Here is a 223720-nt window from a genome sequence, read left to right on the forward strand (position 1 = left end):
CTACAACAACCTTCTGCTCTGACATCAGCAGTGAAATTATCTCTGCAGAGTTTAGTGCCTTCCACTGCTCGTCTCAGACTCACATTCACACCTTGTCCTGCCCATGTGAACAACGGTCCACCCGCTGCATGCTGCTACTGTATCAATGCCTGTCAGTTACAGGCCCCGAGCCGGGCTCCTGGCACCCGCTCCTGTGTCTGTGTGTGTCTGTGTGTGTCTGTGTGTGTGTGCACCTCTCTCACCCATTTCTCTGCCTGACTGTTTGACACCATTTTCTTTCCGGCGTCCTATTTAGGCTCAGCTGTGGCTTTGAGATAAATGTGCAGAGAGAGTCCTGTGTCCCTTTCTCTAACCTTTGCTCGCTTTCCACAAACACCCCTGTGATGGTGATAAGCACGGGTTATTTTTAGCCGTAGACATGAAGACGGAGCGCCTACAGTTTACCACGGCTGTGGCGCTGCAGGTTGCCAGCTTCACTTGGTGCACTATTTATGTTTGTTACACAACTATTTTAGTGTCACACACAAATGGCAGCCGTCCATTAGCGCCTTGCCAGCTGCTTCTGTAAACCAATCAAATCAGAGGTGTGAGATCTGGAAGTCCTGCAGAGCTCAGAGTAAGGGCCACATACTTTCATTTTTCATCGACTTAACTGTTTGTTCCCTCCTGAAAATAACCACTTACACACAGCCCCCTCCTTGTCAGTAATGTTCTGATTCATTATGCATTTTACACGTGTTGGTGTGCTCTGTATGTGTACTCAGTCCGCCGCTGTTCACTGGAGCATGGCTGAGGTTAAATGACTTTCTCAAGGGTACATCATTGCGTTTTGAGGGTGAGGACAGTGATGACTACTGGAGTTTGCAACCATCTTCACACTTTTACCAGAAGCACCCACACTCACTCACACACACCAACACAGACTAGACTTGTGTCACAATCCATGATATACTGATTTTGTAGAACTGATCACATGATTAGTTATGCACAAACTTTAATGTGAAAGTTCAGCTGCTGACTCATCCTGTTTCCTGTTCCCTTGCCTGCAGGCAGGTCTCTGGTCCTGCAGCTGATGCTGCTTCTTGTTCTGCTCAGGTAGAAACAGGTACATGCACCACTGCACCAAGTCTGCCATGGGTAGTAGTTGGCCAGTAGGATATTTTATAAACTGATCTGAGCTACATTATGTTATTGCACCAGATCTACACACAGAGGCGAGGCCAGGAACACATTGTTGTTACTTTGACAATTTCATCCACTCATAAAATATAAATGAATAAGGTTTTTGGTCATTTAAGGACGTATAGACTATAGACCAGAGTTTTCCCTCAGTGCTGGCTGGCAGCCTCATGGTTGAACATTAAAGGGGACATATTATGTTCATTTCTGCTTCTTGACATGGTACCTTGATGTCTAAAAGTAATGTTAGTAACATGCTTTGGTCAGAAAAAACAAAAGATTGAGCACAGCTGGGTTTTCTACACACCAGTTTCACAGCCCTGCTCTAAACGGTCGGTTTAGAATCTTCCCTCTGGTAGCTGAGGTAACCATGGGAGTGAGGGCTTGAATATTCAAATCACCCAGCTTGTGATGTAATAAGCCGGGTGAAATTAAAACGGCTAGTTAAGAAACATATTTTCTGACTATGGCAGTTTACAAAATGTTGACGTAGTTGTCAAAACCTATGTTTAAGGGGTGAGGAGGCGCTCCGGAAACGCAAATAAAGCAATGAAAAAGTGAGTTTTGCATAATATGTCGCCTTTAAAGCATCTCCAGGGGCTCCTGCCTCCCTCCAGACACCCCGTGTCTGTTGGAGAAATGCAGAGTCTTAAAGGTTAAAGTATGTTTACTGTTTTAATCAGGTCTGTTTGTTTTTGAGGTGAAGATCTCTCTTCAATGGTTAAAAACACACTAACGACGTTTCACATTGAAAACCAGCATTTCTCTGCCAGACGCAGGACGTCAGGAGGGAGAGAGGAGAGAGGTCTTGATGTCCAGCTGTTTAGCTGCCGGTCGGTGCAGAGGAAGAACCCTGGGTCTAGAGTAGAGATTAGATCGGCCAAAAACTCCAGCTCCATCAGAGCCAAGCCCTCACACCATCTGTCTAAATCCACCCGATCCATTTACTCCTGTTCTGACGAGATTCCTGATGTGCGACATGCGAGGTCCTGGCCCCACCCGGCCCACTGTGGACTGAAAACAGGTCCCCCCCTTACCAAAAACCTTAAAGGGGACATATTATGGAAATATCACTTTTTGAAGGCTCTTTGACATATATTTGGGTGTTTGTCTTGCCTTCTGACCCCCAAAATGTGAGAATTGACAAAATCTGTACCAAGATCTGTAATGTGCAGACTCCTTGAAATCCACTTGGTCTTATGAGCTGTTCCCTCAGTTGTCTTCCAGTGATGTATAACTAGTTTTTTAATTTGCATAACCCCACCCCTACTTGGTACCAGTAGAAGGGAGAGGATGAAAAGAGCTGTGATGTTTGATCCTTGGGGTATTTTGACCAAAGCATGTCACAGACATGTCTTTAAGACACCTGGGAACTATTTTAATTTGTGGAAAAGGGGCAGAATATGTCTCCTTTAATGCGTATGAATGAAAGTTGTCCATATAACCCCTGTGCCCTCATACTTATAGACTATATTATTTCTTAATAACCATAAATGGTTTCAATCAGGAAAAAAAATCCAACATTGTTCATTTAAAACAATATCTTTTTTGTGGGCTATCGGCCAATTAATCAGCTATCAGCTTTTTTCTTCCACCAAATTACCATTATTCTGTTGGCCTTTAAAAATCCACTATCAGTCGACCTCTAGTGACCACCAGCTGCAGGCTGACGGTGGACTTCTTAGCAATAAAATATCAAAATTGAGCACTCTTAAATTAGGAGATCTGCTTAATATATCTGAAAAGCATCCAGGACATTAGACCATCTGACTGGACACCATTATGAAGTGATGCCAAATAAATGGATCAAAGTACAAAAATGTACTAATTCGATACAGAAACATGCCAGATGGACTGTAACAGACAATTTCATGAGTCGAACAAAAATAACAATTTGCTGAGCAGAGTGGATATGGAGCAATAGTATTGATTATTGATCAGGATTGATCGGAGGACAGCCGGCAGATGAGTAACGACTTACAAGGGATTTAAACAACATTGATTTTCGGTGTTACTGGTGGTAGTCAGCTCTGGAAGGTTTGTTCTCCACTGTGGGACCTACAGCTCTGTACAGTTATCAAAAATGAAAATCCCATCTATTTCTCTGTGTTCAGTTTCAAAGCTGCTCTTCTGTCATTATGGGAACAGCACTACAGTATCTCAAACAAACCAAACATTACACCAGCAGTCTGTCCACTATCTTAGACCCACGCCCCGCTTCCATTATCTCTCTCATTCTGCATATTTGATGTAAAGAAGGAAATTTTCATGTCGCCTACTGTCATCGTTTTATTAGCCACTGATGTTGTTTCAAACAGCCTAAGGCAGCCAGTCTCTGAGCAAACTGAAGACACTCCGCTGGATGAACAGGGTGGGAGCAGTAAGAGCACAGGGAGTCAAAGCTCTGCTGATGCAGGAAACATTAGCAGAGCACAGGGCCAGTACAGGAGCAGATATTCACCAAACACCAGCAGCAGCAGCAGCAGCAGCAGCAGCAGCAGCGAGAGCTACAGAAAGACAAATGTTGTGTGGAGCAATTTATTCTGATCAAAACTTTTTTTTTTTGGTAGTTCTCCAGCTTAATGACTGTTGATTGGTTAAGAGGATGAGTATCATGATTGTGATGATGATGGCTGTGATGCTGATTGTGATAATGAGTGGAGCATCAAAACATCAAATGAGGAAATTGTCGCTGACGATCGGTTTCTGTGTCGATGCAGAGATGTGTGAGTGACTGGAAAGAGAAGGACGAGACAGAGTCGTCATTATGTTCACGACGGCCCGGCCTGGGTCTCCCCCCCCTCTGTCTGCACATCCAGTGGCACTAGTTGTGTATTCAGAGCACATGCATTACTGCATTACATTGCATTGCAGTGCGACGGACGACTCGCAAAGCCAGAACGGCACTCTGACATGGCATTGCAGGACGCACAGCCAATAGTATGACGCAGTTGCACAATCACACACACACTGATAGATATATAGATAGAGAGAGACGGGTACAGAGATCTGTCTCTCTCTCTCTCTCTCTTTCCCCTCAATCAGTAGTGATGGAAAACCATTAGACGGCTTTAGGTGCACTGCACTTCCACTCTGTTCTTTCCAGGCTGACAAAGAAGCTGCTCTGCTGTGAGTTGGTCCCTGGGTCCCAGCCATGGTCGAGTGAGCTGCACTCAGACACCTGCTGCTCATTAACCACAACAGGGAAAGGTGACCACTTCAATCAGGATATTAGGAGAGGAAATGAAATGGACAGAGGGAGGAGGAGGGAGCTGGGGAGGAGGGGAGGGGAGGGGGGGCAGCAGGACAGAGGAGATGGAGCTCTACAGAATGTCTCAAGTTGGGGTGGGGTGGAGAGCAGACGAGTGGAAAGGAGAGGTTTAAGGGTTATTCTCTGGCTCTGTGCCCAGATGCTGTGTCGTGTCCCTCACCTTCACTCCGCTGAAAATTCCCCAGTACTCAGAGGTGTGTGAGCGTGTGTGTGTGTGTGTGTGTGTGCCCTGTCCACCTGACATCTTTTAACAGTAATAATGTATTCCCTCCTATTAATATGTTATGGATCAGAGAGTATATTATTGATCCACCAGCTCAGCCATATTGTTACACTGGTCTACTCCCTTCACTGCTCTCTCTCTCTCTCTCTACTGCTGCACCACTTTACAAGCTGCTCTCACTCTCTGTCTCTCTCCCTTGTATTTTTCATCGCTTGCATGGACGTTGAACTGACAGGCACACAATGTTCAGTACAAGACACGACCCATGCATTATCTGTGCACATGGAAACGCTGGCACAAAAATTAAGCCGATTGATCAATGAATCAATGAAAGGTATTCAATAAAGATAATGATAATTGATTATTCTTTGAGGTCATTTATTAAGTAAAAATGCGAAACGCAAAGATTCTCAGATAGGAGTCCTGTAGATCATTTAAAATACAGAGTTTTTGGTTTGCTGTCTATTGGTGGAGACATAGTTATAGTAAAACATTTAAACCTCAATGGCCTGAGCTCATGCAGTGCAGCAAAACATCATTCAATTGCACAGAGCTTTATTTAAAAAAAATTTCAGAAATGAATAAAATACCACATGAGACATCCTGAGCATTTTTATCGAAAAGAACAAGTTGAATCTGGGTTCCGTGTATCACTCGTGTATCTCCACTAAAAAGCTGGATTAAATGATACAAACCACAACAAAAAACCTTACAGCGGCTAAACTAAGCTGAAACAACAATCAGAGAAACAGTTTGACAGTGTCTTGTTTGTTCTACAAATCTACAAAGAGCAACAGTCTGGATTTATATGTGGCATGAACAACATTTGTGGTGATTCTAATCAGATTATCTTGCTACAATGTGCATGAGAACATTATCACATTTACATATAAAAAATCAGCAAATGTGATTACATGCTCTTTCAGTTTCCTCTGATGACATCCGACACAGAAGTGGTACCTTGTTATGCTCATTCATGGATTTAGATCTCCATTGAGTCTTGACAATGGTTCCCTCTGCCTTATTGTTTATCGTCAGCACTAATAAAACTGATCGAATCTGGATAAAACCGGAGCAAAACATCTGCTGCTCCGATAAAAAGGCATGACTGAGGTGTAGATACTGCCTGTGCACAGAGAGGATACACTATGTCTTCATCGACACAACCAGCACTGCCATACTCCATCACCATAATTGAGGTTTAAGTTTCTGCTGCATTGCATTTCACTTACAACAGCCACTTGGATCAGTCTGGGGAGAAAAAAAACAGTGACTGTGCACTTTGTTGCTGCGCCCACATTATTTCTAAACCTGCCCAGGAGGGAAGCCAAACTTCTCTCTTGCAAAGACAGGCCTGTTAACGTTGTGTTTTACCTTAATACTCCCTCAGGCTTTTCTCTAAGTGAATATTGCCACAAAGAAAGTCCTCAGTTATACAACTTACAGAAATCCCCACAGGTTCACAAACAATTAGGACCCTACAATACATTTTAAAGCAGCTCTTCTTACATCTGTCATTCAAGAGCCACACTGCCATGTCCTTTTAGGGTCAAACAGGAGACTGGAGCCAGTTCCAGGGGACAGTATAGGGACGGTGAGGTACACCCTGGACAGGTCACCAGTCCATCACAGGGCTGACATGTGAGTCACATTCACACCTATGGGTGACTTAGAGGCACCAATCAACCTAACCAAGGTTATTAGGGGAGGGCAACCACACCCGGTGCTCAGCGCTGTTGCCTCCCACCAAGAAGACTTTGACTTTTGGGTGGAGTTTCCATGTTCTCCATGTATCTGTGTGGGGTTTTCTGTGGCCTCTCCATCTTCTTCCCACAGGCCAACGACATGCTGATGTTGACTTGTGGTTCCAAATTTTCCAAATTGTGAGTGTGTGTGAGGTAGTTCATCTCTATACATTTGCCCCATGATGGGTGTACCCCACCCCCGTGCTATTTCACCTGGGACTCCAGCTGCCCTGGATGGATGAGTGGTATAGACAGTGGATGGATGGATTTGGACAGTGGGAGGGCACTGACATACATAGAGAACATGTTTTCGCCAAAAACACTGAACTGTATAAATGAAGGGTTAGGGCCTTTGCATGGCTGCATAGAGTAAAATGTTCAAGTTCAATGCAGAAATAAATAGGGCTGCCCCCAAATAGTCGACCAAGCACTGGTCGACCAAAAAATCATTAGCCGACCAAAATTTCATTGGTCGATTGGTCGCAGGAAGAAAAAAAAAACATTTGGAGCCGTGTCTTGTCAAAATTAAGCCAACATCAATGACTGAACTGTATAGGAAAGGTTATGGGGCTTTTATTTTGAAGGGCCAGATACAGGAAGTCGTGACGTGACACTTTTTTTTTTTTTTACAAGGCACGGCCGTCTCTCTCGTATCACCGCTGTCACCATTAGCGGGTGCTGTCTGAGCCCCGGTCCTGTCCCACAGCGCTCACCGGCGGTCAGTCTCAGTGTCACGGAGCGGATCCATGATAGTCCCCGCTGCAGTCAGAGACCCGCACCCATAGACATGTCTATGCCCGCACCGCTCCACGCCGCGGACCTCCACCCCCGCACCCCCGTCCCACAGCCTGAGCTCAGTTACTTTTTACCCTCCTCATCTACTGTGTTTATTGGTGATAAACGGGCAGAATAACGGTGAAACCCGACCGGCTTGTTGTTGAATCTCGGACTCAACACGGCCGGAGTCACGAGCAAAAAATTTTTTTTTTCCTCAAGGTGGGGGGTCGATTAGTCGACTAATCGCCATAAGTGACGACAACTGGTCGACCAACAAAATCTTTGGTCGGGGGCAGCCCTAGAAATAAACATGTTGGATTTAAAGAAAATAGCGCAGCGGCTGATACAAATAAATAACTAATGAATATGTAAGTTTGGATAAGAAATCCTGACAACTGACAATAAGCCAAGTCTTTCAAGCCTCTTTCTAACACATCTAACTCTACACTAACCAAGCTGTGATCCAGCATCAACAGCATCACACACAAACAACACTACAGTTAGCAGAGCTCATGACATTCATAAGAGGAAATGAAAAAGAGCGCGGCCCTGTCCCGGGCAGCGGCGTGCCAGACAGTGATTGTGTCGAGTAAATGTGATTACCTGGGAGTCACTCTCTGGAGGCAAACGCCACCGAGTTATTACATTCTTATTATTCCCAAACTAATATCATAGCCTGCCAATCATGTACAATGCATTTCTTAACCACATGCTGACAAGTGTATAGAGGCACCACACACGTTGGCTGATGGGGAGAGAGAGATTTAGAAACACACCCACACAGGTCCCCACTCACATCTACGCACCGTGACAAGTAATAGAACACACACAGAACTAAACTACACACGTGCAAACACACCCATCCAGCGAGGCTGTAAACCGGCACACATTCACACACACACACACACACACACTCTGCCTTGAAGGACCCTAGGGCGAGGGGAATTGTCCTCTTCATCTGAAGTGGAGAGGAAGCCCATTGGCCAAATTAGATTCTGTCGTTTCCTGACGGAGTTAAGCATCAATCTGCGGCGTTGCGCCGTGATTCGCCGTGACCTTGGCCTATCACAGCGCAGCGTCTGGGAGTGCTCAGAAAGGCTCTTAATCAGACCTGGAGGATACGGGGTGGGGGGGGGGGGGGGGGTTGTGATGACATTACTCAGCCTTTATCTGTTGCTCAGTGTGTCTGTCTCCCAATCTGCCGTCTCCTCCCCCCCTCAGTCCCTCTCAGTCAGAGTGGGGGGGTGGAGGGGGGGGCATGTGTTTTACTGAACATAATCCAACAGTTTGTTGACCAAACATTACAAAAACACTGTCCTTTGGTATCCATGTGACCCATCTTCACTTCCTCCTCCGTTCAACAGGTCCATCAACAGGTCAGCGCCTGCATCACTGGTCCTCATGCTGCACACACACTCTCACACACACATGACCGTCCCCTAAACAATACACACAGCCATCCTCATTCCACACCTACTGCAGGCTCCTTGCAAATGATGAGATTGCGCCAAAGATGGAGATAAATGAGCCTTCATTACAGCCATGATAGCACCAGGCAGCGCCAGAGAGAGGGGGGGAAGAGACGCTGTCCTCCATCCATTCCCTCATTTACCATGTCCAAGGGTCCTTAACGCATAAAGGACACAAAAGGACGAGGTGCATGCCGCGGATATACAATAAATATGTGCATTTATATAGCCTGTGCTTATACATACATGCACACCGCGCAAGAGAAATATGTGCATTTATATTGCTCCTTCACACACCTATACAGTGCCGCAAACCAAAGCCCATCCATAGAGGCTATATAACAAACACCTAATGGAATTCTCTGTCAGGATCTATCAAGGAAAAGCTTTTACCTCCACATGGATAACACACTTATCCTCAGCTGGAAACACACACACATTTGTGCACACGTAACTTTCTCAAACCCACAGCCGTGCTGCTGCTGCATGCCAAATGAATACAGTAAAAGCGTAGCGTTTTAGGTACATGTGGCCCATTTGATGATTGAAAGAGATTTGTAAAAATCAAAGATATAAAAAGCCTGTCTCATTGTTGGCAGACAGTGTGAGAAGAATGTAATTGGATTTTTCCCCTCTTGGTTTAACAGATGATGTTTTGTTGCACTGAGGGTGGAAAGTTATGAGCGCTGCGCAGCACCTATACACACGTTCAGGCACACACACTTGTACACAGAGAATGCACAACAACATTACAACTGCCAGTACAATACAGAAGACCATTGTTATTTTCAAACAAACTAATATCACCGCTCATATCCGCTCTGTATCAGCGCCATTATTCACAGTCAATGTTCTTCTGCTGTAGCAACACGGAGGCAAGACCAGAATTTTAACAAGCTACAAATAGCCGGCGACTGAGTGTGTGCGTGCGCGTGTGTGTGCGTGCGCGTGTGTGTGCGTGCGCGTGCATGCATGCCGCTGCTGCTGAGTCACGCAGGATCCAGAATGGATTAGCCTGAGTCAAGCTTAAATCTCAGTGGGTCAATGTCTAGTTGTTACCTCAGCGATGGGAAAGAGGAAACCAGAAGACAGAGACAGACGGAGACAGAGACCATCCTCATGGCATGCAGATCAAACCCTCTGACACACACTCTCTCTTTCTCTCTCACACACACACACACATGTATTTTTCCTCTATGCGTCTCTCTCTCTTTAATCATTCATACGACCAAATGCACATGAACATGTGGACACACACATCCACAGTGGCTCCTGATTGGCTCAGAGCCGATGTAGTGACTTGCAGGTCTTTTCTTAGACATTTTAATTGCATCCTCCCACCCACACATACACACACACACACACACACACACACGGTCCTGCTCTCCATCTGGCTGTCAGTGCCATTCACTTCCCAGCATGTAGCATTATAAACTGATCACCCAACGTCTAAAATGACTGATTGGACCTCAAGACAACGAGCTGAGCTGTGATTGGTTGATGAGGCAGTACTGTTGAGCAAAGCCCACAGATGAAAACATGAAAACGGTGGGAAGGTTCAGCGTAACAGGGTGAGATTCCCTGCCTTGCTCAAAGCCACTTCAGCAGCACAGATACAGTTTGTCTAGTGTGAACCACACTCATCACATCCCCCTGCAGGTTTGATTCAAGATTGTTTCTTTCACAAGATTCAAAGAACTGAAGTGAAGCAGAGGTTCACATGATGGGCTGATCTAATTGATGAGATGACAGGGTGTAGATGTGCAGTAGATCACACACCTACATGCTGCAGCTTGGCCAGCCTCATCTCACACAAATGTTCCCTTTATAATGAGAACCTCAGGCCATCGGCACCAATAAAAAGGCAGAATATACTAATACAATAATATGATTCCACAGAAAGATAAATGACATATTCCAGTAAGAAGACACACACAGAGTGAGAGGAAGCCAGAGAGCTGAGAGCATGCTCCTGCAGCCTGCAGCCTGGAGGCAGCGCCCTGCCCACAGTGACTGATACACCAACACAGACGTTTTTTCTCCACTCGTCCAGGCCAGTTAGAAAACACTCACACACACACACGTCTGTCATCCTCGCTGAGATGGAGCTGCCGCTGCGTACATCTCCCCCTCTCTCTCTGGCTCCATCCGTCTCCAGTGTTCTCCATTTATATTTCCCTCTCTCTTCATATCAGCGTCTCTCCATCAGGCTTCTGTGAGGATCTATCCATCTACAACGTGTCATAGAAAGATATCTCTCTTCATACTTATCTACTGCTCTTACTACTCCTCTCCCTCAGCTCCGTGCCTCTCACTTCACTTGCACTCGATTTCAGAATGAAATGACAAGTTGTTGCAAGGCGTTAAAGTGCAAACATCTCCCCCTCTGACTGATTTTACTACTTCATATACAAAGTACCATGCAGCAGACTTACTTTACGTGCCGCCGCACACCTGATGGATCTCACACCCGTGCCCGGTTCCTCCTCCTCTGCTCTGCCACCACACCTCGAAGGTCACTGCCGGCCTGCTGTCGCTCTTCCTCCTCCTGTCTTCCTCTCACTCTCTGTTCCTCTCTCTCTCTCTCTCTCTCTCTCTCGGCTTTGCGGGGAAGGCAGAGGGTCTATCCTTGCGGGGGGAGCAGGAAATCCTCAGCCACAGACGGACACACTTAAAGACTGTAGAGCCTCACCGCTGCTGGAGCGACGCCGGAGCTGCCGGCTGACTGAGCTGTGTGGAAGAGGTGGAGGGGAGGCTAACGTGGCTAGGCTACGTACAGTCTGCACCACGGCAGCCTACGGGCTCACACACACACATACACACGCGCGCACACACACTCACTCGCAGCCACACAGCCAGAGAGCTCAGAGTCGCTAGCTCAAAGCTCACCGCAGCAGAGCTCAGAGTCAGCAACCTAGCCCCCCCCTCCCAGCCTGCCTCTCTCCTGCTCTCGCTCTGCCTCTGCCCCCTCCTCTCCTCTGCTCGCTCACAGTTACCACATTCCATCTAATAGCAGAATCCCCTCTTAACTACAGGATTCATCACTCCCATCCTCAGCCCTCATGTGTCTGTCTCGCTCACCGACTTCCCTTCACAAAGGATAAGAAGACTGAGGCTCCGTCGTGTCTTCTAACAAATGTAGTCGCTCTCACCCAGGTACATGGAAGAAAAAGCAGACAGACTGACGATCTTACTTCAGAATACAAAAGTCCTCTTGGGGACAATGAAGTTACAGTGAATGTGAACCAGGGTCAAAGGAAACCCAGCAGACACACGCTTCAGTCAACTCAGTGTTAAAGCTGTCAGTACAAAGTACAATATTTACATTGAAAGTAAAAAGTAGTATGAAGTGGAATTACTCAAGTCCAGCACAGGTATCAACACTACATGAGTAAATGTTAAAAAAAATAAAAATAAAAATTCAGCAGCGCTCATGCAATTACTGAGCCTTCACAACACACTGATTTTAATATTGTTTTAATGAAGAACAAGGGTGTCTATTATAGAAGACTAATTCAGCTATCACAGAGACACAAAAGACTAGAACATAATAAACTTAATGTTGTTGGGGCATCGAGTAGGTTGGCGCAGCAGCTTGAGCAGTCGGCCCCGGTTCAAATCCCACATTGGGCGGCCCTTTGCTGCGTGTCATTCCCCCTCTCTCTGCCTCCCCATTTCCTGTCTCTCTCAGCTATACTATCCAATAAAAGGCACAAAAAGCCCCAAAATATACTAAAAAAAAAAAAAAAAAAAAAAACTTAATGTTGATATTAAAGGTTAGGGCACATGGATACACTGGGAGTGAGGCAGCTAAGAAATCAAGTGAAATCATATTACAAATTTCTTTCAGGCTTGAATATGTGAAATGAGTTAGAATATTTACAATTGCAGGTAAGAAGGATTTATAAATGTTTAACCCACCCTGAACTCTTGTTCTTGCTTTGTTTGTGGAAGATTCAAATCTAAATCAGACACACCTAATCCCCCTCGTACTTGGATCTTAAATTTATAGTACGGGTTAAAAACAGTGTGCAGGTTTTAATCCCAACTCCTCTGAAAGGAATACTAAACAGTCTCTGAATGAAATGAAAATCTGATAACTCTTCTGGCACATGGCCCACGTTTGATATATCCATTTTGCAGACGTCCAAATACAGTTGAAGTGAATTTGTTTCATGTCCAGGTTACCATGAACAATCCACAGATCTGACTGTCAGCACTTTCACTATCTGACAAAACCATCCTCATGAAAATGACAAAAAATTCACGGACAAATGTTGGAACGCAACACAAGTCATTTCTGGATGGCTTGATACCATTAACAATAAATGACTAAATGTTTTTGTAATCTGGATGAACTGACCCTTTAAATCCACAAATGCACAACGTCAACGCAGACATGACAGCAGGGGAGACACAAATGGAAGAGGAGTGGTGGCACTCGGATGAATCCAAATCCACACGCCACCTTCACCGCTACCATTTATCATTTAATGTATTCATCCTCTCCAAAACTAATGCCCTGACAAAAAGAGGCTTATTCAGCCCTCCCTAACACACAGATTAGCCCCAGACAGACTATACACATACAGACACCCACCCAGAGGAGGAGGGAGAGCCAACACATAAACAGTAGGAGGGCGAGTCCCATCGGGAGAGGAAGAGTAACCCCGCGGAAATAAGCAACGCCATCAGACAGGCTGATTGGAGAGGTGTCGGGAGCTCATTAACTTACAGTGTTAGGATGGTGACGTGTTACCTGAACAGACGAATGTCACTACTCTGCTGTTGTTGCATTGATCTAACACAGGCTCCATATGTAACAGCAGCTGTGGGGCAGAGGGAGGAAGACTCCTGTAACTCACAGAGTGTGTCAGAGCTGTGGCAGCTTGTACAACCGACAGCTAAAAGGCTCTGAAAGAAAAGCCTCATCTCAGTCTTCTCTAAAAATCTCCTCCAGCCCTCCGTCTCTCTCCATCCTTCACGGTGACTGTACTCTCATCCCTCGCTCTCCTCTGTCATCTGAACAAGGACATTCAGTGCATCACCACTGAAAAAGAAAAAAAAAAAAAAAGTCATCTCCATCTCCACTCATGGCTGTTGCTATGGCCACAGCAAGCAGTGGACCCGGCTGTGCTGCTGAAAGAGTGGCTGTACGGGATGTGCTTACGCCCTAACATGTGTGTCGCAAACATCTGCAACATCATTCCTCACTGCAGACCAGATGTTGCAGCCTCAGATTGATCTGGACACCGGGACGGAAAACATTGCCGCCTCCGGGAAATGAGGTTTGTCATGAATACAGTTTCTGCCTGCTTGGTGGTGATGAAGCTGTTATGGGGAGCCACTTGAGCAGTCTATTGACAGGTGTCGAGTGTGGCAGTGGGGGCAGATTGATAAGAGAGTGTGTTAACTGGCATTTGGCAGAATGGAGATGGATTAGATTTAAGTAATGACTGGCTGAACGGCATTTAAATGTGGAATCCTGTCGCTCCTCCGTGCAACTGTCACATGCTCATTAAGAGCATCAGAGCATGTCATTAACATACACACATACGCTCACTAAAGCGTATCATTAAATAGATTTAATTATCAAAGTTTCAGAGTCTCTGAATAATGACAACAAGTGCACAGTGCATTCAACTTCCAAACAAATGACTCTCGTCAGTACATTTCTAATTAGTGCAGAGGAGAGGAAAAAGATTGGTATTAACCTGGGCTTACTCAGTCTGGTGTGCGTGTGTGTGCATGTGTGTGCACGTTTGTGTGTTTGTGTGTATTCATTCTCAAGTAATTATATTTCCAGGCAGTGCCGAGCAGAGAGGGGCAGGCCTGTGTGTATATTCCATTCGGCTTATCAGACGTGTCCAATCCTGAGGCAGATCAGATCGAACTGTAAAAGCTCATTAATTACGGACGGTTGCTGTGCGACAGAGAAAGGAGGGGAGGGGGGCTGCTGGGGGTGAGGTGAGGGGACAGACGGTGGAGGAAGAGGATGGGCTGCAGTGTTGGAATGCTGAAGCTGAGAAATAATTGAAAAAAAGAAAATCTCCCTCTGGTTTGTGTTGGAGAAGTATGGAGTCAGCGAGCAGAGCTTTGGAGATCAAAGGGTAAATGTTGCCGGCCGTCTCTGCTGATGGAGACTCACACACACAGTGTCATTCATACATGAGGAATGCTCACACAGCATCCACTCAAAGAACACACAGGAAGATTTTAAAAGGCATTCACTTAAGCCCCACACAGAAGATGTCAAATGGGAGATATTCTTGATGTACTAAAATCAGCTGAGTTACAATGATAAGATTCTGTCCTCCAACATCCACACCTTCCTGAAAAGTCATACAATTAAACAAATGTACCTCTTAAAGAGGAACTAATCAAGTTCCTCTGTGTTGCTAACCCTCCACCTGGCCATGTGCATTTGTTTTTAATGAAGCCCGCGAAAAATCAATCCATGGTGCTGTGGATAATTATATAACATATGCGATGTTACGACGTGTTTATTTGTGTAGTCTTAACTGTCAAAAAAAATAAAAAGATTGCAGGTTACGGAGCGCAGTTGTGTTGCGGTGTGCAGAGACGAGAGCTGGGACACCGGGTTGGTTTTCAGCCGTGAGACGTCAGGTGGAAGACAGAGAGCCTCCGTTCTCACTGTAACAAGTTACAAGTCACAGGTCATGTAGTTAACTATCACAATTACTCCAGAGCTTTTTAATCAAGGTAAAAATGTAGCATAGCCACAGTAATAATCCTGCTTAGTTCCTCTTTAAGAGAGTTTTTTTTGTTTGTTTGTTTGTTTGTGACATAGAAAATGTACAGTCAGGGACAGTAACATTGTCTCTTAAGAAAGGTGTTTATCAGAATAACCAATGTGTGACTCAAGGAGTGAACTTATGGCCCTTTTCCACTACACAGCTACAGCATGGGTGCAGATCCCGGGGGGGACGGGGGGGACATGTCCCCCCCAATTTCTGAAAAACATGAATTGTCCCCCCCAATAAAAATACATATATTTCTGACTCCACATTCCACCTCCAGTCTCCTCCACTACGATGCAAATGAATGGGTAGTTTCTTACTCAGATGCTGATGACATCAGCAGGCTTTAAAAAAAAAAAACGACCCCCTCAATCTTAAGGCTTCATATTTTGATTTTCATCCATATCAATTCATGTATAAAGTAGTCCCATATACTGGGAGAAAAGGGAGATGGGGAGAAGAATTGGGGATCTGGGAAGGTCGGAGGGAGGCGAAAGATAAGAACGTGAGCAGATATTATATGTCTGAGACCCTTAAAATTATAATTTACTAGTGATACGTGCTGTTGGCTGTTTAGGACAAATAAACAAGAAAGGTAAGCACAATAAATAATTCCCTGTGCAGTACTTTATGAATGATATGGCGAGCCTCTACCAAGTTGTTATTTATGGTCGCATGTTATGAGCTGCATACGGGCAAAAAAAAAAAAATCACTTTTGTGTCCCCCCCAATCCTGACATCGGATCTGCACCCCTGAGCTACAGTTGCATTCAACTCTGCATCACAACCAAGTACTTCATAGTACCTCTTGTCGTGTAAATTGCATTTGCCAACTAAAGCGGGTACCACTAAAGCAAGTGATTGGACCTGAAGAAAAAGACTCAAACACCCAGGGTAGAGGGTTAGGATTAGCCTCACATCCAATAATGTCCAGTGGACTACAGGTGCCAAGCAGGCGGCTTTAATCAAGCTTACAGTGGCCTGAGAGGAGAGGCCGGAGGAGCCAACAGAATGGATGAAGACCTGATGGAGGAGCTGCAGGACTAAGACCAGAGTAATAACACAGACTCACACATGGTGTAAGAGCAAGGAGCTGTAAAAGTGAGCCAGAGGCTGGCTTTGTGAATACCACATCATCTAGCAATAACTTTATAGTTTCACTCGTGGATAAAATGGCAGTTTTCCCGGGAATCAATTCTTCTTCACTGCACACTCTCTATATACCACTGATTTCCACAAAGAAGAATTGATTTCAGGTAAGTGGTTGAACATTAACTGACAACAAAACTTCAGCAATTTTTTGGGGCAATGTGTTACACTGGGACGTCGAGTAAAAGAACAAACTGAACAGTGTTCAGTGCTTCAGCTGCATCCTCTGGCTCCTCTATAGGCTACACCAGGGTCTGGTGTGCAGATACAGGCAGAAGAACCTCTGGCAGGAAAGCTCCTAGTTGAGCTACAACACAGGTATCCACACTGCAACTCTCCCTGGACATAGAAATGTTTTTCTGGTGACTGTCAAAGCTCCTCCACATCCCTGTCCCTCCAGCAAACACAGTCCAACAGCAACTTTTCAAGGCTGGTTAGCTGGCTACCGGCTCTACATCCTCCTGAAAGGCAACACACTCACGGTCAGTCTGAGTGTGTTGCCTTTCTATACCACACACTGCACCGCCATCACCTAACCACCACCACACACCCACGGTCTGACCTTGTAAAGGGGACATATTATGGAAAAATCACTTTTTGAAGGCTCTTTAATATAATTATATTTGGGTGTTTGTTTTGCCTTCCGGCCTCTAGAATGTGAGAATGGGCTCTATGCACAGCTCCACCACTTCCTGAATTTAAGGCAGGTCCTTCCTTTCCTGTCTTACATTATTGGACAAACTGATTAATCCAGGTGTGTCTGAGTAGTCACAATGGTCAGACTTTAATTAATCAGTTTGTCCAATAATGTAAGACAGGAAATGAAGGACCTGCCTTAAATTCAGGAAGTGGTGGAGCTGTGCATAGAGCCCATTGACAAAAGAAATCTGTAATGTGCAGGCTAACTATAGGTTGAAATCCACATGGTTTTATGAGCTGTTCCCTCAGTTGTCTTCCAGTGATGTCCCTAGGATTCAAATTTGCATAATACCACCCCTACCTGGGACCAGTAGAAGGGGCGGGGCAAGTAGTGGTTCATTTGCATTTAAAGGGACAGGCACTGAAACCAGCCGTTCTGAACAGGGCTGTTTTGAGAGGATGAAAAGAGCTGTGATGTTTGATCCTTGGGGTATTTTGACCGAAGCATGTCACAGACATGTCTTTAAGACACCTGAACTATTTTAATTTGTGGAAAGGTGGCAGAATATGTCTCCTTTAACTTCTACAAAAATGAATGTAAATAGCCAATGCACTGTAATTTACTTCTACCTGTCCACAGCAGCTTTGGACCAGGACCAACTAATGACATCACGGGACAGCAGCTGTTAGGAAGGCTTTCAGTGGCAGATATGAGAACCATCTTTTAACCCCTTTGTGCCTCATCATCAGTTGTCACCGGCCACAATGTGCACCACACACAAGCTCCTGCCCTCCTAAGATCACAGGTACAATTCAAATATCACTAAATCTATATGCATTAAAGTGCAACTCCCCCCCCCCCCTTTGTTTCCCTGCTCCTCCCACCTCTCCCCCGCTGCTCTATGTTACCTTCCAATCTCCTGCAGACAGCTTACAGAGTAGCTATCTATGGCTAATCAGAGTAACAAGGTGAGGACGAGCAGGGACCCCCCAACCCACACACACACACACACACTGATGCAGGCATGTACAAACACTCATGTAGATAGACTCGCACACATCTCCTTTTTCCATTAGCTAGTGTCAGACTCGCAGATGAATAAAACATAGATGATCACGCAGCAGCCTTCAGATTAGAGCACACACACCCACAGACACACACACGGACACACACACACACACATACACATACATACTGTACAATCACATTCATATCAGAACATGAGAAACCAATTCCCCTCCGTCACACCCACCTACAGGTCATGGATAATCATAAAAAGTAATTGGTACACACTTTTGAATATATTAGTGTTTGATTTGGGCCTTCTCAAACTCCCACATATTCAGTCTCTGGTGGCCCACAGACCGGCAGCGCAGCAGTGTGTTAATCAAGATTTCTCTCTCCCCAAGATATTCCAAATTATTTCCTTATGGCACAAAAATGTACACACAAAATTACACTGCCCAGTATGTCTTTTCCTGGAGAATTTAGTTTCCAGTTGAGATGGATTGACTGATTAACACAGACACCAAATCCCACATGTCCAGTTTCACTGCCAATTACACTCAAATCTATCATGGTTCATTTTAAATAAAGATACAATGATTTATTATTCCCATGCACATCTTCAGACAAGTGCAGAAATGCAAAATGCACTAATGAATGCTGGGGCAGCATCGGGATGAGAAGAAAAGTCAACAGAATCTGAGAAATAATATACTCAACAACTATTATTGTTTCTGTTTCTGTTATGATTTTAACTAAACGATATATAAACCTCTCAGAGTGTCACAGCATGCATATTCTGAACTTCATGAGGAGTTTTTTGGTGTTGGTCAAGACTTACTAGACTCACTAAACAGTCCTGATGCGGTCTAGTACATTAACTTTTTAATCCTACAGGTACACAGAGATGACTTCACCAAATGTAGACAGAAGATCAAAGGCCTGTTTGATAAAAATGCAACTGGAAAAGACTTTGTTACACTTTGATCTGGTAAAAAAAAGGTTTGTGTCTTCTCTTCTTAGACACACAGGGCTGGGGGAAGTGGAAAAGACCCACAGTCTGTGAAGGCATCGGCACTTGTGTTTGATACTGAATGGCGTCAAGCAGAGAAGGGTCAGCTCTGCAGCACGAAGAGGAGGAAAAAAGTAAAGAGGCAAAAGTTTAAGTAGAAGAAATGTAACACATTTACCAAAGACATATTGATATTTAAAATGCTATGTGCAGCACATTAAAGCATCTCTAAGCAGTAACTCCCTGAGAGAGCATCTCTCTGTGTCCCTCTGTTTAATCTCCTCCCCCCCCTCCTCTCACTGCCGTCTGCGATGTCTGGGTGTCATTAATCTGATGGCGGTGGAGTGGTACCCATTACAGGTGCACACCCTAAATCAATGACTGCTACACCGGGGGTGTGTGTGTGTCTCTGCATAGCTGAATATTACAGTGAGGAATATTGTGATGTTCCCTCTCTTTCTCTTTACGCCGTCTTTTTGATTCCTCTCCCCACACTGCGGATGATCTCACTCTACAGGAGGGTCTAATGAGCTGACAGCCTTTCATGAATAAAGAGAGAAACCCCACGTGCGCATGTGAGCATGCACACGCGTACGCACAAATGTCTGTTTGTTTTAAAGAGAGAACAGTGTGATAAATCACAAATGCTAGTTAGAAGTAAATATTTACATGTGCTAATTGGACTCATTAATGACAGGGATGTGAGGGGGGGTGGGGCGGCGGACGAGATGAGTGACTGCTTAAATATACACCACTGATCAGCTATCTAATTGGAGCTTTGTAATGCAGCAAACACACACACACACACACTGTACTGTTTGTGTATTGGTGTGTTTGGCTGTGGGAGAGGAATGATTAATACCTTTCTTAGACACACATGCGCAGACATGTGCACACAGACACACACACACACACACACACACACCAAGGCAAAGACTCTTCAGTGAACCCCTGTCTCCAAAGAGGCTTTCAAGTAAATTGAGTTTGGGTTTAGGGTCCTGTTTATATTAATGAGTCCACTGCCGGTTGAGTTAGGCCCAGTGCTCTGTGTTATTACCTGCTTGATAATGAATGCCAGCTTGACTAGCAGTAGTCAATGGAGGCTGCCACACACAGCAGCAGATAACGTTACAACTTGCCACTGGCTTGCAAGAATAGATTAGCTGCAGGGCTGTATCCAAGAGGGGGCCGGGGTGGTGGTGATGGGGGGGGGGGGGGGCTGTGCAGCCAAATAAGTTACAGTATCCCCCACCCACCCACCAATCTGCAGGGCCAAACCACTGACAACAAATGTTGTGTTCAATGCATTTATATCTACTCCATCAAAAGTTTAATTCACTGATTTAACTGGAAAAAAAAGTTTGTTGTTGTTTCACCTTGTTGGTTATATTTGGGAAAGTAGTATTCTCATTGGTCAGGTGCTTGACCTGTGACCTACGATGTATTGACTTCATTATAACGAGGCAGTCAGGCGGTTTCAATGAAAGCAGCTATCATCCACACAAAAAAAAAAGATGTAAGATAATTCACTCATTGATTAACTCTTCCTTTGGTCCTTTCATGAAATTGTATAGAATATAATATTACACAAATCCATAATTACATGATTGGAAAAGATGAGTAAGAAGAATATAATTCCTATTTATGTCTGCCTCTGCCCTAATTTAAACTCAATCTTAGATAGTCTGTCACTTCCAGTTACCTACACCCTCATCTACACCCTTCGATCAACAAAATAACCAAACAACCCATTTAAATCAATTTACAAGACCAAAACAACTCAAAATTAAACATCTTAAAATTTAAACAGCCAGTCAAATTTCCAATGCATGTTTTCTCATTTGTTTCTCCTATACATTTCTTTAAGTGAAAAATATCTGTACAACCCTTCAAATCGTTCTCTTGAGAATTACAAAGTTTTACTCCGACAACAGAAGTTCACATTTGTTTTAAGGTGGCTCGAGCAACTTGATGCATAAAATCAAATCTCCTCCTGTGATTTTCATCTTCTGACAGCTGCTGGCTGCATAGTGCTGCTGCCTCTTCAAGGCCTCGTCCAGCTGCACCAACACAGGAGGAGATGAGCCCAGTATCAACTCCTCTGAGGAGCACATGCACAATTAAGCAATATTACCCAAGTGGGTGTGCTTTAACGGCACAACAGCGATGTGGTCATATGGTGTCGTCGACACAGCTGTAAAACATTTAGATTACTCCAGATTATTGAAGTCGCAAAAAAGAGAGACAGAAAAACAGAGGTAATATGTTCCGTTTTACGAAATATTCAGCTTCAAGCCATATTTTAAAACATTTTCACCACGGTCACAACTAGTGTCTCTCTGACTTTGTACACATAAGGGAACACCCGGGCAGTTTACGGCACATTAACTGAAAAATGGTTATTTAATTGTTCTAAAGTTTGAGTTTGGCAGCTGACAGGAACACTCTACAGCAGGCTGATTTAGTTTGTGATTTTTTTTTCACAAGTAATACAACGTTTCTAAAACATAAAAATCCATGGATGGTTACCATGGAGATGGATACGACAACATGACATGGCGGAGCAATATTTTTTATTGATGAGTCAGGCGTGCTGTTATGCGGATATGAGCGCGTTCTAAATTTCTTGTTGACCAATCAGATTGCTTGGTTGGAACTACTTCTTGTATAATGCTCCAACAGGAGAGACCTGACCTGAACCTGCCCCAGCAGGTGGAGGACAGTCCCATCAGGAGGTCAGCCTCCGACACAAGCCACATGTTTCATTCTGTGTGTGTTGTCAGCCTTGGCTTTCAGGATTATTTATTCAGTTATTTACCAGATGTATTCTGTGAGAGTGGAGAATTCGAGTCGAGTATGATGAAATGATCGTGTGTGAGGCAAACTCATATTATCAAGCATTTTCATCCTAAATGTAGCCCGCAGCCCCACACTGAAGTTACCCTAATGCCCCCTGATTAGATTTGTTCTGACATCGAGCTTGAATTAGCAGCAATCTCCCTGGACTCCAAAATGATAGCGAATGGCAAATACAGACAGAAAGTGTGACGGGCCTGGAAGCTTTAAGGACTTTGACAATTACTTCATACTAGACCTTGATCAAACAGCATTAGCAAATAATTGAATGCATTTATTTTAACCTTCCAGGAAAAGCAGATTGGTGCCATTTACAACAAACGATAATACAATAAGTGCCTGGAGGTTTAAACTACTTTCAAGGTAATTTGGTAAACATTGCTGTGATTAACTTATCTCACTTTGGAAAGCTCTGCTCATTACTGATACTAACACAGAGGGTTGTGACCAATACTGTCTTGGCTATGGGTCAATACCAACCTGCTTCATGGGTATTCGCTCTGTTCTCTGAGCTTGAGCAGATCAAATGGAGCCAAGGCATCTCAGTGGTGCCTATATGAGAACCACATACATTGTTAAAATGTTAGTGATAGTGAATAAACCATGGGGGAAAGCTGGGTGTCTTCAGCCTGCAGTGCAGCAATGGCCGACACAGCAGGCAAACAGCTGATGTATGGAGCTGGGCGTTTAAATAGGCCACTCTATTATGTGAATGGGTGTGAAGATGGCACTTAGAGGAAGCAGCTGATCATCAGCTCATCTAGGTGGCACAAATGACTTCATGTTCCTGCGCAGGACCAAGATGCTTATGAGCTCCATTCTAGCAGCTTAATTAAACCAGGGGACGCAGTAAACCACAGCTTCCTTTTCTGTGCGCTCTCTTTATCTCAACTGCAGAAAAAGTACTTAAACATTGTTCTAGCAGTCAAACTCCATCCACTTACATGTTTAAAGTACAGAGAAGCATATTCTCTCCAGCTAGTGAAACGATACTGTGAGGAAATTAAGAAATCACTGACTGGAGGAGTGCTTGATAATAAAAAAGAGACTCCGAGGAGTTTGCTTTTGGTAAAGAGTCTCATATTAATGTGGATGAATCTACGTTACCCACTTGTTAATGGGTCCATTTTCGATAATATTGTTTTGACTTCTTCTATTCACAAAACCACCATGGGGGGCGCTACAAAACAACAATAACACAACTACTGCTGGACCAGGCGGGACTGACGGCTGGCAGCTAGCCGATACCCCTTCCTGTTCAGCTCTGAGCTGCGGGAGCCTCGCGGGTGAAAGCGGAGCGGCTGTGCTCTGGTCAAACAGATATACAGATATTTTGCATAAAAACACACACACAAACGACATCAGGATTGAAGCTGAACGCGTTCGCTAACTAGTGGTACCAAGTGGTACCAATAGATTTAAGGATATGGGCTGTTTTATTCAGCAATGTTTGGCTGCATGGTTGCATGCGCCACTGATTTGACCCAATGTGGCAACCAGCAAAAGCAGAATTATGTCCAGATAGTGAGTTTGAGATCGTCGTCTATTTCTATTTCTGTTCATCATAGAGTTCCCAAATTCACACATAAGGTGTGTTAGACTAGTGTCTATTTTCATAATTTTTTAAAAAGAAATCAAAAAACATAAAATTACGTTGTATACGTATACAGACATTTTTAAAGTATATATTTTTTGGCTTTTTTGCCTTTATTTCACAGCACAGTGAGATAGACAGGAAAGGGGGAGGCAGAGAGAAGGGGAATGACATGCAGGAAAGGTCTGCCCGACGCGGGATACGAACCGGGGATACCTGCGTTGAGGACTGCAGCCTCCACATGGGGCGGCCGCCTCAACCACCGCGCGACGCACCGCCCCGTATACAGACATTTTTATTGTCTGGATTCAGAGTCTCCTGAAAGCAACTACATACACCTCCAAGCTCCGAGGTAACATAACTACGGACACAGTGAGGAATCTGTAAAAATGTGTCTATCATTGCAAAACAAAAACACCCTACAGTCACACTTCTGCTGCTTGCTCTGAGGAATGGCGGCCATGAAGCACTCTGTGGAAAGAGTGGGATGGATAGAGAGATTTTAACTGGAGGTTGTCAGAGGAAACTGCATGTGGGTTTCTTCAGTATTTTTCATCAAATATAAACATAATTTAATGGAAAGATTTCTACACATCTGCATGTACTACATCATTTAAATGAGCGAATTAGCAATATGTATTATTACAGAGCCAGGTGACACCCAGACGTCTTGTCCTTCATGTCCCTTCCACTGTTTATCTAATGAAAGAGGAATGCCATGAGAATGAATCTTGTAAATGGGAGAGCAGGCAACAGCTCTTCATAAATCTTGACTGACTGGAAGTGGGTTCAGACCGCGAGCTGCAAATCTGTGAGCCAGGTGGGTTGATGTGTTTTCCTGCTGAGCCGTCGTGATTGTGGCCTATAGCTGAATGTTTGAAAGGCTGCAGCAGTCCATCTGTAGCTGCAAACACTGAAATCCACCGGCTTCGCTCAGCATGAGTAGTCAACATTCTTCATGTGTATCTTGAGTATGGTGCCCTGTGAGTACTACGCTGGACTGGCCTCTCAGCGTGTGTGTTGTGGTGTCTCAGTGGTCTGCTGGTTCTCTATGAGTGAAGCTTCAGCAAGCTTTAATAATTCACCGGTCTCTTTTAGCTCCCAGACAAACCGAGTTTTCACCAACAGGGGATTCAGGGAGCGAGCACAGAGGCAGCTTTGATTTAACTGGGGTCCAGTCTCTCTCTCGTACACACACACACTCACACACATAAATGCATAGAGGCTTGGGATACAGTTCTTTGATATGCTGTCACACACTTCCTGTTCCTGCAACAGTAGCCTATATGCAGCCCCACTGATGAAAAATGCCATACAGTGAGGCAAAGTCTGTATTTCTGGGCCAAATCAATCATGATGGGCTGATGAGGTGTTCGAGTTCAAAGTGCTGAAATCTGTACAATGACAAGATTGATTGATTGACAAGATCTCCCTACTGTACATTCAAGACCACACTGTTGTTTTTATAATGTTCCACATATGGCACCAAATGACATTATTACTTTTCAGACAGCACAAACCTAATAAACTGAAAATATCACACAGCCATAATTCATTATGGCCAAAGATGACTGAACATTACTGACATGCACAGCTGTTATTTGCTTTTGTCTCATCATTCTTTGGATTAGTTTCCCCTCACTGCTATGTCACCAAAGCAAATCTGGCACTCTGGTACATATGGCAATAACTCCATTTATATTTTCAACTCACACTTAAAATTGATGCCCCTCCAACCTATCAACATTATAAAAATATCATCTCAAACCTCTTTACCACAGTCTGTAACTGTTTTTAAATTTTGTAATGAATCAGCTGTATTTAACTTTTGTAACTGTGTTTTATCCTATGCTGTGCATTGTGTTTTGCTTTGAATGTTGCTGTGATCTCGACGACATTGCAAATGAGGGTAAAACCTCAATGTCCTTTCGAGAATAAATAAAGGTTTGAATGAATTGAATGAATGAATTTTACAGTAAAAAGTGCAGGATGTAAAATAACATGCCATAAAATGTATATATGGAGGAACTGAACTGGGACATAGAGATACAGGGGTTTAGATTGTATAAAGGTCTTCTTTCAATGTCTGACTGTACAAAATCCAGCTGTTAAAGGCAAAGTCATGTGCTGTGAATGACAGAGGGATCCTGATACGGAGGAAATAAGAGTGAAGAGTGTTAGGCTTGGTTATAGTTACAGTAAATACTGACACCATCAGTCTGAGTGATGTTTGCTTTAGCTTTGATCATAATTTTCAGGCTTTAAAGGATTTGTAGTTCTGTAACAAATCTCCTACCAATTAGAGCTGACACCATGATTAAAACTGGGAAATCAGTATACATCCACCACACACTTCAATGGGAACACCTGTACTCCCACTTATTTATGCAATTATCAAATCAGCCAATCATGTCACAGCAGGTCAGGAGCTTCAGTTCACTGTTGGTGTCATACCTGCTGCTTTCTCATCTCCTGGGATTTTCATGTGCAACAGTCTCTAGAGTGTTTACTCGGGATGGAGCCAGAAACATGCAGTGTGCATCAGTACAGCTCACTGATGAGAGAGGAACAGTACTGACTACGTTCACATGCAGTCAATACTCGGGTTCAGGTCAATATTCCGCTTTCTGAAACATTAAGAATAACCCGTTTACATGCATGAACAAACTAGGGCTGGGCGATATATCGATATAAAAAATATATCGATATATTTTTTAATGGGATATGGAATTTGACCATATCGCATATATCGATATAGGTCAAATGTGGCTGTGATCCTTGTGATCTGTAGCTCTGTGTGATCTGGAGCTCCCTGCACTGCTCGCCGCGCTCCGCCCCTCTAACTATTTTATTCATGCTTATCAGACCGCTGCTTCACCAGCTGACCGAGAGGAACGCACCGAGTCCACGTCGACCTCGTTGCCGTTAACGAGCCGAGCCGTGGCTCTAGAGGCTCAGTCAGCTGCTGTAGCATGGCTGTTAGCTGTTAGCCGTTAGCTGTTATTAGCCGTTAGCACGCCGTCCCCTGCAGCAGCGTCAGAGCTCCAGACCTCTGTGAGCCGCGGTGCTTTCACCAGATTCAGCTCGTAAGGTTCGCGTTTACCCCATGGATCTATGATAATATAATACATCCATGGTTTACACACGTTTGTTTTCACTCTGGTCCAAACCGTGGGTCCGTGAGTGTCACGTGACGTTTCCATGACGACTGACCGGAAAAGGAGTGGGGCACGTCACGTGACTCCTGGTTAAAAAAAAAAAATCTCTGAGAAATAACGCTACACTTTAAAGGGGACCTATTATGCTTTTCCAGCTTTTCAGACTTTTATATATGTTTAAAATGTTGGATAATGGTTCTAGAGGCCGTGGAAGTGTCATATCCTGAGGTTAATGCATTTGGGGGTAAACCCTGCTAGATAATTGGGATTTCTCTTGGATTTCTCTGCACACCTGTTACACTCGGTTGCGCTGAGTTTTTTTTTACATGAGCTCGCGTCTACGTCATGGCGTGCCGGACTCCCCTACATGGTCATGCCGAGGTCTCTGCTCCAGCCGGCCCCGCCTCCTCCCATGCTGCTCTGTTGTGCCTGGTGTCACAGCGGAGAGCGGAGCGGACTACTTCCTGCTTCTTCCCTGCATGTTTTAGCGCTGTAGCGTCACTTTACTAAGTTTTATTTAGAAGTTTACGCCGACGTTTCATGTAAGTGAAGCTGTACCTGTGTGAGGAGCGACGTACCGCCGGGGCGACGTTGTTCGCGGGACCGACGTAACGCTGGACCGCCGGAGCACCGGAGCTCCGGAGCTGCAGCGGCTCCTCACACAGGCAGAGCCCGTCTGCAGGCCTCCTTGGCCGGGCAGGCGTCCGTGCTCATCGCGGTAGAGAAAACCATCGCGGTAGAGAAAACCATCGCTAATAAACATACCCACGGGTTTTTTAGACGTTTACCGCCGTGTGGTTAGTCTATTTAGCAGAATGTTGGCCTCATTGATGAAATCTTGTGGCAGTTGAATTAGTTTGAATGAAAAGTGAAGCTGTGAGAAGGAGGAGGAGAGGAGCAGTGCTGCTGTAGTCTATGTGCACAAATCACCACATTTACATCAATAAATAACTGTTTTACAATGAACTGACCAGTCTGCATATATTTTAAATTTATTTTATGAAGTTATATTACATGTTACATGGTTACAGTAGCCTACATGGCAAAGACTACTCCATACCATCTTTGGTTAGGGTGAGACTAGGTCATGGGCACATTTCATTACACAATGTAGACTGGTCAGATGCAGACTGGAGATCTGGCAATTTGCCTACTGCAGATTTAGCTTTTGTTTGCATACTACATTTTGGCCAAATCAGTATGGGCACTAGTAGTAGACATCGTCATGGTAACGCAATGCTGAGGGAGTGGTTCATTTGCATTTAAAGGGAGGGGCCACTGAAACTGTTTTTGAAAATGCTGTGATGTTTGATCTTTGGGGTATTTTGACCGAAGCACGTCACAGACATGTATTTAAGACACCCAGGAACTATTTTAGTTGGTGCAAAAAGGAGCATAATAGGTCCCCTTTAACAGAGACACAAGGTAGTTGTTGTTTTTTAGTTTTTAGTGCAGAAAATTGATAGTTTTTTATGTCTTATAATAAATTATACATGATAATGACAATATTTTCAAATTTCCAGCCAACTTTTAACATCAAAAAAGGTACTCTTGTCAGGCAGTATTTATGTTTACATTTTGTTATTTGAGCAGCTGAACATTTATTCATGAACCAGATGAAGAAACCTGTTTATTATTTATTCATTTGATTTTGCAACTGTTCAGTGAAATAGCCGGTTTCAATAAAACTACCTGTGACTTGTCATATTTGGCTTTAACTTTGACTGAACATTTGCACTCACTTTGCGGAAAAATATCGGGATATATATCGTATATCGATATTCAGACTAAATATATCGGGATATGACTTTTGGTCCATATCGCCCAGCCCTAGAACAAACAGGGTTATTCCTCTATACATGGTAACTGTAATCACTTGGGATATCCCCATCAAAACAGTGACGTACGAACAACGTCTCGACACAACAACAACAGCATGGCGGCACAGTTTAGTTTAGTTTAGTTTATTATTACGGGACAATGTACAATACCATTAATCCAGAACAGAGAAGAGATGGTTGTACCAGATTTAGCCACTAGTTGCCAAGTCCGCTTATTATAAGCGACTTGGGCTTGTTTTTCTGTAAAGTCGCTTATAAATATTGGTTGCAGGTTGCAGGTTTTTGGGCTTGTTGTTAAAGTGTAGTTGCTTATTTAAGTCTACGCTTGACTCCCCCACCCGCATCGAGATTGGCTTTCACCACACTCTCCTCTATTGACGGGGAGAATAGTTAGCCTACCGTAAATACTCAAATAAAAGTCGGGTCTATTTCTATTTTCTTCAAGTTCTTGTGAATGTACAAAACGTCTCCCCCTGAAGTGTTGTTCGGTCTGGCACGTTGAGCACTCCGACTGACTGAAGGAAAGAGCCGGAGCCTACAGTCTGTGGCCGGAGCACACATTCATTTATTAGAAGTTTAGAAGATGCTGATTATGTAGTCCTGTCTTCAATATAATATAATTTGTATAATTTACAAAACGTGCACAACATCATCAACATGCGCAGAACACAAATTAATGTTCCTTTGGATGGGGATATCCCGATAGGCGTATACATGACCAGATAATCGGGTTAGAAAAGGAGTAACCCAGGGGTCATTTACAGGTTTTTAAAAACCGGAATATGATTATATTCAGTTGTTTTTTTTAAATTGGTGTTTATGTGGCCGTGCGCAACCGGGTTATTGACTGCACGTAAACGTAGTCACTGTCTGCTACACTGGGAGCTGCATAGAGACATTAAATCTTCACCAAATGCAGCCCAAAGACCAGGAAACTGACACGACCTCCCACCAAACCAAGACTCAACATTTAGTCAGAGGGAAGCTGACGTTACCGTGGCAGCGTGTGCCAGGGCATGTCATCGCCTGAAGGGAAAACACCACACACGATGGCAACAACACAGGAAGCTGTTCTCTCCGTCTGTCTGCTCTCCTCCTGGCTCCACATTACTGTTTAACCCAATTGTTCCAACTCTCTGGTGTTGCTGAATGTGGTTTGTGAATGGATGGTGGGAGAGCAATTCAGTCTGGGCCTACGGTCTCCTGTAGGGCGGGGCCGGTGCTGCATGAAGGAGCTTCTTTAACTGTATACAGTAGATGAAGTTAAAACCTGTCTGTGAGCCATGAATATATAGTGCATGGGTTAGGGTTAGGGTTAAAGACTGTTTGAGTGTGTGCAAAGCCTTAATTAAGTCAAACCGCTAAAGCTGCCTGCTCACACCAGTTTCCCTTAACTCTCTCCAGAATAAAACGCACAAATACACACCCGCCAACACACACACACGCATACACACACTTGTATGACAGTGATCAGTATTGAAAAGGCTACATTGTAAACCCATGTCTAATTTCACAGATGCTGAACAAATTGTCCTCTAACCTAAAGAAGAATGTGTTCGGGTGGGTAGTATAATTTGTGCGACGGTGTGTGTGCGCGTGTCTGTGTTTACTCTTGTAAGTGTGTGTGTGTGTGTGTGTGTGTGTGTGTGTGTGTGTGTGTGTGTGTGTGTGTGTGTGTGTGTGTGTGTGTGTGTGTGTGTGTGTGTGTGTGTGTGTGTGTGTGTGTGTGCGGGAGTGTGTTTTCATCTCGGATTCAGACAATGAGAGAAAGTCAGGGAGGCGTGACGAGAGCGCAAGATGCAGGGGGAATATCTATGTGATTGTGTATGTTCGTACATCTTGACACTTGATATGTGTGCCCGCGCGCACACACACACGCACACACACGCACACACACACACACACACACACAAGGGTGGGGGACCAAACCAGTACGGTACACAAGCAGATCTCTGCATCAGCCTAACACACACACACACACGTCTCCTCAGGATTCAGACTGTCACATCTGGTCCTGATGCGAGTTGACGGTTTCACTTCTAAAGCGATTTACAGTGAAATGACACCGCCCCGCTCTCTGCTGCAGAGACGATGAATGGCCAAAACACAGCAGCTCTTTTTTCAACATCAACATGCTACAAAGTTCATTGGATGTGTCTGTATGTGTGTGTGGGATCAGTATCTTGCTCACATTCTGGAGACCTAGAAACATTTATCGTCTGTCACTGTTCTGAAGCCACTGATCCAAGGAGACATTCTCACATTTCTATTATAATATTCATGGTTAGATTTAAATAAATCAGCATATTGGCCTCTTGGAGAGATTAGGAAAGCCCTACAGACCCATCGGGGTTCAGGTGAGAGTTTATTGCTTTTGCCAAACAGTTTTATTTTGTATTTTCATTTTTTTTTATTACAGCATAAAAAAGTGGAAAATCTATTTAGTTCCAATAAGAAAATATGACGGCTCAGGAGCCTACTTCAGTGACCACATTCAGCCAGAGTTTAACCTTAATACAAACAACAGCTCCCTGATGGATACGTGGCTGGTTGTGAGATGGTGTGTGTGTAGCTTTGGAAATACACTTATGCCTCACACACATCAATCTTCCTCCCCATAAATGGACTGTCAGAAAAAAGTTGTTTCAAAGAAAGGCCAGACAGGAAGCACAGAGGAAGCGGGTAGAGAGAGTGCAGAAAAGAGACGTAGTGACAGAGCAGGGGAGATGAAGAGCAGCTGAGTGAACACAACAGAGACATGGTGTCTGCTGGCTCTGAATCAGCCATCCCTAGTATTTATCAAATGACGCTCAGGTTGTTTTTATTAATGAGATATTAACTGTGTGGAACATACACTGTTCATTCACACTTCATTTTAGGGATGCTGCTTTTTGCTGCCAATATCAACACCTATCATCTGTGTGTGATCGACCAATCCACTGCACTGCAGGCGTCTACATAACACAAGTCTCACACTGGTCCACAGGGCCGACATGTTGTTTTGTATGGATGGTCTGTCACGCACTGGCGTACTGAACAAGGAGAGAGGTGGGACTACACCACAACACACAACACACAGACATGGCTGATAATATTGGACAATATTTAGCATTTTTTTGCTCATCTGCATCAGACATTTTTTTCAATGATAACCGATAAATAAATGTATTTTAAAAGGACTAAATGTTGACACCAACATTTTTTATTTCTACTGCAAATAAATATTTTTGTGTTGCTTATTTTTCTTTATCATCTTATCATTTAATTATTCCTTATTTTCTTGTCTTTACTAACAAATTTGGTTTTTGAATATATTCTTCATGGTCGAGGTTTTCATATAAGCCCAATTGGGTTTTATACTGTACCTCCCCTTCGCACATCCCAATCAAAATGATTGTTCATACTATTTTAAATGATATGTTTGTGCAAAATAAATTTAAAAAATAAAAAATAAAAAAATATATATATATATTATATCGGGTATGTGTTTCCTTGATCACTAATAATCGGTATCGGCCCTAAAAAACAAACATAGTTAAGGTAAAGGTAAAGGTACTTTGTCACATATACAGCTAGTACAGTGAAATTCTTTCTCTGCATTTAACCCATCCCTGAGGAGCAGTGGGCAGCCACGGTGCAGCGCCCGGGGACCAACTCCAGATTATGAGCCAGTGCCTTTGGTCAGGGGCGCTGACTGGAGGATTAACCTAGCCGACATGTTTTTAGTGGTGGGGGAAACCGGAGCACCTGGAGGAAACCCACGCAGACACGGGGAGAACATGCAAACTCCACACAGAAAGGACCTGGGCGGCCGGGGATTCGAACCCAGGACCTTCTTGCTGTGAGGCAACAGTGCTAACCACTGTGCCACCGTGCCGCCCCAAACATATCGGTCGATCCCCAACAGAGTATTAACGGCAGGTGATCTATCTCCAGAAGCACTGATGCTGATCTACTGAACACATAATATTTAATAAAAGTAAACCAGTAGTGATCAGCGGTCATAATGTCCATGATGAGACTAATATGATCATGCGTTCACGGTTCCTCTCAGTACAAGATGACAAAACATTATGACAGGCTGATCTTTCCCAGGCCGTCTCCACCTCACCCACACAGCCCATCTGTAAAGAGCACGCAGGCAGCCTCTCAACATTACAGTCAGATGACATTTATGCCATGACAGGACACTTGACACGTTCTCTGCTGTTTGTGTTTGTGTGTGTGTGTGTGTGTGTGTGTGTGTGTGTGTGTGTGTGTGTGTGTGTGTGTGTGTGTGTGTGTGTGTGTGTGTGTGTGTGTGTGTGTGTGTGTGTGTGTGTGTGTGTGTGTGTGTGTGTGTGTGCTCAGGACGTGTCGCTGTCTGGTTAAATGTGACATTTCCATGGTTAGGGCTTGTGAGGCCAATATCTCATTAAAGGTTATCTGTTAATTACAAGACAACTTGGGGTCATATGGAGGTGATGATGCCCCCTCTCATTTTATCTCTCTCTCTCTCTCTCTCTCTCTCACTCACACACACACACACACATAAGGGTTTGTGGCATCGTTTTCCCAATGTGACCCTTTTACTGTATGTAAAGCCACTCAAAGTAAAGAGGGACTGCTCAGCATCACCTCAGTAGTTGTATTGTCCCTGTTAATGTCAGTGCTCACTTACTTTACTGCACACACACACACATCCATAAAGCCCAAACACACAGTGTGATAAGGACATAAAGCCAACTCAAAGATGGTCTCACAGCATTAAGCTGCATTGTAAACTTGTGAATAGCTTTGTGCTATCTGCTGGGTGAGATCAGCTGTGCTACCAGCCCAGCTCTTAGACACAGAATAGGAGGCCATTAGCCACAACAAAGACAGGGAGATGGAGCTGGGGATGCAGCTCCACCTGCACTTCCATCCTGCAGAGGGCAAAGGGATGGAGAGAGCCACAGGATGGAGCGCGTTCACAAAACGCAGCTGGCAGCTTTCAGGAGACATTTCAAAACACTGGACTTGGTTGACAGAGTGGAACATAATGGGGGTTTTGGTGCCATTTTGGAGACTCCTGACTTAATGTCTCACATAAGTGAAAACATAACAACAGACTAGGAAGGTCATTTCTCTGAGTTACACAGTTTTCGCAACATCAGTTATTACTAAAAAACTAAAATAGGCACTTTTTTAAAAATAAACTCATGCACAATTTTAAACATTAACAATGTTTAAAGGTGTACAGAAATGGCCGTTTGTCCTGTTTGTCGCGCCGAGTTGTCACGAGCTGCAACACGAGTTTACCCGAGTGAGGAAAACGAATTTGATTGGTCGTTATCGAGCGGGCGGAATATTCAAAGCTTGGGGCGAGCCCGAGCTCCGTGTGTGTGTGCGTGTCTCAGACGTTTGAATGACGGATGACGAATCCAATATCAGTGGCTGGTGAATCGTGTACAGGCTGACGTATAATCCGTGCGCCTGCATTATCCAATGCGGGAAAAAAAATACACACTTTCATCCCGGATTTACTCAAAAATAGAATTTTGCACAAAGTTTGGCCTACAGCGTCTGAAAGATGAGTTATCACATTAATTTTATGACTCAAAGTGGGCTAAAATTCAATTTTCTTTTCTGTACACCTTTAACAATGTAACAATGTTTTTATCTTTGCGTATTTAACCATCAATCCAATCTAAATCTAATGACTCCTTTGCTTTGCTGGTAACAGCTGATTGTTGACACGTGTGTATCAATCACATACATACACACAACCTAGCTTAAAGGGATAGTTCAACATTTTGGCAAATTTGCCTGCCATAATCCCTATAGTTTTACAGGTAGGTTCATTACCTTTAATTGTTGGTGCAAGCTGTTTTGAGATTGGCGGGGCAGAGACGTGAGCTGCTCAGCTAACGCCACGGAGGAGTACGGTACTTTCGCCTTTCCCTCAAAACTGATCAAATACACAATCCAACAACTCCAAAACACTCTCAGTGACCTGCACATTCACCATGCTACATGCTACAAAAATGTATAATGAATCCCTTTTAACATTACATTAAAGAAAGTGACAAAAACAGTCCAGGCGGTATGGATTACCATGGTTACTGAACAGGGAATCCTATAAACCACAGCGATGTAACTCTTAGATTAGACTTAGATTAGCAAGATTTAACAAAATAATCTGCCCCGATAGAACAGGACCAGCTCAGCACCAACACAACACACACATCAGCGACAGTCAGCTGGTCAGAGGGTGTGAGTACCTCAGTTATGCAAGTATGCTGACCAATGGTAATGGTGACTCAAATTTACAAACATTTAAGACCACCGATAATAATAAAGAGGACAATGATATTATGTGAATACATTAATAAAAAAAAAACTGGCTAGAGGTAAGGCAATTGGCGATCACTCTGATGATTATCAATCACAAAGACTATCTATTGGCACAACTCAAGGCAACCTGATGTGAACAGTGTCATATCAAGACAGAAGCTGAACACTCTGCTCCTACCTTTCATATGCTGCATCCAGCATTCAGCAGCAGCCATGCAGTATCACTGACTCAGCTGCATCTGGGCCTCTGGAGCTGGTCCGAGATCAAACAAACAGAAACAAGTGCACAAGGTTAGTTCTGAGAGTAAATATCACCTACAGTAAAAAAAATAAAAATAAAAAATAAAAAAAACCTGAAGATGTCCACTCATGTTGGTCTTTACATATAATGTGAAGCAGCCATCCAGAGAGCAGCATGTTTGATTTGAGCTTTCTGGGAGCAACTGGCTCCATTCCTCCATGTTAATGTAATCATATTATCACACAGGAAAGCTATTGTCATATGCCTCTGTCAAGAGAGTAATGGAAATGCTGGCAGGCCTTATATAAGTAAGAGAGAGACGGGGGTCTTGCATAAGAGCAGAGCAGTGTTAAAAGCCCATATGCAGGACCTAATTTCACGCAATCAACAAAGCCACTTTGTGTCAAACCTTTGCTCTTTTTAAATCCTTCTTTAAAGGAGCTGCAGGCCTCTGAATCAAGACTTGGACAAGCCTCACAGAAGCTCACAATTTCATTTCACACTGAATGGAATTAGCCAGTGGACCAACCTTACAAAGTGGCTTTAAAAGATTTTAGTTCCGCTCCAAAACACTCGGCATGTCGCCTCTGAAATGTGAATACGAGGATGGGAGTATGCACGTGTCTCTACGACTGTGTGTGTGTGTGAGTACATCACAGAGAAATATCTAAAGAAAGAGATTTCATAAAAGGTCACAACTAAAATGTCCTTTTACTTTAGGAAATTACCCATTAAAAGCTCCACTGCAGGACCGGCCTTTAATACCAATATTTCCATTTCGTCTGAAGCCATGTGTTTGATTCTGTTCATCACTGCAGAGCCAGTGAGCTGGAAGCCCAGGGGCGACCTCAACTGAGAACCTAATTCTTACCTGTCTATCCATCACTTTGCTCTATTCTCTTTCTTAGATTGTATTTCTTAAATGGTCAACAATTCAGTTCAGGGTTCAGGTGCCTAGAACGGCAAAGCTTGTGATCAAACATTATTACTGCACAATGAGAAGCTCTGTGTGTGGAGATGGGCTCTTTGAGGGCTGCAAGCAGGGATCCACTCTTTTGACCTGCTGTGAATTTTTCATGTCTTTCTTTTGCAGTCTGCCTCATATTGTTTTGGTAAACAAAGTCCAGTTTCATGTCTCTCTGATACCATCTATCGGCTTCTTTCTCTCTCATCTCCTGCTCCTCTTACCCACAGTGAAGCTGACGGATTAAGACAATGGGGCACGAGGAGGGAGGACAGAGGAGCCCGCAGCCACAGAACAACAGAGGGAGAAGGAGTTGATGTTTTGTGTTTGCTGCTGTGTGGGTCTGGCTGTGGTCCAGCAGGGCCTGAGGACCCAATGTTGCAGCTCTGATGAGAGGAGCTGTGCAGCCCCACTCTTCTCTCTGCCTCCCGTCCCCGCTCTCTAACACTTCACTCCAACCATTTTGCCAGCCCCCACAGTTTCTCCCCTGCCTCTCCTCTCGCTGGCCTGGACTTGTTAGCTTTCTCCACAGCCCTGGCGCCCTCCCTGCCTGCACCCTGCCAATGTGATCCATGTGTTGTGCTACGGCAGAGACCTGCTGAGGCAGCAGAAAGAGGGAATATTTACAGATCAGTCAGATGGGGTTGAGCTGCTGCTGCACACTCGCAGTTCCTCGTCAATCACTGTTACAACTGCTGCAGCGCACTGGCGGGGACACTGCTGCACACATTATTACAGGCATTTTCGCGACTGTAAGCGCACACATGTAATATCTGCACCTCTCCATATGTTCAGGCAGGGCAGAACTTCACAACATACAAATACACATTTGAACATATGCAAACAGGTGTAGGTTAAACTGCAGAGAAAGTAACACTGCAGCTTCAATCTGTCTGCTGCTAATATACTACAGTTAGTATTCATACTGTGGTGGATTTGATTGAATTTATCTTCACTTCTTATTTTAGAGCATGAAAATATTTTCACAGACATATGCCCTATTCGCACGGGACCTGGGGACGTCTGGTAATTTGTAAATTATCCCCCCACATCTGTGTTTCTTGTGGTGTATTCATACGGGATAAGTGAAGTTTATATTTTACTCAAATTTACTGACATTAAAGGGATAGTTCAACATTTTGGCAAACTGGCCCATTGCCATAATCCCTATAGTTTTAGGAGTAGGTTCATTACCTTTAATTGTTGGTGCAAGCTATTTTTAGAACAGCGGAGCAGAGCCGTGAGCTGCTCAGAGCTACACTACGGAGGCTAATGGGATTTCTTGGTTTCCCTCATCAAATACACAATCCAACAACTCCAAAACGCTCTCATGGACAAGTTGTGTCCTGCACATTCACCACGCTATGACATAATAATGGAACGTTACAGTCGGTAGTGTAGCTCTGAGCAGCTCGCGGCTCTGCTCTGCCATTCTAAAAATAGCTTGCAGCGACAACTAAAGGTAAGCAGATTCACACGGGACTAGTTTAATCACGGGACTTCCATGTTTGGCGATAAGTAATTTGCGGTGGAATTTTTACTTTACAAATTACAGACATGGCGCATTCGCACGGGATCAAGATCACAGACATCTTCCACAATTATTACAAATTACCAGAGGTCCCCAGGTAATACTATAATTAACTAATCCTGTGCGAATAGGGCTATAGACACACAAAATGCTCAAGAAAAGTTTAGTTTTTTTTTAATGTTGTCTTGCAAAATAATCAGCACAACAACTTTTGCCCTAAGTAAATCAAGTCTAAATTAACCTATTTATTGAGATCAAGAGACATTTGAGTCTGCATACCTGGAATTTGTCGATTCTGCTTTCATCAGCACAGCTCAGACTGAATTGACCGACTCAGCACTTTTCGAGCTGATACCAGTTCTCCAAGCTTCCTCTACCATCTACTTTTTACCCAACTTCTTCCTCTTCCTCTGATTTTCTTGCATCCACTCCTAAACTTGTGGATTTGTAAAGGATGAGTCAAGTCCAATGGGAACACAGGCAGTGCAGACACACACACACACACACACACACACACACACACACACACACACAACACACTGCAGTGTCTCTTAAGTAAACAGATGATGCTGCCAGAGAGAGGTGTTGCTCCTGCTAACTCTGTCAGCCCAACAAGGTCACCGTTCCAAACACAGGCCGTGTGTGCGTGTCTGTGTGTGTTTGTGAATTAGTGTATGGGAGTGTTTGTGAGTGTATAAATAGAATGGGGGGGGGACCTTGACTTTCTTCCCGCTCTGAGTTTTCTACCCAGCTGGGGCAGATCACCATGTTGCTGTGCCTTACGTCCTGCCAACACCCCGTCAATCACACTGACCCGACCCACCCTCCGGCTCTCATACACACACACACACAAACACACACGTTCACAGCACCACCTTCTTCCTCCCTCACCTGCCGGTAAGGTCAACAGGAGCGATAACGTCGGCAACCTGGCTGGCGTCATGGTAACTGTTTTCACGGAGATGGTGTGGTTCAAGGACAAACAGTCAGAATGTATCAGTGTAGACACCCTGACCTATTCAAAACTTTATTTCATGCATGCATTACATCTTAGGTTATCGGTTCTCACTTATCTGATGTGACACTCACACTCGCAGGCTTAATGTCACGCTTTAATGCCTTTAAATAATACTTAACACTAATTGGAAATGACACCAGTTATCAGTCATTTTAATGGTTATCCTCCAAATAGCCAGTGTAATTTATGTGTTGCAGATCACCGGTGTTGACTGGGACATTTCACCTTTTCCCAACACGAGGGCCAGCTAAAGCCAATTACAGCCTGTTGTGAATAACCACTACCTCCCATGTCTACTGTATGTACTTTCACCACAGAGTGATATAGAATATGTGAATCCTACTAGAGGTAAATGATTTCTTTATGAAGCATCAAGGTCTACTTTTATTTTCGTCTGTACAGTTTGTATACCGTTCAGTTCCTATACTGCTCAAGCAAAATTGAAACCTATCTTATGTATTTAGGACCTGTGATTCATTCAAGTCCATCGTGGACTGAAATAACAATAAATGGGAAATAAACCAAATGCTCATTACTTTTGTTGCCAATTTAAATAGAGTATTGTTAAAGCGTATAGTTTTTGATTGTGTTAAGCTGCCTATTCATGGCTGAACATGCATGTAATCATTTTGCTTTTTGTTGAAAATCAACTTCAAAACTCTTTTTTTCTGCTGAGTCCTGGTTTCTTGCCCAGATAGTGATTTTAACACTTCATCACAATGTATTGTTTTACACGGGTATGTGCGTCCCTGGGACACATGGATGGTGCGTTTACTGCGTCCTTTCAGGTTTTAATGCATCAGGCACCCATGGGCACATAGCTGGCAATTATGTTTAACGGGGTAGGGCCTCATATGAAGTATTGAAACGGGCCCCCAGATGCCTAATGCTGCCACTGGTTGAATGGCACATGAGTGGAGCGCCACAAACTGTTTATCTTGGTGCTTAATTTCTAATATATTCGACGTCTGCATACCGATGAGCATCTATTGACATTAGTAACATGGATATAGTTGCAAAGCCTAAAGAGAAATAAAATGTAATTTTTATTTATATGTTCCAATGCTTAATGCCAATAAATGGCTCTCCTTCTTCATAAGGTCTATGTGTATTATGTTTAGGCTTATAATAGTGGCATGAAATGATAAGAAAAAGACAATTAAATCGTTAATCGCAATTATTTGTTTGGAAATTAATCATCAACTAAAATTTCATAACCGTGACATGACAGCCCTAGTTCCACCTGTAAGTATTTGGACACCATCATATTGTCTTCAGTCGTCCCATACTAAAGTTTCTAATTGTACTATCAGTGATTGTGATCTGGGATGTCAGGGGGATATTAAAGGCTGTGGTTTCAGTCAGAGCTCAGTTATAAAACCCTACCATAGCACAGCCTGGCTCTTCTGCCAAGCAGCTGACACCACAGTCAGCCAGGTACCAGAACTGAGAGCAGTGCAGCAGCCGAAAGAAATGAATCGTGCTGCCTTGCCTCATGCTGTCCAGTGCTCTCAGTTTCTCTACTGTTGGAGATAAGACTTACAGCGGGGAAAATAAGTATTGAACATCAACATCAACATTTTTCTTAGTAAATATATTTCTAATGGGGCTATTGACATACAATTTTCACCAGATGTTGGTAACAACTAGGTAATCCACACATAATCAAAACGTATATGTCCATAAATGAAATCATGTGTAATAAAGTGAAATGACACAGGGAATAAGTATTGAACACATGAAGGAGGAGGTGCAGAAAGGAATGAAAGACAAGAAAGCAGATGGAAAGTCCTTCTGTCCCCTATCAGTGCTCATTAATACCAGCTTTTTAGTCCTAAGTGATGCCTACAAGAGGTTTCTCATCACCAAGGTTTCACACAAGAAGCATCTCAAGATGGGTCAAAGCAAAGAGCTCTCAAGGCCTTCACAACCTTATGCACTGGCTACACATGTGTTTCTAACACCTGAATGCACCAAACAATATCTTTTCACCATAAAGCTGCCACGACCAGCTGCTTCTGGAAGATTCCTGACCGAGTCAAAAGAGAACTGAAAAGAGTTGTCCACGAGCCAAGGAGCACCCACAGAGAGCTTTAGACAGACCTGGAATCAGCAGGTCCAGAGTAATGCACTCGACCACCATGGCTGTATGCACACTCACCATTTAATACTAGTTTCCCCCGCCATAGTTTACATCCCTCCACACTGTTGCTCCTGCATCACTCTGTGTACTGAGAGGCAGCTGGAAAGTGCAGGGAGTTTTTTCAACTGATAAACTGATGCATTCACCTATTGACATTTCTGAGACAGCGCTCCACCAAATGTCCAATTTCTTTTCCAATTTAGGTACTATTGCAAGTGTTATATCACACACGCAGTTCTTTTTATATTGATGAAAACCTACTGGAATGAAAGCTGGGACTCTGCACTTTAATGTAGCCTGCACCAGTTTATTCAAATGAAAGATTGACACAGCTACTGAACAATACGATGTGCACTTGTACAAGCACTTACAGTCTGGACTGTCTAAATATAATCAACATGTTTAGCAAACAGTGGTGACAGTGTTGGAAATAGAGGACACCTGACTGAGTCTACGGTATCTTAGTAACGAGCATGAAACTACAACAACCTGATGCTTCTTCACAGGGAAAGACTTCATCCACACAGACAGGTATGGGATAGAGCAGTTCCCCCAGGTTCTTTGCGTACCCCCAGGGGTACATAAATTAATGTTGGGGGTACGGAATGTGAAAAAAATATTTGAAACATGATTTGCAAACAACCTGATTACATTTTGAAACAGGCATATAAATAAAATGGCATTGCCATAACCATTAACTTTCAACTGTCTGAGCATTTGCATGATGAAGAGTTTCTAACATGCCTGGCTTATCTGGGTGATATTTTTTCCTCACCTGAACAAACTTAATCTTGGATTACAGGGGGTTTCAGCAGCCATATTTAAATGAACTTGGGGCAGGATTTGTGAAAAAATACACATATATTTTAAGTTTTTTATTGCTAATGGGTGATGAAGTGTTCAAAACCCAAAAGAATGAGCCCACCCATGTATCTCTCAATTGCTTTGAACAGGCTGTAGTGCTGCATAATGTACTGCAATTCCTGGTCCGAATTTCCTGCGCTGTCCTGCAGACGTGACGTCAGATGACGCTGTATTTACTTGACATGATGCTGTTCGCAGCAGCTTTATACTGTAGAGGCATGAGTGGGGGTCTGTAGTAAACAGTGAATGACGAGTAAAGAAATAACATCACTTTATTACGTTTTAATATTTTTTCATGTGAGAAAGTCACAGTTTAGATTCCCAATCTGTGATCAGTTTATCCAAAAGACGCCTGTTTGGAAGTTTGCTCCGTTCCGACGTTGGAGAAGTGCAGAGCCACCGCAAGCTCATCACAGAGGCAGCAGTCCATCTCCTGAGCTGCTCAGCCGGGCAACAGGCGTCGTCCCCCCCGGGAGAGAAAACGATCCGAGTAACTTACCCACAGGTTTTTTGAGGTTTACCGCCAGCTGGTTACCGGTAATTCTTTTTAGGAGATAAATGTTGGTCCCATTGATGAAATCTCACAACTGTGGCAGCCACATTAGTTTGTTTGAAAAATGAAACTTATCATGTGTGTATTGGACAATAGAGCAGCGCTGCCTCGGGGCTCTGTATGTACAGCACACTACCACATTACAACAATAAAGAAATGTTTTACAATGAACCGATCATTTTATCTTAAGTTCTTTGACCAAATGCGGTGTTACAGCATCAGCTGCACTGCTGTGAGGAGTTCATGCGCGCGCCCATGCTCCGACTGCAGCTACCGTTACGGCCACAACGGCTGTCATGTCGCTATTAATTCTTATTCTGATCCTGCCCCAAGTTCCTTTAATGTGTGAGATAAAGTTGAGGCCATGATAAAGAAGTTGGAGCTCTGGTTAAACTGCATGGACACATCCAGCCAAACAACAACCAAACCAACAACCAAACAGACTTTTTGTGCACAAATGAACTCAGTTTGACAGTGTGAATGACATAACCACACACCTCGATGAGCTGTCTGCACAGCTGTGCAGGTATTTCCCCGAAACTGACGCTGAATATTTTGTGTGTGCAAATAGAGGGTGTATGGCTGGAGGTCAAATGTCTGAAGGGGTACGGGAGTGTGAAAAGTTTGGGAGCCAGAGAATACCTGGCTGTATGTGTAAAACTTAATACCAAAGGTGATTAAAATCACAGTCCAGCATCATGTGCAGCAGCCGGTCTGGAGCGCTGTGGTGGCGCCTGTGGCTGCCGGTGTGGACCGTTCAGACTGACAATGCACAGCAGAAGAAAAACTAATAAACTCCATCTCTCTTGCAGGAATGATAATCACAATGAGCAGATTAACCTGCTCTCATGCTGCTCCATGCATATCTGCCTGTGTGTGTTGTCTCACACTCGTCTTCTGGGGTGGGGAAGAAGGAGGCTTCGAGAAAAAGTTGAGCCAACTCTGAGCCAGACATTAATAATTGAGGAGGGCAGGAGGGGAGAGAATGGCTCCTGCAATATTCATATGTCATATTGACTTGACTGCCAGCCACTCGCCCATGCACCCACTGCTTATGAAGTCTCACAGATGACTGAGGAGGCAATGTTATGTCCTCCTCTTCCCTCCTCCTCCCCCTCCTACATCTCCCTCTCCTTCATTTTCTCATCTACCAACCATATGCCTCCTTCTCTCTTCTCCCTTGCCACTCTGCCACCTCTCTCCTCTTGCTTCCTACTTCCTCTCCTTCCTACTGCCTTCCACTTCTTTTCATCTCCTTCTCATCTGCTGCCATCTCTCAGAAGAGTATGGTCGGCCCATGGGCCAAATTCCATTATAGACCAAATTAGACTCCCTCAACAAACAGAAGAAACACATGGCTGTACCTGACACACCGGAGGTTTACAATGTCTGTCTTCCTCACACACAGGCAGGCAGACCACCACATCCTACTCTTCCACTAGTATTGCTTTCATCAACAAAAATTATGACGAACTATCGTCGTCAACGAACCTTTATTACGTGACGAAAACGAGACGAGAAACAACTTAAATGTTGGACAATAACTGTAATGAATATATGTATATTGTATAATGCAATATTGTTGACGAATAAAAGAGACTAAATGTGGTTTACAAAATAAAAACTCTGCTAAAATGTCTCTTCTGTTTCCTAGGCAGCGACGTCACTTCCTCAATCCACACTCGCGGCATTATTTAGAAGATGCAGCTGCGGTGGGTTAGTGTTAATGACAAGTTATGTCTGACACAAAGAAAGGGACCAATGGCCGGGCAGCCGGGATCATCAAACCACTGAGACAAACGTGTGTGACTAGCGTGAAAATATCTGCTAAAATATTGACTAAAACTAGACTAAAATATCATCAGTTTTCGTCACCTAAAACTAGATGAAAATAGTCATGAGTTATTCTGACTAAAATAAGACTAAAATGCTCAGGTTTTAGTGACAGTCAATTGAAACTTGACTAGACAAAAGAGGGTATGAACGTGACTAAAACTTAGGGCTGGGCGATAAATCGATTTTATCGATTAATTTGAATTTGTACTTTATGTCGATTTATTTTAATGAAAATCAATTTTCTCTTCAACATCCACCACCAACGCTCCCTGCTGGGCTCCCGTAGTTCAGAGTGTGCGCGCCCCCCGCAACACATGTTGTTGTTCCCTATGAAAGGAACAAGATCGCGGCAGCCCAAGCACCACCAACACCGTGTAGCAGCTACCGCTAATGACCGCTAATAACGGCGGCACCAGTTGCCTGTACCCGACGTGGTCCGACCAGAGATAGTCGGGCCGGTGTGTTCCTGGCTTAACTGGTGCATGGAGGCGGCAATGGGACCGGCGGTGCGGCGGGAGACACGGGGTCTATGCTCGCGGAGTCGCCGTGTGCTGTGTGCAGAGCGACCACGCTCAGGCTGCAGCCGCGGTGCTGATGGAGCAGAGTTTATGTTGAACAGATAATCTTTGTTTTTATTGTGGAAGTTGTGACTGTGAATCCGACATTTTACTCCGCATTCAAAGCTGGCGCCGTGTTTGGTTTCTGCTGGTGTGTCGTTAGGCGGAGGGGAGGTGTGTGTCTGTGTGGGGGGTGCTTTTTTCAAAATTTTCTTATAATTTTTCCGATCGTAGACCAGGGGTGTCAAACGTGCGGCCCGCGAGCCAAAACTGGTCCAGCAGGGAGTCCAATCTGGCCCTCAGAATGAATTTGCCAAGTGTGAAAATTACATTGAAGGCAGAAGAGGCATGATATTGTTGAAATTGCACATGCATTTTGTCAAGAAATTTCCGATTGTACATAATATGTTTTGTAAAAGAATAGTTCATTAACTGTAAACATCTTATAATACAAAAAGGGAAAAGTTCTTCTTTTTATTTATACCTTATCATGCTATTATTTTACTGGTCCAGCCCACTTGAGATGCAATTGTGCTGTTTGTCGCCCCTGAATGAGTTTGACACCCCTGTCGTAGACCATAACTTTAAAACTAAAATTAAAACAGGCCGCCAAAAACAACACAACCTTCCACCAGCTTCCCATTACATACAGAGGTGGACCAATGTCCACAAAGAAAAAGGTAACTAGACGAAATAACTTCAGATTGGTTTCCTCACAACGACCATTTCCAGCAATTGATCTGAAATCACTGTCGGAGTTTTACCACTGTTGCAAACTAAAAACCTGCCCTGTCTGGTTGCCCATGTCTCCAGGCCACAGATGCAGCCCGTAATTACCCATGGTAATGGTAACACGGCTGTGAATAACTAGCCAGCTGCTGGACTGGTCCATATTTGGGTGGAAAATCTGACGAATTAGGCAGTAAAGCAGGAAGAATCATCGTTAGTACTGGCCGTCTGCAATTTGGCATCAGCCATAAAATATCAAATCCTCAGAAAGAGTTGGAGTGTTTCTGAGGTCAACCAATTATGGAGCGCTGCAGGCTACACTGGCTGCCTTTCAACGTGATTAGATCTGAACTCACCAGAGGACATCCGGTCCACTTGTTCTCTTGTAAAGAGAGCCGAGATTAAAAAGCTCAGAGTGAAATAAAAATATATATATTTTCATACACTGTAACTACAACGTCTGCTGCTCTTTGCAGGAGTAAAGAGAGAGCGCCGGACACAGGGGAAGACGGAGCTGATGTGAGGAGAGTCCCCCCGCATCCTCCAAAACAGCCTCAAGCTGAGAGCAAGCACTACGACTATGGAGATGTGAAAGAACGTTGCTGCTCTTCAAATTAAAACATCAGTCCTGTTGATGTGCAGGTTTTTACTTGAAGGTCTTTAATAAGCACAACGTTTGTCATGACCCCAGGGCCAATGGAACAAATGCAGAAACTGAAAATGAGGCCAATGTGTGACAGTTCTGGCTTTTTAGTAAGGGAAATTCTGTTGTTGTCACTTTGGGAAAATTAAAATACAGTAGCAATGACAGTTCCTTTAACAATATGTCAACTGCACCATCATATTAAAAGGTATAGTTCAACATTTTGAGCAGCAGAACTGCGAGCTGCTCAGAGCTACACTACGGAGGCTAATGGAATTTTTTGTTGTTTTCGAGGTAAATTCATGCGAAACCGCTGATGTGCAGGAAAACAACTCAGTCTCGTAACTAGGGATGTAAACAATTAATCGACTATCGATTAATTGTCGATAAGAATTTAATCGATTAAATTAAAGAGCATATTGCAGGTTAGACCCCCCTTTAAACCAATGCTTCGAAAAATAATGTAGGAACAAGTTTTTATCAAAATTATATTTATAAATACACTATTTAGGCTTTCGGAGCCGTTTTTGTGAGAAAAACGTACTTCCGCATCGAAAACCGCTTGACCGGAAGTGACGTAGGGGGAGGGAGACCGGTCGATTTGAACAATAGAAAAACAGGATTCTGGTGCTGGTTCTGACCCCGAGGAAACTTTAAATGTGTATAATTACAAATATGACGGACCACAACCGTATAACTACGAGTCAATTGTGCACATTAGAGAGCAGAGAGAGACCTGGGGGAGAATTAATGGCCAGAGGAGAGTTGGTCAGAGACCGGTGGCTTAGCAATACGCATTAGCTACGGATATAAATACTGCGCTCACATCACAACATTGTGCAGAAGATTAGTACTATCATGTATCATAAATGATAGTTTAAAAAACTAGTATTTATTATCTGATACAGGTCGGAGTACTACTTACCAATGACAGAAACTAAAGAGCTTGTTTACGTCATGTCTCATACTCGTTAATATCCGTGCACACTACGGGAGCACTTTACCGTCACCGTCCGTGAGAGAGAGAGAAGGGCGAGACAAACACTGTCCTAAATACACCTATTACTTACATGCACTGCAGACAGGAGTATGGACCTATCCAGACCAGCAGACAGGAGTACGTTTGAGGCAGACATAGTTTATTACTCTGAGTTCTATTTTATGACACACACACACACACACACACACACACACACACACACACACACACACACACACACACACACACACACACACACACACACACACACACACACACACACACACACACACACACACACATATATATTTAGGTCACAGACTTAAGACTTTTATTGACATTTAGTACACAAGTGTAACACAACAACATTTTGCAACAGCATAAATATCTTTAAAATACTATTAGTGCAAAAAATAAAAATAAAAATAAAGGAATACCATTACACTGCATACAGCAGACAGATTGTCCACTGGGCCGAGCCCATATAGGGTTTTCTTTCTTTAACACAAGGGTACCAACAGTCAGATCTGCATTTGACGGTTAAACCTGCATGCAGCAGCAGCAGCAGCCTAAGACCGCTAACAAACATGTCCTTCATAAATGATGTTCTTGAATTAAAGTTAACACAATTAAGCACATGTACAACACATGTTAAGTGTTAACTTACCAAACACTGCAACTGTTATGCAGATGTGCCAAATGTTATTAATAATCAAAAAGAAAAATATACCATCTGACCCATTAAAAAATATATAGAGTGTTATGAATATGAAAAGCCTCTTGTGAAGATGCCAACAGCTTCCTCCTTGTTGATCTTCTGGATGGATGTGGAAAGGGGAGCAGCAGCAGAGGAGGACAGGACAGTGTTGCACTCTCGTAGAGTCTGTGATGACCTAGAGTATTCCACTCTCAGAGAACCCATGAGGAGCCAAAAACGCTGACAGACCTGAGAGACATATGTGAAAGGCAGAAAATTACAGTACATTAATAACACAAGACATACAAACTAAAATACAAGTTATGATACTTTTCCATCAGAAATCACAATAAGACTCTTACCTGCTTTATTTTTGCACAAGTTCCCTCCTGCGTCTCAATGTTTCCTTCAGTTTCCCCACAACAGGCCGGCCAGTTAGTAAACAGAGATCAGCTGGGTTTGGCACACTGTCAGCAGCCCTGAAAAAAGAAAATTACCTATTAATTTGAACCATGACACATATTGGGCTGTGCCTGGAAAGCTAGGATAATAGGTAAATGGTTGGTTTACTATACCCTGTCCAACCTGCAATCCCATACAACAGCTCTGTCACAGAATGTATTAAAACTGGAGGTCAGATAAACAAAATGTATTATTATTATTATTAGATAGTGTTGGAGTAGTACCGCCTGTATGCAACAGTATACATACGTAGCATATATAATTAATTCTCTATATGTGTGATGTTATACTACCTGTTTCACAATGAGAAGGTCTGAGGCTGCACTGTGAGCTGCAGTGGGGCACTGAGGAGCCAGGGAAAGCCTGTTGCTGCACCTCCCAAATCCTTCAAAAATATAGCACATTAAAATGCATTAGGGATTTTTTAACTATGCAAACAGGGTCACTGGGCTGTAACTAAACTTGACACTTATTATATTGGCAAACCGAGTGCCTTTTCATAAGATAGATTGAGGCAAGGCAAGGCAAGGCAATTTTATATTGAGCAAAAAACGTTGCTAACGCTAGCTAGCATCAGTTAGCATTGCTCGCTTATTAGCAAGCTAACGTTAGCTGCGCTGCTCTACAACAACCTACATGTCACGTTGCTTCTCATGAATTAAATCACTACGTTCAGTAAACGGGTAGTTAGCAAATAAAGCAAGACTTACGAGTGGCTGTTGACGTTTATGTCCAGCTGAGTCTCTGCTGATCCGTGTGTCTGCTGCCGGGGGCGGCAGCACCAGCTGCTGCTGCTGCTGCTGACAGACAGTGGTCCGTCCGGATGAGGCTGTCGGCACCGAAGGCACCGCATGGGGGGGGGCAGATCGCTGGAGTGATAACCCTCTGGTAAAGTGAGCAACAGAGGTGAAGCCCCGTCTCTTCAGCTGTAACTTACAACACGCAGGCAGGCACGAAGATAGCACCGGTTTTTTCTGTTAGGAAACCGGTGGACTCGGTGTCATGACAGGCTGGAGCTTGCGAAACCACCACAAACTCAATAATTTACCATGTCCATGATAAATCAACGCAATCCAAACCTGCTGTAAAGACACTGACTCACGATAACACGACCACTCTGACAGACAGCCATTTGCTCCCACACTAATCTATGGCAGCGGCTAGCATACGACTCCCTCACGTGACGTAATATGACGCGATGTTGAAAAAAAGACAGTTTTTAGGCACTGTGCTCAAAACCTTCACTTTTTCGGTTAAATTTGTGCCTTTGTGTCTTGAAAAACATTTTAAATCCTCACTCAACTTTTCACGTGGTATTTTTCACACAAGATTACATATTTATTTTGTAAACAAGTAGAACCTGCAATATGCTCTTTAAATTACTTGCAATTAATCGTTCCTTTTCTTTCTTTCAATGGTCTTTTTATTGATGACAAAGTATGTATGAGACAATCATTGTACAGGTAAAAAACGTTTTTAAAGTTTTTACAACATCCATGTACAACATCCACCCATGACACAACACAACCCCCTGTCCAAACATTCGAACATGGACACACGTATACAGCCACTGACATACAGTCAACTTGAAAATAGATGTAATAGAAATAAAAAATGACGACCATGCTTAGAAAGAAATAAAATAAATATATTATAGAAAAGTACAAATATAAGTAAAAAAAAATATATATATATATATATACAAAAAATTAAATTAAATTAAATTAAATTAAATTAAATTAAAAAAAAATAAATAAAAGGGGGGGGGGGGGGGGGGGGGGGGGCTACTCAGAAATTATTGTTGAAGGTTCCTCATAGAATACCAAAAAGGGGCGCCATATCTTGTAGAATTTGTTCTCTGATCCCCGAATAGTGTATCTAATCTTCTCTAGATTCATGCAGGATATCATGTCTCTGAGCCAGTGTGAATAGGAAGGAGGAGCTAGGTCCTTCCACTTGAGTGAAATAGATCGTCGGGCTAGTAAAGAGGCAAAAGCCAGAAAGTTGAGCATAACTTTAGGTAAATTCAAATCTGGGGCAATGCCAAAAATGCCAGTCAAGGGATTGGGTTCAATTCGATGAGGAAGGATTTCTGATAAAGCATGGAAGATCGATGTCCAAAAGTTATCTAAAGAAGGACACGTCCAGTACATGTGGTAGAGTGAGGCAGGTGCGCCTTTACATTTATCACATGTAGGGTCAACATCAGGATACATACGCGCTAATTTTGTCTTTGATATGTGAATGCGATGCACTACTTTAAATTGCAAAAGTGCATGTCGGGAACACATGGAAGAGGAGTGTATCCGATCAAGCACAGAGTCCCATATGTCCTCTGTAAAGGTATAATTAAGGTCCTGTTCCCAAGCAGTTCTTATAGCTGCCATTGAAGAGCAGTGCAATTTGGAAATAAGGTTATATAGATTGGATATGATACCTTTAGAAGTGGGGTCAACAGAGAGAAATGTATCAACAGGGTTGGCTAGGGGTTTATAAGGAAATTGGGCCGTTAAGCGCTGTACAAAATTCCTGATTTGCAAAAATCTAAAAAAGTGGGATTTGGCAATACCAAAAATTTCTGTTAATTGAGAAAAGCTAGCAAAACAATTACCAATATATAGATCTTCAAAGCACCTCAAACCTTTTCTGTGCCAAATCTTAAAAGCGCCATCAACCATTGAAGGAGCAAATAAATGGTTAGCAGCAATTGGGCTTTTAAGTGAAAAATGCTGTAGACCAAAACTTTTCCTAAATTGGCCCCAGATTAGCAAGGAATGCTTAACTACTGGGTTGCTCTTGGGAATATCCGACGCAAGTGGAAGTGCACTGCCCAAGAGGGCAGGTAAGGAAACAGGTTTGCTATCGAAGACCTCCATTTTCACCCAAGCCGGAGACGAGAGTTCGAGATGGAAATGTCTCCAAAATAAGAAACACCTAATGTTTGCTGCCCAGTAGTAATATTGGAAATTAGGCAAAGCCATTCCACCTGCCTGCTTGGGTCTTTGGAGAAATGCTTTCCGCAGGCGAGGGTGTTTACCGTTCCAAATATAAGATGATATTAACGAGTCAAGGGCTTTAAAAAAAGATTTGGGGATGAGAATAGGAAGACACTGAAATAAGTAGAGGAACTTTGGAAGCAATGTCATTTTAATTGAGTTTATTCTTCCAATAAGGGTCAAAGACAAGGGAGACCACTTTGATAAAATCTGTTTTGCCTGATCAAATAAAGTGAGAAAATTTGATTTAAATAAGTTTTTGAAATCTCTAGTGACACAAATTCCGAGATAATTAAAGTGATCTTTCACCACCTTTAATGGGAGATCGTTATAGTTAAGTTTAAGAGCTTCTTTATTAATTGGGAATAGTTCACTTTTATTTAAGTTGAGTTTATATCCAGAAAATTGACTGAAATGGTCTAAGATAGTGAGGGCTTCCGGTAGAGAAGTGGTTGGTTTTGAAACAAACAGAAGTAAATCGTCGGCATACAACGAGACTTTATGTTCGACTCCTCCCCTCCATATTCCCTGTACCCGCCCGTTGCTACGCAAGGCAACTGCAAGAGGCTCAATGGCCATTGCGAAAAGGAGAGGGCTTAGTGGGCAACCCTGCCGGGTCCCACGGTGTAAATCAAAGAATTCTGAGTAATGTCTATTGGTGAGAACAGAGGCAGAAGGACATTTATACAATGTTTTGATCCAAGATAGAAAGACAGGACCGAAACCAAATTTTTCGAGTGTAAAAAAGAGATAGTTCCACTCTACTCTATCAAATGCCTTCTCAGCATCCATAGAGGCAAGACACTCTGAATCCACATGTTTGGGGAAGTATAGGATGTTAAATAACCGACGAATATTGTAAAACGAATGACGTCTTTTAATAAATCCAGTTTGATCTGGCGATATTACAGAAGGAAGGATATCCTCTAGTCTGTGGGCTAAAACTTTGGCGAGAATCTTTACATCCGTGTTTAGTAATGAAATCGGTCTGTATGAAGCACAATCGAGTGGGTCTTTGCCTTTTTTCAGCAACAGGGAGATACAGGCTTGATTGAACGAGGGAGGGAGTGCACCTGAATTTAAGGAATCAGAGAAAACTAAGCACAATACAGGGGTTAGATCAGCAGAGAACTTTTTAAAAAAATCTGATGGAAGCCCATCAGGACCAGGGGATTTACCTGATTGCATAGATGATATAGCTGCTGAAATTTCCTCCTGGGTGATGGGCGCATCAAGGTTATTTCTCAGGTCTTGAGAAAGGGACGGTAAGTCAAGATTATTAAAGAAGTTTTCCATAATATTTAGGTCTGCTGTACAATCTGAAGAGTATAAATTGGAATAGAAGGTTTTAAACTTGTCATTAATCTCTTTCCGGTCAGACGTTACACACCCATTATCAGTCCGTACTCCAGCAATAAGTTGTTTAGCTCTCAACCCACGCAGCTGAGTGGCCAGGAGTTTGCCAGTTTTTCCACCGTGCTCATAATAGTTACTTTTACTCCGAAGTAAATGACTTTCAACTTCATGAGAGGAAAGGAGGTTAAATTCAGCCTGAAGTTTCAAGCGCTCTTTGTACAGTTCAGGTGAAGGTGAATTTGCATACTGTTTATCTATGTTTAAAATCTGATTAGCAATGTCAGTCTGTTTCTGCTTTGAGCACTTATTTTTATATGCTGCGAATGATATAATTTCTCCTCTTAAGTACGCTTTCATAGCTTCCCAAATCGTTTTATTAGACATATCAGGTGTCCTATTGATGCTTAAAAAAGTTTTAATATGTGTAGAAATGTGTGAGAGAAAGCTCTCATCAGAGAGTAACAATGGATCTAGTCTCCAGTGTCTCCTTGTATAGTCAGCATCTGGGAAAGCTAGTACCAGAACCAGGGGGGCGTGATCAGAAATAATAATACCTTCGTATTTACATGACTTAAGGTTTGAAATGAATTTGTTGTCTATAAAAAAATAATCAATTCGAGTAAAAGTGTGGTGGACATGGGAGAAGAAGGAATATTCTCTTCCTGTAGGATACAAGAACCTCCAGGGATCAGAAAGGCTAAAATCGTCAAGAAATGCTTTAATGTAACTGGCGGACTTGCTGAGAGTGGTAGGTTTAGGGGAGGAGCGGTCTAATACTGCATCTAAATAACAATTGAAATCACCCCCGAGAATTAAAGAATGAGAATTAAGATCAGGAAGTTCAGAGAAAAATCTATTGAAAAACTGCACGTCATCGACATTAGGCGCATACACATTGGCCAAGACCACTGACTTATTGTAAAGTTTGCCTGAAACAATGATAAAACGTCCAAACTTATCTGCTGTAATGTTGGAGGGCTCAAAAAGAATGTTTCTGTCGACCAGGATAGCCGCACCCCTGGCTTTCCCTTTAAAATTAGAATGAAAAAACTGTCCTGCCCAACATTTACCTAAACGCCAATGGTCAGAATCATGCAAGTGGGTTTCCTGGAGAAAGGCTACCCCAGCCCTGAGTTTTTTTAGGTGTGAAAAAACTTTGTTTCTTTTCACTGGGTGATTTAACCCCTTAACATTCCAGCTAATGAAGTTAAGATTGCCCTTCATCTAGAACGCTGGCTGGCAGAAAGAATAAAGTGAGTAGCTCCAAAGGAAGAAGAAAAAAAAGAGAGAAAAAAAAAAAAAAAAAAAAAAAAAAAACACACGACCAACCCTGAACCCCAAACTCACACAGTGCTCTGCTGAGCAAACTTAGAAAGGCCTCCTCAGGCCTCGTTCTATACATCCCTAGAATATACTTCCTACTTTACTAGCTCCAACATAGGTTTTTAACAGTTAACCCTATGACAAAAGCTTACAAATTTGAACGACTAACACTAAATACACCGTAAGGCTTAAGCAACTATGAGCAATATCAGAGAATCACAGGTTATCATGCATCTTCCCCCTGCACGCTGCACAATTGTAGTAATCTCCCCAAGCCAGAACTACTACAGGTGAGAAAAAAAAATATATATATATATATATAGTATTGAAAAGACACGGATGAAATGGCCAACATAAATGTCAGAAAGCTGTTCATGAATTTGCTTTAGCTCGTAATACTCACGAATAAAATGAAATATAGATGTAATGATCAACAAAATTGTCATATAGCTGTTCATGGATTTGTCTTAGCTTATGATACTCAGAAAAAAAGGGGGGGGGGGGGGCGTAGACCTAAAGGCAAGCCCAGCTGGATAACTCAGCAAAGAAAACGTAAATCAAATCAAAGAACCAGGGGGAAAAGCCTTTAACTAGTCCACAGTTATTTACTCACAGTCATAGATATCAGATTGTAGCTACATTATGGCAGATCCATCCCACGAAGTCATCGTCGAGTATCAGGGCGAAGCGGGCGCATTCTCTCCCAAGTTATGGATGAATTTAGTGGCTTCTGTAACAGAAGTCAGCCACTTCTTCTCGCCGCTCTGGAGAGTGATGCGCAGCTTCGCCGGGAAAAGTAGAGATGGTCGGAGTCCTCTTTTATAAAGTTCAGCCATAACTTCTTTGTATTCAGCTCGCTGCTTCAGAACATCCGCGCTGTAATCTTCGTAGAATCGGATCTTGTGGCCGCGGTAGTCCAGCTCACCTTGTTTACGTGCCTCTCGCATCACCAAGTCCTTCATCTGGTACCGGTGGAAGCGTATGATGACGGGACGCGGTCGGTCTCGTGGGCCAGGTTTGGGCGCAAGGCTGCGGTGGGCTCTGTCCAGCTCCGGGGGGGAAGGGAGTATTTGCTGACCCAGGACATCAACGAGGAGCTGAGAAAAAAAAGCAGTCGGGCGTGGGCCCTCCACGGACTCAGGCAGACCCACAATGCGAATATTCTGTCTTCTGCTGCGCCCCTCTAAATCAGAGAGTTTGGATTTCAGCCACTTGTTGTCTTCCTGCAACGCGGAGCATGTAGCATCAAGCTGCTGCAAATGTTGGCTAACCTCCTCCGCATTAGACTCAAGATCAGATATGCGCCGTCCTTGCCCCGCGACCACAACTTGAACCTTGTCCAGTTTGGATTCCAGACTCGCGAACGATGACTTGAAGTCAGCGGCTAATGAAGCCCGGTGTTTCTCGAGCAGATCCGAGATGTTTTCCACGGCTATGCTAGCAGCACTGCTAGCATAAACTGCGGAGTCCTCTGCTGCAGTGTCTTTCTTAGTTTGTTTCCCAGATCTTGACATAATAACTGCCGTATTATCGATGTTAATCTTAATTGGACTGAGTCGCTCGACGTTATGACGAGAAAAGTAGGGTTCAAAATGGCAAACGAAAAAGTTAGCAGCGGGAGCCAGAGAGCCGCACGCCTACTCCATGCTCAGCAAACCGGAAGTCTAATCGTTCCTTTTCAATGGGAGTTTTACTGTGAACTGTAAACAAGCAAAGCCGACACAATGTAGCGGATCTCTGTGTAAACGTGTGCAGCGCTGCGCACTGCAGCATACAAGGGAGAGAGGGAGAGGAGGTGAAAAGAGACAACAACACCTGTTGTAGCTATACGGGACTCAGGCTGTACCATCGCTAACACACAGACGACCAGTGAGTAACGAGTCAAAAAGCCGCCGACACGGAGCTGCCTGAGGAGTTGTAATGCAGCCTGAACGCAGCTCAAACGGACTCCACTCCCTCCTGCGCCGAAATGTCACCTTAAGTCACATAAACCAGTATGGGTGGCTCCGTTCTTTCTGCAGTCAGGTTAAAGCGCACATCCGCCGTGTTGGTAAACAAATAGTCCCTCTATAGAGTGCCGAAGCGGAAGCAGGAAGTAACGGCCCCATGGGTCCTCAATTCGAAAAAAGGCTCCATAGAAATGAACGAGACTGCAAGATTTATTTCGTGATCCGTTTGAATTGTGCCATGAGAAAAAAATATGTCCTCTACCTGTTTAAAACATCACGTTTCATCCCGAGAAATCAGCAGTTTGTTGTAAAACTATTGTAAAATAAAATTCGGAAGAATCCGTAACCAGAAAGACTACAAGTCGCGTAGGTGACGTCACACACCAACTGCCGCCCTTTCCCGTGTCAGTTGGTGACGTATTTTTTGTGGGACACAGATCTGTAGTCCGTAGAGCGTCGTCACACAAAATACATTCTTCTGTTGCCGTTTTACGATAAACTGCTGATTTCTCGGCATGAAACGTGATGTTTTAAACAGGTAGAGGACATATTTTTTTGTCATGGCACAATTCAAACGGATCACGAAATAAATCTTGCAGTCTCGTTCATTTCTATGGAGCCTTTTTTCGAATTGAGGACCCATGGGGCCGTTACTTCCTGCTTCCGCTTCGGCACTCTATATCAACGGAGGCAACCGTGCTTGATCACGCTTGGGTTGGAGGTGGTGTGAGTGCGGGCCAGCGGGGGACAGGGGAGGGGGCATTAGAGCTTCAGCATGGTACAGAACAACTGGCCCTAGTGTGAGTGCGTCCTTATCTGTGGCGGGTGCCAGCGCCACACGGGCTTTGCCTTTCAGCAATCAAGCCCTGTTTTCGTCAAAGTTAAAAACAATAACAGCAACAGCTTTCAGCAGCTGAGATCGCTGTGCCGTCACCATAGAAACGCAAGACGCATTACGGCTCATTCGCAAAATACCTTTCAATGGAAACACCCGCAAATGGCAGTTGCACTTTTTCGAAGTTTCAGAAATATCGCTTTTATTTTGCGAAAATCTGTAATGGAAACGCAGCTCTCTCATCTCATCTCATTATGATAGGACTTCAACCTCAGAGCTCTCTGTCTTCAGACTGTCCTGAGTTCAACAAATCAGTTTATGCTACTGTGATTTAAGTAGCCTAGTTAAATACAGTAATCATAGTGTAGTGGCAGGAAAGACCATTTAATCTGTAGATATTGTGTTGGCCAAGAACAAGTTCAACTTAAAGTCAGAGGAAAATGTTTAGGGTGTTTTTACTGTTCCTAAATGTAAAAATGGATCACATAATTTGATCCTCAACATTATTTAAAGGTAAAATAACGTGTTACTTAAACATTTTCATTGTGCTGTGCTCTTAAAATAAACTAACAAATGCTAGTGTAAGTCCATAAGGAATGCTGAGCTTAAATTTTCCCCTTAAATTTAGGTTCTCAGGAAAATCGCCGCTTATCAATTAATCGATCATCGATCGATAAGGTCTATCAACTATCGATTAATGAATTACTCGATAATTTGCATCCCTACTCGTAACATCCCATTATTATCTCATAACGTGGTGAATGTGCAGGTCACAACTTGTCCACCAGAGCGTTTTGGAGTTGTTGGATTGTGTATTTGATGAGGGAAACCAAGAAATTCCATTAGCCTCCGTAGTGAAGCTCTGAGCAGCTCACGGCTCTGCTCCACCGTTCTAAAAATAGCTTGTACTGACAATTAAAGGCAATGAACCTACTGCTAAAACTATTGATTGTTGAACTATCCCCTTAAGGGAAGATGCCTCAATTGTTTGCGTGTGTGTTTGTGCGTACATTGGAACGTGGCGGGGGCCGGAGGTGGTTAGCAGGCGTTGCAGTACGTCACCTCTGCCCTCCCCGGGGATAAAGTAATAATAATTCTCTACCAGGCTGAATAGATCCCTCCTCAGGGCTCAGACAATACATGGAAACAAACAATTCACACACACACACACACACCCCAACATGAAGGAGCCATAAACCACCAGCCGCCCACACTGTCCTCACTGAACCAGGCCTGTAACGTTACTGTGCACCAACACGCAGTTTATCACACACACACACATAAAGCACACACAATCAATTTGTGGAGCAGAAGCACAGCACAGTAATAAATATGTAAATCAACCCTGTGCGTGTGTGTGTGTGTGTTTGTGTCAGCGTGTGTGTTTGTGTCAGCGTTTGTGTGTGTGTGTGTAGGTGTGTGTGTGTGTGTGTAAGGAGGAGGAAACAAATATTACCCACAAGGAGAGTAGGTGTAAGCTTTTATGTCACCCTGTGTTGAGATGACACATCCTACAAAGCACAAGATCACACCAATTACACACGCACACACACACACACACAGACAGACACGAGATGACCTATCCATGAGAGCGACTGTGTACAGATGGATCAACAAATACAAATGGATCAATTGGAAAACGGTGCACTCCCCTTCCACCGGTCCCCACAGACACACACACACTCTCCATGACTGTGGCAGTGGGAAGGGAGAGGGGGTGTGTGTCATTGTCCTGTAAGGGGATATCGGAGCTGATGCTGGCAACTTATCCACACTCCTCATAATCCATTGTGTGTGCGTGTGTGTGTGTGTGTGTGTGTGTGTGTGTGTGTGTGAGCGAGAGAGAGAGAGAGAGAGAGAGAGTGTGTGTGTGTGTGTGTAGCCGACCAGGCCTGGTGTTGTTGATAAGAGCTGAGGGCTTAGTCCTCAGTCACAGGGACACACTCAGAGCATTAATGAACCCACAGCACAGAGGAGAGCCACTGCCAAAAAGGTCTTTATCAGCCACTAGGGGCCTGTGTGTGTGTGTGTGTGTGTGTGTGTGTGTGTGTGTGTGTGTGTGTGTGTGTGTGTGTGTGTGTGTGTGTGTGTGTGTGTGTGTGTGTGTGTGTGTGTGTGTGTGTGTGTGTGTGTGTGTAGGACAGTCCCTATGTCTTCATATTTTTTTCAGTATTTTTAGAAAAAGTGATGATCAAAACACACACACACACACACACTAGGGGTGTACCTGAACCCGAATATGTATTCGGAAGTACACAAATAACGCTTTGATCCCGAACAGTTTTGCTGTCCGAAGTTTTTCCTCATTATTCGGGAGCTTTTTTCTAAAGAAAAAGAAACATTTGGATCAGCAACAGCACAGAACCAGGTGATTCTGGTTCACTCTCCAACACAGTAGGTGGCGCTAATGCACCTTGAAAGGTATAGTATGTAGGAATTCCCCCCATCTAGCGGTGCGGTTGCATATCGGAACGTATTCTTGATGTTGCATTCATGTGAAATCAGGCAGACGTCAGACAGACAACAGACGCTGCATGTAACAGGATAAACAAGTGGTCCACCAGCACGAGGCAAAACAATACAGGCGTGACAATATGTTGTCATGGTGATGTCATATTGTTTACCTGACCCACGTTTTACCGTCTTTCTCTCGTGGAGTAAAATGACATCCGGTTGGTTTGCCGACGGCCGTCTGCCTGACTGCACCTGAATGCAACACCAGTGCCTCCGTCCTTCCTCACACTACACAGTGGTGACAGTTTCAACAGGCGCTACCTGGAGAACTTTCTCCCCGAGCCGACAGCTCCGCTGAGTTTCCATGGCTACCTACGGTCACTGCTGCCACTGAACGAAAAAAATGGCGATGCAACATGGCCGCCTCGGTTCGGTGCGTCGCCCACTTATGTATTTGTAACGACTTGTAACTTGTAACTCATTCTAAGGTACGAGAAAGCTTTCATTTGTATGCGGCTGTGATTCCACTTCAGTGAAATACGTATTTATGAAAGACATATTTGATTTTTGCTAATAAAAAGCCAAATAAGTTACATACTGGGGCTTTTTTTTTTTTTTTTTGTAATCAACTTTTTTATTGATTTTAAACATTAATAACACAGGAACAAAACACATACATTGAATACACACAACACCACTACCCATCCCTCCCCCCAGAACACACAGAACCCCCATCTACATACTGGGGCTTTAACGTTGGTGCGCCCGCCATAAATGCCAAAGAAGAAGAGGAAGAAGAAGCACAACACAAGTAGAGTGCCAAACACGAGCAGGCAGCACTGCCGGCTGCCGCCACGGGAGTCACTCTGTTTCATTTGTGTCTAGTTCACGTTAGGATCGCTAAGAAACAGCAACTCCCTGCATGCATTGCATTACAGTAGACAGGAAGTGCTCACCGATACTTCCAGGGTCACCGTTCAACAACTTAGCATTTTTCTCATAGACAATAATGGGAAGAGAAGCGGCTATAAAACGGTGGTGTCACAACCCCCGCGAAACGACTCGTTTCACTACCAGAATTTGATCCATTCAGTCCGATTACGTTTGGAAAGTGTAGAAGAGCCGCACCATTAAATTATTTTATTCCCGTTCTAGTTAGCCGAGAGCTAAAGCAGAAGTTAGCCGGCTAGCTCGGCGTAGCACTAGCTCGGCTAAAGTCAGTGCGCCAACTTCCGGTTTCTTCCCTATTCCGAATTTTTATTTTAAAAGCCCAAATCCGAATCCGAATACAAATAGTGCACTGGCTGTACACCCCTAACACACACACACTGGCTAGTAGTGTATATAGCCTGAGGATGATGCTGGAGGTTGAGATTCAACACACAGCAGTTCTGTTTGTCGGGACACATCCATCACACAGACAGCTTTAACGCAGCCGGTGAGAGTGTGTGCAACATCAAAAGTTAGTTAGCCGAGTTACCACGGTGATTTTGTTACTGGAGCCACCGAAGCCACACAACTAGGTGATTGAACAGTGTGTTATACTGGTTGTCAACAGGAGGTGGATGAATGTCAGAAACTAAATGGAGACATGGACAGAATGACAAGAGCAGGGAGGGAGAGGGAGGAGGAGAAGGAGGAGGAGGAGGGGTTTGAGGAGAAGAAAGCAGCAGACTGTTGCACACAGCTCAAGGAGGACAGTAATTTCAGCCTCACACACACACACAGAACTAGAACGAGTGACGTGCACTTCAAAGTGTACACAAAGCCAGCAGAAAGAACACTCACCTACATACGCCACAACTAGAGAAATAAAATAAATAAAAACAGTTGTCAACTCCTACTTTTTGACAAATAGCAAATTTTCTTCCATTCTGTGATTTGTCATGTCTCAGTAACCAGGAGCCGCTGCTTTCATCTGCAAAAAGTACAAAGCAGGAGGAAGGATGGGGTGACGTATGGCATCTGTTGAGCAGCCAAATTTTGCTTATCATTTACTTCTGAATTATTAAATAGAATCAACAAATCAGTCAAACAAGCGGCCAGTCAGTCATCCAGAAGAGAGGGAGATGAAAGGCGAGTGGGGGGAGTGGAGAGTGGGTTTGAAGTATTTCAGGTTTAGGACTGTGCATTAAGAATTTATGGAATCTAAGTGATGCTAGTTTGAGATTAGAGCAGGGGAGGGCTTTGCTCAGCTGTAGAGTGATACTGGTGCTGGGTGGGAAGGTGGGGGGACTCCTGGTGTGCGTGTGTGTGTACCATTTGACAGTGGGGGGTAGATCTCAGCTACACAAACAAAGGAGGAGGAGGAAGACACAGAATAGCAGGGGGTAACAAAACATGGTTTGGAGAGATATTTACCTTTGAAGTAACAACCACTCAGTGTAAACACTGCTATGAGTCTGGGTCATTTAAAGATCATTATAATTCATATTTAAATCACTTAACAAATGGTCTTGGTCTTAACAAATGGGCTTTTGCACATAGCCTACTGTACCTCATTACCTCACTTTCCCATTTGATCCAAACCAAATTCACAGGTGTGGAAGCTCCGGAGCATGGTCCAGACAAAGACCCAAAATTAGGTCCGACCAGCTGGTCAGTGGTCTCAGCCCGGACCAGACTAAACCATGGTTCAGACTTCTGCAGTGTGAAAGCTATTTTTCGATGGTTCAGACTTTGGACCTCTAACAGGAAGTTCTGGTGGTCAGCCTACACACAGAAATATTAAAGATGAGCCGCAGTAGCACATGGGGAGTATATTGTAGCACATTTTATTATCTTCATGACGAGGATGTTCATCCGAATCGGAATTAGGCTCCATAATGGGCATGGAGTTGATGGTGATGGTAGCGATGCCGTAACAGTATAATTATTATTGCCACGATGCAAACTTGGTCATTCATTTTCCTAGATCGCCACTTTGCCAACTAGCTAATTTGAGGAGAGCTTAGGTGTCATACACACGCCCATTTACAAAAACCAATCAATGTGTGAAGTGTAGGGAAACGCAGGTCATGAGGACAGGACATCAATATGTCATGAAAACTTCTTTCAGAGGAGGAGCTTCGGAGTGATTGTGCTGGTTAAATAAATGACTTGTAGCTTGTTGCAGGGAGAATGGAGGCTCTCTGCCTTCAGCCTAGCGTCTCTTGGCTGAAAACAAACTGTGCAAGATCAGAGCCTCCAAACCTGATTTTCACCACTAAAACAATGTAAACACACCTGTCACCTGCCCCACACAGTGCTATTGAACCAGAGGCACCACAGCTCGACCTGCTGCCCACAAATACGTTTCGAAGACACACAACTGTGGACAAAGTGTCTTGTACAGCAGCTCCATGTTGCATGTATTTGTTGTATTAAGATAATACTAAGTTGCATCTTCCAGCCATAGTTTTGCATATAACTGCATGGATTATAGGGCTCTATTAAATGCTGTATTCTGGTTGGTCAATTACTGCATTCTAAGGTCTGTTATTTCTGTATAACACAAATAACAGACCTTAGAATGCAGTAACTGACCATCATGCCGCCTCATGCATGTGTACACACACAGTCGTATTCCTTCACTCACTCTCTCACACACACAGATCAGCTGATTATAATGAAGCACCTTTCCTTTACACACATTGTGCATGTATACATATGTACAGTATGTGATTATATATATATATATATATATATATATATATATATATATATATATATATATATATACACACACACACACACACACACACACACACACACACACACACACACACACACACACACACAAAGCAAAATAGTGATGCTTCTGGTTGAAGGGTACTTCAACCAACTACATGAGGCTCTGATGGAGGAGACATGCTCCTTAAGTTAGACAAGAGCAGTAAGGAGGTTCCAGCCTGAGGACGTCCACTATGCTCATATAACATGTCTGGTTCTTTAACAGCGTCTGTCTGCCTCCACAGCCCTGCAGCAAAACAACGGCTGGATTCTGTTGTCCACCTGCCACTGGAGCTGCTGGACTCTAATATAAAGTAGCCACTCACTTTATTTTACCAGCCACATCCTTGTTCACCAGTAGTGTGTTACTGCATAATACATGATATACAAAATTCAATTTCTCTATTCTTTGGAGGTATAGACTATTTCATAAGGTCAATATTTAAACTGCCCCATGCACACACACAAGTATACAAACAGTGAAGTGATGGAAGTTTGATGAGTTGAGCAGATAAAACAAAACTCACTTGACTTCCTGATCACTCCTCTTCTCCTTCATGAATTGATGGATTCAGCTGGACGGCAGGAGTGAGGTCATAATCCTCCAGAGAGGGAGTTCAGAATCTGGCTGTTGATGGTCAGCAGGTCACACAGGTTTCTAGATGTGGGGCAGGAGCTCCAGTCACTGCAGCTTCATTTGATTGAAGTCCCTTTCAGGCTGGGTCTCCCTTGCGTGTGAGGCTGGCAGGGGGAGGATGAGGTCAGCCAGGCTCTGGACAAAAGATAAAAGAAAATAATAATGAGTTATACGCTTTCAAAAATTTGGAGATAAATAATAACTTAATCAATGTAATGATCCTGGTCAAGCAGCATGAACTTGCTCCTCCTGGCCCTGGCCTGTCAGCTTGGCACCAGGTCAGTGCTACACTACTGTACTTCTCACTCACTCAGCTGGTTTTTGATTTCATGAGCACTGTCTCCAGGTACTGCAGTCACTGTGGAGGCTCGAGGGTGCTGAGGTGGGTCAGGCATTAATGCGTCAGGTTGCAGAGGAATGAGAAACCAAACTAATGCATCCACTCCCTATTGGTGCAGCATGTAGACGCTGGACTGAAAGTTTGACCTATTTGCAGTGCTTGTCCTGCTATATCTACTGCCTAGGTGATGTTCTCACCGTCTGTAAACTCCACCTCCTGTTTTACTCCAGCTATGTTCAGACTGCAGGCAAAAGAGACCAAAATCTAATTTGTTCAAATCAGACTGTGGTCCTGAATCAGATTCAGATCCGATTTTTCCCTATGTGAACAGCTAAGGTGGATTTGATGCGACTTTTACATCACGATGTTTACTCTAGGTTTATTTTAAGAAGTGGCGGCAGGACGACATACATACACACAGCAATTAAAAAACAGCGGCGTGTGTTTACCGGCAACAGAACTGCTGTAGTGAGAACGTGAGCGCTGGAGCAGAGGAGATTATAAATAAAAAGGACACACTGATATAGGCCACATTTTGGATGGTAATGTGAACAGCCAAACAAAAAATCTGATCTGAGCAAAAAATCTGAATTGAGCATCAAGACCTGCAGTGTGAACGTAGCCTATGAAACAGATCTCCACCTTGCCTCAGTCAGTACGTTTACATGCAGAGCTTAATCGAGCTATGCTCAAAATTCGATTTTGGCGTCAAATCAGACTTCTGTCCTTGTCTCAATATACATTAGTGTTGCACCGATACCGATACTAGTATCGGTAGGGGGCCCGATACCGCACTAAAATGCTGGCATCGGTATCGGCGAGTACTAACAAATGACGCACCGATGCCATTTACTGATAACTAATATGAACACAGCGCCTTGTGTCTTCTCTCGCCCGACACTCACTGCTGTGTGATCACAAGAGTATGTTGGTCAAGTCAGAGGAAAAATGTTTGGGGTGTTTTTACTGTTCCTAAATGTAAAAATTGGTTACATTGGACCCTCAAAATTATTTAAAGGTTAAATAACGTGTTACTTAAACATTTTTACCAGGTAGGCAATAAAAAAGTTCTACTGGATTATAGTATTAGAAGAAAAAAAGCTCTTATATACAGTATTATTTTTTTTCAAACGGTGTGGTATCGGTACGGTATCGGTATCGGCCGATACTGCACAGCCAGGTATCGGAATCGGTATCGGGGGCCAAAAAATGGTATCGGTGCAACACTAATATACATGCAACTGAGAAAACCGAATAACTGACGGGGTCCGCCCCCGCATGCGGCGTCACCCGTCATTTCAGTGGGTTAATGCGCCCCCTGTCCCGTTGACGTTTCTGTCACCTCGTAAAAAACTGAATATAAACAACTTAGTAAGCTTAATAATAAATTCTTAACTGCAGTTCCCGACCAGACGCACCAGTCTGGGCTGGATGCGCGCTGAGAATAGGATACGGGGTTCCTCTCTCTCTCTCTCTCTCTTTTTTTTTTTTTTTTTTTTTATAAAACACTCTTGCTGGTTGCGCTGTGTGAAATGCATTGAATCGGCGCTGATGTTGGGTTTTTGTCTTTACTTTGCGGGATTCAGGCGGCTTCTCTGCTCCACTTGGTGCCGTCTCTACTGTTGTGGTGCATGCGCACATGCATTGTCCAGTTATACTCTGACTAAGGTGTATACATGACGGAGAAAATCGAATTCCAATCGCATTATCTGGGTGTCTTAATCGGAGTTCTCAACTCCGATTTCAGTCGGACTAAGGTGTTTACATGCACTTCAGTTGTCCAGTTATAGTCGGATTAAGGCAATAATTCGGTTTTTTCAAGTGTCATGTAAACGTACTGATTGGCACAAACACTCATCCTGCATGTCCTGTTTCTCACAGCAGAGTCAGCTGTCACCTCACACATGACACTCTCTCTGACTGTAGGCTCCATCTCTCAGCTGAAGCCAGTTGCTTAATAAACACACTGACTTACTTTTGTCATCCTGTCTGTAAAACGATAAGGAAAAATAATAAATAGTAAAATGATGCTCTGAGTAAATGGAAGGCCATCATTATACATAATTTTAATCTAACCTCAAAACATTAACAATACAATCAAACAGACTTAAAAAGTCTTAGAATTGATTAGGTAATTATTTATCCCCACTGCAGTGCACATTTTAAACAAGAGGAAACAGATACTGGTTTTAGGACAATCTGCACCTGTTTTTATTACAGCTGCTTTATGTGATTTATGCATGAGTTCAAATGTGGATTTTACATTGGTGTTGTATGTTCAATTGTTTTGAGCACAAAATGAATGCCATTTTCTGTCACTAGTGATGGACAATAACGTTTTTTGAATTGAATTGAAACAGACTAAAAAGATGCCTTCATCGTAGCTGTATTCTCTGGAGCAGATGTGTCTGACCTGGATGTGGCGGTGAGATGATCCATGGCTTCAGGTTTGGCTGAACTAATCACAGGACTCTCTGTGATCAGCTTTTCTCTATTTCTCATTCATAAAAACATGTTTTTTCGCCTCCACCTCTTTAGCCTTGAGGTTTTCTCTGTGGACCTCTTAATCCCTGCAACGCAGCACTGTCTTGTTTTTGTTTGTTTGCTATAACATTAGCTACTTGACCTGAGGTTGGCTCCTCATTAGCACTTTACAGTCAAGTTGCCTCGGTAACTACCTGCATGTGAAACAAGCAGACTTATGGTTCAATATAGCAGTCTGGAATGAAACATTACTGCTCCGTGACAATTGCATTGTTTATATCGTATTTTTATTTTAGCACTGACTGAGTACATTCACAGAGATCACCACTGGGTGGTGGGTGTCAGTCCCCAACCCTGAGTCACAGCACCCAAACAACACGAGGCCCTGCTCCCACTGCCACTCACATACACACTGTCCGGCAGGTTATTAGAGCGGCAGTGTAGCTTATTACCCTGCCTCAGCACCACTCAATTATTCAGCCTGAGTCCACAGGGAGAGGAGAAGCAGCTCAGTGTGCTACTTACAACACGTCTAAGTAGGCCAAAGAGACTGAAACTAAAGTATGGCACACAGACGCACCGCAGCATCACTGTGCACACTGTGGAAACTGGGAACTCCAAGCTCAGACAACACATTTTAGGAAGATGCTGTAGCATTTCAAAGTGTGTGAGTGTGCGTGTGTGATACGAGGGGCTGAACAACACTGGCTGGAGGGATAATTAACAGACCCTGACGTCTGACTTCATCTGACTTATTACATCTTCCTTGTGGTTCTAATCTGTTCATTGATCCACACTAAAGTATTTATTCTCCATTTCTAAGTTTCTCCTCTCTGAGAAAAACCAAGGTATTTCCTGTCAAAAAAATATTCCTATTGAGCCTAATTAGCACAAATAAAGTTGGTGCATAACCAGTCAGATAGGCTTTTTTTTCTAGACCACCACAGAGGACAACAGAACCTTGCCTGATCCCCCACTAGTCTATTAAATATCTTTACAGTTTTGTGGAGGAATACAGAGAGGAGGCGTGGGGCTGAGAGGAGGAGAGGAGAGCCAGCAGATCTATTTTAGAGGAAGATTAAGCAGAGCTGTGTTGAAGAAGAAGCCCTGACCGACCATGCTGTGATCTGGGGACTTATTAAAGACTCTTATTAAAAGTTAAGGAAGGCCCTAAGAACCTTACAGTAAGAGTGGGGGGTGGAATCACAGTGGAGGGGGTGATGATGTGTGTGGCGGAGAAAAGGATGGATTTTAAGCTCCTTCTCTCCTTCTTTCCATCTTGTCTGTTTTCACACACACACACACACACACAAACACACACAATGACAATCCGCTCCCCTCTCCTCTCCTCCACCGTCTCCAACCAGGTCAGCTAAATAAAGTCCACAGTTTTTTTAGCCTAATTTCTGACAGCCAGAAGACTTCACAGAAACACAAGGCGTGAACACAGACACACGTACCGCGTCATCAAGCGCTTGGTTGTGGAATTCAGGGCAATTCTTTCCCTCCTTGTATTACCAAGCAGTCACCGAGCATAACAAAGGCTAGTGCGGGTTGACTGGGTTCAGTGCAGTCCTGTGGAACTGCAGCCTATCCCGTGGAGAGCGGAGGGAGTGCTGTACCACCTGCTTATTGATCAGTTAAAAGATAAGACCTGCTAGAGCTAAATATCCCACACAGGGGGGGGGGGGGGGGGGGGGTGCTGGCGTAGAGCTGCCTTTCTACCTTCCTTCGATCCCCAGGGATGCGGATCGAAGACCTCACTGTGTGTGTGAGAGAGAGGGTGTGTGTGTGATAGGGAAAGATGATATTAAACCAGTGACAAAAGTAAGGCATATCCAATCCTTCACTGTTTTGCTTCTCCATCTCTCCCTCTCTCTCTTTAAATACTACCCATCATCAGCGCTTTGTTCTGAAAACCAGAACAGGCAGGAAGCATAATGGGAACCATGGCAACGAGACGGCAAACAGACAGCGACGATTAAGATGAGTGAGAATGGGTGGATGTATGGATAAATGGGATTTTCTGAAGAGGAGGTGAACTTAGATGAGATGTGGGCGAACAAAAATAAGATTCTCAACACTAGTTTTCAACACCCTGCCCCCCCTTCCCTGCATGTTGAACAACACACACACACACACACACACACACACACACACACACACACACACACACACACACACACACACACAGTCTATACACAGATGCTTTGGTGGGTTTTTCTTGACAATTTCCACGTCTGAGCAATCAAAGTAGTTCAGTGAACATGAAGAGCCCTACACTGAATTCAGACCAGTGGAAATCCTGTAGTTACTCCCAGTCACTAAGGTTTTGGCACTAAGTCTATTCTTTGAACCTCAGCTAACAGCATGTAGTGGCTGGCATTAAGATTTCCTCAGATGTTATGCTGGTTTCCCCCCCCCAGGCAATAAGCCGGAATTATAATGTCAAATTTAAAACAAACGTATAAGGATTTATGTGAAATTATTCTAATTTATTCCAGGCTTAATCCCCCATAATATCCCTGGTAAGTAGCTGTAAGCAGGCAGACGCACTGAGTCTTATAGGTACACACATAGTGATGCTGGAGTAGAGTCAGTATCAGGAGGGAGTAGCTCCTGCAGACCTCTGCTGCCATTCACACAGGTGAAAGAAGACAGGAAGCAGCAGCCAACAAGGCCACGGAGTATAGAAACATACAGAAAGAAAATAACATCTGTGTGTGCAAAGACTTTGTGACTTGTGAAGTCAGGACTGCATTACACACATCTGAAACACACACACTAACATTAGCATTGTTTACAATGTCCTTTCCCTCCATTACAAACAATGATATCTCATCATATCTCAAGCATAGTGAAAGAGTTTTCATTTGCGTTTTTTCCTCAAATGTGACATATATTTGTCCTGATTATTACACCTTGTCAGCGTGTACCGTATTTCATACCTTTTTTTGTCCAAACTCATGATTGTACTGAGCCTTAATTTTCAATAAAGAAAAAAAAAACCGCCATTTGGCCTTGTGGCTAAAATTAGCGTTAGCTTGGAAAAAATAAATAAAAAGAGTTTTACTCACCTCGAAACTGAAGCACAGACTTCCTCCTGTTCTGATAGTTGATTAACCGCGTACCAAGCCAGGTTAATAGTCAAATATCTGCGTGAAAAATCCTCCAGGAGCCACCGACAGCACATCACAGACATAGCGTCTTTCCAGACGCTCTGTGATGAAGTGACAGGTAACGTTAGTGGCTAATCACCGCACCTGCTGCCACACAGTTATGAATAACGTTAACTAGATAAGAAAAAAAACAGGTGGGTTACGCTTGTAAGTCAGCTCTGTAGAGTTGTCATGAAGGTTGGGATAAGATGTAGGGCCCGAAACAGCTTTTGTACCGAGCTGTAGACAGGTTTATTAGTTGTGTTAAGTTTGTAATGAGAGTCAATGGAGACTGACTCACCTGTTGGAGCCACTGTAACACTCTAGTGGTTATCAGAGGAAGTGCAGCTCCTGGCACATACGTACAGTGGCGTGCAAAAGTTTGGGCAGCCCTGGTCAAAATTTGGTCAAGCTAAACATGAAACACTCTTTTGCAATATTTGAAGCAATATCAGTGGGTTTTTTGTTTAGTTTTGTTTTCACCAATTTTAGAGTGAAAAAGGGAAACAAAGCAGCAGCCTGCAAAAGAACGGGAAACCCAGGAGACTTGAGCTCTCAGATAACATTGACCAAAGTATCAGACAAGATGTTTTACTATTTACACACTGTGATAGTTTCCAAAGGGGGGGCTACTAGATGGGTGCCCAAAACTTTGCTGCATGCCCTTTTCCTTTTCTATCATTTTGAAAATGTAATGAAAATAGCTTTTTTTTTTTATTAGCCTATATTGTTTAAAATGTAAAGGGAATGTGTCATCGGTAACTTTATGCCCTTTGGAGATCACTTCATCTTCCTCTTGCTTTGGGGTTCCCCTGCATGCCACTCTAAGTGTTGGCTTCGTTTGTGGCTTGGTAACAAACAATAACTTGTAAACAATGACTTACATGTTTCAGGATTTTTTGGGCAGTATAGTATAGACTCTAGAGAGACAGGAAATGGGGAGGCAGAGAGAGCGGGAATGACATGCAGTAAAAGGCCGCCAGATGCCGGATTCGAACCAGGGCTGACTGCAGTGAGGACTGTAGCCTCTGTATATGGGGCACCTGCTCTACCAACTGCACCACCCCACTACCCAGCTTAATGGATTTTTAACTTACAGGATGTTTTAGCAAGTTGGGCATTATAACCAATGCACTGTAGCATCCTCCATGGCATAAGCCTGGAGTAAGTCTGAATCTCCATAAACCCGTCGTGGAGGCTCATCTCTGCCTGTAGCTGGTGTAAAGCTATGGTTAGCTCATTGCTGCTCCCCTGTGTCGAAACTGTAAAGGTTAATCCTTGTTTGACAATTTTCTAATTTACAGACGTTTTTCTTGTTATGTTAGAAAGACAACCTAGCTCTAGCAATTCCTGAGTGCTGATAAAAAATACCTGCTTTTTCACAATGCAATTATGGACAACTCGCACTTTGCATGTGATTATATATAAAAACAAGTATATCTTCCATGGTGCACAAAGATGACTAGTAATTCAAAAATGCCCAGCATAGCTCTGCGGGGAGTTGAAATATGATCAAGATTGTTTAGTTTACCAAAACATATGCTTCAGTCCATGAGCAAAACTGTTTATTTTTTCCATTAGTGGCAGCAAAAACAATGGAAGGAGCATGTTAGCTGCATTAACGTTTAGAAACATCATGTCCTGCATTGTACTTGCATTCTCAAGTCAACAACTATATTGTGTTCACAACAACCAAAAGCATAATAGATTGTACGTAAAAATAAATAAATAAAAAATAAAAAAGATAATATAAAGAGGTTCCCTCTGAGATTGACCATCACAACAACAACAATTTAGTGACATAAATGGCTGTATAAATCCTTGTAAAAGTTAACAAGTGTGGACATTGGCAGCAGCAATGAGGGTGTTCCTACTGTGCTCGACACGTGTACAGTACTTTAGGTCTAAATGCCCAGCCAGGCCCGTCACAGTTTGATGAACTTGCCTGACATTGACTGACAGTGTTTTGGCCTGAGTTCCTCTCTCCTATATTCTTGATGGATTCACGGGGATCACAGAGGAGGTGAGAGAAGAGTATGATGCACTGCTGCACTGATGGACACGTAGATAAGGAAATAAAAAAAGCCTTTTTTCTTTTTCTTTTTTAACAGTGGACCACACATTTCTCAATTTGTATGATGTTCTGAAAAATGTGTTATGTCTTTTCATTATTTTATAAGAGGCAAATGTAGGATTCTCACAATATGTTTTTGAAGTTACATTTTCAATGGCGTTGTGGATATAATTTCTTTGTCAGAGTAAACTGTGCTATTGCGTGCTGTGTAATACATTCACTCGTTCACTACCATAATACACCTACGCCGAGTTGTAACTTGATGTATGTGCTCAAACACTGAAAGCTTCCAGTGTCGAAGCACCTGAGGAAGACTGATTTAAACCATTTTATCTCATCTCATTTCCACATCCTCCAGTCCCCCTCTGCTTCTGCAATCTTCCTCCCCTCGCTCTCTTCATTACACTGCACCCCCTCCCTGTTGAAAGACCAGGAAGAAAGCTGGTTATTCAGATTCAAATCAGCACTGACAGAGAAGCAGGTGTAAAATATATATATATATAAAGGAGAGCTACAAAGTTTGTACCTGACGTTGTTAGTATTAATGTGATTCCACTGTGAGGGTTGGGATCGATGCAGTCAGATGAAGGACTGTGTTAACATCCTAATCTCTAATAGCATCAGAGCAGCCAGACTATAAAAAACCTCCAGTCCAACCATGAACACACACACACACACACATAGATGAAGGTGATAAGGCAAACGGAGAGGACATGAGGAGCCATTAGAGGGAGACCTGTACTCTGTGTTGAAAGAGAATACCCAGATAGCCTCAATGACCCCATGCCAGTCTGTTCATCACTGTAGTTCACACGACAGCAGCTCCGCTTCCAGGAAAACCACAGCCGAAAAGAAAAAAAAAAAACCAATCACAAAGCCAAATGTTTTAAATTATCATCGGTTTCTTTTTAACTAAGAAGTGGGGGTCAATTTTCATCCATGCTCGTATGAATCTCTGAGCTCTCTCTAAGGAAAACCCAGAGCTTTATACTGTGTGAAGAATGATTCTCTCAGGCTAACACTGTACAGTGACTAATGCAGACATTAGCTCCAACATTAGCTCACATTAAAGCTGCACCAGACGAGGTTTTTATGTGGCTGAAAAAGCACCGTGATATCAACCTACTTACCAGCCTGCACCACAGAGGAACAACCGGAGCGCCACATTTCTTTTTGCCCTATTTGCTAAAAATAACATTTGGTGCCAGGTATGAAGAGTGAGGGAAGAGGCACAGAGCAGAACTGAGGAGTCAAATACAAAACAATGCTCCTTAACAGCTGAGGTACTAAGATGTAAATGAATGGCTGTTAAACTGGTGTTTGTATTATGGGTCACTCACTGTAACTTGCGGTGTCTCTGTCCAGTTTTAAAGACAGAAGATGTGTTATGGTAAACTGTTGTCACTGGGGTGTGTTACTTTGAGGAGAGGCTCAGTATGACCTTGTCCTCATTGCAGTTTGGTTGAACAGGCCAATGGGGAAACAAGTGGTTTAGATTCTTTCATATTGAGTCTGTTTCATGGGTCCAGGAAATGTATTCAAAGTGTAATATACAACCTTTCCACATTAAAATATCTAAAAACAGCTAGTTCTGTGAGAGATTATCCCAGATCCCCTTTACACATGTAGCCTATTAATGTTGTGGCGGCCTGCCAAACGAATCAACATCAATGAGTTTAAGTTGTTTAAAACCACATACACTTTTTTGTCTTGGTCTTTTATCACAAAACGTTTTAACCAGATGAAGGGTTTTAGTCATTGGCCGTCTGGATCTTAAGATATCAGAGAAATAAGCTGAGCAACTGTTGGCAGCAACTAATCTACCCAGCTCCAGAGACAACATGTTTTTAACATAACATATTCAGTGCTTCCACTAATTCTAATCACCTTGTTCATGTGTTGTAGGGAGCAGGAGACCTCTGTGTATAACCAGCCTCCTGATCTCCTGATTTAAACTGAGGGAATCCAAACTGGGAGAAGTTGACAGGTATGATGGTGAAGACACCAGCTCCCATGTTACCATGCTACCTTTCAGTGTCACCAACATTTTTTTCATTGTTTTGAGAGATCTTAAATGACAGAAAATGATATATTTGCATTGCATTGAAGTAAACAAAGAAGGTTCATCCAGAAAAAGATGGATCTAACTGTATGAGCACGTACTGTAAATCCACAAATATCTACAGTTAAAGCTGTACAGAAAATAATATTTAATTTGAGCCCATTGTGGGTCTTAACATTAGTGTAATAACTCATCTATCAGACGATGTAGCCCAAACTTTGTGCAAAATTCTATTTTTGATTAAATCCGGGATGAAAGTGTGTTTTTTTTTTTTTTCCGCATTGGGTAATGCAGGCGCACAGATTATACGTCAGCCTGCTCACAATTCATCAGCCAATGCTATTGGATCCGTCATCCGTCAATCAAACGTCTGAGACACACACACACACACACACCGAGCTCGGTCTCGCCCCAAGCTTTGAATATCCTGCCCGCTCGATAACTTCGTTTTCCTTACTCGGGTAAACTCGTGCGGCAACTTGTGACAACTCGGAGCGACAAACAGGACAAACGGCCATTTCTGTACACCTTTAAAGGTCCAGGGTGAAATAATTGGCAAGGTTTATTGGCAAAATCTGAATATATTACCCTTGAATATAACAGTATGAGTGTAAAATCGCTATAAAATAAATATTGTTGGGTTTTCATAGCCTTATAATTATTCTTATACATATAGCAAGGGTCTTGCTTTAGAGTGTCGCCATCTTGCGCCGCCATGTTTGTACGGCAGCCTGAAAGGAAAATCCCCTGAAACACTCCCAGTCGTGGTAAAAGTTTTTTTGTCCTCGGAGGCCACCGTCACTTTGCCGACGGGTGGGGTGAGTGTGAGCAAGTGAGCACTGCAATCTAGAATCAAAATACTATATATCACGGTTTTACCTCCATATTACACACTGGACCTTTAAAGCACAGAGACACAGACTATTCTACCTGATTGATTCACAGCAGATGTTTTTAGCTTTTTAAAGTAGCTGCTAATACCGCTGAGGTTACTCTCTGGCTAACACTCAGGTGACCTGAAAGAGGATTTCTGTTGTCCCCTGGCCTCTCCGAAAAGCTTTTCACTGATCAAAGTTATAAACAATAACAAAAAAGAATAAGTCATCTTTAAAAAAAAAAATTCTACAGGCCCATTGCTTTATTACCTTCCAAATCTAATTTGGGCTCATTAGTAAGCCTCTAGAGTACGTCTGTCTCACACTGCAGACAAAACCTCGGAGACTTGCATGCATGCATGTGTGAGACAGCATCTTTAATTACCCAGGTAACACAGCCAGATGCTCCATCACTCTGGCAATGGCAGTGATTAAAAGCAGTAAAATATTCATTTCAATCAGACACCCACATGCCACATGTATAATTAATGCACAGTGGAAGGACACAGCAACTTTTTTAAAACACAACCGCAATACACACATATACACATTTCCATCACCATATTCCCTCTACTCACTGCAGCCAGCTGCTGCGTGTGTGCTGAGGCGGATCCAAGAAATGGAGCCGCGGATGAGCCACTTCGAGCAGGCACTCCACAGGGAGGTCAGAGGGTCGCCAGACTGAATTCTGGGACATCATTCAGCCACCTACACAGCAGATGTGTTGGGTTGCTCTCTCACTGCCCCAACTCTCTCTGGGAGTGTTTTTGTTGGAGAAACAGCATCTTGAGTTTGCCATCTACGGTGCACTGTATTCTCCTCCTCTCCCTGTCGTGGGTGTGCTGCCTTTACTGCTCCTGCCTCTATACTTTTTCGACGCCGCTCCGCTTGTCAATACCTTGAAATACCTGCGAGCAGTTTGTCAGCCAGCTCAGAAGCAGTCTGATGTCTCTGGTGGGCGGAGGAATATACAAACACAAAATAATCCCAGACTCAAGGTGAATTTGCAGACATGAAGTAGACATCTGATTTCTAACTGGGTTCGTGGAACAGATCTCATCAGCCTGAGGGTGAACAGAGAATCCACACAGAAAGACTTTTCCATCCGACGTTTCAGCTGAAATATATTGAAAATCAAATATATTTTTTTTATATAATTTAAATGAAAATCACACTGAAAGAATGCACTCTTTCAGGCGCTTGAAATGAAATCTTTTCTTTTCTCCTGTCAATCCCCATGGTTCCACTTTGTCTGTTTCTATTTCTGTCCTTTCAATCCATCTGACTGCTGTCTCTTTGTTTTCCTTGATTAAGCCCTCTGTTGCTGCATTGTTTAGACTCCAGCACTAGGCTACAATTACTCAGCGCAGTGTGTGTGTGTGTATTGTATCACGCTCATTACAATTACCTCTGGGTGTGAGTGTGTCATCTGTTGCCTGTTCATGTTCCAATTTCTCTCCGTGTGGTGAGGGAGCTGCATCCAGATGCTTCCATGTGCACACAACAGTGTGGCCAAGAATTGTGAAGTCTCTATTCAACTGAATGGAAGCTGAAATCCTGAGGAAGACTGAATCATGTGCCACCATGAAGAGCAACACCTCAGCACCTCTCAGGTGCTGGTCGACCCTTCTATTTTTGCAGAGTAAACGAAGGAGGCCCCAAAAGAATAACTTGAGATAATGCAAATTCATCATTTAACAGGTATGAACTTATCCTAGTTGGAGGACGTTACAAAAGTGAAACAGTGAAGCTGACTGGAATTTTACTTTCTTTTATTTGACTATGACTGGCAGGATGTTATCTTGTCAATGAGCTTCCCAGGGATAGTTCAACATTTTGGCAAACTGGCCCATTGCCATAATCCCTATAGTTTTAGCAGTAGGTTTGTTCGGTGCAAGCTATTTTTAGAACGACGGAACAGAGCCGCGAGCTGCTCAGAGCTACGCTACGGAGGCTAATGGGATTTCTTGGTTTCCCTCATCAAACTCATCAAATACACAATCCAACAACTCCAAGTTGTGACCTGCACAACGGAACGTTATGAGACAGAGTTGTTTTCGAGGTAAATTCATGCAAAACCACTGAGGCGCGTTCCCATCGGAAGCAGTTTTTAAGCAAGCAGTCTCTGCATTTACCTTGAAAACAACTCATAACGTTCCGTTATTATCTCATAGCGTGGTGAATGTGCAGGTCACAACTTGTCCACAAAAGCGTTTTGGAGTTGTTGGATTGTGTATTTGAGGAAAAACCAAGACATACAATGAGCCTCCGTAGTGTAGCTCTGAGCAGCTCACGGCTCTGCTCCGCTGTTCTAAAAATAGCTTGCACCGACTATTAAAGGTAACGAACCTACTCCTAAAACTATAGGGATTATGACAATGGGTCAATTTGCCAAAATGTTGAACTATCCCTTTAACATCTGTCTGATCAACAGTGAGAGGACAGCTAGGAATCTCCCCAGGAGCATAGCATCACACACACACACACTTACATATCCACACATACACATCCATTACCCACAGTGTTGACTAGTTGGTGTGATGACATAAGTGTTCTGTGGCCGTATTTATCAAGCGTCTTAAAGTGCCATTTTAGTGCTGGGAACTTTTGGAATTTAGTCCTTCTCTCAAACTTAAGAATAAAATCTATTTATCAACTTTCTCAAGTCAAGAAGTAGGTAGGAGACGGCAATGAGGAGAGAGAGACGTGTGCAAACCTTCAGGGAGTGGAAGGACGTTCTGGCTTTGTTTGATGACGAGCAGTTGATCAAACGATATCGTTTGGACAGAGCAGGTAGCATCTTCATTGAGGATTTAATAAGGGACGTCATCTCAGCAACGATGTAATGCTGAATAAATGAACTGGAAAGATTAGGAACATTTATTTTTGATTCATTCCCAATGTATATATTTTGTACCATTTTGTAGATTTTTGTCAAAATACAGTTGAATACACTCTCCCATTGGCCCTTTAACTATTCTTAGATGAGGGATTCCATTCAGTGATTGGTCATTCCTATAACTTTGGAAGTGACGTCATCTAAAATTCTGTTCATGGCACATAGTAGGCTACTGTTTTACTCAAGATCTTAGGAGTAATTCTATGAAGCTTGATAAATACGGCCCCTGGTGTTCTTATGTCACTACATTGTACTAAATTCTCTTGATGAATCTTTCATTCATTTCAATATTATTGGAACTTGTGATGGAAAATAACCAAAATCATACGTTTTCCTGACCTCACAAGTCTATGTTTTGGCAAACAGAGCATGTTCCTGCTGAGATGTTAATATGAAATACTAATAACACCTTGGCTTTTCATTGCATAGTTTTGCACAAAACCAATCACAGGCTCCTTACACCAATGCAGCAGATGCCTCCTTTAATACAGACCTTCCCTGTTAGCGAGGAAACAAAGCCTCTACAGCAGCTATAACACTCCTGACTGATGTTTTACAAGCTGATGCAGCTTCAGCACCTACAGCGCGTGACACACACACAAAAAATAATTTATCCCTAAAGAAAACACAGCAGTAGCTTTTTGAATTCACAATATGTCCAGGTGTGTTTGTCACAGCACACAAACACGCGCACGCCAAAGATTATCGAGATATACCAGCTCCCCCCTCATTGTGTGGCTGCTCCTGCAAGCTGTTGCTGCTGTAAATAAGAATGTTTTTTCAGTCAACTTGCCTTGTTAAATAAGATTTTACAAAATCCCATGAAAGATTTGTCAAAGCTTGATGGTGGATATTGGCATTCCTGTGCAGAAGGCTTGTGTTTTAAAACCTGTAAACAAGCCGGCATAAATTTACACCATCATGTCCCTCAGGCTGGAGAATGCATAAAGTGCTGCTGTATGTGTGTGTGTGTGTGTGTGTGTGTGTGTGTGTGTGTGTGTGTGTGTGTGTGTGTGTGTGTGTGTGTGTGGCATGAAAAAGTAGCAGTCATAATGAGAATGTAGATGTCCTCTGCCTGCCATGGACACACCCTCCAACATGCACACTCAAAGTGCTTACTCTCATCTGCTGCCGCATGTCGATGAATAATGCACATATTAATCATTTAATGTATGGAAGCTTTACTAATTAATTTAATTTCCCTGTTCAAGGCTATCTAATTAATGTGGCATCTTTGAAGTCACTATGCACGGATAACGTTCTCTGAAGTTAAGTAATCAGAGTGTTGCAGTGGAGGAGAAGGTCAAGAGGGGCAACGGATATTTGTTTCCGTTTCTATTTATTTTTGCCGACTTTTTCTTTTGATTTAAAATAATCCCAGCCACTTCTTTTTCACCTGATCATCATTATTTCACCCAGCTCCATTTTGCTGGCACTCTGAAAAAAAAAAAAAAAACAGTATTTGCTTGAGGGCAGCATTAGGATTCTCTGCAAACCATTTACAACCTGCGTTCCAATTTCAGAGCTCCTGACATTTAAATGACTTAATGTCTTTCAGCAGCAGTAAAACAGTCCAGTCCAGTCAGTGAAAAGCTGCAAAAAGTTTGTGGTGGATTGAACGCCCCTGTCAGCTGGTGATCTGCACTCCATCCTGTGGTCTGACAGCCTCGGTGGGAGTGGGGATTGGGGCTGGAGAGACGACTGGAACTGGATCCACAACATTCGGTGAAGGAGGAAGTGCAGTGTGAGGGAGCAGAGCTGCAGGCAGTGGAGCGGGGAGGGAGCTGGGGCGCTGGGCCAGGTGAGGCTTGCTCGCCGCCAGCGGCCCCGCTCTCTCCTGGTCCTTAGCTTTTTGCAGCAACACCTGAACGCTCTTGGAGAAGACGACACGAGGGTCTGTGGCAGGTAGAGCGGGGCAGTCACAGCTCTCCCTCAGCTCCAGAGCCTGGACAAAGACACAGTGGGGAAAAAAAAAACACACACAGTTTAAAAAATATATAATAGCATTACAGAAACGAACAAACAATATATTAAACCACTCTCATAGATAAATACTGTCTCTGCACTAACTTACTACTGCAGTTCAAGATGATAAATGTGTTTACTGGGGTAGTAGTGAGTCATGTTGTTTTTGTTCGCAGTGTAGTAGAACAAGAAATCAGTTTGTTCTTTTTTACTTTGCGATGAGTAGATAAGATGTTTCATCAAAACGCTGCTGTGAACCGAAATGAACAGGATGACAGAGAGATATAGAAGGAGAGAGATAGAGAGGAGGAGGGAGGGAAAGAGAGAAATGTGAAGGACTCCAGACACACACAAAAAGACAACGCAGATCAAAGCGCAGAGAAAAACACATTCAGAATCAGCAGCGCTACACGTTAGCAGCCATGCTAACGAGTCTACTGAGGAGTACTGTGCTCTGAGCTAAATGCTAACACATCTAGTTTCTTGTATTAGCATGCTAATGTTTGCAGATTTGCACCTATACTAACACAAACTCCATCTGAGGGCCATGATGATGTCATCACTGTTGTGTGTATTTAGTAAGAAATGTAAATATTGGTTAACTTTAAACGTCACGATGCTGATTTATCCTCAGGGGACCATGAATGTCTGAACTCCATTTTAAAGGGATAGTTCAACATTTTGGCAAATTGCCAATTACAGGAGTTGTTTTCGAGGTAAATTCATGCAATACCGCGTTCCCGTCAGGGGCAGTTTTTCCGCAAGCAGTCTCTGCATTAACCTCGAAAACAACTCTGTCTCTGTTATTATCTCATAGCGTGGTGAATGTGCAGGTCACAACTTGTACACAAGAGCGTTTTGGAGTTGTTGGATTGTGTATTTGATGAGAGAAACCAAGAACTCCCATGAGCCTCCATAGCGCAGCTCTGCTCTGCCGTTCTAAAAATAGCTTGCACCGACAATTAAAGCTATCGAACCTACTCCTAAAACTATAGGGATTATGGCAATGGGCCAATTTGCCAAAATGTTGAACTATCCCTTTAACAATCCCGAGGCGTCTCAGTCTGGACCAAAGTAGTGGAACAACTGAACAACAGACTGGAGCCAGCTTGGCTAAAGATCTTCTAAAAACAGGAAGCAGCATGTCTGTTTTAATTCAGTGTTGCACAAAATATATCTATATTTATTTCATTTATTCTATTTCATTTACTTTTTGTATTAATAAGTTAATTAATTAATTCTGCCTACAATTATTTTCTGTGTTCTGTATTTCTTTTTTAAAATCTTCATTAATGATACAGCTAATGCGGCTGTAGTTACTAGAGATAGGTCCGTTATACATGAAGTAGCACAATGTTAAAAAATAACAACCAAAGAAGGGTCAGCATCAGATGGTGATGGTTTAAACTGGTTGGTTTGTTTGGGGGGCAGGGGTTAGGGAATCTATTATCCTGTTATACCATGCTCTGTTACAATGTCAAAATAATACAAATAATAAATCTTAATCACAAGAAGAATCTGTGTTGCACAGGTTGTATGAGCAGAGCTGGTAGGAATTAACCACAAGCACTTCCCAACAATCCTGACACACTCTCTGTCAGTCTCTTTCTCACACACACACCCAAATCATTAACATCCCACTTACACCTACAAGACTCTGCGCACACATACGTGCACTGGCTTCCCCCACTCAGCAGGGTCTCCCTCTCATGCTACCAGTGGACTTAATGCGCTTTGCTTAAGGATGATGAGTGCACTAATGGAGGCGGAGTGCCCTCACAAGAGTTGGGTTAACTAGCTTGATGCTGTCACCCCTCGCAAGGTTAAAAACATCACATTATGCATCACTCTCACCCGACACAGCTCCGATGTTAAGTGGCTCATATGTGCTGCTATGCTGGATCAAACAAACCGGCGGAGAGGACGGCATCGCAGGTAGCAGCAGCACAGAATTGCAACACACACATAAACAAACACACACACAATTCAGGCCAATGAATCCCCAAAACAACAGTCTTCATCACTTGGCTGCCTGTGGCTACAGCCTGGCCTCGGCAAGGACTGCTGAGGGTTGGTCAATCTACCTCACAGGGATATATGATATGATGCATGGGCACATGCATATAACACACTCACACACAAAGAGCATGCACACACACTCAACAACACAAGCACCTGATGGACAATTAGTGGTTTACCCATCTGTTCGTGTCTCCTGCTTGGAGCATCTGACGGTGTGTACCAACAGTCCAACTCACAGTCAAGGTTAAATCTGCTGCTGATAGATTCCTAATCTCTCTCTCTCTATGGCTCACATACAAACATACGCGCACATGGAAGACCTAATGACTGCTGTCTTAACCGTGCGGTGCGTTGATTTCCTTCTAGCCTTAAAGGGATAGTTCAACATTTTGGCAAATTGGCCCATTGCCATAATCCCTATAGTTTTAGGAGCAGGTTTGTTACCTTGTTAATTGTCGGTGCAAGCTATTTTTAGAACGGCGGAGCAGAGCCACGAGCTGCTCAGAGCTACGCTACAGAGGCTCATGGGATTTCTTGGTTTCCCTCATCAAACTCATCAAATACACAATCCAACAACTAGAGATGCACCGATCCGATACCTGGATCGGATATCGGCTCCGATATTGACTAATTAGCTGGATCGGATATCGGATGAATGAGGCCGATCCAGCTTTCCGATCCAGTCATTTCTTTTTTATTAATATCATACACAGCAATACAGTTACAGAGATCTAGTGTTATTTATTTATTTTTGCTGCTAATGTACACTTTGTTATTTGTAAGTACATTTATATCTGTGTTAATTTGTTGCCTTTTTTTATAACAAGGCTAAATGTTTATGTCAAGCCTGATGCCTTCACTCACATGGCAACGTATATACGGTTCATTCATTCAACGGTAGTATTGGATCAGTATCGGGTATCGGCCGATACGCTCAGCCCAGGTATCGGTATTGGATTGGATCGGAAAAAAACTAGATTGGTGCATCTATACCAACAACTCCAAAACGCTATTGTGGACAAGTTGTGACCTGCACATTCACCACGCTATGAGATAATAACGGAATGTTACGAGACAGTTGTTTTTGAGGTAAATTCATGCAAAACTGCTGATGCGCGTTCCTGTTGGGGCAGTTTATTGGCAAGCAGTCTCTGCATTTACCTCGAAAACAATCTATCTCGTAATGTTCTGTTATTATCTCATAGTGTGGTGAATGTGCAGGTCACAACTTGAGCGTTTTGGAGTTGTTGGATTGTGTACTTGATGACAACAATCAATCAACAAACAACCGACAATTAAAGGTAACAAACCTACTCCAATGGGCCAATTTGCCAAAAATGTTGAACTACCCCTTTAAGGTATCACTGACTATCTCACCACAGTGCCTGCACAGTGTGTGAACATGTGAGACTGAGCAGCTCCTGGGGGGTGGTGGGTAGTGATGGGGGGGGGGGGGGGGGGCTGTCTCTTTACAGGTCTTCAACTCACAGCCTCCAAGAAAAAGTAGTTAAGCAGATATCTGTGCCCCAGTGTGGCCACATGTTTTTCCTGTCTTCCTAAACCCCTGCATCTTTTCCTCTTCTCCCCAGGTCCCTCCTTCCTCTCTGCCCCCCCTCCCCACATGTCTGCAGGTGGATATACATCTCTCCAGATGCTTCATTAGTTATATTAAGACTCCTCCAGCAGCTCCTGCAGTCCCACTGTTTCTCCTAAACAACAGGCAGGTGTACGGCTCTCTCCTCACGCGGCGATCAAAGTCTTCTACCTTGGACAAACATTGTACGTGTTTATCTAAATAACTCAACTTAAGCGCCACCGTTAACTCCTGCTGTTTTCAGCTAAGCAGTGTGTGTGTGTGTGTGTGTGTGTGTGTACCTGTGGTACGAGGCTGTCCAGCTGAAAGGATCTGTTCCTGTGTGATGGGTGTGTGGACAGCCACTCGGGCATGCTGGGCTCCCCTGTCAGCTGGTCTCTGAGTTCCATTTGCTGCCAGAAAATAGGACCTGCTCGCACATCTGCACATGCCTGGGAAGGACATACACCACCACACCCCCAATGGAATCAGAAACACAAACACAATGTGGCATCCCTCTGTCTTGTGCTGAGATGAAAATTCTTAGCGGACTTCCATATAAGGTAAGTTTAGTTTGATAACAGTGCCCCCTAGTGTTCCTCAGGCAGATTACTGGGCTTTTAAACAAAAGTGACACCAGAGGAGTGTTATTCCATAGTGTTAAAATACTGATTGCTCTGAAGAGCCACCCCACCTCCCACCCCTAAAAGGCAATAGTGACTGTCATATCGTGTTCAGCATATATGGGTAAAGATACAAAAATGTCATAATATCATAGATTTCTCACTTCCAGGATGTAATGCATGTTTATGTGTTGATGAGGTCAGGTCATACAGATTTTTTTAGAAATATTGTAATAACTACACGTCCGTCTATCTTTAATGATGTTATGCAACTATCTTTTGTTTGTTTTGAGGTTGTTTTATTTCTTCTGTCCTCAGATTTTTGTATTAAAGGTCCAGTGTGTAAAATGGGGGGAAAAACGTGATATCCAGCGTTAAGATTCTAGATTGCAGCGCTCACTTGCTCACACTCACCCCTCCCGTCAGCAAAGTGACGGTGGCCTCCGAGGACAAAAAAACCACCTGCGGCACACTATTACAGTAGATGCACTGTGAAATGTCCCTGTTAAATACAGACATTGAACATTTCACGGGCTGAAATGTGCTCCTCCTTGTGACGAGTAACCTGAACTTCACATGTAAAAATCTGTGGAGTGGCCCTTTAAGAAATAAAACAATTCCACTCCGGAGGTGATGATACCTTAGCAGCCAGCTGCAGTCCAACCTTGTCGGCCTCGGCCTCAAGTTTCCGACTGTACGGGCGGCTGAACATTAGCTGAGGGAGAGACAGGTCGTGAGTGTATGAGGCTGCACAAACTTTATATCAGACACACACACATCTATTCCACTGCTTTCAACTCCTGACTTCACACACATACACAACAAAGTCATTACAGTAACATATAGTGGACTCATGTTGCTGTCTGGTTGGTGAACATGTATTCACATCGTATATAAAGTATGATGAGTCTGTGACTGAGCGGTAACCAGAACTAGTCCTGTCCAGTGTTAACAGGTAACAGTCTGGCATGTGTCGTACCTGTGTGAGCTTATCCTGCACCCACTGTCCCAGCAGCGCCAGGCTGTCCCGGGGACAAACGGCCCAGATGGCTGTCAGCAGAATAAGGGAAATGAGGTCCACGATGTGAGACAGACTGGCCTGTTCTGCCTGCGGGAGGGGAGCAGAGGGATGTGGGGTGACCAGGAGGGAGGGGGAGGGGGGGGGGGGGGGGGCAGAGGAGAGAAGGACACAAGCAGGACAGTAAAGGTTTAGGATAGAACAGACAGGGAGTGGGTACAGAGAGAGAAAAATAGAGGCAAAAAAGTTTTGGGGAGGTGAATGAGACAGCTGGAACATATTGATTGTTCCCATCTATTTTAGTGGAACTTTAACTCTGTTGCAGATTTAGAGGTTTTAACAGCCAATCCAATAGAGCACACCTACTGGGTAATACCAAGCCCATCGATGCTCATTCCCTCCATCTAATTAAAATCTCCTTCAAGCATTTCCTCCGAGGACGTTTAAAGTCTGGAAATACCCACTTCATTAGACACTTTTTTAGAGCAAGAAGAATGGGCTCCTGTTGCCAGAGTAAAAACAGCCATCAGAGGAGAATTAATAAAGCGTGACAGTGCCCTAGGTCGACGGGTCCCTGGTCATCATAGCACAGACAGGATTAGTGAGTGTCTGGAGGTGATTGTCAGTGAGTTTTTATCCCCGGCTGATGCAACAACACCGCAACTGATGCCACTTCAGCCGATGCTATACTTCTGAGACAGAGTTGGGAGGGGGGGGGGGGGGGGCTGATGATGAATAGTCAGGTCTCTCAGTGCATAATGCACATAACTATAGGAGGTCCACATACATATTTTATAACCTTATGTGGGAGAGATCTGGAAGACGTCCAGCTCCAACTTCTACCGTGTGTGCCAAGGGCTTCTAAGTGACTAAACTTTGTTCTTCAACATTATTTGCACTTTAAGTGTTTTTAGTGACTCATCCTCATGCACAGCCAGGGCTTCAATCAACTACGGCTCTCAAATGTCAGCGTTCTATACACAGGTTCTCTGTTCACTGCTGCAGCTCAGCCTCAGGATATCCAGCCCCTCCTCACACAGCTGAACACATTGGACGCATTAAACAGGGAGCAATATGCAACGAGGGGATGACGGATCATTCTCTCTCAGAATAACTCTTCCACATCTGTACCGACAATAATGATCTAACTGATGCTGTGTTGTGAAGCAGCCAAGTGGCTCATCAGTGTGTTTCAAGGTCATTGAGACAAAGGAAAGTATCTTTAAATATAAAAGTGACTGACTGTAGTAGAACACTGCAGTAATATCTGATGTGATAAGGAGTAGAGACAAAGCCACAGTCACAAACAGTGTGAATGCACTTACAGAGTGTCCCAGTAACGCATGAGCCATCTCGTGCCCCAGGACAAAGGTGAGCTGGTGAATGTCGGCCACGGAGTCCAGCATCCCAGTGAACATGAACACTTTCCCGTTCTGCATGAAGATAAAGTGAAATCCAAATATAAGACATTCAAGAGATTCTACTCCGGGCAACTTACAGTAAATACTCTGTGTGAATTATTTACATTTTTTGTATTTTTAAATTAGTTTTTCCATGTGGTCAGGTGCAAAAACAAGCTAAATGTGGTGGGAAAACCTGTTATAAGGATATGTGATAAGAGGAACACATTTCACCACTCTGTTGTTCATTTGCACCCTCACATGAGGTGATGGATGTAACAATATGAAAAGACAATGTTTAAAGGTTGGATATGTTGAGTCACTGGAGAATGCGCAGAATACCAACATCTACTGATCAAAATAGGAACTGCAACCGTCATTAAACAGCTTCGGACTAATTATGATGTTAGATAAATGACTTGTAACTTGTTAGAGGGAGAGTGGAGGCTCCTTCCACACTGTGGCTGAAAACCAAACCTGCTGATCAGAGACTGTGACTCTGTGTCACAGCTCTCGTCTCCGTGGCACCGCAAGTCCGTGACACAAATGCACCCCGTAAACTGTAATCTCTTGTTTATGACAGGTAAGACTACACAAATACAATATCCACTGATTGATTATCGAAGGCTTCGCTGAAAACAAATGAACACGACCGGGAGGAGGGTTAGTAACACAGCGGAGAAGTGACAGCTACTGGCTGGTACGATGTAAACGGGAAGTCATCGTTGAGCCCGTCAGAATTTCTTAAATTAATTAATTCAGACTAAATATTATTTTTTATGTTGAAGCAATACTTGTATTCTGCTCCCCTCTAAATTCCCTGTGGATGTATTAATTTTTGAAAAAATATAGCTTTTAATAAGCATTCAAGCCAGATTCAACCTTTAACTCTCTTTCTCTTCTACTGACCGGCAGGACAAAGGCGTTGACATTGGGACTTTGCACCACGTGGACGCTCCATGTGACATCAGACACTTCAGGGATGTCCTTGTTCCTCTGTGCCAGATGCTGCACCACCCGCTCCACCACCTTGTGCCGAGGGTCAGTGACCGGAACCAGCAGCTCTGCAAACTCCTCCATGTACTGAAACACACACACAGACACACACACACAGACAAGCTTTTAACAAAGATGCCTTTTCTTTAAAAAAAGTTTTCATCATACCACATTTTCTCTTCCTCCATCCATCTGAAGTATCTGCTAGTCGATACAGTTTCATTGTTGATGCTATGAATTGTGTAAACTGTAACAGGATAATCCATCTCTAATCACTGTCCCTCTCTTACAGCCTCTGAAGTCACAGCAGCCAGCTCCATGTAGTTCTCTCTGCTGAACACCAGGAGGCGGGTCCGTCCCGTCACGGGGGACTCATCCAGGTGGGTCAGTAGAAGGAGAGCTGCAATCACCATGGCAACGCCTGCCCCTGCTGCCAGATGCCAGCGGCGCTGCCAGGCCCACTGGCGCAGGAGCTGGCGGCGGTTGTCTGGTAGAGCCACCCACCACTTCCTCAGACTCCTGCACACCGGGGGACGAGAGGAGATGAGGTGTGTGAGATCTGTGCAGCTGCTCAACAGCCTCGTGCAGGAAATGTACAAAATCACACACTGGAAGGAAGTGTGGGAATCCAGGCGGATCGATAATCTTTTTCAAACAAGGTCTGGCCAAAAGGGGAGCATCAAAACATTAATAATCTCTATTCAGAAATGATGCACTGTGCACAAAATACTAAAGTGTTGCTGTGTGTTTGCCCAGAGGAAACAGTCAAGCACTGAAGTGTACAAGTAGGCCAAGACTTTTTTAAGTAGGAAACAAAACAGCCTCCCTGTTTAAGTCCATTAAAGGAGGTTAAATTAGTTATTTGAGCCAAACTAAAAAAAACAAATTCATTAATGAGGCCTCATGTGTGTGAAATGATACCAGAGTTACTCAGTGATTAACTTTTAGAAGTGAATTAAAACCAATTAACTGAAACAAGGCAACAATACATCAAGTAATTTGTTTGTTCTCATTAAAATGAAAGTTAATACAATTGCTAATTAGGTGTGTTTATTGTTTAATTAAAACTGTGAATACTTTATGTGATAAACTAATATTGTGCCTGTAAACAGTAACTTCCTGCTTTCTTTATTTGCACTTGCAGATCAAAGTATTCTGATTGGTTATACCTAATCATCACTGTGCACTAAACATGTTCCCAATAGGTTTCTAAACAGTTTCAGTGTGTACAACACTACACACATCAAACACTTTATTAGGATTAGGAACACCTGACCTGCTTATGCAATTATGCAGTGGTGCACTGGATGAAATCCTGCAGATACAGGTAAGGAGCTTCAGCTCATCAAACATCAGAACCATCAGTGGCTTAAACTGTGTATTATTGTTGGTGCAAGAGAAGAATGGAAAGACAAAGAAAGACTACAGTCACTTTTTACAGCTGTGGTTCACTTCATGTCCCGAACAGGAACCTGAGGCTGCAGCAGACTTCAGTGGACCAATCACATGGTGATGCTGTGTGTCTGACTCACTTTGGGCCTTAATAACAAACAGTCATAGTCTGAAATCTCAGTCTATCTCATCCTTTCATGGTTGTAGTGTAGGCTATAATACTTCATGTCACAAAGCTTAAAGCAGAAGTAAGCGATCCGGTCGTTTTGGCTAACTTCCTGTCAGCAGATGGAGTTAGCAGTCCCCGCCCTCGTCCCTACGTCACCACATTCACGCGCATCCCTTGGCTGCACACACAGAGAGGACCGCCCCTTTATGCCGTTCTCTCTCCTCATTGGATAAAGGTTGTAGGATACAAGGAAAGTTTTCTCCTCGGCTTACAGCAGAGCAGAGTGACTGACAGACCCGTGTTTCGGACCAAACACTCTATGTGATGCACTGTGATTGCCGTCGGAAGATATAACTATTTAAGACTTATATTAACACAAACATTCCGCTTACTTCTGCTTTAAGTTTCAAACTGGTCTCAGTGAGTTCAGTGAGTTCAGTGAACTTTAGGGAGTGTCCCAGTCCCCAGACCAGTCCAGTAACAGGAGATTGTCGGTCTGAATGTGCAGCTGACTGATCTACAGAAATGATGTGATGTAGTACAGTCACCATGGAGCTGTCTCTACACCTGGTGGACCCATGATGAGAAGAACTGAGGCTGTTTCAGGAGTGCAGAGAGGAACTGCTCAGTACTAAGTGTTCCTGATGAAGTGAGTAAGTGTTTCCTGTGTGTTTTAATGGATCAGTCGTGGTTAACTCCAGTGTGTGTGTCCTACCTGCCCAGTATTATAGCCACGAGCTTCTGCAGAGGCTTCAGCACCATCCATATGAGAGGAGCGGGCAGGGCCCTCAGCTGGGCCGAGGTGTGGAAGTGGTGTCCGCACTGGGTCTGGACGGAACCAGAGCTCCGGGCACTGGTCTGGACACACACCACCGTCGGTCCATGGCCCCGGACTGAGAGAGCCGGGGCCGACGGAGCTGCTCTGAAGCGGACTGAGTTTACGGCTCTGTGACAGGACCCGCGCTGAGGAAGTCCAGCTTGTTGACAGACCGGGCCGTGCCGTGCCAGGTGTGCAGAGAGTAAACAGAGGCGGCTGCTCCGTAAGAGACTCACAGAGAGGAGAACCATTGTCCTGCGACTGGGTTTCAAAGAGACGACGACGACAAGACCCGTTCACCTGAATGACCCGGGGCTCCTCATTTTAATATAGAGACAGTCACAGACGTTAACCTGACTTCCTCCTTCAGGTTTGACAGTTACAACGTTACAGTAGCTGTTCCCCGCGCTCAATGTCATCGCTACCGGCTGACATTAGCTGTAACCTTGGTCACCGCTGACGACGTCATCATTTCTATCTGTTACAAAGTTTAGTCTTTCAGTACAATGACACGACGACTTCGACTTTCACCGTCCCTGTGAAGAGAAATGTCACTTCACTAACGAACTGGACGCAACTTTGTTTGGTGAGTGTTGCTCCACGGTCCTGCTCAGAAATGCTTCCCCCTAGAAACGGGCGCGCGCCGCAGGTTCCGGCCGCTCCGCATACAAATGCACGTCATCAACTAACCTAAAAAAATTTTTATAGCTCAACTAACCCAAGAAAAATTAACATCAGCAAACCTAAAAAATTAACATCAGCTAACCTAAATAAATAAACATAAATAAATAAATAAATAACATCAACTAATCTAAATAAAATAAAATAAATTAACATCAACTAACCTAAACTGGCATTTTCTCTCTCTGAGGACATTGCTGCATGTGGAGGAGACAAATGGCATCAATTTGAACTCTATCAGCGACAAAATAAAACAAGCCCACATAGTATGAAAATACATCTTTATTCTAGTGTGGAAAAGAAACAAGCAGAACTGAGAAAACTTTCATTTTTCACACAACCTCTCTCACATCACACACACTTACACACACACCTGTTGGGTTGATCTGGTTTTTGGTTTAAGGTTACATTTTATATAAAAAAACTCAACAAGAAAGTTTGTAATACTAATGCAGAACCTCATAGCATTTATATAAAAACTTGATACTTTCATGAGTTAAATAATTGCAGTTTAGTAGAGGTGAGAGATAATTGGTCCATCACAGTAAATAGTCATGTTCAGGTGATAACACTGAGCCCAGGTGTAACACCGTGCTGCTGGCTGTCTCCGAGGTTGTGTCTGTGTTGTGCTGTACGCTGCTGCTGCCGGAAGCTGAGCCTGAATCCTGATCAGAATCTCCTCCTCCTTGTTCCTGGACAATCAGCTGATCAGAGGCAAAGTCATCTGAGTCCTCTGGTCTCAGTGAGGTATTTGCAGCGTCTCCCTCCTCCTGCTGCTGGGTAATAAAGTCTGACTGGAAAAGGGCCTGGATCTGGGTGAGGAAGGGGTCTCCCTCCTCCTCTGGGAGAGGCTCCATGTATCTGGCAAGAGACGACAGCATCTAAAAGGGAGGAGGGTAGGTCAAATGAGGTGACGGTATTAATATAGTTCAAACTGAGGTAAAAAAGAAAAAAGAAAGAAAAAACAGTTGTATCTGTTGGTATGATCAAATCAGCAGTGCTGATGAGTAGGACTGACCTTCTCCAAACAGGTGAGGTGAGAGTCTTTCCGGAAGAATCTGTCCATCTGCACACTCCTGACGGACCAGATCAGGAAACAATAGTTTAGAGACACTACAAAATTACATGTTTAACATCACAAAGAGATGGGATCAGCATTAGAGCGCACGTGTCAGAATGGCTGCTGAAAGTCTTGTGTTCGGCTCACCCGGCTGTTTGAGAGTATTTGTGGATGATCCACTGAGCTCTTCTCATGGTCTGGTCCCAGTCTGGGATGTCTTGTGATGACAGGAAGTCGAATCTGTAGGGCAGCTCTGTGGAGGAACAGAGAGACACTCAGCCAGAGGATAAACTGAAATCACTGACCTACATTGTCAGCTTGATTTCAAAGGCTTTTGATCTCGACTGTTTTGAAGTATTGAGTCATGAGAGTGGTGTGTGTGTGTGTGTGCGCGTGTGTGCGTGTGTTAATCATACTCTGAGGGCCTGAGGGCTCCTGGCTCTCTTTCACCAACAAACAGGTGGTTTGGGAGTGGGGGGAGGGATTGGCTGGATCGTATGGGCTCACTATCATCCCGATGAAGGGGGCTCCACCACGTGAGAAATAACCCTGGATCAATCAGGATACAGGAAGTCAGATACACACAGACACACACACTAACTTGTACATGGCCTCTCTCATTTTTCATTTCACCTGGAACTGGTCCTGTGTGTTTATGTCCCGCACTGAGGGGTTGGGATGGAAGGAGGGGTGTGAGTGGTACCAGCCCACCACACTGAGGCCCAGGGACGACAGCACATCACAGGCCTGCGTCTGAGACAATGGGTCCATCTCGCACTGCAAACCTGTGCTCACGCTGTTACACGGCTCTGCTGCGGAGATCTGTGCACAAACACAGTTAAATGAAGATTCATAATATGTAGTCAATGAAATACCTGTTCTCATTTTTTTTCCACATTTTTGTTTTTGACTCCTCCTACCTTCAACACTTTCTCCTCCTCATCGAAGTTCCCGCCCAGCAGACCAATGACTTCCCCTCGTGACACATGGGCGTGCTGAGGATCACAGCACATTTGATTATTTAGGAACAAGTTAAAAGAGACAATTATTCTACAGTATAGGAGAATACAAATATTGGAGAATAAAGAGAACCTGTGCTACCGTAGAGAGCCTCAGGAAAACAAAACCCAAAATAAACCAAAGCCAAATTAGCCTCCTTTGAGTGAGACAAGTTATAATAGAGTGTGTAATTATAGACAACACAAAAGCCCCCAACAGAGAGAATGTGGGAATTAAATACATTTAAAAAAAGATCAAATTAAACAATTATGGTTAAAGGGATAGTTCAACATTTTGGCAAATTGGCCCATTGCCATAATCCCTATAGTTTTAGGAGTAGGTTTGTTACCTTTATCTGTAGGTGCAAGCTATTTTTAAAATGGCGGAGCAGAGCCGCGAGCTGCTCAGAGCTACGCTACGGAGGCTAATGGCATTTCTTGGTTTCCCTCATCAAACTCAAACAAGTTGTGACCTTCACATTCACCACGCTATGAGATAATAACGGAACGTTACGAGACTGAGTTGTTTTATTAAAGGTAACAAACCTACTCCTTAGACTATAGGGATTATGGCAATGAGGCAAAATGTTGAACTATTCCTTTAATTGCAAAGGAGTTCTCTTTGAATGAAAACCTTCAGTACATGTGATACATGTGGCACGCACCATGTCCATGATGAGAAGAGTCTCTGCACACACAATAACCTGGAACGGCTCCTGGGAGAACAGAAGAGAAGAGCCAAACATAAGCAGGGATGAGTGACAGCATTAGGTTTTAGTTACACAAGTCCATCCTGATCCAATACCATACAGTATGTCAAGCATCAATAAAGTTTATCATTTTTGGACCCAAAACCAGCACATTTTCCAGGAATGAACTCTTCTTCACTGCTCTAAAAAGAGTAGCTTTTGTACACAGGAAGTTGAGCTGTTCACCCACTGGCAACTACTGTTTAAGAGCAATGAAGAAGAACTGACACCTGGTAAACAGTGTAACACTGGTTGTTGTTTGCAAAACATGAGCAAGTAAAAGAGCGACATGTTCCTACAATTATTCATTTTATGTTTTGTGACTGACACCCTCCAAACAGGGTTAGTGGTATACAGCCGTTTAAAGTTTTGTAATGATTAAATATTAAGTCAGTACTCTGTATCAGTCAATAAAAAAAGCTGCGGTACTGGAATCGGTGTAGAAATAAAATCATAAAACGCTCACTGACCTGTACATCTTCTCCAAATGACCTGCAGGGAATCAGCTGGAAGGGATCAAAAGACCTGGTGGAGGAAGTGACATCATGAGTATTTCTAAGTGGATGTGAGGATTACAGGACGTTAGGGCTGGGACGATATGCTTCTCTCCCGATTCAATTCTTTTACGATTTTTTGGGTGCTGATTTTTGCAATTTTTAGTTTGCTTTTTTAACACCAGACCATGTGAAAAAGTTGAATGATGATGATGTCTATAGACTATATCAGGAGCCATATTTCCCCTCAAAAAAGAAAAAACATGAGTCAGTTTTTAAGATATATTCAGCAGCAATATACACTACTCACAAAAAGTTAGGGATGTTTGGCTTTTGGATTACATTTCAGAATGCACCTAAAATGCACTGTAACCTTTACATGTGAACTTAATTTAACCTTCTCTAAACTGTCCAGTTGTTCAATGTTTCAGTACTTATTGAATAACATGCTGTTCTCTAACAAGGTGATTAACCACAAACATCACAAGCACCGAATGATTTAGTGGTTCAGTTGTCATTGAACAACTAAATGTTCTGGTTCAATGACAGTTTGTAGACAGTCCTCTTCTCTCTCCCTCTCCTCTCCACCATGTTCACATGTTGACATCACGAGACCAAGACAACACTTTGATCAAACTGATCAAGTTATTGAGACATTGAGATGTTTGTTGTGCTATAGCCACCACTGTTGTAAAGAAATTACCATTGCATCCTTCTACTTAAAAGGCCTCATGATAGAATATCACTGCAGCATGAACTTTTTATATCGATATTCTTGTCAAATATCCCTAACTTTTTGTGAGTAGTGTATTTGAACCATTTTAAACTGCTACCTTTCGCTGAACTGATATTCTCTCTCTCTCGATTCGATTCAAAATCAATTCTCATATGCACATGTGCATCACCTGTAACATCGGCGCTGCTAAAAAAAAAAAAAAAAGGAAAAACAAAACCAAAAAAACACTCACCCTCTGTATCTGGACATCTTGCAGGGTCGGGGCTGCTTCTTCATCTCCTCCCTCCGTAGAGCAAGTTCCTCAGCACTGAGATGCTGATGATAGAACCATGATTAGTGAATATAGTGATGTGAACCACCCAGTGATCAATACTCATATGTGTGTGTGTGTGTCCAAACCTCATAAGTCTGTCCCTCCAGGTCTTTAGCGTCACACCAGTTCCCCCATATGTCTCTCACACGGCGCTTCCTGGTCCGCTACAACCAATCAGCAGTTAGCTGCAGGTCTGACAGGCTCATAGTTGAGATATTTTTTTAGGTTGAGGTGTCAGAGGTTATCAATACCTACCATGCTCTGCAGCCTCTGGGCCAGCTGATAGGCCTCCAGCACGTCTTTGCCCACCTTGTGCTTGGAGCGGTCCACCACCCTGGGGCGATTGTACACTGCTTGTTCTGTGAGACAGGAGACAGAGCTGTGAGTGAGGAGGGAGGCGAGACACACAGAAACACACAGAGCAGTGGTGAAAGCTCAGCGCGCTCACCACAGCTGAAGTTGATGGCTCCGATGAGCTCCAGGTAGGTGTGGATCCTCCCGATGCAGTTGACGTCCCCGCAGTTCTTCAGGCCGGGCCGGACAGAGGTCTTGTTGAGGTACCTGGGCTTGCTCTTCAACCTAGTGAACAGAGACGTTAAAGAGATATTTCAACATTTTGGCGAATTGCAAATTTGCCCATTGCCATAATCCCTATAGTTTTAGGAGTAGTTTCGTTACCTTTAATTGTCGGTGCAAGCTATTTTTAGAACGGCGGAGCAGAGCCGTGAGCTGCTCAGAGCTACACTACGGGGGCTAATGGGATTTCTTGGTTTCCCACATCAAACACATCAAATACACAATCCAACAACTCCAAAACACTCTGGTGGACAAGTTGTGACATTCACCACACTATGAGATAATAACAGAACGTTACAAGATGGAGTTGTTTTTCGAGGTAAATTCATGCAAAACCGCTGATGCGCGTTGCCTTTAGGGGCAGTTTTTCAGCAAGCAGTCTCTGCATTTGCCTTGAAAACAACTCTGTCTCGTAGCGTTCTGTTATTATCTCATAGCGTGGTGAATGTGCAGGTCACAACTTGTCCATGAGAGCGTTTTGGAGTTGTTGGATTGTGTATTTGATGAGTTTGATGAGGGAAACCAAGAAATCCCATTAGCCTCTGTAGCGTAGCTCTGAGCAGCTCACGGCTCTGCTCCGCCATTCTAAAAATAGCTTGCACCGACAATTAAAGGTAACAAACCTACTCCTAAAACTATAGGGATTATGGCAATGGGCCAATTTGCCAAAATGTTGAACTATCCCTTTAACAGACACGTTTTATACCATTGATCCAGGATGTAGTTTCTGATCTTCAGGTATCTTTCAGGGGTCTTGGACGGCCGTCCCTCAAAGAACTCTGGGATAGCTTGTTTCTCTTCCTCAGTGATGGTGTCCTTATCCATCTCGATTTCCTGCTCAGGCACCTTGAGCTCCTCCACCTCGTCTTCATCTTCGTCATCCTCCTCCTCCTCCTCCTCCTCCTCCAGGTCTTCTTCTGATCTCTGATGTAGGATCTGTTCAGTCTTATCTGCAGAATCTGGGAGAAAAAACCGGAGAATTTTTATCAGCAATCACAATAAAGGGTGAATTCATCAGGAAAAAAAAGCAAGAACGAGGTCGGAGAAGATGTGGATTACCTGTCCCATCACTGCAGGCTTCTTCCAGTTGAGCTGAGCTCTCGGGCTGAGAGCTCTGGCCTTCATACTTCACTTGTCTCCAGTGTGTCTGAGAGGTTTCTGGTAGAGGTGACACTGTCTCGTCAGGCTCCACTGAGCCCGGGAACGAAGATGAGTGTTGATGATGAGGTGGAGACTGAGAGTCGCAGCTGTGTCCGTCATCCTCCTCCTCCTCCTCCTCCTCCTCCTCCTCGTCCTCCTCCTCCTCCTCCTCCTCCTCCTCGTCCTCCTCCTCCTCCTCCTCCTCCTCACTGGGACTCGGTATCTGGGCCTGGCTGCACGGTGTCTCCTCTGGCTCGGACTTGAGCTCAGCTTGTGACTTATCACCAGCGTCTCCTTGGTCACTCAGGTCATCGGTGATGTCCACATCCTCGTCTTCATCATCGGAAAGCTTCTCTATGCGGACAGCGTTGGTCAGAGTGGGTGTGTGACTGGATGTGGGCTGAGGGGGGAGCAGCACGGGTCCTGCAGAGGGAGCTGCAGATCTGGGTTCTGATTTAGTCTGAAAAACAGATCAAACTATTCAAGTGAGACGACAAGTACAACTGAATCACCAAGCAGAGACCTGTGTGTATTGTACATACTGTGAAGAAAGTAAATACGTAAAGTAAGTAGAGTTTATTTATATAGCACCTTTCACAGATAAAAATCACAAAAATACAATGAGTAAAACAATTAGACACATGAGCCCAGATTCACAGACAACTAACTGCTCAAGTAAAAATGTTTTCAGCTGCTTTCTAAAAGAGTCAACAGTTTCAGAGCACCGGTCACCTCTGGTCCCAAATCAGAATCATTGTGCTCACCATTAACAAATAAGTACATTACAATATCACGGAAAGGCAATTTCCAGTAGTTCAACCCCAACCAAGTATTGAGTGCATATAGATGGACATAGTTTTCAGAAGGCCAACATTTCTATATTAAAAATGCTTAAAAAAAAAAAAAAAAACCTTTGCAATATTTTCATTTTGGAGATACTGATTTTTAGGTCTACATTACTATTAAAATAAACTGAATAAATAAAGACATGGGATGTGTCATTCAGTGTGTAATGGACATATAGGCCTATATAATGTGTTAGTTTCACTTTAATTGAACACATTCTACATCAGGCGACGTCTTTCCACTCAGGGCTTCCTGCACCTCTGAAACGGGGCAGAGCTCCGTGGAAACACCTGCCTGACACAGCAACGTAGGGAACCGTGCATGCCCGCGGCGCACAGCTCCACATGCACGGGGGGAAAAACGGCGTCGCCGTCGCACCGACTGCACGCGGATACGCGCCGCTTTAATGAGCGCGCACGTCGCGCGTCAACATTGGAGGCTGTTATCAGTGTAATCAGAGACAACCATGAATGAGTTCGCCTCAGTTTCACGTGATTGTCACTGTCAGCCTGTTAGAAAAACATTTTACTGACCCCAGCTGAGACGCTGAGACCCCCCCCCCCTCCCAAAAACAAAAACTCTTCGGATCTGAACGATTCACACAAGTCACCTAATTGGTCATGAAAAAAGCGAGTTTCGCTTTTCGGCGCGCTGTTTGCATCCATGTTTCATAAATAAAAATCTTTAAACGTTACACAAAGCCTTGTCTCACACTGATCACTGCCCTGGTTGCATAAACATGTCCTCCTATCAACCCATATAAAAGGAATTTGAGATGATGATAATACTTCGTAGAGTTAGACTCCAACAAAACAGGCACTCACTATCAGACTTTCTATTCCAACATTCTCTTTTTAATGTTTAGATTGACTACAGTAACATTATGACACAAGTTTGGTGAGAGAACATACATTTTACTAAAAACTGAATGAAACAATGAGACTTGTGACAGTCATGACGTCATGTCAATTCTTCCCTCAACAGCCAGCAGATGTCACTAATTTGACTGTATCAAATGCTTCGAAGCAGTGCATTCACTTTCGAGGCAACTGTGTCAAAGTGGTTCAGTGCTTCAGAAAGCTTCGGTTTCACCACCACTACTCTCTGACGTTCACATAAAAGATGTACGGCAGTGGTTCATTTGCATTTAAAGGGACAGGCACTGAAACCAGTTATTCTGAACTGAGGCCCCGTCCAGACGAAAACGCGGCTTCACCGAATCCGATCTTTTTCTTAATCGTTTTGAAAAAAATCTCCGTAAACACGGCATCGTTTTCAGAAATATCTGCGTCCACACGATCACCTGAAAACGACCCAAAACGCTGTAGTACCTACATACTGCAGGCGTGTGTGTGGAGTGTGTGTGGCGCTGCAGGGCTGCCTGCCACACATAAACACTTAAAACAGCTGAAGAAGACGGGAAGTCCCCGCTGTAATTCAATAGAAGAAGTCCCCGCTGTATTCAAACTTTTTTTTTTACAGTCTATGATTCAAACTCAAACATGGGATTAAATGTTGACAGGGCGTCGTGTCAGAGTAAATATTACGATCAGTGATGATTAAACAGGCGCGATTCAGCCGCAGCGTCTGAGCGACCTGACGGTAGTCGGCCGAGGCTGTCAGTGTGCAGCTGCTGCAGCGGTGTGTGTGTGTGTGTGTGTGTGTGTCTCAGGTTACAGGTAGAGCGGCGGGGGGCATGACATCATCGTTTCTGAAAAAGTCCGTATTGGCCGTCCAGACGAAAACGCTGGGGCGGCGTTTTAAAATTTTCCCACTCTGGGACCCGTTTTCAAAAAATACCGTTTTCACCCCCTGAAAACGCCGGATCCGTGTGGATGCGAGGCCAATCCGACAAAGTATTTATCCGGATTCGAAAAAAACGGCTTCGTCTGGACGGGGCCTGAGCTGTTTTGAGAGTACGAAAAGAGCTGTGATGTTTGATCCTTGGGGGATTTTGACCGAAGCATGCCACAGACATGTCTTTAAGACACCTGAGAACTATTTTAATTTGTGGGAAAGGGGCAGAATATGTCTCCTTTAAGCTTCCACTCTTTGATGCTGGTCAAGCAGTCAATTAAGGAAGAAGGGCCTCACTCACCTTGTGTTTGAAATACTGTCTGGCATAGCTCTTCACCTGAAGAACAGTGCGGCTCTCCACCAACTTAGCGATCTTAGTCCACCTCCGACCAAACTGAGCCTGCACAGAAACACACCAGCATCACTTTACAGTCGGACACACTTGAGGATAATCACACTACCGGTGTGACTCCAGAAGACGGCACAGAGACAAGCTGTATGTCAGTGATGGGTGGTGGGAGAAGAGTGGAGCTGGATCTTACCAGTCCTTCTTCAAACAGCTCCTTCTCCTGTTTGGACCAACGAGAGGAGGAGCCTGAGGATCCAGCTGAGGCCTTGGCTGGAGAACTGAGCAGCCGACAGAAAACAGCGTGACATAAGTGTGTGAACAATGTAAAGGATGGGTGTAGAGTGTCTATGTGAATGCTGGATGAAGAACAGACTTACCTCTTCACCTTGGGCTTGTTGTTGGTGTCACTTTCCCAAATATGCTGTGGAATCTCCTTCCCTGTCAGGTAGTATCTGTAAGTGGAGCTCAGGACCAACACATACAATAATGACTGACTGTTATAAACTATGTATCTATTATGTGAATTTATTTTTTTGCTTTTGCACCATCTAACAAAGATTTTTCTTATTCAGTGTTTATGTCCTTAATTCCTGTGATTATCTGTTTCAATTACGGTAGGTGTTCTAATAATATTGTTGTATATAGAATTCAGTAGATGCTAGAGATTGTGTTGAGTCAAGATGAATTAATTCATTGGGAATTGGGAAGTTTTTGGAATATCTAAGATATTCCAATATAATATAATATCACAACATAGTCCAACCCAAATATTGTAATAGAATGACATGAATGATGCTGCTGATAAAGAGTAGGTAAAAGGATCAGACTCTGCAGCTGGAGTAAAATTGTATGTCTCCCTCCAACCCTACTGGTGGAGGCAGACAGGCTCTGTTGGTATCACTACAGAGACTAGTGTATCTGTGGAAGGAGATGATGCTTTAACTAAAAGAGTTATCAGTCCAACACACTTGGTTCTTATCTTCTAGGTTAAAGGGTCAACATTTTGGCAAATTGGCCCATTGCCGTAATCCCTATAGTTTTAGGAGTAGGTTTGTTGCCAATTTTCAAAATAAAAGGAGGTCCGGCGTAAAGGGATTATAGCAATGGGCCAATTTGCCAAAATGTTGAACTATCCCTTTAACTGTCAGTCTGCAGCACTACCTGCTCAGGCTGCACCACACAGCTCAGCTCCATCAGGTGGTGCAGCCTCCTGGCAGTTGTGTGGTGCGTTCACGGTCAGTGAAAGGATACTGTTCCTCCAGCAGCATCCTCTCTATCACCTCTCTGTTCTCCGGGCTGATGGAGCTGTCCAGCTCCCACGGCTGCAGGGCACAGACACAGACACAGACACAGTCAGGAGTACCGTTACCACTCAGAGAACAGACTCGCAGTCGGACCGGAGCCGGCGGACTCACCAGGATCCCGGCGCTGCTCGCCCACGCCGACTGAACAAACTGCTCCTGGACCAGCCCCGCTGCCTCCAGCTCGCTGCAACACACACAGCAGGATGGACGTGAACACAACACACGGCTGAGGACACACACACAGACACACACTAGCCCACAGCTGCTCGCCTACAGCCAGCAGCTCTCTGCTCGCTGCTGGACTACAACACCCAGGTGGGAGCGGCTGTTCCCGCGCTAACCCAGCGGAGCAGCAGCGCTGTCCTACCTCAGGCTGCCCCCGGTTTCGTCTCCCTCGATGTCAACATCCACCTCGTCCTCCATGTTGATGGACAAACATAAACAAACGAGTTGAGAAGGAAGGAGAGAGATAAACCTCAGGCTGGAGCAGTGCGCGGGTTTTCTCACAGCGACACCCTGTGGTCGGCTGTATGAACTGCTCTACTCCTCCTTTTTTACAGTCTATGCTCCTCCCTATGGCTCCTCCTTTAGGTTTCATGGTGTCTGTTATGGTCTGATGCTGCTGCAGCGCCCTCCTCTGGACCGAACCTGCCTGTGTGTCTAGGTCCTCTATGGTCCAGACCTACTGGACACAGGCCTATGAAAGTAGTTGTATTTTTTTTTGCTTCCTTTTTGATTGATTGATTTGTTTATTTGAGTGTCATGTGCTCAGCCCACATGGGCTTACAAGACACTATAGCCTACATACATTCAAAAATGACTAACAAGTCTACTCATATTATGTGTCCATGGACTCATGCAACTTTTGCATAAACAGGCAGGTTTTCAAAATAACCAAAACAAGAATAGTAAGTAGTCTTATAATGTTTTCTGTCCCAGACTCCGTGTTTAAAAAAAAATAAATCTGACAAGGACATCTCCTCCTTGAAAAACCAGCTCAACACACTCAGACATCCAAAATAAGTCAGGGTTCTTCACCTGCATTTTTTCAAACATGGATTTCCTCAGTTCATTATACAGATGGCATTAAAACAGAAAGTTAAATTCATCCTCCACAATATCGAGGTCACACAGAGCACATATCCCCTTATACCTGCATGTTTCAATCACCAGAGGCAAGGTGCTGGATCTCAGCTGTGCACACAGCAACCTCTGACCTCTTCCTATGTTTAATGTTAGTAAGGTTCTGTCTAGTGATCCTCTTTAATTTGAACGTAGCTTTTAGATTCTTTCCTTCCTTTCAAAATAAGTTCGGGCACACAGACGCAGAGACGATGGTCTGTGAAGTAGAAGGAGGAAGTAAAAAAGAGGAAATGGTTGCTACTGTTGGAGTTCATAGTAACGAAAAAAGAGAAATGGAAACTCAATTAAGCACTCCATTATAATTTTTCAAAAGCTCTCATTTTATATATATATATATATACACACAGTATGTGTGTGTATACACTATCAGTTAAAAGTTTGGACACACCTTCTCATTCAATGGTTTTTCTTTATTTCTATTACTTTCTACATTGGAGATTCAAACTGAAGACATCAGAACTATGAAGGAACACATAGGGAATTATGTAGAAAAACAAAAAAGTGTCAAAACAGAATATATTTTATTAGATTTTTCAAAGTAGCTACCTTTTGCTTTGACGACAGCTTTTTGCACATTTTCAGCTTCATGAGGTCGTCACCTGGAACAGTTTTCCTACCGTCTTCAAGGAGTTCCCAGAGGTGCTGAGCTCTTATTGGCTGTTTTACCTTCACTCTGTGGTCCAACTCATCCCAAACCAACTCAGTTGACAGATTTTTAACAGTTGTTTTGTGTTTACTACTGTATATAATTCCATATGTGTTCTTTCATAGTTTTGATCTACAATGTAGAAATAAAAAAAAATAAATTAAGACTGTTGAATAAGAAGGTGTCCAAACTTTTTACTGGTCCTGTATATCCACTGTAAATTTCTGTCCCTGTCTGTGATGTAGAACTACAAAGAATCATTTCTGACCACTTGTTGATGGTTGATTGGAGCAATTTACTGAACATTGGGAATATATGCATTCCAGCTGTACTAGTGTGACAAAATGGATTGTTATTCTTCTACACTATAACACTCATGTTCTTGTTTAAATAATAATAAAAAAATAAATGTTTGAATATCTGCATTCAACCACGGCTGCTACATTTAGATAACGCGACCTTCCTGACCTTTAATCCACATAATCCTTTTGGCGGAGTTTAAAACTTCTAAATTATCCACTAATTATTGATCACCCACAAAAACGCAAAAAGACAAAGTGAAAGACGACAAAAAAAAGTTTTATTTAGAAATTCACAGTTTCTAATGGCACTACAGTTACTGTAGTAACTCACTCCTGCTCGAAAATACTGTGCAGCTCTTCAGAGTACTCACAGAGAGAAAGAGAGGGAGAGAGAGAGAAAAATGAAAAGATAGCACTTGACATATAAGGTAAGAAAAACAAAACAAGGCATGAGGAGTCATACAAAGTGCACACTGAGCTCCTAAAATCTCTCATCAAGGGCTTTCTCCCTATTCGCTGTGTTATGGGGATAAGTAGATTCAAAAGTAGTCGTTCTCATAACACAGACACTCACACATACATGAGATCAACAGCAAATAAATCCTCACATGTATACAGGTTTACACACACACAAACATGAGATCATACACATTCAAAAAAAAAAAAAAAGGTTAGGGGGTGGGGGGTTTAAAAAACTCAGGTTTTGCTCGTGGAAAACAAACAGAACCACAGTAATAGTGTTCCGACTCATACCCATCTTTGCTGCGTTCCCTTTATTTAACAACAGTTCACATCTCTGTCCTCACAGACCACACTGATCATCCAGGGTGGGGGGGGGGGAAAGCATGAAGTCAAAGAGCAGTGACTGAGTGGGTGCACGATAAAGAGTGAGGATGCAGAGGGGAGATGAGCTCGTGAGAGAAGCGGGCATTTTTAGATGGATGAAGGATTTGGAGCTCATAATAATGGGGACATGTTATGTTAGAGTAGTTCATTAAAAAGCAGGCATTATTAAAAACATTTCCTTCACAGTCACAGAGGAAGAAGTCGTGCAACGGGGGTCACAGAGGTGAACCCGGGGATGAGGATACGTAAAGACGAAGGAGCGCTGAAAGCTGAAGCGGCATTGGATGAGGCTCTGATGGAAGATGAAAAAAGTCTCTGTCTCTGTCTCAGTGTGCACCAAGTCCAACCACGCAGAGCCGCTCAGAAACCGCACGCATACACAAAAAGAAGCTTTAAAAACCAAAACCCAAGGTGAGTACCTCCTCCTCCTCCTCCTCCTCCTCACATCTGAACACCCTGCATCGTTTTTTATTACATGACACTGAAGGTTATCATGGCTCAGTGATGAAACCATGACTCATAAAATCAGCTAGCTGAAGCACACACAAGACGGGACAGCAGCACACACACTCAGCTTTAGCCCTTCTCACTACTGCAGCTCTCACACATACAAAAGCAGCAGTGTGGCCATCCTGATTAACAAGCGGTCTAAATCAATAATCAATAGTGATCTTGTTGGATACACAGGCCGCTGCAGGACATGTCTGACATCTCAGATTTTGTTAGAATGTGAGGATGTAATATTAAAAAAGAAGAAGAGTTGGTTTGTTGAGCCATCCACCTCAGTGTGTGTGAGTACCGAGTATAGTGTGAGTATACGTCACTGTGGTGTGTCTACTGTGACTCTGCAGGGGATGGAGCCTGACAGGCCAGCGCCTATGTTAGAAAACTCTGTAGTCATTTAAATAAATAAATAGATAAATAAAACTGGTCTGTCAGACTTCACTGCAGAGTCCCAGTAGTGTGTGTGTGTGTGTGAAGGTGTAAACATTCAGCTGTGCTACCCAGCGTCCTCCTACAGAACACTGTGTCCACCTAAACAAAGAGAGAACACTATTCGCCTCCATTCAAACAATAAGAGGAGGAGCATGGCTCAGTTGTGGATGAAAAAAAAGAAAAGATAAAATCTGAAAGAAAGAAAGAATAAAATCCAGCCTGACTCTGACCTGTGTGAACCTACAACTGTAACAGATCGTGTTTGTGTATGTGTGTGTGTGTGCAAACTTCTCGGGCCCAGCCCAAACTAACGGAGTGGTGAACCTGCGGGATCTCCAGACTGCTGCTGCTTGCTGTACGTGCGATATCGAGTGTAGCGGAAGGGAGCGGCTCATTCACACAGCTTCAGTCGGGCAGACTCAGTTTTTTTCTTCATTCAGCTCTGGTGGTTGGTTTGGGAGCAGGCGGACAGAGACAGAGGGAGAGACAGACGAGAGAGCGTCCGGTGTACGTGAATGTTAATCGATGGTCCCATACAAACACCTGCGAGTCGTGTTAGGATGCAATACTCAGACAGAATGGATAAGATAAAAAAGTGATGGTGACAGCCGGCAGAAGGAAATAAGAAGAAAAGAAGTTATTAGTCATGCTCCACAGTTCTCTCATGATGACATAACTCATCCCAGAAGATCAGCCTAATACTTCTTGATGCTCCCTGTAGAGTGGAGGCCAGCGCCTCTCCTCGCTGTGCTCAGTCGGGTCGGGTGGGGCGTGGAGGGGGGGCAGGGGGGGCGGGGATCAATGTGCTTCTCCAATAGAAAAAAAACAACAACATCTTGAACACACTCGAATGGACTTGACTTGTTGTGTGAATGTTTCCCTCCCCACCACAGCGTCTCTCTCTCTCTCTGGCCACGCCCACAAAGGTATTTAGCATGTAAAAGGTCTAGAACAGATATAAAGGCACGTAACCGTAAACAGGTCTTTGACAGGAGCGGAGAAGGACTGGGTGATGTCGAGCTACTGCTGCCAGAGCCACTTCAGTTCCACGGTGCGCCTGGGTGCTCATGGGAAATGTGGTTCTTTGGGGAGGTTGCAGTACGACCTCATCTCCTCACAAGTCTGCTACCATATACTTTTCTGTGTGTGTGTGTGTGTTTAAGTTGCGTAAGAGTGAAGTGTGAGTGTTTTCAGACATGTCCGGTGACGGCTGTCACCCTGATGGTCCCCACGCCGATCTCCTTGTTTCCCTTCATAAGCTGCTGCAGGCTGGGGAGGGACGCCACGCTCCCCGCCGGCATGTGCGGGAACTGCAGCTCCGTCTGCCGCGACTTGCGTCTCTTCACGGAGCGTTTCTCCTGCCGGGACTTGGCGGCGGGGTGCTGGAGGGGGAAGCTCAGGCCGTGGCCGTTGCACAGGCCCGTGGAGGGGAAGGTGGGGGAGGGCGGGGGCAGGCGGCTGGCGTAGGACTCCTCCGAGTGGGTGGACGAGCTGCAGCTGCTGGTCTCTGAGGGGAGCTCCTTGGAGGTGCAGGCGGGCAGCGTCGGCTCCTCCTCCACGGAGGGAGGGTTGGAAGGCGGGGGCAGAGGCGGCGGCGGCGGCGGCGGGGGTGGCGGGGGAGCGGGGAGAGGGAGAAGGGGAGGGGGAGGAGCTAGGGCAGGGGGCGGAGTGGGGAGGCACGGGTGGAAGCCGTTGCAGTTGAGGCCGCCGTTGGTGAGCGAAGCCGAGGGGTCGGACAGCTTCAGAGTCTCAACCTTGTCCAGTGACTTTGTCTTGCAGCGTTTTTTCTACAGAAAAAAAAACAGAGAAAAAGAGAGTAATTAACTTAACATTAAAGAAAGCCAAGACACATGGAGCCATGCCAAGTTAAAGGGATAGTTCAACATTTTGGCAAATTCGCCTATTGCCATAATCCCTATAGTCATATTGGTAGGTTCATTACCTTTAATTATCGGTGCATGTTGTTTTGAGATCAGCAGGGCAGAGACACAAGCTGCTCAGTGAACACAATGGAGGTGAACGGTACAGGTCCCCTGTCCCTCATCAAATACACAATCCAACAACTTCAAAATGCTCTGGTAGACAAGTTGTGACCTGCACATTCACCACGTTATGAAATAATAATGTTGTTGTCGAGGCAAATGCAGCCGGAACTACATTCCAGACATGGCTGCTGGGTGGAGTAAATTCAAAAACGCAAGTAGTTCCGTGTATTTGCTTCATGTGTCGTAATGTTACATAATTATACATAATACATATTTCATAGTGTGGCGAATATGCAGGTCACAACTTGTCCACAAAAGTGTTTTGGAGTTGTTGGATTGTGTATTTGATGAGTTTGATGAGGGACAGTGGACCTGTACCATTCACCTCCATTGTGTTCGCTGAGCAGCTCGCGTCTCTGCTCTGCTGATCTCAAAACAACATGCACCATAAATAAAGGTAATGAACCTACTCCCATGACTATAGGGATTATGGCAACAGGCAAATTTGCCAAAATGTTGAACTATCCCTTTAACCACTTTTTGTGCTCAACACTGAGGTCACACAAACAGATCAGTGAATGGTGGGAAAGTCTGATAGGGAATAAGGATTGTAGGAAAAGAAACAAATACAAACTACAGCTTCTGAGCTAGACAAAGTGTTTACGGCTGACCCCAGTGCTGTGCTGTGATATTAGTACAGACAACGTGTCAGCAAACAAGTGGTTGACAGACACATCGGGTGCGCAGTGGACTCAACACTCCTCAGCTCCTCAACGCACAACAACAATGACAACAAAGACACAGCACTGAAAGTAAAGGTGGCCGTCACAGCCAACAGCAGCAGTCGGAACAGACACTGTACCTTTTTCTCTGGAGAAAACCTTAGAGGTTCTACAATGTACAAGTCATCTGGACCTACTGGGGAGGGGAGAGAGGGGCGTGGTTAATGATGGAATGGCAAACAGGAATACATACATGTAACAAGCATGAAGTGACCTTGCAAGTAGTTTTTTTTTTTTAATAGAAATGAATCATGGTCTAGTGTCTGCACAGAGAAGAGCACAAACCATTCAACTAGAGAGAAAACTAGAGAAGCATCAGAGTGTTATTTTATTATCAATTACTACTTGCAAATGTCTACCATGAGCCAGCAAAGCATCGTGCTCTATTCTTATACTCCTTAAGCCTGCATGTGGGTGCAAGCTGGCAATGACAGCCTCTCAGCCTCAAGGGTAAACTCTCACACACACATACACACTCGTTCTCTCTCTCTGTCTGACACACACTCATACACAGCTGAGGGATAATGAACAGCAGAGGGAGTTTTGGGTTTCATGACTCAAAGACTTTCTTCTTTTATTGCCTGCGCCAGTCCCTCCCTGTGGGGTGTGTGCCGCGTTGCTCAAGGCACCGGCAACACCGAGGGGATATATCAGCCACTAAAGCATGGCAACATGTGTGAGAGGGGAAAACGGTGGAGGTAGAAAGAAAAAAACAAAAAGATAAATGAGGGAGAGAGCGGGCGGCTATGCTGCAGCGGTGGCACACAGCTGGGTCTAGGGCTGTGATAGGATCAGCTTCGCGGTGAGCTATGGCTGCGGTGTCAGATCTCAAAGCGGCTCATGTTTTAATGGTAATGGCAGAGGGAGGAACACAATAGAGGATATTTACAGAGAACTGGAGGAGGGTCCTGTGTGTATGTGTTCAGAGAGAGGGAGGGGCGGGGGGGATGGGGGCTCTTACCTTCTGTAGAGGACAGGTGGAACGATTTGGAGCGAACCAGCGGACAGGTAACCCTCCGCTTTAGGCTCATGTCGTCATAAGAGGAGAAGCATCTGATGAGGAAAAAAAGATATTGTTTTTGAAAAGGCAGATTAAAGGGATGGTTCAATATTTTGGCAAATTCGCCTATGACCATAATCCCTATTATATAGTCATAGGGGTAGGTTGTCTGTGCAGATTCTCATTTGTCAAGGTCAACTGGACTTAGTTTTGTCTTTGAAGACATTTCACCCCTCACAACTTGTCCACGAGAGCGTTTTGGATTTGTTGGATTGTGTATTTGATGAGTCTGATGAGGGACAGGGGACCAGTACCATTCACATCCATTGTGTTCGCTGAGCAGCTCACGTCTCTGCCCCGCTGATCTCAAAACAACATGCACAGATAATTAAAGGTAACAAACCTACCCCTATAACTACAGGGATTATGGCAATAGGCAAATTTGCCAAAATGTTGAACTATCCCTTTAACATCAGCCTCCTAAATGATCCTGTACCTTCTATTCACAAGTGGAATCATAAAGATTGGTGCAGCAGATCAGCGACAGATGGTTGAATAATTAATCAAAATTTTCACGTACACAGATTTATGGTGCATGTGTGTTTGTGTGTGTGTGAGACAGACCTTTTGGGGCTGGGGTAGTGGTTGCTCTTGGGGAGGGCAGCGACAGTGGTGGTGGGGGTGGGGGTGGAGCTGCGACAGCACTGCAGGCACAGCAGCAGGCCCAGGGTCAGACACAGGACCAGAGAGACCACCAGGTAGCTCTGACGATCAGACACCTGCACACACATCAACAGACGGCATGAAAAGATGAGAAAAGTACAAACACAGAGCCTCAGTTTTAACAATAGATTGTGCATGTTGCTTTATGTGCTTATTTGTGATCCTGTTGCAAAGATCCAATCACCAAACTCCACATTAAAACTGTAATACCGGACCATGCACATAAACACATGGCCCATTCTGCCCCTGCGCCCCAAATTTACTTTAAGGAGTCTGCAAAAGGTCTGAAAAACAAACTAACCCACCGGTTTGTGGTGGAGAGCGTCCACACTCCTGAAATAACATGCTCCATTTTGGGCTTCTGGTTGTAGATTTAATTGAAACTCCCTCCCAGATGTTGGCAGCTGCTCTGCTCAGTCTACACCAAAATGCATTCATTTTTCATGAACCTGTGTCTTTAATCCTTCGGGTGGAAGTTCAGGCTTTCTCAGCCAAACTACTGTAGTTGCAACCTCTCACTTTCTGTGAAGATCAGCGGGGTGTGTTCCCTTTAAAGTCGGTCACTACACTGCACCTGAAAACAGCTCATTCTGGGAAGGACCAATATAAATATTTGGGATTACTGAAAGTCATGTTTGCTCGGCGTTGTGTTACTTTGAAATCAAACGGACTAAAATGTTGACTCGAATTGAATTTCTTTGTGTGCACAGCCCAGTGATGTCTCTGTGTGTCGACTCTCTCTCCACTACTGCTAATCAACTTTTGTCTCATATCCTAATGCTATATCAGCCACTAAGTCCATGTTCTGTCATTATTTCTGTCCTGGTGTGGCGTGAGGCTCAAACATGAAAAAGTAACCAAAATAGAAAGGAAATTTTGTTTGATGGACAATGTTTTCTCTGCTGTTAGTAGATTTGCTGCTAACCTCTCCTCATAGAAATATAAACTGAACATTTGCAGATATAATATTTTCTTGGCTGCACATCAAACCTATGATAAATGTGTGTAACACTGTGTTAAACTACAGTATAGTGTGGGTTGTGTGTGATGTGTCACCTCTCTCTGCAGCTGGCCCACCGCTGTCGTTAGATTTAACATCAGTTTAGTGACGTTCTCCAGCTGGCTCTGCAGGACCTGGATGGAGTCTGTCTGCTTCTGGTCCTGCAAGTATAAACAGTTACTCAGCATTTCATTCATTCTTATTCTTATTTCTTCTATTTGTACTGTGTGTTGCTGTTACACAGTAATCTCCCAGCCTGGGATCAATAAAGCGTCTCTTATCTTATCTTAGTTGTCAGTCAATACTGTCAAACACTCGCAGGCTTCCACCGCCCATGGGTCAAACTCTCTGCTCTCAGTGAGTCAGTGCAGACTCACCTGCTCCTCAGCGATACGGGAGGTGTTCTGCAGTTTGATGATGGTCTTGTTGAACGCTCTCTGCATCTCTTCCATCTGTTTACGGTACCTGACCGGGGAAAAATGCAAAAAAACTATAAGAAACTTCTCCACAGTGGAAACATTTATAATTCTAACCCCATTTGGGTCTACTACACAAACTGTAGCCTTGACATGCAGTTGTTATTACATAATTAAGTATACTTATACGTATATTCCACTATATATTAAATATTCCACTGTTATTTCAAATATGACAATATTTTAGTGTAGATTGAGGTCATGTAAACAGTATATTCTGATTGGGGAGCCAAGTTCAGATGATCTGCAGCGAAGGGCTGCTGTGATTAGGACAAAGCCCTGATGGTGCATGTGTTACAGAATGAGGCTGAGCCAATGAGAGACTTGAAAGATTTGAATATTATTGGGTTTTCAGATTTGTGCAAATATCATAATGTCAATGTGGAATAAGGTAAGAAACATAGTATTTTGTGCATCGTATAATAATTTGTTCCAAACAACCGTAAGATATTCCATGTATGCTCTTATTTTGTATCTCAGAACCGGAGGTGGAATGCAACAACTATGGTTACTGTTACCAAGGAAAGAAACGTATCAAAGCTCCGGACAGAGTTGCAGTTTATGATACATGATGGATTATGAAAATGTATTGTAAGTCGTCTATCACAGTGGTTCTCAAAGTGGGGTCTGGGGACCCCCAGGGGTCCCTGAGAGGGTTCAAGAGGGTCCCCAACTTTTTCTTTAAATTTTGCCACTTTTTTCTAGAATTTTTTAAGCTTTTACTTTTTTTTTTTTTTTTTTTTTTTTGGAAGTCCTACCACTTTTTTTTTGAGAATTTTTACTACTTGTTCTAGAAATGTTTCAAGGTTTTTGGAGAAACTGTACAATTTGTTTACCGAAATTTCTCCATAAAATTACAAAAAATTCACGTCATTAGCCCTAATTTGACCTCGAATTTGACGTCCTTCAGTCTCAGAACAATTGTATTTCTGGAGTTTGCTTAAATTTTTGTCCAATGGGGGTCCATGACCTAATTTGTGTAAATTTAGGGGTCCTTGATGTAAAAAAGTTTGAGAACCACTGGTCTATCTCAACACATGTTAGCACAGTGATGATCTGACCTCTGGCTGAGCTCCTCCAGGTATCTGCTGGACAGACTCATGTTCATCTCCAGAGCTTTGATCCTGTTGTTCAGCCTCATGAAGACGCTCTCCTTCTGGCTGGAGCCGTGCACCGCTCCCCCGTTCAGCACCACGCCGTTCCCGTTCGCCGCCGCGCCGTTGTAATCTCCCCCGTTCTGCAGCTCCGCGTAGAAGTCCGTGGCCGTCCGGTGGATGTTACCGTTCCCGTTGGCGCTCAGCAGCTCCTCGTCCACCGCCGCGTCCTCCGCCCGCTGGGGCTCTACGCTCGGAGGGAGGGGGTCTGCCTGCTCCCCGTGAGCCTGAGGGGCCGGGGCGCCGCGCTTTTGCGAGTCCCCGCTGCCGTCCGCGCCCGACTTCGCGGCCTCTGTGTGAGTGTCGGTGGGCGGGGCGGCTGCTGGCAGCTCGGTGGGAGGGGGGAGAAAGTCTTCAGGTCTCGTTGCGGTTGGGAGCGGGTGAACGGGCTGCTCTTTGACGGGAGGAACGGCGGCAGCGGGAGGAGGGGCCGTCTCGGAGGACGGCGGCTGTGTGGGAGAGCTGGCGGTGAGGGCGGGGGTGGCGCTGCTGGCCTGGTGTGTCTCTGGGATGGAGACCGCCTGAAGGGGCGGAGTGGGGACCGGGTCCAGGGCTGCGTCTTTGACGGGCGGCAGCAGCCTGTCCTGGTGGGTGGGGGTGGGCCGCGTCAGGGAGCTGTGGGTGTCTGTGAAGCTGTGGGGGGGGAGGGTGGAGGTCCTGCTGGGCTCCAGGAGGATGTTGAGCTCTGGAGTGTGTGCTGCGGGGACGTGGGCGCTGAGATGTGCGTGGGTGACGTGGGCTTCGCCCTCGTTCTGGCCGCTGACGGACGCCTCGGGCTCCGGAGCTCTGTCCGTGAGGGGGAGGGTTTCCTGTGGGGGCGTGGGGGCGGGGACGGGGACCTGCGGCGGCGTGTGTGTGAGGACAGGGGTGTGCGCGCCGGGGGCGGTCTGCGTTTGAGCGCTCATCTGCCTCCGCCGGAGGCTGCGGAGCCTCTCCTTGGCGAGCCGGGCGGAGCACCAGCGGTGGAGCAGCTCCGGCAGCGTGGCCATGCAGGACAGAGACAGGGAGGAGAAGGACGAGAAGGGACAGTAGGTCTGGTTCTCCCACTGGTTCCTGTCCGCCTCCCTCCTCGTCTCCTCGTCCCTCTTCTCCTCCTCCTCCTCCGCCTCCTCCTCCATCAGGGTGACGGTGGACTGTTTGGGCTCTTCGTCCTCCTCCTCCTCCACCAGAGTGACGATCTGTCTGTCCTCCTGGGAGACGGTCTGGGAGGACGGCGGAGGCGTCGGTGAGTCAGCAGAGATGGTCGAGTCCTCCTGGAGAGCAGAGTGTTCTGATTCTGTAGAATCAGGTCTGAAGGGAAGACAAAGAGGCAAAATCAGAAGTGTTACCAGAAGGTTGTAGAAAAAAAAGAAGAACAAACTCACTTAAAGGGATACTTCACCCGAAACCAATAATTCACCAATTTTCTACTCACTGTCATGCCAAAGAAGGGTTTGGAGAACTTTCGGAGTTATCAAAACTCTTTTGGAGTTCCAGGAGGGGTCCGACTGGTGACGGATTTTCATATAATAGCGACAGATAGAGCTCACTTTTGAATCGTTCAAAACACACACTATGAAACATCGAGATACCTCCATACTGCTTGTCTGTACTGTTGATGTTTGTGTGCGTGCGCTAGATGTTCGTTCATCGTTGGATGTATGATGTAAACACAGAAGAACATCTCACAGCAAATCTCGTGCAGCCACTGGGAGCTACTACTACAACAAGGCTAAAAACAGAGATCAAATGATTTTTTTCCGAACAACTTTTTCATGTGGCGGCTTCAGGACACTTGAGTCAGTACAGACGAGCAGTATGGAGGTATCTGGATGTTTCATAGTGTGTGTTTTGGATGATTCAAAAGTGAGCTCTATCCACCACCATTATATGAAAATCTGTTGCCAGCCGGGCCCCCCCTGGAACTCCAAAATAGTTTTGATGACTCTGAAAGTTCTCCAAACCCTTCCTTGGCATGACGGTGAGTAGAAAATTGGTGAATTATCGATTTTGGGTGAAGTATCCCTTTAATTGTCTCTATTCATCCCTGTGCGATATAAATGACTTCATGTGATCTTACTCTGCAGAGTGTTGAGGTGTTTCAGCAGGTTTGGCTTTCTCTTCTGTGCTCTCCACGATCTTCTCACCCTCTGTCGTTATGTTACCTGACATTTGGACAAATAAAAACACAAAAAAACAATTAACAAACTCAAAACTGATCAAACACACACCCACACAAGCTGGCAGTGGCACATTTCTCGAGGCACGGTGCAGAGCAGAGACCCCTTTCCTCTGCACAGCGTGGCTGCCAAACCCATGTTTGGGAAAGTTAGAAAAACAGGGAACCAGTCTAGTCCAGTTAGAACCGAGCGCCCTGCTCCCCACAGCCTGCCTCACTCTGCTGTTACAGATCTACTTCCCATTTCCAGGGAGCTGGCAGTAAAAGAGATATTTTGTAGAGTTTCTCTTTAGACAATAACTGGAGAGCTGACTCTGTGGATTCCCATTTAAAGACAGCACACTAAATTGTAGCAGTTCATAATAATAATTATGGGTTTTAGTGTTTTTAGCCTTAAAAAAGAAGCATGAATCCATCATACATTTTGCTGTAACTCGACGCTGCTGAGGAAAAACTAAGCGGAGTCATTCTGTGTGGTAACAGGGCGAGGAGCAGGCTTAACGTCACACTCCTAATTCATATGAGCTCTCTACCAACAAGTAAAACACAGGAGGTTCTGCTGCTACAGACCTCCTGCCAAGAGCCAAATAAACATCTGGCTCTCCCTGCACGTATACGCATCGACGTCCAGGCCATGCATATGCTCACATTTAGAGAAGGAAATACAGTGACCCAGTTTTTTAGAGGCAGATAATGTGAACAATGTGGGCAGGCCTGTGGTTGGAGAGCAAGAGCAGAGGAGAGTGGAGTGAGTGTGACCAGAGAATAGGAGGAGAGGAACAAAGGAAAAAGGGAAAAGTGGCATCAAGAGTCCTGTTGCTCCACATGCAACTACCAGTTCCACCTAATGTTGTGCTAAGGTGTAGCTGCTCAATCACAATAAAAAGCAAATAAATGTCAGTCATGGTATTTGCCTCATAAAGGAGAACAGGCAGAGGCTCTGTCAGTGCCGTAGCAACACGTCACCCAGAGAAGGAGAGTGTGGGATCATTTAAATGGTTTCCATCAGGGGTGGGTGAACTTTTGAGTTTGAGTTTTAAAATTTGACAGTATCAGATGGATGGAGAGTGTTTGCGTGAACTGATATAAAAGAACATTCCGTTTTAGTGGAGCAGTGTTGTAGGTCACAGTTTTTTGTCAGTGGATCAAAGTTTGCTGCCTTTGCTATAATTTAGACAAATCTGTACCGATATTTGATGGACCGGATTTAAAAAGGCCAATGGGCCGTTAATGGCCTGCGGGCCGTTGTTTGATAACGTAGCAAACCAGCATGTAGCTACTACTCCTGCAAACCACTGTTCTGTTCTCTGCATTGACTCTGTGCATTGACTGATACTGAGTGTCAGTTCATCGCAACATTAATCTAACTGGTCATTGTCTAACCTTTTGATGACCATAAACAGATAAAAGAACGGCACAATATCTTTCTTTTATTGTTTAATATAAGTAATAATATGAGTCTCAGTCAAAAAAAAAATACTCTAGCTGCACTGCCACTCCTCCAAAAAAAATCTTTGCATACTGTACATTTTGCTTTTGGTTTTGGACTTGTGTAATCACAGATACCTGATCCAGTATGCAAGGCAGTATTAGAGGATTTAAAAAAAATACATGACCTGAATATGAGTACAACTCTATTAGTAATGTATATACAGTATATCAGCATCAAAGTAGAAGGAGGACAAGGATGTAAGATGATCAGGTTTGATGTGGTAAACGGGGACAGACATATATTTACACAAACAATTTGGTATAAAAGTAAAAAACAATGTTAGCCTCTCCTTGATACTAGGTAAAATTAGGCTTTTACTCAGAACTACGCTAATGAGTCAACAACTACAAATTAAATGAGTGATCATTCAGGCAGCTGTGATGTTTGGACAAGACAGGAATCAGGTGAACATTTACAGGAAGGACATTAAGGTGAAGCAGGAAGGTAAATAAAGAACTAGAATAACTAGTGTTTCAGGGATGAGTACCTCCTGTTTCTGCTCCACCCTCCAGCTCCGGTTTGCCGCCCAGCACGTTAGCAGCGATGTTGTTTACCATGTTAAGGATAGCATCTAAAGGAGAAGAACACACACAGCAGTTATTTCAATGACACGAGGTTTCTGAGTTAAAAAAAAAAAAAACCCTGCTTGAGGCCACAGGCTTTGACATTTGTTTTTCCTTCCTCTCCTCTCTGACGCTGCATTCCTCAACTGCTTTAACATCATTTCACTTCTTCACCGTCATGAACTTGACTTTCTAACTTTTCTTCAGTCCACAGTCAGTTTCTCTTGTTCAGCTCTCCCCTTTAAAAAATGTGTTGCTCTGCTGTTTCTCAAGGTTTTATGGTCTGAGCCCCTGTGTGTACAGTGTGTGTGTGTGTGTGTGTGTGTGTGTGTGTGTGTGTGTGTGTGTGTGTGTTACTAATTCAGGAGACACAGGGGCACCAGTGTGTGTTTGTGTGTGTGCTTATGTGCTGTCTATGTGAATGTGTGGAGGCCAAATGGGTTGTGATCCTAAGGAAACATTCAACACCGCCTCTCTAGGAACGGATCTATACAGTATGTAGCTGAGCCTGAGAAGCTCCAACGTGTCCTTGGCTTTGTGACTGTGACTCTACACCCTGCACCTCACACAGCGTTAATCATTCTTTGTTCACACACACACACACACACACACACACACACACACACACACACACACACACACACACACACACACACACACACACACACACACACACACACACACACACACACACACACACACACACACACACACACACACACAGCATCATTCTACCACTGTTTTAGTGAAGATTTTGAGAGATGTGAAGTTTCTAAAGTTAGCACTTTCACCACAAGCTGCTGCAGGACGATTAAACGTCCACTGCTTTCAAAATAAAAGTCCTTAACAACGTTGCCCTTCACAGCCATCAAGTATCCTCCATTTGTTCTTCAGTAGCAAGACAGTTAATCTTAAACATTTCTCTCAACTATTTTGTCTTCCTTTATAAAAAATATTGTGTGTGTGTGTACATACTTGTTGCTGAACCAAGCAGGTTTTTCGAGGCCTTGTCCTCTGATGGCTGGTAACCTGGAGGATAGTCTGAGGATAGAGACAAATATAAAATGCTTAAAAAATTCACACAACTCAATCTTTTAACAAAGAAAAATATATCTAATGTAAAATCAAGATGAGAAACTGAGGGCAACATCATAACCACACAGGAGAACTGGAGGGACATTTTTAAACAACAATGGAAACTCCATGTGTACATGTGTATGTGTACTATGTGCACTCTAAATGTATGATGTATGATGTGGTTTACCAGTCTCTTTATGTACGTTTGTACTTTCCCCATGATATTTTTGCACTCGTCTGGTCTTCATGTTCATTGTTTGATTGTTTGTTTGTATACAAAATCAAACATCAATAAAAAGTAAATGATAAAAAAAAAAAAAAAAATCACACAACTATATTAAGATCCCCTTTAACATTAGATTAATGCTATTCTTCCATTGAATTTCACAATAAAAGTCACATAATGCTCCCATAATGGACGGTGGAAACTCTGCCACAAAAGGAAAGCTGACATTAATGGTTAACTTCAGTTGTAGATATTTGGTGAGTGAGTTGGATGCCTCTTAAAGCTCCCTTGTCGGTCCAGGGACTTGCAGCACTTGTACTGTGACAGGTGAGGCAGCTCATACACTTTATTTAAAAAAAAGTAGTAAGACAACCTGTCACTAACTCACCATAGTCTTCATCCAAGTACTCCAGTCTCTCTGAAGGGTACTGGGAGTCTGCAATCTCCTCATACTCCTCCACCATGCTGGTACCAAACACCCTACACAAAACATACACACACACACACACACATTATGTTACACAACCTTCCTACAGTAAATGTTCAGAGTTGTTATTAAACAGCAAGGAGGAGGTGTCATCTTTTCTGAGGAACTAAAGCTGTTTAAAACGAGTCAGGATCAGATTAGATGAAAAATGAAACCAGACATCTCAGTGATGTCTATATGTATACTACTGTATGTAATTCTTCTTTAGAGTGTCTGAATATAAAAATAGTTCAATAAATCAATACTGGTATGTGTGTCCATAATATTAGATAACATACAGCCTCCTACAGACGCCAGTTAAAGTTTTTCAGATTCCTCCCTCTAAAGATGTGGTGACGAATCACCTTCGACCTTCTAGTAAAAAAGTGGGGGAGGGTTTTACAGCCCTCCGACTCCCAGCGGCGCAACAAGACCCCGATGACCCTGGCGCTGTGGGCCAGGCGTGCAGGTACACGTGCGCCTGGCGTTAAAGAGGAACAATTAGTCTGTGCCTCACACTCGGCACAATAAGCCCCACGCCGTGCTTACACTGCAAACATAACAAAGCATTTCTACTTAATTCACTTAATCTGCTGCTGCTTGGACTCTGGTTTCCAGTCTACATCAGAGAAACTTGAACTTTGGAGCAAATCCATGTGTAAAAAAAAGATAAAAACACAATAATCTTTCTAAGCACAGGGTGCCAACAACCACTGAGAGAAGCATAGGGGGAGAGAGAAGAGAATTTGAGTGATCTAATAGTGCTGCAGTTCCAGTTGCTAATATACCGCAGGGCAGAAGTGAAACACTTTGGTTCAGAACATATGGGACATTAACCAGATGGAGCAAATCACATAAAGGCTTCAAACCTTTTCTTTTCTTTTTAAACTATTTTTTCTTTCTTTTTTAATGTATTTTTTTTTATTTTACTTCTCTCTCTCTAAATGTATGTAATGTAATATAATATTATTATTTTATTTTGTCATATATTTAACAAATGTACAATAATGTATTTATATTGTTTTTTTTACATGGTTCTTGAATGTAAGTGTAAAAAAGGGTAAAAAAAAAAAAAAAGTATACAAAAGGAAATTTATATGTCATTTTACTGTTGCGAAAAATGAATAAAAATTCAGTTTAAAAAAAGAAAAAGAAAAAAAGAAGTGAAAGTCCTTATTCAGTGTTGCTTTTTCCTCCAGAATAAAAGTCAGTAATTTAACATAATCTTGTAATCTTTATCGTGTATTGTATGATTCCAACTTTGTCTCAGCCCCAAACATCATAAACACGACCTACTTGGAGAAAGCAGATTGGGAAGAGCCACATTGTGTCTTACCTGATAAGACTGAGGGGACAGAAATGTTCTGATCCAAAGTGCGAGAGCAGCTCAACCTGCGGGGAAAACAGACTAAATTTAAGACAAAAAAAAAACAACAACAAACATTGTCCACAATGTCACAGCAGAGCCAATCCCACCGCATACACCCACAATCCACCAAACACATGAAGATTAAGACTAAAATTACCAAGCGTTGACAAAATGGTGTGCGTGCATGCTCTACTTGTTTAACATCTGTCACATGCATTAAAAGGTGCGCTGCCACAGTTCACCTATTACAGTGTACCACCATAGTGTGTTTTCAAGGCACATCATGACCTCCGACAGAGAGAGAAGAGTGCTAACCTTTATGTACTTGATGAACATCTGATGCGAGAGGAAGACAGGAGAAGGACAGGAGGAGAGAAATAAAACAAGAGAAAGAGATCAGTGAAGACTGATTCAAGCTACAAGCAAGTCAAGGATCTGGTTACAGTTCGACTCTCACACAACAAACGCACTGCTCACATGTTCAAGGTCAATGTTCTGTCACAGGCACGATACAAGAGAAGTTTTCTAACGAGCAGGTAGGAAGGAGCAAAAGCAACACAGAGAGACGGACGGACGGACGGAGAGACGGACACAGACACAGACAGAAAGACGGACTGAGGACAGATTTGAGACATCAGAACAAGTTTGAACTGGTTGGATCAGAGTGATGCTGCAGATACTTTCCAAACTTTCACACAAAATCAGTTTATGTAAGAAAAACCTATTTCATAATCGAGGACATGAATCACAGCGAGCACCCACACAGCACCCACAGTCTCCACATCAAAAGAATAATCATCTGAGATCTGAGCAGAGCCAGTGGACATGTGAGCAGAGAGACAGCCCAGGAAAAACACAGAGAGCCGCTCCATTACATCACATCAACACTTGTTCAAATGAACGCAGTCTCATATTGTCCTGTGGACAAAAACACATCTGGTGCAACGAAAAACCATTGATTTGGTTTGACAATAACTGAAACCAATGATATCTTAATTAATTATTAGTCAGTCAGAACAGAGAACAGGCTTAATGAGACTGAATAAACATAGTGAACAACACTGAGCAACACTTAACAAAAAGAGTGTGAAGTGAAGTGAAGGGACACTAGTGCGTGTGAAGTGACTGTGAACTCTACAGAGGGTTCTATCTATCTGACACCAGGCACAAAGTGCAACACAAGTGCATTTGTTTGGATGTAGTTGCTATTTGTCTATTCTGCCCACCCATGATGTTCATATACCAAATTGACTTGTACTTATCTGTGCACCCATGGGTGTGGTGGTGTAAGGATCATTTTCAAAAAGCAATATGTGCCAACACAGGTGTGCAACACAATGTGCACACACTCAGGCCTGTGATTGGTTATTTTCACGATAATTATTTTGAACCATGTGCCTGGTGAAGTGACCATTTCTGGTTCTGTAATCAAGATTAGATTAGATACGATTAGAATGATAAAAACTAAAACTTTAAAACTTTGTGAGCAGAGGAGAGACATCTACCATCCTTTAAAGGGATAGTTCAACATTTTGGCAAATTGGCCCATTGCCATAATCCCTATAGTTTTAGGAGTAGGTTTGTTACCTTTAATTGTCGGTGCAAGCTATTTTTCGAACGGCGGAACAGAGCTGCTCAGAGCTACGGAGGCTAGTTGGATTGTGTATTTGATGAGTTTGATTAGGGAAACCAAGAAATCCCATTAGCCTCCGTGGCGTAGCTCTGAACAGCTCGTGCCTCTGCTCCGCCGTTCTTGAAAAAGCTTGCACCGACAATTAAAGGTAACGAACCTACTCCTAAAACTTTACGGATTATAGCAATGGGCCAATGCCAAAATTTTGAACTATCCCTTTAAGATCACACACTTTCGTCCTTGTATCTTCTGTGGCCCAGACTACAGCAGACTCAGCCCAGTCACTCATGACACCCTGATGCAGTGTAACTGTGTGTATCTGCCCTTTAGTTCCTGGAGGCGAAACTCTGTCATGAGCTCACACCCTGACAGTCATTCACATGTCCTCATCCAGTCCGGGGAGGGGGTTACAGGCGGCGCTGACAGCTTGGCTAATTCACCATGAAGTCATGAGAAGGTCTCTTGAGTTTAAAATACAGCCTCAGCCCATGTGTCTGAATGTATCTACTGTATGTGTATTTGTCAGCTCGGCTGTGTTATAACACTGAGCATGAATGACTTAGTTGTTTCTCATTCCTCTCCTTGAGCCATAAATGTACTGTTCTAGCAGTAAGAGGAAAGAGGCAGTACCTTCACGTATTTAGCGTAAAGCTGTTCATCCAGGGGGAAGCTCTGGACGATGCGCTCGTCACGGGCGTGGAAGGTTCCCAGCTTTACCCACTTGTTGGTCGGGTATCTGCAAAACACAGCAAACAAAGAGTGAGACGTGCGTTTCCGAGGGCCACCCCCCCCGTGTGCTTACAAAACAAATCTGGCACGTTCTCAAAGGGCTGGGCATGAATGCCTCACTATGACTACAAGTCTGTCCTGCCATGCCAGATGGAGGACTTTATGACGCTAGAATTAAAGCCTGCGGGTGAAATCCCTAAAGCAGGGACAGCAGCAGTTCTGAGTGCACAGAGAGAGCTGGTGATGGAGGAGGGAGACGATGACTTTAACCGGTATGATGCTGTGTGAGGAGTTGGTAACAAGTGCCCCCCTCAGTTAGATTTGTCCTCCCCACCTTTATATTCAGAAAGCAACTTGACATAAATAACTTGGACAGATAAGTGAAAGGAGGTGGTCAATATTAACAACCTGGAGAAGAAGTGGTCAGGGTCAGTGGATCTATATTCTCTAAAAGTGCCAGGCTAGAGAGCCTTATTGGATGGAGAATAAACATTTTAATAATGTATTTGGAGTCAACATTTTAGATGTGATTCCATGTGCAATTGTAAATAAATCAAGCTTGTTATTAGAGAAAACCTCTGGAGTAGTCTGGTCCTCAAACATACTCCATTTACCGTATTGACCCGAATATAAGACGGTATTTTTTCAGTCGAAAAAAGTCTGAAAAAGACGAGTCATCTTACATTCGGGGTCTAGATATTTATATGCAGCCACATCTGAGAGGACTGAGGCAGTTCCTCCTCAGTGGGGGCGGGGTCGTCATATCACATCGGCTCCAGCCGCGTCGTCTCGCTCTCTTTTTTCGATCCTCTCATCAGCTCCAAACTCACTCTTCTATATTTCACTGATACTGAAAACATCTAATTTTGTCTTAAAGTATTTTTCCAAAAACAGGTCTTGAAAAAGGGTGGTCGTCTTATAATTCAGGGTCGTCTTATATTCGGGTCAATACGGTATCTTTACTGGTTTATTTGGTTTTAAATGCACACAAAGCTACATGGATGTATAATTACTGACAGTGTTTTTATTTGTTTTCATGTGATGATTATCTTATGTTTATGTGTATGGGCTGCTGGATACAACAATTTCCCTATGGGGATAAATTAAGAATCTATCTTTCTTTCTTTTGTAAAATGTTGACTGTGAAATGAATGCTTTTCCAAAGAAAAAAAAGAAAGAAAAAAAGGAATAAAGAAGAATGTATAATTTGGCTTCATTTTGGTGCATTTTAGATTTAGATTTTTCCCCAAGCTACAGCTTTGTTAAAAATGCTGCATTCACACGTAGCTACTGTATGACTCAGGCCCAATGCCACAACCACAGTTTTCTGTTAGTGCTAACAGTGAGTCAGGCTGATGCATGTGAAAATCTCATTCTCCCCATTGAATTAACTGTTAATCAGCTGCAGATGACAGCGTACTGGGACTGCAGCTAATTAGCATACTGTGACACTAAAAGTGCCAGATGAGGCTTTTTTTTATTTTTATTTTTTAAATTGGCCCCAACCTGCCTCAGCACCTGTGAGAACATGCCGATTCCAGTGTTGTTTGTAATGTGTTTGTGTATGTGATTAGATTAAGGTTAGGGTTAGAAACAAACCTGTCACTGATGGAAACTAGAAAGTCTTTCGGTGTGGATGAGAAGAGCTCAAAGTTAGCAATGTCCAGCTGCTTGACTTGAATGGGTTCACAGAGCTCTATCACAAACCTAGAGGGAAGGTGACACAGGAAGGCCATTAAAAGATAAACTCTGAGTATGTCAAATACAAACTGTACTCCTGTACTGTGTGTCGCTGAACTCACCAGATTTTGTTGCTGCAAGGGTTCAGCATGTATAAGTCCATGTTTTCCATGAGAATAGCTGAAGTGCTCTGAATAAGAGATAGAAGAGTCATAGAGTGTGAATTAGGATCCACAATCATCATCACACTTTATTTAATTTCTTATATAAGGCTGGTAAATAAATTAAATGCTTCGCTTCCATGTAAAAAAAGACTGTAAATTGAGTTTCACGCATTTGCTGACACAACATGACAGCATGACATCTGTATCCCTAGCTGTGTGAGTGCATGTGTTTGTGTGCAGATGACAAGGGGGGGGGGACACAGTACAGGGGCGATGTGTGTTTAACCTTGGCCTCGTTGTTGGCAGAGAGGATCTTGGCACCGCACTCCACGGACGCGTAGTTGTTCTTGAAGTTTTTTTGGACCTTCTTCACAGGAGTGGGGCAGCCGCTGGCTGAGGTATGGAGAGACTGACCTGGACAGAGGGGAGGGGCACATTAGTGGAAAAAGAGCATTGAGCACGGAGAGGAACAAGTAGATGGGTGGGGGGTTACGCAACACACATAAACACACGCTCCGTTGGCCACTGCACATGGCGTGCACACGGACAGAAGAAAGAGAGAGATGGAGAGAGAGAGCGACAGGAATAGAACATGAGGAAGGAAGCAAAAGAACATGTAGAGGTACACAGTGCTCAGAAAGCTGCAGCATGACAGACAGACAAACAAACAACACACTGACATGACAGGCCGTCTCCTTCAGAGGCCGTGCTGCAGCCTGAGTCTGTGTCATCAAGTCAAATCAACATCATCCACTTCTCTTTGACTTTGCAGCTTTGGGAGAGCAGAAAAACTTCATGGACCTAATGGGACACTGCACTTTAAGTCTCTCTCTCCCCGTGCATCTAAATGTGCATGTTAATAATGTATGTGTGCACTTACTCTTCTCCTTCTCCACCTCCATGACTTGTTTCTTCCACTCGTCGAAGGTGGGGATGTCTTCTTTGCTGGGCACTGAGGGATCGGTCTCTCCCACGGTACCGGCCTCCCCTGCCTGGAACACACACAGCTGTGTCACACACACACACACACTCTCTACAACAGCAAACCTACTGTCTAGTAGTGTGTCTTTTATAATAAGAGGCAAAGAGAAAATCTACCTCCATGTTTTCTACTTTAAAGACATCAAGACAATGTATCACAGTTTACACAGTAATAATAAGTGAAGTAAAGGAGTATTACGCCCATTTTTTCAGATCCCTTCAGCGGCACATTACAAACTTCAAACCATTTCCCTAATTAAGCATGATTAAATCAAAGCTTCAATTACCATCTTTAATGTTTGCCCATTAATTGATAGTAGCTGCAGCTACACACATTCGTTTTTCATTCTGACTGAAGATTTTGTTTTACTGGTTTTCACGGGAAGTGTTGGATGCGTTCCGGTGTTTCCATGTGCCGCCCTGTTTCCTCAGAACAGCTGTGCGACATGCGCAAAAATGCTGAATAAGTCATGTGAGGAGAGATGCATGTAAATCAAGATCAAGGACATGTGCAGAGAGCACGCAGCCAGAAAGGAATTACGCTCAATACTTTCCATGTTTTTTTTTTTTTTTAATGCATTTATGATGAGGTTTGAACTACGATTAGTTTAAGGCTGTTTATTCTGACTGACGTGTTCATGTGGAGCAGTTTTTATCCTGTTTCTGTTTGGTGACTGCTATCAGGCTGTTGGGCTCCATGTGAACGTACCTAATGAGCTTTCCAGTTACTGTAGTGACAGTGTATGTGCCAGGTCTAATGGTGCTGACTGGATCTCAACAAAATAGGATTAAACAGCCTTCTGTCTGCTCAATCCTCTGTCACAACAATCCCACTGTTAGCATAAGGCTATACAACGTCCCCTACAAACGTACTGCACAACCAACAACACCGCTCACGGCAACAATAGGAAAATAGCTCATTCATTTGTAAGTTTAACTGAATGAATTTGACATATTACAGTGGAAACAGTTCATTGTGATCATAGTGGATGTTTGTGTTGTATATTATGACATGAATTTAAAGATGAAGTAACAGAAACTGCTCTGACGCTGATGGTGTTGTAGCTGCTGTATTTATTGTTGTTTTTTATTTCTTGTTATTCTGTTTATTTCAACACATTCTCCTACATTTTTTCTGCCTTTTCTTTTCTCTTGTCATATCAACCATTTTGTTTTTTATGCATCTATCTGTTCTTGGGTTGGGTATTGAAAATGTAACAAATTGAAGCAAATTGAATTGTATGTATGTTTATGAAGTTTCTATGCACACAGGACATTGTATCACTGTAGGGCATTCATGAAATTGTGTCTTTTGGCTCTTTATGTCAGTTTTGAATGTTTGTTTTTATTATTTCTCCATGTTTCCTTTTTTCTCTCACTACATTTTATTGAAAACTCTAATAAATTATAATAATATAATAATAATATAATAAAATAAATATTCTGTTTATTATGAATGGGTTGAAAGTAGAAATGAATCGCCCTTCTGGCACTAATAAAGGAATCTGAATCTGAATCTGAGAGTGAAAACATGACATACCTGCTGCTGCTGCTGTGAGGGGACGATAGTAACTCACTGTTAAAGTCCCAAAACGTGAGCAGAGCAGCTGGAGGCTCACTGAGCTACAGCAGCTAGATATCACATGGTCTGCGAGTGTGCACAGTAAACACACGCACACAAAAACACACACAGTGAATTGTGAGTGCGGGCTGAGACCATCGTTACACACTCGGACTCCAAAAAACCACATACAAATATGATTAGTGTGATAAGAGATAAGAGCTACAGAGAAGACTGTGCAAACGGACGGTTTAATGAGTGGATTATTTAAACAGCAGTTGTACAGGAATGATTGTGTGTGTGTGTGTGTGTGTGTGTGTGTGTGTGTGTGTGTGTGTGTGTGTGTGTGTGTGTGTGTGTGTGTGTGTGTGTGTGTGTGTGTGTGTGTGTGTGTGTGTGTGTGTGTCTCCCCTCTCTGTCACTGTGATCACTGCGAGCCGTTTCCACTCTATTTCCTAAATACGACTTAAAAGCCGGTTTGGATGAACCGCTGAGCGAATCACTACGTCCACTGAGGATCCATGAGGAGACTCCACTCCACAGAGCACAGATCAGCTAACACCCCCCCCTCCTTCCCCCTCCAGCCACCACGGCATTGAGGAGCACTGAGCTGTGAATTATTTTTTGATGAATTATGTAAGCGCCCTTTTGGACCTCACAAGAGCGTCTGAGCCTAAAAACCCCTCAAACTCAGACGGCTCTTATGTAAACATGGAACTGCAGATTAGTCACCAGATCTTCGCTCCCAAACAGCTGAATGATGCACAGAGGCAAACGTGGATGCAGGTCGCAGGTAGAGTCCACAGTTTTAATTAACCTTCATCCATGGTAAGAAAGAAAGCTAACCGAGGGCGGGTTGACTCAGCGTTTGCTACTCAGAAGCTGCCCTTTTGCTAGAACAGCTGCTCACACATTGAATATTTATAACAGCAGCAGCAGCAGCAGCGCTGAGTGAGCGTGTCCACTTTTTTGTTGGAAAAAAATATATGACGCATGATCAATTCATCCTTTTGTCCCACTGTCGTCACATCACCTGGACACAAACGCCCACTGTGCCCTGATCAATAAAAACACTGATTGCCCAGGAAGTTGATGATGAGTGATTTTCCCCCTTTGTCCATGTTTAAAGTGGCATAGTTTGGGCACCTCTGGTCAACATTTCTGTTAATGTGAATAGTTAAACAAGTGGAAGATGAAATTATCTTAAACATGAAACACGCTTTTGCAATATTTTAATCAATATCAGTGTATTACTTTTGTTTTCTTCAATTTTAGAGTGAAAAAGGTAAACAAAGCAGCAGCCTGCAAAAGAATGGGAAACCCAGGAGACTTGAACTCTCAGATAACTTTGACCAAGGTATCAGACAAGATAGAAGAAGATATTTACTTTTACACTGTGAAAGTCTCCAAAGGGGGGGGGGGGGGGGACTAGCTACTAACTATGCAGGGTGGCCAAACCTTTGCTGCAGGCCCTTTTCCTTTTCTGTCATTTTGAACATGTAAAAGATGAAAATAAAAAAATACAAATATTGTGAAGGGAATGTGTCGTCTGTAACTTTATGCCTTTTGGAGATCATTTCATCTTCCACTTGCAGAACCGTTCACATTAACAGAAACTTTGACCAGGGGGTGCCCAAACTTTTGCATGACACTGTATGTCCAGCTGCATTATGAAGGAAGCTTGTATATTTGGCTCTTGAATAATATCATATCAACAGACATGTGAGAAATACTTGGGAAATCCAAGCTGCTGACTGACCTGCTTTTCTTGGTGGTGGTCGGAGTCGTTGGCCTCCCTGTCCAAATCAGACAGCCCATCCTCCAGCTCCTGCTTCTGCTGTATTTGTTGTTGTTGTTGCTGTTCGTGGTCCACGTTGCCTGGAGCAGACTGTACCTCTGCTTCCTGGTCTGACTTCTGGACGATGCCAGCCTCGTCCGCACTACAGTACAGACACGGGGCCAATGGGGGAGGAGGGAGGAGGAGTTGGGCGGGATGGAGAGGGGAGGAATAAGGATAAAGAAAGGTGAAGAACATGAGTAAGTGAACAGTGAAGTTGGGCACATTTTGCAAAAAAAACAAAACAAAACAAAAAGGTTCAGTTTATGTGACAGTATTGACAGTCCTCGGTTGGGAGCAGGCAAAACGATGGAAAAAGGAAATGAAATGTAAAAAAAAAAAAAAAAAAGCGTAAGTAAGTGGAGAGCAAGGCCAGCGGTCGACGGTTGAGCACAGCAGAGAGGTGCAGCTTGTACCTGGATTACCTGTCTCTGTGCTTTGATTGGCTCCTGGGGGGGTTTGGAAACTCACCTGAGGAGAGGGCTGCCAAAAGGGGAGTTTTCACAGGTTGCCAGTTCGGGGGGAATGACCCCGCACTGTGAGTGCTCAGCAAAGACAAAGCTGTCTACTGGGAGTTCATCTCCTGCACTGGCAACCCACACTGCACTGAGGGGAAAGAAAGGACATGGCGTTTACCACACCTCCTTACACTGGGGGAGGGGAGAGAGAGGAGGATGGGAGATGGGGGGAGGGGGGACAAGAGGAGGAGACAACACGACACGATGCAGGAGGAGAGAGGGGGAGGGAGAGGAAGAGAGAGAGAGAGAGATGGATGGACAAAGGGATGGAAAGGAGGGGCAGTCGACGTGACACATCTTAAAATGTCCTGATGTTGACAGTCTCTTTGAGCTGGAGGGGTTGGACCTTCTCCTCTGATCGGGGTCAAAGTTTCACTTCCACACAGGTGAGTTTCTTCTTCAAGTTCAAAGTCCAGAGAGAAAAAAAATCTCATGTTCATGATCAAGTTCATGCAACTTCCAACCAAGCTTCTCAAGGCCTCCAGGTCCATGAAATGTGAAATATCCAGGATAACAGAGCGACTCTCCTTTGGGCTTTTCTCTCAGTGTGCAACCAGTCATTTACAGTGAAACAACAAAACCATTTGAAAACCAACAGAAAACTGAAGGAAACAAAAGTTAACCAATGAAAACGTCAAAGAAAATGTGCGATGTCTGACAAATGAATGATCTGTACATGATGTCTGGATTGGGTTGAAATTGGCCTTAAAGGGATAGTTCAACATTTTGGAAAATTGGCCCATAGCCATAATCCGTATAGTTTTAGGAGTAGGTTTGTTACCTTTAATTGTCGGTGCAAGCTATTTTTAGAAAGGCAGAGCAGAGCCGTGAGCTGCTCAGAGCTACGCTACGGAGGCTAATGGGATTTCTTGGTTTCCCTCATCAAACTCATCAAATACACAATCCAACAACTCCAAAATACTCTGGTGGACAAGTTATGACCTGAACATTCACCACGCTATGAGATAATAACAGAACGTTATGAGACAGAGTTGTTTTCGAGGCAAATGCAGAGACTGCTTGATGAAAAACTGCCCCCAACAGGAATGCCCAGGAGGAATGCCCTCTGTCTCATAACGTTCTGTTATTATCTCATAGTGTGGTGAATGTGCAGGTCACAACTTGTCCACCAGAGCGTTTTGTAGTTGTTGGATTGTGTATTTGATGAGTTTGATGAGGGAAACCAAGAAATCCCATGAGCCTCTGTAGCGTAGCAGCTCGCGGCGCTGCTCCTAAAACTATAGGGATTATGACAATGGGCCAATTTGCCAAAAATGTTGAACTATCCCTTTAACCATCATTAGAGGAACAGATACTCTATTGGAATAGAATTTGATTTCACCAATGTGCCTGTTCTGCCAACTTCTAATGCCAGAGACCACGTCTCTGAGTTTGAGGAAGTGAATCTCATCTTACCCTGTGTGGGCTCGGCCGACGCTCTGTGAGGTAGGTGTGTTGTCAGCTTCATCTGGGGATGTGGGTGGGTGCGAGTCCGGACTGGGATGTGCAGCGGGGGCGTCGCTGTGGGTTTCTGCCTGGGTTGGGGGATCTGCGGAGACTTGGCCCTGTGCTGGAACTGGTTCTGGAGTGGAGGATGCTGGGGGTTCCCGTTCGTGGTCCTGGGTGTCGGTCTGCAGGTCTGAATCAGTGGGGGGGTCCGCTTGGGGTTGTGGCTCAGGAGCAACAGGTACAGTATCAGACTCCGGTTCTGGCTCTGGCCTCGTCTCCTCCACCTCAGCCTCCTGAGGATTCACAGTCTGGAGGAAGGAAACACACAAACACTGAATTCACTGAATTCACTGCTAACACTTTGGAATGTATAGGGAGAATAGGGGTGTGAATTGGCAAGAATCTTGCGATACGATACGTATCAAGATATAGGGGCAACGATACGATATATTGCGATATCATAAGCAAGATATGTTGTTATTGATTTTTTTTTTTTCCTTTTTTGACTGTGCTCAGTTAGCTAACGCTTGATCTCATTGTTCCGTTGGAGCAGAGGAGTTTTAAATGCAACTCCGCCATGAATGTTTAGATGTAAATTGTTAATAAAAGAAATCGATGCAGTGCTTTGGAATATTGATATTTTCTTACAACCCTAATCAAGAATAGAAGATTTAAAGGGATATTTCAACATTTTGGCAAATCCGCCTATCGCCATAGCAGTAGGTTCATTACCTTTAACTGTCGGTGCAAGCTGTTTTTAGAACGGCGGGGCAGAGACGCGAGCTGCTCAGCTAATGCAACGGAGGTTCATGGTATTTCTACGTTTCCCTCATCAAACTCATCATATACACAATCCAACAACTCCAAAACGCTCTTGTGGACAAGTTGTGACCTGCACATTCGCCACGTTATGAAATAATAACGTATAATTATGTAACATTACGACACATGAAGCAAATACTCAGAACTACTTTCGCTTTTGAAATCACTCTGCCGAGCAGCTGCGTTGGGAATATAGTTTCAGTTACGTATTGACTTCGAAAACATTCATAGCGTGGTGAATCATGTGCAGGTCCCAACTTGTCCATTAGAGCGTTTTTGGACTGTTGTTGGACTGTGTATTTGATGAGTTTGATGAGGGAAAGCCCTGAAATACAGCACGCCGTGTAGAGCTCATGTCTTCCCTGTGGATCTCGAAACAGCTTGCATTGACAATTAAAGGTAATGAACCTACCCCTACAACTATAGGGATTATGGCAACAGGCGAATTTGCCAAAGTGTTGAAATATCCCTTTCAAGATGAAAAGCAACAGTGACGAGCCTGACATGTTTTTGTAGCCTTGATAGAGGAGTTCTTCTTTATTAATGTGCAGTCTGATGGATAAAGCAGTGACTATTGAAATTGAAAGACCTCTACTCATATTTCAAAAAAAGCTTTACAGCCTCTCTCTTTCAGTCATTCACTGCACTGATTTCTTCCTTTAACCACCTCCCTCACTTCAACACATCTCCACTGTTTATTATCATTTTATCTTAATCACTTGCTCTTTATCTGTGCTTCTGTGTTTCCTCAATCATAATCAGAGTGGTGTGCGTTTGTATGTTGTGTAAGGAGGTTTGTTGTTTTTGCATTGCATCATTCCAGCATACAGCACTGTGTACCATTACTGTACAAGTAAAGTCTGACTGATTAGCATACTATTATATAATACACTATTATGCTAATAGTGTATTATTTTAAAGGACAGGTGTGTGGTGTTACCTGTTCTTGGTGTGTGTTGCTATGTGTTGCCAGCTTCTCTAGTGCTTCCCTCTCTGCCTCTAGTCCGATATCGTATGATGTGTGTGTTGTCCATTCTTCCACCACCTAAGAAAAAATAAAGAACACAGATTTAAAACATTATTCACCACATGCTCCTCTGCTACATTCCAGTGGCAGACAGACAGTGAGGCAGTGAAGATCTGCTGGCAAGACTTTATCAATGGATTGTGTTGATTTAAACAAACGCATTTTGTGTGTGAAAATGTCAGATGCAGAAGGTCTTTGCATCTCAGGTTCAGAAAGAGCCCTTTTGTGGACGCACAAAGAGTGTGTTATAAGGCCCGACGACAGACTGCCAGGCCTGTTGAACCGAGCTGGCACGCCTGTTTGCTGGTGGACCACAAACAATCATTTCCCTTCTTCTTTTGCTGACACATGCATACCACAACAACGCGCACTTCCCCAAATTATCACGCAGAAAATACACACACATGCACACACAGCTCTGAGGGGCCATTCATCAGGGTCTGAGGATGTCTGATCTGGACCACCTGAGGCAAACTGGTTTTACTGGATCTCTCCACTCTGCGGGGGGAACGGTAAATAATATCCAGCCGTGGACTTAAAAAAAAAAAAAGGATTACCGGTATGTCAACATTAGTGAGCCACAGAGAACTGCTGCAGAAAGAACAGAAAGGCTGAGTATAGGGATGTCACGAATCACAATTATAGATTTCCTTGGTACGATTATTGTCAGAAAAATAATCATGGTATTACGATTATCACGATTATTATGCATCAATAAATTTCACAACACTATGAATGTGTAAAATCAAATATAGACTAAATATAATTACATTACTAATCTCTTAATATAGGACCAGTTATTAATGCCCAGGGGTAAGTGTTTGAAATATTTAAGTCATTAATTGTCATCTATACCAAATATTTAACATTACAAATGACACGCTAACATTTAAATTCCTATCAATTAAGTGTTATGTTAGTTAAAGCAGAAGTAAGCGATATTTTTGTGTTAATATAAGTCTTAAATAGTTATATTTTCCGACAGCAATCACTTACATAGAGTGTTTGGACCGAAACACGGGTCTGTCAGTCACTCTGCTCTGCTCTGAGCTGAGGAGAAAACTTTTCTCGTATCCTACAAGTTTTATCCAATGAGGAGAGAGAACAGCATGAAGGGCTGTGTGTGCAGCCAAGGGATGCGCATGAATGTGGTGACGGAGGGACGAGGACCAATAGATCCATGACGAGGGCGGGGGCTGCTAACTCCATCGGCTGACAAGACGTTATGGTGCGTTCAAGGCAGCCCGTAACTTGTGTTTTTCCGACCTGTGAAGTCATACCAGTTCGATCAGTTACGAGTTCACGGGTCAGAAGTTACGAGTGGCCGTTATAGTGACTTTCACAGGTAAAACTGGTCGGAAAAACACGAGTGGGTGGCCTGGAACGCTACAAAGTCGTAAGTTGTGACTTGAAGCTGTAATTTACGGTTTCAAAAGCCTACCTGGAACGCAGCATTAGCCAAAACGACCGGATCGCTTACTTCTGCTTTCAATGGACCAATATCTGTGCATTTTCCTTTACTTTGGTGCACATCTGCCGATATAGTTCCGACAATCTTTTTCGGAAAGTGGCGGTATTTAGGAATCTTTACGATCACTTAATTTTGGCATTTAATACCGCGATTAATTGTGAAAACAAGTAACCGTGACATCCCTAGCTGAGTATTGTCTGAACTCTGATCTCAACCTATATCACCACCATCTCTGTGACTTATTGTACAGAAAAGCCCATGTTCCAGACAAGGTGTACCCGAGCTGCTTTCTAGGTAACCTCCCTCCTAGAAGCCGCTCCAGCTATACATTAACGTTACACAACAACGTTATCAACATACAGTCAGACAGATAAGATACAGTTGGCCGACATGTCTTATTCTTCAACACCTCCTGAGTTATGAAGACTTATGTAACACCCTCGGCCTCCCACCACGCTCAACCTGCCCCACCCCCCTCTCCGCTCTCCCTGCCTCCTCCTTTTCCAGGGGTTACTGGGTCAGCTCAGTGCATAACTCACCCACCACCACCACCACCACCACCATCACTCTCATGGTGTTCTGCTAACTCATGCATTTCATGGCGAGCGGTGAGGCTAATAATACTGTGCACCACCGGCCAAAAAGATGAACCAGCACTGTCAACCACACATATTCATCAATTTAAATTAGTGGTGGCCACTGGCCTGCACCATATGAGCATCATGTGCGATGTGAGATGACACTGTTCAATTCTGCGATAATGATCTGACTTGCGATACATAAGCAACACTAAAGTGTGCATATTGTTTGTTTGTTTGTTTGTTAGCTACAAGTTCATTTTCATCCGTCGTCCCGTAGGAGGAAATGTAGAACATAAAAATACAAAACACAGAACAGCATCTTCAACCACAACAGTATTAAAAAAACATAACTCAGGATTTTATTGTTGCTATTGTGTCTTTAATAGTGTGAATCTATGTATGTGTTATGTGTCCCACCGTACAGCCCTGATTGTGTGAAGGCATGGCGCCTGTAAATAGGCAGGCAACCTTTTGCGATGCGATGACTGAAAATAAGATTTATTAGAATTTATATAGAATTTATCGGTCAGCCATAGTGGTGGCTATTAAAGTCAGGACACAGTTTCTATATGGACTGTTTGGATTTCCTAGACCTTAAGAAATAGTATAATAAACCTTCAACAACAGTGTGCAGCAGCTGTTGTCTACAGACCTCTTGTTGCGTGGAGTCCAGCTCCTGCTCGTGCTCGTGCTCGTGGCCGACGGGGTTTCCGTCCCCGGCTGACTGGCCTGAGCCAGACGAGCTCTGCTCTGAACAAAACACATGTTGACTGGGGTACCTGCAACACACAGAGGGGAGCGTTTGTCAGTTGTGCATGATGACAGTGAGTGTGACCAACGTTGCTGGGCTGCAAACACCAGAACACCATATAGCCCATCCCCCTCCTTGTTTCTCTCCTTTGTTCCTTCCTGCCTCTCAGCCTGAGCAGGGCTCAGTGTTGCTGCTGCAACTCTTTCAGCTGCCTCCAATTTTAGATGATCAACTTTTTGCAGCCTAATCTCAGTTTCATGGCCTCTGTGTTTTGCATACAGTGCCTGGCTTCCTGTTCTCTGCCAAGGTTTCCTATGATGTACAGTACACAACAGCAGCTTTTTACTGGCAGTGCACTCCAGGCTAATAGAGCCTGGACTAATTGATGCTTTTATATGCATGCTAACATGAGCATACTGTCCTTGGATTGAAAATATATAGTTATATATATATATATACACGTTTCACTGGTATGCTTTGCAACAAAATAAACATGGTTATTATATAACGAGTCACTTTTCAGGATACATACACAGAATTATCAGGTTTACTTCCCTATAGACTTTGCTTTCTTCAAAGTAACCCCCTCCGGCTTTAACAACAGCATGGCATTGCACAAGTTTTTTAAGGTATGTGCCACTGCCAGGAACTGCATTCCAAACTTTCTAAAGTTCATAAATGAGCGACTGCTGATTTGTGGTATGCACTTCTCTGACTGATCAATCCAATCTGTCCCACACACACTCAACTGGAGAGAGGTCTTTTACTTTGTCAGGGTTATGATTGAACACAGTTGAGATTTATTTGGATTTTTGTAGTGAATAATGCAAACTGTGATTTGTTTTAAGTTGTGACTCTTACATCTTCTCAACCCTCTTTTCTTTTGGTAACACTTATTCAGCAACTGGTAACATCACTGTATTATCTAAAGGTAAAGTGATGAAAATGGTGCATATGAATGAAAGCAAAGTCTGATCATACAGTAAATAAACCCCAAACCCATAGAACTCATTCTGTTTTTTAAGGAAGGCATTGTGAACAGAAACTTGAAGTTGCTTCCAAACTTTTGGCCCGTAGTGTAGAATATATTTGAATGCAAATATTGAATACTGGATGACAGACAAGGCAAAATAAATAGGGAGGTGATGTGTAAAAACCATCAGACATGAGTTGATGAAAAGGCAGACAGGAAAGATTAGAGTGATAAGAAATGAGAGCAGAGAAAGATAACGAGAAAGAGAGAGGGAGAGGCAGCTGGTTCTCGGTTTCTTTATCAGTAAATTTGAGATAAAGTGACGAATCAAACAAGAGAAGAGCTCTGTCCAAACACGCTCCCTTTGCTGTAATGCAAATGCACGCACTACATCTTAGGCTTCTTTGAACTATAACAAGTCTGCCAGCTATTAGACCAACTCATCTCACAGATTGAGTTAAACTGTGAGGAGCCAGAATCACACAAAGACTTTCTAACACACCGGACCCGTGGATTAGATTACTACATTAGTCTTAATGTGTCCATATATTTGCAGGTTCTATTATGAGGAACCACAAGAACAGACATGCAGACTGTACACACACTAAGAGGAAGACAACACGTTGCATCAGTGTGTGTGTATGAGAGATGTGGAAAGACACAAAAGCTCAGACAGAAATGCCATGTGATTCTGAAACTGGAGCGCCCGCCACCCCCCCAGCGGTCGAATATCAATGTCAGGAAAGAGCATGGACACATGGACAGGCATGTTAGCGCCCCGACAGCCTGGCTGTCAAAAGCTGGGAGATGAGCAGAGACACACAGAGAGAGACAACCATCTGTGCTAGTGGGAGTCCTGTCACTCAGGGAGCCTCCTGAGCCCCGCTCCCCTCGCTTTGTTACCATTAGAGGAGATTAAACCATACGATCAGAGATGACTAGAACATCTGGATGAGCGGGAGGACCTTTCGAGAGCTATGTCGTACATGACATCCAATTTATGAGCAAACTAAAATTACTACCTTGCGGCCGTTCGCCCGCGCCAACCTACAGGTCAAGTATCAGGAAATATTGTGGCGATCTCTGCCTCCGCTCCTGAGTTACAGTGTTGAATAATGGCCAGCAGTGTCCGAGCAGGACGCCGTGATGTCACGGCTGCTTTGACATTTGATCTTTTGTCGTAATTAGTGTCATCACGTCGTAATTTCGGTGTATCAGACGTTTCTTTGAACTTTTGTCAAAATCAATTCTTGAGTTGTGGCCACAAATGTGTGTTTGTGAAGTCACTAAGACCTGGACAACTGAGGCTTTGTACCAAATATGAAGAATTCCTCTCGTGTTTAGGATAGGCCTGTCACAATTATGACAAAACCACCTGATCAGTTATTTGAGCCGACCGCAATCATTTTGCATAAAGGTTCAAATCATTTCCATTCATCTGTATAAAAACAGCTGGATGAAACAAACAGAGAAGTCACATTTCCATCACTGTTTCCACATAATTTTTTTGGCAACCCCTGTAAAGCAAAACCCTTGCTATATGTATATATAAAAGAATAATTATAAGGCTACGAAAACCAAACAAATTTTATTTTATAGCGATTATACTGTACACTTATACAAATATATTCATGGGTAGTATATTCAGATTTTGCCAATAAACCTTGCCAATTACACACTGGACCTTTAATGCCAATAAATGGCTCTTCTTCACAAGGTGCATCTGTATTATTAAACTATGTTTAGACTTAGGTTAGGTTAAACTTTATTAAGGGGAGGCGAAATTCAGTTGTCACAGCAGCATATTAATATATATCATGCACTATATAAAATTCACAAAATATAGAATACATAAAAATACTTCAAAATAGTGTGCTCTCTGCTTGCTGGATAAAAATAAGAGGCTAAAAGTTGCAAGTGCAAGGGGTAAAACTGCTACAGCACTTTCCCCACCTTGCTTATACCATAGTAGTGGCATAAAATGATCAGAAAAAGACAATTAAATCATTAATGGCTCGTTAATGGCACCATAGGTGCAGAGCAATAATGATAAAGTGTTAATCTAATCAGTGGAGCCAATTCAGGCCAAGTCAACGTGCTTCTTACCAAATTTATCAGAGAGTTTTCAGACAAGAGCTCTGACCCTGTACTGAACATCAGGTCAGGAGGAGGAGGAGGCTCTGCACAGAAAGTCATACGTCTGTGTGTGAACGTTAAACATAGATTCAAAGGTCATGTCTTGTGTAAACCCTTTTCTCCTCAGTTCTAAAGGAGACCCAGACACAGCATGACATTTACTGTTGTCCTTTAGGACCCTTATTCATGCTCAAATGTGCATGTGTCCCTAAAAATGTTAACACCTCATAACATACTTACATATTATACATGCCTCCTTCTAAAGGGCTGCTGGGGAGGGAAACTTCAGAGTGTACAGACACTCAGCAGAACATATGAACCATGAGCTAATATAGACTCCTTGTTAAATTTAGATCCATAGCTTGAAGCAACGTTGTGTTACATTTCAAATGTTCCCCGTGTCCCCCTCCACTTTTAACCACACACACACAGGGACATACAGGGATGACACCCTCCACATGCTTTGCTGAAGATGCCACCGAGTTACATAACAGTCAACTGTAAATGCCAGCAAGTTATAAGGAGAACACGTAAATCCTGCAGAGAAAACACCTTCACTAATGACTCCACTTTAAATGATTATTTCAGTTTGAGGCAAAACATCGAGTGAAACTAGTTCTGTTTCGATTAAACTCAGCATTGGACTGAATTACTCAGCGATTTGAATATCGCATCTGATTAAAAGTGTGATCACCTTACATGTTGAGTCAAGTCAGTCAGTCCAACATGTAACGCAACACACCCACAGATCCTCACAGGCCACAATGTTAACAACAGGAAACAACAACAGCAGCAGCAGCAAAGTTAAAGCACAAATAAGGAACAAAAAGAAGAATTAGCTACAAATGTGCTTGATCAGATTCCTTCCCACTTCTCACACAACACCTGTGTAGTCTTTAAAACCCTTTACTATTTTGTATGTGTAATTGTGGTCTGCCAGTACATGTTTCATACTGTGAGTCAATCAGCAGATGGTTGAGCGAAAGAGGAAAAGCTTGAACTTAAAGAGGCAGGTCAGAAAAAGTGAATGGTGCTGTAGTTAGAGGACGTTATAATTACTGCATTACATATCCATAATTACCACTTCATTAATGCCTTAGCGATTCGTCTGTATTCTGATCTCCACACTTACTGTAAGTGTCTGTTAGAATCCAAGGATGTTCGTGCAAAGGAAAACATGTTTTATCCATCTCCACTGGGTAATTATCAATAACTGGAAGACACTCTTTAGTTTGTAACATGTTTGAATTCATTAATTCATTCATTCATTGGTCAGACCTCTGCAGCTGTATGGAGAGTGTGTTACATGCTGCTGAGTAATTCACTGCTGGCGTCACTGTGCCAGCTGCCACAAAGCTATGGAATTGCTGAAACATTTAGCCAAGGTCTCACATCATAGTCTGAATACTTCACCGATGATTATTTCATAAGCAAGGTCTCCTATAGGTCCTGCATGTTCAAAGAGAGAAAGCTTTGACTTTGCATCGTCTAGTTTCCCATTGTTCAGAAAAGCACCTGTATGGGCTTTACCAACTACACATAGCCCATAATTTATCATATTCTTAAAAAGCAGTTGAGTCTGGTTTCAAACACATGTTAACTGGTAGCACAATGACAGCTTGTCTCCCCCTGCACTGACTGGAATAAAGGGGGAAAATGGCCAAAAGCACCTTTCAAAGGCTTCAATCAGCCTGATACAAAAAAAAAACACTTAAGTGGCAAACAGATGACACACCACAGTGCAAGTCACAGAGTAAACAATCCTGTGTAAACTTCCGTGATGGTTAATGCAAAATCTGACTGACATCTGCAATGTGAATGGAAACTGCAGAGGCATGTATCGCTATTCAAAATGAATATTTAAAACACAAAGATTAAGTATAATGTGGGGCAGTTCAGAACCGCAAATATCCTTGCACAAACTGAGCTACGTGGAAACTCCAAAACCAGTTTCAATCTGCCCCCCCCAACGCTCCTCGTCATGAATGAATGGAGAGACGTGAGGTGTTGACATTCCTTCTGGAAAGAGGGAGAAAAAAAGCGGCTGCTCCGGAGGATCTGCGTTGGGGGGCGTGCTGCCGTGACCTACTTTTTTCCATTTAAATTGTTATGCAACAGTGGGAGGAAAGCGGGGGGGCAGGGAGGAGGACTCTGGTGACCCACAAATGGAGTGAAGAGGCAGAGTCCATGAGCAGAGTGGATGTTTAAGTGTGTTTTCTATGTTACATACCAGTACTGGGTCACTGCCAAGCTGATGAGAGCCTGAGGCGAAGCTAATGAGTCAGCAGCCTGCAAATACTCTTTTCCTCATTCTCTCTCCCCGTTTCCTGTCCCACTTCACAAGCACCTGGGGATTTGAAAGTCTTTCTGTCCTTTACACTCCTCCTCCGATCACTGAAAACTGAAATGTTGTAATATTGCTGTAAGAGCTGAAGTCCACATTGGGGCCCCGAGTGATTTAATCGGCCAATTATAGCCATTAAAGGATAATTGTTAATTGGCCAAAAGTTGGCCGATAGACGCCGATGTTAACACTTATGCCCTGCACTTTAGGAGTGAAAATATATGATATATGGTTTTACCTAGGAATGATGTCCTTGTGGGGAAGGAATGCATTCTGAACTAGAGAATGCATTTCCTGAAGGAAATACGGGCGAATGCTGAAAGCTGGAAGCTGAATGAGGAGGAATAATGGAGGACCTACCTACCGATAATAATAAATTCAGCTTTACTTTGTTTTTGCACATAATTTTGTATTTGTACTTTTTTTTTGAAAAGCTAAATATTGAAGGGGCTTGTGATGTTCAATTAGATCTGTTCGCTGCTCGAACCACATAACAATTTGTGACAATAAAAGTATTTGAAAATAGTAAAATGTTCTGCCTTCAATTTATATCTTTATAAAAACAATGTTTTAATGTTATCGGCCAGTATATTGTTTATTGGAAAAAGCCGTATCAGTCGGGCCCAAGTCGACATTATCATTACACTGTCTGTGCTGGTTCCGAGCAGCCAAATCCCCTGATATTTCCTGTTGGCTTTAGGAGCTTTCAGACAGCGGGGACGCAGACATAACTCCACCAAACCAATTGTACAGCACCGTACCAACACAAACCTGCAGAGACAACAGGCCGAGGGTGGCTTCATCTGCCAGCAGCCAGCTGTGATCTCCTCTCAGGCAGGAGGATGTCTGACTCTGCACAGTCACCGAAGGTTTTAAAAGACATGGTGCACGACAACATGTGTGAGCTCCTGTGTCTAAGTATAGAGTGCGTGTTGTTGCGTTCAGATCTGGTATTAACATCCTGCTCAGGTGATCCGGTCACCGGTGGACAGCTCTTCAGGTGTGAACACACTCGAGATGCATTCAGGACACATCAGAGATCCCATCGCTCAGTCAGACCACATTCAGAGGAGGTCTGGTCCTCGTGTGGCAGTGTGTGGACACAAATGTGTCCTGACAACACTGAAGCACAACACAGTCTGATTAGTCCCAACTAGGGATGTCACGATTATAGATTTTCTTGGTACAGTTATTGTCAGAGAAATAATCACGGTATTACGATCATCACGATTATTATGCATCAATACATTTCAAAACACTATGAATGTGTAAAATCAAATATAGTCAAAATATAATTACATGTAATCTCTTAATATAGGACCAGTTATTAATCCGCCGGAGGGAAGTGTTTGAAATATTATAATAATAAGTCAGTAATTGTCATCTATACCAAATGTTTAAGTTTATTTTTATCATTTTTTTACAATACAAATGACACGCAAACATTTAAATTCCTACCAATTCAGCGTTACTTGAGATAAATGGAGCAGTATCGGTGCATTTACCTTTATTTTGGCGCAACATCTGCTGATATAGTTCCAACATAATCTTTTTCGGAAAGTGACGGTATTTAGGAATCTTTACGATCAATTAATTGTGGCGTTTAATACCACGATTAATTGTGAAAACAAGTAATTGTGACATCCCTAGTCCCAACACCGTTTCATCATCAACACAAAATATTTTACCGATTCAGATGAATAAATCCTGATTCACTGTAGAGCTGTGTGCAGCACGATGACTCACCCAACCTCCTCTGTCCTCCCTCTCTCTCTCTCTTGTCATACACACATATACACACCAGACTGGTTGAAAACAACAACCCACATGTGTTTATTTGCATACAGATCAGGGAAGCCAGATCCGAAGTCAGAACAGGACCTCTCCTGCATCCTTTCTCTTCCTTCACTTCCACAGTCTGCCTTTGTAGTCGTGTCCTCTCGTGCTCACTTATCTGGGCCGCATCATGACGCTGCAGCGCATGACGTGTGCACCAAGAGCCAGGACAGATTAGCTGCTTCTCTCCCTCACCTGGCCTCCATCTCTGACCAGCTTGCTGCTCTTCATTACGTCAACACACACACACACACACACACACACACACACACACACACACACACACACACACACACACACACACACACACACACACACACACACACACACACACACACACACACACACACACACACACACACACACACACACACACACACACACACACAGCCTTCGACTAACAGCTCATGACACGTATTAAGTCCCTACTTTCCATAATTGACTTAAATGGAGAAACCTAAACTGTGTCACTGTGTCATCTGCTGCGTGTCAACAACAAAACAGAGGAGATGGATAGATCAAAAACAGATAGTCGTTATATTAGACAGCTTGGTTTAGGGCTGGGCAGTTAATCAAAAAATGATCTAAACCCACATTTAGAGCCTCTGTTTTCCCTCCTTTCATTCTCCCCCTACTAATATGCACCATCCCCTGAAAAACAAAGTGCAAAGTGAGCCTCTTGTACCCAAAAAAACATAATCCAGGGTCTCCACTATGTACAGTAAGTCAATTACTGCCGCAGTCGCTGCTGCTGCTTCAGAAATGGAGGTACATGCACAAGATGCACACAAGTTAAAGCAGAAGTAAGCGATATTTTTGTGTTAATATAAGTCTTAAATAGTTATATCTTCCGACAGCAATCACTTACATAGAGTGTTTGGACCGAAACACGGGTCTGTCAGTCACTCTGCTCTGCTCTGAGCCGAAGAGAAAACTTTTCTCGTATCCTACAGTTTTTATCCAATGAGGAGAGAGAACGGCATGCAGGGCTGTGTGTGCAGCCAAGGGACGCCGTGAATGTGGTGACGTAGGGACGAGGACTGTTATGGTGCGTTCAAGGAAACTCGTAACTCGTGTTTTTCCGACCTGTGAAGTCGTACCAGTTCGATCTGGTACGAGTTCACGGGTCAGAAGTTACGAGTGGCCGTTATAGTGACTTTCACAGGTAAAACAGGTCGGAAAAACACGAGTGGGTTGCCTGGAACGCTACAAAGTCGTAAGTCGTGACTTGAAGGTGTAATTTACGGTTTCAAAAGCCTGCCTGGAACGCAGCATTAGCCAAAACGACCGGATAGCTTACTTCTGCTTTAAAGGGATACTTCACCCAAAGTCGATAATTTGCAAGATTTGCTGCGAGATGTTCTTCTGTGTTTACATCAAGCATCCAATGGTTTACAACGACGGATGAACATCTCGCACATGCTCATCAACATCAACAGAGCCACTGGGAGCTACTGCTACAACAGGGCTAAAAACAGAGATCAAACTAAACTTTTCCTAACAACTTTTTCATGTGGCGGCTTCAGGACACTTGGGTCAGTATACGGACGAGCAGTATGGAGGTGTTTGGATGTGTGTTTCTGACGATTCAAAAGTAAACTATCCGTCGCCATTATATGAAAATCTGTTGGCAGCCAGACCCCCCCTGGAACTCCAAAAGAGTTTTGATGACTCCAAAAGTTCTCTGTACCCCTAATTGGTATGACGGTGAGTAGAAAATTAGTGAATTATGGATTTTGGGTGAAGTATCCCTTTAAAGTGTGCTTTTTGTTCATAATTCATCTCCTTCAGCCTTTGTGTTATCACTACACAATGATTTGTTGTCAATAAACACACATGGCGATGTTGCTGCGACCGAACTACACAGCTGGTAAATGACTGGCTGTTTGGCTGTCACTCGCTGTGATAGGCTGCTTCAATGAGCCAGGTGGGACTGTCTGTTGGATGATTGGATGTGACCGGTTGTTTATGAGCTGGAACATATTTCTTATGCTCTTTCATGTTGTGCATTTAGTGGGTAGGTCTTCATTTTGAATTACAATGTATGTGTTTCGACCATAGACTGTATAGGTCTAGCGATGTGGCTCAGATTACAGGTTAGAGCAGTGGGGGGTATGACATCATTGTTTCACAAAAGATCTGTTATAGGGGACAGCGTTTTCAGATTTTCCCACTCTGGGACACGTTTCCAAAAAATACCGTTCTCGCAGTTTTCGTCTGGACGAAACGCAGATTCAATGTATGCATGTACTGTGTCCTCAGTGCTGAGGGGAGAAGGCATATGGAGACCAGTGTGATGATGAAGTGACTTCAAGTTTCCTCTTATACACTGGATTGTCAACTCACCAAAGCCTTAGTCACATGCTTGGATATAGCAAACACACACACACACCCAATAAAACACCAAATAAATCCAGATGTTTTCCTCCAGAGCCACATCTGAGGAGAGATTTGTCAAGCAGGCAGGAGGACGCAGATTCTACCAACTACACTCTGCTTTTATCTGGGTGCAGTAACAAGTCGGATAGAGAAGCAGACAAACAGGGGGATACAGAGAGAGAGAGAGAGAGAGCCCAGGATCCATGTGGGCAGAGGTGGAATGTGGGCCAGGGAGATGTACCAGGGCTCGCCAGTAAAAGTAGGCCAGCGCATCTGCCAGCCAGGCAGACAAAAACATGTCGTCACTGCTCAGAGGAAAGGCTGGGGAGCTTGTGTGTGTGTGTGTGTGTGTGTGTGTGACAGGGCCTAAAAGCTCAGCCCCTGGTGGACCGAGCGTGTTTGTGTTCTTGTTTTGCGTGTGCGTTCTAATTTCCATCCACATGGAAGCGTGGAACAACGCAGAGCAGCAGTTTGTTCTAAACCCCGCTGATCCTCTGTAATCCTCTCCACTGGTGCATCCTCGGAGCAGCCGGGACGCTGTGTGGCTGCACTGGTCAATAGCTCTCTCTCTTTCAAACACACACACACACATACACACACACACACACAAACCACCTCAGTGAGGTTACATCTGCCCCCACAGGGCCCCCCGTCAAGAGAACTATCCTCAGATTTGTTCTCCTCTATACCTGACCCTGACTTCTTGCACACACGGTGAAATTGCCGCTCCGAGCTTCTCCCTGAACTTCTCTCTGCCTACGTAAACTGAAGCGAGCTCAGGGCAGGACAAGATTTTCTCTGTGAGCGGCAGCACACAGCTCTGATGTCTGCTTCCAATGAGTCCTACGCTGACTCAGGAATGAAGCGTCACACAGTTTTTTTTAAACTACATTTTTCTCAATTTATTTACTTCAAACACTTTTTTTTATTTTAGTCCGGTCAGATGAGATTAATTATCTCAGGCAGTTGATAAGTTGCAAAAAAAAATAAAAAATAAAATACGGAGCAGCAGAGCAGGAATGTTGAAATGCAGAATGAAGTCAAAGAAGGCCCGTAGCACAGATAACTAGGTCAGTGAGCTGTCATCCCTGTTGCTTTCATCGCCGGTATTCAAGGCTGATAAGATCCAATCAGGAGGCGAGGCAGGTGTTTGCATCAGGTCTGTGTTCCTGTCCACTACAACACCACCCTGGGGCGGCTTCAGCAGCGTTTCCAAAAGTCTCACTCTGGGCTGCAGTGGAAGTGGCAGATGTAGAATTAAAGAGGAGAAGAGGCAGAGAGTGGTTTTGGTTTTTGCGACTCCACCGGCAGGAATTTGGCCAACAGACAAACAGTGTGGTGAAGGGAAATATTCCAGATGACAGATATTCTAGTTTGCTGCTAAAGACAAATCTGTTTACGACCAGCTCTACAGTATGTGAAGCAAGACGCAGCCTGTGAGCGGTGAGCAGGTTCGGAGCGGCAGGCTCATTTTCCCTAAGTGCTTTCATGTCGTGCGCTTACTTGCACTATTGGAGCAACACGAGCAAACCCCCACATACTGCCTCGCTTCAGGCCTCTCCCTCACTCCACAATCACTGTCTCTACTGTATCACACAACTCAGAGTATAATAGTCAGTGTGTGTTAAAGGGATAGTTCAAAATTTTGGCAAATTGGCCCATTGCCATAATCCCTATAGTCATAGCAGTAGGTTCGTTATCTTTAATTGTCGGTGCAAGCTATTTTTAGAACAGTGGAGCAGAGCCGCGAGCTGCTCAGAGCTCATGGGATTTCTTGGTTTCCCTCATCAAACTCATCAAATACACAATCCAACAAGTTGTGAGCTGCACATTCACCACGCTATGAGATAATAACAGAACATTACGAGACAGAGTTGTTTTCGAGGTAAATTCATGCAAAACTGCTGATGCGTGTTCCCGTCTGGAGCAGTTTTTCAACAAGCAGTCTCTGCATTTACCTCGAAAACAACTCTGTTTCGTAAAGTTCCATTATTATCTCATAGCGTGGTGAATGTGCAGGTCACAACTTGTCCACCAGAGCGTTTTGGAGTTGTTGGATTGTGTATTTGATGAGTTTGATGAGGGAAACAGAAATCCCATTAGCCTCCGTAGCGTAGCTCTGAGCAGCTCACGGCTCTGCTCTGCCATTCTAAAAACAGCTTGCACCGACAATTAAAGGTAACGAACCTACTCCTAAAACTATAGGGATTATGGCAATGGGCCAATTTGCCAAAATGTTGAATTATCCCTTTAACAGGCCAAAACATCGGTTTTAGACTGACGCCAGGTTTTAGGCTGTGGAGTAAAAGCAGTTTAGGAAAGCTGCTGAATTCAATGACCGACCTGTTAGGAGAGAGGTGGGAACATGAACAACCTCAAGTGTGACAAGATTCAAGCCTCTAATTCACTCTCTGTGTGTCCAGGATCAAACAGCTGCTTGAGGCTGCAGGTCTCTGCATCGGTGCTCACTCTAAGACAACATGGTAACACAACGACAGGAAGGATGTTACTCTAACGTTCTGCTTTTAAGACTGACACGCACGCACGCACGCACACGATCGGTTAACAACTGATCAATGTTGCACCTGGCAACAGAGGTAAGGTTCATCATTCCAACCAGCCGGCTCTTCATCTGCTCTCCCATCGTATACGGAGGAAAATATTGTCGATCATTTGCCAATGGACCATTAGATATTGTCAAACAATTGTTCGACAGAATATTTGAAATTGTAAATCATTTAACTATACATGTATTTATTTGTCAGAGTTATATACTCAAAAATGTCAAAGAAAATGTACATTTTACTTTATTTCAAATTGTGATCCTGAATAAACTAACTGAAATTTTAAAAAAAGAGGTCCACGCTTCAAATATCAGCAATGAATAATAAAAGTGAAGATTATTGTATCAGCTTATATCCGACACTCACAGCAGCGTGACCACACACACACTCTCTTCTGTTGGAGCAGAACCTGATTGGTGACTTTTCTGCTGAACGCTGGAACAGGCCCAGGAGTTCCTAGAAGAATGACACAGTTTCACCTGGCTCCCGCTCAAACTCAGGTCCTCACTACCTGATAAAAGCAGTGGAGTTGATTCTTTACAATGACAGATCCTACAGTCAACACACTATAGCTTAACTCATTGGTGAAGCCTGTTTGTGTGTCTGAGCTCTGTGACGCACAACAAATTCACACAGCAGGCTTTCTCTAGGATGTGTGTAGTGTGTGAATGAACAGACACACCTCTATTAGGAAAACAGCCTGTGGCACCAAGTAGGTCAGCCAGCAGGAACATGAAAGGCTGATTTTAATTGTGTGTAAACAGTCAATTTACATTCATAAGTAATGATTAAAAAAAGGGAACCTGACTTTGAACTGAAGCCATATGGCCCTTATTATATTAAGGCTGAAAAATTAAAGTAAATATCATCAAAATCATTATAGTATGCCAGTTTAATGACATGCAATATCCAAATGTGTCATTAGAAGCCATGCAGCCTCTGCAAACATTATTAAAGGGACAACGAGGAGTTTCTCCATCGGCAGAACGAAAAATTCTGCGACAATAAAAAAGTCTCATATACTATGTGGATGAATCTACGCTACCCACACTTGTTAATGGGCCCATTTTCGATAAATATATCGTTTTGTCTCTATCGTTATTTAGTTATTATTAGTGGTGGCGGAAATGCTGGGCGAGCCGACCAGCGTTTTTTACTTTCGGTTTTCGAATCTCTGACTTTAATTCTTGATGAATGAAAACATGAGTCTGTCTTGTGCCGGTCAAAGAATTTCATGGTGTGCGCGGAGGCTCATAAATGTAGTGTGAAAACGCTTCGCTTTTCCAAAACTCCTCGTTGTCCCTTTAATTTTATAATTTTTTCATTGACAATTAAATACATAAATTAGAAATCTTAATTCATATTTCTTTTTTTTAAGTATCATTTAAGTATCATATTTTTTACCCATCATTTATCACAGTATGGTTAAGACCTAATTAGACCAAGAACATGATGGTTAATTGAATCTAACATATTGGATTTAAAAAAAACGTTGTTCTCATGGATGATTAACATAAATATGTAAATTATCACAATTTGTTGAAGTGCCTGGTCAGAGCATGAGGTAATTGAAAGACCTGGTTTCGGTTTAATTTCTTCTGTATTCAGAAACGTCATCTGTTATTAATTATAACACTACAGTTAAATCCAGCTAACATCTCCTCTTTGACGCCGACGCAGACAAAAGGCTGGCAGACGGTTACAGTGAAGCTGTGACGGTGTGAAGCGGCGCACCGGTGCCCCAGTCAGACAGGGATCAAACAGGCTTGGGAATGTGACATCGGGAACAGTGGCTCTTGACAATGGGGCCGAGGGGACGCAGCCATGTGATATAATGACATTTGATAGGAAAAGCCATTTTTACAGTGGGCCCGGGACGGGGTGGGTGTGGACTCCACAATGCATGTGCATTCTTCCGTCGGTATATGCATCAGCGGGCACAGTGGGGGAACAAAAACCCATCAAACATTCACCACAGAACACAGTGTACCAACGAGCTGGAGCGGAGGGAAGCGTTTACATTAGCTATATGTACAGTGGCCTCATGATGAGGATGAGGAAGCTCATGTCAATACTGATAGTCTGCCTTTGAATAATGCATTGTAAGAATATTTATCAAATCTGAAACATACCAGTAATTTGAGGAAATTCCTTCGGGATTAATAAAGTATCTATCTATCTATCTATCTATCTATCTATCTATCTATCTATCTATCTATCTATCTATCTATCTATCTATCTATCTATCTATCTATCTATCTATCTATCTAGTATAATATATAGATTATACAATATATTATATAATTGTATAATATAAATTATACAATTCCCATAATATGTTTTATACTGAAGTGTTGTTTCATATAAATATGTTTTATACTTAAGTGTATAAGATAGATGCAGCTTGTAAGAGATAGATTCTTATATGTCCATGACAAATGTCATTCTAAAAGCCTGTGTTATAAGACAATGGACACTTTCATTTAGCAGACAGTGTGTGGAGAGCAGATCTGATGTCACTGGTGTGCTTTTATTTGCGAGCTTCAGCAAAACATGACTTCGTTAGCTTTAGTACATAATGTTCTTTAGCGGCTCTGTGTGGCAACTATATGGACGGGGCGTCTTTCTGTACACTCCCCTCACCCACGCGGCTCACAGGCACATGTGCACACGCACGCACGCACGCACATTTAGACACTTGCTGCACGACAAAAGAAAAAAAGAGAGAGAACTAGACCCCCAGACTAGAGCCACTCAAGTCAGTCAGTAGCTGCTGGAGGTAAACAGTGGAGAGCAGTGAGCAGCAGAGGGGGAGGGGAGGAGAAGGAGCTTTTTCCAGCAAGAGCAAAATAGTCCCTTTCTCCAGCAGCAGAGAGAAAAGCAAAGACACTCCTGGTTTTCAGTGTGGTGAGCTAGAGTCAGTGGTTTATGCTGAGATGCATTAAACCGACTGATGATGGAAGGTTGCTATGCCTAAAGCTGTAAAAAAAAAAAAAAAAATGTAAAAGTTGATACAACCACAATAAGGTCAAACAAAAAAATAGGTTCAACCTGTACGCCGAGTTGACAATAGTCAAATCACTCCACGTCGTGCCCTCTTTTCACACACGCAACTAAGGACAACAGAGTTGTGCTTGTGACGCAGGTCTCCACCTTTAAGACCCAACCACCTCCACCCTCCGAGTACAACACACAGCAACCCAGTAAACAGCAGTGTTTTCACCATAACCACTGACAGACAGAGCCTCGGGGCCACTCAGGCTCTGCCCATTCCCAGAAAAATATTATGTGAGCGACGGGATTCTGCACAGAAGATCCTGCTGCCAGATAGTAAACAGCTATCATCTTAACCACAGCGCTCTGCTCACTTACTATTGTCAGTCTGCTGCTGCAGCTGAAAACTGCACGCCTCGACACAATCCATGTGTCTTTTTGGTGACAAACCTGCGAGGTAATGATGACACCAACGTGGAAGTGAAAGTGAGGAGGCTGGATGGTTATTTGTAGCATCTGCATGACACCTGATGAGGACAGGTCAGACAGCTTCTTTGTTGTTATTTTACCGTTTGACATATAGGACACTAGCCTACCATCTCCTGAGTCTAAGTAACTAAATAGAAACTAGTTAATTCCTCAAAAATAAAAAATAAACTGAAGCTGTTTCCTCACTTGTTGAACCAACTAAAACTAAATTGAAATAAAAAAAAGCAAACTGAAAAACGAAATGAAAATAAAAACTAATGAAAATTTTAAAACAATAACCACCTTGGTGTGGGGATCCTGAATGAAAGGGAAATGTGAATATTTGTTTTGCAAGTTGATTATTTATTGTGTGCGCCCCTAAAATGTTAGTTAGTCTATTCACTATTACAGGATTACTTCCCTACTAATTAACCCCTAAAGAGAGAACAAGTATTATATTGTTTAAAATACTGTTTGGCTGTTGATAACTGATGACTCTTATGATTTGCATATACCAGACTCACTACAGGCATCCTGGGTCCAGTATGTTCATTATGTTGGGAAATGTTCATTGATTTCTGGATTGGAGATCATTGTGATCACTTCCCTGTTTTTTGTTCCCTCATGTATTCATTTCACCTCAGAGTGGATCCCTGCTCTCTTGGACCGCCTCACACACTCCTCATGTAAAAAGGTGCCGGTGTGAAGCACTGACAAGAGTTATGCAGCTGGAGGGGCCAGCAGGCAAAAGAGCTCAGAGTGCTCATCAGTCTCCACGGCCAGTGGGCACGAATAATAGCCCGGTTTGGAGCTGCAGTCCAGGTCTGTCTCCTCACATAAAACCCAGAGCTGCAGGCTTTTCAGAGCTGGAGCGCCGCCCGACACAACAACAGAAAGATGGACTCTGAGTCTCTGAGTCTCCGGTCTCTGAGCCAACTGCTCAGGAAAAAGAATCTTTTACTGCTAAAATGAAAGAATCTACTGGAAACTGATTAGACCCAGTCAGACAAATGAAGTGTCAATATATTGACCCTATAGTTGTGAGTCAACTGTTTGCAGAGAAAGCTGCAGACGTAAGGTCAACTTCATCTGATTAAATGACTTTATTTGTATGTATCATTCTACACTGTATTATGCAACAGTTTTCCAGATGGTAGACCCCAGGAAGACTAGCTGGTTGATTATTTGGTTTGGTTTTGTTCTTTTCCCCAAAACACTTTACTTTACTTATCAAATACGTACAAATTATCTCAAACGGAACATGAAACAATACATTTTATCTTCTCTCTATTAGACCAGCTGTAGGCCTCAGCTAATGGGGATCCATAAATAAATAAATAAACTAAACACTCATAAATCCACAGTGACATCTTCCAATTGCTTTATTTATCTGCCTGTCGAAAAGGATTTTTTTTTAATATTTACAGCCAAATAAATGAGAGCCCTGGCCCCTGAGACCTGAATACGTTTGGTGTCTTTATTTGACAATTGACTTAAAATAGCTATTTTCCGTTGGCTGAGCTGACTCATGACTGGAGCCCCAATCTGTCTTTCAAATTGAATTGTGAAAAAGCAGAAACACGAGACAGGGTACTATCTGGTCAGCTTTGATTAAAAGGAGAGAAAAGGCGACAAACAACTTGGACCAAGAACAAGAAGCCTGAATCTGGTTGGCTCACTGTGGAGGATGACTCTTACTTCTGTATGCAGGTATGCAGGCCTGTATGTACTGTAGGTAAAATGTCAGGTTTGCACTGTCACTGACAGATAACCTTATGGACTTTTCTCTGTTGTGCTATAGAAACAAAGATCATCCATTGTTTTGCAAGTCAATCAATGCTCTGGAGTTTGGAAAGGAGAACCTGATTGGTGGGAGATGTTTTACCTTTGCCCAGAAAAAGTTGAGAGAGGGTAAGAAAACAAACCAGACCTCCTTGGTAACAAATGCATACATTCCAAGCTCTTCATGGTGTGTGTGTGTGTGTGTGTGTGTGTTTGTGGGGTCATATTGTTTTCCCTATGTTGAGAACAATGAGTGTCTGAAACGCAGCACATATCTGTACATCTGTGTCTCCACATGACTTACACAGCGTGACAATACAGTCTAAGGGCGCCTATATGCATCAGTCAGACAGCTGCTGTTTAGTGTACATATCAACAATGACCTATATAGAAGGTACTGTAGCACAGGACCAAACACAATATGAATGACTCATGGGGATAGTTCAACATTTTGGCAAATTGGCCCATTGCCATAATCCCTTCTTAGCAGTAGGTTTGTTACCATTAATTGTCGGTGCAAGCTATTTTTAGAATGGCGGAGCAGAGCCGCGTGTTGCTCAGAGCTACGCTAATCCGACAACTCCAAAACGCTCTCATTGACAAGTTGTGACCTGCACATTCACCACGCTACGAGATAATAACGAAACGTTACGATACAGAGTTGTTTTCAAGGTAAATTCATGCAAAACCGCTGATGCAAGTTCCCATCGGGGGCAGTTTTTCGGCAAGTAGTCTCTGCATTTACCTTGAAAACAACTCAGTCTGGTAACGTTTCGTTATTATCTCATAGCGTGGTGAATGTGCAGGTCACAACTTGTCCACCAGAGTGTTTTGGAGTTGTTGGATTGTGTATTTGATGAGTTTGATGAGGGAAACCAAGAAATCCCATGAGCCTCCGTAGCGTAGATCTGAGCAGCTCGTGGCTCTGCTCCTCCGTTCTAAACATAGCTTGCACCGACAATTAAAGGTACTAACCTACTCCTAAAACTATGAGGATTATGGCAATGGGCCACTTTGCCAAAAATGTTGAACTACCCCTTTAACTCAGTGAAGTTAGTATGCGGCAACAGCCTTGTTATAGTAACTGAAACGGGGTAAACACAAGATAAAAAACAGATAAATGCTTCTATATTCATCCCTTCATCTCTCAACCAGTGACAGTGTTCACAAAGGAGGCAGAGAGAAAAAAAAAAAGATACACACACGTGTTGTAATTAAATCACAGCAGCCATGTGTTGACACAAGGGCATAAAATTTACAACAACGTGCTGGAGGACATTAATATCTGAGGGTTGATGAGCTTCAGGAAAAGCCTGAAGTAAGAAAGGTCGTTGTGTCCCCAGGCAGGCTTTGTTGCTTTCCATTTCACCTTCATGTTCCAAAACCAACTCTCCTTTCATGAGTGGAACAGCCAGAAAAAAACAACCCACAGAGCTTTCTCTGTTTCTCTGTCATTTGCTCTCTTTGCCCTACAGGTGCTGGAGCGTGTCTATCTACTGTACGGAAATACAAGCAGTACTATCACTGACAACAGGATACTGGTACATAACCAGGGTCTACTCACTTACATAACTACGGCCCCAGAAAAGGAACTTTTACGATGTGGGCTAGACACATAGCCCTTTTTCAACAAGAAAGTCCTGAAGCTATACTCTACGCAGGCCTGCCGCTTCCTACAGTGTCCACATTGTCTCAGTCTGAGGATGTTTTCCAGGAGAACAGATACTTTGTAGACAGAGGGAATTTACCCGTTGCTATATTTAATATAATCCATTTTCCCTGCTAACTCATTGTGACCTTTAATTTTGGCCCAAAATGTTGAACAGAGGATCACAGGACTGCATAACAATTGGAAATGTGAGATGGGAAACACGAAGGGGGAATGGGGCAGAGGTGATATATAGAGAAGGAAACAGGTTGGACAAGAACAAACCCGAACCATTCTCTCTTTGAGTCGATTAAAAAAACAAGCATCAAAATGCACTCATTCAATTACCTTAAGTCTAATCAAAAGGCAAAAAAAAAACTTAATTATGCATTAATCAGGTGCATAAAACAAAACTTTATTGTCCCTACACATGCTCAAGAGAATTCTAATTGTAAGTTTTGTTATGCGAGTGCAGATTAAAGTGTCTGCAGTCTAAGAGAAATCCCCAGCTGCTCATTTGGCCGCAGCATTATCTCATGAGTGCTAATCACATTATATAATAATAATAATCTTCAAACAGTTGTGAAATTAATAAGGATGGAAGAGGAGGACGGGATGAGAGGATGACAACACATGCAACTATTTATCGTGAGCATGCTACCGTATGAACAGAGTTTCATTTCTCCTGTCTGGTGGTTTCACAATTATCATTCAAATGTCAGCTGATTGGGCTAAAGGACGGCGAGCTCAATCTGTTTCAACCTGCAAGGAGGGTCGTGTTACAACAAGGAGAAGCGCCGACACACATCTCCACATCTCACGGTAAAATCTAACAGGGGAGAAAATATACAGGTCTGCACTATGAGCGATCATTATAGTAACAAACTGGGATGGAACCACGCATCTTCACACAAAAACTCTCAAGTACACGTGCACACACTTTCTCCACCGATGCTGATGTCAAAAGCCTGAACCTACATAGCCTAGAGTGGCAAAGTCCTGCCCTTCCGATTCCAGTACATGGGTCCTCCACTTCACCGCCTTTTTCCAAGAGCAGGAAGATAAGAGCATAGAAAGAGGGGAAATGTGGAGAGTTGAATCGCTGTGGATGGAGAAGGAGGGGAGGGAAAGGGTGATGACATAACATGTCGTCTTTCTCTAACCCTAACTGAACAATGGCACAATAAACTGTCAAACTCTTGACATGAAAAAATATCATTTAAGCTTATAAACTACATTTGTGTAATCCAAGGCATAACGACTGGGGGATCCGAGAATAATTATTTTCTGTCAATTGAATACCATTAATTATTTCCGCTCTGAAAGGTCCAATGGGGTCTTCAGCACTCTATCCACCTTTTTCCGAACGTCAAAAAGGTAAGCCGGTTTTGCCCTTCTGGTGGAATTGAATGTTTACGTTTCCATGGTTTCAGTAGTGCGGTAAACGCATGGATCTTTTTTCATTTTTTTTTTCCATTGAAAATCTGTAATCAAATGTAATCAAATGGATCATCACACCAGCTTTTAACAATAGATATCACACAAATGGACATCCATTGTTAAAAGCCAGCTTTAAAGGGACAACGAGGAGTTTTGGAAAAGCAAAGCGTTTTCACACTACATTTATGAGCCTCCACGCGCACCGTGAAATTCTTTGACCGGCGCAAGACAGACTCATGTTTTCATTCATCAAGAATTAAAGTCAGAGGTTCAAAGACGATCACATACCGTCGTAGTCCCGACCATAAACAGCGATTCGGCGGCGTTATTCTCATGACTCGCCGGGCAGCGTCCGCGAAACCGAAAGTAAAGAAACGCTGGTCGGCTCGCCCAGCTTTTCCGCCACCACTAATAATAACAAAATAATGATAGAGACAAAACGATATATTTATAGAAAATGGGCCCATTAACAAGTGGTAACGTAGGTCCATCCACATTAATATGAGACTTTTTTCGGAATTTTTCATTCTGCCGATGGAGAAACTCCTCGGTGTCCCTTTAATAGATCCATACATTGGCTGCAATATGACACTAGTGAAACCATGGAAACATACAATTCCACCGGAAGAGCAAAACCGGCTTCCGTTTTTGACGTTTGGAAACTTGTGGATACCATAAACAGCTAGATCCCTGTTGCTGACTGTGCGAGGACATAGAGTACAATCTGCCGTGGCTCTCCAAGCTCTGCAGCACAAAGATGTCTGGCTGAGCAGATAGGAACAGTACAGGGGATGCAACTTCACATAGAACAAGGGAAACTGAATCCAGAGAGGGGGGGCTTGGCCATTACAAACAGCACAGCTGAGATGTTAACAGAATTAACCCCCCCCCCCCTCCAACCCCACCCCCACCGCCCCACACACACAGCCTCTCTCTCGCCACCAGCTGCCTGGTACAGAGCTGCTCTCTCTGCTCTGCCTAAAAAAATCACTGCTACCTTGGAAACCTTTGGACCGCTGCTGCGAGAACTGCATTCCCCGTTTCTCTGCTGCTGCTGGGACGTGTGAGAGTTGGCACGGAGGAGCGAGAAGTCGACGACGACGCGCTAAAAGGAGTTTGCATTAGTAATGAAGTCAGTGCGTGCCGTGGTTGCATGGGGGGGGGGTTCACTAGTTAAGCAAGCAAACACCTGATGTGCAAGGCAGATGTAGTAATTACACAGGACTGTACAAGGCTGCTTCACTCATGGATTTAATTTATAATGTGATACTCCGTTGGACTGCTCTTGAATTTAAATGGCTAATTACAGATATCCTGATCATCAGTCATATTTCTGCCTCACTGGCCCTCAGGATGGAGAAGAACACCATGTTTTATGAGGAACTGTTTACCTACTAGGTTACTCTTAATCCTAACAGTGAGATACCCGATCTCTCTAAAACAGTCCAATCTAGGGGAAAGAGATAATGCCACAACAAAAGACATTGCATAATCTTTTTAAGTCAAATATTTAGACTTAGTTCCTATCAGTGTGTCTGGATTTTGTAAAGCATGGAGAGTATGAAGATAACACATCACTGTGTACTGGTGGATCTAATAAAGACACTGCAAATTTGTGCTGGTCCTTGTTATGATAAAATAAAACATGAGCTCTTAAATGTGTTTCCGATGGCAAAGCAAAGGAACCTGACTGCCTTAAGGCTATAATGATGTAGGATCTCAAGTATTGATGATATGTACATAGGCCTACATACTGTAACGTCTTACATCTATTGTTGGCACAGTGATTACCGTCAGCTAGTGACACACCTGACATTAAGAGTATGGGAGCTCAGTTAAAGGTATGAACTTCCTTATTCAATCAAACTTTATGAACAAGATCGTCCGGTACCATGGAAAAAACGAAACCTAAGAAAAACAGGCATCTAGTTGGGCAAGAAAAGTGACAGTGAGCAGCTGTCCTAAATACTGAGAGAGTGCAGGCCACACATTGGAGGATTTCTTTTTTGACTCACCAATCTGGATAAAGGAGGCACGTTCGCTGCCCTGGTTAATCCCGTTTCAGAAACCCTGTGGACTGTTACCTGCTCCCTGCTTCTGAGATTAAACAAATTCATGAGTTGCCTTAATCTGCCAGATGTCAAGCCTGTGTGTACACGTGCTGCTGAGGAACTACAAACTTCATTTATAAAGTGGTAAGTGTTAAAGTGCAATGGGATGTGCTACATCTGTATAATGATGCCTAATGAGGATTTCAAGTATTGAATCCACACTGACTGGTCAGCTGACATATTGAACCTTCATTATTTTAACCACCACTGATTATTTGTTTCAGCAAAAGGACATCATACAGTAACAACATTAATCATTGATCTTTATATTTCACATAAATATAGTTATTATAGATTTATATTAGTTTCCTAGGCGACAAACAATTTAACACATGTGTATGGACTGTAATAGCTAATATGGATTGTTCTGGGTGGATAACTTCATTAAAAGAAATAGATTAATAGATAGTGGAAGATAAACTAATCATTTGAATATAATTGATCTCGAGGAGAAAACAGATAATTACAATCACTTGCATCATTTCTCTTTCAATATGCTTTCAGCCACCAAAACATTTGCCACCACAGCTCTCAAGTTGCCTGGTTCAGGTTAGCGAGCCATGTTACTGTTCAACAGCTGAACCGAGCTAATCTGCTGCTCCCCACCTTCAACACAGTTTAAAGACTAAAGTTATAACCCGTTTATATATGAATAAAAGCATTTTCCATTTCCAGGCTCTTCTCCTGAGGTAGAGGTCAACTACACATCAGGACACACACACAGAAACACTGTTAGCAGAGCTGTAGCAGGGATGGCTCATTGATGACTCTCACATATTATGCGACAAAAAACAAAGACATGAAGTAAAACGCCATGACGGTGACAGTGTGGTGATAAGGAAACGAGGTTCTCTTAATGTTATAGCTGTCAATGTGTGTGACAGGTCGTTGTTAGTGTGGATGGAGGTGTGTGTGTGCGTGTGTGTGTATGTGTGTGTCCGGCTAAGCTTACCAGCACAGGAGAGCTACAACGAGGCACACCAACAAAACGCGCAGCCTCTTCATTATCTTCCCGCGGGGACCAACATCCTCGCTCTTTGGAGTTTTCTGTTAATTTCTCAGGCTACACAACACACCGAAGACAAGCCCGGGGCCTGTTGACACTACAAGATAACAAACGCCTGTATTCTCCGGCTAAAGACCTACACTTGAGGTGTGCTAATTTTCATTGTGCGGACCCAGTTGTCCGCCTCTTTTTCGGTTTTAGCAGCTACTGCTGTTGACGGGTAGCTGGCTGTCGGTAAGTTCAACCCATGCTCTGTGTCCAGCCAATCAGACCGCAGCGGAGGATTTGTGGACCAATCACGGGCGACGTAGCAACACCGAGGAGCCCGCCCCCTGAACGGAGGATGAGTTGGTGACTGTGGGGCAGGACGCGTCACCTATTTATTGATAAGCAAATTACTAAAGCATGAGACATTTCAAGTTGTTGCACAACCGTCGGATGTACAACGTGTCGATCTAACGGACTGTAGTGTGGTTGTGTTTGGTTTTGTCAAATAAATCAAGTGGGGGTTTAAACCTGTTTAGGAGGTGTGGGAGTGCTAGAGTAATCTGAACACTGTGTACTTTTTTCCTCGACCCCCCAAAATACCTTCAAATAGTACTAAAACGTACATTTCCCATAAAAATCCTGGATAGATATTTAATCACCAATAATTTATCAAAGCTCTATACTGAATGCCACTGATTTTTTTTTGTACTATGTCAATTATACAATGTTTGATTTAGACTCTAGAGTAAAGTAGGTATAGAAATTCTGATAGTTATATTTGTGTGCGCGCGCGCGCGCGCGTGTGTATGTGTCTTTTTTTTTAATGGACCGTGTCTATCTATCTATCTATCTATCTATCTATCTATCTATCTATCTATCTATCTATCTATCTATCTATCTATTATATATAGATAGATAGATAGTTTAACTGTAATTCATCAACACTAACTGGCTACCTCACTGATTTTAAATTTATATTACATGAACATATAAGAATCTATTTTACAGAGGCAAGCTGCATTATACACTTGTATAAAACAACACTTTAGTATAAAACATATTATGGAAATTGTATAATTTATAGGCTATTATACAATTATATAAACTATAGATTATACAATATTGTATTGTAATTGTATAATTTGTACATTACTTTGTGTAGGATAAATACAAAAGATATATAGTATAATCTATCTATCTATCTATCTATCTATCTATCTATCTATCTATCTATCTATCTATCTATCTATCTATCTATCTATCTATCTATCTATTGTATAATATATATTATATATAATAGATAGATAGATAGATAGATAGATAGATAGATAGATAGATAGATAGATAGATAGATAGATAGATAGATAGATAGATAGATAGATAGATAGATAGTTTAACTGTAATTCATCAACACTAACTGGCTACCTCACTGATTTTAAATTTATATTACATGAACATATAAGAATCTATTTTACAGAGGCAAGCTGCATTATACACTTGTATAAAACAACACTTTAGTATAAAACATATTATGGAAATTGTATAATTTATAGGCTATTATACAATTATACATTACTTTGTGTAGGATAAATACAAAAGATATATAGTATAATCTATCTATCTATCTATCTATCTATCTATCTATCTATCTATCTATCTATCTATCTATCTATCTATCTATCTATCTATCTATCTATCTATCTATCTATCTATCTATCTATCTATCTATCTATCTATCTATCTATCTATCTATCTATCTATCTATCTATCTATCTATCTATCTACATTCTTTCAATCTACGCCTCATTGACCGGAAGAACTACATATCCCAAAAATGCTCTTCGACTACGCTCCTAAAAATGTGCCTGTGTCCTTTTTGTTTTTAGTGAATATCTAAAGATTATTGAATGGTGAATACGACATAAAATATTTTAATTAGTATAAATTAAAATAGAAAAATAGCAAGCTGGCCCAATGTTATTTAATAAAAAAGTGCGTTGTTGATTTCAACCTTACACAGTGTAGATTTAAAGTGGTGGGGTCCTGAAGTATCGACAGTCATCTGTCCAGAGTGAGAACAGTTGAACAGAAGAGAAGTTTGGGTGAACACAGCTAGCTGCCTCTCTGCCCCTCACAACACAGTGGCGGGCTCCAGTAACACTGTTTTGGGACTCGTAGGCTTGTAGGCTCGACTATGGAGGTGGTCCGGACGTTTGTGTGCGTGCTGTCCGTGTTTGTCGCTCTGCTCTCGGAGAGGCTGGTGGTGCTGGCCGCCTTCTCCCAGTCTATGGACGGAGACTTCACATTCACATTACCCGCCGGTCGGAAGGAGTGTTTCTACCAGACCATGAAGAAAGACGCCTCACTGGAGATTGAATATCAGGTCACAAACACTTATATTTACTGCAATATAACCTCCTAACAACTTGTAACCACAGCTCAGCAGACCTGTACTGTCTGCAGTCTGCTGGACCAGTGATGACCCACGGCTAGACACGGCTGACATTACACTGGTCAGACCTGTTGATTATCCCTCTTATTTATTTTTGGTCAATATTCACGTTTTGTTGCATGTTAACTCTGCCATTTACTCAGAACATCTATTCCTGTCATGTTGTATTAAAGGACGTGTTGTGTAAGGGAATGGGGTGCAGGTTGTGTGAGTCATGGCTGGAAACCTGTTAAGCTGGTCAGCTCACTCCACTGAGGTGTGTCTAGGGGGTCAGTTAGTCAGGAAGCTGCCTTTGCTATTGCCTGTGGAAGACATGCAAAGCATCTCATATTTATCTAATGTAGTGTCTACACTGGGGGGCAAGGTGTCCAGGCAGGCCGTGGTGCATTCCCATTGGAGAATGAGGGAGACCTTGACTGAAGAAAACACACATTTCTTAGTAAAATGTGTTATTACAGAAACTGCACCTCAGCCACGGCCACTGTTTAACAACTTACAGAGAAAAAACATTACTAGTAAACCATCTAGACTGGCTGCAAAATGTTATGGCTCATCCCATCCCTAAAATTGATGCAAGTCAGTTCAGTACTTCTTGCATAATTCTGCTGACGAATCAACAGACTCCAGAGAAAATAACACAGACCCCATAAAGCTGTTTTATATTTTGGGGGGCTTTTTGCCTTTAAAGGTCCAGTGGGTAAAATGAGGGGAAAACTGTGACATCTAGCATTCAGATTCTATTATTTATCTATTAAATATTTCTATTGTTTATTTATGAACTTGAAACTCTTGAAACGTGCTCTCTGGTTGGCTGGATTTTCCATTCTGTACAAACATGGCGCCGCAAGATGACAACACTCTCTGAGCAAGACCCCTGCTATATGTATATATAAAAGAAGAATTATAAGGCTATGAAACCAAACCTCTTATACAAATTAATTGGTACTATATTCAGATTTTGCCAATAAACCTTGACAAATATTACATACTGGACCTTTAATTGACAGAATAGTTGAATACAGTTGAATAGCCTTTGAGCCGGGGCCAGGGTATCAAAATGCCATCTTGCTATCTTCTCTGTCTCATTTACTAAGAGGAAGAAGAAGAAACTTTATTGTCATTGCACATGATACAACAAAACTTTGTTTAGTAGCAATCTCTTATAGCAGCTACCGTGTCAAGTGTATTAAATATAAAATTGTGTGTGTGTGTGCGCTCTCCATCACCCACAGGTGCTGGACGGTGCGGGTCTTGATGTAGATTTCACCGTCTCCTCTCCCTCTGGTCAACTGCTGTATAGTGACTACCGCAAATCAGACGGAGTGCATACGTGAGTACCACACATTCCCCTTCAGACATGTTTTCATTTCCACACGTGCATGGATTTTATTTTTTACGAGACAGATCCACGTGCAAGCTCTCCACTGCCTGTGTTCTGTCCTGCAGGGTTGAAACGGAGGACGGAGACTACATGTTCTGCTTCGACAACACCTTCAGCGCCGTCTCCGAGAAGATCATCTTCTTCGAGCTGATCCTGGACAACATGAACGCAGATGAAGACCCGGATGACTGGAAGGAGTACATTCACGGGACGGACATGCTGGACATGAAGCTGGAGGACATCATGGTGAGGGCACAGCCATTGTGAGTTAGGCTAGATATTAGTTGTAGACTTTGTGTGTCTGCTGTTGAGCCATTTGTCATTGTGCCACCTATACTCACAAGGGTTGGGGGGGCAAAATGACCCAGCAAACACACTGCCAACAAAATAGTTTGCAATCCACCACATACAGGGAAAGCCAAAAAAGGAGAGTGTCACAAGAATAGACAACGTCATGAACTCTCACCTATTGGCTGATGGGAGCCAATTGTTTCAACTTGCACCACGGTAGCCTGCACCGCCCCCCTCCCTCCCTTAACCAGAAAAAGCCTTCATTTGTGTCAGGAGTCACATAGGCGTCACTTAAAAAGAGGAAATGTATCCTCCAGCTGTGGAGGAAGTTGTTTTCTTCTAGTAGAGGGAACACACCTGATAAAGCTGCTTTTGTTTCCATTCTAAGAATGGCCCCCAGAGACCTGACCCGCCTCTTATTTTGATCCCTGTGTTATATAACTAATGCCAATGGCTGGTTTTGTGTCAGGTAGACAAGAGAAAACTATTGTAGCTGTGTGTTTTTTTCTGACGTGTGTCTCCTCTTCCTCAGGACACCCTCAACAACGTGAAAGCTCGGCTGGGAAAGAGCGTGCATATCCAGACGGTGCTGCGGGCGTTCGAGGCCCGTGACAGAAACCTGCAGGAGAGCAACTTTGACAGGGTGAACTTCTGGTCGATTTTCAATCTGGTGCTTATGATGGTGGTGTCGGCGGTTCAGGTCTACCTGGTCCGCTCGCTGTTTGAAGATAAAAGGAAAATCCGTACATAACGCCGCTCCAAACGGAGGAGCAGGGAGAGAGACTGCTGCACTTGCCCAACGTTACCCTTTGGGATTTTTCGTTTCAGCGGATCTTGAGTCTTCTGACTCTTAACAAATGATGTTGCCTATACACATGTACATGCACGCACACATATGCAGACATGCTGTTGTTCTTAATAACATTTGCCACAGTCGTTACCCTGGTCCTCAGTCCACTGGAGTAGTGAGGGGCAGCAGGAGTCCCCGGTCTAGAGCTTAGAACTGTCAGCCCCTCTACTTTGTAACCTCACTGTTTACGACAGGAACGTCTTTGTCTCTCTTTAAAACCTGTAAATCGTTTTACAGTCCTTCCTTGCTGCTGGAAGTCTTCATCTAAAGTGACAAAACATAATCACACGTCTATTTTTCTAACGGAGCCTAAAATCAGGCCAGTGGCCAATTGCAAAAATGTCCTTTTTTCTTTGGACATGTTTTTATTTGAGTGTCAAATGAAGAAAGGGTATGGTGAGGGTTTTTTTTTTTTTATTTGTGTCTGACAATAGTTTGAGGGGAACCAGTCTGTCAGCAAGTCTTCCTATCCATTAGCTATGTACCTTTGTATGTCACTGCCTTATTGATTTCTATTTAGCTAGCAAGAACTTTGAATACTCGAGTACTTTATTGTTCTCATGAATATTTATGTTGTCAATCACACTTTACCTTTTTTTTTGTTGTTGCCAAAACAGAAAAGCCAGGTTCTTAGGCAGACAGAGCCATTTTTCTACAGCTGATCTTTGGCACCAGAGAGAGCATGAAGTAAGAGAAAGTCAAAAAAAAATCTCGCCCCCACCCACGGACGTCTGCACCACTGTCCTCAGTGATGACTTGTGGCCTAACTTGCTGCCAGACCTCCAGCCCTCTGCTGTGACGCTTCACAGCTGCTGACGGGTGTCTGCTTTCAGCCACCTACTGCGTGAAGATGTTGAGCCTGCCTGTCTCTCTGGTGACAGAGGTCTATTTCTATCTGACTGACACCTGCAAGGTCATTACCACTAGTACTACATGGGCGTGCTGCTCAGTTTAATATGCATGATGAGCCGTTCACTGCCTCGGCTCCAACAGCAGCAGCTTCTGATTCTTGTTCTTCTTTTTTTTTTTTTTTATCCTAATCTTGTATATTTACCGTAGACTGATATTTACCTTATATATTAGCCCTTGTCTGATCATTGCACTGCCACTGATGCCACAGAACAACAGATTTCTAATCATTTTGTTTTTCATATAATCTTACATATTGGGCCCTGAGGTGTTTTTGGATTATCAGGGCCTACCAGAAACGGGTCCAAGATGATGAGGAAGAAGGAGCTCTGTTCAAGAGGTGTTTTATCTCTTTGGTTGTTTCTGTACTATAGAGATGCTATATGATGACTCATGATTATGGTTGCTGCATACTTGTTTTATTGGTATTTTGTGGCTGCTCACTTCTCTGGCTGAAGGATCCGTGTTTCCGTCTTCCCCGGGCTGTTGGACAGAGATCATACATACAAGTTTCTTGCCTATATATTTTAACAGCCTTATGTTGACAGTGCAGTAAAACGAAGCAGTTTCATTGTTTTAAAATGACCCATTGCCATAGAGTATTTGTGTGTATGTGTACGTGTGAGTGTGTCACCCAGAGTATTGTGGGTGCCTGCAATAACATAAAGGATGGTTTTCACTGCTTATTACATCCTTTATTCCTCTGCCTAACTCGCCTCACTGTGGTACCTTGTTCAATGAAAATGCTGTTTGTATAAGTGATGGATTAGTAATATAAAGTTACAGTTGAAACATGTTTCTGATTTAAGTGCTTCAGAGTTCTATAAAAAAAATAAAAAAACTGCAACATTTTTCAATGTATTCTATGTTACTGAGTAGTTTCTAATTTAACAGCCACACTGTGTTTGAAAAATCATTTTTACTGCCCTGGTGGAGCCATGGGGGAGGGGTGACTGTTACGTTACAGTTTATTTATTCAACTAATGTTCTGTAGTTGCAAAATGTGTATGAATTAAACAATCATTTTCTGAACTCTGGCTTGTGTTGTGTTCTTACAGAACAACAGCCCAGGGTGTCTGTTCATTTCACTGCATGTGCTACAGTGCTAAGGATACCTGTGGGAAAGCTGCAGTTGCTCAGTTGACGCCACGCCGCCTTTGTTTATCTGGTACTGTCTTCTTGATCAGCTGCAGAGATCTGATGTTGAGACACTCCGTCATTCCAGACCTAGACACCCCAGCTAGGCACCGAGGACACAGTCCAGAAGAGCTGGGGGTAAAGGGAAAATGGTGTTGAGGCTTATCTGTTTGACACCACCATTACAGTATTACACTTTTATTCATTATACTTACTGTCCTCTCTGATGCCATGCGGATAATCCAGTGTATGTAGAAACTGCAAGGGCCTGCAATGAGAGTTTGAGATGTGATGTATGTAAAACACGTCTAATCCTATAATAAAATAAAACACAGTGATATTTTTTTTATGTGTTAGGGAAGTGTAAATGCAATATATCAAATCCATTCTAAACAAGGTGTCTTTGTGTTTCTCTGTTGGTGCAAATTACCAACTGCTTTGACTCTGAACGATCAGCTGCATAGGAGGCTGGAGGCTGCAGTCTGTACACTGGCGCTCTGCTGTTTGACAGAATGTAGTCAAGTTTATCGATGAGTATCACAACATGACCTTTGCGAAGTGACACAAACTCGGAGGATATTTGCAGTTTGAAATGTCATGTTACCTTGTGACGGGCAGGGCGCTGACTGGCCGGGGCGTTTGTGCGAAGGGGCCACCAATGTTCAACACAGGCACCTGGCCAAAGAACAAGATGAAGTCATCAGTATTGATCTGACCAGCAGGCAGCCTGTTTTGGTTTTTTTTCTAAGCACTTTATTTACATCCTTTATATAGCCTAATTATAAAATCATTCATATATTTCAGGTTACAGAACACAAAACAACAAATCAACCCCTGCACACTCATCCCCCACAAGACCAGAGAAATAAATGAATAAATATGAAAATAATAATAATAATAAGAAATGTTTTAAAGCAATATATATACCTACATATTTATGTACATTCACATATAATATACTGTATGTACTTCAACCTAAAGGCAAAAACATTTAGATATTCCTACACCTGCACACGCTTAACTATGTGGATGCACTCTAGACCCATACATGTGCACACATGCACATATTTATCGATACTTATACACATATTATATATATATACCTATATAAGTGCATATCTAAAAACATACTCAAACATAAAAAAAACACCTAGCACATGCAGGCAGGTCATTCTATATGTACAAAGGCTGGCACCAGTGGCACACCAGAGCCATGTCAAGGGAAAGGTTTGTTCTCAATAAACTTATAAAGGGAGTCCAGCTTTTAATAAATCTGTCTTTACAGCTATATTTCAGCTGCTCCAGCAGAATCATAGAGAGCACCTCCTGAATCCAGTGTTTGAATGAAGGCAGCGTTGTTTTATAAGAAACCACCAGCAGGGGGCGTGGTGAGCTCTGTGGAGGAGCTTCACTTCCGGGATAATGACATGACGAGATTGTAGCATCATCGGCTCTGAAGTCTGAACCACCAACACTGACACATCCCAGGTAGGTGGGGAATCCTCTTACATATTTACAGATCAGTCGACTGTCAACACGTTAGCTTTGATTATTCTCGCACACATATACATGACGTGTTTGCTTTCATTTTGTGGTCAAACCCGGAAGTGGCGGTAGTTTCATTCTCGCCGCCGGCCAACGGTCACATTCTGTCAAACGCCGCAAACCTCCGCTCACCGACCCACACACCACAGACCAGGTGGGGTTCAACACAGTAGGTGCTCACACGGCTACAGCGGTCGACTATTAATTCATGCATCATAACATTTAGCTCCAAGCTAACAGAAGCTAAGGCTGGTAAAGTGCTCTTTCTCGTCTGACTGGTTTCACCGCCAGTGAGGGAAACCTGCTCCTACTTTCTTTATTGTGCAGCCTAATGTAGGCCTACAGTTTGTCCATACAGCAATAATGTGTGATCGCAGCTTTACTGTACGGTAATTTAACTAAAGTCCAATACACTCAAAAACCTCGAAGCTGAAATACTGCATCTCTGAAAACTTTCAGACAGTGCTACTGTAGTTAGAGCTACAAATCAAGACAATCAGTAAAGTGACAGAAAAATTACAGGTCATTGTGTTGATGATCAAATAACTGTTTTGTCTATTTGTGTCAAACATTTTCTGAAATCTGATTCTTTGTTGTATCATATAACAGTGAGCTGTATGTTTAGGGTTCTAACTGTGGCTGGTCACCTTGGACTGAGGGATACTATGACCATTAGGCTACGTCAGGGCCGCAGACTGCCCCTAATTTTAGACAGTGCAAGTCATTTTTTTCCTACTTGCCCAACCACTAAATTTGCCCCTTTTTTTATGGTGGCAGGCCAATGTGTGTGAGGGTCATTTCTGAAAAGGAAATGTGAATAACTGCTTTGCAAGTCCATTTACAGTGTGCAACCCTAAATTTTCTGCCTGTGCTTCTAAAATGTTAAGTTAGGGGCCACTGTGCTCATAGAAAGGAGCCTTGAATTACATACTTGCTGGCATTTTATAGATGGGATAACTGGGATCAATCAGAAGTATAATTGATTTGTTAATGATGGATTATGACATTGATCATTAGTTGCAGCTCCTTGTTAGTTAATACTTTTTAATGCTGGATATTCCAAGGAAAGATGTCAGATAATTTGGCACAAATTCATTTGTACAGTCCTGTTAGTGCCGAGTGCTGTAGTTACTTTGAGCTCAAACAGCCGAGCTCACAGGTCTGTCTCTGTTTGTTAATGTGGTCAGGGTGATGGGGCCGGATGGTGCCCCAGGTCCGGCTGTGCCCTGGAGGAAGGTGCTGTGGGAGCGTCAGCCGTTCCCTGACAACTATGTGGACCAGCGCTTCCTGGAGGAGCTGCGGAGGAACGAGGGCCTCCGGCAGTACCGCTACTGGGCCGTGGTGAAAGAAGCCGGCTTTGTGGGACAGCAGCTGTCCTGTGTGGCCATTTTCATCACCCTCTGGCTGTACATGGAGCAGGTAAAACTCTAGAAGAGCTATGGCCCTCGCAGACACAGAGTTAACTGTGCTTTTACTGTTTGAAATGATGCTCTCAAGAGATTAATGATTAAACCTTCTCTCTCTATGCTTTCCTCTCAGGGTCTCCTGTCCCCCGAGACGCTGCTGTCGACCAGCCTCGCCTGTGCCCTGCTGGGTTATGGACTGCATGAAGCATTGACATCTCAGGTTGAATCGGGCTGTGAACCCCGTACTCGTCTGGCTGATTTACAGAGTGCCACTATTTTTCTCTCTTTCACTTTTGGCTTCTCTCCTGTTCTAAAGACACTGACAGAGTCTGTGAGTACGGACACAGTGTACGCCATGTCTGCTGTGATGCTGCTGGCCCACCTACTTTCCTTCCCTTACGCCCAGCCGTCACCCCCGGGCAGCCTCTCCCTCAATGCGGCGCTGTTCGCCTCCGTGTGTCTAGCATCGAGGCTGCCCGGGGCTCTGCACACGTTCGCCATGCTCAGCTGTGCCCTGCTGGTGTTCGCCCTGTGGCCGTGTCTGCTGCAGAGGCTGAGGGACAACGCCCCCGGCCAGTTCACCGGCGCGTGTGTGGGAATGTGCATCGGAGGAGTTGGAGGCCTGGGCTCCCAGTGGCTTGGTGGAGCTGTGCTGTTGGCCACGGCGCTAGGATGTGTTACATTACTCTGCCCTTTACTGCTAGTCAGGCTGCAGAGGCACAAGGACAACATCCACGGACCCTGGGATGAGGCTGAGATTCATGAAGACCTCAGCCGCTTCCTTCACTGACGTTTGGAGCAGTGCTCCAGTCCTGACTAGACATATTTAAAGGGATAGTTCAACATTTTGGCAAATTGACCCATTGCCATAATCCCTATAGTTTTAGGAGAAGGTTTCATTACCTTTAATTGTCGGTGCAAGCTATTTTTAGAACGGCGGAGCAGAGCCGCGAGCTGCTCAGAGCTACGCTACGGAGGCTTATGGAATCTTCTTGGTTCCCCTCATCAAATACACAATCCAACAACTGGTTGTGACCTGCACATTCACCACGCTAGGAGATAATAAAGGAACGTTACAAGACGGGAGTTGTTTTCAAAGCTAATGCAGAGACTGCTTGTCGAAAAAACTGCTCCCGACGGAAACGTGCATCAGCGGTTTTGCATGAATTTACCTCGAAAACAACGCTGTCTCGTAACGTTCCGTTATTATCTCATAGCATGGTGAATGTGCAGGTCACAACTTGTCCATGAGAGCGTTTTGGAGTTGTTGGATTGTGTATTTGATGAGAGGGAAACCAAGAAATCCCATTAGCCTCTGTAGCGTAGCTCTGAGCAGCTCACAGCTCTGCTCCGCCGTTCTAAAAATAGTTTACACCGACAATTAAAGGTAACGAACCTACTCCTAAAACTATAGGGATTATGGCAATGGGCCAGTTTGCCAAAATGTTGAACTATCCTTTTATGTCATCTGAGGATTTTATATGAATTAACTGTCATCCTAGTATTATGTTGGTGCTGTACATCTCAACAGACTAAAATGTTTAGTTTTTTATCATTAATCAACATCTGTTTGAACAGCCATATGAAAATGTCTTAATGTTCAAGCTGCTACTGTCTTATAAGTGTTGACCTCAGAATTTTATATAAGGCATCAACCAAGGAGTAATGCTGACATTACATTACTAAACAAACTCTGATACCATGCACCAGTTTGAGATCAGTAATGTTTTAACAATTTAACGTTGTTGGTGTTGTGTGTGATGGATGCATGTGTGGTGTTAAACACTGCGGCCTGGTTATGGACAAGGGCTCTAATTCCATTGCAAACTATGTTTGAATTAAATATTAAAGGGTTTGTTGTTGTTGTTTTCATTGGAAGATCTTTCAAAACATGCAAGGACACTTTACTAAGCAAATAGAAATGTTCAGAAACATAAACAAGGTGTGTGTGTGTGTGTGTGAGAGAGAGACAGAAAGATAAACACAACTTTAAAATAATAAATGATAAAGCTAGTGTGGCTGTAGTTACTAGAGATCGGTCTGTTATACATGAAAAATATTCATGTATATAATTGTGTTAAATATTAACAACCAAAGAAGGGTCAGCATTAGATGGTGATGGTTTAAGGAGGTTTGTTAGTTTGTTAGGGGGAGGGGTGGTATGCTGTGACTCCATCCTGTTATACCATGCTCTGTTAAAATGTTGAAATACGGTAATAATAAAAAAAAAATTAAAACAAAAAAATTAAAGAATGTACAGTATATGAAAACAGACACACGAACCCGGCTTTTTCCGCCATCTCACAAAAAGCGGGGGCCGAGCTCAGGCCACGCCCTAAACAGTGACGTCACGGCTTCGTCTGCTGATGAGAAACACCTGTTGGAGTTTTCTTGCCGCCTTTGAAGCTCGGTGTAAACCGGTAGAGAGGAGCCTGTGTGCAGTTTGAGTCCACTCACTGAACCCAGGTAGTCGGTTCACCTGAGCGGTACTCATATCACCCGCCATGTGTCAAACATTCAGTGCACAGGACTCTGGAATTGTGTGTTTACTTTCAATTATTAGGTTTTGATTCAATTTATTGACCATAATATGTATTAACAATTACATTTTGTTTTCTAATTGTTGTTTTCAGAGTGCCATCCGAAAACATGGCTGTAAACACACCACAACGACTGGTGCCATTCCTCCCCACATAACATGAACGTCTTTCCTCAGTCGAGCACCTACTCACACACGGTGCAGCGGAGCCGCAGCAGTGTGCAGTGGGCGCTAGGTGTCATACCTTCATCACTTGTTCTGGCCTGGTGCGCGCTGAGGCGGGGAGCTGTGCGGCTGGTTGGGACCGCGGCGTTGGCGCCATGCTCTTCACTGCTGCACACGAAACCCGAGTTTAACACGAAGTTCAGCCGAGCTGCGCGAGCGCGTGCGTCGTCCTTTTACACAACTGCAGAGAGCGCGCGGCGCTGCAGCAGCACAGGCACAGTGACTGATGTGCGGCTTCTATCTGTTTGTGACACCCCGTGGAAAATAACATGTTTGGTTGGAGGTGAACTGGCATCTGACAGTTAGCCCTCAAACACATGTATGGTTTGTTATTCATCATTAAGCCCATCTTGCAGTGTACTATTACCCCATAATTCAGTGCAAATCCAATTTAGCAAAGTGTAAAACCTATATAGAAAAAAAAGCACTGTTGCCATAGGAAACACAGTGTTAAATTCAAGTGTTTAAATAATAAATAGTCAAAACATGCTCAAAAATAAAACACCTGTTTATTCAAAAACAGTAAAAAATAGTCCATATGTATTCTCTTTTATCAGAACAGCTCAAAAATTAAAGTTTTATATACACAGAGTTCAGGCACTTGAGAGAAGTCAGCAGACAGTCGAGCACATTCCATCATTCATGGCCAGTGATATTATGTACAAAACAGGCTCCACACAGTGAATTTTGCAGACAGCAGTTCCCCAGAGGAGACAGCTAGAAGCCCAGGATAGAGCTTCAGCTGGATTACACATCACACAGGTCATGGGCGTCTCTGGATAGCAGTCAGCTGCAGCTGCATCACCGGGGCACATGGGTAATGGAGTCCTGAGCTGAAAGGACTGTTATTTCACCTTTGGGATAGCTGGAGGTTGCCTCCTGGGGAGAAGATCAGATCCACAATGTGAATATATGGTTCAATATACAATGACTATATATGTTGTATATGCATGACAGAATGTGTATGTAAATCCCAGAGAGAATTACCAAACACCATCTAATGTCTTTCATAAGGAGAGAGGAGTGACCACATTGCTCTTTTGTGACTATGAGAAGACAACACCTTTGATCTGGAATATAAGGTGCTTCCTTTAAACAGACCAAATCAGCTCTAGAAATAATGTCTGATCTCTTATCAGAGTAGTCATTTATGTCATCTGTTACTTATGGATGTAATTAAAGTGAAAATACCGGTACATTATTCCCCTTCTGACTGAGTACCTCCAGGAGCCTCGGGGGGCCCCAGACCCCACTTTTAAACTGACAAATACAACAGACTATAGCAGGACTGCTTTAAATGTTAAGAGATTTCTGTTCCACAGCTCTACTATATCACCACTTTATCACTGTGTCACACCATCAGTGAAAACCCCCCCGGCTCCTTACATAACATACAGTAGTTGCTGACTTCTGGATCAGAGATTTGTCATGAAAGATGTGAAACTATCACAAGGTGTATTCGTAGGTTTGCTTTTTTTTTTTTTTTTTTTTTAAGAGAGGATAAGATAAGTACAGAGGAAAATTGTTGATTATTACAAATGACTACAGGATAAATAGGAAGGCAAAGATTGGAGAGATGTGCAAATTAATTTATAATGAATGTTTTGTACTTGGTTGAATGTGTTTCTCTTTGTCAATTGTCATTAATCCTAAAAATATTTAAATTGTTTAAAATGTTACAGCTTCTATCCAGGGTAAACCAACTTTACAATGATGTAAATAAATGTGAAGACAAGAAATAGACTCACACAAGGACTTTCATGCTCCATGTCCTGTATAGCTATAGGGTAGACAGAGTGAGAAAAGAGGCATAGGGTTGGATGGAAAGAGTCAGGAAAGAGGGAGACTATGCGGGAAAGAACCTAAAGAACCATTGGAGAGCACAGAGGAAATGAGGCAGAGAGAAAAAGGAGAGAAAGGCCAGAAGCAGGGGAGGAACCAGTGAAAGCGGAGAAGTGAAGAAATGTACAAGAAAAAGAAGTAGGGGGAAAAAGGAAAAATAACGGTTATTGCATGAGGGAAACTGGGGAAGGCAATAAAACAAAATGCATGCTAAGAGAAAGACGGAAAAGGGGGGATGAAGGAGAGAGAGAGAGAGAGAGAGAGAGATGAAAACTTGACAGAGCGCTCAGCCTGTTGTCTCTGGCTCCAGTAGAAAGCTGCACAGAGAGAAGTCCTGTCTACTGAGGCTGATGGGAAAGAGAATATGAGAAACACATTTTCCAGCAGACCCCCACCCAGCTCAAATAACAATTCCCTCTACCCCTGTGCCTCTGTAGTGTAAGGTTTGAATGTGTGTGTGTGAGAGTGTGAGAGTGTGTGAGTGCGCAAATGGCAGTGTGCAGTATGAGTGACAGATTGGAGGTCACCGTAATGTAACAGGTCAGATTTCAGGACATAATTGTGCGGTTTGGGTCACCTTGGCACACTGCGAGCGCGGCTCTGCTGGCCTGGGAGCTGCTGAGGTCGACCAGTGCTCTGGAAAGTAGCGGGTGCAGCGGGAGGGGGCACCTGAGGAGCATGTGGGGCATGTCCACGAAACACTGGTTTGGCATTAGATGCTGAGTTTTTGGAGAGGTTTGGGCTGAGTGGAGAAGATAGTTAGAGAGTTAGGTGAAAGGTACGGGAAGCTTTGGTTATCTAAAGCATCACCGTCGTACCTGGAGGACTGTAACCAGGACGAGTCCACAGGTGGAGGCAGAGGGGTGGTGCAGGTGGAGGTGGAGATCTCGCCAATAACGCGGAGCGCCTCCTTCAGGGCGGCGTGTTTGCGGAGCACTTCCTCCCGGTGCTTCTGCTGCTCTGGTGACTCATCCATCAGCGCTGAGCATTCTCCCAGAGCGTAGAGCTGCGCCAGGAGCTTCGAGCTAATGAACTCCTTCACCTATGGAGACGGATTATAAACAGCTGTGACAGGTCAAAATGTTAGACTCTGTAAAGTGATATTTTAGTCTGAATTGGGATCACGACTCTAAAATTCTTAAAAGTCGTGTGTGAAAATCTTTTTTTTTTTTCCTTTAGTCCTTCTTTTTCATGTCATTGGAAAATGCTCAAGTAGAGTTCCAAATGGAGGATCTGGTAGACACAGGGTGTAATGACCAAAATCATGGTGAAGATTAATGCTAAACCAAATAATTTCAAAAAGGTTTTTAGAGACGGTGGCTGGTAAAAAATAAAAGACAAAAAATGTAAGAAACAGACGGAGAGGAAGAACGTCTGGTCTGGTCTGGCGGGCTTACACTGTTGATCATAAGGTGCATAATGGTCTTTGGCATGAAGTCCCTCATGGTCTTATACACGATGCTCATGTACGAATCAACCAGGTTACGAATGGTTTCCACCTGACGTTCCAGCTGAGGGTCTGAGGAGTTTTCAGGAGCTCCATTCCCCTGCTTGTCCACCTGGGTGACACACAGACAAAGACAGAGACAGGAGGAATGGCGACGTACACTGTCGAGGATTGTCCGTTTTGTTTGAACAAGAGATGTATAGTGTAATAATGTAATATAATGCAATGCAATGCAGGGACTTCCTGAGATAACACAGCTGGTAATTTCATGCTAATACTGACGATAAAGATCTCTTTACACAGCTGATGTGTGAAAAGCCGTGCGTTGCCAGATCGTCGTCATCTGCATGTGACAAGGAGAAGCGTACGGCCACAGTTATAGGAACATAGAGAGCAGAAGAGAGGGAATATAAAAGCGGGAGGTCAGGAGGAGTGGGTAAGAAAGAAAAAAGGGGGGAGTGGGTGAGGGACGAGGAACTGCTGATTAGAAACAGACTAGAACACACACACATACACACATATTGTAGTGACATCATGGGCCAAGAATGCTGCGCTGAAGAGCCAACGACAGAGCGAGATGGAAGGGGTGGGGGACTTGCTTTTTCACTTTGGCAGGGAAAGACAAGGGGGAACACGGAGAGAGAGGGGGAAGGGGTTACAGCCAGACTTTAAGGTTAGCAAAGGCAAAAAAAAAAAAAAGTGCAAATGACACAAAAGGTGAGGTGCGGACAGGTGCAGCTCAGGGTCAGGGATGGGTTTAATTAGGTTGAAGTGGGGGTCAGGGTACTAACGAGGACTTTCTCAGGGTAGACTCCGGCCCGGAGCAGAGACGCCTTCCAGCTGTCCAGCTCCTCCTGAGAGCTGCAGGCCAACTCCAGGCTTTTGTAGTCCTTGTACACGTTCCTGCAATTAATTGCAACATTGTGAAATGAGTTAGAAAACTACACTTCCTAGCAATAACACTCTTTCTACAAAACAGAGTAAAAAAAAAAAAAACCCACACAAACTTATAACCTTAAATTGTGGGCAGACTGAAGGTTGCAACACCAGCAAACAATCATCTCTGATGGGGATTATCCAGCGTCAGACATTTTAGTCGAGTTATAACTGCTCTCTCTTATGAGCTCAGTGAGGCTGATGCAGCCAGAGGTTTTAGTCACGATGCGTGAGATAATTCCAGCAAGCAGACCGACGTTTGCAGTGATTTTTGTAGCTGCACGCTGGCTCCTCTTCCTCGCTGTGTTCGCTTCCAGTGGAAACTAAATAAGTCTCCGTGCACCTCTTGCGAGGAGAGAGTAGTAGTGCGTCGGCCGTCCGCTGTCAAACCGAGTCGCGCGCTGCATCGTTCACTTTAATTAGCACTTAATTATCACTGCTTCTTTTAAGATGAAGTCAGATGTCATTATGAGTTAGCACGCAGCAAATTAAAAAAAAGAAAGAAAAAGAGATCAGAGAAGAGGCTGTACTACGAGCACATGGATTATTTCAGTGTTGGTGCTGTCATTTCTTAATAGCCACTATTCACGCAGCCCTTGACCCACTTTGTACGTAAGCCAAATGTTAATGGAACAAAGTTGCCCTCATGTGTAACGTGTGCAGCCTTTGACCAGAAGTGACAGTCTTAGATCCAGTAGCCTGCAGAGTGAAAAAACAAATATGAACTCATTCTAATGTCTCCAATCTGTATAGTTTATCTACATCTTTCATTGTTAGTATCAGATAATAATTAAATGTGCATTTTTGCTATAAATAGAATGTAGAATAAAAATATTTTTGTTAAATTATTGTGAAGCTTTCATAGCCCTTTGTTTGGTTTTCCGATGAATACAAAGGGATAAAATATGCCTTTAATGTCAAGTGATTTTCTGTCACTTTATGGGGAAAAAAAAGTTTCAAAATCAAACCATGTCCTAGTCAAAACTATCTGCAGTACTTGTGCCCTATTCCCACATCTTTGTAAATGACTTAATACGGTGGTGACACAGGTCAGTGGGCTTCGTTCTCTCACACACACACACACACATGGGTGCGGCCTATGTTGGAAATCACAGATTGGAAACAGATCTTTTAAAAAAGGGGTCTAACAGGTTGGGCCAGTCTCACCAAAACTGTGTATGTTACTTGCAACAAAAACTGTACAGGATTGAAAAGAATGCAAAGAAACAAAACAAAACAAAAAACACACACACATACACCACTTGCAACTACACAGACACACACACACACATGTACCTACATAAAATAAAACTGTTTAATATTTCTTCTAAACTGCCGCGCTTGACACGACCTCCCTCCCTGCAACTAATCCATCATCGATTTTTCCCCGTCATCCATTCACCAGCTCCTTTTCTATCTTTTTATCTGACTTTCCTCTTCACACCATCCCTACCACCTCTGCGCTTCAGCTGTGCACAGGCAGCGCAGCAAAGTAAGAGACAAGCAAAAGGATCTGGAGCGGGCTGGGGCCCATCTGTTAAACATTTTTTCTTTAATCACTCCGTTGTTTCTTTCCTCCTTGTGTTGTTCCTTTCTCACATTCAGAACACATAGCAATTAACCTCAAATATGTGAAACCTTTTGGAGTGTGTAAGATTAGAGAAACAACAGAAACAGAGATCGGGCTGTACACAAAAAAGATCAAGAAACAGACTGGAGCTGGAGTTTGTGAGCTTATGGCCGGGGCTCGATGGGTGAGGCTAATAAGTCAGGGTGTGGTGGCCAACAGAAAGGGAGCCAGGCCAAAGATGACAATACTGGAGAGCTATTACACTAAGATCAGAACATTTGTATACAGCAGTGAGCACACATTAAAACTGGTCTTTATGCAGATTTATCGCTAACATTAACTCTTTTTTTCCCTCTTGTCCCCTTTGCCATCATCCCCCGCCGTCTCATGGCCAATGTGAGTTTTTTTTCTTTTCTTCATCTTGAGGAATTTCTGCAGAGCCCTGACTGCTTTAGATTTGAAGAGTTTCCTGAGGTTTATGATTACTGTCAGACAGGGACAAAACCGCTGCAATGTCTGCCACACACACATATGCAAATACAGAAAGAGAAACAGAGAGTGAGGGCGCAGGGAAAAGGAGGGGTGGGAGGGGTGGGGGGTGGGGGGTGGGGGGCGCCATAGGACAGACTTTGACACATTCCTGGCCGATGGCTCTGATACTCTCTCCCGCTTTCTTTCTCCTCTCAACCCTTCCAGTTCTTCACTCTCCCTCCTTTTTGTGGTGAGTCGAGCAATTCTTTCCAAACAAGAGCAGCCTCATCTCTGATCCAAGTTCTCTGGCTTTGATTAGCTGCTTAATGAGCCTGCCGTCGGTATGCTGTGGTCTCCATACGCACACACACATTGGCGAGAGGCGCATACACACATGCGCTCACGCAAGCACGCACGCGCCGATCCAGTTTTGTGTGTCTGAATGCAGCCTAGCACAGAATTATAAACAAAGCCCACATGCTCTGGTACAATCAGCCAGGCTTTGGGCCCGCTCCAGCTCCTAAACACACTCACTCTCTCTCTCTTATGCTCTCGCTTTGTCTCTTTGTCTTTCTCAATCTGTTTCACACACATAAACCCAAAAAGCTCAAACCTCTTCCCTGCCCACAACAGGCTGGCATATACTCCCCAGACAAAAAAAAAAAGCTGCACCCGCTGCAATACCCACTGGATATCCTTTCAGTTCCGGTGGCAAAGTCGAATGGAAGAGGTCAAAGGAAGGGCAAAACACCACTCTGACATCTCCTCCCTTTCCTCCTCCGAAGTGTCCACCCTCGTAAAATATCACTAAAAGCAGGTGACAAGAACAGAACTCCCTTTTTCTGATTCACACACACACACTCACACTCACACTCACTCACCAAACACGCTCGTACGCAAACACAAACCTTAACTCTGTGTTGAAGACAGCAAAGACAAATTTGCTGGACATGAAGCTCTTCTCCACGTCTCTGAGCTTTAAGTTGTCCAGAGGAAGCATATACTTCTTCTCCTTCTCCTGGAAGAGATAGAATACAGAGAGATAAAGTTTGACAGAGGAATGCGGAGTAAAATATGACATTGTGGAGAGGTAACACAGGTGTTGATAACAAAAAAAACAACAGAGACTGAAAACAGTCCACTTGGGGGCTGCGGTTCAAATAGTTGTGTGTCTGGAAGTAAATATATTTCAGTCTGTGCCTCGAGAGGGAATGAGAGCCAAGAGACTTGATGTGTAGAAGGAAAAGTGTCGGGAGATGTGGGAGACGGTGCTAGCGGGGCATCTGAGTTCATATCAGATGATGTGTCTGGATGTCAGACCCACTCGCATTAACATCCCACTAACAAGTGAAGGAGAGACAATGAAAGACAGAGAGAGAGGAAGGAGATGCCGTAAGTCTGTCTGTCTGTCTGTCTGTCAACACCACGGGGACTTATGAATGACACAGAACAGTTGGAGGAGTGGAGTGACCAGAGTGGAGCGAGGAGAAGCAGAGAGTATGGAGGCAGGGTACGGAGAAATGGAGGCAGGGAGGGAGGGAATGAGAGAAGAAGCATGAAAAAAGAGGGAGAGAGGCCGGGCCCACATGTGAAAGTCATTACTCAGACTCAAGCTCTAACACAACATTTCTCCTAAAGTGAAGCCCTTCCCCCTCATCTCTCTTCCCTGGCCTGCTCCCTCTCTCTAACCTTTCAGAAAGGGGCTTAGGAGAGGTTGATTCTAGGAACGGCCGTGGATGAGCTGAAGGAGAAGGAAGAGATGGAGAAGTAGTGTGACTTCCACAGGAAGGACGACTGAAGTGCATCTTCCAAACAGGGTTGTCCTGAAAGCCCTGGATGTCGTCTTTCCGTCCATGTGTGTGTGTCTGCGTTACAGCACGTGCACGCATGTGGTGTGAGACGTGAGCGCGCTGGTCGTACATTTCCCTCTCTCAGTGCTCCCCTGAACCCTACGACTCTCTTCCTTCGTTCCTCTTTCCTTTTTTCCAAAGGGGCCCACTTCCTGTAACAGAGGCTGAAAAAAAAAAAAAAAAAAAAAGAAATGACAGAACGCGATTGGCGCCCATCGAGCAACATCTGGGATCGCTTTAGACAGAGGGGGAGGAGACTGGGAGAGAGTATAGGGTGCTCTGATGGGGTAGAAATAGAAAGTAGAGATGAGGAAGAGAGGAAGAGGAGGGATAGAGGTGGATGGAGGGATAGAGGGAGGTGAATTGGGCTTAGAGGAGATGAGGAAGGGTTTTGAGGAACATAGAGAGCAGGAGGGAGCATGTAGGAGAAGTGGGGAGAAACTGCAGACCACTCCAAAGTTGATTCCCCATGGGTCCCATCAACCCATATATGGCTGCTAAGTTCCTCCCTAAAACGCTCTCCTACTCTCACTCCCCTTATTTCCTTATGCCTTCCCCAAGTGAACAGGCAGATCCCTCGCTGAATGAGTGAATGTGCCACGTCAAGACTGGATACTACGCCGGGACGCGGCCCCGCGGACGCCAAACTTCTACAATCCGCCAAACATCTCGCAAAAAAGGAAGGGACGCCGGCAGGAGTGGACGTGCGTGCGAGCGAGGGGCCATCGCCGCGGCGCCGAGACAGGATAAGAGAGAAGAGAAAACCTTTTGCCGACAGGACAGGACTGTTAGCGAAACAACCAGAGATGGGGGGGGGGGGGAGAGAAAAAGGCCAAAGTCCGAAGATGAAAAGTGAGAAAGGGTCCTGCTCCGTCATCCCAGTGTTCAGACTACCTGTTCAGGATCTTACTGGTGTACAGTAGTCTGCACATTGGTTAGACTGTGCAAGGAAGTGCTTCCACAGCAACACTCAGGACAGCATCAAAATCTGCATGTATTCTGTGCTGGGTCTGCTATTCGCTGATGTTTCTTGCTTGCAGATGTGCAAATGCCTTTAAATGTGCAGACTCTATCACATGCTTCTGTCTGTTCAATCACTGTGATCGTCTCTAAACCAAGTCACATCCTTTTTTTTTAGAGCATTTGTCAGCTTCAATGTTAAGTGTGCGTGGCGGGTGATACATATGTTCCAAGTTTGCACAGATAGGCTTTTACCCTGTGACTGACTGTTTTACTAATACTCCAGGCAGAAACGCTACAAACAAGCTGATTAACTGAGCTTCTCTCTACACACGTTCACCGTACAGAGGCTCCACACTAACTGACCTTTTTCCTCACAGAGCCTCACACAGAGTATTTGGACTTTTCTGCATGTGTATTTGTGTGGCAATATGATATCTCTTGTGTTCACAGACTTCATGGCACTGCTTTTGTATATGCATGTGTGTGTGTGTGTGTGTGAGAGAAAGTATGTGAGTGTGTGTCATATCTACTCTGGTTGTGAAGTACCATACATCAGAGCTGTGGTGTCTGAAGTTCTACTCTTGCTGCTGCAGACTAATGGATTGGAGATATGGAACAGGCCTCACACACACACACACACACACACACAAATGTGCACACACACACACACATGCATGGAGGTGCGCACACACACGCACGCACACACACACACACACACACACACACACACACACACACACACACACACACACACACACACACACACACACACACAGGGGAGCGTGTAGATTAAGTGTATAGGCATGAACCGTCTGTTTTTCTTCAGGCTGCCTGGTGGAGCCCTGGCAGTGGAGGGGTGGAGGAATGTAGGTCTGTTCAGTGTGCTGTGGAGATTAAACTCTGAATTATTATGCTGCACTCTCCATATGAGGTCAGTGCAGGGTACAGATGTTATAACACGCAGAAAGATGTCCTGTGCAGCCATAAAGATGTTAAAAAAGAACTGATCCACACAAGGATGGAGAGAGGAGTTTGGAGGGAGGAGGAGGGGAGAGGGGGGGGTTAATGGGGTGGGGGAGGTGGGGTGAGAGGAGAGAGAGAGAGGGGTGGGGGGGGTCAGAGGGGGAGGTCTGCAGTGTAGAAACAGCCATGTGGGATTTCTCTGGGCAGATCTTGGAAGCTGGTGTTTGGACAAAGCTTCAGATTTTCCAGCCAGGAATGTGCGCAGTCCCAGGGAGACTGCCAACCACAGAAAGGGGGAGAAAGAGAGAGAGAGAGAGAGAAAGAGAGACAGGGGAGACGGAGAAAGAGAGAGAAAGAAAGTAACAGATGGAGAAAAAGGGAGGAGGAAAAAGCAACACAGAGGTAAAAGAAAAGGGGGGAGGAGGGCAGCAGCAGTCAAAGAAAAAGAAAAGTCTGTGGAGGTAGTGTGGGCGGGGAGAGAGAGAGAGAGCGGGAACTGCGAGAGAGAAGAAGCAGAAGTTTGGCAGCTTGACTTGTGTGTGTGTGTGTGTGTGTGTGTGTGTGTGAGTGTGTGAGTGTTTGCACAAACACAGACGCATGTGGAAAGGCAGTAGATCTGATCTTCCGTGATAAAACGGGTGACTGACAATGCACTTAAGCCTCCCCAACACAAAACATCTGATTAATCTTCTTCTTTTTCCTCTTTACTTCGGTTCTGCGGGGCGATGACCGCGTAGAATCTACGCAATCATCGTCCCGCGGCAGAACCGAAGTGAAGAGATAAAGACTTTGCATTCTCATCCAGTGTGCGTGTCCCTTCATGAGCCGCAGAGAGTTTGTTGCTCTAATGTGGTCAGCAGATATGCGCTCGCCTGTCTCTGTGTTATTTGTCACAGATGTGCTAAGACCGTGGGCTGATTTGTAAACGCTTAGTAAGTGGATGACAGTGCGAGGGCAAACCTATAACTGTTGAGTGTATAATACATACACACGCCCCCGGGGGGGCTGTTGTCTGGGAACACTGTGTTTAAGCAATCCACTGTTTATCTGAAAAGTGACCGTGTGTCTGTCTGAGCGAGTGTATATTTTTTCCTCTCCACTATTTGCATGCCAGTTTGTTTACATCGGAGTCTGCGTGTGTGTACTGTATGCTGTATATACAAGCCTGTCCTCTGTGTGTGTCGGTTGCATTGCATGTGTGTGTCTTAAGTTTGGCTTGGGGCAGCTCCAGCTGTGTCAGAGTGAGCCGCTCCAAATGCCTGAACTCCCAGAAGAGGAAGAAAAAAAAAAAAAGGGAGGGGGAGAAGGGGGGGTAAAGGGGAAGAGCGGGACGAATGGGGAGGGGTTCATCGGAGGAATGAATGAGGGGGAAAACAGAGGGGGCTCGGTTGCAGGTCCAGGTGGCAGGAGAGAAATATAAAGAAAACAGGAACAGGGTTAAAGATGCTCTCTTGGTTACACATTTCATGGGCTCATATATCTCAAAGCCTCCATGTGTGTTCAGCCTCAGCCATAACACGGCCTGCGGGTCGTATCGCTGTTACCGAGTAGAATTACTTATTTGCGAAAGCTTTCTACACACTCATCAAACACACATCAACACGCAACCCCAGCGTCATCTGTACAGCAGCGTTGTCTACAGCGGTTTCAGATGTGAATGTTTTAAAGGTGCCTGTTTGTATCCGTCCTCTCATCCTCTGCTCCATCACTCCCTGTCTCCATGACACCAGCTGTGGCAGGATACGACTGTTGTGGTGTGTCTGCCTGTCTACACTTGCTGTGCAGACCTTCTGCTCCTGTACAGCAGGCACAGACAGGCAGACAGATGGCAGCCCACCTGACATCAGAACTGACTTCACTATCAACAGATGAAAGATTTTCTACTTAAATGTCTGTGCGTTTGATTAAAACGCTGTTTCAAGCTCAATTATGTGTTAATAAACATGTGACAACACGAGTGAACTGTTGTGTTTTGTTTTGTAAATACAATGAGAAGGTGTTGTGAAGAGGTTGTTAGACTGAAGCCTCACCTCCTCATCCTTGAACCACGACAGGCTCTCGGTGGAGAGAATAAACCAGAAATCCTTGGCTCTGCCTTTCATGATGCCGATGTTGCTGATGGTCAGCCAGCCCTTGCGTATGACCTGCACGACAGCGGAGGATAAGCAGCTGAGGTGACGGGACAGACAGCATCATCACAGGTCGGTTTAAAAATGAGATAAAAGTGCAACTCCTCAGACGACGTGCAGAGCAGGACACACAACGAGGGACTTTACAGCTGAAAATAACAGTGAAAGCCAGAAACAGTTGACACTGGTGAAAAAAATACGATTTTTGAAGGTTAGATGTTTGTGAAATACGTCATAGGGCAATCACCGAAACTGACCATCAGTGGATCTAATTGGTCGAGAAGAAAAAGACAGGTGAAGGAAAATACCATAAGCAAAGCAAGAAAAATAATCAAACATAAACTGAGATAAAGCGAGGAGCAAAGAAAGTGAAAGAATAATGCGCGATGAATAAAAGAACAGACGGTATGCAGTGACCAAGACATAGTAAGAAAAAAATGATTGAGAAAGGAGTATATATAAAAGTGTGGAAGGTAATGGTTTTTAGGCTGAGATGTGACAGAGGATACAGCAAACTGTAACTGTGAGGAAGGGCTTGCATCAGTTGGACATGATTAATAAAGGTCAGAACAAGCCAGTGCATGTGTGCTGCCATCAGTTTCATGCCAGCCCACAGAAGTTTACTCCTGCCCACACATAGTACAGTATGTCCAGCAGAGGCAGCAGTGAGTGAGAAGGCTAAAAGTTACTGGTCTCCTACTATTAGGCTGGAGCGAGAAGCCACACCCTGGAGGAAAACAGGAGACGAAGGAGTAAAATTAAACATGTGTGTGATTGGATATTTTTGGGGATGTCGCTGACGTTACTATTAAAACAACATGTCAGGCTGTGTACATATACAATGTCTCATAATTTGCTGGAGCTGTGATTAAAAATGTACCGCTGTTCTAGTCATGTGATCGTCGTACATCAAGCTTACTGACTCAACACAATGAAAGCGGGGTTGTGCTTCTCATTAGCCCTGCCTTCAAATGTGTCACATATACTGTATGTTGCACATTAATCAAATTGGAATGAGACAAAATAAATCAACAATACATTTTTTCTTGACTACATTCCTGTCAAAAGCCAAGATCAACTGTGGTTGTGTGATTAGACCCAAATGCCCCCTCAGTAAAATATGAACAACACAAAGTCTCCTGCAGCTACGGTACTGATTAAAGGGATAGTTCAACATTTTGGCAAATTGGCACATTGCCATAATCCCTATAGTTTTAGGAGTAGGTTCGTTACCTTTAAATGTCGGTGCAAACTATTTTTAGAACGGCGGAGAAGAGCTGCTCAGAGCTACGCTACGAAAGCTAATGGAATTTCTTGGTTTCTCTCATCAAATTCATCAAATACACAATCCAACAACTCCAAAACGCTCTGGTGGACAAGTTGTGACCTGCACATTCACCACGCTATGAGATAACGGAACGTTGTTTTCAAGGCAAATATAGAGACTGCTTGCCGGAAAACTGCCCCCGACGGGAACGCGCATCGGTGGTTTTGCATGAATTTACTTCTAAAAGTAAAGGTCCGTCTCGTAACGTTCCGTTATTATTTCATAACGTGGTGAATGTGCAGGTCACAACTTGTCCACCAGAGCGTTTTGGAGTTGTTGGATTGTGTATTTGATGAGTTTGATGAGGGAAACCAAGAAATCCCATGAGCCTCCGTAGCGTAGCTCTGAGCAGCTCACGGCTCTGCTTCACCGTTCTAAAAATAGCTTGCACCGACAATTAAAGGTAACGAACCTACTCCTAAAACTATAGCGATTATGGCAATGGGCCAATTTGCCAAAATGTTGAACTATCCCTTTAATGCTGATTAATGCATAACACATGGGGCAGTGACAGTGTCAAAGAAACAAAATTCAAGGTCAATAGCAAAGGTTTAGGTCTAAAGGCAAGGTTTCACACTCATGCACATTCATATTTGGCACTGCAGAGCCTCTGGCAGCAAAAATAATGTCATTATCTAAGGACACACTGTGATGTAAACATATGGACATAGTTACATATGTTTGTTTTGCCTCAAAGTGACACAGCCTTACTTTTTAATCTTTTATTTGGGAATATTTTGGGGTTAGTAAGTTGAAAGGTAACTGTTGTGGTGACAGCACTTCATCAAAAGATCAAAAGTTCTCTGGGGATCATGGATATTTTTACTCTTCCTTGTCTTTCATCATAATTAAGTTGTCAAGATCTTTTACAGTGATCAAAATGTTGGAATGATGGCAAAACGTCTCTTTCGAACACCATCCTAACATGGTTAATAAAATTCAATTTCCTGCGTCATGCTCCAATCTTCCTCTGACATGAATTACAGTATAATGAACATAGTGCTATAGATAGTCTCACCTGGTTTCCCATCTTCTCTGTCCTATTGCTTTGGTTGGGCCTCTGCTGGGCACTGAGAGGGAGGATGGGGATATACAGTAGTTTACTTCATTGTTTGGTTCAACTTTATATTTCATCGATTTAAAAAATGCTGAGGGTACTCACTTAGTGAAGCCGATGAAGTCTTCGTGTTTGGTATTTATGTAGGAAAGCTGAATGCTAATGAGCAACAAGACCTGAACAGAGCACACACGTTAATGCACCGAGAATTAGAACATGTAATGATTCAGACATCAGAGCTTTGTGAGGCAGATCTGTGGAAGAATAGTGCAAGTGTTTGTGAATGACCTGATCTCTGCATTTTTTCTGTTGTTCATGGATTTCAGTGGTTACAATTCTCTCTGTCTCATCTCGCAGTTTGGGAAAGGAACTGAGCTACAGAGAGAAAACAGAGATGGCCACTGTTAGAAGACTGTTTTGATATGTTGAAATGATACGATGCACACACAGACACACGCATTTATACCTTGCTGATACACTGGTATACAGTGGTGATTAGTTCTTGACTGACCATGTCAACAAATTTAAGACATGGCCCCTCTAACCGTGATATCTGTTTCTTCACTATGGTTTCAAAGGCCATGTCAGGAGTGAACAGACCTGTCCTATAGGGAAACAAGAAAATAAGTGTAGATGAACAAAACTATTTAATATGGAAAGGCATTTGACGCTTATGCACAAAATACTCTACTATACCTGACACCGTGGATATTTCTGATGGCATAGTTTATCTCCTGCCGCATCTTCCACTCATCAGACTCGATCTGAAAACAAACACAGGGAGCTGTCAGTCAGATCACAGTTATTAATGCACATATTCATTTGCACGTCATCGTCCAGACAATCACTCTCACACAGACCTTGACCAGTTCACAGGGAAACTGCTCATGGAAGATTCGGTTGATCCTAGCACCGCCTGACAGATGAGCAGTGTCCACTTGGTCTCCTGTGCCCTCGATTAGCTTCTCAAAGTCAGCAGCCAACTGTGGAACTAACCTGGAAGACATAAACGGTCAGACTGGGAGAAAAGCTGATAAATATATTATTTAAAAGGAAGTAAATGGACATGTACCGTAAATTCTCAAATAGAAGCCAAGGCTTTTATTTGCTTCAAGTGCCGAACTAACCCGGCTTATATTTGATCGATAGGCGTCAATCGATAGGCTTTTATTTAATTTTGAATTAATCTTATGCTCAGCAAAGATGGAAAATATCTTGATATGATTAAATCGTTCTGTTCTTTCTGTTTAAAAGAGTAAGAATAGAAGGAAAGAGTCGGATCCAGAGCACACATGTTTAGAACTTTAATCAGCACCAATTGATAGCTTTCACTGACGTCACTTCCCAGGGACCTGGCGGTCAAAAAGCAACATTCCAAAGTGGCCCCGCAATGGACTTTCTATGGACAAACAACCGAGTAACGACTTAAATCATCTGTCAGCGGCCGAGAAAGAAAGATATAAAAACAACTTTGAAGTTTTGGGCACTTGTGACCCATATTCAACACCAGCTGCTGTATACCAGCTGTTTAAAATGACCAGTTCCCTGCCGAAGCTCCAGTTGGGCGATGTTTATTACCTGGTGGAGAATCCATCATCCTCCACCGCTTGCAACCAATAGCCTACCTCCGGTGTTATGGCTCAACTGGTTTCTGATTAAAGCCTGATTTTTTATCTTAAAATAATGTTTCTGAACTCATTGAAGTGGTAGAAATGTACCTGTAACTTTCCTGTACGGGAACACCGTCCTGGTACCGCAGCTCCGCTGAGCTCCACAGCTGAGCTCCAGCCCACTGAGCCCAGGCTCCCTGCTCCTCTCACCCAGAAACCAGAGCCCTTAGCTGGGCTGCACGGTGACCAGCTGCCCCCCCTCCCCCCGGAGCTTTGCTACGCACCGCTACCGACGGCAACGATGACGGCGGTCCGATAGCAGCAGGACCGGCGGCGGCGGCGGCGATGGTAACCCGGCGGGACCGCCCGCCACCGGACACGGCAGCAGTAGGCCTACCGCCCGCGGCGGCAGCGACACGGTAACGAGGGTCGGGACCGACCGCGGCGCGGCGAGGACGATGACCGGTGTTTAGCGTATTTTCAGAGTGTTTTCCATTAGTTCGTAACTTTAACATGACAGGCTTTGTCATACTGTGCAGTGTTGTGCAGACTAGTGAGAGTAGTGTGGCGCTGATGTCTGTAGATTGGCGGAACAGGTTCACTCACAGACGCATATTGGCTGCAGTAACATGTGAACTGCGGCTTGATTTGTGATTTTGTGACAAATCTGCGGACGGAAGTGCAGCACAGCTGTTGTTCGGTACGGTAACCAGTTAAATCAGACACCAGTTGGGCCATAACACCGGTATTTTTGAAGCAGCAGGGAGCAGTGTGTGTTTTTCTGCCTTGTCCTAATCCGCGGACAGCGGGGAAGTGGATTGTTTTGACCGCCAGGGGGGCGTTCCATACGGGCCGTGACGTCACATGAAAGCTATCAATTGAAGTCCTTCTACTAAATAAATGTGTGCGCCTCCGGCCGTAGACTGTGTATAGGCTCCGGCTCTTTCCTTGGGTCAGCTGGAGTTCTCATAGGCCTGGTTCGGGTTGACAACATAAACTAATAATGGCTTCCTCGGGTTGGCTTTTTTTTTTTTTTTTGCCCCATATACCGGGTCTTAATTTTCAGGCTTGTTGACAACTCTAGCACAAATTAAGCAGCTGAGAAACTGCTCAAACGGGCGATCGTGGGCTTTGAGAGGTTTTGCACATTCACAAGAACTTGCAAAAAAATAGCAATAGACCCGGCCGCTATAGGAGACCGGCGTCTGTTAGAGACTTGGCTTTTATTTGAGAATTTACGGTACACAGAAGGAGTGAGTGACTGACTGAAGCAGTGTCATGGTCCTGCATGCAGGGTCATCAGGACTGTATTGACTGTACTCCTCAGCCTCTTTGTCTAAGGTCAGGAACTGGCTCTGCAGATGACTCCTCAGAGCTGGCAAAGTCTCCCGGATGTGGTTGGTCAGTTGCTGCAAAGAAAGATCATCAGTAGCAGCAATTAACACATGCAACGTGTTAACTCCTGCGTGTGTGTGTGTGTATAGATGTGTGCATTTTTAACCTGGTTGAGTATTCTTTGTAAATATGGGGTGCCCATTTTTTCATTCATGTGCTTATAGGCTGGATGGGACAGGAAGAACTTCTTCTCTGAAAGCAGAGCTGCCTCAATGTCTTTCTTCCCATCGATGTCCTTCTGACTGCGATTCACCACCCCTATGTAACCTACGGGGAGGAGACGGGAAAGGAAATGAAGAGCATGTGATCATTGTGAGCAAGACAATGTGCAACAAGACAAAAAAGGGCGATTAAGAATCGAGACAGAATCAAGTTGCATGTTCTGTCATGTCCTTGAGAACTCCCAGACCACCATTTGTTCCATTACAGCTATAGCATACGAGCAGGAAATTAGTGCGTATGTACAACAGCAGGACCATGTGGCATAAAGCAAGCCAAATCCCCTATTTACTATAGTAATAGATATAATAGTAGCAGGCTCCGTATCGAATGCTCCGGCTCTGTGCTGTTACAAGGGCACTTCTTTCTTTGGCTTCCATGGCTAATGCATTAGTACTCCAAGAGAACCATGAAGGAGCCAGCACCTGGTGGTGCTTTACCCAGTCTGCACACTGCTCTGGGAGATCACTGTCTCCCTGCCTTTTCCTCTGCTGCCTCTCTCTCACACACACACACACACACACACACACACACACACACACACACACACACACACACACACACACACACACACACACACACACACACACACACACACACACACACACACACACACACACACACACACAAACACACACACACACACACACCAAAACAAATCAAGACTAGGTCTATGGTCAGATCCTGATTTTGTCTGACATAATCGTATAAATTGAAGACTTGACAAATGATCACTTATAGAGAGTTAGAACAGACTGGCTATCTTTCTTTCTTTCTTAAAAGGATAGTTCACCCAAAATTCAAATTGCATTCATTATCTACTCACCCTCATGTCGACTAAGGACTGGGAGAAGTTTCAGAGTTATCCGTGGCTTCTCTGAGTTACAGGGGGTCTCGGCGTAGCAGTGCATGTCCATATAACGGTTGCAAATGGATACCAACTGTCTTCGTAACAAAAAGACACACCAAAAAACATCCAAATACCTCCATGCTGCTCGTATGTAATGTCCCTCTTGTATTGAAGCCCCGTAGACTTATTTAATTTTTTTCGGAACAATTTCACATTTCGGGGCTTCAATACAAGACGGACATTACATACGAGCACTATGGAGGTATTTGGATGTTTTTTGGTGTGTCTTTTTGTTACGAAGAAAAGTGGTATCCATTTGGAACCATCATATGGACATGCAGTGCTGCACGGACCCCCCTGTAACTCAGAGAAGGCACGGAGGACTCTGAAACTTCTCCCAGCCCTTAGTCGACATGAGGGTGAGTAGATAATGTGTGACATTTCAATTTTGAGTGAACTATCCCTTTAAGTTAGTTTTCTCAGCCCTTTGCCTTTACCACAGTCATTATGGTTGTGTCCCAAATCACTCACTCATTCACTACTCCCTACTCCAGTGTTTTTCAACCTTGTCGGGAACCCACATGGGGTCGCCTGAAATCTAGTAATTGAACAAAAAAATTACTAATCAAAATTCTTTTTAAACTTATTATTATCATAACCGCAATCCGTGACCGCAATGCATGATGGGATGTCTTGCTTTCGTAAGTGCCCATTGGATGTCCACTACATTTCGTGGTGAATTGTGGGATACAATGAGGGCACTATATAGTGAATATTAATAATCACTAAACATTCCGACACCAATACAAAATGGCGTAGTCACTATATAGTGTACTATATAGTGAGTAGTGAGTGATTTCGGTCACAGCCTATGAGAGAAAGACAGGAAAAATGGAGGGAGAAGAGAGAGAGAGGACATGGCATGCATAACAGGGCCACAGACTGGACTCAACCCCAGACTGCCAGGGCATGAACTAAGCCAAAATGTCACACCTCGTTAACAGTAACTTCTCTCCCTCTCCCTCACTAGTTCATTTGCCATAATGAAGCGCTCCTCAGCTTCCCAGCAGTCCGTGAGCAGCTAGGAAAGAGTGGCTCACTAGATCAGTCGGTCAGTGATACAGTAGTTGTGAATTTAGGACGGGCCTCACTTCTGCATTTCAGCCAACAAAAAGATGTGCGGATAAAATTCAATCAAATTAAATACCATTAGAGTCAATAAAATAGAATAAACTGAAAGGATAGGACCAATAAAACCTTTATATAATGTTAAAGGGATATTTAAACATTTTGGCTAATTCGCCTATTGCCATTATCCCTATAGTCTTAGGAGTAGGTTCATTACCTTTAATTGTCAGTGCAAGCTGTTTTGAGATCGGCGGGGCAGAGACGCGAGCTGCTCAGCTAACACAACAGAGGCTCTGGGTATTTCTACGTTTCCCTTATCAAACTAAATACACAATCCAACAACTCCAAAACCGCACCACGCGATGAAATAATAACATATATGTAACATTAAAACACATGAAGCAAATACTCTGAACTACTTTTGCTTTTGAAGTCACTCTGCTGAACAGCCGTGTCAGGGATGTAGTTCCGGTTACGTATTTACGTGGTGAACGTGCAGGTCACAACTTGTCAATGAGAGCGTTTTGGAGTTGTTGGATTGTGTATTTGATGAGTTAGATGAGGGAAAGCCCGGAAATAGCGCACACTGTGCAGAGTTCACGTCTGCCCCGTGGATCTAAAAACAGCTTGCACCGACAATTAAAGGTAATGAACCGAAGACTATAGGCCAAAATGTTGAAATATCCCTTTAAAAGGTGACGCAAAAGCTCTAACATAATTTATGTCCAGAGAGTGTGTATCCCAAAGATTGGGGGCATGAAAAAAAGCAGCCTATGACAACATGAGGAATTTCAAAGGAAGACACCGGAGGACCCTGGGGATCTGGGTGAGCCATAAAATTAAATAAGATCTCCCATGAAGGAGAAAGGCCATTTAAAGCTTTACAAAGAAGTAGAAAGAATAAAAATCTATTCTAAAGGGTATAGTCAAGTCAGAAGTACAGTGTGTTAATCTGACAGCAATGTGATTTTTTTATTTTTTTTATTTTAGGTCTATGGTATTTAGAAAGTAGGTTTCTTTTTGACTTTTTAATTAATCCAGAATAAGGGAGTTGCAACAGTTGGCAACAGTTTGTTGGGTTGAACAGCTTGAGTGCAACTCATTCAGCATTTCAACATCATTCGCAGTCAAAAGAAAGTCTGGAATTAGCAATATTTCTAAGATGAGTAAAGGATGTTTTTATGACCTTGTTAAAAGAAACTATCCAAATTGTAAAATCAGATTCTAAAAATCTGTGATTTGTGTTTCAATTTGTTTGCTAACTCAAAGCATGACCGTACACACACAAAGAACACACAGCCATCTTTGTGCTGAGACCAAAACTCGTGGTGATAATAAAAACAATCATAAAGCCGGTCTCAACCAAAGAGCCTCTTGTGTGACTAGACTGAGGCCAGATGGTTCAACACAGTGAGCGCTCACACACACATGCATACAAAGAGCAGCACACCTCTCCGTAGAGGGAGCAACCTGTTCTCCAGTATTTCCCGGGCATCTGTTCCTTCATCCATCAGGTCCAGTTTAGTGATTACACCAATTGTGCGCTGACCTAAAGAGGAAAAGAGAGATAAATTAGATCTTTTTTTGTCTCTAACTGAGATTTCAAACCTTAAGCCTCATTCACCCACACATGTTTTACCCTGTGGGTCGACATCTTTGGCCAGTTTGAGTGCATCAGAGTTGGCCAGGTCAGTGTTGGCCGGTGTAACAGCCAGGATGAGGCAGTTTTCGTTGCAGATGTACTGCATGATCAGGTCTCGTATGCGGTACTCTATGTCTGCCGGCTGGTCTCCTACTGGCACTTTGGTGATGCCGGGAAGGTCCACCAGCGTCAGGTTTAGCACTGCAAACACCAACGTGCACGTGCAGATAAACGTTACGTCGTAGACTTGTCAGAGAAACAGAGAACAAAAGTCGACGCATACAGTATGTGCAACATCCACGCATTCACACTGTGTTACCATGAGGGGAGTAAATTCGTAGGTTGATGGGGACGGGGGAGATTCCTTTGTTAGATCCTGTCAGTCTGCACGTTTCTGCCTCTATCTCCTTACAGATTTCATCAAAATCTGTAAACTTCTTTTTCTTACAATGGAGAAATTCAGCGTATTCTGGAAAGACACACAACAAGCAGAGGAGAAGACATCTGTTAAAGAACAGAATGTCATATATAACACCCAATAAAATACATTAGGATACTAAAATGTTACTTGTTACGCTGTGATTGTATTCTTCTAACAATTTTCTGGAAGACTATTTTTGAAATTATGCAAATGTTGCACATCCTGCCACAGAGGTTAGAGGGCCGCAAACAAAGAGACAATGTTACTGTTCTGAACTTTGGATGACTATTCCAGTAATGTCTCACCATTCAGGCTGTAAATGGTGAAATATCATACTGCCATCTGGTGGCAGCTTCAGATAGCAGAACAACATTACATCCATTAAAACTGAATATTACTAGTATTTTACTCACCCGCGTCAGAATGGAGCAGCTGAAGGATTAAAGGTCTGCGAGTGACAATCCCTGAGCCACGTGGGAGGAAGTCTCTGTTGAAGAAGAAAGACTGAACTGACCAAGGATGTGCGCACACACTCACTCACACACTTATACACAGACACTGCAAATTGCTAGTGGTATTTGTACTGTTGCATACTAGGGTCTTAGGCTAAAACATTGCATTCACATTTGCTATTTTAATTGCATATGCACAAATAAGGTATTTTGACGAAAACAATATAATTCGCTATAAGACCATGACTGCAGGAACAGTCACCTATACATTAGTTTTAGTTTAGTTGTATCCAAAATATCAGCACCTGGAGGGTTGAGAAATGTTTTGGAATATGATCAACTTCTCAGATATGTAGAGAGTCTAAAAGCTACTTGTAATGTTAACCATAAACCAACAGAATGCAAGTGGTAAAATAAATAAATAATGGTCCTCTTTCCTATTAAAACCTGAATCAGGAAGTTTGTTTTAGTACATCCTGTCCCAGATGAAACAGCTGGCACAGTCTTCCACAAAAGGGGGGGTGTCATAACACAGCCCTGGCTGAGACAAAGAGGTGAGATACGTGATAAAATATCAACACACACTCAGGAAAGCGAGCATTAAGGATCTGCATTTCCTGGAAATGCTTAACGTTAAGGCCCGGAAGGCTCAGGACAATACATAGGTCTCCTTCAGTTCAGACAGCTTCACTGTCTATCGTAGTAGGAAACTACTAGATTACTCACCAGCATTCCTTTCTGACAAGATGGAAATTTCTCCTAATAACACACCAAACTATCTGACTTGTATTTAAATTTTACACAATACCTGTTATTCATGAGTGGGCTGTATTATTTTTAGGTCCGTGAAATCGGTAGAAGGTCACAATAAAGTGTGACTCGACCGAGCAAAGTTTTCATTTCGTTTCGTTACTTTTCAAGAGCCATGTTAATCTCAAGGTCTTTAGAAATACCGACAGAGGCTGAACGTGAGATAAGCTGTTGTTCTGGTTACTGTCACTCAGGCCTCGCCACCTCTGACACCCACCACTTAGGACTAACAAATATAGCTGTATCATTTGTGCAGGGGCCACACCACATCATGTATGAGCAGTGAGCAGCACACACTGATTGCAACGATCTGCTGGAATTAAACAGTTGAATCAACTGTTGCCTGCAGTCCTGATGTCAACACACTGTTTTTTGGCTCAGGAATGTGTCAGCCCATGTGGCTTTGCTTTTAGCGTTATAAATAAATAAGAGTATTGTCTGCTCTCAGTGATGTATATAGGTTATTAGTCCTAACCTAGATGTACTACCATACAAATCCACAGATTTGAATGTATAATATTTGAATAATTATATTATAGTAAAATTTTGTTACTATTTTCAAATAGTGCTATGTCATTCAATCACTGAGGGAGAATGCATAGGCAGGATTTCTCTGATGTAAACACACACAGATTATAAAGGCATAGGCTATATGTAGCTGTAACTACTGGTGTCATTGGAAAGAAGGACATAGCTATGTTGTTTTGTTTTGTTTCATTTTTAAAATATTTTTATGTAGTATTTTTAGTTTAAGGAAATACAGACTGACAACAAACTGTCAAGGAAGATAAAAAAAAAAACTAAAAACAACTAGGGGGCTCCTCTGTTGGTAATATAATGATATAGGCCTACCATGTCCAGTGTCTTTAATTGTGCGTCCTCTATTGTTTTGATACAGCCCACTTCTCCTATTTCCTGGGAAAGGTCCCTCCTCTGGACATCAGAGAGAAAGTCATCTTTTCCATTGAACACACTTCCTTAACTCTGTCCACCCATTGATTAAGGCTTGGAAATAGCTACGAGTTTTAATGAATGATAAGTACAATAATTTACTAATGCTTTAAAAATCTGTGATTGGCCATTTATCAGAATAAATGTCACAGGCTGCCATGTAATTCTTTAAAATGTGTAGTATTGTATGTTATTTTCCCATAATATTTTGTAATGATGCAGCTATTAATAGTCCATTAATCAAAAACGGGTGGGTGTCTAATACCTATCAAATCTGGTATCATCAGTTATTGTTTTCAGGATATATGTATACCTGATAAAGAATGGTAAATTAATCAAGTGATTGATAAAGTATGATATAGGAGTAGAAAGTATGTGTTTTATCTTCTCCATCTAGAGGAAGTGCAGTTTAAAGTTGCTCCACAGTTCACTCAGAGGTCAGTGTGTGTGAGTGTGTGAGCTTTACCTGCCCACGAAGTTCTCCAGGACGGAGCTCTTCCCGGCGCTCTGGCCGCCCACCACCACGATCTGCGGCAGGTGAACGAAGCTGCTCTGCCCCACGCTGCTCATCACATCCTGGAGGCGGTTGACCAGCGGGATCAGATCCTCCATCCCGTGGTTGCCCATCGCAACGGGGCAGTCGTGTTACCTGTTGCTGCTCTCTGAAATCCCCGTTTTCCTCCGGTTCTAGTGTACTCCACTCACCAGAGCGGCTAATATAGTTTCTGGTTACTTACATTCACGGTATTTTCATGACGTAATGTACAAAACCTACGAATAAAACCGTCCTTGAAGCGCTTTGGTTGATAGTGAAAGTGCCGTAGCCCGAGCTGTGGGTCGTACGTTACCGTTAGAGTTTCTTGTAACGACGGTAGGCTCCAACTTTGTACTCACAGTCCTCCGCTCTCCCAAAACAGCTCGCGGTGGACATTTTTGGTTATTTAAAACTCCCAAAAGTCGGAGTGTGTCGCTTCCCTCAGACTCGGGTCACATTTCATGGTTAGCTCGGCTCAGTTCGGTCCATGGAGAGGGAGGAAAACGGTCTACTTTGACAGCTAACAGAACCGAATTTCGGCGCATGCGCGGTAATCGGCAACTTAAACGGGGCAGCCCCCCTCCCCTTACGCTGTAGACAGACAAACCCCGTAGCCACTAATGAAAGTACCCAGATTCATCAGACACCACGCGAGTATTCGCTCGTCTAAGCTATTTAAAATGCAACACATCCAGAGTGGGCTGGGCCCTGCTGCAGCCCTATAAACACTGCAACGAGAACCAGAGTGTACGATTCATCTACTGTAAATAACACTGCTGCATTCTTTGGCAATGAGGGAGTATGAGCTCCACGTACAGTGGAGAGTACAAGCGTCCAAAGGCTATCTAATAACGAAATATTAATAACTACAATAATAATAATAATAATGAGATATGTCCAATAACTAACTATCATTTTTACAGAGGCATTGCATTAACATGTAAAGATAAAGCATTTGTGTTTACTTGTGATTGCATGTCATACATGATATGTTTCATTACATGGCTCTGAATGGCAACATCCATGTACTTCTCATATTTTATCAACTTATATGAAACCATATGTCAAATCGTCAACACATAATGAACGCCCCACCCCTTCCCCAGACTTTACTCTACTTTCAGGTCCTTCAACAACTCTACAATGTCTATATGTGGACTGCGGCCGGTCCCAGTCCTGTTAGAGCCCAGTGCGCTCTGCAGATTCTTGGCAGCTTGGTTCAGGGATGCCAGGATGCTGGCGCCATCTGATGTCCTCTTTTCCCCACGAGAGCACAGAAGGACTTCGTTGACCTCCCCCTCAATCTTTCGGGAAAGAATGCCGGGGAACACGTCGCTCACACGCTGTAGCACGCTTTTCCTCAAGGCTGAGTCACGACACACAAGGTTCAGAATGAATATACCTGAGTGGGATACAGAGGGGGGACACACAGGGAGAAACAAGACATATACAGATGAGTATTTCTTTTTTTTAAAGTATTTTTTGGACGTTTTTGCCTTTATTTGATAGCACATAGTGAGATAGACAGGAAAGGGGGAGGCAGAGAGAGGGGGAATGACATGCAGGAAAGGTCTGCCCGACACGGGATTCGAACCGGGGACGCCTGCAGTGAGGACTGTAGCCTCTACATGGGGCGACCACTGCGCCACGCACTGCCCCACAGATGAGTATTTTTGAAATAGAAAAGACTTCACATGTGGAATGATACCAGTCAAGAGTTTGCTACTTATTGATTATCCTGTAAATTTATCATCAGATGTCTTTTAATATTTACAATACTGATAAAATCTTTTTTATAGAGGGGTGTGCCATTATATTAAAGCAGAAGTGAGTGATCCGGTCGTTTTCGCTAATGCTGCGTTCCAGGCAGGCTTTTGAAATCGTAAATTACAGCTTCAAGTCACAACTTACGACTTTGTAGCGTTCCAGGCAACCCACTCGTGTTTTTCCGACCTGTTTTACCGGTGAAAGTCACTATAACGGCCACTTGTAACTTCCGACCGGTGAACTCGTACCAGATCGAACTGGTACCACTTCACGGTCGGAAAAATACGAGTTTCCTTGAACGCACCATAACAGTCCTCGTCGCTACGTCACCACATTCACGGCGTTCCTTGGCTGCACACACAGCCCTGCATGCCGTTCTCTCTCCTCATTGGATAAAAACTGTAGGATACGATAAATGTTTTCTCTTCGGCTCAGAGCAGAGCAGAGGGACTGAGAGACCCGTGTTTCAGTCCAAACACTCTATGTAAGTGATTGCTGTCGGAAGATATAACTATTTAAGACTTATATTAACACAAATATATCACTCACTTCTGCTTTAACTATAATCAAAAGCCATGATTTTACAGAAAACCTGACAGATTCCAGCATATTACAACAAATAAACTATAAATGATTTACTGTACCTCTGGGAGTTAACAGGCTGCACACTTTCTTCAGGATGGGGGTTTCTACAAAGGCAGCAGGAGGACAGCTCATACCAACAGTGCTGTCTTTATTGTCTACATCGAACATGATGACATCAAACAAACGACCACCTGCAGAGGAAAAAAAGACAAAAGTATTGATAACATGATAACATGCGGCTTTTTTCTTCTTTCTTTTTTTTCTTTTTCTGAGGGAAATCCATGTTAAATAAAAGATTACTCAATGCTGATGCTGAAATGTATCTAAGGGGGCACTTTAATATATTCAATGGTGTAGCAATACTTTTCTTTAACCCTTTCTTTGACTTTTGCTTGCTGGAGAAGCAGGTGAGGAGGGCTGGCTCAGTGTTTAGCAAGATGCTCAACTCTTTGGGGGCCGTGATGGAGAGATGTGAGATGCAGGCTGTCCTGGATAAAAGTCATCATCCTCCCACAATATCCTGGCAGGCCAGAGAAGCAGCCACAGCAGAGGGCTCATCTCAGTGTGCTGCAGGGTTATTATAGTTCACTAAAACTAAGACCAAAACTAAAACTGGAAAAATTATTTAGTTAACTGTTTTTACAAAAACGAAATAAAAACTACTATGAATGATGTAAAAACTACTATGAATGATGTAAAAAATAATTAAACCTAAACTGAACTGCAGATAAAATGAGCTAAGTTTTTAGTTTTCTTAGAAATGGCTAAAGTTACAGGAAGAAAACACCACAGCTCAATATGGGACTATTTTGAGTATGACCCCCAGGTAGATGAGAGTAAATGTATCGTGATGAAGACTGATGGGAAAACTCGTGTGATGCAGGCTAGCTAAAAGGGAAAAATCCCACAAATTTGAAAGTTCCTCTTGGGAGCTCTCACACAGAAGCTTCTACAAATCAAGGCTTTCTTCCTAAAAATTAAAATTAAATAAAAACTAAACTAAAACTGCTGCTAACTAAAACTAAACTGAGAAAAAAAAAGCAACTGCAAAACTACGGTAAATAAAAATAAAAACTAAGGGCTGCACAACAGCTTAGCTTAATCAATATCCAAACTCTTATCAGACCTGATAAAAATGTCTCCAGTGGGGAAATATTGTATCTTCTTATCCCTCACTAACCTTCCTTCTCTAGGGCACAGATGCGTTCAAGGCCATCTCCGAGGGTGACAGTCAAACGATCATCTGGTCTGAATCCAAACCACTCCTTTGCCACCTCCAGCACCGCAGGATCTAGTTCCACAACCTCAACATTAACATCAGGCACAAAGTCTCGCAGAAACTGTGGCAGGCCTCCTCCACCAAGTCCCACCAGGAGCACGGACAGTGGGACGCCTAAAAGGAGACACAGAGGGAACAGAAACGTCAAAGGTGTATGTACCTGTATAGTCTGCAGCTGTTTTCTCTTCCTCCTCTACCACATTGACGAGACTGTAAAAAAAAAAATCTTTCTGAACGGACCTTTGTTCTCTGGCGAGCCCACCCCAAGCATGGTAAGACCAGCCACCATGACTTCATGGTGAGCGCAGCAGAGGAAGCCACTGTCCACTGACAGAGAGGTGGAGGATGTTGTTGGAGGAGCTGCTGGCTTGGCTTTCCTCTTGTTCTTCTTCTTGTGACTTGAGGCTGCAGGGACACAGAAAGTCATTTATTTTAGCTGTTTATACCCTAATAAAGACAGTATAGTAAGTATTGCCTTTCCTTATTAATTCCTGTTTTTTCTTTGTTTCTTTGCCTGATTCATAGTTATTTGTATTTTCCTGTCTCAGCTCACTTTTTAATTTATAGTCTGTATTTACTGTTGTGTTGTGTGAGACTGGTTCTGTGAGAGCAGTTGACTAATGGGATGAATAAAGTACATATCTATCTATCTATCTATCTATCTATCTATCTATCTATCTATCTATCTATCTATCTATCTATCTATAGTAATGACTATCCTGCCAGTATTTTTTTTGTTTGAAACCAGAAAAAAAGATCACAGATTAGAAAAATGCACGTGCACAGCGAACAGTCGAGATGCTGGTAGTGTGGCATAAAAGTACAATCAATAGAAAGAAAACCACAAAATGTGGCAACATACTAAGACAAAACCCAAAACACGAGCCTGAAGAAGCTATATGCGAAATGCGTTGCTTAAATAAATCCTCCATACAGTCTTAGTGTGCGGTATTTTGCCACATTTTGTGGTTTTCTTTCTATTGATTGTACCAGAAAAAAAGAATTAGCATGTATCAACAATACATACATCTTTTTGCTAAGTGGTCACTTATTTTGAGATCTCACAGAGAAATATATTATGATGAACTGAAAAAGAAGGAAGAAGGACTGACTGGTGTTTGAGGAGACAAGACGGCTCTCTGATTGGACGAGGGCAGCATTAGAGAGGAAAACCAGTCTGCGGTACAGTTCTCCATCTTCTCCTTTGACGTTCTCCACACAGTACTGTCCACTCAGCTCACTCACGCCCCTGCTGACCTCCTCTCGCCAGCCCAGGTCGCCTCCTACTGACAGAAACGGCACCTGGGTGTGGACAGAGAACTCTAGGTAAGACACCCACAGGCTTGACTTGGTTACATTATACACTGTATCAAAAAGAGCATTAAAAAAAAAAGGAATATGTATAGCGTTTACCTGCTGGTTGGGTGGCATGCCCCCAGGAGCCAGGTCCATCACCATTGGTGAGAGCTCTGACTGGACAGCCTGCATGTCTGTGTACTCCTGATTCCTGTGCATTGCCACGATAATCAGGCGGCGAAAGTTGGCACTGGCTGCCAGCTGCCGTAGCCCCTCAGCAGAGCTGTAGAGCCAGGCTGTCTCGCTGCCTTGAGGCACTGACAGAGGGAATCAAACCAAAAATCAGCACAGAAGAACAGAATAAAACCAGAAAAAGCATTTCCAAGAATGGAAATGGTGTGAATGCTGAAAGCAGCTGAACACTATTGCTGAATGAGCTGAAGAAACTGCTGAAGAAATGTTGAAAAAGGCTGACGCTAAACATATAACTTGAAGGCTGAGAGATGAATGCCTTTCAAAGGGCGAAAAAGCAGTAGAAATGTTAAAAAGGTGCAGAAATCCTGCATGTTTAAATTTAACAGTTGAAGAGTTGAAATCTGCAGCTAACCTGACAGGAAGGGAAACTGATGAACCAGCAGTAACATAGCTGAAGCAACAAGTGAGAATAGATTAAAAATAGAACATGTAAGAAGGAGGCTCATTTTGTATGAAATGGCTGGAAATTACTTGAAGTGTTGAAGATTAGTATGAAGAAACTGGGCATTCTAACATTCACACTAACTAGTAAGACCTAAATAAGATGGTAGAAAATGATGAGCTCACCAATAAATATAGCAAAGTGGTTTGATCTTGGCACCTTGGCTCCTGGGGAACAATCCTGCACCGTGAGAGTGTATCTGGGAAGGCCGGTCTTGGTGTGGCAGAGTGTGAGTGACAGGTTGGAGCTGGCGTCTGTGCCTGTGCGGAGCCTCTTTCTCAGGACAGAGTAGGCCTGATGCTCCCTCACCGCCGACAACAACTCTGAAACCTGCGCGAGACGCGTGGGGGCTCCGTCCTCCCCGAGACACATCTCCAGAATGGGCGCGGGCATGGGCTGACGGAACTTGGTGCAGACCAGGACAAAGACGGGCAGGACGAAGGAATCCTCTTCTTTTCCCCTTTCTTCCTGCAGGCAGTGGAGCCTCACCGCCCACCCCAGCTGCACAAAGTGCTCCACGGCCAGCTTGATCACACTCTCCTGAGCCAGCGTCACGCAGACGTACCGGCCCCCGACACTCAGCACGCGGCCCACCTGCAGACACAAAGTGCAGTGCTGTAGGGGAAATTGCAAAGATTCACGTTGATGATACAGATCTTAGCTAAATTGCTTCATTACCTCAGTGAGCATGTTCCTGGCCAGAGCTCCTTCCTCTTCAGAGGCCATGGCGTCCAGTGTGCCTTTGTCCAGAGCGGCCTGGTAGCTGGCATCCTCGTATGGAGTGTGTGTAGCATCCACCTGCTGGAAGGTCAGGCCCGGCCGGCGCTCTGCGTTTCTCTGGTTCATGTGGCTCACCACCGTCTCACTGATGTCAATATTAGTCAGATGTTTGTAGCCAACATCATACATCTGTTCACTCAGCTCAGAGTTACCACAACCCACCACCAGCACCTGCAGGACGGAAGCACACTTAGTTATTGTCCCTGTAGTTTATTTGCATACTTCTATCTCCTTTACTACGTTCAATTGCTAAATATTTGACAAATTTCTCCTCCCTTTTTAAACCAGATAGTCATAGCTGCTGGTTAATTTACTGAATATGAATGAATGAATGAATTAATACATTTTATTTCAAACGTGTCTAAAATAAAAAAGAACAAATAAATAAAAATATCATCAAATCAAATGGTGTCTATCTCTAGTTTTACACAGTGGTAAGACTTTTGCTATTTTCATTTTTGTTCGGAACAAGTTGCAGATGTGGGTTAGTGGTTTTGTGATTCCTTCAATAACGTTCTTTACTATTGTCATGTCAATATCATTCCATATAATATGTCCCAATATAATATTCAAAACTCATGAAACAGATTTAAAATATGATTTATTATCTACTGATGTTTAAAAAAAAAAAAGATTTAGCCACCAACAACAACTTGTTCAACTTGAACATCTAGTGATGTAATATTAATAATCCTGTAACTAAGGATTTTGTGATATGATAATATTATATTATAATAACTTATGAACCATGATCTTCCCCAGTCTGCAATTTCTCATTTGTATTTTCATTATGAGGGTTCCAGACTGCCCCTAAACTTTGAGACATTGCAAGTCAATTTTTCATCTACTTCTTGCGCATGTGCAACCAGTAAATTTGCCAGGTTTTTGTTGTTGTTTTTTTAACACTGGTGAAACATGGAAAAGGCAAGTCAAAGAATCTGGAATCTGTCATCACAGGTGTCAGGCCAATGTGTGTGAAGATCATGAATGAAAATTTGCTTTGCAAGTCGATTTACAATGTGTGCGGCCCTAAATTTTCTGTTAGAGTATGGGCCACTGTGCTCCTAGTAAAAGAAGTTAGTCTGGAGCCCTGGACTGATGTACTGTACTTACTGTGCTGAGGTGAGGAGTGTTTCTACACTGTGTTACTCCCAGTGTTACTGTTATGTAGCTACTGTTATGTTTTTTAATGTGTAAAGCACTTTGTGTTGCACGTCCTTGCAGGAAAAGTGCTCTATAAATACAGTTTTGATTGACTGATCTCGTCATATACACACATCGCATAGAAAATGCAACATCACAAGGCAAAACATACTGTTCCACTCCAACACTTATACAGTATACACTTGAATGAATGAATGTCAATATATATCAATGTGTCATCTTTGAGTATCGCTCCACCTTTAAACCCCCTGCTGCTCTCCATCTTTACCTGATCCTGCACTTTGATGTATTTGTGCAGGACGCCGCACAGTTTGTTGTAGTCTCCATACCACTCAAACGCCTTCTCCCCTCTCTTCTTGAAGAACCTCTCCCAGTACTCCGCCGAGCTGAACTCCTCCGCAGTGCGCGGTAACAGACTCATGGTCGGTTCAAGCTGTTAGAAAATACTGGAAACGTTTAGAGTTACGCTGTCACAGCCTGTTTACTGCCATATTTTCTCCACATGGCACTTTGAGCTGACTTCTCAACCCGGACGACATTGCTGGCGGTACCGCCCGCTGATTGGTGTTTGTTTCGTAGGCGGGGGCTTCGGACTGGTCCGTGATTTGCTGAGGCTCTCTGGGCTGTTTTTATTGGCTGCTGCTGAGCCGGAAGTCTTGGGTCCGGTGTCGTAAGTCGTCCGGGGGTGTCGTTCAACATGGCCGTGCCTGCTGGAAGGTCTGTGGTGTTCGTGACTGGAAACGCGAAAAAACTGGAAGAGGTGAGAGTCAGTGTTTGTGTTTGTGTGAGGTTTGGACACTCTTCATCTGATCTGTGTTCAAGACTGTGTTTGTTACGCGTCTGTGCAAGTGAACGGGACTCAGGAGCTGTAATCTAATCCACCTCTCTCATGTTTCACTATAATAAATCAGATTGAGTCATTCTCTCCTCTGTTTCCCCTCCACATGCATCAGGTCATTCAGATCCTTGGAGACAAGTTTCCCTACAAACTAGTGTCTAAAAAGATTGACTGTAAGTATCAAAGTGGACACCGGCAGAACCATGTATGTTATCATGTGATCTTTGCTTTATCTGTGCATGTGATCCTTCTTCCTGCAGTGCCTGAATACCAGGGAGAGCCAGATGAGATTTCCATACACAAGTGTCAAGAGGCTGCACGACAGGTAGCCTACACTAACTATTCTAATAAGCACTACTGGTTTGTAGATGTGTGTAGAGTGATTGACGCCCATTCATGTGTTTGTCACCCTCAGATTGACGGGCCAGTCATAGTGGAGGACACCTGTCTGTGTTTCACGGCTTTGGGAGGATTGCCTGGTCCTTACATGTGAGTACTGTATAACATCTTTTTCATCTGTTTTGTCTATAGTCGTGGTAATGAACAGTAATAACTACAACTACACTTTGTTTGTGTAGAAAATGGTTCCTGGATAAACTCAAGCCAGAAGGTAAGTGTGGTTAATGAGGCACTGCTGAGATATCATCCTAGAGATCTTTAGAGCTGGATAGAAAGTAGTAGGTTTAGCTGTGTCCACCTTCTCTAATCTTGTTAACTGTTTTGTTGCAGGACTGCATAAGCTCCTGGCTGGCTTTGAAGATAAATCAGCCTCGGCTCTCTGCACTTTTGCCTACAGTCCTGGGAAAGACCAGCCAGTGCAGCTGTTCAGAGGGAAAACAGAGGTCAGAGTCTCTCTCTCTTTTTCTGTGCATCTCTGTGTGCATTTTACTTTCTATTCACACTTCTCTCTTATATTTCAGGGGCGCATTGTGGACCCTCGGGGACCTCGAGACTTTGGGTGGGATCCATGTTTCCAGCCAGACGGATATGACAAAACGTGAGTGAAGACTGTGCTTGGAATTCCCAGTTATACCACAAGAGGGAGTCAGAGGTCAACAGACTGTCTAGGAAGGGAAATAACTTGACTTGCATGTCAAAGTCAGTTTCACCAAAACACAGTACAGAGATGATTTCTTTTATGTTGTGCTGTGCATCCATTACTTACTACATTACGTTATAACTGTTATTCTCACTTTTATTTCCTTCCCTCTCATTTGCAGCTATGCTGAACTGCCTAAAGAAGTGAAGAATACAATCTCCCACCGCTACCGGGCCCTTGCTGCCATGTCGGAGCACTTCTCTCAAACCAGCAACGGCTCACCACAGAACAAGAAGAAGAAGCAGGAGGATTAAGTCACATTCGTCCAGCTTCAAGATGTGTATCAAATGTCAGATCGTCAGATTTGGCAGAGCGGAGGACACTCCTTGATAGACATTTTCTCTCTTGCAGATTTGTGATCACAGCGTCTACTTGTGGAGTCTATAGTAGAAAATGTGCTGTACAATACACAGTATGTTATCCTTTGTTTTTAATAAATCTTGTATTCATTTCTAAATTGCTGTTTCACTTTCTACAGACTGCCTTTATGCTGACTGCAGATTTGTAGGTTTTTATCAGTTCACCATGTTAAAAATGTCTCCGGGATGGTAGGAAAAGATGGCAGAAGCTGTTAAACGCCTTTTTATTTTTCCATAGTGGATACACAAAGTCAAACAAAGATAAACTAGGAGAAGAGCATACAGTAAAAGGGGGAGGAGGGGGGCTCCAGGGTCCTGATGAGAGCAGCAGACTGCTCTGTGGCCAAGACTGGCTCCTGGACTTGGCAGAGGAAGCGGTGGGTTGTTCAGGAGTCCAAAGAGAGGGGAGGTGGGGTGGGGGTTGTGGATGTGAGAGGAGACGGTCTCTGAAGGAGGATTGATGGTGGGGGTGGTGGGGGTGTTGAGTGTAAACACAACAGTGATAACAGGGGATTTGGGTAATAAATGACCGTGGAGCTGGAAGTCTCAGAGCAGGAACTATGCATACACCTGTGACTGATGCCTCCCAGATGTGCAGAGGATGCACAGAAAGACACATCCTGTGAGTGAAAGCAGAAGACTGACGCACAGAAAATCTTCCAGTTGAAAGATCTTCCTTCTGATGAGTTGTGTGTGTTTTACTGACTATCTCATCCACTTTATTCAACACAGATTAAACTCAGTTAGTGGAAAGCGACACTGTTTGCTTAGACCTCTGGTTTTGTTTAGGGACTCGTCAGGGAGCGAGCAGATGTGAGAGGAAACAGGAAAGCTGTATTTGTCTTCATCAGTGAGACGTCACTTCACCTGTCAGCCAAGTTTTTTTTTTTTTTAGCAGAACGTGAAAGATGAGTGCCAGATTTAAGGGTCAAAGACATGGAGCTGTGGAGGCATCCTTCCTTTTCCTCTGTGACTCAGAGAAAACACAGTTACTGTCAGTGCTATAGGATTCAGTTGGGTCCTCACAGGTACTTATACATTTTAGAGAGTTTAAAGGTTAAAGATGTTGGCTAAAAATGAAGAAAAATACCTTTTATAGCTTTTCCAACTCCTATCTTGATAAAAGATAGGAAACAGTTTCTTCCCCCAGGCCATCACAGCAGCACTAAACTCTCAATAAACACTGTTGCACTACAAATTCACCATATGACCATTCAGTACTGTCATGCACTGTAGTATGGCAGCTGATGCCAATTGCACTATGGACTATGATTGTTTATATAGTATGTGTCATGTGTGGATGAGATGACTGCTGCTTTTTATTATTATTATTAATTAATTCTATTTATATGCATTGTGTTTATGCACCACTAGGAGTAGCATCTCAAATCTCGTTGTATCTGATACAATGCCAGTAAAGTTTCTATTCTCTTAATCTAATAGGTTTTACATACTGCAATCCTAACTGACAATATAGCTGTGATTTATATGCTTGTTGCTCACAAAATGGGATATTTAGTTAGGAATTAGGAATTTCAAAAATTGAGTGATTTGAACCAAGAACGGTATAATAAACATGTCCTTCGTGAAATCTTGTGCAAATATACATATTTTTAAGTTTTCAAGAATGAGAAGTGTGTCATTCAAGGTCTGTCACTACATATTCAATGTATATAGTCTCTATGTGGGTTGTCTTTGCCACTGCAGTTTCTTATTTCTCTTCCAAATGGACCAACTTCTGCAGAAACAGTGACTCTTTTGTTGTCACACTGTTATGAGATCATCCTAAGTATCATGAGCCAGATAGTTTGAGACCACTGCATTGCATTATGGGTAGCCCAGGGACCTAGACACTTCAGGACATGGCCTACCTACTACAAACCATGACTTTTCCAAAACACTCATCAAGTCTTAAAGACAGGATGTTTGTAGATTTTATGACAAACTGAACAAATAACAGTGTGTGTCTGTGAGGACGTTGTGGTGACACTGTGGATGTTGTGGTTAATGAAAGAATGTGTGATGTTGGGATGGCTGAGAGGAAAGGATGCCTGGTTTTATGAGATTTTAATCTGTCATGATCGCACCAGAGGATGAGGAGGGCTTGGTGTGGCTTTGGGGGGACAGACTGTGCTGCCTCTTGTTTGTTATGCAAGACTTACCTGAATTCCCTGAATTCGACTGCAGCCATTTTTCTTCAAATAGCAGCGCATGTAACTGAGGAAAATGGCTTCAATTACACGCGAGTATGACTTCAGACTCCCGGATCCGAAAGAGCTGGTTTGAAACTTCAAAGCAATGAAGAATAAAGTTCATTTCCTACTCCATAAATTTTGTATTTCACCATATTCGTCTCTCAGACGTTCAAACTAATGAATTATTCCACCATGAGGCCACTGCAGCAAATGATGGAAACAGTTGACCAGACCTAATACAAATTCCTGCTGGGACTCTCCCTCTCATTTTTCACTGTTTATGACCAAACCTTAGATTCACCGAAGACACTTAGGATCCACGTATTACCTGTATTTTAACTGCACCAGAGGGATGCATCTCATCTCACCCTTAACCTCATGACCTCTACTTTAACCTTTGCATGTTTTATTACCATCTTAATGTAAACAAATGAGATTCCAGCTTGGTAGCACAATGAGATTTATTGGTTTGTGTGTGTAGTTGAATCCATCACCACATGTTAACATGAAAACACACCTGAGGATGATGGCAATATATTGGAGTAAAATAAAAGAAAGGCGTGTGTGTGGAAAGAGGAAATGCTTGAGTGAGTGGGAGAAGGCTGGGCAAACAGGAATGTGGTGGGAAACTTCAGTGGAAAATCAGCAGGTCTGACATTTGTTATTTGTCTCAAATCTCACATTTCCCTCAGGTGCATACCCTCATGACACAGAAATACCTGGTAAAAATAACTTCAAGGTGACTTTATTTGTCGGCTTCAGTTGGAACCCTACAGTATAGCAGGTTATTTTAAAACACATTCACCTATGAACAGATAAGATGATCCAAAAATAACGCAATAGTCCACGAGGTTTTGTTCTGAAACTTTGACTATGGTACAACAAAATATATGTAGAGAATCGACAGCACTCTTAGGGATTGTGTTGTTTTTATTCTCTAGTTGGATAGAGATGGGAGGCTTCTGGTCTTGATATGAAGGGATTGCTAATATATTTTGATCCAGATCTTGGTCTTATTAAGATATTTTGACATCATGTCCAAGTTTTGTCGGTTCCATTTTGACCTTGATGTATTTTGGCCTGTATTCAGAGAATTGATGTGATGCTATAATTGTCTTTTTTCCTTTTTCTATTTATTGTATTCTACCGGTATTTATTATATTCGAGTTTAGAGTCGATTGTCTTGTTACTGTGCGTAAGAGCTTCTATTATATCGGATCTATTTTCTGATATGGTTGGGATGTTCATGATTGTTCACCTTTTTCCTAGTTAGCCTATATGTAAACTATTATGATGCTTTATATCAACTGTTTGAATGAAAAGGACAAACAGTTGTGCTGTCGATTCTCTACACATGTTGATCTTTTGGACTGGCACCTTGAGACTTTTGGAGTGAGCACGCCTAATCTACCTATTGACAACAAAATATAGGCTATATTATGAGATATTCAGGTGTCATTTTTAATTGCTAAAACAAAGTCAAACTTAAAGGCAGGACAGAACATGTACTCTTGTGTGTCGGGAGAAAGGGCCACCTCCAAAGCTTTTGGCACCCAAAGCATGCCTAAGTCCAGATGCTTGTCCTTGGTTTGAATGTGGCCTGTCTGTGTCATATAAGAGGACCAAATGTCTCGACAGTCGTGTGGTTAACAGCAGCAGCTCTATCCAAACAGCCCAGGATTATGCACGGTCAGAGTCTGCAGCAAACGCTGGAAGTCCTGCACCGTCCATGGCATTTTGTGTGTCCCCACCGCAGCGGCACTGCTGCTGTCAGGACTGATGCTCTGTGGGTCGTTGAAGGTGATCAGGATGTCTGTGGAAAACTGCGGCAGGCGGAACACACCCAGGTGGAGGGTCACCGTGTTCCTCGCCTCCTCGTTAAACTTGGACACACGCTGCGTCCCGGTCAGCATCCAGGCTGAGCTGCACTCTGGCAGGGAGAGGTCGGGTCTGGGCAGAGCCACGACGCTGGTCACCTCAAAGGCGCCTGGCTCCAGAGCTTTGTTGCTGCCTGCGATGTCCTCGAAGTGGTACCTGGCCGAGTCCTGGTCCGCCACCTGACCCTGGTACTCCACCAGCTCCACGATCAGGCTCTGGTCGGTGTGCGCGTGGGCAAACACCTCCTGGTTGTCCGGGATCTCCCTCAGCTCGCTGACGTCAGTGGCGCTGTGGGGGATGACCGCGGACAGCGCTCCCCCGTACAGAGGGCGAGGCTGCGCGGCGCTCTGCATCTCTGAGCCGGGCTGAGAGCTGCGGTGGAGGGACACAGACAAACACAGAGCCCGGTGTCAGCTACACAAACAACTCCTGCTTTATGAATAATAAAACATACAGCTGACTCTGGAATTCATCAATGAATCAATAAATACAGCGTGATACACATGGCTTACCAGATGGTCACTGGACGTGCCTTCCTTTCCGGTAGAAACTTTATCTTTTTCTTCCACGGTCCAATTCTAGACGGGCTAGACGCGTGTCTGGCGCACTGCTGCCACCTACAGGTGAGACGGACAATCATACTAAAACAGGCGATGATGGAGGAAGTAAAAATATATTAATAAAAATAATACAAAAAGCGTCAAAATATAATAATAAATATAAAGTAAAATTACAAAAGTATTAATATCAAAATAACTTATGGCGACCTAATATATTGTATAAATTGAGTCTATTTAAGGGGTGATTTTAGCAAATGGCAGAAAAAATAAAATAAATGAAAATAATAAAAAGCGGCTGGAGTAAAAAATACAATAATTCTCTCTTACATACAGTGAGAATGACGCAAAAAATGTAATATAACATGTAAATACTAAATGCTAATTGAGGTTTAACTTTACGTGTTTTTATCTTCAGTTGCCTTTAGAATTTATACAGAATATATATTAGTGAAGTTGGAGTGTTTTCTGCCTAATGAAGAAAATGAAAATGGAATATAAATATATTTCTGTCGCACATCTGCAGCGGTCTCTCCTCCTCCTCCAGCTGTTGTGTTCATTTCCCGGTCAGCTGATTCACACTGAAGGAAGACAAGCCGACTGCTAGCATCCAGAATGACAATCCTGTCTCATCGCCAGGACATCCGTCTGAGATGAATCACCTCCACCCGTAAAGTCCAGCTCAGAGACACCGAAACCTTCCGGATCACACCGGAGTCCCTGTGTGTGTGTCTGTGTGTGTGTGTCCACGAGCATCGAGCAGCGGACTCTGTGGGACAGCTTCAGGTAGCTAGCCGCGTTAGCATCCTCAGCTAACATTAGCTTAGCGTGTAGCTGGATTTGTCAGTGAACCAAGCGCCCTGAATGAAACCGAAATTAGCCTGTAGTTCTCTGTCTTTGCGGCGGTAGTGGTCTTAACCCCCCTCTTTAATAACTATGCTGTAGCTGTGTGTTTATTTAGGTGTTATACACAGCCATATTCTGACGCATTTGCTCTTTAATTGAGGCTAATAAGCAGCTCAGCCGGCTAGCTGTAGGAGGCTGTGATGTGATGAAAGATGTCAGACTCAGCTTCAGGACCAGCTTCTGTAAGGAGCTTTTATTTGTACCCAAGGCTTTTGCATAAGTAGTAAGAAAAATAAAAATAAAAAATAAAAAAAGAAGAAGGAGAAGAAAAATCAATACTCAGCTAACAATAGCTGTACTGGATTCGTCCTGTTTTCTCTTAGAAATTGATAAGTTTAGATTTGCATGAGCATTGTACATTCCTCTCTTAGTGTTTGCTTAAAGGTGCAATCCGTAAATCGACTACCAAGACCCCACATGGCAACACACTGTCTGTAATTCTGATTATAAACAACAAATTTGATATGAGTACAGTATTTTATGGATTGTACCTTTTCAATTCATCTCTTCTTGTCTTTAACAATCTGTCCTCTGCAGCTCTAACCTATTAGACTTGGCTTGTTCTCTGTCTCTGTCTCTCTCTGTCTCTTCATGCTGTCGCTGCTTCAGATAGAGCCTTGTCCCCTGCTTCTCTTCTCCTCTCTTCACTGGATACGTCCTCTCCTCCTCTCCTGGCCACACTCAGGTCTTTTTCCTTCAGCAGTGCCAGAGAAGGACGCTGCTGAGAAAGCCACAGTGTCAGACTGAACTGGATTCAATGGTATAAAAGCTGTGTTGTCGGCTCACTAAAAGAGGTTTTGTGCGTGTATATGTGTGTTTGTGATGGTTGTGTTTCCCCCAGGTGATTACCTCAGGACCTTAGGATCACATGTTGTTCACTTTAGTGTCACAGAGGCACTTTACTGTTGTGTTTTGTCACACTGTTTGGAACATGTAACGCCCAAACACAGATGCGTGGGAGTTTAAATGGAAGAACAGTGTGTTTTCCACATCTGACATGGTTGAGTGTTTCAGCCAAAGGCACACAGAGTGATGATGACATTTCCTTTCACAGCTAGTGAGACTGACTGTTAACAGCTGAAGTGTTAAGAAATAAGACATCGTAGTATGATATTCTAATGAGTCTTGTGTTTTTGTTACCTGATGAGGTGTTGAACAGTTTTTCAGTTTTTTTCAAACAGCAGACAGCAAAAATTAGACAGCAGACGAAATGAAGGAGGTCAGCCCTGTGAGTAATAACAAAGTCAGCCTATGTTTAACAGGAAGCACCTGAGTTCTCCTCAGATTCCTCGAAGATGAGCAGTTTTATTTATGCAGTAATTACTAAAGCAGTGGATTTCATTGTCATGAGTCAAGTTTAGATTTACAGTCTCATTCAGCTCAAACACTTTGTCTTTTGTTCTCTGGTCCCAGACGTGACCTGGCTGTAGTTCTGCCTGCGATTCGAATCACCTCCATGTACCAATGTTAAAGTGCTCTCATTCAGCAGGTTGTGTGTATGAGACTTAGGGTCAACAGGACGATTGTTGTTCAGTGCAGGTGTCTGGCTGTTTATGTTCAGGCTCTACTATAATGCAGGAGGCTCTAACCAACCTTCTTCTCCTCCTGTCCTGCAGAGGGAGCCAGATCGGGAGGAACAGCCTGAAGACAACATGCCCCCCAAGTTTAAACGACACCTCAATGACGACGAGGTCACGGGATCGATCCGCAGTGAGAGGGTGAGACATGGGTGGATGGAGAGCTGGTTTTAGAGGGATTATATCAAATACCATTGTCAGCAAGTATGAAATATAGTGAGAAAATGGGGTTTGTAATGAATATGTTAAAGGGATAGTTCAACATTTTAGCAAATTGGCCCATTGCCATAATCCCTATAGTTTTAGGAGTAGGTTCGTTACCTTTAATTGTCGGTGCAAGCTATTTTTAGAACGGTGGAGCAGAACCGTGAGCTGCTCAGAACTACGCTACGGAGGCTAATGGGATTTCTTGGTTTCCATCATCAAACTCATCAAATACATAATCCAACAACTCCAAAACGCTCTCGTGCAGCTCACGGCTCTGCTCCGCCGTTCTAAAAATAGCTTGCACCGACAATTAAAGGTAACAAACCTACTCCTAAAACTATAGGGATTATGGCAATGGGCCAATTTGCCAAAATGTTGAACTATCCCTTTAAGAAATGAATGGTCAGAAAAGGGTTATTGCACTGATCACTTTTCCACTACAATAATAGAAGTCAGGTGCAGCGGATTTATTTCCACATTTCAGTCACAAACAGATGCTGAATGAAGATGAAAAAATGTGGGAAAGTAAAGAAGAAAATAAAAGTTGATCTTTGAAGGAGGTGGTTGAAGGAGGTGAAGTGAAGGAACTCCTGTAGCTGGCCAAATGTCTGGTTTTAATCAGAGTGAACCCCCCCAAACCATATCCCAACTCACCCCACCCCACCCCGAGAGCCTCCCTCCTTCTCCCACCCCCCATGTCCTCTCACTGATCCTTCACTTCATCCTGTTTCCTCTGTGTAATCTTTCTCATTTTTATGTTGAACCGGGATCAAAGTGAAGCTTACGGGGAGAACAAAATGATCCTTTCCACCTACCATGCTTCTCCTTCTGTGCCCCCACCCCCCGCCCCCTGGCCTCTGATAATAGATAACAGCTCCCCTCGTGTTTCCCATCCCACACAGTGGAAAGAAAGAAAGAAAGAAAGAAAGAAAGAAAGAAAGAAAGAAAGAAAGAAAGAAAGAGAAAAAGGTGGCGCAGGAGACTGTTAATGCCTCCACTTATAAAGTTCTTTATGATCATGTGGCCACCATGCCCTCAGCTTTTTTGCAGATGACAGTGTATTTACAAGAAGCTAAATGTCTGTATTGTCGGTAGAGTGTCTGTAGAGTCGGGCAGCTGTGCACCTCTGCGCACATCTGTGGGATTTCCTCCTCCGTGCTCTTTGAATAGGCTTGGTGCAGTGAATGGTAGAAGGTCATTTACCATGACTGGAGATTTGGAGATTCAGCTCGTGAGCCAGCAGAGATTTATTGTCTTTGTGAACAACACTAAACTCTGTGACTTTTGTGTTTGACTGCAGCAGCCCGGAGGGATCTCAGTGTCTAAACCACTTCTGTCCCCTCTAATTCAAATGTGATTAATGCTGCTTCCAAACACATGGACCAGCATGCTGTAGGCCTGCAATGTTTGCTGCCATCCTTCAGTAATCTTGGGTAAAGATGAAGGGCTTTTCTTTCCCAGTAGCAGTGAGTGTAGCCTGGCTGTTCGCCATCCAATGAATAACAGACTCTTGCTCTCTCCTCCTGTGAGAATTTAATGCAGCTGTCCTCACTAATTCTCTATCTTTAGCTGTGTTTCTGTGGGATAATCTCAGAAATGTCTCTCTGGTCTTCTACTAGAATGCAAATCTCCATTTTGGGTTCTCAGTAGACTGTCTGTCCTTGAGCAGAGGAGGAAGAGTTGTATTGTGGTTTGGTAAGAAGAAAAGCAACAACAAAAGACCTTTATTGTTAGCGGCAGTATTATATCATGAGTGCACTGTAATAATAACAGTGCTTTTGACCATTCTGTCCTCTGAAAAGGCTTCTATTGATCTGCACATCAGCTATACGGAGGAGACGGTGTGTTCTCCCTCTCAGCAGCACTCGTTGTCAGTGCCAGGAATCTACTCTGCCTCAGAACTGACAGTGCTGGTGCTGCTTTGAACCAAAATCTGTAAATGTTAACACTACAATGCTTTATTCTGGCAATTTTAATCCTTTGTTCACAGCCACTGTAGGTGGCAGGGTGACGTCATCCTCACTGAAACCTATAAATGTTACCAGGCAACTGCAACTATTGAAAAATCATTGGAAATCTGAACTGGTATAAGAATCAGTGTGGTGGTTCCCGATCTCAACACTGACCCTGGCCCCAGAACAGTGAAAAGCTCAGTGTCTGCTGTGGACAATGTCCCATTTTTCACTGGCCTCACTGCCCCGGTAGACCCAGCTCACCTGACCGGAGGGTCTTTGAATAGGGGACAGTTCTAGCTCATCCTCATTTGACCTTTTTTTCCTTTTTTTTTTTTTTTTTACAGAGGAACCTGCTGGAAGAGGACTCCGATGAGGAGGAGGACTTCTTTCTGTGAGTGTGTGCATGGATATATTTGTATTCATGCAGTGACATTATTAGAACAACAGTAAATCAACTATGGTTAAAGTACAGTTTACACAGCATTAAAGGTCCCATCCGGTATTTTTCAATTATAAATCCGGTTTAGATCTATATTAATACAGAGAAAGTATCAAAGCCCCAGTCCACAGAGAAATTCAGACATGGAGCCTTAAAATCAGCCGTCAGGATTTCTGTAGCTTTGTGATGTCACAACGTAGCAGTCACTGCCCTCAGCCACTTCCCAAGCCAACCTGACCCTCCTACCCAACCCCGCAGCATTTTATTTCTCTGAAGACCATTAACACATGCTGGAACTTATCCACATTTTGTCACGTTACAACCACAAACTTAAATGTATTTTATTGGGATAGACCAACACAAAGTAGCGCATAATTGTGAAGTGGAAGGAAAGTGATCCATGGTGTTTTACAGATTTTTTACAAATAAAATCAGAAAAGTCTGGCATGCGTGTGTATTCAAGTCAATACTTTGTTGAACCACCTTTCACCTTTCAATTACAGCAGGTCTTTTGCAGTGTGTCTCTAGCAGCTTTGCACATTTACACGCTACTGCAACTTTTGCCCGTTCTTCTTTGCAGAACAGCTCCAGTTGAGTCAGGTTGGATGGAGAACAGCAGTTTTCAAGTCTTGCCACAGATTCTCAACAGGATTGAGGTCTGGACTCTGACGTTCTAACGTTCCAGTCAGAGTCTTTGACATAAACCAGTCCACTGTAGCTCTGGCTGTGTGTTTAGGGTGGTTGTCCTGCTGGAAGGTGAACCTCTGTCCCAGTGTCAAGTCTTTTTCTGCCTCCAACAGCTTTTCCTCCAGGATTGTCCTGGATTTAGCTCCATCCATCTTCCATCAACTCTGTCCCTGCCACCACCATGTTTCACAGTGGATGGTGTGTTCAGGTTCATGTGCAGTGTTAGGTTTCTGCCACACATAGGGTTTTGCATATTGGCCAAACAGTTGAATTTTGGTCTTTGATTTGTAAAACTTCACAATTACTTTGTGTTGGTCTATCACATAAAATCCCTATAAAATACATTTAAGTTTGTGGTTGTAACGTGACAAAATGTGGAAAATTCAAGGAGTGTGAATACTTTTGGAAGGCACTACTGTATGTTTGGATCAACTCGTCCCTCTCCTACACACCTGTCCAACAAATAGATGTGCAAAGTATTTTTTCTCTCTTTGAAGCACAGACGTTATCATCTGTCCACAGGAATCAAAGAGTGGGCACAGGTTCAAATAAAGTTTGAAAGCATATAATCACAGATCAAAGTGTGACAGAGCTGTTGAGAGCAGACCAGTTTCCACGGTGGCTCACAGCTCACTCTCTCCAGTGGGTCTGTGTGTGTGTGTGCTCTGCTCCGTGCTGTTGTGCATCGTCAGTCTGAACAGAAAGCCAACCAATTTCAAGTTGTTTTGATTTTGTAAATTAATTAAAGAGACTTATAAAAGGTTATAAAAGAGTCTAATATTGATGTGGATGAATCTACGTTACCCACACTTGTTAATGGGTCCATTTTTGATAAATATATAATTTTGTCTTTATAGTTATTTTGATATTATTATTTAGTGGTCGACTTGCCCAGCATTTCCTGGTTTCCTGGTTTCCTGGACGCTGCCCGGCGGGTCATGGGAATAACATCGCCGGATAACTAGTTGGCATCGTTTATGGTCAGAACTACAGCGGTATCTGATCGTCTTCAAACCTCCGACTTTCGTTCTTGATTAATGAAAACATTCTTGGCAAATGTTTTCACTTTCGTCCATCTTGCGCCGGTCCAAGAATGTCACTGTGCGCGCGGAGGCTCATGGGAAATGTAGTGTGAAAACACTCCCGCTTTCCGAAAGTCCTTGTAGTCCCTTTAACTTAAATTCTTTTTTGAAGTTTTTCGTTAATGTAATCAAAGGTGTAGGTAACTGGAAGTGACAGACCATCTAAGTTTCTTCCATGAAAGGAACAAATGTGGATGAATGAATGAACCTCAACCTTTTATTCACAGGTTTACTCATTTAACTCACTTATTTGGGTGGAGATATGGTATGAACTTTAACCTGAAATCTGCTGTAGATTTATTTCATCACTCAAAAACCCATCAGCCAATCAGAAAAAAGCCTCAGAGCCTCCTGTCTTATGGTGAATTCGCTGACTTTTTGTTGCTATAGGCTTGAGAAAGATAGTAAGTAACTGCATGAAGATAGTAGATAGTGAAGTATGGGCCCTTTAACTAAAGAGATACAAACATGGATGGCTGCAAATCATCTACAGCTGAAAAATTACCTACATTAAATTGTTGACATTGGTTTTGTTCATGTCTGTTCTCCAGGAGAGGCCCCACAGGACCAAGATTTGGACCTCAGAATGACAAAATCAAGCAGTAAGTACGAAACCATATCACATCTAATCAAATTCATTTACAAAGCACATTTCAAAACAACAAACAGCTGACCAAAGTACGCTATGGCATCAGGAAAGCAAAGCACAATTAGTGTGGAAAATCAAAAACATGGAGTGGAGAGAGGCAGGACAGAAATAAACAGGCAGACCAACGTGAAGGAACATAATCATCCATGGTTGGCTGGGGCAGGTCTGCCAGGCAGGGTACACTGCTCATAGTCACCTCCACTAACACATTCCTGACTCCAGCTATAAGCCAGAGGTCAGAGCTGTGTCACCAGCACTCTGAGGTTTTGGTGTTGGTGTTATGCAATGGTCCGTGGTGTTTACCAGAAGCTGTGGTTATTAGCTGATTGTGTAAGAGAGCCGGTGGAGCACAGGTTATTGTGTAACTCGGTCCCTCTGCAGTTCGTTTCCACGTGACTCTCCAGTCGTAGACAGCCAGAGAACACAGGAGATCGTTGTTGACTCAGTCTGGCAACTGGACTTCTTTCTTCACACTCACTTCATACTTTACAGTTTGCCATTGTTGTGAGTTCATGAAACGAGATGCCATCTTTACGAATTCCTGGAATGTGGTGTGCACAGGGCTCCTGCTCCTCACCCCTGTGTGTGTGTGTGTGTGTGTGTGTGAGCCTGGACCTCTAAGGTCAGGTCCTCAGGGTGTGTTAATGACTGTTTGTGGCAGACCCCCCCCCTCAGCCAGCTTCTGCTGCTGTCTTTACCGTGAATGTGGTTTTTCATGTTAAGTATTGCTGCCTTTTAATGTGTAATCAAGCCCAAGTCCAAGACTGGTGGTTTCCTGCAGCCACTTTGTCTGAGACAATCAATGCTAACAGCGCTGATGCGATTGTCTGGTGGAGAAAACAAACTTCTTTTGTCTTTTGTATTTGTGTGCTGCTCTCCTCCTTCCTGCTGAGTCTGCATCCCTCCAAGAGGAAATGCTGAGAATTACCCTGAAATGAGAATGACCGAAGGTAATCTGTTCTAGTCATGCCATGCTCAGGTGTGAGCAACATGAATGAAGCAAGAGTTTGATCATAAGTCGACTGATATTCAACAGGTGCAGATGGGTCACAGTGAGGCCGAGGAGTGTTTGACAGGCTTTTTATTGGCTGCCAACTGGACGAGTCGAGATGTAGAGAGGAATGTTGTTGGAAAACGTCAGGTGCTTTGTGCTGTAGCAGTTTACCAAAAAAAAAGAAAGATGAATCTTCTGCAGATTCTACAAACTCCATACCTCAGGATTCATGTCTGTTATTTATTATTCTGTGTCTCTCACTGATCTGCGTCCACAGGGTGCAGTCACAGGTTGATGAGGTCATCGATGTGATGCAGGAGAACATCTCCAAAGTCATAGAGAGGGGCGAGCGTCTTGACGACCTGCAGGACAAGTCAGGTGAGTCGACACCAACTCTGCAGGAAACATGTTTTATACTATATTTTTGGGGCTTTTTTGCCTTTTAAAGGGATAGTTCAACATTTTGGCAAATTGGCCATAATTGCCATAATCCCTATAGTCTTAGGAGTAGGTTCGTTACCTTTAATTGTCGGTGCAAACTATTTTTAGAACGGCAGAGCAGAGCTGCGAGCTGCTCAGAGCTACACTACGGAGGCTAATGGGATTTCTTGGTTTCTCTCATCAAACTCTTAAATCAGCCTTATCAGCCTTAAAATTATGTTTCCAGACTCATTGCAATGGTAGAAAAATGGTTAATAGGATGAATGGTGCCTATGTAACTTCCAGGCGCGGGTAGGATCATCAGGATGTGCTCTTAACCACTTGACCACCGAGCAGCCCAACTCTGCAGGAAACGTTTTATCAGTCCTGTTAGTTTGAAGTGTCTTTTTCCACAGATGTAGTGCACATGCTCTGGGGATCCTTACCTTTATGGTAAATGGGATTATTTAGGGATTAATCTCATGTTAATAGGAAACTTTCTCCAATGTGCAACTGATTTAGAATGAAAACATCCATTAATGAGGACCAGTGACCCTAAACGTACCTGAGGTTTAGGATTTGGCTCGGCTGAGGCTGCTCTGATTGTCGATGGTTTGATTTCCAGCTCCTCCGGTCTTAATTTCAAAGTGTAGACGTTATATTTCCCATGTGTCGTCAGTGTGTGAGCGATGGAAGAGTGCTACAGTATGTCTTTAAAAGTGGTGTTTGAATGGAGCTTTAGATGTGAAATGCTATGAGTGGTCAATAAGACTATATAAGTCCCATTCATTTGTAATCTGTAATTCATCTTTGATGTTAATGACAGATCAGATCTCCAATTTATTTATGCACAAAAAGAATTAGAATATGTTGTGAGATGGTGAAATGTTACAGACTGATCTAAACAGTGTGTTCTGTGTTTACAGTCTCATTCTCTCCGATATTAATCAAATAACCTGTAGTTTGTATTAAACGACGGCTGCAACTAACAATTTACAGAGAGATAAATATATGTGACAAAGAAAATCATCAAATATTCAATATTTTTGCTTTGGAAATGACAGAAATGATTAAACAAATACATTTTTTGTACTTGAATCAATGAATTATTGCAGCCCTACTTTAAACCTTGCAATAATATGTAACATACTGTTTGTTACAGAGAAATCAGCACAGTTTAAACATCTATGAAGGACTTTAGTCCAGTGGGGTTTTGTGTGCGTGTGTTGTAGCTGGTGCTTCTAAACACACTCACTACACTGTAAAGGTGTAAATGATGACTCCAGGTTGAGTGTTCTACCAGCTGTGTGTCTGAGAGTGTTTGACAGGTCCTACACACTCATTCACTCATGTATCAAGCAGGTGTGTGAAATGAGTTACGCTCTCACCGTTGCACCGTAGTTTACACACACATGCACACAAGGCTTTCAACAGGACACGCACTTGTTTCCTCCTCCTCCTCCTCCTCCTCCTCTGCTGATGAAGAGATGTGGCCGAGGTGCTCCTGGCTTTTGGCACAGCGTCAGGCCTCATGATGACATCCACACAGATGTTGTATAACTGCTTGTCTGCCAACCAAGACAATGATGCACATCTGGAACACATCGGCTCGTGTGTTTGTGCGGCTGTTTGTGCATGCGAGCCTCTGCGATGGTGTGCGACTCGTACAGTGCGTGATGTCGTCTTCATGCGAGCCGTATAATATCCTGTGACTGACAGCTGCAGTGTGTCTGTCTGTCCTGTCTGACCTGTGTGCAGGTAGCCCCGTTGTTAAATTCCACAAGATTAACAAGCATCTTCTCAGAGGCCCGGTCCGGACGGAGGCCTCTCTTTGTAGTAGCGAGCGGTCGTTAACAGGCACATGGACGTGGAAGCGGCCGACACATGACAGACACACAGAGAGTCTAACGAGGGGACGAGGGGACGGGGGGGGGGGCTTGGACGAGCGCAGCGTTGCACGCTAGGGAGCTGGAATCCTCTTGTTAACATGCATAAACATCAAGTTAACAACAGTATCCAAGGAACACAGAGGCAGAGGGGTGTGGGACATCACAACGAGGAGAGAGGAGGGAGTGCTTTTTCCTCCACTGTGCATACAACTTGTTGAACACTCAGTGTAGGACTTACATAACCGACACATTGTAACTGCACAAGCACAACACACAGGGGCCAGACGGTCTGAGCCACCGTACCCACCATCAGATTGAAAACAATGACTAAGACCATTGTTTACCTGCTTTTAAACAGATGTTTTGCTCTTTTTTTTTCTCTCCTCACGTGTTCCCGTCTGTGCTGCGGTCACGTGACGCCTCGCAGAGAGCCTATCAGACAACGCCTCTGCCTTCAGTAGCCGAGCCAAACAGCTGCACCGGAGGATGTGGTGGAGAGACATGAAGGTGGGCCGTCTCTTTAACCAGTGTGATGTTTTCATTTTCATCTTTTATTTTTGTGTCTCTGTGTTTTGTCTAATGTTGGACATGTTTAGTATTCTAAGGGACGTGTGGATGTAACATGCATGCATCATTCCTTCCACAGATGAAGATGATTATTGCCTTGGTTGTGGTCGCTCTGCTGCTCATCATCATCAGTGAGTATCAGACCAACAGTGCAGCACTGTGTGAATTTATATAACCATTCGATCTGTTACCAAATAAACACTCTCTCTCTCTCTTCCTCGTCTCTTTCAGTTCCAGTCATCCTACGATATCGCTAGTGTCCGACGAGGAGGACTGGGGGGGGGTGGGAGAAGAACCCTGCTCTTCCTCTTCTTCCTCTCTCTCTCTCTCTGTCTTTGTCACTCTGTCTCTCCTCTGCACACAGTCCTCCACTTCAGCTAGGGGGTGCCAGCCGACCTCCCACACCCCTCCCCCCCAGTATCAGCCTGTTAGACCCTCAAGGATCTGGCCTCAGCTCGCTCGCCTTTAGTACAGATCTTACTCTTCGCCGTGAGATCGGTACTAAGGTTCGATCCCTGGCTGGAGACGGAAAGGGGGAACGAGGCGGGTGAGAAACGGGGAGATATTTTTACTGCAGTTTAGGAGAAAACGCTGACTCAGCCCTCTAGTCAACGTGAAGGAGTCCATTCCATGACACAGATCACATGGCCTCGACAGTAGGTCCTTTATATCACATTGAATAGATAGATAGTGTAAAGGCAGACAGTCTCTCATATAAAGATGCTGTAACATCGTCTACCCATGGTTTCTCACTCAACGACGAGGAGGTTTAAAGGGAACGTTTTACACCAGAGGCGCACGTCTCTGTCTGACACAAGGTGAGGGAATATCTGAAGGTCATCTGTCAGGTCACAGGTGGCTTCTTTTAACCATCTAACAGGCTCTCTGACGGTAAAGCTATCAGATACGTTTCATCGTCTGCACAGGTGATCGGAAAAGGGACTAGAAAGGAACTGCTTCACTTTATTCATTTCCATTTTTCTCCTTCCTGACGGCATATTACACTGTACATACATCACAGCAGGACCATTTTAAAAACCCAAACACCCAAGATCTGAATGTCTCCTCACCACTCTGCACCCTGAACCTCCCTCGGCGTCCTCCTCAGCGGTGCTGAGCTCTGGGCCGGTTTGGTCACGGCTGTCCTACTTTCCTGCTCGTGACATTAAACCGTCTCTCACCCTGCAGATGGTTCTGTTTGGATTTAATGCGGCTTCTGTCTTTTTTTTCACCATCTTTTACGTTCTCATCTCTGCTGGCGGCTCTACACGGTGCTTTGTACGAACGCTGACATTCCCATCGCCACTGCCGGGACACTCGGTCTCTCCGTACTGTCACACAATGTTTATCGAGGGGTGATTTAAGTGACGTGAGTCGCGCTGTGAAGCAAACATACTGTAGGTGTCATTGTGTCTGGATTAATTAACTGTATAATACAACTGTCATTTTATTTTAATGTAATTTATTTTAGCTGTAAATATTGATTCTTTAATGATGTACAATATTCTGGCATTGCATTGGAAGACTGTGATATATTGATCCTTTTTGCTCTGAAATAAAGTGATTTTAAAGGGCAGTTTTTTTTTCACAGTGTTTTATTTAGAAGAAATATGTGTAGTCATACAGTACATCTCTCTCAGCTTGGCATTGGAGCTGTAGTAACAACAATTCAGTGTCAGCCAATCAGAGGAGAGGAGGATCTGAGCTTCTGATACTGAGAATACTAGCATTTAAAAGTTGTTGGCTGACTCATAAAAGAATAACTAGAAAACTTGAGATGGGGGAACTGCGAAGGAAGAGTGAAGGGTTGATTTTGGAAAGAAAGATGAGTGGAGGTGAAGAAGGGAAAACTAATGATCATGCCATCCCTCCGCTCCAACACTCAGCTCTCTCTCTCTCTCACAGCTCTTTTTTATCTCCTCTCATTACCCGGCCGTTTTATTGGTCTGTAACTTAACTGACAGTGATGAGTCCCAAGATGGCACTAAAGCTGGAGGGTCTGGAGCCCGTGAAGCGATATTGTTCTGACAGACCCGCTGTATGGGACAGTAGATGCTGATGCACACTGACAGCTCTGCCCTTTTGCTCAGCCAGCGCTGCACAGCCCCCCTCTGAGGGAGCAGACATTAAAACAGGCCCACAATGCTCCTCTTTGACTTCATTGATCTACTGCAGATGGCCTTCCAGCTTGTATTCAGTACTGGTGCACCTGGTGGTGGTGGTGGTGGTGGTAGGGAAGGTTGTACTGCAGCTTTGAAGATAAAGAGGCCAAATTTTGATCAGGCCTTTGTGCCATTGGTTGTTACCTGCACCCTGCTTAAAGGTACCATCCCAAGCAGCCGAATTTCACAGCTGATAAGTACCCGCCCCCTCCGTCCATTCAGAAATCACCAAAACCATGCCCCCACTGTTCTGCTTGTGCTTCATTCCACCACAAGCTGAAGCTGCTGACCGGTGTGGCCGTTACCAGGACAACACAACTTAGCATTGGAATGCATGCACGGAATAGAATGCACATTGATTTGGCAGTTTGATTGACACGCGGGCCATCCAACCGAAGTTGTCTGAGACTAATTTAATTGGTCCGCCAAATTTTGGCCCCTGCTCCTTACACAGATGACCAAATTTAGTCATCGATATGTCAAATCACTTATGTCATCGATTACTGTCAGATATACTCAGATTTTTATAATTTTGCAAAAAAAATGAGTTGCCTGGGATAGTACCTTTAATTGTAGTGAAACAGAAGTTCACAGACAACCTGCAGACACAGGTCATTTCCTTTCAAACCGGTGGCTCAAGGTTTGAGTTAGCTTCTGCTCTGGACTTTCGTCTGGGAGACGTTTTCATCCTTTTTTTTTGTCTTCGCAGACACGCCCACACTGGCAGCAGAGGATGTTTTGGTCCTCCTTCAGGGGCTCATACTGGATTACTTTAGATTCCGCACATAG

At 43.5% G+C, this 223720-nt stretch overlaps 11 protein-coding genes across 17 annotated transcripts; 4 read left to right on the top strand and 7 right to left on the bottom strand.

Moving 5' to 3' along the window:
- Window positions 1-77712: 77712 nt before the first annotated feature.
- On the bottom strand, window positions 77713-89943 carry oma1 (OMA1 zinc metallopeptidase). The gene is made up of 8 exons (XM_083969599.1): window positions 89239-89943; window positions 87253-87481; window positions 86876-87049; window positions 85892-85999; window positions 84528-84656; window positions 84189-84263; window positions 83228-83377; window positions 77713-79310 (listed from the first exon to the last, which is right to left on the bottom strand). Exons 1-8 carry the CDS (start codon window positions 89589-89591, stop codon window positions 78993-78995), a joined length of 1536 nt encoding a protein of 511 aa, XP_083825725.1. The 5' UTR covers window positions 89592-89943; the 3' UTR covers window positions 77713-78992.
- Window positions 89944-90401: 458 nt separating this feature from the next.
- On the bottom strand, window positions 90402-100806 carry mysm1 (Myb-like, SWIRM and MPN domains 1; the record flags this gene model as incomplete). The annotated part of the gene is made up of 21 exons (XM_083970050.1): window positions 90402-90902; window positions 91040-91097; window positions 91229-91334; window positions 91498-91630; window positions 91715-91903; window positions 92002-92076; window positions 92745-92795; window positions 93299-93353; window positions 94291-94373; window positions 94458-94535; window positions 94627-94730; window positions 94820-94950; window positions 95654-95906; window positions 96007-96216; window positions 96298-96547; window positions 99032-99130; window positions 99273-99357; window positions 99457-99531; window positions 100331-100401; window positions 100495-100567; window positions 100751-100806. 21 exons carry the CDS (start codon window positions 100804-100806, stop codon window positions 90561-90563), a joined length of 2577 nt encoding a protein of 858 aa, XP_083826176.1. The 3' UTR covers window positions 90402-90560.
- A 2012-nt stretch (window positions 100807-102818) lies between these two features.
- On the bottom strand, window positions 102819-157808 carry suco (SUN domain containing ossification factor). 3 transcript variants are annotated; one of them, XM_083970602.1, is made up of 24 exons: window positions 157559-157808; window positions 133833-133959; window positions 131042-131146; window positions 129247-129587; window positions 127784-127918; window positions 127235-127415; window positions 123814-123925; window positions 123220-123347; window positions 122892-122959; window positions 122689-122796; window positions 120991-121096; window positions 119043-119063; window positions 118695-118750; window positions 117281-117372; window positions 116565-116630; window positions 115514-115597; window positions 113436-113520; window positions 111284-112666; window positions 110124-110211; window positions 109803-109907; window positions 108648-108802; window positions 107985-108076; window positions 107104-107159; window positions 102819-106043 (listed from the first exon to the last, which is right to left on the bottom strand). In XM_083970602.1, the coding sequence occupies exons 1-24, from the start codon at window positions 157609-157611 to the stop codon at window positions 105447-105449; spliced, it is 4344 nt and encodes a 1447-aa protein (XP_083826728.1). In that variant the 5' UTR covers window positions 157612-157808; the 3' UTR covers window positions 102819-105446. The 3 variants fall into 3 exon arrangements, with proteins under 3 accessions (XP_083826728.1, XP_083826726.1, XP_083826727.1); XM_083970600.1 differs by lacking the exons at window positions 127784-127918; window positions 129247-129587; window positions 131042-131146; window positions 133833-133959; window positions 157559-157808 and having other exon boundaries at window positions 107104-107156; window positions 127235-127730; XM_083970601.1 differs by lacking the exons at window positions 119043-119063; window positions 127784-127918; window positions 129247-129587; ... (1 more) ...; window positions 133833-133959; window positions 157559-157808 and having other exon boundaries at window positions 127235-127730.
- Window positions 157809-159671: 1863 nt separating this feature from the next.
- Window positions 159672-164495, top strand: tmed5 (transmembrane p24 trafficking protein 5). Its single transcript, XM_083970469.1, has 4 exons — window positions 159672-159983; window positions 161285-161382; window positions 161499-161679; window positions 162257-164495. Exons 1-4 carry the CDS (start codon window positions 159795-159797, stop codon window positions 162473-162475), a joined length of 687 nt encoding a protein of 228 aa, XP_083826595.1. The 5' UTR covers window positions 159672-159794; the 3' UTR covers window positions 162476-164495.
- LOC310985040 (uncharacterized protein) lies at window positions 163909-170421 on the bottom strand. The gene is made up of 6 exons (XM_083970470.1): window positions 170355-170421; window positions 165225-165295; window positions 165051-165120; window positions 164836-164888; window positions 164599-164752; window positions 163909-163966 (listed from the first exon to the last, which is right to left on the bottom strand). Exons 1-5 carry the CDS (start codon window positions 170358-170360, stop codon window positions 164620-164622), a joined length of 333 nt encoding a protein of 110 aa, XP_083826596.1. The 5' UTR covers window positions 170361-170421; the 3' UTR covers window positions 163909-163966; window positions 164599-164619.
- pigc (phosphatidylinositol glycan anchor biosynthesis, class C) lies at window positions 166086-168479 on the top strand. Of its 2 annotated transcripts, none has more exons than XM_083969954.1 (3): window positions 166086-166108; window positions 167353-167584; window positions 167705-168479. In XM_083969954.1, exons 2-3 carry the CDS (start codon window positions 167357-167359, stop codon window positions 168359-168361), a joined length of 885 nt encoding a protein of 294 aa, XP_083826080.1. In that variant the 5' UTR covers window positions 166086-166108; window positions 167353-167356; the 3' UTR covers window positions 168362-168479. The 2 variants fall into 2 exon arrangements, with proteins under 2 accessions (XP_083826080.1, XP_083826081.1); XM_083969955.1 differs by lacking the exon at window positions 166086-166108 and adding an exon at window positions 166268-166319.
- A 465-nt stretch (window positions 170422-170886) lies between the features above and the next one.
- On the bottom strand, window positions 170887-195422 carry dnm3a (dynamin 3a). 2 transcript variants are annotated; one of them, XM_083969628.1, is made up of 21 exons: window positions 194835-195422; window positions 192569-192642; window positions 192054-192203; window positions 191732-191935; window positions 191543-191641; window positions 188002-188162; window positions 187767-187909; window positions 185751-185886; window positions 185587-185654; window positions 185357-185495; window positions 185179-185265; window positions 184996-185066; window positions 184852-184903; window positions 183207-183233; window positions 182408-182521; window positions 177510-177619; window positions 174416-174527; window positions 173575-173736; window positions 172996-173219; window positions 172755-172919; window positions 170887-171214 (listed from the first exon to the last, which is right to left on the bottom strand). In XM_083969628.1, the coding sequence occupies exons 1-21, from the start codon at window positions 194993-194995 to the stop codon at window positions 171181-171183; spliced, it is 2493 nt and encodes an 830-aa protein (XP_083825754.1). In that variant the 5' UTR covers window positions 194996-195422; the 3' UTR covers window positions 170887-171180. The 2 variants fall into 2 exon arrangements, with proteins under 2 accessions (XP_083825754.1, XP_083825755.1); XM_083969629.1 differs by lacking the exon at window positions 183207-183233.
- Window positions 195423-195990: 568 nt separating this feature from the next.
- Window positions 195991-203005, bottom strand: mettl13 (methyltransferase 13, eEF1A lysine and N-terminal methyltransferase). Its single transcript, XM_083969862.1, has 9 exons — window positions 202740-203005; window positions 201206-201478; window positions 200653-201121; window positions 199948-200147; window positions 199647-199836; window positions 198775-198939; window positions 198436-198648; window positions 197315-197446; window positions 195991-196305 (listed from the first exon to the last, which is right to left on the bottom strand). The coding sequence occupies exons 1-9, from the start codon at window positions 202890-202892 to the stop codon at window positions 196013-196015; spliced, it is 2088 nt and encodes a 695-aa protein (XP_083825988.1). The 5' UTR covers window positions 202893-203005; the 3' UTR covers window positions 195991-196012.
- Window positions 203006-203131: 126 nt separating this feature from the next.
- itpa (inosine triphosphatase (nucleoside triphosphate pyrophosphatase)) lies at window positions 203132-204833 on the top strand. Its single transcript, XM_083969562.1, has 8 exons — window positions 203132-203231; window positions 203425-203482; window positions 203570-203634; window positions 203725-203798; window positions 203888-203919; window positions 204039-204151; window positions 204230-204306; window positions 204530-204833. Exons 1-8 carry the CDS (start codon window positions 203169-203171, stop codon window positions 204660-204662), a joined length of 615 nt encoding a protein of 204 aa, XP_083825688.1. The 5' UTR covers window positions 203132-203168; the 3' UTR covers window positions 204663-204833.
- Window positions 204834-208035: 3202 nt separating this feature from the next.
- On the bottom strand, window positions 208036-211063 carry rangrf (RAN guanine nucleotide release factor). 2 transcript variants are annotated; one of them, XM_083969764.1, is made up of 3 exons: window positions 210795-211063; window positions 209353-209457; window positions 208036-209205 (listed from the first exon to the last, which is right to left on the bottom strand). In XM_083969764.1, the coding sequence occupies exon 3, from the start codon at window positions 209191-209193 to the stop codon at window positions 208624-208626; it is 570 nt and encodes a 189-aa protein (XP_083825890.1). In that variant the 5' UTR covers window positions 209194-209205; window positions 209353-209457; window positions 210795-211063; the 3' UTR covers window positions 208036-208623. The 2 variants fall into 2 exon arrangements, with proteins under 2 accessions (XP_083825890.1, XP_083825891.1); XM_083969765.1 differs by having other exon boundaries at window positions 208036-209212.
- On the top strand, window positions 209940-222315 carry vamp4 (vesicle-associated membrane protein 4). 2 transcript variants are annotated; one of them, XM_083969766.1, is made up of 8 exons: window positions 209940-210067; window positions 211920-212021; window positions 214387-214433; window positions 216802-216852; window positions 218171-218271; window positions 220630-220709; window positions 220849-220900; window positions 221001-222315. In XM_083969766.1, the coding sequence occupies exons 2-8, from the start codon at window positions 211956-211958 to the stop codon at window positions 221024-221026; spliced, it is 423 nt and encodes a 140-aa protein (XP_083825892.1). In that variant the 5' UTR covers window positions 209940-210067; window positions 211920-211955; the 3' UTR covers window positions 221027-222315. The 2 variants fall into 2 exon arrangements, with proteins under 2 accessions (XP_083825892.1, XP_083825893.1); XM_083969767.1 differs by lacking the exon at window positions 209940-210067 and adding an exon at window positions 210131-210183.
- Window positions 222316-223720: the final 1405 nt, after the last annotated feature.

This window comes from Trachurus trachurus (assembly GCF_905171665.1).
Source record: "Trachurus trachurus genome assembly, chromosome: 4".
In the NCBI taxonomy this organism is placed as follows: Eukaryota; Metazoa; Chordata; class Actinopteri; order Carangiformes; family Carangidae; genus Trachurus; species Trachurus trachurus.

Coding starts and splice junctions, on each gene's coding strand:
- pigc (XM_083969954.1), top strand. CDS start 167,357: ATGGGGCCGGATGGTGCCCCAGGTCCGGCTGTGCCCTGGAGGAAGGTG. Junction 167,585..167,704: donor TCTGGCTGTACATGGAGCAG/GTAAAACTCTAG, acceptor CTTTCCTCTCAG/GGTCTCCTGTCCCCCGAGAC.
- tmed5 (XM_083970469.1), top strand. CDS start 159,795: ATGGAGGTGGTCCGGACGTTTGTGTGCGTGCTGTCCGTGTTTGTCGCT. Junction 161,383..161,498: donor AAATCAGACGGAGTGCATAC/GTGAGTACCACA, acceptor TCTGTCCTGCAG/GGTTGAAACGGAGGACGGAG. Junction 161,680..162,256: donor TGAAGCTGGAGGACATCATG/GTGAGGGCACAG, acceptor CCTCTTCCTCAG/GACACCCTCAACAACGTGAA.
- suco (XM_083970602.1), bottom strand. CDS start 157,611: ATGAAGAGGCTGCGCGTTTTGTTGGTGTGCCTCGTTGTAGCTCTCCTG. Junction 122,960..123,219: donor CTGCCAACAACGAGGCCAAG/GTTAAACACACA, acceptor TCTCTTATTCAG/AGCACTTCAGCTATTCTCAT. Junction 118,751..119,042: donor TGTTCATCAAGTACATAAAG/GTTAGCACTCTT, acceptor TTTTCCCCGCAG/GTTGAGCTGCTCTCGCACTT.
- itpa (XM_083969562.1), top strand. CDS start 203,169: ATGGCCGTGCCTGCTGGAAGGTCTGTGGTGTTCGTGACTGGAAACGCG. Junction 203,232..203,424: donor ACGCGAAAAAACTGGAAGAG/GTGAGAGTCAGT, acceptor CACATGCATCAG/GTCATTCAGATCCTTGGAGA. Junction 203,483..203,569: donor AGTGTCTAAAAAGATTGACT/GTAAGTATCAAA, acceptor TTCTTCCTGCAG/TGCCTGAATACCAGGGAGAG.
- oma1 (XM_083969599.1), bottom strand. CDS start 89,591: ATGGTTCTCCTCTCTGTGAGTCTCTTACGGAGCAGCCGCCTCTGTTTA. Junction 84,264..84,527: donor TGCAGGATAAGCTCACACAG/GTACGACACATG, acceptor TCTCTCCCTCAG/CTAATGTTCAGCCGCCCGTA. Junction 79,311..83,227: donor TGGACAGCCTCGTACCACAG/GTACACACACAC, acceptor GTCTTTGTCCAG/GCTCTGGAGCTGAGGGAGAG.
- vamp4 (XM_083969766.1), top strand. CDS start 211,956: ATGCCCCCCAAGTTTAAACGACACCTCAATGACGACGAGGTCACGGGA. Junction 218,272..220,629: donor CGACCTGCAGGACAAGTCAG/GTGAGTCGACAC, acceptor GACGCCTCGCAG/AGAGCCTATCAGACAACGCC. Junction 220,710..220,848: donor TGTGGTGGAGAGACATGAAG/GTGGGCCGTCTC, acceptor TTCCTTCCACAG/ATGAAGATGATTATTGCCTT.
- rangrf (XM_083969764.1), bottom strand. CDS start 209,193: ATGCAGAGCGCCGCGCAGCCTCGCCCTCTGTACGGGGGAGCGCTGTCC.
- LOC310985040 (XM_083970470.1), bottom strand. Junction 165,121..165,224: donor AGCGCCCTGCCCGTCACAAG/GTAACATGACAT, acceptor TCTGTCAAACAG/CAGAGCGCCAGTGTACAGAC. Junction 164,753..164,835: donor GCATGGCATCAGAGAGGACA/GTAAGTATAATG, acceptor CTTTACCCCCAG/CTCTTCTGGACTGTGTCCTC.
- mettl13 (XM_083969862.1), bottom strand. CDS start 202,892: ATGAGTCTGTTACCGCGCACTGCGGAGGAGTTCAGCTCGGCGGAGTAC. Junction 201,122..201,205: donor CCAGGAACATGCTCACTGAG/GTAATGAAGCAA, acceptor TTGTGTCTGCAG/GTGGGCCGCGTGCTGAGTGT. Junction 199,837..199,947: donor GCATGCCACCCAACCAGCAG/GTAAACGCTATA, acceptor GTCCACACCCAG/GTGCCGTTTCTGTCAGTAGG.
- dnm3a (XM_083969628.1), bottom strand. CDS start 194,995: ATGGGCAACCACGGGATGGAGGATCTGATCCCGCTGGTCAACCGCCTC. Junction 185,266..185,356: donor TATACCAGTGTATCAGCAAG/GTATAAATGCGT, acceptor TTCTCTCTGTAG/CTCAGTTCCTTTCCCAAACT. Junction 171,215..172,754: donor CGCGCTCGCAGTGTGCCAAG/GTGACCCAAACC, acceptor TCTTCTCCCCAG/GAGGCAACCTCCAGCTATCC.